This window comes from Hippopotamus amphibius, chromosome 3, assembly GCF_030028045.1.
Source record: "Hippopotamus amphibius kiboko isolate mHipAmp2 chromosome 3, mHipAmp2.hap2, whole genome shotgun sequence".
Lineage (NCBI taxonomy): Eukaryota > Metazoa > Chordata > Mammalia > Artiodactyla > Hippopotamidae > Hippopotamus > Hippopotamus amphibius.
This window is the reverse complement of record NC_080188.1, coordinates 76,661,849-76,950,206: the sequence shown is the minus strand read 5'-3', so window position 1 is coordinate 76,950,206 and position 288,358 is coordinate 76,661,849. Positions and strand designations below refer to the sequence as shown.

Genomic DNA, 288,358 nt, shown 5'->3' with positions numbered 1-288,358 from the left:
CGAGACCAGGGTATATTCTCAGCTACGTTCTCATTAACCCCTCAGGGGCATTCATTAATACTCTGAGGGGGTCACACAGAAGGGCCTTCTTTGACCACTACCCCCAGTAAGAAATCTACTACCCAATGCATGTACATCCACACATGCACACACACACACACACACCCATATGACTGAAACAAAACCCTTATAAAACAATACTTACCCTTACTATACAGATTACTTCAATTTTCTATTCTATTCTTTTTCTTAAAAAAAAAAAAAAAAAACACTGACTGAGACCTACTGGATTGATCTCAAAACCCACTAGGGACTCAAGACTGGCTATTTTAAGACACTGTTGTGAGTCCTGTGCATAGAAGTCCCACCACTTGTGTTGTGTACCCAGCCTTGTTTGTCATCATATTTTGTTCTTGCAAATCCTGAGAGTGACTTCTGCCTACTCTGGCGCTTTGCTGGAGTTTTTTTGTTGTTACTGTTGTTGTTGTTTGACATTTTGGTTAACAGATGATAATGTAGCGTGGTTTTAATATTGTCAAATATTAGTAACTTATAAAATGTGGTTCCCAGGAAAGGCAGTTTAATTACTCAAAAAGATGATTTGGGGGAAACTGGGTGTGTTGAGCCAGTCCGTGGTGTGAAGCGGGATTATTGTTCCTGTGCTTCACCCTATTAAAGCATCATCATCAAAGTACAAATACGGTCCACCAATCCCGCGCCAGGCTGGGCCCCACGGGAGAGGAGAGAGGGCTCTCCTGCCCATCCAGCCACGCTCTCCACGAGCCCCTGTCCTGCTAAGCAGTACCGCAGAGGGACAGCTCAGGCTCTGGGAGTCAGACCCAGGTTACGAACCCAAAGACACCATTTCCTAATGCTGCGAACTTGAGCACAGTGGCTCCGGTTCTCTCTCTGTGAAATGGCTATCATACCAAATCCATGGACTCTGCCAGGACTGAGTGGGATTGTATTGTACGCATATCCGTAGAACTCAGTATGAGATCACCTACCGCAGTCAACAGTGCCCCCTTCCCTCATAAATCCCTTTCAATAATTTGTTTTTTATATATGTATAAATTTATTTATTTATTTATTGACTCCGTTGGGTCTTCGTTGCTGCGCGCAGCTTTCTCTAGTTGCAGTGAGTGGGGGCCACTCTTCGTTGCAGAGTGCAGACTCTAGGCACGTGGGCTTCAGTGGTTGCAGCACACGGGCTCAGTAGTTGTGCCCCATGGGCTTAGTTGCTCAACGGCATGTGGGATCTTCCTGGACCAGGGCTCGAACCCGTGTCCCCTGCATTAGCAGGTGGGTTCTTAACCACTGCACCACCAAGGAAGTCCCTCCCTTTCAATAATTTGAAGGGGTTTGTTTGTTTGTTTGTTTGTTGTTGTTGTTTTTAAAAATAATAACTTGAAGTTTTAAACTATGGGCCAGGAATGGCCCCATGAGAGAGAACCAGTATCTATCTTTTTCCCTTTTCATTCTCGGGAACTCAGCATCAGATTGATCATAATTCTTGATTCATGACACACTCATCCTTGGAGGTCATGCATAACCTGCTTTTGCTTATCTGGTAAATTAATTATTTTTAATAATACCCTAAGCACCCAGGAGCCCACCACCTTTAACCAAAGCTAGGACCTTGATGAGAGCGTTTATCACAGTGCTTTATACAGTTCCCACACTCCCTCTTCTGCACCCACCTACCTAATCCCCTTGTTGCCCTTCACGCAAGGAAATCGTCATTTTGTCTCTTTAATTGTTTAGAATTTAGAAACCTGCCGTCTTGGATGGAGTCAAGTTCAGGGCCATGCTAAGCTGAACTTTGGGTGGACCCTGGTTCATTCACCAAACAGGCAGACCCATGGGGTGGAGGTAGTGAGTAGGAGGCAACCCAGGATTTTTGTCATTGCTATTCCTCTTGTGGGGCAGTGGAGGGTCTTCCTTTTCTTCTTCCTCCAGTTGTGCATTCATTCTGTGCCATCCTCAGGAAAACAACACTGGGGAGGAAGTAAGGGGAAAGTCGAGCACAGGATAACTTGGTCTCTGATTAGTTCTCAGAAGCACAGTGAAAGAGCTTTTCCAAGGATCACTGGCCTTGGCTGAAGTACGCTATGTATATCTAGACTGTGCTGCCACTTTCTGGATGACATAGTTTCAGCAGGGAATGAAGCCGTCACAAGCAAGCATGGAAAGACTTGACTCTTGCTTAAGGGGACAGGAGAGACCCTCAGCAGAGACGGCAGGAAAACCTAGCTCCACGAGCATAAGGAAATAGAATCCTAGCTCATGCCCTCTGCGTTTTCCCTCTTCTCCTCTCCGCCCCCCACCCCATCCCACTTCTCTCTTTCCTGGGGTTGAAGAATGGTTATATAATACCTCTTTGTGGACAGTTAGCTCTTAATTATCCTCTTTGTGGCAGTTAAAAAAAAATCCTAGGTAAAATTCCCCCTCCATCCTACACATTACCGGAGCATCATCTCCTTTTCTGACTCAGCTAGTGTACTCTCAAAAAGCAGGTGAATGCCAGCTCATTACAAAATTAGCTAAACCCAGTGTATAAACGTATGCATTTCAATGTTGTTCATAAATTTGAGATGACCAGAGCTACCGCTCTCCTCTTTCAAGATACTAATAAAATTTTTATTTGAAGCCTACTAAATCATTTCCTACCTTCCTCCTCTCTGGGATAAATCATTTCATTTTTTCCCCAACTGTTGCAAGAATAAGAACCACTCCACCTACATTCCACCCCCTAGTGCACAGATTGTAGGGTGCAGGAAACCCTGCCTAAGAAATTGAAAGAAGTAGAAGGAAAATGAATTTCAGAACTTGTGCTGAGTGTCATCAGAGATAGATGGCATTTTTGTTTGGCAAGATACCATTGATACCCAAAAATAAGTCCAGGGCACTAGGAAAGCCCTTGAGAGTTAAGTTGGTTAATATATTTATGTCATCAGGTAGCAAGCTCTGGAATGGGGGAAAGGGGAGAGAAGAAGAGGAGGTCTCCAGGGAGAGAGGAAGAAAGGAAAGACAACCACTCTGAGGCTCTCCTATGGCACAGTCACTGGAGAGCTTCAGGTGATGATGTCTGACATGGAACTGCATTTGAAGCTGGCACCTCTTCTGAGCTGTGTTAAAATCTTGATCCTTTACCCTCAAGCTCTCACTGTGAGTGGCTATACCCCACAGCCTGACAGTCATGGTGCTTTGGGGAATGAAGGAGGAGGGCGAGTGCCCATACTAGGCACTGAACAGGCTGGAAAGAACACTGCAGCCACGGGATGACTTGGCTGTTGGGGAGGCAGCCCTCAGTGTCCACCGCACAGGGGAGACTGTCTTTCCTTCATTCAACAATCATTTTCTGAGACTGGTGCATGGGGCTAGAATGATGCTAAATATTTAGGATGAATAACACACAGGCTCTTCCCTTCAGAGGTTCAAAGCCTGTGAAGGAGTGGGGAGAAAGCAGCTATTCTAGCTCCATGGGATAAGAACAATAAAATAATTTACAAAGACACACAATGCATTAATAGCATGGAGGAGCAGAAGGAAGATCCCAGAAAGAGGTGATCCTGCAGTCATGTCTAAGTTAAGAATTCCTTGGCTGCAAATAATAGAAAACACAGGCAATCGGATCCAGGGCCATGATTTGCCAGCCCATGGTTTAAACAAATAGAAATCTAATATATATATCAAGAAACTCAGAGGTGTGCAATTATTGGTTCTAGCTTGGGAAGCTCCTGGGAGCCATTGTGATCCTGGGCTCTTTCCATCTATCAGCTCTGCCTTCCTTCATGCTTACTTACTCATGACACAAAATGACTTTAATAGCTCCAGCAATGGGTCCACCCATGTAGACCGGAAGAAAGAGGAAGAAGCAACCCCAGCAGCTCTCCTCTTGTCCTTGTCCCTTTATTAGAAACCAGAAACTTTCCCAAGAGTCCCAAGTGGATGTGGATTTCCCCTTTGCTTCATTGGCCAGGACTGAGTACATGATCAACCATGGCAGCAAAGGAGGCTGCAAAAGCGACCATCTCTCTCCTTTACAGGGGAAATGAACAAGGGAGAAGGATCTGGGAAGGTGATTGGGTCTATTCCAAGCATCTGCCATAAGCTGGACCCTAGCAAATGTGAGAAACTATGAAATGGACAAGGAAGAGTATTCAAGCTAAAGAAATGACAGTTGAGAAGACATACACTGGGGAAAAGAGGAATATATTCTAATTGTTTACACAAGTTCATGTGACTGGAGCCTGGATGTGAGCAGGGAAATGGGGAAGAGTGGGAGAAGAAGGCGGGGCTGAAGCATAGTGACCTCTATGGGCCCTGCCAATGAGCTTGGGTTTCACATCTTTTTGCACCGCTAGCACATGTGTGCCTTGATAAAACCCAATGCCCAATAAGTGTGAATGGTTCTTGAGACCAAAACAGAAGACAGACAAACCTCAATGGTTGAGAAAATCCTAATTACTTAAAAGGTGAAGATTGAGTCACGTTTCTTGTTTCTGGCTCATGTTGCCCCTAGGCATCAATTTTGTTTTTATAATTAACCCCTAAATTGTACCAGGATTAAAGGTATATGCCCGAGGATTGTTCATGCTCCAAAATCTCAGCCCCAGTCCAAAAACAAGCTCAGTGCAGCCCTGGGCACTGCCCAGGCCCCCACAGACCCCTTCTTACCATGTTTCTGCACCTTTCTGGTCTTCAGTATGCTGTCTTTTCCAATAGCCGGCACCTGCCGGTCTTCTTTGGAGGACTAGTATTGCTACTGGAATCACATCACTCATAAGTACAGAGAGCTGAAAATGCCTGAAAAACCCCACCCCCTGGAGAAGCTCTTAGCCAATGACTGGCAGCAGTGGGAATATAAGACCTAGCTCCCTTGCCCTGGGGCAGGATAACTCTGAGATATCACTTACCTTATACGTACCATCACTTCCTGGGTGGGATTGGGTGGAAACTACCCTGTACCAGGCTTTACTGAGATCCCATCCTTGCTCGGCATCTTCTCCTCCCCTGTCTGCTTCTCCCATACCTTTACTAGTCTTTCCTGGAAGAACTTCCTTGGTAAATTACTTGCTCATGAATCCTTATCTTGCTAAATAATTGTTCCTGGGGAGTTGGAACCAGACACCCTATCTTGTATCACCAGGTAATATTTTATAGGTTTTGAAACTAGTAGGGTCGGTTGTTAGAAACAGAAACTACCCAGCTGTGTTAAACGGAAGGAATTTTAAATGGGAGTGAGGCCCTTACAAATCATGGCAGCAATAATGACTGAGGATTTTCTCCAAACTAATGTCAGACACCAAACCATGATCCAAGATGCTTAAAGAACACCAAGAAGACTATATGGCAAACAGAAAACAAAACCCAAATAAACATAATAAACAGAAAATAAACACACCTAGGCATACCTTATTCCAACTGCAAAAAAATCAAAGACAAAGAAAAAAATTTTGAAAGAGGCCAGAGGGGAGAAGAAGACCTTACCCATAGAGAAGCAAAGATAAAAATTACAACCAACTTCTGTTCAAAAGACATACAAACACAAAAGGAGTTGAGGGAAATAAAGTGTTGAGAGAAAAATTCCGCCAACCTAGAATTCTATACCTTGCAAAATTATCCTTGAAATGTGAGGGAGGAAGAAAGACTTTCTCAAACAAAAATTGAATTTGTTGCAAGTAGACCTGCCTTGCAAGAAATGTTAAAAGTTCTTCAGAGAGAAGGAAAATGACATAGTCAGAAACTTGGGTCTAAATAAAGAGGAACATTATAGATAAATAAGTGAAGGTAAAATAAAACTTTTGTTTTTCTTATTTTTGATTAACCTAACAGAGGAGTTTGTTCAAAATAATAATAGCAACTATATATTTTTGATTATGTTTGTTTATGTATATGTCTTACATATATATGTGCTTATATATAAGTGAATGAATGACAGAAATGATACAAGGGACAAGAGAGAGGAATCAGTTATTTTGTTACCGTAAGGTACTTACATGACACACGAAGTGCAATGTTATTTGAAAGTAGATTTGAATTAGTTGTTAATGTACAGCTGCAAACTCTAAGGCAACCACTAAAAAAGTTTTTTAAAAAGGAAATGCAATTAATATGCTAAGAAATGAGAGAAACAGAATTATATAAAATGTTCCATTAAAACCACAAAAGATAGGGACTTCCCTAGTGGTCCAATGGGTCAGACTCCGTGCTCCCAAAGCAAGAGGCCTGGGTTGGATCCCTGTTTGGGGAACTAGATCCCACATGCATGCCGCAACTAAGAGTTCACATGCTACAACTACAGATCCCAGCTGCCACAACTAAGACCCAGTGCAGCCAAATAAATAAATAACTATTAAAATTAAAAAAAAAATAGTAAAACCACAAAAGGCAGAAAAATACGGAAAACAAAAATGGAACAAAGAACGAGGGTAATAAATGGAAAACAGTAACAATATGATAAATATTAATCCAACTGTATAATCACTTTTAATGTCAGTAGTCTCAATGCACCAGCTAAAAGACAGAAACTGTCAGAGCAGATCAAAAAGCAAGACCCAACTATATGTGGTCTACAAGAAACCCACTTGAAATATCAAGGTAGACTTAGAAGCATTCCAAAGTCCTTTGATTAAGTTTTAGTCTTTAGTGAGCCTTTGCCACTGGACTGTGAACTTCACAAGTATGTCTCAGTTTTTGCTTCTCCCCTTAGGTGTGTCAGGACGGCTAGAGTATTGGGGCATCTCCCTTCCTTGGGTCAGTTAGGCTTTGATAATACCCCAGGCGATTAGGCTCTGGTTAACCAGATTCTCCTGAGGGCAGGTTTTGTTAAGAAGAACAGAGCTCTCTGGCATTATTTCAGAATGGTTCCTTTCCTCCCTCCCTCTGCAAGAAGCATGAGGGGATGTTTCTCCGATATTTATTGTGGGAATCTGGTCAAACTCCTGGAGATTTAACTCAGAATATTGTGGGGGCCTCCTCATGACTGGATGCCCTTGGAGTTTTTAACCTCTGAACTTCCAACTGTTTGTCAATTACAATTCAGGTGTTCTGACCTGTGGCACATAGCTCACCTGGGAGTCTGCTCCGGTAAGCTATGACTTCCTGTATTCGTCTCTCTGACTCTCCAATCTTGGCGGCAGCAGTGTGCCCTGTGTTCTCCCCTCTCCAGTGGATCCAAGAAGAATTGCTGATTTTGTAGTCTGTTCAGCTTTTTACTTTATTATTAGGTGGGAGTGGCAACTTCCAAGCTTCTTACAGGTGGAACTGGAAACGGGAAGTCTCCACAGCTTTATTTCCAATTGCCAAAACTTGGAAACAACCAAGAGGTCCTGGAGTAGATGAATGAATAAATAAACTGTGGTACATCCAGACAATGGGATATTTTTCAGTGCTAAAAAGAAATAAGCTATCATGTCACGAAAAGACATGGAGGAACCCTAAATGCATATTACTAAGTGAAAGAAGCCAATCTGAAAAGGCTGTACAGGTTTCCTTCATTTTTGAAAGTTCCCTTTATGCTACTTCATTTTTATGAAAGACCTGCTTTACTACCTGTTTTCACTAACAGAAAGAAATCCAAAGAAGATTTTCACTTTTATGAAAAAAGGTGAAAAGCAAAAATAGCGTTCCATGCCTGTTTCACAGCAAATAAGTTCCTTCCCAGCAACCACACTCAGCATCTCAGCATCAAGCCACCATTGCTTTGCACTGTGTCTGTGAGCATCTGTGCTTCATCTCAATTTATCTTGTGGATCCATTAGCAAGATGTGTCCTAAGGTAAATGCTTTTTTGCTTTACACAGTTTCAGCTTACAAAAGGTTTCGTGGGAAATACTTTCAGATACAGGGGAAACCTGTAACCTGTGTGATTCCAATGATATGACATTCCGGAAAAGGCAAAACTATGGAGACAGTAAAAAGGTAAGTGGTTGCCAAGGGCTGGGGCAAGGGGGTGGTGAATAGGCAGAGTACAGAGAATTTTTAGAGCAGCGAATCTATTCTGTATAATACATTATGGTGGATACATGTCATTATTCATGCATCCAAACCCATAAAAGGTACAACACCAATACTGAACCCTAATATGAACTAGGGACTTTAGGTGATAAAGATCTGTCAGTGTAGGTTCATGGATTGTAGCACATGGTCCACTGTGCTTCAGGATGTGGATCGCTGAGGAAGTTGTATGTGTGTGGGGCCAGGGGCCATATGGGAAGTCTCTATACTTTCTGTTCAACTTTGCTGTGACCCAAAAACTCCTCTAAAAGATAAAGTTTATTAATTTAAAAGAAAAGGGTAAGGTGGTTCATGTCTTTGTATCCACAACATATAATTGGATGGGTGGGGAAAGTAAGTTTCAGATAGTTGGTACAGAACAATCCTTTTGCATGTGTAAAATAGTCTAGAAGGTCATAACTCAACCATTAATAACGGTTCTCTCTAAGGAGCAGAATTCACTTGTGGGAGGTGCAGAATTGTTGGATGGTGGACTTCCACTTTCTATTTTAAATACTGCCTCATTATTTAAACTTATTTTTTTTAACGTGCATTACTTTTATAATCAAAGTTTTCATTTTAGAACAATCAAAAGAATGAAAAAGAGGGAATTGCCTGGCGGTCCAGTGATTAGGACTCTACACTCTCATTGCCGAGGGCCCAGTTTCCATCCCTGGTCAGGGAACTAAGATCTCACAAGTCGTGGGATAACAACAGTAATATAATTAAAGAATGAAAAAGAAACTGATGAACAAATAAAGGAGTCTTTCCATGCAAGTCCCTTTGGAGTCCCCATTGTTTTTCTCTATTGTCAAGAAGAAATAACATCCCACGGTTGTGAAAGTTGTCACGTGGTACATACATCGATTCCTCAGTGTCTTGTATGAGTCACTTTTCATTCCTTCTCGCCCCTTCCCAGTTGTCTCCCAGCCCCCATCTTCTCTTCCCGCCAATTTCCCCTCCCAGCTTCTAAATCCCTATATGCCCATCACCCTTTTTTCAACATCCCCTCTGCCTTCTGTTCTGCCGTCACAACCCTCAACCCACCCCAGCCCCACCGCGCAAGATGGTTACATTTCATGCAAAGAATGTATTCCTGGAGACCTCGTATAATTCAAAACTTACATAATTCAAGCCTGCTTTTCCCACAGGACTGAATATAAAGTGCACACAGGAGGGGGCTGAATCTTGAAGCGCATAAATCTGCAGACATGGTAATGTATATTTGCTTTAAGACTGCTTTTTATTTTCCCTGTATTTCCTCTAATATTTTGAAGTGCTCTCTCTTAAATTAACAGCACGGAGCATCATGGGAGTTGTCTGGCCTTCTCAATGGAGATTTAGCACATTCGAGTCCTGTTCCAAAGTCACCACTTTCCTGAGCGTTTTACAGCTCTACCACGTAATGAACTCTTGGGTGACCTTGTTACAGGATAATAGGTTGGATATAAAGAAGATTTTAAATTATAATGGTAGCAAATGTTAAAATAACAGAGGAGAAGCCATCAGGTTTCCCACAGACGTTCCCACGCAGGTAGAGAGCTGCGGTTCGGTGAGTACTTACAAAGGATGATGGTTAAGGTGCGGCTGCCCTGTGGCCACGGAGTGAACACAGCTTCCTGACTGCTCAGCCCGCCAGCTCTGATTGCGTGTGATTCTTTTTCTTTTTTTTTTTTTGGAAGGGTTTTTTTGTTTGTTTGTTTAATACATCTGAAAAGAATGCATATACAAAAAATTGAGACATGAGAAAGCATTGGTGCGACACTAACGAAATCTACAAGAATCAGGATTTGGGGAAGGTGGGGAAGAATACCTAACATTTTTAAGGCTTGAAAACTGCAACCAAAATAAGCTGATAAAATCCCTATTTACACCTGTGAAGAGTCTTCATAAGACTCTCCCCAGGATTTTTATTAAACTAGAGAGCCTCACCTGGCTGCTCTAGGGTTCCTCATATGCAAAAGAGAAGTAAGTGTGTGTGATTCTTGATGAAGGTTCTTAATGGGGAGGAGAAGGAGATTCCAACTGTCTTCCATTCTGAACATAAAGTGAGACTGCCAGTGTTTCATGTAGCACTCGTTCAATACTACCTAACTTCAACAAAATGCCCTGTATATGGAAGATATGTCTTGTTTCTTAGCTTAGCCTTCAAGGTTCTTCTAGCTTTGAACTTCATCTCCAGCTTTATCTCCTTGGCACACCCCTCCCCAGCCACGCTGACACTTGTTTTCACCTACCTTTGTACATTTTTTTTATTCGTTTTTGATAGTTCAGTTTGGCAGTGAAGATAATACAAGTAAGCAAAAATAAAATAAAATTCATCAATAGTTTCAGCACACAGAGATAATCATTATTAGTATCTGGTTGTGTTTCCTTGCAGTCTTGTGCCGGCTACATGAACACAGAAATCAGAGTATGTATGTATATTCGTATGTATAATTTTTTACCCACAAAGTGATGATTCAGTAATATTGTTCTGTAACATACTTCTTTCATCTTATAATGTGGTTAATTGTTCTTCATTATTTCATTATGAACTTGATAGGCTTCAGCTATATGTGTATCCCATAATAGACTGAAATAATCTTATATTTTTGAACATTTAGAATGTTCACAGCTGGGGGGTATTGTGAACAATGCTGAAATGAATACTTTTGGTAAATCTTTGCAAACTCTGTGACTATTTCTTTAGAATAAATTCTTGCAGGTAGAATTTCTGGGCCAATGAGAATGAAAAATTTCAAGGCTTTAAATATGCATTGCCAAATTGCCCTAGGAAATTGGAAACAATTTGCACTCTCCTTAGAAATATCTGCAACTCACTGTATACTCATTTGATGTGAGCCCTCTAATTCATCTATTTTCTTCTAATTCATCTATCTTCCAGATTATGGTGTAAGAAAACCCCCAAAAGGCAACCATATTAATTGGTTATATTTTAAAATAACTTCCTATTAGTAGAGCATACCACAGAACCCTCAGTGGGCTCTGCTTGGTTCTTTCTTAGACTATAAGTTCTGAGAATGCACACAGTGTGTATGCGTAAATCTCTCTTGGTACAGGACCACATAGAAACGGGCTCTTAAATGTCAAAAAGCATTTATTAAGTGGGCTGACAAATGTATTTCACTTGCAGGCCTGTTGTAAGTTATTTGTCTTTCCTTGGTCTCCTGTTGATGGCTTATTCATAGTAATGGATGGCATGGTTGAGTTCGTGTGTGTCTGTGTATTGTTTTGCCTTGATTGTTTAATTTTTAATTGATGGATATATGCTTCTAGCCTTTTGATGGGTGCATTTTATAAAATATTTAAAATCAATGAATTAGTCTATGGGTCCTCAGGGACTGGATATATGAGTCCCCTTGTGGGGACTGAGTCTATTCTGATAAAAAGTACAAAACGGCGCTCAATTATTTCTCATATCATCCGGTACTAAGTGACAGTGGCAAGGTCACTGGTAAATACACACACAAGGGGACCGAAGTTCATGTGGGAAATAATTGTCTCTTCTCACAAACTTGTTTCTGTATCTTCTATTTAAGGTTAGCATTTTGCAGTGAGTCTCACTGAAAGCTCTTGCTCTTTCAGGCATGTAATTCATGTGTATTTTACTCTGTAACTTCCAGGTAAGGAAGCAGAATTAGTAAAACAACAGCTCTCTCCCTCTACTGTTCTCTCCTGGGATGTCTGGCAATCTATCAAGAGATAGTCAATCCATTAAGGGATTGATCCATCTGTTCCTCCGAGTCATCCACTTAGAAAATGCCCAGTTAACAAACATCTCACACAAAAAGTCTAAGCAAAAGTCGTGTGACAGTGTCACAACAATTACCATAAAATCACATTAGCAAGGACTGGAAATGTTTGCTCCTCGCTTTGGACACTCCCAAATCTTTCCTTCAAGTGCCAAACGAAACTCCTCATTGGCATGCCATTCTCTCAATTGGGGCTATTTTCTCGAGGTGTTGGCTGACGCTGCAGGCTCTTAGTAGGAGGTGATTACTGCTTTCTCCTGGGACAGTGGGAGGGAGGGAGGGGGGGAGTGTCGGAAGAACCTCACAGCCATGATTGGATTCTGAAAGGGAAAGAATTTAAATGAATAACCCTTTTTCTCAGGCTCACTCATATGGAAGAGGTCACTACCTGGAAAGTATTACCAACCTGCCACCCACATCCTGAATAATGGAAATCTTCCCATCAAGTGCAGCTTCTAGCCAGTTTGCCTTTGAGTTGTTATAAATCTTCTGTTCCTTTCCTTGAACTTTTTGCAGGTCAGGCCTAGTAGTTGCAAAGGTTAGCGGTGAACAAAAACTCTGATATCTGCCCCGTGACAGCAATAATGAGATTGGGGTTTTGCCACTGAAAATCCCAACCCTGATCACAGCCCCGGCCTTGGTCCTATCTGCCTGTAAACATGCCAACATACCCAGTGTGATCCTAATGCCCTGCTGGTCCAACCCTCCCCAAATTCTGAATTCCTAAACCAATTATTAAGAGAATGAAGATGATGAAATACAAACTATTAAAGAAAAATCCTTCTGCATCTAAAAGTACACTAAGCAACTATTGAAGTTCCCCATACTTGCTCCCATCTAGGTACCATCTCTCTGGCCAGTTGTGGGCAGAATTCACATATGCCCATCTTAGATGAAGTGTATTGGTTTTCTCTCTTTACCTTTCTTTTTTTTCTATTTTAGTTTTTCTGCAGATATTGAGCATCTTATAAATTTGTGTTCTTTACTTGTAGACCAAATGTTTGATTTTGAATACACCTGTCCTGGTTAGAGGACTTGATAAAGTGTTGAGGGAAAATGATGCTTGCAGTGAGGTGGCAGGGAAAGCAAATAAAGCTGCCATTCTGTGTCAGCAAATGGTACAGTTGCCATCCTGACTACGAGACTTAGATCTGTGTTCCTAGATGAACTTGCCTCCCCAGAAACAGAGCAGTGTTGGACAATCCATTGCCTACAAACAATCTTCTCTCATAGAAGAGTTGCATTCCACTCTGTTTTTCAGAAATGAGGCTCACCATATCCAAGGATTTTGTTGAAGAGTCAATGGTCCAATAGAAACAAGAATGAGCATTACACTCAGGTCACAACATACAACTGGAGCCGAGTGTTAGGTGTCAAGGAAGGGACTCATCTTTGTCTTGTTGAACTGACACTGCTTCCAGACCTGTTCTGCCCAAGATGGAGCCATCTTTTGTGAAATACATCACCACCAGAGTGCTTTGTTCTGATAATGTGTTACTCTAGTACATCTGTTTCTTTAATGATATATTAATGTAATACATTATTAGAGCAAGGACAGCTGATGATATATGATGGGGAGAATGGTGCCATTCAGAAAATGAAGGATTCAAGAAAAGATTCATTAGAATTACAGGTTATTAGCCAACACACAGGGACTCTGGAAACAGTAATTTGATCTGTTTTCTGCAGTTAGATAAACACTTCTCTAGCTCCTCTGCAGGCTTCCCACTACCCTCCCCCCCCTGCCCCCCATCACCAAATTCCATAAAACATTGGTTGCTGCATATTTTATAAACTCTTTATACATACTTACAATGTCTCCCATGAACCTTGGGTCACTGCCAGCTCATTGTATTCAGTTACATTGTTTTTACTAGAAAGTCCTCCTTATTTACCCCTAACCATAGGAAACCAAGTAACATTGACCTCTGGACAGTCAGAACAGCATATCATCTCATTACCATAATCTGAACCCCAGTCATTGTTCAACATTAATTATTGCCAAGGCTATAGCGCTTTCTTGCTACTTGACAGTTGATCTTCATCCTATCATTAACCTGAGGTCAATTTAATCCCAACCTCCATTTTCAGCACCATACAAACAATTTATTTTTGCATTTTTTTCAACCACACAAAGACAAACAATGTCAGACTGCTCCCCATTGTCTTATGCATGACAACGGTTAAACATTTTTAAAGACATTCAGACATCAAAGTTTGGAAAGCATCAGTCCATGGGATGAGATGTCGTGGTGATAGGTTTTCCTGTAGGAGAATTACATAAGAAAGGATTCAGAGAGGGTATGACTTGAGGGCTTAAAATACACTTTATTTTCGGATTTTTATTGGGCTCTATATAAACCAAGAAGAATTATAGTTAGCCTCTACTATTCAAAGCTACCCACTATGGTATAGAATACCACACATTTAGGGTTCTTAAAGCCATGGGTGGAAATGATAGAAAAATTCAGAAATTTTATCTACCTATAAGATTTCCTTTTTTTCTCCTGGAAATCAGAGGTCTGAACATATAGGCAAAGGGAAGCTGGAATGCTTGCTGAGAAATTTATTTGGTGTTCTCTATTCTTCCTGACCTCATGCTTATATTGAAATGCCAGAAATAACAGTTTGACACAGCGAGGCCCATTGAAACAATAGTATTTAATGCATTTAACTGAAGAGTAAATGTAAATGTAATCACAGCCGATTGCAAGTGAAATGATGCTTTGCAGAAATTTGTTGAATTCTCCTCTGCTAAATAAAATAGAAAACTTTAAAAAAAATTGCTAAAAAATATAAAACTCGGGAAAGCACTCATTTAAGCTTTTCCAGAGAATAAACACTTTCACATACAAAAAAAAAGTGGTTCTATATCCACGTGTAAAATGTTATATACGAAAAATGGTTAAAGTCAAAGAAGGAAAAATGAATAAATATAAACCAAAACCCCCCCTCTGTAGCTATATACATTAATGTATCATTATTTGGATTATAAGTACTCATGTGACTTTTACCAAGCAGTTAAGATAAAAATCCAGTGTTCTCTGTTATGACTGTTATGACTTTGCCTGGTGACAGAGTAATGGCATTAAGTACACGTTTAACAACGGTCCAGGCTGAATATCAGCACTTCCTTTGTCTCTTGCTCTATCCACTAGAAAGGAGAAACTGAAACGCCTTGACCTTGGCAGGAAGAGTGACATGTTTACCTTTTCCAAAACTACTTGAGTAGGATTGAAAACTACGGTATCCTGAATCTGAGATTCTGACTTGTTTCCATTTGATTCAATGCAGAACGTGGAGTTGAAGATACTCTACACGTGCGGCTGGCACTGATGTCAGCCGTTGCTATTCTCCTGACCTTCAGACTAAGGGACTAGTTTCAAATCTGCCTCAGTGCCTCCGAGTGATTCCCAGGGAAAGCTCTCTGGTCACCTTCTATAGCTTCAGTGATCACAAGACTCAAGGGAAGTGGGCTCCTCTTGCTCTAATTCAACAGCTTTCTTACTTCCATGAAGGCATGTGGTCCAGGGACAGGGCAAAAGTTCCTCTTTGTTGCTGAAGTTAGGAATTGACAACAAAAACGGGGTGGGGGGGGTATTAGAAATCTTAATAGAATTCTCCCTGCCATTCTAGCAGGCTAACATTCTGCATCTGTGACCCAGTAGCCAAAACAGCCTGCCATTCTATGGGAGCTCAAGGACAAAGGGACACAAGGCCAAGGCCTCCTGGAGCCCTAAATAGTCTGGAATGGGGAGATAAGCCTGCAATTACGCTTGACCTTGGGAGAAAGGGGCTCTGTACACTAGGGCTTAGAACTAACTGGAGACCGCAAGAGTCATCTTGTCACTCTATCATCAATTCTTAGAAAATACAAATTTTAGTAGGAAAGGAGTTAGAATTACAATTTAAACACAGTATAAATTGATCTACACCAACTCACCTCTATGCTGATGTTTGGCAAAGGTCTACTTAGAACTTTTATTTCAAAACCAATGTAGATAAAATAATTGTCTTCACAAATTCTCCTCCATCCCCCAAACTCAATCTAACTTTTCTTTTTTTTTTTTTTAACATAATGACATTGGAATCTTGATGAGAAAAGAAGTACATGTATGGAATCTGTAGTGACCTTTCGTAAAGTATTCTTCGGTATAGATCATGCAAATCTGACAAAGGCAGCTGGCATTTCTCATGACAGATCTTACTAAAGATTTCATTGGAATCTCAGAAACCTAATAAAAATGCTGAATTCATTTAATACTGAATTTTTAAGTTATTTTAAGTAATTTCACAGTGAAATGCTGAGTTCTACTCAGTGATGACTTTCCACATTATGTTAAAGACATCTAAATTTAATATGTCAAATAGCAAATGTTATTACCATGCATTTGTATGTCTGCCTCCCCCAGGGATGGGGATTTCAGATTAGATTTGTCTCACTCCTGACAAACCACAGGTAAAGATGGCATCTGGCTGAACTTGGCTATAATGAAGAGGCAGAATCTTGGCATTCACCAAATCCCCACTGCTGCCTTGGAAACAATAGTCCTAAAGTAAACAAGGAATAATCTACACGTTAATGGGTGCATAAGAATTCGTGATGACAAATTCAGGGACCACCAAAATCAGGTGGACCACGCTCCAAAATCAGGGACCACCTTTGTGCAATTCTGTAAAAGAATGCCTGGAATCAGGTCATAAGACCTCCTGCCAACAGATTGGTGGTGGCCAGAAACAGGAGGCAGGGCAAAATTGGTGAAGGTCGTCGAAAGGTACAGACTTCTAGTTATAAGATAAATAAGTTCTTGGGGTGTAATGTACAGCATAGTGACTATAGTTTACAATACTGTATTGTATGTTTGAAAGTTGCTGGGAGTAAATCGCAAAAGTTCTTATCACAAGAAAACAATTTGTAACTATGTATGGTGATGGATGGTAACTAAACATTGTGGTGATCATTTTGCAATATATACATATATCAAATCATCATGCCGCACACCTAAAAGGGATACAGTGTTACATGTCAATTTTACCTCAGTAAAACTGGAAGAAAAAAAAAAAAAAAACCAAGATCTCCTACCATATTAGCCCAGAAGGACCAACACATGATCTCACTCTTGGAAGACTTTGTAAATGAAAATCCCACAGGAACAACTTGGTGTAGGTGGAATACCGTAAAATACATGGGAGCAGGAGTAGGACAGGAGAGGAGTGCTTAAGCCTATGGCATTAAAGAAATAGCCTACTCCACAACCTTCTCTCCAACTGCTGACAAAGAGCCAGTGTCGAAGGAAAGAGTCGGGCCTTTTGCACAGTGGGTGAGGTGATGAGTTCTGGCTCCCATGAACGTGGACTGAGCCAAACCAAGAAAACTCTGAGACGATGAAATTTCACTCAAGAATGGACATAATAAAACGTCAACCTCTCATCAGTGCTTTCCCCCCAAGTTTGCCTTCAATCAGCACAACCTAAAGCTCACATTGGACACCTGTATTCATGGGCCAACTTGAGCACAGAGCTCCATTTTCATGCAATCTAGGTTCAGTTGCCCACATTGCATGCACACATTTATCCTGCTCTCGCAAAAGTTGTTTTATTCATTCAAACATAAGCTCAATATGCCGTACACAGTAAGGCCAGTTAAACAGAAAAGCGTGAAAGGATAGGATGTAAAAAGCAAATAAAATGTAAACAACAGTCGTCCCTCAGCGTCTGAGGCGGATTGGTTTCAGTACCCCCTCAGATACCAAAATCCACAGATGCTCAATTCTTTTATATAAAATGGGATAGTATTTGCACATAACGTACACACATCCTCTGTATACTTTAAATCATCTCTAGGTTACGTATAATACCTAATACAATGTAAATAGTTGCCCACACAGCAAATTCAAGTTTTGCTTTTTGAAACATTCTGCATTTTTTTTTTATATTTTTGATCCCCAGTTGGTCGAATCCGTGGATACAGAGGGCCAACTGTAATTTCTCAACAAGGTTTCATTGAGCACCAGCTAGGTAACCAGCTCAAAGAAGCCTCAAATTAAATTCAAATTTAAGTTATGGACCTTTAAGGTCCTTGATACGTTCACACTTCCAAATCGCTTTCTAAAAGGATTCAGACAGTTGACACCCCCACAAGCCATGGAAGAAAAGTCCTGTTTCCCTATATGTTTCGCGTTAAAATTAAAAACAAGTAAAGAGCATATGTGCCACACAAATTGTACATTATCTAAACCCAGCGTCCTGTAGCTTTAAATCTCTGACATTTTAGATGGCAGAGGGTCTCGCTTACAACCTAGACGATGGAGTGTCACATCTGCAAAGGATAGGCACTCGTCAGGGGAGCAGTAAACAGAACTGTTTTGGTCACTTTCACATACAAGCCAAGGTGCTTATGACCACCATTCACTTAACTCCAAAATCTATGGATGTAAAACCTTGCACATGCCTGATTTTCATGCAATGATAATCATTATCTCCCCTCCCATATTCAGAGATCCTAGCTCCATCCATACCCTGATGAAGTGAATCTATGTGCCCTTATTTTCATTAGGTGACCCCTACTCCATGGCCAAACCTGATTGGACAAGGAGACAACACCTAACCTAAACTGAGCCAATCAGATTCCTCCTAGTAAATTTTGGAACACTTTAAGAATAAGGCGCTGAGCAGCAGGAATCAGTCAGGTGGAGTCCAAATTTGGCACCATGAAAAATAAAAGCTGAAATGGGCAGAAGTTTGAAGTGGTGAATGGGAAGATCGGCAGAAAGATGGACTAGAGAGACAACGCAGAGAGAAGACCACACCAGCCCTTGAGTCCTGCTACCTAGTGACTGCCTGGTTCTTGTGAAGTCTTCCTGCACTTCCTGCCACTGGGTTCTAGGAAATCTTTCTATATCCTTAAAATAGACACCATTTTGTAGTTGAACCAATTTGGTAAAAACAAACTCTCTCCCAGTGTTGATTTTTCTATCCCCATGTTAAGATGCATTTCTCCCTCCTTCTCCCTGCCACTTGAAAAAATTCCTAAAATAAGGATTTATCATAAAATCAAATGCGTATTAAATGTAATGAGGGTGTTTCCTCTTGAAAAATTATTAGACTGATAGTACATCTTGCCTGTGATGTCATCTCAGAACTGGAGGCTACCAGATTGGTTGGTCAGCTACATGCTATTTACCCCCGTGTTTACAAGTTAAAGGGGTCTTCATATATAGATCTAGGAAGAGACATATAGACATCTAGATGCGCTCTCTCTCTCTCTCTCTCTATATATATATATATATATGTCACAAATTCAAATTGCTGGGTAATTAAAAAACAAATTAGAAGATAAGGCTTATTATATTTACCTGAGCTCAATACTTTTAAACTAATAAGCCCACTTGTCACCAGAAAGTCTATACAGATTGTCCCATCTGAAACATAGTTAGGGATTACCACCACCATTCCTAATTATATGATGAACTTTTTAAAACCCTTTTTCTAGGTTTTGAGAAATTGAAACTTTCTACCAACTCTATACAATAGAAAACAGTAAAATGAAGAAACAGAGTTTGCTAACTTTGACCATCCCCAGAATTTGACTTAGCAACTTGTGGTTTTCTCTGTAGATGGACAAGGGATCTGATTTGGAAATAGAGTGTCACTCCCTGATGACTACAAAAGCCACAGCTTCTCACACCCCCTTCCTCTTTCAGCCCATCTCCTTCTCTGCCACTGCAGGAAGGAAAGGAGCCTGCTTTCATCTAAGGAATCTGGAATTGGATACACAGAGAGGACTGTCAGAAGCACGGAGAGCACCCCACGGAAGACCATTCTTAAAGGGAACCACATGTTTCTGGCATCTGTTTGCCATCCCTGTGGTGGTGACTGGCTTTTATGAGTTCTAATTTCTGATGGGAGCAAATAACTATGAATGCGTCCAGGGAATCCACCTGGTGAGTACTTTTGTTGTTTCTGCATTTCTATTCGTCTGTTTGTTGTGCTGCTTAATTTCTCAAACCCTCTAAAAGTTGAATTGTGTTGTGAGAGAACACAATTCAAATCCAAAAAAATAGCAAAAAATAAACATTCATACAGGATTGGTGGAATCGTGCAAGTCCTTTTGCTCATGTCTATGGGAGCCAAAGTTTGATGTTGACTCACATAGCCAAAAGAAGGCTTTTTAATTATTGTAATAGAAAGAAACTTTCAAAGTACTCTTCCTTCCAGAACTTTCCTCTAAAAGATGTCTGATCTGGGATCAAATGAAAGTGAGTGGTGCAGATTATACCTTTGGAGCTCAGCAATGTTCCAAGTAAGGAACAAATCACTTTTGAATCCCTAACTGGTGTTTCCCAATATCTGTCTACGCTTCCCTCTGTAGAATGTAGGTTGGTGTCACAGTTCTTGCTGAGACACCCATAGAATTGAGCAACATGCAGCAGAAACCTCAGGATGATGTGGTCAGTGCTATATTCAGGTGATGAATGGAGGCCTGAAGAGGGAAAGTCAGGAAGGGCTTCAAAAGAAATGTGTTGAAAAATCCTACTCAGATGGACATGTGACGTCCACGTGGATGGCTTTGTGATGAGCTGCAGAGAGAAGTTCCCCGCCTAATGGATGCATGTTCCCCCCTTTGGAGGGAAACAGACAAAATATTCTGGGGGCCAGATTCAGTTAGGGGGTCTTCCAATTTATGTCCTCTACTTTAAAGGTGGCAGGGGAAGCATATTAGGAAGTGGGACAACATTCTTAAAAACACAAAGTCAAGGAAGGGCAGATGTGCCTGAAGGAGATGCAGAAGTGTGGACAGCTGGTTGCAGTGTCTCAGGTGGGCAGGAGACAAGATGGCTGTGGTTGGTTGGGATTGACGAAGGCTTGGAAAACTACTGTACTGATGCTAGGTTTTATCCTGAAAGCCCCGGTGAGCTGGATGATGTCTCTAAGCAGGGGGATGACATGAAAAGATTTCCTTTTAGTAAGATAATTGCCAGTAGGGCTGTGAAGGAGAGAGGCTGGAGGCAGGAAGACTTGTGGGTGATGTCGGGGCAAAGAAAGAGGCCAAGGCAGTGGCAATGGGGGTGAAGAAGATGAGTTCGAATTGAGGGATATTTCTGAGGCAGAAGAGATAAAGCTTAGATGTGGGGGTGAGAGAAAAGGAGACGATAGGAGTGATCCCAAGGTTTCTAGCTTTAGTAAATGCTTAGGTAAAAATACCAAAAATCAAAATTGAAAATTGAGAAAGGAACACACTGGAAGAGTGGTCATCTCTGTTTGAGATAACTCAATTTTCAATACCTAGGGTTTAAGCAGGTGGCAATATTTTTTCTTCTCTCTCTTTATTTTTAAAATTTTGAAACATCCCAAGCTTAGAGAAAAGCTGTAATTACAGTACAAAGGGGGAAAAAAGCAAAAAACCTTTTGCCCCTTTAACCCTACTAATTACGTCTAAGTAAATTGCTGACCTGGTGCCCCGTCATCTTATGTAAAGCATTCACAATTCTTTAGTACGTATTTCCTACAAACAGGAGCATCCTCCCACATAAGCAGAAGAGAGCCATACAATTAGGTAATTAACTTGTGAGATTACTACCATCTAAGCCTCCACCCTCAGTCAAGTTTTGCCAAATGTCCCATCAATTGTTTTTAGCAAAAGGATCCTGTCCAAATCCTGAGCTACGTTTAGTTGTCAGGCCTCCTTCAGTCTGGAACCATGCCTTATTCTTTCCTGGCCTCTCTTATACCTGACTCCTTTGAAGATTACAGGTTAGTTATTTTGCTATAAGTCCCGCAATTTGGGCTTGTCTGTTGTTCCCTCATGATTAGGTTCAGGTTACACGTCTTGGGCAGGAAAATCACTGTGATGCTACCTTCTTCTTATTGCATCTTATCAGGTGGTACATGATTTCAGTTTATCCCATTACTGGTGATGTTTGCTTTGATCATTTGATTAAAGTGGTGTCTGCCAGTTTTCTTCACTTTAAAGTTATTCTTTTCCCCCTATGAAATTAATAAGTAAATTTGCTGTTTCTCAGTTTCTTCATTCATTAGTTTATATCAGAATGGATTCATAATTTCTTTACCCACTTGGTTAAAATCCACTACTATCATTATTTATGGATGTGCTTAAACCGTCCCAGATTTGGCCAGTGGCAGCCCCTTCAGGCTGGTTTCTGTGTCTTTTGGACAAGGACCTGTCATTCTTGAAACATTTCCTTGCTTTCTGGCATAAATAAGATATCCCAGATTCATCTTGTACTTTCTCTACCAGCCCTGAAATCAGTCATTTCTCTAAGGATCCTTGGTTTCTTTTCGTGGAGAATAATATTTAGAAGCTACATCCTGGGAGCTAGATGTGCTCCTATTATTGGAGTGTTCCAGTCCCTCTCAGTGTATAGAACTAGGGAATATATTTGTGCATACCCACCTACACACACAAACAAACATATATAGTTCTCACACACGTCTGTATCTCTATTTTTAAATTTTTATGTTAGTTTAGTTTAGTTTAATTTTTGGCTATACCACGTGACTTGTGGGATCTTAGTTCCCTGACCAGGGATCGAACCCAGGTCACAGCAGTGAAAGTGCCAAGTCCTAACCACTGGACCACTAGGGAATTCCCTGTATCTCTATTTTTTTTTTAATCCATTCACATTTATTGATACATACTGATACTGCCAATTCCAATCCAATGGCATGGGGTTTGTTCTAATTTTCTCCTTTTCCACATCTGTAAGCCCATTCTCCAACAGTAAAAAAAACCTGGCTCTCTGGTTACCTTTGGTCAGTCCACCAGGTGGACCGGCACAGGTGTCCTCCTCACCCCACTCAGCCTCTGACACTTCCTGCAGGACTGCCCCGCCATGGGTACCCTGCTCAGGCTCCTGTAGCCCATTCTGGGGCACACCCACCACCCCACCTCAGGTTCAGACGCCTACCTTGTTCTGCCCCACCTAACAGCTTTAGGACCAAATTGTTCAGGAAAACAAAGGAAGAGAAACGAAGAGCATAGAAAAGAAAGGAACAGAGGGGAAGGGAAGAGAAAGAAAAAGAGGAATGTAAAATACCGGCTTAGCTTAAAGGGGAAGGGAATTCACAGACATAAGAGATCCTCTCAAAGTTAAGGGAAGGGGATTTCCCCTGGGCCAGAAGAGATTCCCCCCAGAGCACGGGGAAAGAAAGAAGTAGAAATCATTAAATGTCATCTGGAATGCCCTCCATGAACCTCACATAACCCACCCAATAATTAGCTTTTGATGCATTTCATGGACTTGTATATTAACAGTTAAGGACAAGCTTGCTAGAAAGTATGGTGATATGATTGTTATTTCTGGTGTCATGACTGGACATGGCATCTTCTTGACATTTCAGTCAACAAATCATTTGCAGACCATTTGAGGAAGAAATACGAGCCCTTATAGTTGTCAAAAACCTTCCATTGATACTTTCTGGTAAGATCAATAACACGTCAGCATCAAAACTTGCAGAGTGGCTGTCATTGTCTTGGAAAAAAATACAGAGACAATAGTGGCACTGTCTCTCTCTCTTAAAAATTGCTACATCACCAATGCTGCAGATAGCACAGAGGACGATTTTGTGCAGCAAACCATAGGTATCAATGACTCTGCTTTGAAAAGTGATTCAGAAAATTCAGATACTTATTGTAGTCAAGTTCCCTTACTAAGAGATGCACAAGAGTGATGCGTAATAAAAATGATGCCTAAGTCTGAAAAAACTCTTTCAATAAATATTTTTTAAAAAAGTCTAAGTGATAAGGAATCACTGTGCTGTTGTTTAATTGACATCATTATTTTCCCTGGTGGTACATAAATGATGATGTATTTTACAATCAATAGCCTCTTCTTCCAACAGCATGGTAAGAAAGAGAGAAAGTGGCATTAGTGAATTAGACTGAGAAAAGAGCCTTGCAAGGTGTAGAATGAGAACTAGAGCTGAAAGAATAGGAGATGGCAGTCTAAAAAGAGAACAGTGGCAATTTCAGAGGTGGGATGATTCTTGATGCTAACAAAGTCCAGGGGATGGTCTTGGTGAAGGTTTGGGGAGATAGAGACCAAGGTCACCGGCTTACCAGAGATTAAGGAGCCGTGAGGTGGGGCGTTTAGTAGAGCCTCACCTGGACATTGACAAAACCCAGGCTGATGGCAGGAATTGGGATGGAGAGAAAACAGCAAATAGAGATTTCAATTGCTCCACAAAAGCAGGAGACTCACTTGGAGGCTGCAAAATTGCACCAAATAATAATGGGGAGAGGAGGCAAAGTTGTTATAAATGTATTTATGAATCTTCAAATTCTTAGGAGAAAGTTTTAAAACTGTCTGTATTATGGTAGACTAAATGCACTGCAACGAGAAAAGTTTAGTCTAACTTTCTGTTCATTTTGAACCAAATGAGATTGTTATGGAATACGACCTTGGTAGAGAATCATGGATTAAACTGAATAGACTTATGCAAATATCTGAGTTTGGGTATTTCAAAACTCCATATAATTAATGTCTTGAACTGATTTCCTGTGTAAATGTGGAATTCAACAAATAGCCCAGTAGCTCGATGTAATCTGTGGCCATCAGAAATGCCCATTTGATGAAGGCACATTTGCATATTGAACAATAATGCTACATAGTGGCTTATTGACATAATGGTTGAGATTTAAAGCCATAGGAAGAAAGATAAATATAGCACTTGAAAGCTTAAGACCATTCTATACTTATATGCTCTTCGCTTGCCCCTTTGCAAAATTAAACCACTGTGGGCTGGTAAGGAGATAAGTTAGCTGGACCACGTCATAAATTAACTTCAAACAGCAAAGCCAAAGAAGGAAACTCAACTTCAGAAATGATCTCTTGGCTCAGACTTCAATAAACAGAGAGACGGCAGAGGGTTAATCCTCGCCTGTTGGAGGCCAGAGAGAGCAGTGAGGTCCTGACTGTTCCAGAAAGCATACGAGGACGTGTGCTTGTATGAAGGTATTCGTAAGAGATAAACAGTGAGGGCACGGTCATGAGAATAGGGACAAATTAAATGACAGTGTGAGGACCAAAGCCATAGTTTTAGGAAATCTATTATTTATGAGACTCATCAGTACCACTCAAAGTGTACTCAGAGTTGGGGCAGAGGTGCTTCACAGCTGTTGAACCTAAACCCTCCTCTTCCTAGGACAGCACTGGCTATGGGACAGACTACAAGGCAGATGACCTTTGGGAGGATCCAACCTTGGGTGCCCTTAGCATCAAGGGGAAGATGGTCGAAAGAGAGATTTTTGTCTCTCCAGAAAGAACGCTGCACAGGTAATAAAAGTTGAAAATGACACGCCATGGGTAAATGAATATGAAAGAAGAGCTATTAATGCCACATATTTTAGCCATCATAGGAATAGTCTTAGGGTGGGGAGATTTTTTTTTTTCCCCTACAAGAGTAATAAAGGATCCACTAAAAAAATCATTACTGGCTGCATGGAAATGAAAACACTCTCACTATTAAATTCTTTTTCTGAGAGAGAAAGGAAGACAAAGCATTTGACTTCCAAGCTTTTAAAGTAATAGTGAGTTCAATAAATATGAGTCGTAAGACTAATGTCTTTAAAACTGCCTCTATTATGGTCAGTGAAGGGGAAAAGAAGGGACAAGAGAAAGATGAGGAAATGAAAGAAAGTAGAGAAAAGAAGTTGATTCTATTCAGTCAATGGCGTTTCTTCCCAGACTCTGCTCCCTCCTTCACCCCTGTGAAGGCCTGTGGGGGTCTCTCTTCTCTACTTTCCCCACAAACAGTCCCAGTCCCCTCCCCTGCCACCCACCATCACCCTTGTGCTCATGAAACAAAGTCTTTCCAGGGGATGCCCCTGGGGGTCAAGTGGTTAAGACTCTGTGCTTCCACTGCTGGGGACACGGGTTCCATCCCTGGTCGGCGAATCAGAATCCCACATGGCTTGCCTCCAGGGAACAAAAAAAAATCCCTCCAAACCCTCTTCAGGGGACTTCAGCTCCCAGCGTCACCTAAGTGTGAACAAACAACACTGTTTTTAACTTTCCTGAGAAGTTCAAAGTGCTTCGATTTAAATGGGCCCCCATGAATCCTCCCCAAGTCAGTAGGTTTTCATGCTCCTATCTCAGGAAAGATGGTGGCCTTTCCCGTGTTCCAGCTTCAGCCGTCCACCTTTGTCCTGAAGACTTCCTCTGTGGCTCTGTCCTTTCAACCAGCTCCTTTCCGTCTAGATATTCATATTATGTAATAGAAGAAACAATAAGAAATAACATCTGTATGGTATTTTTAGTATACAAAGATGCTGTTGCGTGCATAATTTCCTTTGAATCCTCACAATCTAAAAAAATAGGGATTATTGTTTTCCCACCCTTAAATCTCTGACATGTGAGGGGACTCGCCTATGCTCACAAGTGATGAGTGGCTGAGTGAGGTCTCTAATATAAGCCTTCCAAGTTCAGGCCCATCCTGCCCAGCAGCCGCCTCCTCCTTGGACTTGCCATCAGCAGGGCTACCCGCCTGCCGAGGGCACACACACTTTTCCAGCCGGGCTGGAGGAGTGCTCAGATGGAAAATCCCTGTGACCCTCCCAGGGGACCCGCAGGACTGAGGAGGTGAGAGCTCCCAGGCCATCTCCTGCCAAGGCTGGTCTCACCCATCAACTTCAGGATGCTTTAAAAAGGTAACCATTTTCCACATGCCATGACTTGACAAGGTTGGGAAGAGCTAGGGTGACCCATCACCCTGGTTTGCCCAGGCCTCTTCTGGTTTTGGCAGTGAATGTCCGACACTTGGGCCTTCAGGGAAGGTTGGTCTCCCTGAGAAAACTCTGACCAGCTCTGTGCCCCCTCTGAGGCCATTTCTCATACACTGTCTTTTATGGCTGTGTTTCACATTCACTCAATAAACATTCACTGAGCCCTTGCTGAAGTCAAGAACACCACACTAGCCCTGGTACACAAAGATGAACATTCCTTGTCTCTGCTTTGAGGGGCTTGCAGTTAAGTGGGGAAGATGGTATGTATTCAAATGAGCACACAAAGTGAAGTGTGATTGTAAAAACTAAAGCCAAAACAAAAACAACTCTGAGTATTGTAACAGCCACAGGAGAAGGGGATTTCAGGAAAGGGGAAGGTGACCAGTAGGATCAAATGCTAAAGAAACACCCAGAAGGACAAGACCTAAGAGGAGCCCACTGGATTTGGTGGCTAGAACTGATGAGAAAGTAATGCAACTAGCACAGTGAGGGCAGACATTAGCAGGCAGTGAGGACAACAGCCTTTAGCTATCCTTTGAAATTTAAGCCAGAAGACTTCCACTTTTGATCATGAAGGAGTAACTGGTACCAGACTAGCCCTCCCACCATAAACATCTGGAAAACTGGACGAAACATATGAATCAACATCAGACATTGGACACAGGGCAATCGTGATCCCTAAGAGAAGTAAGCCCAGTGGAGCCCGAGCTCTCTGCCTGGAGGCATTTACTGGACCCTGGTTCTCGAGGGAAACCCAAGCAAAACACTGAGCTGAGGAGACAGACTCAGGGCTCAGGGAGGCAGACTGCCGACCTCTCTGCCTTAACTCTGCTTTTTTTTTTTCCAAAGCACAAGTCACCGCTTGACATTATAAATTTCATTTTTTTCATTGATTTTTTTTTCATTTCTGTTATTTTCTGTCTCCTTATGACTGCCTCTTCAAGAATGTAATCTTCCTAAGGGCTGGGCAGAGGTACTATTTAGTTTATTCACTGTAACATCCCTAAACGAGTGTGTGTAGTAGGTGCTCAGTAAGTATTTTTTTAATGAGTTTGTGGGAACCATTCTTTTTTTAATCAATTGATTAATTGACTGCGTTGTGTCTTCGCTGCTGCACATGGGCTTTCTCTAGTTACAGTGAGTAGGGGCTACTCTTCTTTGTGGTGCGGGGGCTTCTCATTGCAGTGGCTTCTCTTGCTGTGGAGCACAGGCTCTAGGCACGCAGGCTTCAGCAGTTGTGGCACTAGGGCTCAGTAGTTGCAGCATACGGGCTAAGTAGCTCTGCGGTATGTGGGATCTTCCAGGACCAAGGCTTAAACCCGTGTCCACTGCATTGGCAGGCAGATTCTTAACTCCTGCACCACCAGGGAAGCCCAGTAAGTGTTTTTGAAAGATTAAAACAAAAAGGGACCAGGCAATGTGGAAATAATGTCCGGAAACAGACAACACTTTCAAGAAATGTGTAGATGAGGGAAAAGGAGAGATAAGTTGGAACCACAACCACGTCACAGAGTTTCAGGCAGGGTATTTTGTAGAGAAAGGGGATCTAAAACATGAATATGTTTGAGGGATCCTGATTGCACTTGGTAGCAGGCCGATGGGCCATAACCTCTGAAGATCCCTCTAAGGACTGGCAGTTGAGATGTTCGGTAGGGATGAACTATGACTATGAGAATATGAATATGACTGGAGAGAAATTTCACAGCTCAAGATTGTTTGGGTTGTCCGTTGCTACATAACAAATCACCCACTAAAAAGAAAACCACAGGCCCAAATGTTTGGCCATGCCACCAAACTGGGGCTTCATGCCTGACCTAACTGAAACTTCAACCTCCCCCCGACATGCAGTCTTTCCTGCTCAGTCAGGAATTTTCTGGTCAGCACCAATGAAGTAACTTGTCCCACAGGCACTCTCCAGCCCCCCAAGGAGGATGAGGTCATCTGCCACATAGACCCCTTCTGCTCCCTGTAGGTAAGTTCCCTAAGCCTGAAATTATCTTTTTTGTTTGTGACTTCCTTGTTTTGCCTTTAAAAACCTCTCCCTTTCTGTAGCCCTTTGGAGCTCTTCTCTACTTGCTAGATGGGATGCTGCCCAAGTCATGAATTGTTCAAAAAAGCCAATTTGATCTCTAAAATGTATTCTGTTGAATTTTGTTTTTTAACACATCCCCCACTTAGGGGCTTTAAACCATACAATGTATTATTTTTCACACTTCTGCAATTTGGGTTGAGGACATGTCCAAGGCGGTTTCTTCGCCAATACATCTGGAGCCTCATCTGGGATGGCTGGACCAGCTGGGCACTGGCCGGGCCGCTCCCTCTCTCCACATGGGCTCTCACATGGCTAGCTTGAGCTTCCCCACAGCACGGTTGTCTCAGAGTAACCAGATGTCTTGCCGATTCCTCTAATGGTGGAAGTAGAAGTTGCCAGTTGTCTTAAGGCCTGGGTTTAGAAGATGCAGATGTCACCTCTGCCACCCTCTATTTACCAAAGTAAGTTTCAATGCCAGCTCAGATTCCAGGGAAGGAGAAATAAATTATACTTCTTGTCATGTAAGGCAGCCTGAACCTACGGGGAGACGAAACTTACTGACAGCCAGTTTTGGAGGCTAGCTACCATGAAGGCTTAGAAAGGAAAAACCTACATGACAATGAAGTCCAAGGTTAAGATGTGGCCACATCAGTGGCCTAGCAGGGTGAAGATTATCATCCCCAGAGCCTAAGTGGTCAAGAGCCCGAAGGGTTGTGTCTTCATTAATGTGAATACCAGAATACCAATGGGTTTTAGCATTCCACGGAACACAGAGCTGAAGCCACTGGGGAAGAAGGAAGCTTTCTCTAAGATGAGAAATGATGGTGGAAGGGATGGAGAGAGGCTGGCATAAGTGAATGGTAGACTTCAGAAGACAAAGCAGTGGAACTGCTGAGTACCATTAGCAGAGTTCAGGGATGGAATGCCCTCTTCTCAGCCCAGGAGCAAGAAGAGTGGCTTCAGTTGGAGAAATTTAGTAAGAGAATTGCATCATGACAGAAATCCAGGTTTTGGTTACATTGATGAATAAGGGACCAAATTAAAAATGTAAACAAAATAGAGGGATTCCCCATGGCAAAAGGCAGAGGGTAGAAAGATGCCATTGGGTAAACAGTAGTACTGAAATCCTGCTAATGGAGGTGGGAATAGAGATTTGCTGGGAGAGTGTTGTCTAGGGCGGTATTAGAGGGATACCAGGAGGGAGGAAGTTGAACATTAGCAAGTAAGATGGAATATTGCTCTTTCCTGCGTTCACTCACTCAAGGAGGGTAGAGATGGTGGATGTTAGCTGATCCAGATGGGTGTCAAGATTTTACATCCTAGGGTACCTCCCTGGTGGTCCAGTGGTTAGGACTCCATGCTTCCACTGCAGGGGGCACTGAGGCTTCAATCCTTGATCGGGAACTAAGACCCTACATACATGGTGGGCGGCGCGGCCAAAAAAAAAAAAAGAAAGATTTTACATCCTGATGCTTCTGAGTTTGGAGCTATCACTTCATCTCCTTAGCTTCCTTTAGGTAGGTGTTGGCGGGAGCTGTGTTAAAAGTTAGGAGACAGGAGGGAAAGTGAAGGCAAGAAAGATTTGTCTCAGAGAGGACTCACAGAGCTGAATAACAGAAGCTCACATCATGCTAACAGACTACGAATCCACGGCTAAAATTCGAAAAACCATTTTCCTCCCAAGAAGGAAGAAACCAGTATTTAGTGTATAAATCTAGTCAGTTAAGTAAAGATGCATGCTCGCTCTCTCTCTCTGTCTTTTAAGTAGAGGAAGGTATAAGAGGTAAGACGTTCTGGGACATTTCTGTCTGCCAAAACAAAGCAGAACTAACATAGTGTTATTTCAAAGGTATATGGGTTGGTTGGTTTGTTTGTTTGGGTTACACACCTGAGCCAAAGGATTACTGAGTATTTTACACACACTCAGCTCTCTTACACTGTAGGACAGGTGAGCAGAAAGCACAGCTATCTAACCTGGTACCACCACCCCTCCCACCTCTCTAAAAGGAACACACTTACTGAATTTTAGTTTTTGATGCTTTTACAATATTTTAAGTTTGGAACAGAAAGTACACTTTTCTTTCTCATTAGGAAAAAAAAGGAAGGCAAGTAATAGGGTGGCTGCAATCTGAATCGAATTAAGTGTTTTCTTATTATTTTGTCTTGAGTTTTTCTTTCTCCTCTCAAGAGGCAAAATAGAACTTTTGGTTCAATAGAACTTGTTACTCAGTGGGAACAACTATTTGCAGTGTGGAAGAGAACATGGGAGCATCTGTCGGCTTGATCTGGTCTTCAGTGGCCTTCTGCCTCAGAGCAGGCGGAAAGGTGAGCGGACCTCTCGATTCTGTGTGGCCTATGACCCGATGGACTTTCCAGAAACGTGAAAATTTTTGCTTCTCTGACTGTAACACCATTAACCTGGAAGAAGTCAGGTTTGCTCATGTGAGTGAGCTGTGGCTACCAGGGGGCCCGTGTGAGCATCTGTCTCCTCTCTATAGTAAATACCATAAGATGTAATAAGATACGACATCTAAATGGATAAGGAACATGTGGTATATATATATACAATGGAATATTACTCACCCATAACAAAGAATGAAATAATGCCATTTGCAGTAACATGGATGGACCTAGAGATGATCATACTAAATGAAGTAAGTCAGACAGAGACAAATATCATATGATATCACTTATATGTGGAATCTGAAGAAATGATACAAATGAACTTATATGTAAAACAGAAATAGATCCACAGACATAGAAAACAAACTTATGGCTTCCAAAGGAGAAAGGGGGTAAGGGATAAATTAGGAGTTTAGGATTAACATATGCACACTCCTATATATGAAATAGATGAACAACAAGGTCCTACTGTATAGCACAGGGAACTGTATTCAGTATCTTATAATAACCATAAATAATGGAAAAGAATCTGAAAAAAATGTGTATATATATGTATATACACACAACTGAATCACTTTGCTATACACCTGAAACATTATAAATCAACTATATTTCAATTTCAAAAAATAAATGAAATAAAAGACAATATCTACCTAGCTGTCTTGCCTAACACTTAAGCCTAGGCAGAAAGTTATCCGACATTGACCCAGCTTCTCAGAGGCAGGGAAATGACTGACTTAAGATAATCTGGTCAGAAGCAGCTGTAGAAAAACTACCTACTCCTCCTATATAGCAGCTTTCCCTAGGGAAAGATTCCTTTCCTTCCATGAAGAAAGGTAATTCACTCCCCACCCACAACCACACCCTTGTCTCAAGGCCAAAGCTGGGTTAAAACAAAAGTAACGTCTTGTGTCTTTTTTTTTTCTCTTAATGTTTCAGTAAAATGAACCTCCCCCTCGTCATTCCTTAGCTCATGGGAATTGCTTACTTAACAGGACACAGGAGTTGTCAGGAAGAGAATCTCCTTTTCCTCCACAATTGCTAATGATTTTTTCTCATTGTCCCCGAGGATCCCAATACTTCGCATACTTCCCTGCAACCTCTTAGTTCAAGTCCTGGCCTTTGATGCCAAACCAATCCATTACACTCTCTTTCTGGAGCCAAGTGTCGTGGACATCTGTCTTTTGGCCACTCAGCATCCATACACCCTACTTCCTGTAACCGTGGTCTAGGAGCCCCAGTCCACTCATCCCTGCTCCCTGTGGCTCCGGGGACGCTCCCACTGCCCTCCCCCACACCACAGGTCACTCCTCCAGGTGACCCAGGCCTGAGAGCATCAGCACACGCCTCCCAGGCACTGTGACTGGCCAAAGGCAAGTAAATGGCCAAATCAGAGGCAAGGAAACACAATGAGACCTCATGGATAACTTCTGAGAAAAAGACCCTCTTACCTCCCATGCTGGATTTGAGAGGACAAAAAGGTTGGAGCAGTGCCTCCATTTTGCGACAATGTGGAGCCTGCCATGAAACCACTCCAGTAGGAGGAGGGGCTGGGAAAACACAGCAACATAGCCCAGTGAGTTGTTAGGGTTCGGAATCCAGGAAGCCTGAATTAAACCTATCCCTGGACTTTTCAAAGATCCATGAAGTCTGCTATTTCCTTGAGAGAATTTTGCAACCAAAAGAGTTATGCCTGCTACTCTGAGCATCACTCCAGAGACCTGTTTCTAGATGTCTGTGATATTTACAAGCTCTCTGTTTTGCACAGTGAATGATTCTCGCATCCACCAACTAATGTCACCATGTTGTTGAAGTCGTCTTCATTAATTCTGTGCAATCCCACGTCAAAGCATAAGCTCTTTATGTTTTTACAGAATCTTTTGTAGCTTGCTCTCCTTCCCATTCATTCACTTTTAACTCAACAACAATTTGTGTGTTCAGTACTTGTTCTTAGAAGTCATGAGGTGAACAGCAAAGGAAGAAAGCAACAAAGTGAAAAAACAACTGACGGAATGGGAGAAAATATTTTCCAACTGTCTGGTAAGGTATTAATGTCCAAAATATATACAGAACTCCTACAATTCAGGAGCAAAAAACCCAATAACCCAGATAAAAAATAAGCTAAAGACTTAAATAGACATTTCTCTAAAAAGACAAATGACCAACAGGTATATGTAAACATTATTGATGTCACTAATTATCAGCAAATCAAAACCACCATGAGATATCACCTCACACTTTTCAGGATGGCTATTATCAAAAAAAGCAAAAGATAAGTATCAGTGAGGATATGGAGAAATTGGAACACCTACTCTTTGGTGGTGGGATTACAAAATGGTGCTGTCGGCATGCCAAATAGTATGGCATTTCCTCACAAAATTAAAAATGGGACTACCATATGATCCAGTAGTCCCACTTCTATGTATATATCCAAAAGAGGTATTTGCAAACACTCATGTTCATTGCAGCATGATTCAGAATAGCCAAGATGTGGGAGCAAACTAAATGTCCATCAACAGATGAATGGATAAAGAAAATGTGGTATATACATATAATGGAATATTATTCTTTATAAAGAAGGTCTTTAAAAAGAAGGAAATTCTGCAATATTCGATAACACAGATGAACCTTGAGGTTATTATGCTGAGTGAAACCGGCCAGTCATAGAAGGACAAATATTGCATGATTCTATTCATATGAGATATCTAAACTAGACAAATGCATAGATGGTGGAATGGTGGTTGCTAGAATCTGGGAGTGAGGGGAGGACAGAAATGGGAAAGGACTGATCCATGGGCATAAATTTTCAGTTGAGAAAGATGAGTAAGTTCTAGAGACCAGCTGCACAACATTGCACCTATAATTAACAATACTTTATTATATACTTAAAAATTCATTAAGAGGGTAGATCTCATGTTAAGTATTCTTACCGCAGTAAAATGCAATTGAAGCAGAAGGAGGAGAAGGAGAAGGAGAAGAGGAGGGAGGTGAAGGGGAAGAGGAAGAGGAAGAAGAAGAAGAGGAGGAGGAGAAAAAGGGGGAGGGGGAGCGGAGGAGAGGTGGGGGAGGGAGAGGAGATGGCATGAGGATGAAAACCTCAGCTTCAGCAACCATGCATAATTACAGAACAAGGTGGTGTGATGGGGATAGGGAAATGTACAAGATGATGGAGAGCCCAGGGCAGAGGGCCAGGTTGGAAGAGCTGGGTGCTCCCAGCATGTCTCCAGCTTTTCCAAGATCTTCCATGAGGTTGGATATTTGATCAAGAAAGCCTTTTCCTTCTTCTTTCATGCCCACTTTTAATTTGTTTTCTGTATTGGGTGATGAAAAGTTTGGAATCAAGAAGGCACAAATTCATTCAACATGGACAAACATTTATGAGCATCAACTGTATGCCTGGCGTGGTGCTGAGCCCTGGAGACAGGGTACGTGGTGTCACACAACTTACATTGTAGCGGGAGAAACAGACCACAAACAAGTAAAACATAAATAAATATCTAATATGATGTTGGATGCTTACAAGAAAAGTAGAGCAGAGTTGAGGGATGAGGATGATTGACAGGAGATGAGGTGTGGGGTCTGTTTTAGATAAGGTAATGAGAGAAAGCCTCTCTGAAAAAATGCCATTTTTGCAGAAACATGAAGGTTTTTCGAGGTTATATGTTATGTGATTATCGGGGGAAGAACATTTCAAGCAGAGGGAATAGCAAATGCAAAGACCTTTATAGGGCTGACTTCTCCATCAGGCCCACAGGGCCACAATACTTTTAGGGGCCCATGAAAATGTTTTAATTCCTTTTAAAATCAGAAGGAAAACAAAAACTTTCAGATCAAAGGAACTTTTAAAATATAACATTATACATTTATCCTTCTACCAACGCTGTCATAAAATATAATTTGAATTTTTTTTAATGGAAGAATGTGCCCACAAAAGTTACAGTGCAGCCTTGGGCCCTGAAGCAGGAGAAAGCTGGGCTTGTTGGAAGAAAAGCAAGACTGTGGGGACTTCCCTGGTGGCGCAGTGGTTAAGAATCCCCCGGCCAATGCAGGGGACACAGGTTCGATCCCTGGTCCAGAAAGATCCCACATGCCTCAGAGCAACAAAGCCCATGAGCCACAACTACTGAGCCTGCATGCTGCAACAACTGAAGCCCAAGCACCCTAGAGTGCATACTCCACAACAAGAGAAGCCACTGCAATGAGAAGCCCAGGCACGCCACAATGAAGGGTAGCCCCTGCTCGCCGCAACTAGAGAAAGCCCACGTGCAGCAACAAAGACCCAATGCAGTCAAAAAAAGAAAAGAAAAGAAAAGCAAGACTATGTGAACAGACAAAGAAGTGAGTTCAGAAAGGTAGGTTAGGCCAAAAGTCAGGGAGAGTCTGCAGTCCTGACTTGAAGTTGGGAGCTGGTGAGCGAGTGGCTCAAAGGGAAAGAAGGGGCAAAGCAAAGACTCCAGCACTCAGAATTTTTGATGCTTGGTTGAAGTCTGCAATTGCAACATTGAACACTTCAGGCCATTTCAAGCAAGGGGCTCCTATTGACGTTTTAGCTTTTCAGCAACGGAAACCAATGACTTCTTGCCAGCTACCAACTCCACCTGAATCTTGAGATCAGCCTCTGCTACGTCTAAGCTTGGTGTTTTCCTTCTGACCTTCTACCTGCTTCATTGTGGGATAGAGTAACTTAGAACGCCGTTGAAGCACTTTGCAATATTCGAATGCCATAAAAACGTGTCTTGTTGTCATTATAGTGAATAATAAGAAGTAATAATGTCTCTGCCCAGGGATGGACTTTGGCTGACAGACAAATGACCTTTCTTGCTTGCTGTCTGCCTTGTGCTCGTACCCGGCACATTCAGGAATCCCTCAGCCACAACCAATATTTCAAGAAGGATTTGTCACACTGTTTTGTGACCCCATAAAGTTTATGACACTGCTTGTAGCTGCTCATTTACTAATACCAGTGATATTTAAAGCTCTTCAGAGTGAAGGCCTGGGCCACTTGCTGCCTCGCCCCTGTGTTGTCCTACATCCTGTTGAGACAATTGAGGTCACCTCCCTCCTCTCGTGTGTACACTCACATTGAACATGACCTAGTGGAACTGGGGCCTGAGCCGGCCAGCTGGGAACTCCCAGCATCCCCCAGACCTCTCAAGGTCCTTTGCAAAGCTGGCTGTGTGAGCGAGGAAGCCTTTTTTTCCGCCTTTTTTCTTAGAAGGAAATACGTTGGGATGCCTTAAAGTCCGTGAGGTCAAAAGGGCTCACGGATTTTGTCAGAATGTCTTTAGAAAGTCACTTTTTATTACATTCTCCTGGACGGGCAAATAGCAAATTAAAAATCATGTTTAAAATGTCGCTGTATTCTAGGGTTAGGGAGGGTTTTACACAAAGGAGGACAATTGCTTTTATTGAGACTGAAGGGGAGGAGAAGCCCTGTTGGAAATTTCAACTTTTAAACTGGCAAGACCGCTTTTACCTTTCAGTAGTGAGAGTGCCAAGAAAGGCGGTGGCAAGGTGTGGAGGGAAAAAAAGTTTTAGTTTTAGCATCTTTTAGTGTCTCTCCTCTTTGAGCCTCGCCTGATGGACACAGCTTCTAGAGAGCAAAGTCCATGGATGACCCAGAAAGCCCCCTTTGGGCGCTTTTTCAACTGCAGGTTAATTTGCAGTGGAAATTCAAATCCATCCAAGCTACAGTTCCAGAATTCAGAAAGAAATTAACGTATTGCTGATACATGGGCTTTGAAAAATGCCTGACAGGGAATAACAGTTCTGGATCCTTTTCGCTGTTTCTTCCCTTTGAGTTTAGCTAGCATTGCAAATAAATGAGCCAACCTCTGAGGCCCCCAAGAAAATGAGATAAAACTTAAAACACTTGAATCATGTAATCAGAGGCGGCCTCCCAGAGTTTGCATTTAAAGTAGGGGTGGCAATCTTCCTGCCCCACCCCACTTTTGCACACACACTAGGGTCTGGCCTGGGTGCAGGGCCCAGAGAGACTGGAAGGGCTCCAGGGGAAAGTAGCAAAGATGTAAAAAGGGAATCTGGGAAGTACCAGGGCCACTCAGTGCTAATATTTGGAGAATAGTCAGGTACAAGGGCAGACCTGTGCAGTATGGCTTCAGAGGGCAGAAGAAAGAGTACAGAGTGGAAATCCCAGGTTTCTTTTCATATTTTTTATTGTCGTAAAATATACACAACATAAAATTTACCATCTTAACCAATTTTAGGTGTGCAGATCAGTGGCATTAAGTACGTTCACATTATTGTGCAACTATCACCTTGGTCCATCTCCAAAACTTTTTCAACCTCCCAAATTGGAAGGCTGTACCCATTAAACAATAACTCCCCATTCTATCCTCCCCACAGTCCCTGGCATTCACTATTCTGTTTTCTGTATCTATGAATTTGATGGGTCTAGGAATCTCATATGAGTAGAAGCATGTGATATTTCCTCCCTGTGTCAGGCTTATTTCACTTAGCATAATGCCTTTGAGGTTCCTCCATGTTGCAGCGTGCGTCAGAGTTTCCTTCCTTTTTAAGGCTGAATAATATGCCATTGTATGTATATACTGCCATTTCATCATCAATGGAAATTTGGATTGTTTCCACTTTGGCCACTGTGAATAACGCTATTATGAATTTGTGTGTACAAATAATCTGTTTGAGTCCCTGCTTTCAATTGCTCAGCGTTTGTACCCAGGAGTGGGATTGCTGGATCCAATGCTAGTTCTATATGTAATTATTTGAGGAACTGCCATATTGTTTTCCACAGTGGCCGCACGTTCACACCAGAGTTCCAGTTTCTCCACTTCCTCACCATTACTTATTATTTTCTTTGATAATAACCATCCTTATAAGTGTGAGGAAAATGCTAGATTTTGACTGATTCTACAAAAGAACTATCTCACAATAAGTTTTATCCAATTAAATAGAGTCTGTCTCATTACTTGGGACGATCAAATCAGAAGTTAGACTAGGTAAGTGCTAACCCACTCCCCAAGTGGAGAGTCTATGAATCTGTGACACATCATGGTATCTGAGGGCCTTATTTATTTTTTGGTCTGATGTATATAAGATAAGAACAATGTATGAGTTACAATGATTTATTGGGAGTTATGTAAATATAAAGGAGAGATTGAAAACTGGTGATCCAGAGATTTGACCTACGATGTAATTTGTTTGGTTTATATATGTCACACTGCTTAGAGATTTCACAACAAAATTTACATTTCTTGCTTCTCTTAAAAGATGTGAAGACATGTGACAAAGGCTCCACGGCCCCTGGAATGGAGAAGCAGGAGGTGGCCTCACTGCCCTGTTCAACAGTGTGCAACCCACTCCCTACCCCCAGCCCCTGCTGTCCATTTATACAAGCTACTCAATTATAAAAGAACTGTGAATTTAGCTGATCTATGTAATTAAAGAACTTTCAATAAGATACAAGCTCTTTGACCAAAGCAACTGAAATAAGCGATTTAATCACATTTATCATTTTTCCCAAGGTTCATACATTCAATTATTTTGTTTTGTTAATTTTTAGACAAAAGTAACTGAATTAAAGCCGAAAGTGTTACCATTAGAGCCTTTTCGCTAAAAGGACAGTGGCTTATTTTATGTGTTTCATGACAGCAGGCACCATGGTTCCTTTATCATCCTGTACAACAAAGCATAGGTGGCCTGGGAGGATATTAGCCATTACTCTGCACTCAGTGTTATTACTATCAATTATTGCGTATGTTTTGTGGCGAGTTGAATGTGTCGTCCAACATAGTAACTAACAGAGTGACACAGGTACTTGAAATAGTGTATAATTAAAAGCATTCATTCATTCAGAGCACATGGAGACAACTGGACTTGTCTTGTGACCTTAGTCTTTTCAAGAATAAGATTCCAACCTAAGACTTGGTTAAACATTATCAAAATTTGTATATATGGGCTTTGTTTTGTTTGGGTTTGGTATGTTTTCTGGTATAACATCCCTTCTCTGAATTCAGAGAAAGTCTAGATTTATGAAATAAGTTTTGTTTTTGATATTATTATTAGATTTTGCTTGCCAACGTATTTTAGACAAAGAAGTGTTAAAAGGGAAAGAGTAGTCCTCATTCAGAGCTATATTTTTTCCATAGGACTGTAACATAGACTTGTAAGTAATCCAATGTGGGTTATGATTTATGTCAGATGAATGCCAAATAATACTGGGTCATTTATTTTGTTTCGGGAACAACAATGGGGGCAGAAGAGGGAGAAGAGGTTGATTTAAAACAAATCAAATCATGAAAACCTCAATAAATGTTTTATAAGTGAAATTTACAACTGAATGAATGCCACAATGCCTAAAATTCCTGCTATTAAAGTCGCTGCTCTGGGATAAGGCATGGGGAGTCTAGAGAGCAGAGGTAATATATTCAAACAGTTCCTCTAGTAGCCAAAGAAAATGAAAACTCATCCTCTGGGAGTCTAGGGATAGAGCATGAAGAGGTTTCTGGGAAAAATTTCTTTGAGACTTTGCATTTTGACTTTAAATGCACTTGGAGTTTGGACCTTATAGCACTCTGTGCTGTCAGGAACAGTTGCTATGCTTAGGGCTTCACACACTGGATTCGTTTAAATCCCAAGCCAATGTCCTCAGGTAAGGACAATGCTGTCACTACCCCCATTTTTCAGGAGAAAAACCAAGGTACTTGGTATATCAAATATATCTTAATAAAAGTAAGTTTTAAATTATTTGAAAGTTAAATTACATAACTCTCCACCAACAAATATTTGAGTGAAAGGAGCATTCCAGAAAGACGGCCATGTTTATTCTGTGATATCTTGTACTTCTGGGCTACTTTATGTGTGTCTCTATTGGAAAAAACACAAGTCAAAGTTATTTGTACTGCTGAAGACACTGGCATAGAGTAGCTAATATACTTAACTGTTTAGAATTTCTAAATTTTAAATTCACAAAAACCTTTATGGCAATATATTTTAATAATGCAGGCAGTAAAAAAGAAAAAAATGAACAGCTCTCATTATTTCCATTGGCTATCATTTTGAGGGGAATAAAAGCATGAAGAGACCTTGGGAGGTGGGGAAAAAAAGAAGCAGACATATTTTGAATGAAGACAGACTCTGGGCTCCACCTGTCAGGAGAAGGTGGGTTTTGGGACTTCCCTGGCAGTCCGGTGGTTAGGACCCCGAGCTTCCACTGCAAGGGGCCTGGGTTTGATCTCTCATTGGGGATCCCGCATACCACATGGTGGGACCAAAAAAAGGGGAGAGGGTAGGTTTGGTGGGCAGCACAGTGGGTATTCCTGGGTGCTAAAAGGAGCAGCACTGCTGATAGGGTAAACAGGCACCAAATATGTGGAAGTGGGGGTAGAAGAAAGGACAAAGGAGATGTAAGGAATGGGTCCTGGAGAAAAACATCACCCACTTGGTAGTTCTGTTTAGGTCACCCTAAATTTATTCAGAGCATGGAACTGAGATGGTCCCAGATTATGAGGGCCAAGACTTAGCTTTGGGAAACTGATTCTGTTTGCTTTTTTTTTTTTTTCCCATCTACTATATTAATCAGCTGAGGCTACCATAACAACATACCATATACTGGGTATGCTTCAACGACAGACTTTTATTTTCTCACAGTTCTGGAGGCTGAAGTCTGAGCTGAGGATGCTAGCATGCTCAGGTTCTGGTGAGGACTCTCTTGCTGGCTTGCAGATGGCTGTCATCTTGCTATGTCCTCACATGGCCTTTCTTGAGAAGGAGAGAGACAGAGACAGAGAGAGAAAATGAGAGCTCTTTGGTGTCTCTTCTTATAAGGGCACAAACCCCATTATGAGTACCCCACCCTCGTGACCTTATGTAAATCTAATTACCTCCTAAAGGTGCCATCTCCATATACCATCACATTGGAGGTTAGGGCTTCAATGTAGGAACTTTGGGCAGACAAAATTCAGTCCATAGCATTTACTAATTATGTGTCTAATGTTGGGTCAGGGCCTATTATTACCTCTCACCTAGCTTCATTCCCTGTTCTCAGAGTTCTTGGCTGGTCTGGAGAATTTCTATACTTTAAAGGCAAAACAAAAAAAGAAAGAAAAATCATCTTAGTTTTATGGGAAATAACAAAGAAGTGTTAACTAAAATAAGCGCTGGAGTTCTGCAAACTCTACAGGGTCAAGGATAAGATTTCTGTTTGCTCTCCATGGCATTTCCAGTGGCTTGTTCAGTGTCTGGCACAGAGTAGAGCTCATTAAATATTTGGCAAATGAATGAAAGGATCTTGGATCAGTTTAGGTTCGGGCAGTGAACGAAATTCACCTCAGATGATTCAGATGAAGAGCCTTTAACCAAGGGACTACTTATTGGTGTGAGGTTATGGGAACATGTGAGGGTTGGTGAGGCATCCGGAGACTGGCAATGATGGAAGATCATTATCAAGTTTAAGGCTGAAAAAACAAGGGAAGGAAATAGTGTATCCCAAGTCTGGTGGTATCTGAGCTGTGCTCAGAAGTTGCATTCATGGAGGGACAGAGTTACAGCCAGAGCCAAGGCATCAAAGCCGGGAGGGGGAAAGAAGAAATATCCCTACCCCTCTGCCCTTCCACTCTTTTCTCTCCCACAAGTACCTCCTGTTGGCTGACTCAGCTGTACACCAAGGCAGCCAGAGAGCTTGGGTGATGCAGTCACTAGAGGTCAGTTCCTAGGGCTCAGAATAGCGCAAAGGAGGGAGGCGAATGGAGCAGGCAAAGGTGGAAGAGCCAGCGCAATGCGACCTCAACAGGGCACAGTGATGTCCACGTCCATTTCTGCTTGTCTCTGTTCTGGTTACTTGCAGAAATGACTGCTTTCTTTAATAATGTGACAATGGAGGTCTACGTGGGAGCTCATACTTTTCTTTCAGGAAACCGGAAGCAACACTTCCTGGAGAGAGTACCAGGGCATCTGGTTTACCCCTTCCCTCCAAGACAAAAAGCCAGAGTCTCTCACATACAGAATGAATGGACAACAAGGTCCTAGTGTATAGCACAGGGAACTATATTCAATGTCCTGGGATAAACCATAATGGAAAAGAATATAATAAAAAAGAATGTATGTATGCATATAACTGAGTGACTTTGCTGTACAGCAGAAATTAATAAAACATTGTAAATCAACTATACTTCAATTAAAAAAAAAAAAAGCCAGAGTCTCTTGACCTCTAAGATATGAAACCTGGCCCATCTGTTCCTTGGGTTTATGCCTGATTGATGTAGGGAGATCACAGGGGCTTAAGGAGAACACTAGTCATTGAATTATAATGTCTATAGCCCTAAGTGAAAGTAGCCTTAAGCAGAGTCTTAACTGGGTGTGCCTCAGTTTCCCCAGCCATTAAGTGAAAAAAGAAGAAATGGTTCAAAGAGTTGATGTGAAGATGAATTACACAGCCCTTGATACAGTATGTCTCTCTCCTCGCCATGTGTCACTATGTTGATCTCAGAGAGAAATACTGCTGGACAAATATTTATATTATGCAAAAGGCACAACAAAGCTTCTCATGGACACCTACAAAGAAGCAAAGTCTCCAAGGAGTTGGAATATGTTAAAAAAAAAAAAAAAGAAAGAAAAAAAGCCATCAGCAACCTAAACTTTCTCTAAAACAACAAGCAACCTGGCACAAACAGAGCTTGCACCTCCTGGGGTGCAAATTTCTAGAGGCATGACCTTTGGAAATTCAGTCATTCCTGTGATGCCTGTAGTCTGTTTTTCAGGACATCTTCACCAGGAACTGTATGGCAGCCAGTTCCCTGGGTCCCTGGCCTTCCCACCATAAAATGTCCTGGTGCAACTCCGCCGTCAGAATGTAACTCCATATGAACTTGTTAATCCATTCACCAGAGTCTGTTTACTGAGAGGACACTGGCTGAACCAGTTGGGCTTCAGATGCCAGGACAAGTGTGTATATTGTGGTTTAGCCTTTCTGTTCCTTCCTGTTGTTTTGAGCAATTAGTAGGTATCGTTATTTTGGTCCTGAGCATTTCACGAAGTTCCACTTTCCCCATTGTCCCTGAATGCAACCTGAAGGGAGGATGAGGGTTCAGAAGCTGCTGCTGTAAGAGAACCCGTTCTTCCAATGTGAAAATGACCCTTTGACCTGCAGTCAGGGAGCTAGGTTGGTGACTCATGGTTTCTGCTTTAAGGGTAATAGATTTGCACTGGTACATTGACATCCTTCCAAAGTACCTATGACCCTCACAGAAAGACTTCTGTAAGACAATTAGTCAAGGCCAAGTGTACCACAGGCTAACATTGGAATGCGATCTGAAGTTGGGCTTCATAAGCACTCTTTTCATGAAGGTATAAACATTTTATTTTGAAATGTCTGCAATGTTTCTGCTCAGAAGTGTAACACTTCCTCTCCTCTGCTTTTATTTTGAAGATTTGCAGTTTTTTATTAACGGTATATTCTCAACATAGAGTTTATCTCTATGATTTGTGAATTTTTCTTTGTAATTTTAAAAAGTTTCTTTTAGTCCCCATACTTACCCTTTATTCATATTTAAAAGAACTTTCCAGAAGCTAGTAAAATAATATCAAACCTACACCGTGTTTTCCAGGTACAATACTTAAAGGCACTCAGTTCCCTCATTTTGTATGTTGCTATAGCACATGCTTCTAAGTTCTGGTAGGTTTACTTAAATCCAACAGGATGTGCAAATATGTCTTCACATTATCCTATGTTTGAGCTCTAATTTTCTGGAATAGTAGATAGTCGCTAGTGAGAGAACTCAGCTAGAAGCATCACCCAACACTTCAGTCCCTCTAGTTACTCATCTGTGGAATACCAGGGCTAAACCAAGTGATCTGCAAGGTATCTTCTGGCCATAAAGTTCTGTGATTCTAATTTGAAGCTCTATTTTTCCCTCTTTATTAAAAATATTAAAGTATGAGATTAAATGATGAAAGAGGGGGAGCATATAACAGCTAATTGCCATGACATTATCATTTGCTGTTTTATATGAAAAGACTTGTCATCCAATAAAAAGGCATAGGCAACTGTTCAATAACCAAGAAGACACAGTGGGAGCTCAAGGTAACTTGGTCTTTCCTCGCATGAGATATCTAACTACATAAAATCTGGCCAAAAAATGGATGGAGGCAGATTGGTGTGACTACAGACCACAGAGATAGTAATCATGGAGGAGAGAGTCTAGGGAAAACCACAGAAAGATTTTTGATTGGTTTCCGCTCCCATTTTATTTGCTGATCACCAACAATCATGAATTGGGACACGTTAGCATTCTGTTCTTTATTATTCTTGTAGCATTATGCCATACAATGCTGTAATCTAAGGAAGGAGTTGCTTGACCCATGAGTTGGGTAAACAACCCTACCAAGATGCCCTGGGTGGGTGCCCCATAGTGGGAGAAGATGGGGAGTAGGATTGACAAAGGGAAAGACAGACATTGCAGAGACACTGAATCAGAGCCAATTATAGCCAGAAAGGGACTGTGAGAGAAGCCACAAGGCATGAGGGGTCTTGCAAGGAGACAGCAGTATGATTTGAGGCAGGTCAGAGGGTGACTGGGTCAGGCAGCAAAGAAGTACATTAAGCGACCAGACAAATCAGTTGGAAAAATGCACGGAAGTGGGGAGCAGCTGCTTAGGGGAGTTTTTTATCCATGCAGATAAAAAACAAGGCCCAGGGAAGCTACATGGATAGAGATGTTAAGAATCCTAGCAAATGAGGCTTGGGAGACAGGAGCTTAAGACTCAGTTGGGGTCGAGTTAGGAATAAATAAGAAAGGACTGAATGATCCAGTCATTATAGCTGACAGGAAGGCGAGGGAAACACTGACCACAGAGATCAGAGATCGGAACTTAACAAATCTAGAAACGACTTGTACTCCAAGATGGTGTTGAGTTCAAGAACTATGGGGGAGAAATTAAAGGGAAGGATCCCAAGCCCAAGCATTTGGATGGAAGACCTCCAAAACGCCCAGAAAGGTTACCTTTGCCAGGTTCTCTGTCAGGTCACGTGCTTGTCCGTCCACAACTTTTGAAAGCATAGTTAATCCGAGTTGTGACAACACTTGCTGATCCCAGCCAGGCCCTGGCCTGCTAAGAACACATGTACAGATGACAGCAAGCACCTCCCCCCACCCCGTACGTGATGGCTGGTCATCGTCACCAGATACTGATTTACAGCATGTGAGGTCCAGGCCAGGAGAGACACCAGACCCATATCTCTGCCTTGAGACAGGGACTCATTATTTAAAATGTCAGCTGTGGAGGGCTCTGGGGGTTATGGGTGTCCCTGTTTTAACTCTCAAGGATGATAGCTCAGGCCCTGGGAAAGAGAGAGAGCTGGTTTTATGGTCCTAAGTGGTCTGAGGCTAGAAGAGGGTTGGGCCCTCTGTTCAGAGGAACGAGCCTCTCCGCATAGTTGGACAACCTGTACCAAGGGGACTTGGTGAATACCTCCTTGCCCTCGGTGACTGTTCATTGTATGTGTCAATCTGACCGGGCTAAGGGATGCCCAGAGAGCCGGTATTATTTCTGGGTGTGTCTGTAAGGGTGTTTCCAGAAGAGATGAGCGTTTGAATCCACAGACTGAGGAGAGAAGATTGTCCTCACCAGCGAAGGCCGGCAGCATCCAATCCATGGAGGGCCAGCACAGAACAAAAAGGTGGAGGAAGGGCAGATTCACTCCCTTTGCTTCAACTGAAACATCCCTCTTCTCCTGACCCGGGGCGCTGGAGCTCCTGGTTCTCGGGCTTCCGGACTCAGACCAGGACTTACACCACTGGCCCCCCAATTCTCAGGCCGTTTGACTTGGACTGAATTCCGCTATTGGCTTTCCTGGTTTTCTGCCGGATACATGGCAGGTCATAGGACTTCTTGGCCTCCATAACCTCATGAGACCATCCCTATGGTAAATAAGTAAATATGTAAGTAAGTAAATAAGTGAATGAATAAATGAATAATATTCATTTCTGTGGAGAACCCTTACTAATACATCCTCTCTGCATCTCATAAGGAATCTTATCAGAGAAGCCAGTCTTGGGACACACAAAACCAACTCTCAGTTCCTAGAAATAAGTGGGCTTCATTTCTTGAGAAGTGTGACATATTTACGATTGGATTTCGAGACTAGTAAAACATCTATAGAAGTTCTTCTTTCTCTTTAATTTTATCTCAGTTGATTTCTAGGACAGTGGTTTTCAAACTTTTTGGAATCAGGACTCCTTTATACTCTTAAAATTATTGAGGACCCCAAAGAACTTTTGTTTATGTGGGTTATGACTTGATATTTACTGCATTACACATTACAACTGTGGAATTTCTTTTTTTTTTAATTTTTAAGAACTTTTATTGAGATACAATTGACATGCAATAAACTGTTTATATTTAGAGTGTACAATTTGTTATTTTTTATTAGTAGTAATACATTCAAAAATATTTATTTGTTAATTCCTATATAAATAACAATAATAAATGCAAGTTAACACACGCTTATGAAAAATAACTATATTTTTCGAAACAAAAAATTTAGTGAAAAGAGTGGCATTGGTTTACATTTCTGCAAATCTCTACAATGTCTGGCTTATCAGAAGACAAGCTGGATTCTCATACCTGCTTCTGCTTTCAATCTGCTGTGATATGTTGCTTTGGTTAAAGACATACAAGAAAATCAAGCCTCACACAGATATGTAGTTGGAAGAAGGGAAGCATATGTTAGTAGCCTTTTCAGATAATTGTAGATATTTTTCTTTGACATACCACCAAAACTTGGTGAGTGGTAGTTTCTTAAAAGTTACTGACAGTGTGGAATTTGAAGCCACATCAATGACCTTTTCACACTCTTACATTAAAACCCATTGGTTTATATTGTACTTTCAATAGATCTTTACTACAGCATGATTTTGTAACATCGTGTATTGGTCATTTGGAAAATATTGAGCTCCATAGTTCTTCTGAAATGGCACAATATCAAAAAGTCACATTCGTGAATATCACTGTGAATCTCACCAGAAAAGTCTGTATCAGGAAGCTGTTAAAGTCACAACGATGGATGAATACAAATTACCTAAAATTCTAATTTTCACCTCTAACTACAAATATTATCATTGCCAAAAAATACCACGAATTGTTTTCTTTGAAGTTACAGGCTCACTTCATTCATTTTTGGAGAAATACCCAAGTCTGAATAATCACAGTTTGTGTGTCAGTCATTCTTTCAAGTAAAAATAATAGTCCATGGAAAAAGCAGCTATATCAAACCATCTCACAAGCGATTTTCCTTGAGATAACGATGTACTTCAGTATGCAGCAAAAGTACTTTATATGTACCTAACATTTTGTCACAAAGAATATTTAAAAGTCTTGCACTCAAGGGTCGAGATTTAATAAAATTAATACTTTTTACTGCTCCATCAAGGACATCCTTAAATGAACCTTTCTTTTTTTCTCTGAGTGAAGAAGAGAATGACGACTAATACATTTTTGGTGTCATTGCCTTGATTTGAGCTGCTAAGGTGCCAGCATTTTATTCCCATTGCTTTTAATCATCAGTGCAAATGTCAACACCGATAAAAGAGCAAATAATATTTTGAAAAGAGTTTTGACCTCAAGGACCTCTCTAGACCACACATTATTCTGGGGGTGGGCGGTGCTCCCCTGTCTACCACCCTTAGTAGTACTTGGGAAAGGATAGAATTACTCCTGTGAGAGTGAGCGTTTATGAAACATTGTCTTAGAATACACAATTTAGAGAAAATCTATCTTAATCTTACATTTGAGAAGTGGTGGAGATGGCAGTGGACAGAGTACTATAATTATTAAGATAAAATATACTTTCCAAAGTTTGGGCCAGTGACATAGAATCAAATAGAATATTCCAACATGATGACTGTGATCCACAGTAATCCAAGTTCATGGGTATGTGCATCCAAAAGGCACGCATTCCCCAAATTATTTATCCTCTTGATTCTGAACTTTGTTGTAGCACTCTCCAGCTATTTCTCTGCCTAATATTGTGGGTTAGTCTAATGTTAAAATTAGTTTGTGTTCCCTAAACATCTAGGCATTGAGGGTGAGATGCCAGTGCCCTCGAAGAGTGCTTTGTAGCAGAGGGAGGTACCAAGCCGAGATTAAAACAGAAGTTGTTCTGTGCTTATTTCCATTCCCTATTGTTGTGTACTACTTCAAACAATTTTTGGAGAGAGGTATGAACAAATTCAATTAAAAATGCTTTTGGCTGTTGATTGAACACCTATATAATAAACGTTGACAAGCATTTGCCTGCGTGCCTTTAAAAGGTTGCAGGAAATGTACTCTACTTTGAGGAAAGGCCTAAAGTGTGCTTTCAGTTATAGCGTACTAAGCATTGGAAAGAGTCAGCTATTCAGGAAGAGGTGGTGGTGTATCTGTGCAGAGTAATACTCCTCCACATCCCAGCCTAAGGCTCTGAGGGAGCAGTGGTGAAGTGTTGTAGCTGTTCTGTTGACCTTGTGTTAGGTTTAAAGATGCTACACACTCAGGGCAATGACTCTAGTTAGAATGGTAGGCTCTGATTTATCATTCATATACCAATTTCACATCCAATGCTACCGACAATAGTCAGAATCATGGCACAAGCTGAGCTTGATCTGAGTTGGAAGATAGTTCTATTTCAAATCAGAACTCGGGGAAATTTAACTACCAGTTTACTTAAGCCAGTGTTCAAGGAGAAGTTGGTTTAAGCCTTGATGCTCCATTTCAACCTTGACTGCTCTCTGTTTGGTTTCAGGTTGAATTCAAGTAGGTGTTTCAAAACCTGCCTCAGATAGCATTACTTGTCACTGGGAAGCTAGATCTTTCTGGGGAGTTGGCAGCGAGGGTTTCATCCTGAGATTTCACTATCAATGAAAAACATCTTTTGGGAGCTACAATACTCTTTAAGCTTCCCTAATGAAAGTGTGCAATATGAAAGCTTATTGTTATTTTTGAAGGGGGTGTGTAGGGATTTTTTTTTAAAGGAGAGCCATGGATTTCACTTTATTTTATTTGTTTTAAAATTATATTTATTTATTTATTGGCTGTGTTGGGGCTTCATTGCTGCACGCCGGCTTTCTCTAGTTGTGGAGAGCGGGGCTACTCTTTGTTGCAGTGCATGGGCTTCTCATTGCGGTGGCTTCTCTTGTTGCAGAGCACGGGCTCTAGGCTTGAGGGCTTCAGTAGTTGTGGCACGTGGGCTCAGTAGTTGTAGTTCGCGGGCTCTAGAGCGCAGGCTCAGTAGTTCCGCGGCATGTGGGATCTTCCCAGACCAGGGATCGAACCCATGTCCCCTGCATTGGGCAGGCAGATTCTTAACCACTGCACCACCAGGGAAGTCCCAGTAGGTAAGGATTTAACTCCTATGAGTGTCTTGAACACCACTCCAGTTGTGAGAATTCAGTCAGAACCTCCAAGAGGCAATAGCTACCCATGTAAGCATATGGAGTGTCATTTTAATGTTATGAATCTTTGCCGTGCCTCCACCTTCTTTGATGAAAAAGTCTATTTTAAAATTTGTAAGAAAATATTTAACATAATAAAATGATGAGTCAGAGGTTTTAAAAAGCTAAAAAGGGAAGATGTAGTTAAATAATGCACCTTTTTTACTTTTTAGCTGCATCTGACTCATAACATATAATGTATTCTGCTAAGTTCAAAGTTTTCTCTTACAAAGAGTTTTACGAAACAACTCTTCCTCAGACCGTTTTTTACTTCAATTATAGTAGCAGGTTTTGGAGTTTAAATCATTAACAACCTCTGAGTGAACTTTTATCCAAATGACTGCAAGTCACAAAGAGAACAGTCCTCTTTCACCAAGTACCTTTTGTGCTGGAGTGAGACCCGTCCTTTTCTATTTTTCCCCTTTACGTCTCTCTTTGAAGAAAGATGTGTGATTTGTAAAGTAATGAAAGTATGTATCAGTTAATGAAAACTGCTATATTGAGCTCATAATGCAAACTGGAATTGCTTCAGGGTAAGCTTCACATACCTGCATTATAGCAGGGAAAAAAGTAAATTTCAGAAGTCAAGATTGCTGTGTGCACTGTAGGAATATCATGTAGCAGTTAAATCAACCATCAGGGGTGACCTAATCTTATTTTTCCCCCTTTGTCAAGGAGCTGTAATTTTCATTTAGGCAGCCTTTTCCAGTTTTAACTCCACTGGACACTCCAAAACGGGGCACTTATTCCATCTACCTAGTTATTGATTTTACCATATGTTATCTTTCTATTTTTATTTTTTGTTATTTTTATGGGAATGTTTTTGGAAAGTGTGTGGAAAACTGTCACCTCCACAGACTTAAGGTGATGGGGTGAGAGTAATTCTTTGCGTGCCAAAAGCCTGAAGGATTTTATACAGAACAAAATGTAGTTTAATCAACAAAAGAAAGTTAAGAGAAAAACCTATTTCCTCTCGAAAATTCAGTAAGAATAATGAACTAATCGTTGTTTCAAGAGTGGGAAAAACTTTTTCCCCCCTAGATCTGGCGAATAGCGGGATAAATTTGAAGAAGTCCATCCCACCCCCGCACGCGCGCCCCCCATTCTTTCCAGACAGAGCGGTTGCAAATCCGAGGCTGAGTCCGCCCTGGGAGCCTTAGGGCACCTTCCTCTTTGCTCTGTGTGTGTGTGTGTGTGTGTGTGTGTGTGTGTGTGTGTGTGTGTGTGTGTGTGTGTCTAGCTCTCGCTTTTTCCTTCAGTCTGTGCCTCTGTGTGTGTGTGTGTGAGTGTGTGTGTGACAGAGAGAGAGAGAGCGCGAGAGGAGAGAGAGAGAGAGCGAGAAAGAGAGAGAGAGCGAGCTGTGAGCTGTGCTGCCGCCGCCGCTGCCCTTTGATCCCGACATTAGTGTTAGGGGCTCGGAGACACAGAGCGCGGCCATAGACACCGCCGCACCGGCACTCATTTATTTATACCTCCCATCACACACGCGAGCATAGGACACACACACACACTCACACCTATTAGATCCGTTTCCATTGAAGAATATTACGCTCGGGGACAAGCCAGGTGCACGACCAAAAAATTAAAAAAAAAAAAAAAGGAAAAAAAAAAAAAAAGAAAGAAAGGAAAGAAAAGAAGAAAACCCCTCTTCTGGCTCCAGGAAACAAGCTTCAACCCATTGCACACACCGGAGAGAAGGGGTTTCCCCCTGCCCGCCCGCCCGCCCCCCAACTACCTCCCCGCTCCTGCCAGTGTCTGCCTCTCTGCCCCCACGGGGGTTTATTTGATCTCACATTAACCAAGGAGGAGAATGTGAGAAAAGGGGGAAAATGCCCAGGAGGAAGCAGGAGCAGCCCAAGCGCCTTCCCTCACGTAAGTCATCCCTTCTCCACCTCCTCTCGTGCCATTTTCTCGCCCTCCCTTCCCTCTTTCCCCTCCGCAGCCTCCTCCGTTGTTTTCTGCATTAGTTTAGGGTTACAGAGGTGAAACTGACAAAGACACAGCCCGGGTTACTCCTCGTTTAGGTCTATGCCGAGGCAGCCATGTTGGTGATGATCAGCCCCGTGCCCTTTCTATTCTCTCTCTCTTTTTCTTTCTTTCTCTCACCCCCCCTCTTCTTTTCCTTGAGATCGGGCTTTTTTTCCCCTTTCCCTCCCCCTCCCCCTGCTCACTCCGGTTGCTGGGGGGAGGGGGCAAGAGAAGGGAGGAGGGGAGTAGTGTGGATGCCGGGGTTTTTTTAATCGCGGGTGGAGGGGTGGTGGGAGAGGTTGGAATCTTTAAAAAAAAAAAAATTCCTTGAGGATCCCGGTGCCTGAGGGTGCGGGGGTCGGGGCGCGCGTGGGGCTGGGGGCCGTGACATGGCGTTTGGGGGTGTCGGGGCGAGGGCGCGCGGCCGCCCGCCGGGTACGGGATCCAGGGAGAGGTCCGTCTCCGGCTAAAGGTTGCGCCGGGGCTGGTCGGCCCCGGAGCCGACGGCGGCAGCGGCGGCGGCAGGAGCAGGAGGAGGCGGAGGTGGAGGAGGAGGAGGCGGCGGCGGAGGAGGGGAGTCGGGGGCGGGCGAGGCGGGAGCGGCTGGGAGGGTGTGGGGGCACCGCACACAAACACACGGGTACACACGCGCCGCCGGGCGGCTGCTCCCGCGGCGCCGGGCCGAGGGGGCGCGCCGGGGCGCGGGGGGCGCGGGGCGGCCGGGCGGGGGGCGAGGCCGGGCAGCGGCGGGCGGATGTGGGGTGCGGGAGCTGCGCCGAGGCGGAGGCAGGAGGCAGGGCGGCTCGCGGCGCGCGAGGTCCCTGCAGAGCCGAGGGGAGGGAGGAGCAGGGCTCCTGGCCGCAATAAAATGCGGGGTCAGTCGGAGCAGACGGAGCCGGGCGAGACTCGGGCTCTCAGACCCCCCTCCCCGGCGAGCCTGAGCAGAGTCCAGGACTAAAGTGCATCACAGCCCTCCCCGGCTGCAGCCACACACACCAACTGGAGACACACACCCGCCGGCACGGCCCGGTCCCCTTCCCCTCCTCCACCCGCGCCCCCGGTCCCCCTCCGCCCTCCCTCCGGCTTTTCTTTGCGAGACTCTTAACTTTTCCCCCACTCCCTCTCCAGCTCCCCCCCCACCCCCCCAATCTTTCTCCGCTTTGAGTGTTCCGAGATGCTGCTAAAGCTAAAAGTGAAGGAGAAAGAAGCAACTAAAAATATCCCCCGGGGCCGCCCGGCTCCTTGAATGCAGGGAGGAGGGGGCAGGGGAGAAGGCGTGGGGCGGGGTGACGGGGAGGAGGGGACGCCGGAGGCGCCGGAGGGAGGGGTCGGGGGAGACGGAGGGTCAATTTCTCTTCTCTCCCCCCCACCCTCCCCCCCCCGCTCCGTAGGGCTCCCCTCTCCCGGCGGTTTGGGGCTGCTCGGAGCCCGATCCTGCAAAACCCGGGCTGGGGGCGGGAGCGGAGCCGGAGCGCCCGCCCGCCCGGGTGTCAGGCCGACGTGGTCGGTCACCTGAAGTTCACGGAGGGTGGGGGAAGGGTTAAGGTTATGGTGTCTCGGGCTCGGGTTGTGTGCGAGCGTGTGCGTTTCCGCCGCAGACAGGCAGCGCGATCGATCTCCCCCTCGCGAAATCTCCGCGGCGGTGCCTGCCCGGGGGACGGGCAGGGGGCGCGGGTGGCCCGGGCCGGGCGCCCCCGCGCCTCCGTGTCACCAGGGCCGCGGCCGAAGTGGCGAGCAAGGGCACTTTGCAGGCAGCCCGCTCCGCAAACATTCCTCTTTCTTTCCCCTTCCCGGTACGCAGGAGTCGACGCACAGGGCTTGGGTTGTGCTTTTTTTCCCCTTCCTTTAAAAAAAAAAAAAAATGCCCCTGTGCAGTCCTTTCTTCGCCTGCCCGCTAGAGGTTCTGAGGATAATATCACATATGTAATATATATGCACATAAAATCATTCGCAGGCGGCTGCGAGTGTAGGGAAATTTTGTGCGAGGAAAGAGCAGGCGGCGGAGTCGGGGAGGGCGAGTTGGTAGGCTCCGCGCTGCGATTCACAGAAAACTCGCAGCAGTTGGTGGAAGTGTGTGCGTGCACATGGCCGGGCGGCCGCAGTTCCCAGCTCTTTTCGGGGGCGTGTGGGGGCCGGGAGAGGAGACAGGAATCCTGGGGGGGTCGGGGGAGGCTTGCCCTGCTCGGACAAAATGGGCTGCAGTGTTCTCTGCGAACTTGCCCTTAGATGGCAACTTTGGGCGCTGATGAGCTTGTGTGCGAAAACCAGGGCGGTGAGGTTATTTGGTCATTTTCCTTTCTTCTCGTCCTAAAAAAAAAAAAAAAAATCTTGGCGGGGTGAGAGGGAGGGTAGGAGGGGAGAAGGGATTTATCTGTTCGGTTGTGACGGAGATGGAACGCCTTCCCTCCCGTTGTGGGTAGTGCAGTCGGGCAGCTGCAGCCTGCCCTGCTGGTGACCTTGACCCTGACCTCGTGCAACTACCCTCTCCGTCTGAGAGGAAATTCAGGCTCCATTTTAGCTCGTGTGTTTGATGGGCCTCTCCAGTGCGCTGGGGCCTGGTGATTAAGTTATATTTTGAGAGTGGGCTCTCCTACCCTGTTCTCTAATTGAATACTGTTATCCACTCAGTTAAAAAAAAAGAAATCAACTCCTTCTCCCAGTCACATAAAACCACTTTTACTGAAGTAAGAAGCAATAACCTTTTGGAAACACAGTAAAAGTCCCTCCAGTTTTTAAAGAGAAGCCTAATTTGCGAAGCTTTTTCCACTTACCTTTGCTTTGAGTGGATTCTGTGGATGTGTTCTGCCTGTTTTAAGCATGGTTTACACATGTTTTGTGAGCAGTTTGCGTTTGAGCTAAGAGCAATCTCTGGGCAAATGGTGTATTTTGCAATTCAGGCACAGTAACCCAAGACTTGCTAAGTGCTGAGTGAGTCTTGAAGGAACTTGCAGTGGGGTGGCCTTTGGTAAAATTAGTGTTCGTTTGTACTTAATGTAGAATATAGTTGTAGTCCTAAATTCCAGTTTTAATGCTAAGTTTTCTGTTTATTTGTTTGTTTGTGTGGGAGGCCAGGATTTCTCTTTCCCTGGAGAACCGTTTTGTATCAAAGTTAAAATATAGTGAGTTGGGGATTGATCGCCCTAATAGACGTCATCCTGAGTTTTTAAGAAGTTATATAGGGGCAGACTTAACATTTCTCTGTAAAAGAAAGGAGTGATATGAGTGGTTTTCAGGGTGGGAAAGGTCACAGGGGGAATGAGATGGGGGAGGATTGCTTTTGAAACCAAAGAGCCTTCTGAGGGAATACAAGTGCTTAAGAGCCACTACTGATATAATGTTTTTAGAATTTAGAGAACCTGTAAACACATTTAAGAAGTTCAAATCCAAATGCAAGAAAAGAAACTTGTGATAACTTCATCTCTTAGAAAATTTAGATTGCTTTCCACTTCCTCTTAGGTCCCCCTCTTGCCTCTGTACCCCCCCCTCCATAAACCATTTCTACTAATGAACTCTTTCTACGTCTTATCAAATATGATACTAGCCGGCCACAGGCCACAGTGTGGCTCTACAAAGGCCACAGCCCTCCCACTCTACAGCACAGACACCAGGGAACCTGGAAGTTCCACCCTCGAGTAGATTAGTCCTGGAAATCCAGACTAGCACTTGGTATTATCTGATACCAAGTCTGGGGTGAGCCTCAGCCCCTGGCACGGAGTCCCAGCAATTCCCCAGGCTGGGCTTTGGCCTGCTAAGGTTTCCTAGCTCCTTCTGTTCAACTAGACACCCATGGGACTGTTCAGAACCGAATTAGCATTGCGGATGGGCGAGTCTTTAACCTGACACTACTAACCTAAGCGTTAGATTTCTGATTTAAAATTCTACACAGTCCTTTCCTCCTGGGCCTCTGAAGTAAGTGTGTGTGTGTGTTTGTTTTTGTTATATGGGCCTCATACATATGCAGAAAAACAAATGGCCCATCCTATAGAATTCAGTGGTGATCCTAACTGGTGGCAAATCAAAAAGGTGAGCTGTACTAGCTTTGGGAGGTGACCCCCAACCAAGGGTGTTAAACCTAACCTGTTTTTGAGAAGTGGATTTCAAAATTATTATTCAAAATAAAGCCTTTATTTCTTGGCCTAGAACAGTAATTATCATTTTGGGATTTAAATACGACTCTGTTGCAATTGATGGCTCTTTTACAAAAGTTCTTTCCATTAACAGGGTCCAGTACCATGTTCCAAAAAATGTCCTAGAGGTCCTTGGAGCTATATGCCATGTGCTTATCTTTAGCAGAATCCCAGACTGTAGAGTTTAAAAATGTTTGTCAGCCCAAGAAAGAGGAAGAGAGGGAAACTGACACCTTGCCGGGTTGCCAGGCCTGGGGCTCAGCCCTCTGTGAACATCATCCCATTTGGAATCACAAACTGGAGAGGGAAAGGGGTGCGTGTTTGTTACATCTGTAAATCCTTTGACCATTGGTGCCATTGGCACTTTTTAAGATTTCCTCATTAGCTTCAACTTACCCCTAAACAAGTGTGAGTTTAGACTCTATTCTGTTTATCATTGGAAAGCTGCCCAGTGCCTAGTCCCAAGGGGAAGCACGAAGGAAAAGTTCCTAAAACAGTTGTTTTGTTATTCTAGTATTTTCACTGTTTACTCAGTTGTGGGTCAAGACCAGAACAGGTTATTGTGTTCATTATGAACACAGCTTTAAAAATTCTTTCCTGCTTTCTAGCAAAATTGGGGAGCAAAATGACTGAAAAGCAACAGGATCTCTTATTTTTGTATTTTTACGTGTCTTTATATGTCTATTGAAAGACAGAAGGTAGAAGACTGAACCCTTTGCCTTACTTATTAAATTTTTTCAGTGATCAGACAATACCTCCTGACAAGCACAGGGACCACGGGGACAGTTTTTGAATCTGAAATAGTGAAGTATTTCGCTGCAGATGATTCTGAGGTAGCACAAAGCAGGCTTGCTTGATGCTAGGCAAAAATGCCTATCTGTCCTCCTGAAAGAAATCCATGTATTCTTAATACAGTAAGTAGGATCCACTGAGCTTTGCTGTTAAAAGAAGGAAGATAGCTCAAAATCACATTCCTTCTGATGCTTCAAAATAGTTTCTAATAAAAAAATTGATTTTTAATTTGTCTGTGTGCTGCCTTCTCACTCTAGGGATGACGCAGCGGGTGTGAATTGACATGTCTCTTGCATCAAGTGTTAATAAATCACGTTGGGGAAGTATAAATTGGACAGCTTTTGGCCAGTGTTAGAGCTTGCTGTGAGTTTGAGTTTTTAGAGTCTTTGAATGGCCTGTTAGGAGAGTTCCTAGGGAGGTGTGGAAAATCTTGATCTCGCGAGGCTTATGAAATTAGATGGACAAAGGCGGTGGAAACAGCCAGGAGATTGTGTTGTGTTGGTGGAGTAACCAGGCAGGCTTCTCCTGGAGTCAAAAGTTGGTTTAAAATACAGGTATTAATTAATTAGTGTCAAGATGTCCTTGTAGGAAAGACCAGATTCGAAATGCGTGGGGCCTGGCTGGGTGGGTAAAGCAGTTTATTTAGTAATCCCAGTAGTTCGAGTTGAGATTGTGTCTGAGTGATTTCATTTCCCCAAAGAGAAAAAACTCATCCAGTATCACTAACCCTGGTCACTTCATGCGAAGTGGTGTCTTTGGACTCAAAAGATGATAAGGTACGAAGGAAATGCTGGTGTAGCCCAGATTGCCAGTGTAAAAAGCTCTCTTGGTTTCCGTGACTGGTCAGTAACGCCCTCTGTGAAAGCTGAGGGCAGCTTAGTCCTGGGAGGAGGTTAATATATCCTTTCGCCTTCCTCCTTTGAAGTTGCCTTGTCTCTCCTCCACTCTTCCTTTTTAAATGTCTGCTGGAGTATTAGGACAGGAGGACGGGAAAAACAAAACACAACAGGCTGGAGCTCATCTCTCTATTCTGAGTGATGTATTAGTAATTTTCTATAATTTAATCAGACTGATCGCAGAACAAGATAATGAGAGTGTGACCTACAAAATAGGACTTTTGGGGGCGTGAAAGGCTTCCTAGCAGAAGGTTTTTACAAGACCATGAGCTTTGTGGTAAAGGAGTAGATTTTGAGTTTCCTCTTATCCGAAAGATATCCAGACCAGGCCTAGTAATAGTAAGACGTGGGTTTTTGGTTTTTGGATTTTTTTCATCAGATTCGTTACTACTTTGGCCTAGTAAAGGCACTCTAGAATCACATTTTAGAGATTCAGATTGTCTGTGAAGATACTGTGTCCTGTTTCTGATGGGCGCTTTTCTATTTCCTGCTTTCTAGTGTAGCTCGGCAATGCATACCATCTAGGGCCATGTGTATGAAATACTTGATGGTTTATGGTAGCTGAAATCTTTTGTCATATTTTATAAGAAACTAATGTGCAAGGCACAGACCTTAGAAATAGCTGAGAGACCTGATGTGCTTAAGTTTCTAGCCACTTTCCCCCCTTCTGTTTAGGAGCAAGTTTTGTATTTCTATCCTCTGTCTGTAAATTACATTTTTATGATATTAGAGAATAGTATATATGACTTAGGTGCTGAAGCAGGAGCCTCTCAGATGACTTTATCATTCCCCAAGGACCCACCTTGGGATAGAATTGCTGTAGTTACAAGGTAGTTTCATAAATTAAAATCAGACTTTGGCTTGATACTAATCTTTAGCTGCATAGGTGCATATTGCTGTTTATTTTATAAAAGTCAGCCTCACTGCGTGTATACACACACACACACACACACACACACACACACACACACACACACACACACACACACACACACACACAGAGGCTGCCCTGTAGCTAATTTTATAAAATGTGCAGTGATACACGCCCACGGTCTGAAATCAGCACGAGGCCTTTAGCCATTCTGTTTTTCACAGACTGACCCAGGGTTATATTGTATGCAGCAGATTCCATGTGCCTAAAAAGGATATTGTTTCCAGCCGTCCATTCCCTTCTTATTAAAAAACAAACCTCCACCCCTGAAGCTCGCTCTCTCCAGTTCTTAAATGACTAAGGCTTAGGTACTCTTGCTTCTGTTTTTAAGAAAGTCCAAATTCAGCCAAGTTCTATCTCCCAGCAAGGAAGGAATGTGTGGACCTTCTCTGAGGCTTGGGCCTGAAAAAGCATACTCCCAAATAACCCCTCTCTCTCTCTCCCTCTTTCTTGTAATTTCTCCATGGGTCAGAAAAGTGGTCAGACCCCATTAGAAGTGAGGTGTGAGAGAGATGTGCACCTCTGGATGAATTGTTCTGAGTGCTCTGAAGAGGTTGGCTTTCAGAGGGGACTGGAGAAGGCCAGGGAAGATGATCTTGTCCATGATTGATCAGCACCAGCCTCCTTCTCTGCGCTTTTGAAACAAGCTCCTGTACTTGAGGAGGGTGATAGATTTTTCTAAAGTTACGCAGTGCCAGTGTCTTGAGTTCTCTGGTGGTGTATTTTTAAAAGCTTTTGTTTTGTTTTGTAACGAGAGGGAGAAAATATCGTGTGATTTTTCACTATGTCTACTTTATACGGTACATATTAAGTAAGAAAACAGAGACTGTGCACGCTTTTTCAGTTCAGAGTAGTGGTCCATTGTACAGGCTCTGGCGTCAAGCTGTTTAGATCCGAGCTCTGACACTAACTAGCTGTGTGATCTTGGGCAAATGACTTAACTTCCCTGTTCTCTGATTTCTTCATCTTTCAATAGTGATAACAGTTCCTATATCATAGGGAGATTGTACAGATTAATTGAATACATATGTAAATATATTATGTACACCCACAAAACCATACCTAATTAGTGGCTGCTTTGTAGAAAGAGCTCAAGAAGGATTGGCTGTTACTAAGTATATGAAATAAGTTTCCCTTTGCTTAGTTTGTGATTAGACTATAGCCATTTCTGAGTGAGAACTTTTGGGGGATGTCTGTGTTTATTATTATTTTAAAAAATTTTCCATATATCTTGTAGAGTAATAATATGATACAGTAAAATTCTTTTATAAGGCTGTATAATAGGGCTCGACAAGTACTTGTTTCATAGGGCAATGGTATTACTTTAGGCTTTTACTAGAGGAACAAGTTCCTCCGTGTGTATGATTTGACCTGAATTATGTCTAAATTGTGTAATAATCATATGAATTATGACTGGGTTTCACTGTAAAGTGAGGATAGTAAATCCACGTTCCCAGACTTACACTGAGATTCAAATGAGAAAATAGGTGTTTAATAAAAGTTTGTTTATTCATTGATTTACCAGTCAGTCCGCTGATTAAAATTACCCAGGGGAAACTTCTGTTGGGTTTTCCATGTGTTACCTAGGTAATGATGCAAATTTTGCATAGAAAGAAGGGAAGACAGGATCTGCTGTTTCTAATTGCAGAGAACCAAGCCAAGAGAACACATTAAATGAATTTTATTTATTTAAAAAAAATTTTTACTTTGTCTTGGAGTATAGTGGGTTAACCATGTTGTGTTAGTTTCTGGTGTACAGCAAAGTGATTCAGTTATACGTATACACGTATCTATTCTTTTCCAAGAATTTTAAAAGAAGGATTGGGGTATGTGTGTGTGCTGTGTGTGTGTTATAGATGGTATTAGAGGTCACAAGCTGGTGGCCTACTAATAGGTTTTGCCCCATACAGTATGTTTAAAACCTCGAGACGGCATTTGGAAATGGGCGGTTTCACATACAAATCCAGATTTCCAGCTTCTTCTGAAAACTTGGACGAGCTGGCAGCCCTGGGCCACCTCCCCACATGGCAGCAATCTGCTGCAGGAGGTGGCGGCTGTCTCCCTCCCCCGGCATGTGCTCGCCAGTCTGCCACAGTTCCTGCCCCTGGGCTGCCACGTTCCCGTCTGCATGGACACCTGCCCACCCCTCTGAAGGGTCTCCCCTCCCGGCTCCTGCAGGCGTTTGAATTAGAAACTGTTCTGTATTCCCCAATATTCTGCGATCTTTTAATTCATCACTGAGGCTAGGATACTGTAAACCACACTCTGTGGCCGTATCGGGAAGCCGTCTAGGGTAGGGATTAAGATCCTGGCACCAGATGCATGAGTTCCATCTTGGCTGTCCCACATTTTAGCCATGACCTTGGCAAGTTACTGCAATTTGCCTGCTTTCTCATCTGTAAATTGGGAAAGCGTTGCAGGTTCTCTGGGAACTAAGTCAGTTCATATATGTAGATATTTAGATTCATGTCTGGCATATACTGTGTGCACGATAAATGCTGGCCATGTTAAGACACTCGAGATGTGAATTTCTTTTATTTTTGTGCGTTTCTTTCAACTAAGGATCTCAGTAGGATGGCTTTAACTGTGCCGTGTAGTCAGTCAAAGACAACTCTTGCTGCCGATCAGTTTCTGATTGTCATCAGCCAACCCAGTGGTTCTCCACCCTGGCAGCCCATTATAATCACCTGGGAGATTTAAAAAATGCAAACACATTAATAAGAAAAAAAATATCAAATTGTACACTTTAAATATATGCAGTTTCTTGTATGTCAACTGTATCTCAATAAAAATTCTTAAAGGAAAAAAAAACTATTGCTACAATTTGTCACAAAAAAATAAAATAAAATAAAAAATGCAAACACCCCCAGAGATTTAAATTTAATTGGCTCAGAGTGGGGTCTGGGCATTGACATCCTTAAAAAGCTCCCTGGGTGATGCAAAAGGATAGCCAGGGTTGAGGACCGCTAAACCAACCAGAACTCCCTCTCTAGGCTGACACCGTTTCAGCCAAAAGTAAAGACGTGATTTTGAGTCTGGGCAGTTTATTGCCGAGAATCTGTTAGACTCTAAAACCTTTAAAAATAGCTCATGGATCTGAGTAATTGACTCCAGCTCCTCCGCATTGGAAGCCAGAGGTTCAAGGAAGGACCTGTACTAAGCGGGAGACACAGATTCCTGTCTTCACCTTCACCTTCTCCCACCACAATCACCAGTTTCTCACTAGCTTTGTGACCTTGGGTAAGTCACCTGACCTCTCTGTGCTTATGGAGCTCCATCTTGTAAAAGGGAGAATGGTGCATTAACCACACCTTCTCTTTATATGATTCTTATTGTCCACAAAACATCTGCCTGTGAGGCAGGCAGGGAAGAGCGCCTCCTCTTAGCAATTGGACAGACGTGGAAACTGAGCCGCAGAGAGGAAGAAACTAGCTTGAGAGTTCACAGGAGTGAGCACTGTGAAGGGCTGGACCATCTGTGGGTCTCCCGGGGCTCAGGGTCACTCTGAGGCCTGTGAAATCTTCATGGGGTCCCAAACCCAAAGGACTTGTCTTCACCACCTGCTCCTCCTCTCAGACCCTCCACTGTAGGGGGACCCCTTAGGTGCTGATGGAGCACTTATATTGCCCTGTGGCTCATGGAAACGTGTACCACCAATAATATTTCTTTCCTCAAAGATTTATTTTGACCTTAGGCTAAACAGAGGGTCATAGAATAGAGTCACATGCAGTGATACTTGCTGGGGTTTGAATTACATGCTCCATATGGAGAACACTGCCATCGTGTAATGGCCTAGAATTGTGAGTTGTTTTCTATTCTGTGCTTGTTTGGCCCTATTTGTTAACCCAACAGTCCTCTCTAGAGCATGAAACACAGCTGTATTTGGAAGGAAACAAAATGTGGGACACCCTATGCTTCAGGAAATATTCCGGAAATGTGCTATATGATTTCTCCCTTCTAGGGGAAAGCAGACCTCAAATAATAACTTCCTGGGTTTTAATCTGACCTTAAGAAAGAGGGAAATCACATTATAGTGAGCTGCTTTCTGACATTTGTAGGAAGAGAGGAATTTCATAATTTAGAAGTAGGGTTTGGGTTGGCTGGACGGCTAGATCATAGTTAGAAGTGCTTTGTACCAGTGGCTACTTAAATACATGTTGATAGATGAGAAAATATATACAAAAGAGAAGAAAAGCGTACGTGTATTTTATTTTATTATTTTTTTCTTTCTTCTTTTGGTTAATTTTTGTTGGAGTATAGTTGCTTTACGATCTTGTGTTTGTTCTGCTATACAGCAAAGTGAATCAGCTATACATACATATATCCCCTCTTTTTTAGATTTCCTTCCCATTTAGGTCACCACAGAGCATTGAGTCCAGTTCCCTGTGCTAAACAGTAGGTTCTCATTAGTTATCTAGTTTATACATAGTAGAGAGTACATGTATTTTAAATATGATTTGTGTACTCCATAAGGCTAGAACCATGGAGATGACAGATATTAATTGTTTATTAATTTATTTTTAAAAATTGACATTGGCTTTTAGTGACCAAAGGAGTGCATGTTTAGTATAAATAATTAAAGCAATGTGGGTGTATTTAAAGTAAAGTGTGAAAGTCCCCTTTCCCAACTTCCACTCCCGTAGATAACCGCTCTTAATCAACAAGCAATATTTAAAATTCAGCCATCATTTGAAAAATGGATGCATTTCAGCAGAGTTGGCTGAATTAATATAAGTACTGTATTCAGGATAAGGATGGTAACATTGGTGTAATGGTGAATCCCAGATTGGGTGCCCTGATTTAAAGGGGGACATTGATAAACTATTCACGAGAAGGGAGGCAACTAGAATGTTGGAGGCTCTTGAAACCATCATGTGAGGAATTAATTATTGAGGCAATTGGGAGTACTTAATGTGAAGGAAAGAGTAAGGGTGGATAAGAATTGTCCATGGCAACTAGATTCAGATATATGCAGTTCTGTTAAGTGAAAAACAGAGTAAACTTACTCTGAATTGTCATTCATCCTAAATTCTCACCTTGTGTCTGATAACTGATATTTGATTCATTCCTTCATTCGTTCATTGAGGCAGCAGTAACTGAGTGCTTCTGTGCCAGGGATTAGAGATCTGTGGAGCTGAGTAGAGAGCATGGTCTCGGCTCACAAGCATCTCAGAGCCAAGCAGCAGGCAGAGAGGAGATAGAAACAAATAATTAAGCTTTGGCTTGAAAAGTATTTTCATAGATTTCTGAAATGCTGAGCAGAAAACAGAGGCTAGGACCCATAGGGTAGAAGTTATAGGGAAGATAACTTTGATTTCTTAAGATAAGGGCCTGTTGAATAAATAAAACTGCCCCCTAATGAAACAGAAGATCTTGTGTTTATGAAGAAGCTGGTCCACCCAGCTGTCAGGAGTGATTTTTTTAAGGGCTGCAAGTAAAGAGGGGGTGAACCTGGTGTACCCCCAAAAAAAAATTAAAAAAAAATAAAAAATAAAAAAAAAAGAGGGGGTGAGATGGGGAGCAGAAGTGTTGAGAATTCTATCGAGCAAATGCTGCTTTGCTTGGTTTCTCTTATAAAACAGGAAATCTGCTCCTACAGCAGGGAGAAAACATCTTTCAATACACGGAATAGAAAGCCCTTTTGGGAATAAGAGTATATGGATGTCAACACACATTAGAACAGTGAGGATTTGATCAGCTGAGAGTTGGAGTCCCTACTTGGTGCTGGTTCATTAAGAAAAAGTTTTGAGCATTTACCTGGCTCATAAAAGTTGTATGGAATGCAGTCTCTCTGCTGACAGTTCTTTCAAACGTTGACACAAAACAATCACAGAGGATAAATAGAAATCAATATGCTAACAATATAATATGAATTAGGTGTGTCAATGTTTGAGGACACTCAAAGTAAGAGTGATGGGTAAAAGATTCTTGGAGAGGAGTGGTACCTAAAGCATCCTCAAGGATGCGATGCATTTAGATCTTGAGGAGAGAGAAGAACATTCCAAGCAGAAGAAATAGCATTAGCCAAAAGAGGTTGAAATAAACCAAAAGTAGGCAGGAGACACTGAGGAACTTTGTTGAACCAGAGGGGCATATTGGTGATGTAAGGTTAGGAGACAGGAAAAATATAGTAGGAGCTGGCCCAGGTGGTAAGAGGTTATGATGGCTAAGTTTAGTGATTTGGCTACAACACAAAATCAACTGTGAAATTTGGTAGTTTTTCATTGTGATGGAGATGGAGATGGAGGATGATAGCCTGAAGGAAGAAATGGCCTTTTTAAGTAGGGAGGGCTGTTGAAAAACCAAAGTAGATGGATGGCGGTAGCTGTGACCTCTGGAGGAGACCTGCCCCAGTGATGGGCTTCTCTGGAGCCAGTGCTGCAGACCCTCAGCCAGGGCTTAATCCCTGCCCCATCCCCAACCACCCCTTCCTTATGTCTTTGGTTTCCTTTGGCAAGGAAAGCTCTAATGCAGTGCCTCCCTTTGAAGGTCGTTAAGGATGTGCTGTTTACAAGAAAACAATGTATCTAACATTTATATGTGTATAATGAAGCATAATGGTTCAAGGAACATTTATAAACCTACTGCCCAATCTAACAAATTTCAACACTAGCAAATTTCTCCTGTACTCTTCTCCTGCTACCTGTTCCCATTATCCTAAATTTTCTGTCGATTGTTCCTCTTGCCTTTTCTCTGTAGCTTTACCATATTTAGTTTCGCTTGTCTTTGAAATTTATAAAAATCTAAATGTAAAAGTGTTAAAAAGGTAGCAAATGGAATGCATTCTGCACCTTGGATTTTCATCCAACTGTTATCTTTCTGCGATGTATTCATGTTGATGCATTCGGCTGTGGTGCGTTCCTTTTCACTGTTCCCTTGTATTGTACTGTAGAAACATACCACAGCGAGTGTGGGGTTTGTTTCTACTTTTTGCTGTTAGAACAGTGCTGCTAAGAACATGCACGTGCATAGCACTTGGACCTGAGTGAAAATTTCTCTAAGACACTGGTTCTCAAATATTTTGGTCTTGGGACCCCCTAAAAGTTATTGGGGATGTCAAAGAGCATTTGTGTATATGCACTGTATCACATCTCTGTGTATCATATTAGAGATTAAAATTGAGAAATTAATATTTTTATTGTTAAAAATAATGGCTGTTATTAGCTGTTCGTTATAAATAGAATATTTTTATGAAAAATACCTTTTTCCAAAAAAATTTAGTGAGAAGAGTGGCATTATTTCATAATTTTACAAATCTGTTTAACGTCTGACTTAATAGAAGATTCTCATATCCGCTGCTGCATTCAGTCAATCGCGGCATGTTGTTTTGGATAGAATATATGAGGAAAATCCGGCATCGTACAGATATGTAATAGCCTTTTTAGATAATTACAACTATTCTTTGGTTCTTTGCCAAGACTCAAAAAGAGGGAGCTTCTTAAAGCTACCCTTTAGCTTAGTTCTTTGTAATGTGGAATCTGAAACCATGAGCTTTTTATATTCAGTTTCATTAAAATTTACTGGTCTATATCGCACTTTGAGTGAATCATCATGTATATACCAGCACGCATGGGTTATTTGGAAAGTATTGGTTCACTGAGTTCTGTAGATCTACCAAATGTTGAAACATTTCATTATACAATATAAAAAATGTATTAATGTCAACACTGATCTTATTTGAAAAGTCTGTATTGGGAAACTGTCAAGTTCATGGCGTAGGGTATGGGTTTTCCAAAATTTTAATTCTTGCTTTAAAGCTTGAATTTTATTGTTGGCTACAAATGCTGTCAGTTTTTCTTTAAAGTATCACCCTTACTTCATTCATTCCCAAGAAACTGTCAGCCAAATGCTCAGATTCCAACGACCATAGTTTGTCAGTTACTGTTTCAATTAAAAGTGATGTTGCATGAAAAAAGTGGCTAAATCACACACGTCCTTTTCCTTGAGACAGCCATAGTGCTTCAGTCGTGGTAGAAGTGCCTTATGCACACATTTCATTACATTTAATATTTCTAACAAGTTTACTCAAGGGTCAATCTTTAATATAATTAATAATTTCTACTGCCGCTTTATCTAAGACATTCTTAAGGGAAACTGACAGGATTGTTTTGGGAGGTGTGTGTGTGTTTACCATGAGTGTGTGGTGGTGAAGAGTACAGTGATTACTGGGATGGTTTGGTGCCGCTGCCTCAGTGGGAGCTAAAGTGCCAGCATTTTACCCACCACCATTTGCATCATCAATGCAAATGTCAACAGAGTGAAAAGGGCAGATAACAGTATTATTATGAAAACAATTGATCCTGAGGTTTCCTGAAAGGGTCTCAGAGACCCCTGGGGGTCCACAGACCATACTTTGAGAACCACCTCGCTAAGGTGCCTGCACAGGAACAGAAATGCTAAGTCTTGGTTTCTGTGCTTCCTCAGCTTTGTTTGATAACGTTACAATGCAACACTTTGTAACAATTTGCACTGAAGAACCCCAAAGGCAGGGGACCCTTTCCTCACAAGGGTTCTCAGCCTCTAGGAGATTTCTTAGAAGTCTCTTTGAAGTCCTTTGTTCGATCTGCAAATTTGGATGAAAATAGGCATTTTGCTCTATAACATGTTTGCTTTAAAATAATGTTTTAAACTTAGCAGTTACATTACTTTTCTTCCCCACAAATACATGTGTCAAAACGTTGATCTATGAAGATGCCCCATCTTCATCCTGTGACTTCCTGGTGCCCCCTTAGAGACGGAGAACTCCAGTGGGTACTACGGGTTCAGCATGGTTTATTGTGGAGAGTGTGTAGTGGCATTATGGACATGCCTGAGGTTTTCAGGCCCGGGAAGCTGGCAGGATTTCTGGTCTTCTTGTGGTCCCTTTCAGGGCTGCTGTTCTCACCGTCCGTGAACCCACCCCCCCAAGATAGAAACCTGGGTGTGATCCTACATGCCACCCTCTTCCTTTCCTCCCACGTCAAATTGACCACCAAGTCTATTGATCCTACTTCAGAATATCTCCATCATTCATCATACACACTCCTTGCCACTGCTTTCAATTATGTCGTCATTTTCTCCCATAAGAATTGACATCTTTTTTTTTGCTTCTGTCTCATCTCCGCTTCCCCCCACCCCAGCCTCTATATAATCCAGTCTTCACACTGCTACCACTGTAGACGTTCTAAAACGCTCATGTAATCCAGATAAGCCTTATTTAGGATCTTTTAGGCATTCCCTAAAAGGATAAAGTTTTCTGTTCTTAGTAAAGTATAGAAGGTGCTTCATCATCTGAGCCACCTTTCTCCTGCGCTCCTATATATCCCTTACTTCAGTCATATCCAGTGATCTGTCTTGCAGACCGCCATGCTTATCTCTCCTTACCTTGACATATCCTTTCCCCTACTTCTGGGTGTCTTCAACCCATCTGATTGGCCTGATACCCTTCTTCTTATCCTTCAACACTCACTTCTCCGAGAAGCCTTTCCTGCTTCCCCTCCGTCCTACTGTGGTCCCACCTCCCAGGCAGAATTAGGCATATTAGGCATCATTAGGTTCCCATGGATCTCTCGTAATACCTCCCATGCTACAGTATAGTTGGTTATTCATCTGTGTCCTTATTGACCATGAGCTTGGGGCATAGACTATTTCTTACTCATTTTTGTACATTCTTGCACATAACAGTACTCGGTCTATAGTAAGTGGTCAGTAAATATTGTTGAATAAATGATTGAAAGCGGAAGTTAAAAACAGGTCACAGAATCAAAAATAGGAGGTGTTCTATATACATTATCGAATAGGGGAATGAATGAAAGAATGGGTCATAGAATCCAAGACACAGGAGGTGTTCCATAAACACCGTTGAATGAATGAATGGAGAAGTTAAGAATGGGTCACAGAATCAAAGGGTTTTGGTGTAGAAAGGACTTGGGGAAACATCTGCTATCTTCCTCTCTCAGAAATGAGAAAACGATGTGCCCGAACTGTTCAACTAGGCTGGGCGGAGGTGGCGAGCAGTGCCACGAACCTGCCCATGGATGTGGCCTAGCCATGACTGGAGAGTCACGTGCTTCCGGAGGAGACTTGCAGAAAAGAGCAGGGGCCATGGCCTGCGCCACTGAGTGCAAGAGAGCACTTTTGTGGTTGGAAGTTTGTGGCACATTCCAGACTGTAGAGTCTCCCCTCTGTTATTGGCTGTTGCTGTCTGTCTCTGTCCTCAAACTGTGCCAAGACTGTAAGATTTTCCTGATGACAGGGCATATTCTACATCTGGATTCCATGGTCATAACAACCAGACATTTCCTGTCCTCTTTGATTGAGGTGATTATGATATAGAGCTGGTAGCAATAGCAACAATTTTGAGGTAAGCTCTACTATTTAAAATACAATGTGCTCTCATCTGAGATTTCGAGGTGCCTGGGAGGGAAGGAAAGGGGAAACTATATTCACTACATGCTAACTCTGTGCCACGTACTTTACTTACATAATTCTGGTTTACCTTGACAATGACCCTGTGAAATTTCAGGTCTGAATATCCTGTTCTACAAATGAGACGGTGAGCCTGTAGATGTCGCGAGGGTCTAGCAGGAGGCAGGCTGGGATTCGAGTGGGATTTTTTTGGTGCCAAGGCTTGTGCCTTTTCTGTTTTGCCATGCTGCTTTGTGTTCTAGAAACATTGTGGGGTTTTTGGTTAGGCAGAACCTATTGTGACCTCATTTTATCAATTTCGTAAATTCTGGAAGTTGCATATGTGTTCTGTACTTAAAAGGAAGAGAATCGGTAGTTTTCTCGTTTCATGTTGTCTGTGCTTGGCAGTTTACACAATTCTTGCCGTCTCCGCAGGACCACGGGGCCTGGGAGAGGGAGCGGGTACCATTGTCCTGCTTTACAGATGAGGAATCTGAGTAATGGGGGGCAGACGGTTCCACATCTGTCTGGTTCACCTCTGTGGTCCTAACACCCTGTCTATGGATTGGTATTTAGTAGGCTCTCTGGTTTTTGTTAAATAAAAACGCCAGAAGTTATATACCTGATAAGGTCCAAATTCAGCCTGGAACCCAGGTCTCCAGATGTGAGCTCAGTGTTCTGTCCACTGCTAAACCGCCCTGCTTTTCCCAGAGCCCTTAAGCACAGAGATGCAAGAATGAACTCTCATTGGCATGCGTGGGGTTTGGGAACCTCCAATATGGCTATCTGGTGGATTTCTACAAATCTAAATAAGCACACCTGGCCCCTTAGAATAAGATCTCTTTCTTTTTTAATGTTTCTGTAAATTTTTATTTTATATTGGAGTATAGTTGATTAACAATGTTGTGTTAATTTCAGATTTACAACAAAGCAATTCAGTTATACATACACATGTATCTATTCTTATTTATTTATTGCTGTGTTGGGTCTTCGTCGTGCACGGGCTTTGTCTGGTTGCGGCGATCGGGGGCACCTCTTCATTGTGGTGCGAGGGCTTCTCAGTGCAGTGGCTTGTCTCGTTGCGGGGAGCACAGGCTCTAGGTGCTCAGGCTTCAGTAGTTGCAGTATGAGGGCTCAGTAGTTGTGGCTCTCAGGCTCTAGAGCACAGGCTCAGTTGTTGTGGCACACAGGCTTAGTTGCTCTGCGGCATGTGGGATCTTCCCAGACGGAGAGCTCAACCTTGTCACCCCTGCAGGTGATATTGGCAGGCAGATTCTTAAGCACTGCGCCACCAAGGAAGTCTTCTTTTCTTTTCTTTTCTTTTCTTTTCTTTTCTTTTCTTTTCTTTCTTTTCTTTTCTTTTCTTTCGCTCTTTCTTTCTTTCTTTCTTTTTCTCTTTTAAATACTTCAATATAGGATTTTAAATCATTTCCTATCTGCCTGACACTTCTCAATACAATGATTGGAAAAGGATCGATTATCCAATAATAGATTCATGGAGTATGAGCACCAGGAAGATCCCTGAGATCATCTAATACAGTGCTTTTAAAAGTAAGAAGAAAAAAAAATAGTCTTTAAAGAGAGCACCCATGTATAGACAAGATCAAAGCCAGGCTGCAGGTTAGCTGTGTGCTAAGGTGGGAGGTCAGTGGGTCCACACAACCATGCCCTTTCCTGGAACCCTAGGGTTTTTGAGGGTATGGTTTATAAATTGCTAATCTCTTCTAACTCCTCATTTTATAGATGAAGAAAGCGAGGCTCCAAGGTGCTTAGTGACTCACAGACTTGGCTGAATTAATACGAAGATGGTGATGAAACTTGTTGCCATCTGTCTGAATTTCCAATATTGTTTGAAGCACCATTCTGCTTTGATTATAAAGAAAAGTTACCTATTCTTGAGAGCAAGGGTCAACAAACCATGGCCTGTTTCTGTGCAGCTCCTTGAGCTAAGAATGGTTTTTACATTTTAAAGCGTTGTTAAAAAAAGAAAAAAGCAATGGCAACAGCAACAACAACAACAACAAAACAGAGAATATGGGACAGAGACTGTATGTGCACCACAAAGCCTAAAATATTTACCGTCTGGCCATTCACAGAAAAAGACTGCTCTACAGGATTCACTACTATTGACGTTGGTGTGGAAATACCAAAAGAATTTGGCTTTCTTCTAAGTAGCTTCAACCCATGTAGACTGAAAACAAAGCCTGAGCAGTTGAGAATATTTATATCAAAAAGCTTTTCAAATGAAAGCTTTAAATGGCCCTGTAGCTTTTCATCCTCCTTTTCAAATACCAGTTGTTGGTTGGAGGATCAGCTCGGTAACTAAGTTCTTAAAACATGTGGGAGAATACTGCAGCCAGAAGGCTGCAGAGAGTTCTAGGTTCTGTAAGATGAAAAGGAAGTGGTGTGGTTATTCAAATAGAGAATTGGGGCATTTTATAGACTCCCAAAGGTTAAGAACAAGAGGAACTGACATACGAAAAATGTAAGAGGTCACTCCTGGGAAATGGCCAGGGTTGCTTTGGGGCCACACATCTACATGTCAGAGGGGTTTTTTGTTGTTGTTGAGCATTTACCTTGGGGTTGAACCTTCCTCTGAAGCAACAGTAGACATATTCCCTGAGCTCAGCCTTACCATTTGATGCATCTCTGGAAGGACTGAGCTTTGTTGGGAAATGGAATGAATGTTTTCTTCTCTGAAGCATTGTTCCTGGTAACAGACAACTAGAAAACAGTGCCAGGTTTCTTTCAGGTGAAAGACTTAGCAAAGCTTTCTTAGTGAAACCCCAAGTGGGCATGCCTGGGGAAAGTCCAGGAAGAAAGAAAATCACCCCTGGAATTCTTCAAAGAGAATCGAGTGGACAAAACCAGTGGACTCTGAAGTGTTAAGGGGCTGTTAATCTAGCTCCAGGATATCCTGGCCCTTGGAATTGCCCTGGTTTGTTGGTTGCTTGTAGTTTTGTTATATCCACTGTCTATCATTGACTTCGTGTGTGTGCACCAGGAGGTGGGCAAGGAACAGTAAAGGAGACAGCAAGTAAGAGAACATTTGACCACTAGATAGCAGCCCTGGCACAAAGCCTGGTTGGAGTAAAGGTTAAAATTGTTGGCCTAAAGCAGTGTTTAAAGTTGACTTTGAGTTAGGGTTGTCCTTGAAGCTGTGTTCTTTGGTGTCATGGATTCTCGTGCATAACCCAAAGAAATATTCTCACACAATTCCACAGAACCATCTCCTTTTGTGAGTATGTGGGGGGTTGGAAACTGCTTTCTCTGCAGCTTGTGTTTTGTATGTATTTCATCGCTAAATAAAAAGTAATTTCACCTCCTCTCCCTTGTTAAATCCCTTATCCCCCAAGGCTCTTTTCCTTCTGGATATACATATAATTTTAGTCAATAAAGGACTTACTGTGTGAACTTTTCAGTTCGATTATTATGAACGTGATATGTTTCTTTCCAAGGTGCGTGCTGTCAACACTTGGTAAATGTGCCCACAAAGAAATGCATCACTTTGTGTATAAGCTAAGATTTTACTAAGTAGCCGTTTGTCTCTCTATAGAGGGCTGTTCTTAGACTGCAGAGTGTATTATTATGTTATTACGGCTTTTTGTTGTTGTTGTTAAGTCCTTTTTTGATCTATTAAGAATTTCCCGGTGATTTCAGTAGTTTGGTAATTTATCGTTCATCTTAAAACAGGTATTGGTAATGTCGGGATGAAAACATTTATGCAAGAGGAAATAAAAGTCAAGGAAGCAGATAATCGACTGATTTATCAGCCTTAGCAGACAATTTTGCTGATAACACCATGGTAGCCGTGGTAAATTTACTTCTGATTGCTTGAGGGGACAGATTCTGTATGCTTTTTGTGACATGGAGGTGCCTGAAAGGGTGAAGCAGCAAGGAATCAATCCGTGGACTAACCAGGACTGTTTTGGTCTCTCGATTGGCCTCTGGCCAGTGGATTCATATTGTATTTTCAACTATCCCTTCCTTATTAATTTGCCACAACATATTTGGTGACGAGTACATATATATATACACACACACATATATTTGTTTGTTTTGAGATTTCTAAATTGCTCTAGTAATAGAAGACTTCTCTTGCTTAATGTCTTTTTCAAAATCTTTCATTTGACAGAAATTTGGCTAAAGTTTAGAGAGAGGCAAAAATAACTTCTTAGTCTGTTCATAATCTCTGCAGCCTCAGGCGACTTCACCCTGAGTGGCAGGTGGTTGGTTTTGTGCAATAAGCTCAGCTTATACAAAAACTACAGTACCAACTGAGGCTTACAGCTTGGAATCCAGAGGTGACCAACCCCAGAAAAAAGTCTTAGGCCTTCATTCAAACTTAAGTGTATTCGTTTTCTAGAGCTGCTGTTACACAATACCACCAATTGGATAGCTTAAATGATGGAAAAATGTATTTTTTTAATAATTATTAATTGATAAGATCATGTAACAATTGCATGCAATAATTTAGTCCAAACAAAGCAAATAGATATTATATTCCCATGATTCAAAAGAAGGTCAAATGAAAGAAATGTGTTGTCTCACTGTTCTGGGGGCTAAAGTCCAAGATCAAGTTGTCAGCAGGGCTGTGCTCCTTCTGAAGATGCTAGGGAAGTATCTGTTGTGGGTCTCTCTCCCAGCTTCTGGTAGTTTCTTGACTTGGGGTAGCACAGCTACAGTCTTCACATGGCTTGTCTGTCTCTGTGCAAATTTCCCCCTTCTATAAGGACATCAGTCATGTTGGATTAGGTCCCACCCTAATGGCCTCATCTCAACCTGATTGCCTACAAAGATCCTGTTTCCCAAATCAATCATGTTCACAGGTTGGATGTCAACATTTTTTTTGGCGGGGGTGGGTGCGCAATTCAACCTATGACACTAAGTTTTCATCCTTAATTTGGAGAGAGTTTTAATAAGCCTGGTGATTGTTATTTCATTTATGGTAGACAAAGAGCCTCAAATTTAGAAGGAAGGGGCTCTGCATAGGGCATAATAGAGAAAAAAAAAAAAGAATTCAAATACCATTTCTTGGGGCTATTTAATATGGGGGCAAGCTGCTGAAAAGTCCCAGTAGTTTCGGAGACGCAACTCAGAACATAATAATCATATTACAAACACAGTAATTATGTTTCACGCATCATGTGTGAGTATGTATGCATTTTTAAATCCCACCAAAACAAAATAAAAATATGTTGACTACGTAGAGGTTACCTGAAATACTACATTTTCATCAAGTTACTCATATTCTGATGGTTTGAGTTTGAACCTCGCTTTGTCACTACGTGTGTATATTAAGTAAGCCTTTTGGAACTTTGGTTTCCTGGTCTGTAAAATGAAGAGAATACAGGCTACCACGTAAAATTATTTTGAGGATCAAATCTGCTGATGAACATTAAAACACCTAATACATTGCATTAGGTACAGTGTACCAGGTACATTTCCAGTGCTTTCTGCATGCTCGTTTACTCATTTAACAAATATTTATGAAACCTGCCATGTTCCAGGCCTCGTTCTAGGATTCATTCATTCACTCAGTGATGATCACAGTGATTTAGTAGTAGAAGCACTGACCTCTGCATTGGGACATCTGAGCTCAAGTCCTGTCTTTTCTGTGAATCAATATGGGACCTTGGACAAATCACCAGCCCTCTCTCGGCCTCTGCCTAGAGGCTAGACAAATGGACCTGATCTCCAAGGCTTTTCCATCTCTAAAATAATTCCTATAACAAAATTCAACTTCAGCAAACAGAGTTGTAGTTCTTGATGTCCTACAGATTCGTTGCATCATCTTGGGAAGTTACCCTCCTGGCTTTCGCTTTGTTCTCTAAAGTAGGGGGTATTATTATTCTGATAGCAATAATAGCAACAATGACAGCCACCCCTTATTGAGCCCTTGACACTGTGCTACATACTTTTCATACATCCTTGCTTTTCCAAAATAGGGTACGTATTTCTCCAAAGCAAATGGGTATCCAGAGAGAAATGGTGCACCTTCCGGGAGAATAAATGCTTCTGGATGGTTTGTAGAAACACCCCCGTGTTATTAAATAAGGACAAGCACAGCTATAGCATAGAGTGCAGAATTCATTTGGAATGTTAAGCTAAAACTCAAAGAATTTGGGGCTTCCTGGAGAAGTCAGCTTCAGTCCAATGTTTCCTAGGCTGCCCTTGTCTTTTCTTGGCCACCAGGGAGACTCTGGTGGAAACGTTTGTAAAACAGGCTCTTTTCCCTATTCCATGTTTGACTCACATGAGAAAAATAGAATTGTCATTTGAAATTTTGCAAACAGTTCTTAGTTCAGTACTGACAAGGGCTACCTTTCTGATTGTTAAACCCATTCTTCTTTCTCATTCGTACATGTGACAAATATTTGAGCACCTGCTGGGGTGGGTACCATTCTAAATGCTGAGGATACAGCAGCAAGCAAGACGAGATCTTCTCTATCATGGAGCTTCTATTCTAATAAACAGTGATGTTTGAAGGGAGACCTGAGGAAGTAAGGGAATCAACCATGTGGCCTTTTGGGGGGGTGGGGGAGAAGATTTCAGGCAAAGGGAATAGCAAGTGCAAAGGCCCTGAGGCAGGAGCCTACTTTATTAGCAAGGCAGAGTGGTAGGAGATGAGGTCAGAGGGATACAGATCATGCAGGGCCTTGAGGTCAAGGTAAGGGTTTTGGATTTTATACTGAGAAGTATAAGAAGCCACTGCAGAGGCTTTCGGGATGGAGTAGTGGAAATGGACGTAATATTTTTAAAAACATACTCTGGCTGCTTGGCTAAGAATAGTGAGGCAAGAATCAGAAGTAAGTCAACCAGTCAGAAGGCTACTTCCATAATCCAGGCAAGGTGTGCAGTGCTGTGTACGAGGGTAGGAGTGGTAGAAATGGTGAAAAGTGGCAAAATTTGGGATGTGGGTTGAAAGTAGAACCAACAGAATCTGCAAATGAATTAAAAGGGGAGGGGGGAGCAGTGAGAGAAAGTGGATAATCAAGAATGGCCGTGGCATTTTGGTCTAAGCAATTGTAGGGCTGGAGGGGTTGCCATTCATGTTGAGATGGGCAGTTTGATAGAGGAGCTTGGGTAGTTCCTCCTCACTGGAAGATCTGGCAACTTTATATAAGAATATTGAAACTGGCTTAGATACTGTTTGGAACTCACTTTGAAGATAAGGAGGGATGTGTTACTTTGTGTTACCTTTGTTTTCCTCGTGGACACTTGCAACAGTAATTTGCAAACACTGCTGTGTGCAAATGGCTCATCCTGACCCAGGAGGCCACCCTGCTATCTCAGCCTTCGGGCTCTTACTCTCTCCGGACTTCCTCTCATTTCCCCATGCCCTCACTTCCCCAGATGCACTGGTGATAAGGATCTGGTTGTCTTCTCCACCCTGGCAGTTTAAAATAATCAGCAGTTCTTACATTTTCTTCTTGGCCGTGCTGACAGTGGATTGGTTCCCCCCGGGCATCCATGTTCTATAACTGTGGTCTCTGAGGCTTGGTCTTGCGCAGTCGATTGCCTGCCCGTGCGTGTCACCCGGACTGTGGACTTGGAGCCTCGAACCCCTGAGAGGTCTCTTCATTGAGGGCAGAACCGGTGTGGGGGGTGTGCTGAGGCTTTCAGGCTACAAAGGGACGACTGAAAAATTGGCAAGTAAACCGGCCTAAATGATATATGTTTTATGCTCAGAATCATAAAATTGGTTCCGAACCACCTGATGTGCAGCATACTAAACCTTCATTAAACGTTAGACAGGTCATTGCTTTCGTCCTCCTGGTGTCTCTTAATTTTCCTTTCTTCTGTGACCCACATTGAGCCCGTCGTAAAGCCCGCCCCCTGGCTTCAGTGATAGGTCCAGGGAGTGGCACGTGACCTCCAGCAGCCAATCAGAGGGAGAAAGACCTTTCTCCCGGGGTAAATCTTAGTGAGAACCCAGAGCCTGTGAGCCAGGTGTTTAGCCTCCTGGGATAGGGAGCCTGAGAGGAGGAGGCTAACCTCCGAGAAGAGACTAGAGGCAAATGCGAGGGAGCCCTGGTGGTGCTTTCGACCCCTCCTCTGATGCTAGCAACACTGTGTCCCTCTCAGTGATGTAGAGACCAAGAACCTTACCTGCGGCTTCACGCAGTCCTGGTTGTCATTTACAACCGCAGGAGCCCTACTGTCCCTACTATGGGCAGAGCTTCGAGGGGATTAGTGACTTGATTCACGGTCCTGCCTCAGGCGTGTATAACCCAATGGTCTGATTTCAAAAATAGTGAGTAGGGTAAGGTAGTTGGTCAAATCTGCCCTTAACAAGTCAATAGATGGTGTGTTTTTAAAATGTGAAGAATGAAGAATCTAAAACCATTTTCCTTAGGTGAGTTTATCTAACATTGGTCACCATATTAGCTTACTCCACGACAGGGCTATTTCCTGTTGGAAAGTTTGCAGAGGTGCGAGCCTTCTTGTAAGTGCATTTTCAGTGTCGTCTGTTAAAATATTCATCCTGCGAGGTCCATTTCCAAAGCCACCTGTGCAACTGGAATGATTTGCTCTCTTAGGCACACCCGACTCCTGCTTGATGGCACGAGTCATCCTGTCTTCCCTGTTTGATTATAAACTATTGGCCTATTGTGGGAAGTTGCTGTATAACAAAGGGAGGTCAAGTCAATGATGGGTGATGCATTCGAGGGCCCGGACGGGGAGGGTGGGGGGGGAGTTGCGGGAGGGAGGGAATATAGGGATATGTGTATAAATACAGCTGATTGACTTTGGTGTACCGATAAAGAGCTTAAAAAAAAGAAAAGAAAGAAGAAGAAAAAAAAACTATTGGCCTAGAAATTGTTGCGTTTCTGAGGGACCCTGTTTTAGAGAACAGTTCCCTGGATATAGTACATGCTCAGTGAATGTTGAATTTAAACCAGTTATTAGCATTGGTTTTCCTAATAGCTTGTGTACACCACTCCATAAACTTTACAAACCATTTTTGTATACAATTGCAAGGAAAAGTCTGCTGCATGATTTAAGGTGGGTATTCCAGCTATAACATATTACCGATAGTGATATGTGGCCTCTTTAGCTACTGATGTGTATTAGGTGGAAAGAGAAAACATGGAAGATTTTTAGATGAAAACGAACCAGAAGTGTAGGAACCAAGTGAACACACCTGTGGTCACAAGAAGAGGGTGTTGGCTGCCAGAGGACTTACCATGAGTCACCTCTATCCAGGCGAGTCCTGAGAGCTTAATCCTCATTCTTTTTCATACCTGCTGGTGAGATTCATGTAGACCAACTGGTGGGAATGGTTTGTGGGTAGATTTAGAAGTGAGGCTTTTCAGTTTCCATCTCCACTTGCTTTAACCTCAGCCAAAAAAAGTGAAAATTAATAGATGACTCTTTATATTTTTTTCTCTCTCCCCTCCTGGTCTTTCTGAACGAGGACCTTCTGAGATGAATATCAGCCCAATTAAATGCATGTGATTAAAACTGTCAAACCAAAAAGGAAATGCATTGAAAAAACAATGCAACAAGAGTTGTGGATCTCGAGTTACCCAGTTTCTCAGCTTGAGGACTGAATTGTAAATAAATGTGTGTTAGGTAGTGAAATGTTGCTTTGTTTTCCCCAAAGGAGAAATATTTGCCACATGGAAACAAAATATATTCAAAATATTTTCATTCTGTAATTGTGCTGCTTCTATTCTTAATTCTTTTGAGTTTCTGATTTAAAGGGAAAAACACCAAAACAGACTGTTGTGTAAAACTGACAGGAGTGAGTGTGAACCTGGCTGTCGGAGACATAGGTTGTTGTAAAATTAAGGAATGGAAATAGCTTCCTATTCTGGAGGTTGAAAATAATGTATCTAGACGGCAGTTATTTCCATTGGCCGTTCAGAGGCTTCCCCGGGAGCCTTAGTTAGGAAAGCTGTGAGATCCACCGCAGATGCTGGATGCACAGGGAGCATTTCCGGGACGGTGGCCTGTGTGCTGCCCTGTGATTACCCACCACTGTTCCGTGCTGGGGACAGGCGGGGAAACAGAGCTGCCTTGCAGCCCGGAGTAGGGGTTAGGGGGTGTGGGAGATTCTCAAATTGTGAAAAAGTGTCAACAGTCAAGCCTCATTTGTTCTAAAGTTTGTAATGTCCGACAGATTTATCCCCGAGGTTGCAGGAATGCTATTTGAGCATCCCAGTGAGTCTTTTCTCATCGTGCAGTGTGAAAGGTGCTGGGGGCGGGGGGGCTCTGCTGACCCCGCTGAAGGGGAGCTCCCCAAAACTGGACCAAGGAACACCTCCTGGATGAAACTGAATGTGAAAATAAACAGCAGCCCAGCAGAAGAGAAACAAAATTAATTATTTGTGGGAGAAAAATCCTTATTGCCTCTCTCTTATGAACTGAAAGCATATTTATTGGAGCCTCTCAGGATTTTTCCCTAAACCTCTGCAGGTCCCAACTTCTCTTCATGAAGTCATTTCTCTGAGCACATCCCCCACCCTTTGCTTGACGTCTGTTGATGACAGAATAATTTCAGAGATGTTTCTCCTCGGGTTTCTGATCTGGCTCCTTCTAGGCCATGCATTACAGTTATTCGCGGGTTTGTTACTTGAATAACATCGTGATTTCAGTAGCAGCATCTTTGGAAAAGTGATTCATAGATTATGAGTTTAAAAATATTCTTTAGGTATCCGAGTTTTCTTGCAGTCAGAAGAGAGTGTGTGTATCTCAGTGAGTGTGTCCGCAAAGCACGGAGAAATGGATGGTTAAGAAATATCCGGGAATTTTAAAGGATGTACACCAGTCCGTTTAAGAAATGCTTTGTTTGCTTGTTTGCTTGCTCTGGGATTGTGTTTTGGCAAGGTTGAGGAAGTTGCTTTAAACGTAGATATCAGCTGTTCGTATCACTCTTTTTTTTTTTTTAACCTTTTAATTTTATATTGTAGTATAGCCGATTAACAGTGGTGTGATGGTTTCAGGTGCACAGCAAAGCGACTCAGCCACACATATACATGTATCCATTCTCCCCCAGACTCCCCTCCCATCCAGGCTGCCACATAGCATGGAGCGCAGTTCCCTGTGCTCTACAGTAGGTCCTTGTTGGTTGTTTGTATCACTCTTGAACGTTTGGATCTCCTCATCACTGCTTGATGGGATTAGAGCCTGAATTGACAATTTCTTTAGTTTTTGGCCCACTCACCACCTTCAGCACATTTGGAGGGGGAATATTCTTGCTCACTTGGGGTGTGGAGGGGGCAGGAAATTAGACTTCGCCTTTGGCGCTTTGCCAGCAGATGTGCTGAATGCTTTAGGCGTTTGAATCAATTTTTGAGGCCAGCAGCAGAGAAGAGGCAGGGAGGGAGTGGAGAGGTTAGAGTACAGGAATAATGAGTACTTACCTCTTAATGGTTTATCTTAAAAAGTGACTACTGTCCTCATCAATGAGAATTCTCCTGCTGATTTCTGTTTCCAGAGGGTGGAAGGATAGCTGGCTTGGGGTGGGAGGACAGCTGCTCAGAGCTTTCTAGAAGTTGCTATTCAGAGGGCATCTGGCAGGGGCTTTGAAAAGGAGCCTTGGGCCGGGTGTTGAGAGATTTGGGTTTTGGGTTCCAGTGTTAGTAGTAGGTTAGCTGTGTGCCTTTGACCCAACCAGGTAACCTTTAGATTATTTAATAGTCTCAGTAAAATGACAAGATTGGACATGGATGTGGCTGTAATTCTTCGTGGGTCTCAAAACCCTGATTTTATGTATGTTGTTAAATGCCCCATGCTGCAAGGGTCTAGACAAATTTTGACTATATCCAGCTACTCTTGACAAAAATGTAATCTACGAGTGTTTACTTTTGAAACATATGTTTTCCTATGTTAGTTCGTTCAGTGTGTGTTAATAAAGATCAAAGAAGAGATTCTTCAATGAGATCTTCAACTGTTCTTACTGGCGTGATTTTTAAGTCTTTTACTTCTCTTACTATTTATAAGGTTGTTCCCATGTGATTTTTCTGAAGGATGAGATATTTAATCTGAAATCAAGACAGGTGGTTTGCCAAAGGAACGTAAAATTAGCCCTATTGTTGAAATTGATGTTGACTGTTTGGTGTTTGGTAAAAGCATCTCTACAAGAAGCTGTCAGGGAGATGAGTAGTTCTGGGTCCCGCCGATTTCAGGAAAGATGAAAAATGTTGAAATCAAATGGGAAGAAGGAAATGTGGCAAATCACAAGGAGCCAGACTGTTTTTAACAGAGAAAACTCAATTTTGTCTGCTTTTTTCCAGCAAATTCCATTTGATATTTTATATTTTCTTGATAACTTAATAAGGAATCTCAGGAAGGAGTTGCAGAACTTTAACTTAGTGAAAGAGAATTTGTCATTTGTGACATTTCCTCTCTAAAGAGCATGGGAAGATCAATGTATTAGCTTGTGGTTCGTGCATTACTACTTCCAGCTATTTCTATTCTGAAAGGAAACAGCAAATAGCAAAACTTGGCACAATGGGGAATTTTGGCTAAATCCTTTTATTGAACTCTGCCAGGGAGCAGACATTGTATGAGGCACATGTGGGATCTGTACATAGTAAGACACAATCCCTGCCTTCAAGGAACATCACCATTTAACGTTTTAGAAGATAAGCCCATAGTAGACAGATCATTTAGAGTGATGTAATATCCATATTAAAAAAAATGGGAATGTTGGCTCTGTATTCAAAATATGCACAGAACCTGGCTGCTTCTCCCTACCTGTGGTCACCTTGAGCTGGCCTCCCTGTTCCCACCTCGTACCTGCATTCTCTTTTCCACAGACAGCCAGAACAAACCTTTGAAAACGTTAAGTCACATCATGTCACTACCCTGCCTCTCCAGTGGTTCCCAATTGTACCAGATGCAAAAGACCTTTCAGCAGTTTACAGTGTCCTACTGATAGGCACAGCCTCCCTCCTTTACAACATACACATTCTCTCTCTTTCTCCCTGCCTCTCTCCCTCCTGCGTGCTATTTCTATGACTTTCTCTGCTACTGCTCTGACACTCACTCACTCCCTCTACTCTCCCCGCACTGGTTTCCTTGCTGGTCCATGAACATGTCACGCAAGTTCCCACTTCAGGGCGCTTCTAGCCACCCCCGCTGCCTGGGTCCCTGTCCCTGAGATGCTGCAGGACCATCTGTTGGCGTCTTTCAAGTCTTTGCTCCAATGTCACCACCTTGGTGAAGCCTCAGCCCAACTACCTTAGTGAACATGACATCTCACCCCATACCCGTTACCTCCAATCCTCCTTGTCTTGCTTTGTGTCTTTTTCCATAACACTTATCACCCTCTGGCTTACTGTAGGATTTACTTATTTATTCCTTTTAACACCTGTCTTCCTCCACTGGAATGTAAGCTCCAGGAAGGGAGGATCTTTGTTTTGTTCAAGGTCGTTCAGTCTAGAACAATCTAGAACAACACCTGACATGCAGCAGGTACTCCCTCATTATTTGTTGAATAGGTGAGTGGAATGAGTGAGAGAGAGAGATTAATTCTGAAGGAGAGTTCTAGGGAGACTCATGAGGAAGAGCCCTTTGAGCTGGCAATTGAAGGATGGGCAGAATTGGACTGTCGGGTTTTCTGGGGAAAGACATTCCAGATGAAAGGAATATTTTGAGCAAAGGTAGAAGAGTGGTAGAGCCCACCTGTGCTCCTGGAACAGAAAGAGTCCCAACTGACCGCAGCTGGGGGCCAGTGAGAGCAGGAGGGGTGGCCAGATAGACTAATGGTTAGAAAATAATGAAAGGGGACTCTGGGTGGGGTGAGGGAACAAATTACTAATCACTGCCCATGTTGAGAGGGCAGGTGAGTTGGGGGTTAGAATTTCAAACAAGCGGTATGCGTTGTCCCTTTAAGAAATCAGGAATGTGAAGTGTTTGCTAATGAGACCTCATTTTTCTATAGTACTTGACTGTTTTCAAAACATGCTCACATGTTTATTATGATGGAAGCTCCAGGACAACTCTGTGAAGTTGGTATAATATCTAGTAGGCAGGTTTTTATTTACATGTTTTGATCAACTTTAAAAAGTTAATTGCATTTTATGTCAAGCCAGCTAAGTGACTCGCCTGAGGTCGCAGAGTTAGAAAGTGGGGAAGCGGCTTCCTACTGCCTTGGGTCTCATCCCCGTGTTTCCCCCTCTGCCAGGTTGCCTCTTTCATTCCCACACGATTCTAAAGCTGTGCCGGCTTTTTACCAGGGTATGAGCTTCTTCCCGTTTCCCCCATCACTGAAGGCAGCGGTTTCTGCATCCAGTTTCTTCCTTACGAGATCCATTTTCCTCTATCTTCCTTTTCCATTTCACTTTATCTGGAGTAATTACGAGAATGACGAACGCATGTAGAAGGTGGGTGTGTTTTTACCTTGGCCCGTTCAGCATCCTTTCAGGCTTAGGCCGAGACGGTCTGACCCGGCACCTGACGTGCTCTAAGGCCGTGTCTGCCTTTTACGTGGCTCTTGGGTGGAAGGTCGGAGGAAGCATGTCCGCGACTCCGTGTGAGTGTCTTCAGGCTTGCTTGCCGCTGGCTCTGGGAGTAAACCCGGTCTTCTTCATTCCCCCAGATGTTAGTAGGCAGGACGAGGCGGAGGGAGAACTCAGTGAAGGAGAACACTGGTATGGGACCTCTTCAGAGACGCCCTCAGAAGCATCCTATGGAGAAGTCCAGGAGAACTATACGCTGTCCCTGGAGGACCGGGTCCAGGAGCAGTCCACGTCCCCTGACACCTCCTTGGGAAGCGCGACCCCCAGCAGTCACACGTTGGAGCTGGTGGCACTTGACGGTGAGGTCCTGCGAGACCCGCTGCAGTGTCCAGATCACCTCTCCCCCGGCGTGTCTTCTTTGTGTGACGATGACCCCCCGGGCTCCACCAAGCCCTTGAGCAGCAACCTGAGGCGGCTGCTGGAGGCCGGGTCCCTCAAACTCGATGCCACAGCCACGGCCAATGGCAGGGTGGAGTCCCCAGTCACTGTCGGCTCAAGCCTCTCCTTTTCCCCACCGTCCCACCATGCCCAACAGCTCAGCGTGCTGGCCAGGAAGTTGGCCGAGAAGCAGGAACAGAATGACCAATACACTCCAAGTAACCGTTTCATATGGAATCAAGGTAAGTGGTTGCCAAATTCAACCACCACCTGCGGCTTGTCCCCGGATTCAGCCATCCTCAAACTGAAAGCTGCAGCCAATGCTGTTCTGCAGGACAAATCGCTGACCAGGACGGAGGAGACCATGCGATTTGAGTCCTTTTCCTCCCCTTTCAGCTCCCAGTCTGCCAGCTCCACCTTGGCAGCTTTATCCAAGAAAGTCAGCGAGAGAAGCTTGACTCCTGGCCAGGAACACCCGCCCCCAGCCAGCTCTTTCCTTTCCCTGGCTTCCATGACCTCCTCGGCAGCCCTTCTGAAAGAGGTCGCAGCAAGGGCTGCCGGGACCCTTCTGGCTGAGAAATCATCACTGGTGCCTGAGGACCCTCTACCGCCACCGCCTTCAGAGAAGAAGCAAGAGAAAGTAACGCCACCACCTCCGCCACCACCCCCACCGCCTCCGCCACCACCTCCGCAATCCTTGGAATTACTGTTACTCCCAGTTCCTAAGGGAAGAGTGTCTAAACCCTCCAACTCAGGTATGGATGCTTTCATTTCCATCATCCTGTAAGTCTTTTCTGTGCCTGTCAATTGCGATGTCTAATTCATTGCCTTCTTCGCTTGGGTTCCCCGTCTGATCTGAGGCAGGAATAAAAAAGCAGGAGCACCACAAAATACTTTAAGTGAGCAGCCTAGGGGCTTCTTTCATGTATGTGTGACACAAAAACTTCACCAATAGCTTTATTTTTGGAAGGTAATGAGTAATCTTAGAGACATACAGTACTCCTCCCTTTCATAGAAATGATATTTTTTTTTTTTTACCAAGTTCAGGCTTGGTCCACACAAGATATATTTAATGGGGGAAGATCAAAGCGTCTTTGTCATGGAGCGCATGGCATCCCTGAACAGAGGGGAGAAAAAATACTCACTGCTTTTGAAACAGTTGACAAGAGAGAGCTTACCGTCCTACTGCCTCCATGACAAATGGACTTTTGTACCATCAGCAACTATTTTCCCCTAATTTACCACACTATATACTTTCATGTTAGCATTTTTTTAAATTTTTTGGTGGAACTTAAGCCTTTACTTATCCTGTGCTTCTGTAATTTCTTGTCACACAAGAATTCGAAGGAGTATTGTCATTTAGACATAATCAAAGCATTTTTTGCAAAGGCTTTATTTTATGCCAGTCCAATCAGATTCTGAAGGAATGTCTATGTGGAAAATGTGAATCATGGGTTTTTCTTGTGGGGACGGTCTTTCCAAAGGAGAAGTGGCTGTCTTATAGAGCCTTGACATTCACAGTTATTCATCCTGAGGGAGAAACTTAGTCACTTGAGTCCTCACAGTGGAAACATCATTTCTGGTACTGGTTTGTTTTTAAATTATGCCCATGGTAAATACAGGGTCCCGGAGATGGATGTATGGCGTTTCAGTTGTCTCTTGAGGATATCCTGCCAGACTGGAACAGGAAGTGGGCCATGTGTGTTCTCATCAGTAGAAACGCTGCCATTGTGTGCGTCTAGCCAACTTTTGATTATTTGCAGCCACGTTGATGACAGGGCTTAGAATGGCAAGTAATTGACTGAACGAGCTCAGCTAACATCAATTTGACGCATTTATGACAAATTTCCATTTAAATTGCTGAGTGAGCTATATGCACTCATTATAATTACTTTAAAACTTGTGTAAACAGCAGAATAGAACTAGGAAAATGGGTATCTGGAACTTTTATGACTCTTTAAGTGATCTGAACTGCTCACTCCAGGTTTTCTGAAGTGTCAATAAAATCCTGAAATGTTGATCAATTCTGAGTTTCCCTGCTCCTCACTTCTTACCCACCGTCTGGTGAAATAAAGAGAGAAGTGGCTAAAATTAGGAAACAAGGAGACAAGCAGAGGGAGCAGGGTAATTTTGCAAGGAAATAAATCACTCCTGGCTTATAGATATTTCACCTAGGGGTAGCAGCAGAAAGCGGGGTATGGCTATCTATGTAAAATGTTACTTTATAAATATTCTCCATCTGATTATTAAATAACTATATTAATGGTGTTTCTCCTGTAAATTCACCTGGACGTTAGTCACTTGGAAAAGCTTATACAAAATTAATGATAAACTTTAGCTGGCATACGGCTTGGAAAGAGGGAACTGATAAAACTGTCTCCTGAAGGCAGACTGTAATGGCTTTGTCATCTTAAAGTGTCTTGGGTGTAACCAGCAATGGTTGTGAAGTGCGATCTTTTCCCTCGAGTGACTAGATGCATGCAAAGAAGAGAGAGGCCACGAGGTTTCAGGATGGGCTGGACTGTTTGCCTATTTTGTTGTAGGATGTACACCCCAGGGACAAGATGTGCTCCCTTTTTGGTTTAAATGCACTTGATCCATGCCCGTATCTCCACAGGCTTCTCAGCAGAATTGAATATGGAGATCTATAAGAAATCGATTTTTTCTTTTCTCTTTGCTGAATTTACTCTGTTGCGGAAACACTTAATATTTGAATCAATGCACATGTTAACATTGAAAGAGGAGGGAAAAGAACTTAGTCTTGGGCTCTACCACCCCTTTTGCTGCCCCCTGTTTTCCATGTGCCTGTGTTCACAGTCCAAGACCTGGCAAGGCGGCTCCATTGACGGAGTAATCATATTAAAAAATAATTCATTTTGTAAACCTCACACAAGAGAAATGATTGCTGCAAAGAAAAACACGAGGGCTCTTGAAACGACCCCCTGTGTGTCCGTGTGGGTGTGTCCTACATTCAAGTTCTGTTTGTTAAAAAAATTTTTTTTTATTTTACTTTTTAAACTATAGTTGATTTACAATATTGTATTATTTTCAGGTATATAGCTTCAGCTTCCTTTCCATTATAGGTTATTAAAGATGTTGAATATAGTTCCCTGTGCTATGTAGTAAATCCTTGTTGTTTATTTTATATATTGTGGTGTGTCTATAAATCCTATATTCCTAATTAATCCCTCCCCTCCTTTCCCCTTTGGTAACCATAAGTTTGTTTTCTATGTCTGTGAGTCTATTTCTGTTTTGTAAATAAGTTGATTTGTATTTTAGATTCCACATATAAGCAATATCATATGATATTTGTCTTTCTCTGTCTGACTTACTTCACCTAGTATGATAATCTCTAGGTCCATCCATGTTGCTGCAAATGGCATTATTTCATTCTTTTTAATGGCCGAGTAATATTTCATTGTGTATATATGTATACAGCACATCTTCTTCATCCATTCATCTGTTGATGGACATTTAGGTTGGTGGACAAGTTCTGTTGCTTATTGCATGGATTGGAAATAGGAGAGGGGTGCCTCTGTGTGCTTTTCACTTAAAGTGAATGTCATCACTTCCCAGCATCCTAATTGGATTGTGGGTTAAGAAGTTGATAGAATATCTGATTTTGTTATTTGTCTTTGTACCATGGAGAGATGATTTGGCTGGTGTTGCTTGGATCACTGGTTTCTGAATCTGAGGAGTGGAAGGGAAGGTGGGTCTTCTCCATCTGTCTCCTCCCCTCCCCTTCTCCATAAGATACTATTTGTTCCAGGGCCACCTGGGAGCTGAATTTGAATGTGACTCAACTTTACCTAAAAAGCATAACGGAAATGCAGTGAGAGCTGTCACCTATGCTTCTAAACAATTCTCATTATTATTTTTTTCCTTTACTTTAGAAAGCCATCTTAGTTTAATTCAAAATAGGTAGGTGGGCTGACTTCTCACAGGAGGGAAAGGGTTTTGTTACTTACTGATTTAAATAAGCAAATAATAATGAAAAAAATCCACAAAAATAAACTACACACCCTCCTAATTTCAAGCAGGGCTTACTTACATTTTAAAGCTGTTTCTCAAAGTGTTGCAAAGAGGGCATATAAAGTTGATTCTGGAGTTACAAAGCAAGATGTGCTAGAAAAGCCAGTCCTGTGTTGAGTCATTTAGACACTAGCGTTTTTTTGACCTTCTTTAGGTCAAGGGAAGTCCAGACCATGAAAAAAAAAGAAGTGTCTTTTAGGTCTGGCCTTATTTGTCTTTTTTGAACAGGATTCGGTTGTTGCCAGGTCATGGTGCATTTAGCTCCTTAAAGAGTCCATCACTCGATCGCCTTTCCCCCTGCGAAGAGAGGTGACACTGGAGGAGGAGGTTTCTTTCATGTGACCCTGTGCCCTGGCACATGCGACACTGCTTCTCTGAAAGGGGGCACGATAGAGAGAAGATTATGTCCGTTTGCTCTAAAGATAAATGTCACACATTGACTCAGTTCTCTTTGAAGCTACTGTTCTGAGCAACTCAGAACAAAATAAATGGTTTTTATTTTAAAGACAAAGTTTCTTGTAGAAGGCCAACAAGATTCCCAGGATGCCAGCTCCTGGTTAAAAGAAATCACCAGGCGAGTTTCCGAGAGAGCGTCTCCAAGGCATCTTATTTTCCTGAATAAAATTTAAATATGCTTAGAAGCAAGCTGGTCTCATACAGCTGAGAGCTTAGAATATTTCCTGGGTCAGTAGATAGGCTTTTCTGGCTGCTGTTTTCATTCCTATTTATGAGATGTTATTAACATTACTGCAAAAGCAGAGAAAGTCCAGAAAGTCAGGTCACCTCTTCTGGTACTCCCCTTAGGTCCACTGTTATTAGAACCATAATCTGGGGATGATAGCATACGAGGACTTCCTTAGAAAATTCACTTTTTAATCAAGATTCAGAACTACCTGTTGCCGATCTCAATTATATTTCTCCAGTGATTTAAACTTAGACTGCCTCTAGATATCCGACTTCTCTCTTAGTTTTACTGAATATGTACCAGTTGATAAAATATGCGTCGGTTATCTCAATGTCAGTAACAACAGAAAGACCCAGTGACATCCATTGCCGACATAGTTTTTTGTTCCCCTCAAATAGGATTTGAGAGACATGCCCAAGAAATTCCATGGAAAGATATTAAATCCAAGGATATTGTTAGGGAGGAGGATGGCTCATCCTACAGAGATATGCACTAGTAGGTTCGTGGGCCTGGAGTGGGATGCATGGTGCACAGGTTATGCACACCAGGGCCACCTGGCATCTTAAACTCCTTCCACGTGTATGGAAAGGTCTGTTTGCAGAAACAACCTACTTGGAAATTATCTAGCCGCTTAAGATATAACAAGGCAAAGTTCGATTTCAAAGCCTACACAATTATATTTGGTAAAAAAAATACCTACCTTGAGTTACACCGATTCAGTTAAAATCCTCCATGAATTTTTTTTTTTTTTTAGCCCAAGTTTTTATGTATAAACATTAGGGCAGAGCACCAACTGGAAGTGAAGAGATTGGCTGTCATCCCCACCCTGTCGCTGACAAGCTGAGGGACCGTAATAAGCAAACGTCTCGGTTCCGTTTCCTCAACTGCACAATGAACTGGTTGGAATTTATCTCCAAGGTTCTCCCTCGCTTTGAAATTACTTGCTTTTACTGTCTCTATTTGTCTGTCAACTCAAATCTTTTTTTTTCTTTCTATTTTTGAATTAAATATGTTGCTTCATAAAATTCCCTATTAAACCTCCTGCAAGATCATCTCTCTGCCTTGGACAGATCCTGTCCATTGTAAATAGATTGACATATATCATTGTACTTTATTAATGTGGTAGTCACATTGCATGCATTTTTAATGTAAGCTGCTCCAAAATTCATTTTGGAAATAAGTGAGCTATGAGTATGTGAACATCTCTCTAAGTATGTGATCATCATGGTTTACATACATGGGTTACATACATGGTTTAGTACATTCTTTCAAGATGTGTGTGGGCATCCTATATGAAAAGCAGACGCTCTTGGGTTCACCCTACTTCCGCCGAGACTTACTGGCAGCTTCCTGTGCCTTTTTCTTCCGTTTCCAGCCCTTGTTTCATTTTTTGGATACTCTCTTGACCCAGCTCTTTCCACTTAATTTCATTACAGTCTAACACACAAGCACTGAATTGTACTTTGTCCCTGGCACTGTTTTGGGTGCTGGAGACATATAGGTAAGGACTTCCAGCCGTGTCCCAGCCAATTCCCACCTCCGCCGTCTTCTTCTCTGCTTCCATCTTTTCCATCGTTCTCTTTTCCCCGCTGAGCTGAATTTGGCCATCAGAGTTCTACATAGGCTGAGCTGGACCCACCTGAACAGCACAGTGGGTTCCCACTGAATTTTATTTCCTCTTGGCTCCAGGAATAATATTTATTATGTGATGTAAGTTGTTTAAATTTATATCTGCTCTGATGGTAAGTTTTCTGCTTTGGAGGGAGAGTTTATTGTTACTGCTGTTATTACAACAGCTACTACGGATAGCCACCATTTGCTGCACAATAGGCATTTTACACACATTTATTATATTTTTTTATTCCAGTAATATTATTGCTTATAAAGAGAACAGGTTTTCTCCCAGGGAGCAAATTAGCAGCTATCCATCCCACCAGGTCTAGTAGCATGTGGTGGAAGTTAGTTTTATTTGCAGTGATACTAACGAGTGGTGCATTTGGGGGAAGTTGTTCACTGGACAGTTGTAAACTAGGTAAAATTAGGAACATTGCAATCCTGTTGCCTTGAGAATGTTTGGTTCATTCAGAGGAAGTGGTCATATTTCCTTGGGCTCTAAATCAGAGTGAAATTTACAGCTGTCAGTTCCTTGAAAGGATTTTGGCATACAAAATAGAGTTCCATCCTCACCTCCTCCTTTCTCTGAAGTAGTTACCAATATCGTATACCGTGGAGGGCATCCTACCAAGATAGGAATTTTTTTTAATAAATAAAAATGCAGATATGACCAGGGGAAATTATTGGCCAGTTTTTAAACTTGATCATTGTGTTCTGGTTACTTTTATCACTGGCTTCTGTCTTCCTTTCCTGCAGTGAGCAGTTCAAAATGTCAAATCGTTACAGTGGTGTAGCTATTGGACTACATATCTTGCAGTTAGTTTCAATTCATTTTGAGTATTCGAATTTTTTCCCGCAGTCAATCCCAGGACACCCTAATTTGTACATGATTCATGTATATTTTGATATTAATTAAAGCTCAGGAAGCATAGCTCCCACATAAAATAGATTTATATGAAATATGAACACGCAGGGTTTAATGTAGTGTCGTCTGTGAGCCATTTGCCATGTAGAGTAGGTGATTAGGGTGGGGGCTGGGAGGGTGTCAGAAAAATAGGAAGCCTATTGCTCACATTAGGCACAGCACGCTGTCCGGGGGGAGCCAGCAGCGTTCCTGTTGTCAGTAAATGCCTTTTGACGGCCTTCCTGTGACGTGCCATGAACTCTCAGGTCAGGGGAGGACAGCTCAGTTCTTCTGGCCTGTCCCAGACAGTGGTGTAAAGGGTTTAGACAGTGGGAAGTGCTTGCTGGAGAGGGGGATGAGTGGCAGCCTGTTTGTGTCTCTCTCCTTACTGCTTTGACGTTCTTACCACCCCAGACAGCCCTCATCATCAGCATTTTCCCCCTCCCTCTGGCTCATGACCCTCCTCTCACCTGGGGGCCTGAGTCCGGCTTTCCTCTCACGTCTGTTGTTGAACGGGTCATCTTTGTGATCAAGCCGTCGGCGTGGAGGGGATGACAGAGAAGGATAGAACACGCGAAGCCAGATTAGGGATAGGCCTCCAGGTTGGCAGGGTCCGTCGACAGAGGCAGCCGGGCAGCTCGAGTAGGTTAATAACACGCGTGTTCACAGGCCTCTCTGCAAAGTGTGCTTTTCCTAGAGTCAAAGGAAACCCTCAGTCCCCGCCCCATCCCCCACTCGGAAAAAGGAAGTACTTGTGATGGGATCCATCACAGGTAGAACCTCCAGACTTTTCCAGACTCGAAGGGGATATTTTCAGATAGAGGATTCTTCTTCAGGATGCTTGGTTGAGCTAACCAGTATTGCTTACACCTGTAGAAGTGGCATCTTTGGAAGGCCCCGACTTCTCATTCCACAGCTCTCCTGATTCCCTCCGCATGAAGTGGGTCTTTGCATGTGGAGGTTCAGCTGGCTCCATGAATAAATAATAAGATTATTTTAAAGTTTACGCTTGGGAATATTTCCTTTTAAAATTATAAAAGTAATGTGTATATTAAAGAATTCAAATAGTACAGAGGAATATACCATAAAAACAGAAGTTTCCCGCCATGACCCCTTCCCTTTAATCCTCCGTCCTTTAAAAGCAACTGCTTAATGGTTTCCTGGGTATGCTTCTAGACAATTCTCATGCAAATAAAATATCATGTTTTTATTTATTTATTTATTTTTTTGGCACACGGGCTTAGTTGCTCCACGGCATGTGGGATCTTCCTGGAGCAGGGATCGAACTCATGTCCTCCGCATTGGCAGGCAGACTCCCAACCACTGCGCCACCTAGGAAGCCCAAAATGTCATGTTTTTAAATAAGATATCTGTTTTTTGTTTCATTTATTCATCCCATTCTTCCTATTCTCCCCTTTTCTTCTTTTTTTTTGCTCAAGTCTTTAAAAGCAAATCCCAGACCTCATATTCATTTGCTTGTAAATATTTACGTATATATAAGGACTTTAAAAACAGCCTCAAGAACTCTTACAACATTTAACAGGATCAACGATCATTACATGCTCTTACAGGAACACCTGGGCTATAATCGGTATTTTCTTAATTATCTCAAAAGGGTCTTTTTATAATTGCTTTGTTCAAAACAGGAGCAAAATACGCTTCACACCTTGCGTTTGCTTTGAATGTCTCTTGAGTGCCTTTTCATCTATAACCTCTTCCCTTTTTTAAAATGCCAGTTACTTGTTGAAGAAACTGGGTCATCTGTCCTATAGAATGTCCCACATTCTGAATTTGTCTGATTCCATCCCTCTTGGTGTGTTTAACAGTTCTAAATGAATTTCCAGTGAATTTCCTGGTTATATGGAAGCTTGATTAAATATTGTGTAAGACTGTTTCATAGATTGATTATCAGAGGGCACGCAATGTCCGTCCCATTTTTAGTGATGTTGAAATGAATGGTTTTAGGTGTTGTCGGCTTGATTCATCCTTTATAAAGTCTCCTATCAACCTTTCACCTAATGGGCTGAGAAGCAATTGATTCCTGTTTTTCAGAAAATAAAAATAGAATCTCCCTAGACACATAGTTTCAATTCTTGCTTTATCCACTAAGGCTAGTATCTTGGACATGTTTCTATATTACCATCTATAGATCTAGTTCGTTTTAAAAAATGGTGTCTCATATTTTATTTCATGAGTGTATTACAGCTTATTTAATCAGTTTGGAAATGTGTCTGATCCCTCATGATTAAGAAAGGAGAGTCTGAGTCCTTAACTCTCCTCAGGGAGAGAGTTTTTAGTTCCTGTCTCCCCAGATTGCAGAGGCTAGTGTGGCCCTGAGCAATATGAGTTGATAGACTAGATATGTAACAACACAGTGTCACAATAGACACCCTCCCCTTTGGGGCTGGTGGGGGAGAGAGGGATCTCAGCTTTCCTTGGAGGAAGCAGTTGGTTTGTTTGCTTTCCTGAAAAATGGAAGCATCTGCAGCTGCCGGGTGGTAGCTCTTCCCAAAGTGGGTGGTGGGGCCAGGTCGCTGTGCCGAGGAGGGCAGCACATCTTAGTGGCCACCAGAGGGACAGAAATAAGAGGGTGACAGCCTCTGACCTTAAGACCTCCTGACGGCCACATTGGCAGCAGCGTCTGCTCAAGCCGTAACTAAACAAGTTAACAGTAGGAGCCTGAAATTTGTCTCCATCGGAGTTGGGCTTGTGAGGTTTAGGATGGCTGGTGTTTCAAGTGTGGCGTTATTGTCGGTCCCATTTCACTCATCTTTATTTCTTGCCGTTTTCCAAGTTCAGGAATTCATATATGAACTTGAGTCTGGTGGTTTCCTTTAGGAAACAAAGGCCTTGAAGTCAGGCTTCTCTGAGTTGCGGTAGGACAAATGCCCCCCGAAGTTGTGGGATGGCCTCTGGAAGCAGAACTTGCCCAAAGTAGGACGGTCAGATTTTGAAAAATGGAACCCAGGTGGAAGTAATGAGATGAACGTGGGTTTCTACCTGAAGAAAAGCAGTAATAAAGCTTCCTCAAGGATAAAGTCTTAAAGTGGCAAAAAACAAAACAAAGCAAAACAAACCAAAAACCCTCACAAAACCTCAAAGCCCCCAAAAACCAAAACCAAAAAAAAAAACCCCCAAAACAAACAAACAAAAAAACCCCTCAACCCCCCCAGTTCCTTGTTAGTGTTCTTTATAGAGCAATGCATGTGAATTAGCGCTGGGATGCAATGTGCCTTTTTCTTTTCCTTAATTTTCCTGTCTTTCTCCTTCTTCCAAGCCTCAGAAGAGGAAAGCGGAAAGCCTTTCCAGTGCCCCATATGTGGTTTGGTTATAAAAAGGAAGAGTTACTGGAAGCGGCACATGGTGATTCACACAGGTTTAAAAAGTCATCAGTGTCCGCTCTGTCCATTCCGGTGTGCTCGCAAGGACAATCTCAAATCCCACATGAAGGTAAGCCACCTGCGGACGGGCCTCATGGAGAGGCAGGCACAGCCAGGGCCCTTGCACAAACCCATGCTTGGAGCTCAGTGTTGAAAAGTAGATGGCAATGCAAATGAAGCATGTTGAAAAGGATCTGGTTGTATCTCCTTATAAGCATCTTCATGTCCATTCTACAACTCAGAACTTAAACTCAGAGAGCAGCTTCAGTATCCAAATAATATGTGTCGTCTAGAACCATCCTTTCCTGTTGGGAAGCAGCAGCCTAACCTGGCCTTGCATAGTGATGCCTTTTGGGGCACTCGGAGGAAAAGCTGGGGAAGAGCAAGAAGACAGGCTCAGGAAGGGCTGCTGCATCTGCCCCCGTTCCTGGAGGAAATGCCCTCTTCTGCTGTTGCTTTGCTTTCCAACTTACAAACCCACAGGCACACCCAGAGACATCTTATAGGAAGTGTGAGGACGTTGAAAGACACCTGGGCTTTAACTTTCACCCTGTGGGAGGCTTGGGGGCGATTCCTGACAAGACTGAGTCCTCTTGACGCTATCAGTGTTTGAGCTGTCATAATTCCCGGGATCACACGTAGCAAATATCTAAAGACATTGTTTTCAGTGTCCTATTAGGAGCACTTGGGGGGCTTGTGACTGTAATGAGTATATAGGGAATTGACTAGACTGTGTGTCACTCTTACGTGAGCTGGGGGAAAACTTAGTCCTCCAGCAATCTTTTCAGCAGACCCTCTTAATCCTGAGGGCTTTGAAATGCAAAGAGGAAACCCAAGAGATCAAAAGAGCATGGCCTTTGAATTTGACAGGCTTGCCTCTAAATCTTATTGTGCAACTTACTAGCTAAGTGGCTGTGAGCAAATGAGTCTTTAGACTCAGTTTTCTTATCTGTTAAATGGGAATGATTATGTTCATCTGGAAGGGATATCAATAATATTTAAGGAGATATTAGTGAAGTATCAGACACAGAAACATTCAGTGGTAGTTATTTAATTTCAGTAACTATGGTTGAACACCTTAATAATAATAATAACCATCATTTTCACTGATATTTGCAATATTGTTTCACAGTTGACATTATTTATAAAATGTTTACTTTCTTGCCACCAGAAGTATAGCTTATGTATATAATTGAGATATTTGTTTTTTTCAAAATCTTGTAGTCTCATCCTTCTGTAGTGTAGTAGTCACTGCTTAGAATTGTACATCTAAAAAAGTGTGATCAGACAGAACTTCTACTGACTTTAGGAAACAGCTTGGAAAATTAAAAGAAATTAAAGCCATGATATAATTTGTTTTCTGTCATTTGCCTTTTTCTCCGGGGAGTAACACGTCCTTCATCTTCAGAATCCATTTAACCGGGGGTTCTGGCTGGTTGAATTTCACTCAGCTGACTCAGCTTTTTACCTGCATCCTCCTCATCCTCTGTCAGCTCTTCCCAGTGTAAAATCTTGTATTTTACACCTGCAAAGTGGATTTCATTAGCAGGAGGAGACTTCCAAAGAAATGCTTTTCAAACTAAAATTTGTTTTCATTACTGTGTCCTACTCTGTGTTTAGAAATCAGGTCTGGCAAATTTAAAGCTTCAGTGAGCAGAAAACTTGCATCTGGCCTGACACCTTGTAAGCCTGGTTTCAGCTCAGGGTCACTTAAAAGAACCTATTTATAAACCCATGGAAAAAAAAAAAAAGCTGGGTTTTCAATAGCAGGAACTACTGACCCTGAAACTACAGGGAGATGAGTTGGGTGCCTTGATGATACAGATGGTCGGCCATGACAGCGTTACAGATGAGAGCGGCCAGGGTGCTGCAGGTCGCGGGGTCTTAGAATGCTTTCAGAACAAATCAATAACCAGTACAATAAAGCAGTGGTTTGAAATGACTACTTTATTCAAACTCATGGCGTCCTAACCTGTTGAGCTTTTGAGGAGGTAAGTGTGAGAAGGCCTCATGCAAGTTTAATTTCCTCAGATGGTGTACGCTTTCTTTTCTGTTCTCCACCTCACTTTATGGGCCCGTGTTTTTTGCTTGGATCAAAGAATTCATGATTTAATTTTGATGAGACATACCTACATTTTGCCAGATTTTGAAAACATAGTTTAGAGAGAAATGTAATCGTTGTAGCCTTAGGAATAGATATTCTCTGCTCTGTTCACCAGAGACTACAATATGGATAGATTTTCTAAAACGAGTCCTACCTCAGAATTGGGGGCAGTCTAGCCTATAGATTAAGATCTCAAACTGTGTGTTCAGAAAAAAAAAAAAAAGCCTTAGTTAGAATCTCGGTTCCACGACTTTCAGTAATTGTGGAGCTTTGGGTGAATCATTTAACCTCTCCAAGCCTCCGTTTCCACTCATGGAGATAATAATCATATGATCTCTCTCACAGAGCTGTTCTAAGGGTTAAATGAGATAACGGCATAAAACACTGAGACGTCTAGCATGGAGAAACTCAATAAGCGTGGCTACTGTAGTAATTGTTATGCAAAAGCCATCTGAATGTATATTAACATTTACATTTAGAAATAAACTGATAACATGGCATGAGATAATTACTGTAAATTTCATTGCTTTCCTCTCTTCATGACATAGCTTTAGTGTTGAGAATTTAGAAAAACGGATGAAAAGAATCTGAAATTGGCTTAATCCCATCACGCAGAAATAACCATTATTATCATTCTAATCTGTATCCTTCTATATTGATTACATAAAGCTGCTTAAGGAAAAATGGGATTCTACTTTATTTGTTCAACAACTACTGTCCTTACTGCATTCTAGGCACTGTACATTTTCTCAAAGCCTGCCTTCCCCCCTTAATATATCATGCACATGTTTTTATGGCTTGCTGCGGAAGGAGCTCGTAAATGCCTCCAGCTTCCTCGGGGTTATCTTAGATTTCCATTAAGTCTTTTACAACTTTCCTGGATGACCGAGCATACAGGAATTAAATGCGGAATTCATAAGCTAAAATTGAACAGAGACGGTGAGGAGGACCGAGATCGGGAACATTGGTGAAGAAACGGCAAGAAATAGGCAAGGGTCAGGGAGCTGACTTTTTCTCGTCTCAGGCCCGCCAGCTAAGGAGCTGAATCCTAGGCGAGCCCCTTCCCGGCCTGCCTGGTTCCCTAAGGTGGGATGGAGATGTTTCCCAAAGTGTCCTCATGTTTGTCCAACTGCTCCCAGGAGTTGGGCTCAGTGATGCAACCGCCCTTATACGTCCCACCTCGTGGGGCCGTGACATGCGCTCTCCATGCCGGATGACCAGCAGAAAGCACATCTCTATGTGACGTGGAAAGAATGACACGCTTTAGTCAAGCGTTTCTTGACAGTAGCTGACCGAGGGGGGGAGGTGTAAGCCACAGTCAGGCTAGAGAGTGGACAGATGATCCCAGACGAGCTTTTCTGTCGGGAGAGCAGGGGAGAGTCTTCTCTCCAAGGCCAAATGCAAGCGCTCACCCCTCCGGGAAGGTCCAGCTCAAATAAAATTCCACGTGTGACCACATCCACTGTGTTTCTTTTCAACGGGCACTCATTTTTCCCCAACTAAATATAGCCAGGCCAGGATTGGGTGGGAGAGGAGCCGCATACAGGACTTGGGCATAGACCCTTTTGAATCCAGGGCTCCCTGTTTGATTTTAGAACCTCGGCTCTGTCCTTTGCCTTTTTCCAGAAGCTGTTTCCGGAGCTTCTGTTCTTAGGTTATCTCCTGTCCTCTCCCAGGGCGGTAGATGTCAGGACACTCCTGAAATGGAATCTGCCCCACTGTCCCCTGCTCCCGGGGACCACGGAAGCCTTCAGCCTCGTGACCTGTACCACCTGGTTCCGGGGCGAGCTGTGGGTGGCACCTGTCAGGGTCCCCTGGGGCTGCGACCCGAGGCCCCCAAGGTGCCGGCTCCTGCGTGAACTGGATGGAGGAGAGGGTGCGGGATCATCCCGATCTGGGGAGTGAGAAAGCAAATGAATCGATCTGCTCCAGAGAGAAATCCCTTTGTTGTGACAGAACAGACAGTTAGCAGCCAGTGACAAAGAGTGTGTGTCCCACACCCTCGAGCCCCTCCCGACCTGGCAGAGGGGAAGCCTTTTAATGAGCAAGGCTTTTCCACCACTGAATTTAACTGTATATGGTTATTTCTGCGGAGAAATTCATGCTTTGGGGGACCCAGAGTCTCTTCTGTTGTTTTTTTCAAAAAGCCACAGTGGGGTGCTGTAGCGACAGGATCTCACCATTAACTTTTAATTTCTTTGCTTTTGTTGGTCACTTAACATTATTTAAAAGTATGTTTTGGCTGGCGAATAATGCTTTTGGATTGCACTCAGAATGCATAAACAGCTGTAGTAAAACTTGCTCTCTTGGAAAGGAAGCCTGTGCAGAGGGGCCAGGTGGCCCCGTGGATTAAGGAATCTTTAACCTTTAACCTTCCTTAGACTTGGCTTCAAATACTGCCTAGGTCACCACTCAAAGATGAGCGGTCAGTTTGACTTGGGTTTTGAATCCCAATCACTCGTTTGTCCAAAATCACACTACTCCCCAAATCTTTTGGCCCAAATCTCCACCACTGGCAGTTTCTACTCAAGGGAGGGCCAGTCCTAAAATAGCAGGGTGGAGCAGGTCAGCACTGAAGACCATTGGCAGAGATGAATGGGGACGTTACAAGCTTACAAGCACCTGCCAGCTCCAAGCCTGGCTTGGACCAATGCAATGATTTCCCACTTTTTCAAGCATTACGTTTGATTGTGACAGGAAGAAAAAAAAGTTTCCTGCCGTTTTTACAGGTATTGTGCCGGCAAGGCTGGAACTGGGTTTAAAAGTCTGCATTCTTTCACTGTAGACAGAACCACGTTTGGAAACGCTGGTTTCCTCTTGCTGAGACTGCTCGGTGGGCATCAGCCCCTGGTTTTTCTCTTCTTCTGTTTCCTTCTTTTGTCATTTTGCTCCAGCCACAAGCTCTGGGGTCTCAACGTCTCTGTCTATGAAATGGGAATACCCTGGAGGCATTATTTTCCACATTCTTAATGACCTAGAGAAGCATTTTTGAAAATGGAAATTATGTTTGCAAAACATAACTAATTCTCTGGGCGGTAATAATTGGGTCCCCGCAGTGTATTATATTACTTGACAGGTTACCTCTGTCGACCCCCAACTAGTAATTATATAAGTTTGAATTGTGCTGGGTTTATAATATTTTCTCTGAAGACATCAACCGAGATGGGATGACTGGAATATTAGGAGGATTCTACCCCAGACAGCCTCCACTGGCAGACAGCATCCTCAGCTGTGAGTATGTCTTTGCTAAGGATTCTTAACCTGCGTGGACCCGCTTTATGTTTAGGGGGATCTGAAGCACATCATGAAATGCTCCTCTGGTGATGTGATTCCCTGGGCCAGCCCTTTGTACTGTGAGGAAACTGTGGATCAGTAGAGTGCACGAACAACAGGGCGTTTTCCATCAGTGCACAGTGGCTAGCTCTCTCTTCTTGCTTCTCCGCCAGGTTCATCAGCACCAGGACCGAGGAGAGACCTTTCAGTGCCAGCTCTGCCCTTTCACTTCCTCCCGCCACTTCAGCCTGAAACTCCACATGCGTTGTCATCAGCACTTCCTGAGGACAGAAGCCAAGGTGAAGGAGGAGATCCCAGACCCCGATGTCAAGGGATCTCCCCACCTCAGTGACAGTGCCTGCCTGGGGCAGCAAAGGGAAGGAGGGACGGAGCTAGTGGGGACCATGATGACGTCCAGCACTCCAGAGAGGACTAGCCAGGGTGGGGCTGGCGTCTCGCCTTTGCTGGTGAAGGAGGAGCCCAAGGAAGATAACGGCCTGCCAACCTCCTTTACTCTGAATGCTACCGACAGGCCGGCCAACCACACAAAGCTGAGAGAGCCCTCCGAGTACACTGCCAACAGTGCGTCAGCACTGTTCAGCCAGGACATCTCTGTTAAGATGGCGTCTGATTTTCTCATGAAGTTGTCAGGTACTTGAAGAGTGTTGTCCTCTCTTTCTTTCTCTCTCTCTACCAGTGTTCTTACCTATGAAGTGAGCTGATAGGATTCAGTGATTTCAAGATCCCTTTAAATTCCAGTTGTCTGCACTCTCATACATTTTCTCCTTGAGACTCTTTTTGCAGTCCTTTGGAAGTAGGCATGACTGTGGTTTGGGTCTAAGAACAACAGGTATTGTTGATTTCCTTCTGGTTTTCCCCCTTTGTGGGTTCTTGCTGTGTGGGACAGGTCATAGCGTGAGCAGGTTGGTGACAGTTCTTTCTGTGACCTTGAGCCCTATTTAACTTGTCTCTCCATTGGGTTCTTTAAGGTGCTTGCATGGGACATCTTGCTTTGTGTTATTCAAGTTCTTTACTGCCTTGATTTAAAAGACTTTTTAAAGGACATATATACAGACTACTATTAGGAATTAGAGTTTTAAAATTTGAGCAAAGGATAAAATTATCTTTAAATTTTGCTTTTTCTAATGGAAAGTTTCCCTAAAATTATTTTTTAATTAATTAGTTTATTTATTTTGGGGGCTGCATTGGGTCTTCTTTGCTGCATACGGGGTTTCTCTAGTGGTGGTGAGTGGGGGCTACTCTTCATTGTGGTGCGCAGGCCCTAGAACACACGGGCTTCAGTAGTTGCAGCATGTGGCCTCAGTAGTTGTGGCTCGCAGGCTCTAGAGCGCAGGCTCGGTAGTTGTGGCGTACGAGCCTAGTTGCTCTGAGGCATGTGCGATCTTCCCGGACCAGGGCTGGAACCCGTGTCCCCTGCATTGGCAGGCGGATTCTTAACCACTGCACCAGCAGGGAAGTCCTGGAAAGTTTTTTTTATTGCGGTAAAATATCCCTAACATGAATTTTACCATTTTAACCATTTTTAAGTATACAGTTCTTTGGCATTAAGTACAGTACATTCACATTGTGTAATCATCACCTCCATCTGTCTCCAGAACTTTTTCATCCTCCTAAACTGAAACCTTGTACCCATTAACCAAGAACTCCCCATTCTATCCTCCCCATTGCCCCTGGTAACCACTATTCTACTTTCTGCCTCTGTGAACATAACTATTCTAGGTACCTCATGTAAAGTGAAATTTAAAAAAAAATTTTTAAACATTCTTTTGCAACTGCCCCAATGCCTTTTAGAAAGAAAATGGAGTATGTTATAAAAATGTGTTACTAATTGATATCACTTTCACTGTCAAATTATACATGATGTTTCTTTTCTTTTTTCTTTTTCTTTTTTTCCCCATTTTCCTTGATTACGTTGTGGAGTTGAATACGGGGTGTAGAGATGCTGAGGGCACGCTGTTTTTCCTGACGTTTTTGGAATGAGAAAACATGTGGGTCTGTGCTGCTACTCATTATATGTTTTGAAGTCTGATTTTAAATTTTAAAAGAGATGTGGAGGGTGGGGAAAGGTCGGCTGAGAATTGGTTCTGTCTTTCAGTGAAGATGGCAGTCCCCATGATGATTTCCAAATGCCATTTCAGCTCTTTGGAGATTGACAATACCCTTTTAAATGGAGAATAATTGGTCACCGCCTTCCTTTAAATGGATTGTGAGTCGCATTTCACTAAATGTCATCGCCAGGTGAATTAGAGGTTCCGCTTCACTCTGAAGTCCCTTTGCTCAGTGACACTTCAGTCAGGTCTTGTGGAATGTCCCCATCACCCCGGGTCTTTGCCCCTCAGGAGTGCACAGCACCAGTTGGAAGAAATGAGGAAAGGCAGGGGGTAGAAATGAGGCGTCACAGAGTGAAACGAGATGGAAATGTTACAGGGAGGCATCCCACCCTGCAAGATGAGTGGGCACGTCCTACGCCGGAAGTGATCACGTGGCAGGAATTCAAGCGCCTGGACCGTGGCAGTGAAGAACAGTCTTCCCCTGCCTTCTCCTCTTCCATCCCAACCTAGGGGAACGTGTGCTCTTTGAGACTCTGCATTTTATATTTAAACATTTTTGAAAATGTGGGGGAAATGCAGGCTTCTGATTTTCCTTTTGCCGCTGATCCTTTAGTTTTCACTTCTGGGAGATCTCTGGTTCTTCCGTGATGGGGTCTCCTGCCAAGGGGCTCCTTTTCTGGGCTCTTCTAGCACTTTCCCAAGGAACGCAATGGCATATTCACTTAGCATAGCTTAGGAACGGGGGCATTTCCTTGCCTAGCAGACAGGGGGAACTCAGTGGGGGTGAGTAACTTTTAGGAAGAGGGTGCTTCCTTTACTCCAGGACTCCGGAGGAAAGTGTTTAAATTCTAAGGCAGGTGAGGGGGGTGAAGGAAGGCTTGGTGATACAGGACTCCTGCTGGGTTCAGCTGTGAGCGCCCCACATCCGGCTGTAATTAGCCCCAGACTCAGTCTCAGGGAGCACAAGATAAGGCCTGTGGCTGCTGAGAGCCAGGCTTGCAAACAGGAAAAACACAAGAGGAGAAGCCAGTTGGTAGGTTGGGGTGAAAAACCATGCACCCAAGCCTTATACTGTGATCTGTTTTCTCAGTCTCCTATTGACGGGGACTTGTTTACAGCTATTGACGGGACTTGTTTACGGGTTTGGCAGTCGCAGTATTTACTGACTGATCAATTGGCATAAGAAAACAGATAACAAATGCACGCTGTTTATGCAAAAGGCCCGTGCAGCTATTTTATGGTGGCTTACTGGAGGTCCTGAAACCTGACTTGTGTGCACTGTTACCTAGCAACCTGTTACAAAGTCACCGGGGAGTGAGATGCATTGGTAATTTTTGTGTGTGTGTGCATATTTGGATGTAAATGTAAACTTGGTGACAGTGGTGATGCAGCCCACGGGAGGAAAAGATATATGAAAAGGAAAGGAGTACATTTTCCCGTGCGAGGGGGGGCAGTATTATTAATTTTTTTCTTCCACTGACTCTCTGGTTGGTAGGGTCCTATTATTGATAGCTGCTGTCACTGTGGTGCTCTACCTGGCTGTGTCTATGTCTGTGCTCCCAGGACTAAACGGCCAGATCCCGGAGAGCCGGGGCTGAGTTTCTAGCTCTTTCCCTTATCAGATGTCGGGTTAGCATCAGGCCTTGTCCCTCAGCATCATAACGGTGCCATTGTTCTTGCCATGAATTTTTGAGCTGGGCTCTGTGTGTCCACCTGCTGGGGCTCTAGGGTGCAGCTGTTTGTGGACCCCGGGGCTGGGCGTCTGTGTGCCAGCCACATCACTGTCTGCAGAATCGGAGCACAGTGACAAATTCAAGCGTGTCCATACCTTCTTGTTTTCAAAAGAGAGATGGAAAACACTTGATTCTTTCTTGCTTGGTGATTAAGGGGAGTCTTTCTTGTTCCTTCAACACAAACTAAACATAAAAATGACTTCAGGGAACCCAGTGGGATTAAAAATCGCTGGTGGAATGCTCTTTTAGAGGGACTCTAAATCCTTCCATCCTGACCTCTTTTTTGAGGTTTCCCAGCATCTATGATTGTGAAATCAAACCTGTCCTCTGAACCATCCACTCTTCTTCTGCCTGAGCCCACACTTAACATTCCTTGGTCCTTCAAGATTAACGTGGTTCCCTAGGACCAAGGCTTCTCAGGCTTAGCACCGTAATTGATTCAGGGAAGAGGATGGGGCAGGCCCTGCTGCTGCCTTTCTGGGCTGACGGAAAAGATAATTTTGAAAACTCTGCTCCGAGTTTCAGCCTAGGAGGCGGGCTTTTGAGAGCTGCAGCCCTGCATGTTTGCATAGATCTTTCTTGGGAGCCAGAAGACAGATGCAGACTGTCGCATGTCAGGGTAAGGGAGCAGCCGCATGACTGGGGCTGTGCAGGGGAGAGGAGATTCAATTCCTACTGTTTCTGTGCCTGCTCTCCTTAGTCCAGCAGCAGTTCTCACCTTGACTGATATTAAACTTACCTGGGGAGTTTGTTGTTGTTGTTTTTTTTAATGCCAGGGTCTAGCCCCACTGCCAGAAATTATGAAAATATGAAATATGATTTAGTTGGTCTAGGATAGGATCTAGACCTAGACACTGATGTTTTCTTTTCTTTCTTTCTTTCTTTTCTGCTGCACTGCACGGCATGTGGGATCTTAGTTCCCCAACCAGGGATGGAACCTGCGCCCGCTGCCGTGGAAGTGTGGAGTCTTATCCACTGGACCGCCAGGGAAGTCCCTAGACATTAGTGTTTTCTTTAAAATCCTCAAACGATTCTAAAATGCAGCCAGGGCTAAGGACCGCTGAAGTGGGAGATATACTTGGTACCTGGTTTTATTTTTGTTGTTGTTGCTGTTGTTTTTTCAGTACAGCTCTCTTCCCTTACTTTCTGTCCCAGACCAGGAAAAGGGCCTGGGTGGTGTGGAAGGGGTCTGAGGCATTCACAGTAGGTCAGGGTTAACATGAACCAGAAGCCTGGGTGAGTTATGGTCATTGAGCCCCGTGTTTTCCCTCGTGGGGTCACGTGACAGGAGAATTAAAAGAAGCATCCTGATGTTCTCCAGTTAGAATTAGAAAGTCTCGAGACTCATCTAGAACATCTAGGAACTGGAAGTATCATCATTAGACGCCTGATTAAAAGTTGCCTGCTACAGCCTTACATCATTTCTCTTTCTGAAAACTACGCTTTTCAAGATATCACATTTAATTCTAACTCTCCAAATTAGAACCAAGCAGTTGACAGAAACTTGGCACCTCAGTTGTTGGCTGGAAATATCTTTTTATCTTTTTGTACTGGGTTTTTTTTGAAAATAAAAGATACAAGTCATTTCAACTATTTTTAGTTTGGAAACTGGCCAAAAAATTTTATCCTGTCTCCCACATTCTATTAATTTCATAAAACTGAGGCCAAAAACATCTTAACCATGAGAGGTGGACTTCAGAAAGCAGTGACTTGCAAATGGGTCCAAGCTGAATTGTTTCGAATGTGTCAGGAGCTCAGCGGTAAAATGGTAAAGGTTTCCTTGACTAAACGAAGGGGTGTTGGTGAATGTTTGTGTTGTATCTTGCGGTTTCCCACGGGCCTTTGTTCTGCCACCTCCATCTATTTCCCACAGTTTTATGCACCTGTCGTTACAATACAGATTGTCTGTAAAGGGCAGCTCCTTATCCTGTGATACCTTTGTTTGTGCTGCTGAAGAAGGAGGGAGCTAAGAGATGCCCGTAAACTAGGCATCCTTATTACCTGGTGGCTCTGACTGGCTCTCTGTCAAACATCTTAGCATCCTTCTTCCAAGGAAGTGCCAGCCTCCTGCATTCACGCTCTCAGGCTTCAGTGCCATGAGCCAGGGCTCTCCCCACGCCTAAGTGTGCCTTCCCCAACGGGTTTATTTTTGGCAGTTTCCTTTGCGTCTTCAGTTTGGCCCTTTTCTAACCCTGCCTGGCTTTTCTCACCATGGGCACTCCCTGATCACATGACTAAAATTCCTGGTGTCGGAAGCCACGTTGAGGGGCCCTGTATGTGCAGGCATCCCAGATGTCCTATTGAAATCCTGGATTTTACCGAACCTGGTGGATGATTCATGTGAGAGGGAGAGTGTGACTCTTTCCTGTTTTTCAATGACTTGCTGCTCCACGAGACGAGGGCTGATCTGAGTCACAGAAGGGAGCAGGTGGCGTAACAAGAAGGTCGGGCCTGGAGTTACATGCTCACGTGCTCAGGCCTCCAAGGATGGAGACTTTGTGACATTGACTCATTGTTTATGATTTTTCCTTAACGATCACTTACATAGTGCCTGCTCCGGACCGTTTAACCCAGTTGAACTTCATAACAACCCTAGAGGAAGATACTGTTAGTATTCCCATTGTATGGATGAAAATTGAGAAACAGAGAGGTTAAGAAACTTGCCCACGTTTACACAGCTAATAAGTAGTGGGGCTGGGATTCTAATCCAGGCAACCAGGCTCCAGCATCCCCTCCCTCAAATCATGGAGTAAGGAGGTGGTGAAACCGGAAGTTGGCTCTGTTCTGTGCCCTTGTTCTTGTTGTAGAGTCAGAGTCCTCAGCAAGGGAGCCCTTCTCTGAAGTGGAAGTGGTACTAATACTTTTAGGCTTTTCAGGCATCATTTAGTGCAGATAGAGTAGTAACGCTAAGGCCAGTTACAGTGTACCTTGAAATACGTTGTCTTGTGCGGAGCATGTAGTTGAGGAAACCAAGACGGAAGTCAGTAGTGTAGGAGGGTCGCCACTGGAATCCAGCTGTTTCTTTCCTCACTGTGCTGGAGAGAGTTTACCTTGTTCTAGAATTGCCTGCGGAATAATTCTTTTTACCTTGATAGATAGACTCTTGGGAAGATTGATCAAAGTCTGTGTTTCTGCAAAGCTGAATCCGGGTCATTTTCTTCCTTCCCTCAGAAGTACATTTTCTTCTGCTCACACTGTTACTACTGTTGCTGCTTCTCCCATTGTTATGCTGAGCCTTATTGCTAATCAGATGGGTTTACAGCCCGGCGCTGTGCCAACGACTTGATGTAATTTCTCAGTTAACCCTCCCAACAGCCCTATTAATGTTAAACCTGTTTTATAGATGAGGAAGCTGAGGCTTAGAAGGTCTCGGCGCCGAGGGAGAGAGCAAAGATTTGGCTCTGCCTAACTGCAGAGCTTGACTCCTGACCATTTAATGAGCTATTACCTAATTTTTTTTTTTCTCAGTTGAGCGAACTGTCTTTTGACCTCCGTCTGCTTCACTGTTTATTTTCCTTGGCTTCAAACCATGGCATCGTTTTTAATGCATGCTAATTCAGTCACTAATCTGGTTAAATTTTTTGTGTCTTCCTAACACACCCACAATCCATCCCTTCGAGGGCAGCCTTTCCTGGCCATCACCTCACACATAGACAGCCTGCCCCTCCGGCTCCGTCCCTGAGGCCTCCTCCACCCCAGGACCCTCCCCCGACCCCAGGCCTCCAAGGTGTTAATGGACTCGTCTGATACCTCTGCCATTAGGCTGTGCCCCTGCCTGGCTTCGTTCTACTGAGTAACGGTATCCCCACTCCTCTCAAGAAAAATGCTGAGTCTTCACCAGCTCATAGACACACCCCCTCATTTCCATTTACCTGCCTTCTGGAGTGTTCCAGAAGCTCCGTCATTTGAACCATGGAGTTCCATGTATCTTCATTCTGTTACATAAAAAGGGGAGGGGGAGTTTTATCTGAAAAAAGTAACAATGTTATTAAAACCAAAATAACTAGGGAATTCCTTGGTGGTCCAGTGGTTAGGACTTCCACTGCAGGGGGCAAGGGTTTGATCCCTGGTGGGGGAACTGCTGTGGTGTGGCCAAAGGAAACAAAACAAAACAAAGCACCAAAATAACTAGCTTAATGTACCTCTGACCCTCAGTGGTTTTGTATCTTTGTAGAGAATTTCTGGCAACATTGAGCCTCATTGCTGTGATACCCGCCCCTACTGCTCGGGGCATTCCATTGATACTTAGGATATTAACATCCAGGCTGATACTTGTATTATTGCTTGTGTCTTGGTCTTGCCTCTTCAACCATGTTTCAAATTGCTAAGGGGGTGGCAGTTGGGACCAAGGCCACCGCAGGAGATGATGTTTCCTTTGTAATGTCTTTTTTTTTTCTATGTGGACCATTTTTTAAAGTCTTTATTGGATTTGTTACAATATTGCTTCTGTTTTATGTTTTGGTTTTTTGGCCCCGAGGCATGTGGGATCTTAGCTCTTCTACTAGGGATCGAACACGCAACCCCTGAATTGAAAGGTGAAGTCTCAACCACTGGACTGCCAGGGAAGTCTCTCCTTTATAATGTCTTTATCTTTGTATCATCCACAGTGCATTCTGTGGGCGATGGTGAGAAGGATATCCCATTAGTCATATATATTCTGGAAGTCAGATTTTCAGAGGTCGTGATATTACTTCACTTAAAAAAAAGAATAGCAGATTCACAGCCAACTCCATAATGCTGTGAAGATGATGGAAGAAAGAGATAGCCCATGGGAAGAAAGCAGGCTGTTCAAAGGGAGCCTCAAAGGGTGTGAGCACCTTGGTGTTGTCTGGGACCTCAGCTTGTGGAGCCAAATCTAAGAACCGCAGTCAGTCACACAGTGAATTAAGTAACAAACTGGTCCACAATTTAGCGGCTCAACACAATAGCCATTGACTTAGCTTATAAGTTTGGGGATTGGCAGTTTGGGCATGGCTGGTGGGGTGCTTCTTCCAGTCTCTCCTGGGCTGACTCATCCATCTGCAGGACCTTGCTAGGTTGCCAGGGCATGGCTGGTCTAGGATGGCCCCAGCTGGGATGGCTTCTCCCTGTCCCTTGGGGTCTCCCATCCTTCAGTGGGTTAGCCTGGGCTCGCCCACATGCGGCTGGGCCGGGTTCCAAGGGAGAGAGCAGAAGTGCTCAAGGTCTCTGGAGGCTGGGCTCAGAGCTGGCCCAGCATCACTTCCACCACCTTCCAGGGACCCAAGCCAGCCACTCCAGCCCAGATTCAAAGGGCAGGAAAATCTGCTCCACCTCTTGATGGGAGGAGCTGTGGAGTCACATGGCAAAAGGGACGGGATTTCAGGGAGAGGCATGAGGATGACCATTTTGCAGTCTCCCAATGCCCAGAGTTCTTCAGACCCTCTGGGTGTTGTCCAGGAAGACAGAAAGCATCGAAATACCAGGGTATGAACCAGAATGTCAGCATAGTAATTTAAGATGACAGCGTCACAATCAAGAGCAGCTGTCACCTGGGGCAGATGGTCACCGACGTCCCTGAAAAGTGTTGGAAGTATATGATCTAATCTTGTTAGGTTTTCTTTTTTTTCTAGTCTCCAGTCACCTCAAGCTGTTCCTACATGCAAATCACTCCACTGCTGTTCGTACAGTTCATTCTTCGGATGTGTTAATAGCGTGAATTTAAAATGCAGTTTTCTTTCCCATTTACTCCCGGCTTGAGGCTTGATGGGTTTTCCAGGACTGGTCCTTCCTGCTTTTGACAAGGGCGCTATCCTGTCTGTTAAGTGGATTACTGCAGAGAGCCGCTCTTGCTCGTTACGCGTGGCTTGTAGTAGTTTCGTTCGCGGAGAAAAGCCTTGTGTATTTATTTTAAAGTTCTGTGGCGTTGCTTATTGTTATTACCCTTGACCCTGCTCCAGAGGCTCTTTTGTTTTCCCCTTGTCGCCATGTCTATAATCGCAGTAGCCGTCACAAAGGGACCTGCGTGCGCGGCCCTGGTCTGGGGACACAGATCCTGAAGTGTGACCAAGGATTAGCTCAGGTGGGGATGAAAAATATAATGAAATATAGTGAGAAATATAAGACGATTCAAACTTTACTAAACACTAAATATAAAGCTACTTAAGGCCGATTAAGTAGTTTACCTTATGAGAGAGCAAGATTTGAAAATATTTAGCTAATGTTTTAAATATTCTATTTGAATATAATATGCTTCACTGTTTATTAATTATTATTTAATGAAATCTTGGCTTCCTTGTGATTTTCGAAGGCAGTTTATTTTCTCCTCACCCAAAGTGCATGGACTTGTCAGTAACTCCCTGATCTCCAGACAGATCACACATCCTTACATGCACTTACAAGGGAAGTTGGATAGTTATAGCAGCCCTGATTTGTCATCTGGAGAGTTGAGCTCTGATTCTGATTCTATCATGAATGAGCTGTGTGATGTTAAAAAGATCATATCATTCTCTGAGACTAAGTTTTCTTATTGTAAAATAAGGGAGTGGAAAATAGTAATGGTTTTCATTTTGTTTGTTTTTAAACATTAAACCCATTTTTTTTTTCAAGCAAAATCTTAAGTGCAGGCTGAATATACTAAACACAAAGAATATGTATTTCATGTATGTTTAAATTCAACTTTATTTTTTAGATTCTTATATATTACATTTATTTATTTTAAAAGTCCAGCAATCAGAAAAAACTTGCTAAGTGATAATCCCAAACATGAATTTAGTGTTATGTTAAGATGAGGCCCTACAGCAGTATAAGCGTCTAGTATATTTCTAAATTTATTTTGCTGATTGCAGCTTCAAGAAATACCATGTACACAGAGACATTGTGGCAAATGAGATAATATTTTTAACAATTCACCTTGCAATCTCAGGATCTCTTTAATTAAATTTATTCAGCTGCTTGAAAGAAGAGTACAATAATAAAAAGTTTTTGCTTCAGAGTTGACAACATTTAGCAACTGCCCTTATTCCTTACCATAATCAAGGGCAGACGAGAAGCATCCTGAACTTTCAGTATGTACTGAAACCATCTGTAATTCTGTATTAGCTCCTTGGTTATTACTCAGTTAACCGTTATTTGGAAGTTTCTTTAACCTCTCTAGTCTCAGATTCTTCATCTACAAAATGAGAATAATGGTAGTACTACTTCAAAGGGTTGTTGACAGGATCAGATAAATTAATCCAATGAAACAGCATACTCCCTGGCCCATATTACCTGCTCTATAAATGGAAGACCCAAATATCTATATCTATCTATCATCTAATCTATCTCTATCTATCTATCTATCTATCTATCTATCTATCTAATTTGCATATTTCTGTCTGTCTGTGTCTGTCTGTCTGTTAGCCACGATCAGAAGCTTCATCAAAGCAGATACACTTGAAACTACCCTGGCATCTAATTTAAGGTGGTGGTCCTCAACTAGGCTTGCTCAGGGGACAGTAGGCAATGTCTAGAAAATTTTTTATCACAACTGGAAAGTGCTATTGGCATCTAGTTGGTAGAGGCCAGGGATGCTGCTAAAGATCCTGTTGTTTTCAGGGATGGTCCCTCACAACAAATTATCCAGCCCAGAATGTCAGTGGTGCTGAGGTTGAGAAAACCTGACTTAGGTCATGCCCACAGACCCTAGTCATACTATAATTGTACAGTTCTACATGCCCAAGCCTGAAGTTTTGGAAAGATCAGTGCATAACCAACCACTTCCTTAGTAATGGCATATTACTAGAATTCTACCACTCCTATAAGAGCAGAAAGAACTGCATTACAAGTGATACACAAAACTGAATTAACTTGTTAACAGAAGTTAACCTATAAGTCGTCTCCAGTGAGTTGACATTTTATATATAAAAGAGCTGAGGGTCCACATTTTAAAATTAAATTTTAAATTGGTTTCAATAATCTTAAAAATTTAAATTTGAAACTGACGTTTGTTGGAACCCCTAGAGCTTATCCTAGTGTTCCTTGGGACACTGTTTGAAAACCACCAAATCTGTGGTCTCTTCCGGGTCCAAGAGTCTTTGCTTTAGGGTAAGCTAGTAAATAAAATTCTCAGTGGCCTAGCTGTTTCATGTAGCAGTTCAGCAGTCACAAAATTACCAGACTCTGAATTGAAAGAGAGCTCTGTCTTATTAAACTCAAGGAAAGTGTCGTTTTTCTTTGCCAGAGTGAATGAACCAGAACGGTAACAGTCCTGTTGCAGTCCCTTCCTCCTCTTCCATCCTCTTAGATCTTCACAAAACTCTTCTCTACTAGAAAACATAGCTTTCCTTCAGGTCACACCCCACCCTTCCCTCATTTCTCATTAACAATGCTTAGCTCACACTGTATCACTTCTGTCCAAAGCCCACAGTGCAGCTGCTTGGATTAGTATCCTTCTTAAAGGCTCTCGGACTGTCTTGGAGAGAAAGGCGAGAGCTTGGGTGCATTTTCAGCCAGAAGCCCTGAAGTCTGGTGTCTCTGATTTGGAGGGGTCAGTCTGTTGACCTTAGTTCCTTCACCTGTGAAATGAAGATAGTAACAATACCTGTCTCCTGTGGTTGATGGAAGGATCAATTTCTGCATAACTATTCAAATGCTAGTTGTGTGCATTATTGAAACACAAATAATAGTCTTTAAGGAAGTTATATGGCATTGTCTTGGGGGCGGGGATGAGAGGGGCTTAAACAGAATCTCAAAGTATACTGATGACATCTTGCTGGAAAGACGGGTTCCTTTTACAACTCATTAATGCTGGCCTCTTAGAATTAGACACTTGGAATCATTTTATCCCTGTGGCTTTCCCATTCCTTTCCCATATTAGCCTGTATCTTGAATCCTTTCTAAATCCTGATTTAGAAAAAGCTGATTTGTTTCCTTTCAATGGCAGCCCAACTCCATCGAGTGCGTGAACTTACAGATATATATAATTTTTAATCATAGCTTTGTCAGGTCACAAAATGTTTAACCAGTGAGAGAAGGGGCCTCTCAGTGGGGCTTCCTCACTGCATTGGAAGTGGAGTGTCTGGACGCTTTAAGATACATAAACAGAAGTCAAGGCAGTTGCTGTGAAAGTCCTTTACAAACTGAGTTCCATGTGTGCACAGATCTTCATGTTAGTGGTAAGAATGAAGTGAAGACTAGGCAGTGAGTCATAAATGATTGCTTTTCTCCTAGCAATTTCCCCAAAGAGAAAAGAAAACCTCTTTAGCTCTACCTTTCCCTGTAGAAAGATAATGGTTTTTTTTATGTAAGATAATAAAAAAAAATGATGGCAATTATTCAGTAATATTAAGTTTAAACTATAGGGCTTTATGTACTATTCTCAGTGTAAATATTTCTGGTAATTAAAAGAAAGCAGGGTAGCCTTCATATTGCTATTTTTACATCGTCTATTTAGACCCAAATGTTTGGGAAATTAAAATTTGGACAAATGAGTGTTTCCCACATATTTTTTTGACATGTCATTAGCTATATTTACATTTCCCTAGCACATTACTAGTTTTATGCCATTCTTGACATTGTCAGAATGAAAACCAGGTATGAAGTACCTTGCAAATTTATAAAACAGCAACACATAGCTTGCCTATTATTTTTTTAAGTGTCTTACTGCGGTTCTGTTAAATCTGGGTTGTATTAGCAATGCCAAATATCTTTTTTTTTTCTTAAGTCTTATGTAGCACGTACGCTGACTGATTCTCCCAGAAGCTACTAATATCCTCAGAGAGCCTTTGCTTCCTGGTTGCCCTCTCCAGCAGTTGGGATTTGCTTCTGGGGCCTCAGTGGTTTCTCATCTCTTTCTTAGCCTCACCTTAGAATTTTTTAAAGTTTCAAAAAGAAAAGTTGCAAGCCTGAAACATTTTTAAAAATATATAACTGTTCACTTTATATTATTCCTTTCCAAAGAATCGAAGTCAGAGACTTAATAGGCAGCACACCATTTAATTACTGTGTTGTGACTAACTTAGGATGCTCTTAGAAAGGGTTTCATGAAGGATTCTGGAAGAAAGGCTTAGGGTGAGAGAAGCTTTAGGCGGCGGCCGGCAGCCACCCCACCCCCCACGGGAAGTGGTTGAAAGGGGAGAGAGGCGCTAAAAAACAGAATCCTCTTAGGAGCTACCTTCTGTAGAGGTCCAAAATACATCTTGAAGATTGCTCTGGAGACGATCTCTGTTCCCTTGGGCTCAGATTCCAATGGCACTGTCCCCAAAGGACTAGATTTTCAGCACTTTGCTTGAGGTTTTTCTGGGTTCCTCCTTTAGTAATGTTAGAGGGCAACTGATCATTCCGAGACGCCCCAGTAAGCTCTGTGGTGTAGAAGCAGAGCTTTTAACTTTATCTGGAAGCTCTTATCCCCAATCTCATGATCAGATCTGGGGAAAACACTTCTGATTGCCTTTGGTGGGATATTTTGGGATTCATAGTTTTTGTTCACCAGTGGTAATAATGGAGTGCCAACAGATATCACGATTGGTGGCCGACATATTTTATTCATTCAACAAATATATGTTGAGCACCTGCTATGTGCCAGGCCCTGTTCTAGGCACTCGAAATACATCAGCATTAAAACAGAGATCACTGCCTTCATGAAGCCTACTCTTGAGCTGAAGGAATAGACCATAAATTGTTAACATAAATAAGAAAAGTATGTAGTCTGGGATTACTGTGTTGGAGCTGCCAGAGCAAAACAGCAGAGACTGGGCGGCTTAAACAACAGAAATTTATTTGTCACCGATCTGGAGGCTGGGGGTCCAAGATCAGGGTGCTGGCAGGTTTGGTTTCTCCTGAGGCCTCTCTCCTTGGCTTCAAGGTGGCCGCCTTCTTGCTGTGTCCTCACATGGTCTCTCCTCTGTGTGTGCACACCCTTTGTGTCTCTCTTATTCTCAGGACACCAGTCCTGTTGGATTAGGGGCACACCCTAACGGCCTCGTTTAACCTAATTAACTATCTCCAAATACAGTCACAGTAGGGGTTAGGGCTTTCACATACGTATTTGGGGAGGTGGGGCAGACACAATTCAATCCATAAAAAGATGTTATCTAGTGATAAATATTTTGGATAAAATGAAAAATATTAGGGATGTCCCTGGCGGTCCCGTGGTTAAGATTTTTCAATATTTAAATAACAGCAGTGACCATAATCTACTCCTCGAACTTTTGGGGTTCAGACATATGGCTTATCTTCCTGGTCTCACACCACCCTCACTCTGGCCCATCCAAGGTGCGTCTCCAGGGATTCTCCTCCTCCCTGCAGTCCTACGTGACAGCAGCCATGTCTGTCTAACAGGCCCTTGTTCCTGGATCCAGTAGAAGTTTCCACTGGTGGGCCCCCATTGGAGCGGAGGCAATCAGCTGGAATTTGGGATGGGGACTAAGAAATTTCTGTTTAGGGACTTCCCTGGTGGTCCAGTGGTTAAGACTTCGCCTTCTAATGCAGGGGGTGCAGGTTTGATCCCTGGTCAGGGAGCTAAGATCCCACATGCCTCGAGGCCGAGAACCCAAACATAAAACAGAGACAATATTGTAACAAATTCAATAAAGACTTTAAAATTTTTTTTTTATTTTTAAAAAAAAGGGAAATTAGAGTAGGGTGAGATTGGGGGAATTGTGGAATGTGGGTTGCAGTGTTGATCAGGATGGTCTTGGTCTTCATTGAGAAGGTGCTATTTTAGCAAAGACTTGATGGTCAAATTACATTCAAGTGCGGTTACAACACAGGGACCAGAGGTGGAGGCGTGGTGTGGTGGAGGTAGGCGAGGGACACAGGGTGGGCAGCCCATGCAGCTGGGTTCTAGCCTCAGCTCTTCCTTTTTCTGGTGGTAAAACTTCCAAGTGTCACTTTAGCCCTCTGGAGTCCAGTTTCCAAATATGCTGGTCTTTGTGAGCCTGTGATGCCAGAATGAATATTCTTAGACAGGCATGAGGTAGAAAGAAGGTATTCTGTGTGTGTATATTGGCTGGAGGCCGATGGTGGGCAGGGGGTGATAGGTGTTCACCTTGGGGATTTATTTTCATCCTTTTGTTGTTGCTGTTAAGCAGTAGTGGACTTAAGGCTCATTCTAATAAGCATTTCTAAGCACCCTGTATGAGGATGAGATCTCGTTTCTCAAAATACCAGCACACCTAATATAATGAATTTAAAGGTCCTACTCCGTGGCCCCTTGAAGGGGAGATGCCTGTGAAAGTGATGAGTGGTAAAAAGGCTGCTTGTCTTCCTTCTTGGTTTTTCCCAAGAAAGATCAAGACGTAGTATGTAGCTCAGTGGGTGAAGACTTGGTAAGGTGTAGCCAAGCCACAGAATCCATCCCATAATAGGCCAGTTAGCTCTGCCCTGACCACACACTCCACACCAGCCAACCATGCTAGAAATGGAAAAAGGACATTAGTGGAAAAACTGGTGAAATCTGAATAAAATCTGGATCTTAGCTCATAGTAACGTGAATTTCTCTGTTCTGACAAATGCTCTGGCTTATGTGAGATGTTAACTCACTGGGTGAGGGGTGTACAGGAACTCTTTGAATCATCTTCACGACTTCTCTGCAAACCTAAAATTATCCCAAGATAAGTTTTTTTTTTTTCTTTTAAAAATGCCCATGGTGGACTTGGAGATAACTTGGGCTACAGATATTGACCAGAAAGACAATGCCAAGTGCATGCCTCACAGTTGGTGGGACAGTAGCGTCCACTTATAATAAGGCAAAAGTGGTATATCTCTATTCTGAGCTTTTCTCTTTGGCAAATTCTCCATCCTCATCTGACCACCACATTCTAGATTGTTGCTTTGCTTATTGCCTCTGACTCATGTTTATATTCAATATTTTATGGCAGAGTAACTGTCTGAAAGCATTATTCTATAGTAGGATTAGGTAGGGAGAGTGCTAATAGGTCAGAGAGCAGCAGCATATACAGGAAAGAAGACATTGAGGGAAGCCAAAGAGAAAAAGGCCAAACACTTTGTAGAGGCAGCACTTCTGAAAATACGATAGGTTCCAAAAATTCAGAAGCCCACACTCTTCTAAGTCCTGTGTTCATGGCGTGTCTTGTATTTTTGTGCTCAGGGCTCAGCCTATGTTGATAGGGTTGTGGTCCCTCCTGTGTTAGCACGATGTGATCATGTATTCCATACTTCATTAAGTTGGGAGCAGCTAAGAGTGGACATGGCCTTTCACATATGTACATGTGTGTAATCCCTTTCTTCTTTTGACAGCTGCAAATCAGAAGGAGCCCATCAATCTTAATTTTAAAGTGAAAGAGGAGCCTAAGGAAGAGGAGGCCCTAAGTGCCACGTTGCCGCGGTCCAGCTATGTGTTCAGCCCCGAGACTAAAGTGCCAGCCCCAAGCATCTCTGAGGACACGCTTAAGCCCCAGGAAGCAAAGGGCAATGTACTAAGGCGGGATATGTCAGTCAAAGCAGCATCTGAACTTCTCATGAAACTATCAGGTACCTGATTTCTTCTAAAATATTCACATTCTGATACCATCACTTGCAAGCCAACTAGGCTGCTTCCTGCATGAGTTATAATTAGCCTGATGGTGGCAATATCACATTATTGCGGTGAATTCAGGAATGATTGGATTATTTGGCTGAAATTCCTGTGTGGTGTGTGTGAGTTTGTTTGAGGATGTTAGCTGTGTACCTATCTTATTAAATACACTCCCCCCTTCCTGATTTTGCCTGCAAATTGTTGGAAAACACTGCTGTTTTCTATGATGCTGCAGGTCATAATTTTAAATGGATTCTAATGACATTCAAAGCACTTCTGTTAATTGATCAAAATACCTATTCTTTTCTAATAGAGACCCTCGCACTGTTTGGTGTTTTTGTACTATATTCTTTTAAGAACCATTAAAAATATTTTTCTGAATTTAATAAGCCATTAAGATGGCACTTGAAGTGATTACCAATAGAGTAGCAATAAGATTTTATAAATAGAAAAATCTCATAATGGAATATTACAATAATTAATCTAAGTTCTTAAGACAAACAGATAATTTTTACTGGTATCTAAATGTCATTTCAGCCTATCAAATGTTGGCAAAATGGGTTATGATTTGAAATTTATGTATGTTGGATATTTTCCCACCCAGTCTCCTATCTGCCCCATGCCCTTCAGAACAGATAAAAATTTAGTGTGTTTTAAAATTCAAAGGTATGACTTTAAGAACATGGAAAGAAAAGTTATGTAAATAATATAATAGTATTGATACTTAGCAAGTCATATCCCATCCTTAGTTTGCTGCTGCTTAAAAATAGTTTTTAGAAACTCTACTCAGAATGCTAATATGAATCAAAAGCTGTTTTCAGTTTTGAACTTACTGTGCTTGGAGGATGAAAGCAAGATATGTACTAGGGAGACCCCTTCCCAGTGTAATTTCACCAGCAGTTCTGTGTTTCTGGTTGACCAGTAGGCTGGAAAGTAAGAAATTAATAATTATTTACTTGGAGTTGTTGTAACAGAACAGTTGAAATTCCTCTATTTGCCAGTTGGTGGGGTTAAGAATTCTTTCCTTTGCTGTTAATTTAAAACACACTGGAACTTTAAAACACACTGGAACCTCCGGGGCCGTGATTTGTTACAGATAAAGCATAATATAGTTATTACATTGTTGCCCCATTTTTCTAAACTTTGCAGTGATAGAGCAGCTTCTGTTATGTAAATGGGAGGTCTAGCAAGACTGTGCTAATTGCTGAAAGCTGCAAGTTTAGAAAAATGATGTTCAAGCCAACACACTTTCATAATTCAAACTCTCCTCCTATGTCAAAAGGTCTTGGTGACATACAGTGATCTGTCTGCTGGTTTTCCAGTCTATTCAGAGAGGTCACACAGCTCTCGAATTCTTTTCCTGTAGCATAGACTTTCCCATTAGGACTTTCCCTCACGTCCAACAGTGACTCCTATCCCCTCCTGGTGGTAAGATTCCATCGTGAATATTTCTATTTCAGAGTTTGCTGCGCAGCCAGCACTGTGAGCAGAGGAAGCCAGGGTGGCATCAAAAGATAACAGGCAAAAATGAGATTTCAGGAAAGATGTTCTTTAAGGAAGCCATTTTATCTTAGTCCTTTCGGGTGATGCGTTTTGAGACAATGAAGTATGAAATCATTTCCTAGGTAATAATGAGATTCCCAAAATAGAATATGGCTAGGCAGCCGTGCACATTTAATGACATTTGTGGTCAACCATGGCTCTTCTAAATGTTTTTGTTGGGTGTTAGTGAGTACACGTGTGGTGGGGTTTGGCAATAGTTGAATGGGTGACATGGTCATATTTCCAAAGGGCATCTGCCCTGCTTTATGCTGTGGAAATGAAAGCTTGTTTGAAGACTAAGATAACAATTGTTTTGCCCTGAAAAAATTTCTTAAGTATTCTGTATGCTTTGACTTAGGTCAAAACAATATGCACCACAAGTCCCTACCTTCTAGATGCTTGTGGTCTAGTCAGAAGTAACCCAGGGCAGTGGACTTCATTCATTCAGTGCTTTGCACTTGGAACTTCATACGTCTACAGTCTAGCAGACTGTGGTCAGTACCCTGCAAAGAAGTTTCCAAGTCAGTCCTAAAAATAGGAGTGTGACTTGAAAAAAAAAACAAATGTCTTTTCATTCCTAAGCCACAAGGTAAAGAGGACTCAGCCTTTATTATGTTTAAAGTGGGTATTAGGGTTTCAAAACACAGGTAGATCGGTGCTCTTGGGAGAAGGAAGATGTTAGGAAAAAACCTCCTATGCTGTCTTTCTGCAAGTTATAATTCTAGCAATTTCAATGTTTATGCCCTGAAAGCCATTTGAGGGAAGGACCTGTCAATGTCTTCAGACCCCCTTTTCCATGACATTTCCTGTCCCTGGAGAGACAAGAGTAATAATGCGTTTCCCAAAGCGTCTATGCAAGTAGTCAGGGCTGCTCCTCCTCTGATACCCCAAAGCCTTGATGCAGGTATTCCTGTGAGTGGGAGTTCCTGTCACTCCCTGCCTTGCTAATTTTCATTTATGTTCTTCTGTCCTGCTGGGAAAAATCCGTATAGTCAGGAAGAGGTGGGTGAGAACAGTCTTCCCAGGCATTGTCATACATTTTTTTTCCTTCCTTCAGTTTTGATCCAAGGAGTAGCTAAGGTGTGGAATAAGAGGATTTTTCTTCTCTGTTACTTATTTCCTTGAGATTTGATGCTACGATCTGTCATGGTTTAGGCCCTTTCAGTCTTTTCCTCGAATTAACAAGAGGAAGCAAGTCAACAATTTAGGCTGTCTCATTTCCGGTTTTAAATTAATTTATGTTAACTCCTTCACGATGGATGTTGGGCACGTGGCCAGGTCAAATATCATGTAAAATTTTCCTAGGTGGAGAAAGCTCTGTAGGCATATTGTTTTCCAAATTGACATTTATGTTTTATGGGAAAAACACAGATGCATTAGCGACCGGGCAAAATTTTTCATTAACTGTGTGTTTAGGAAAATCTGAGTTTTCTTCCTTCCTTGTGGCTCAAGTCCTATTTCTAGTTGTTAATTGGGCAGTCAAGTGCCTGACAGCTGGGCCAAGTAAATTGATTACCATAAAGAAAGCAACCAACTCTAAGGAAACCACTGGGTGTCTGGGACTACCTGTTGTTACGTGACACGAAGCAGCCAAGATAATCAGACTTTTCTGCTAAGTGTATAGTTGCCAAAGATAATTCCCAGACATTGTGATTTAAGGAGGCCAAAATCCTGAAGTCCAATAAAGAGGCTATATAACATCAGACAGATTAAGAGAATCAAGGCACTCTTAACTTCTGGTTTTGCAATGTCTAGTGACTTTGAAAACTTATAGAACACGTGTTATCACAGATGTGATGTAATGCTCTAAGTAACACAAAGTTTTATCTGCTCTGTCTCTGTTGTGCTTTAAAAGAAGTAGCTATATTGTAAATTAACTATGCTTCAATAAATAAAAAAAGGAAAAAAGAGAAGTAGCTAGACTCAAGGAAACAAAGAAATGCCCTCCTCTCCCTCGGTCATGTATATATAAAAGGCACCCACGTGTATGGTTGAACCAAGAACTAGTAGACATGAAGACATGACATTTAAAAATGTGAATCCCGCAAAAGTAAGTAGCTGGAAAGCTGGAGTTATTCAGAAACATTAATGAAAAATTAAACATTTATATTGATCTAGCATGGTAAATAAAACCTTACATTAGACCTTAATTCGAAACACATCTATTGGTTTTCCTTTTCCTGTGCTTGAAGAAGGAAACCTCATGGATTTATATTCATTTCTGATTTATATTCGTTTATCCCCGCGTAGTCTTGGAGAGAAATATAAATTACAATTGTCTCTTGTAGAGGAATCCAGGCAGGTCTAGATTTGAAATACATAGTGATGTAGAGTTCAGGGAATCACCTACATAGGAAAGGGCTTCAGTGCAGAGATATTTAGAAGCAGGTAGACTTGCGTAGGATGAAGTGTTAAGGTGAATTCAGTCGCCAAAATGAACTGAAGCAGAGAGGAAAGGTACCCAGAGATTGACTCTGTTAACAGTTTTAATTAGGGCCCTTTTTGGTTGTAAGTAGCAAATCCTCTTCAACCAGCTTAGGCAGGAAAGAGGAACTGAATAGAAGGTGCGGGTTTGGGGTTGGCTTCTGGAATGAACCCAAAGGCAGGGGTGCAGCAGGGTGTCAGGCTTTCACTGAAGCCAGGGACTGGAGGACAGTGTGGAGCCCAGGAGGTCCCTGCTCATCCCTGCTTCTCTGCTCCTACAGATGGACTTTTTCTGATATCCGGCCCACATGGTAGAACACGACAATTGCCAACAGCTTCTGAGTATACCTCTTGTTCAAAAGAGCAGCTAAACAGACATTTCTTTCTTTTTTTTTTTTTTAAGATTTTTTTGACGTGGACCATTTTTAAAGTCTTTATTGAATTTTTTATGATATTGCTTCTGTTTTACATTTTGGTTTTTTTGGCCGCAAGGCATGTGGGATCTTAGCTCCCTGACCAGGGATCAAACCTGCACCCCCTGCATTAGAAGGCGAAGTCTTAACCACTGGACCACCAGGGAAGTCCCTAAACAGAAATTTCTTAGTCCCCATCCCAAATTCCAGCTGATTGCCTCCGCTCCAATGGGGGCCCACCAGTGGAAACTTCTACTGGATCCAGGAACAAGGGCCTGTTAGACAGACATGGCTGCTGTCACGTAGGACTGCAGGGAGGAGGAGAATCCCTGGAGACGCACCTTGGATGGGCCAGAGTGAGGGTGGTGTGAGACCAGGAAGATAAGCCATATGTCTGAACCCCAAAAGTTCGAGGAGTAGATTATGGTCACTGCTGTTATTTAAATATTGAATGTAAATGTGTTTGGGCATTTGGGTGATGCTTACCTATGCTTTCTGGCAGAGTCTTGGAGAAGACTGCCCAGCCAGGACTTGGCCTAACCAGCAGCGACTCTGTATGTGCTGAGGCCGTGCTTCTCAAAGTGTGGTACCCAGCCCAGCAGAGTCAGCATGAGTTGGAGAAGATAGGGAAGTGATAGGAATGCAAATTTCTGAGCCCTACTGTGGACCCAGCTGAAACTCTGAGTTTTTTCTAAGCCCTACAACTGATTCTGAAAGCGAAGTTTTGAGAAGCCCTGTGCTCAGGAAATGGTTAGAGAAACACGTGTTGTCCATCTGAAAAGAGTTCCTTAGGTTGGAGCTGACAGAGAAGAAAGCTCTCTTAAATGTACATTTTGCTTTTTAAGAAGAATCATCTCTCTTCAGTGGAGATCCTTTTTTCACTTATTAGGAAATAATGGTATCTGGGAACCTTTTTTAGAAGGGCACATGTACCTAACAAATCAAGATAGGTTGTGAGCCTCAGATAATACTGCTTTTTTCCCATGTGCTTTGATGTTAAATTTCATGATTATTCCAGGGTAACATGTGCGTTCTTGTAGGAGGGAAAAGCTCCACACCCCCACCCCCAGCAAATCCAAGATCGTGTCGAAGACTCTGCTATTCTCAGGAATTCCTTGAGATAAAGTAGAGATTTTAGCTAAATAAGTTCCCAGGGCAAAATCTAGTCACTGTTCTATTTGGTATTTCTCCCTTGGAAAATTGTAGCCTATCAAACTTTATAAGCTATGACTTCAGTAATAATCTACAAGGATGGAAAATAGGTGTTTTCGGTTTATATTAATGTCATCTTATGTTTCCCTCCTTCAAACTTATGGGTTATTTAATTGAATGGTGGAAGAAACCCAGAAGGCCTAGTTTTACCTAGTTCCTGTGCTTCTGAGCTTCTTTCTGCTTACACACAGTGGAAAGTGGCGCTCACTCCTAAAGTGAACAGGTGGACATGTTAGCAAACTATAAAAGAGTTAAAGAATAATTTAGAAGCATCAGTAGAAAGTATTTTATTAATTTTATTAATGTTGTCTATTTATCACATTGTCAAATACATGGTGCTGAGGAATTTGAAAGCATGAGAATGTCAAAATGGCCTAATCAGTCTGCAATTGAAAAATGCTTTTATTTACCTCAACTTTTTTTGAGCACCTGGAGAACCCTATTGAACCCAGTACTCTACTTTCCTAATAATGTATTTATTTTAGATTGTTACGTTTCAGAGGAGACTTCTAAACTGCCTTTTTAAACACCACCCTAGTGTCTCAACATTTTTATTGAGATATAATTCACATACCATAAAATTTACCTATTTAAAGTATACAGTTTGGTTGTTTTTAGTATATTCACAGTTGTGCGACCACCACCACATCTAATTACAGAACATCTTTATCCCCCCAGGAAAGAAACTTTGTACCCATTAGCAGTTACTCCTTGCCTGTCCCCTCCCCCCTAACACTGTCCCAGCTCCTCATCTACTGCCTCTCAATAGATTTTCCTATTGTGGACATTCCACTTGAAAGTGCTTACCCAATAAGTGGCTCCTTTCACTTAGCGTAATGTTTTCAAGGCTCATCTGTGTTGTAACACGCATCAGTACTTTATTCCTTTTTATGGCCGTATAATATTCCATTGGATATTATTGGAATGGATACACCAATAATACAATACTAATTTTATACATGGTATAAAATGGATATACCACATTTTGTTTATCCATTCATCCATTGTTGAACGTTTGGGTTGTTGCCCAACTTTTGCTGATAAGAACATCTGAAGTTTTTGTGCAGACATATGTTTTACTTCTCTCGGGTATATACCTCAAAGTGGAATTCCGGGGTCAAATGGTAACTCTCTGCTTAACATTTTGAGGAGCTGCCAAGCTGTTTCCCAAAGCAGCTGCACCATTTTATACTCTCACAGCAATGGATGGGAGTTTCAGTTTTTCCACATCCTTGCCAAAAGTTGTTATTGTCTGTCTTTTTTGTTATCGTCATCGTGCTGGGTGTGAGCTAGTATCTCATTGTGGATTTGATTTGCGTTTCCCTGATGACTAATGATGTTGAGTATCTTTTTGTGTGCTTATTGGCCATTTGTGTTTCTTTATTGGAGAGATGTTTACCCACGTTCTCTTCCAACTTTTTAATTGAGTTATTTGTCTTTTTACTCTTGAGTTGTGAAAGTTCCTTATATATTCTGGATGTAAGTCTCTTATCAGATATATGATTTGCAAATGTTATACTTTCCCTAATTCTGCTGATTATTTTTTCACTTTCTTGATGGTGTTATTTGCAGTGCAAAAGGTTTTAATTATAATCCAATTTCTCTCTCTTTTGTTGCTTGTTGCTTGTGATAATTAGGGAATTATCACATTTCCATAATTCCAAAAATTGCATAAAATATGAAGACCTGTTTAATACTAACACGAAAGCCTGTCTTTACGTATATTAGCACCATATTTAGTATTCAGATATAAAGCCTATGAAACCTAATTTATTGAATAAATACCTCCATAGTGGAGTTGACCTCTCTGATTTCTTTATTTGCTATAGCATTCTGTACTTCAGCTGATGGCAAAAAATATTTATATGTAAGCTTTTTAAATGACTTTTGATGAATATGATCAACAGTGGTCTTACAACTAATAAGGAGATCACTTTGTCAATGCCATATATATCCTAAGCAACTCTCAGGATATACGTGTGTGTGTATGTATATACACACATACACAGAAAACCCATAAGTGGGGAAGTTAAATCTTAAATTAGGTATTAGATTCTTTTCTTCAGCACTTGAAAACTCAGGGAGAATTGCAGATATTTGGAGTGCAGAAACTCTCTTATGTAAACAGGGAATAGATCTCTTTAATAAGATAAAAACGTGACCTGTGTATATACCCAGAGAATTCCTTTCTTGAAGGTCTAGATCTTGTTAAGTCAGAGGATGTACCTTGGTGTTATTTACCTAGTTGTTTAGACAAGACGGAGTGGGAAGCAGCTATATGCAGCTCTGGAAGGGCTGGTCTCTTCCCAGGAAGAAGAGGGGACTTGCTTCTAACAGAAGCTCCCACCATAACTGGTGCTACCCTCACTGTTTGACTGGTAAGCACCCTTCCACTTATTTTGTGGTTCCACACACAGCTTCCAGATCCCCCAGCGCATACACCAGAGTGGCAGCTGCCGCCCCCTGCACCTCCTGGGGGAGCTCTCAGACTCACACACCCCAGGCCGGCGACCTCTGCCTCCTTTTCCCCTTAGAGCCCTCATTCTTTTGCCTTCTTGACCTGGCTGCCTCCACTCCTCCACTGAGGCCTGGGCCTCAGAAAGGCCAGACTCAAGAGGGCTCTTGTTTTATTATCTTCTTCCTGGTGCAGAGCTTGTATGTTAATATAGCTACGAAAATTTGTATTGGCCTGTGTTCCAGAAATGAGGCAAAAGCTCGGGAAGGAATTTCGTAGGCTCCACCTTCATTACAGATTCCTTTTCTGTTTGGCTGGGCAGCGGGAGGGAGGGCTGGAAGGCAGGGGGTGCAAGGTGGGTTTGGGCTTGGAGAAGGGGTTCCAGATCCTTTACAATACTGAGCAGAAGAATTAAGAATGACACCTAGGGACTTCCTAGGTGGTGCAGTGGTTAACAATCTGCCTGCCAGTGGGGGGGGGGGACCCGGGTTCGAGCCCTGCTCCAGGAAGATCCCACATGCCGCGGAGCAACTAAGCCCGTGCGCCACAACTATTGAGCCTGTGCTCTAAAGCCCATGAGCCACAACTATTGAGCCCATGTGCCGCAACTACTGAAGCCTGTGCGCCTGGAGCCTGTGCGCCGAGAGCCCGTGCTCCGCAACAAGAGAAGCCACGGCAATGGGGAGCCCGCGCACCACAACAAAGAGTAGCCCCCGCTCGTCACAACTAGAGAAAGCCCGTGTGCAGCAGCAAAGACCCAACACAGCCAATAAATAAATAAATAAACAAATTTATAAGGAAAAGAAAAAACGAATGACACCTAGGAAATGTGTTTGCAGTTGGCCCAGCGTGCCCTTCTCCTGTACTCCTGTGTTGTTTTCTATTTACTGATATAAATTTAAAAAAAAACCATTTCTACAGACATTATCTTACCCACCACACAAACAGTGGCACAGAGAGGCCATTAGTAAATACTGTTTGAAGGTGACGACTCTAAGAAGCTTTATTTTCTGCGGAGCCGATTGCAGGGTGAATGCAAATATTTGCGTAACCAGTCAAACATCCTGCTCCATTTTTCACTCAGAGGACAGATTTCCCTGCCAGGTAGAAGCTGTGTATCTCGTCACTGTGTTAGAATCTGTTAGCTTTTTGTGGCTCCTCCCCTCAGACTTTTGGGCTGTATGCTGCCACAGTGGTGGTCTTGTGAGGGATCGCACGGCCACTATTTTCCTCAATGAGAGATCTTAAACATTCTCATTCCACGGTGGTTTTCCTTCTCATCGCCATATGCACCTTTCACCTTTAACTTGTCTGTGTCAAAGAAGGAAAACATTTGCATGTGTAATTACACCCCATGGCTTCTGTGCCCATCTGGGTATAGGCTCTTCTCACAGCCCTGCCTCTGGAGAAGGGAAGCCTCTGCCTGCTGGCTGAGAGGCCACGTCCCGCCAAGCAGGGGCTCAGCGGGGTGGTGGTACCCAGGCCCATCAGCCGCACTGAGCACTGGAAGATCCCCACAGGGTGAGAGCAATGGAGCCCGTTTCCATTGGTTGGGGGAGTGTCCATCATAGCCCGAGAATGGAAAACTTTCCAGAAGAGAACTGGTGCTCCCTTTTGGCTTCTGTTATAGGAAGATGAAGGCTTGAAGAGTGGCATTTTCTTATTATCAAAGTGTGAGGACCTATGACCTTCTTGATCTTCTTCCTTGTAAGTCTCCTATGTACTCCACCCATGTTATATATTTCCTCCATGTTTAGGCCATCCTGAGTTCGTGCTGTGAGTTGATTTACTTCCTGTTTTCTAAATACGGGCCAGCAGCTGGATTTGCGCACATTTCCTCGTTTCCCATGGCTGGTCATACGCTCACATCGCTTATCTCCACAGCTGGTGAAGTGGGGGGCGATGTTAGAATATACATGTGACCCAGCACCTTTTATCTTATGTCCAAAATCAAGTAGTGAGGCTCAGTGTTTAAAGAATACATCACAAACTTGTTTCCTTCCTTCCTCCAACTGCCAACCTTAGCCCCGTAAACCCACCTAAACACACACACACACACACACACACACACACACACACACGCACACGCTTCTCTCCTGCCACTACCAAAGTTCTTCCTACTGTTTTGGAGTCAGAGCAATCGGGGGACAGTCTTTCTGGAGGCTTCCTGTGGTCCACATCCGTGTTGCCAGAGGTATACTTAATAGCCTTCTGGTCAGGAGGGAGAGAGATCCTTAGCAGAGCTGAAGGATTAATGGGACTAAAGATGAAATGGCAGTGATTTGTGGGACTTACCTTGGAAGCAGAATCATTGTGCCTCACTCTGCATTTACATATTGGCAGGTATCTTCACCTGAGATTCATCAGTGCTTACGTAGCCAGCCTATTGGGTGATGTGTAGGTAATTTCAGCACTTATATTTTTAAAGCTGTGGAATGAAGAAGAAAACTGGGAACTCAGGATAATTTAATTGACAGATGCTGTCTCCTCTCAATCACCTGTGCTAAAACCTTTACTTTTTATCTTTATTTAAAAATTTTTTTTTTTCAAAACAGAACATTTTATTGAGCTATAGTTGATTTACTGTGTTGTGTTAGTTTCAGGTGTACAGCAAAGTGATTCAGTTATACATATACATATATATATATTCGTTTTTAGATTCTTTTCCATTATAGGTTATTACAAGATATTGAGTAGAGTTCCCTGTGCTGTACAGTAGGACCTTGTTGGCTATCTATTTTATACGTTGTAGTGTGTATGTTTATTCCACCCTAATACTGTTTAAAATAGTTTCTCCTAAAACGTTGCTCATGTTAGAAAGCTCTTCCTAGGTGACTCCTTCTCAGCTTCCTTGGAGATGCCCAGGGCTGAAGTCCCCGCCCCATGTGTAACAGGGAGAGCTCAAGCAGGAGGGCCTACTTCTCAGTTAGGGGGACCCCCCTCCTTGTCCCCCTGCCCCTGGTTGACTGTCTCCCTTCACCACCTGCGCTAGAGGGGACACAGGAGCAGAGAGAGGAAGGGACATTTAGATGAGTCACTTACGCTGCTTGCAGGTAGCTTTGATTTTTAAACGATTTGGAAAAGAAGGTTGAAACGCAGCCAAAATGCATTGGGAAACTATCTGTGCACTCCATGTCTCCGAGAAGTACGGGGAATTCGAGCCCGGAGGGAATTTTTCCTACCATCACGTGGTCTGGTCCCCACTCCAAGGACTCTTGCAGACATGGTACCAAGGATGGTGCCCCATTGTAAGCAGAGGCTCATCTGTCATTGGCCGTTAGGGCTTTGATTTTTCGCAAAAGTTTGTAAAGTTTTCTTGGGGGTTAAATGAACTCTGTACTTTAGCTCTTCTCTACTTCTCATCACAGCTTTCCTCTTCTTCTTTATGGTCTTTCTTGTTGTTGTTTTTGTTCACGTACTCATTCATTCAGAACTATTTATTGGGCACCTACTATTTTCCATGCCCCATTTTGGGCACTGGGGACACCCGGGTGAACAAGACAATGTCCTCTCCTGCGTGAGCCTGCGTTCTCATCCCACCGCATCCACTGCTGCCGTGCTTACTCTGGGTCGTGCCTGGGTTCCATTCTCTGTTATTATGCAATGTTCTGCTTTCTGCACCAGCCCTTTTCCTGCCTGCTGGAGACATTGACCGATGGAAGAGAAGCAGTCAGGGCTTCTCAACAGAGATATCCTTGGGACACGATTCAGTAATATTTAGCACCACCTAAGAAAAGCATTTTAAACTTGTCTGCGTATACTAAAGCCCTTTTACCATCTGTTAGTGGAAAATATTTAAAAGTTTGGTAAAACTCTCAGTTATTGAAATAAAACTCTTCATTTGCTCCTTCCCCTCCTTGGGCATTAAGGACTCCCTCTGCCCTTCTTCTTCCTCATTGAGCGTCAAGCAGTGGCCAGCCCATCACTGGACAGAGGTGAATCTTGCTTTCTGGACATTTTTTTGTGTCAGCGGGAATTCTGCTGAATCTTTCAGGAGTTCTGTTTAGAATCTACATGCACACCCCCACCCCCCACCCTTCCTGCATTCGGGTTCACAGGAGGATATATAAAGGCCTGTTAGTCACAACAGATGAGGTGGACAGGACTTGGATTTATTAAATGGCAAAGGATAATGATGTTAAATCGCTTTAGGTTTAGATCAGATGCTTTAATTGACCCTTTTCCTTTCGTTTTTTCTTTTTCTAATGTGAGACAAGAGGAGTATATTCTCGACATCGGATGAAAAATAGGTTAATTTTTTAAAAATGAGATCATTTGGAATGTTACCAAATGGCAGACATACAGTTTAAATGCACCTCTTTAGCTAATTTCTCGTGAAATCATCAAATGAAAAGAAAACAAGATGATTGGGAGAGGTTTTAGTTTAACACCGGGACACTCAGAGTTCAACAGATAATGACTGGCCCCTCCACATCATATGCTGGTTGGAGAAGCTGATCTCCCAGAGCCCCCAGTGACTCAAGGGTTTTAATTCTTGTCCTTCGGACAAAAGTGAAATTGAATGCAGCATTTGTTATGTGTGATGGATGTATTCTGACTTGGGATCATCTTCCCTGCGGCCAGTCTGAGGGACCTTCCTTACATCAGGGAGCCGCGCGTGTAGTTTAACCCTGGGCAGTGCCTTATCCTGAATCACGTCCACAACTTGTGCTGCAGCTCTGGGTCCCGTTTTGTGGCCGGTCTGAAAACACTGGCAAATGCCCAGCTGAGTTATCTCAGGCAAGGACCTCTTCCTTTGCTTGCTGATGTCGGGAGGCAGAGACTAATTGAAAAACGCTCAGAGGAGTAAACTTCAAGGGCTTTGCTCTGATGGAAGATGATATGTTTCTTGGACCCCTGAAAGGGACCTTCCGGATCTCACTCACTCTTTATGATCTTTAATGTTTGAGTTCTGGTTTTTTTAGGGTATATGTTTCCTTGCAGATGCAGAACGACGGATAACGTGGAACACTGGGTGCTCCTTATTGTGTCTTTCTGAGCTGACCTCCTGCTTACCCCGTCCACTTAATTGTGAATTCTAGTTGTGCATAGCTCACCTCTCAGACATTTGTTCACTCTCCTTCCTAAGCTGCCAGATAGTATACTGACAGAGAGGGAAAATGCAAGTCCCTTATGGTTTTGGCGATCCACTTCAAAGGGCCAATTCTGATCAAATATCTTTGAAATTATTATAGGAATAAAAAATGTGGGTTGTGTGTGTGTGTGTGTGTGTGTGTGTGTGTGTGAGAGAGAGAGAGAGAGAGAGAAGAAGGAAGGGACATACTAAAACCTAGCCCCATCATTCCATCATTTTAAACAAGAGTCTTATCATGTTTAGAGTACTGTGCAGAATGGTTTCACCACCTGGAAAAGATGGTCTGATTTAATTAACCAATTCATTGTCTAATGAATTATTTAAGTTTGTGCAGAGCTTCACATGTCTTCCTCATAGATACTGCCTTGGGTTTGCTCCGTTACTCCTGTGCGGTTCTGGGTGAAATGTATATGTGTGTGTGTGTCTACTGGAGGTCATTTTTCTGTTGAAAAATACTGTTTTTTCCCTTTTTTTTTAATTGAGGGGGAAAAATTCAATTCCCTACCTCACTCCACTTAGCAGCCCTGCCCTCAGCTGTGCCTGTTACCCTCAGGTCCAAAGACCATGCATTTTATCTATTTCAGAGAATGTCTCCCATTCTGCTGTTCCAAGAGGAGGCCGTGGAATGCTGTTCTTGAAGATTCTTGTATATTAGGAAAACTAGAGAGAAACTGCTGCACCACCGTGTTCTTTCATGGAGAGTGTTTCTTCTCCTTTTCCCCAGGAACAGGTGACTGATGTGTCCAGTAGAGACAGCAGGAGCCTGTGTGGCCTCTCCCGGGATGTGGCAGCCGCCATGGTTAAGCCCCAGGCGTGGGTTTCCTTCCTCAGACTAGGGAGCTTTTACCTCACCAAGGACCACTGTAGAGACAAATGAAATTTATTTTTTTTTAACTGAAGTATAGCTGATTTACAGTGTTGTGTTAATTGCTGATGTACAGCAAAGTGATTCAATTATACATATGTATACACTCTTTTTTTAATATTCCTTTCCTTTATGGTTTATCACAGGATATTGACTATAGTTCCCTGTGCTCTACAGGAGGACCTTGTTGTTTATCCATTCTGTGTATAATAGTTTACATCTGCTAACCCGAGCCTCCCACTCCATCCCTCCCACAACCCTCTCCCCCTTGGCAACCAGCAGTCTGTTCTCTATGTCCATGATTCTGTATCTGTTTCACAGGTAGGTTCATTTGTGTCATAGTTCAGATTCCGTGTATAAGTGATATCATATGGTATTTGTCTTTCTCTTTCCCACTTACTTCACTTAGTATGATCATCTCTGGTTGCATCCATGTTGCTGTAAATGGCATTATTTCATTCTTTTTTATGGCTAAATAGTATTCCATTGTATATTTGTACCACATCTTCTTTATCCATTTGGAGAAATGAAGTTTAATATATAACTTCCTGTGGAGAAGCATGTACCAATCCAGTCCTTTAAAGAACTGAAGACCTGTCTTGGTGTGCCTGTCCTTCTGTTCTGTGGGATGACTCCTAGGGAAAGACGGGCAGGGGAAGAGAGAGAGAAGGAAGAATCACACCCAGCATCTATGCATCAGGTTCTTAATTTTCATAACAAGAATGGAGCTGCATTTATCTACATTGCACTGGGGACGCAGCCCCAGTCCTAGGGTGAGGGCATGGCTGCCAGGAGGCTGTTTCACTCCCACCTTGCTGCTCTCTGTGAGTGCAAAGCACAACACGTAGCATCAGACTTCTGGGAAATAACATTTCCATTTCTGCTCGAGTGAGACTGGGGCTCAATCTTTTCCCTGTGCCACCCAGGAAACCCAGCCCAGCTCTTCATTCCATCTTTTTCTTAATGGGTATTTGTTTATGTTTTAACTTAACTTTTATTTTATAGTGGGATATAGTTGATATACAATGCTGTGTTGATTTCAGGTGTACAGCAAAGTGATTCACGTCTACATGTACATACATCCATTGCTTTTTAGATTCTTTTCCCATATAAGTTATTACAGAATACTGAGTAGTTGATTTTGGCAAGGACAAAGTATGAGAAAGCAACGGAGACAGCAGCTCGCCTTCATCAGATGCCAGTGGGAGCCAGGAGCTGCCATGGCGTGATGTTACCATGCAGTCTCTTTTCTTGTTGCTGGTCACCTGTTTCCCTTTACTTGGTCTTTTGACCTGCATTGTCGTTCACAACGTGTTAAGTAGTAAAGCCAATACCTCCAGAAATCAATTTTTTTACCTGGACCGTGTTTTTGTGCCCAACCCAGAACTTTGTATCTTTAAGGATGACAAGTTAGAGGTAAAAGATATTTAACGTATTTGATTGACAGGGGTATCACTCTAGAAAGTGAATTGTTTCCAGTTGCCGTGGTTGGCATTGCTTCTAGAGGTTCTTTTAAGCTTCTTATTATTCAAAAACACTAGCTCAGGGTCATGATGGCAATCCAGAGGGAGAATGGCCAATTATTCTTGTTTATTTCAGTGCCACTGCCAGTGCCACATCCTTTCATATTTTGTTTCAAGTTCATAGCTTACGTGAGTGTCTACAGCAGACAGAGGAGTCAGGGAAGGGAGGAGAGCATTGCACACCTACTGTGTGCTCTGCCTCAGGTGATGTATGTGACAAACAGCTATTAATCATTATCAAATGTGCAACGTCTTGGGGATGAAAGATGAATCAGAACCAGGCTGTCACAGAGCATTCAGTCCACAGGGGAAATGAAATTTGTAAATAATAACTGCAGTGCAGTACAGTGTTGGCAAGGCCTGAGCAATCTAGAGGTAGGACAGCGGAGGGAAAGGGTGCCACCCGATGATGATAAGGGAAGGCTGCTCACAGAGGGGACGTCTAAGTCATTCTGAAACCTGTATACAGAATAAGATGGGGAATGGCGGGGCGTGTTCCAGCAGCTGGCATATTTCAGTACTGCAGGGACAGTGGGGCTGGGGCTTTATATGGGGCAGAAACTAAGAAGATGAATCACTGTAAGAGTGCTGGAGCCCAGGCCAGGAGTAGACAGAGACTCTGCACGCGCCCCCACTCCCCACCCCCCACCCCCCACCCCCGCGTCTCTCTAGGCTTCAATGCGCATGGCTGTGCTGGACCACTCTCCCTCCGCTGCTTCTCCTCGCTTCTTTTCTTCTTCCTCCTCTGTAGGAGTAGATGGTAACAGTTCCTCCCCATCCGTTGCTCTCAACTCACCCTCCCTTGCTGATCTCACCCAGTCCCTTGGATTCAAATGACCTCTGATCTGTCACAAGTGATCCTTTTCTTACTGCCTTTAAGCCATCACGACCTCCACTTCCTGCAGGAATCACAGATACTCAGCCAAAATAGAGCTGAAAATCTTCCTTCATATTTCTTCCCGACCCAAATTTTCTCTTTTTCTACTCTTATTAATAGCATTTTCCAAATATCAGAGGCTTAAAAGTCAGCAAATTATTTTCTTTCTTTCTTTTTAAAAAATTTATTTATTTATTTATTTATTTATTTAGTTGTGTTGAGTCTTCATTGCTGCATGCAGGCTTTCTCTAGTTGGGGTGAGCAGGGGTTACTCTTCATGGTGGTGCGCAGGCTTCTCTTTGCGGTGACTTCTCTTGTTACGGAGCACCAGCTCTAGGCACACAGGTTTCAGTAGTTGCAGCATGAGGGCTCAGTAGTTGCGGCACACGGGCTTAGTTGCTCCATGGCATGTGGGATCGTCCCAGACCAGGGATCAAACCTGTATCCCCTGCATTGGCAGGCGGATTCTTAACCACTGCGCCACCGGCGAAGTCCAGGATTATTTTCTTTTAATATTACTTCCCCCTTATCCAGACCATATGCAAGGTTTCTTCACAATTACTCTCACATTGGTCTGTCCATTCTTGATTCAGACTCTTATCCAGTCCACCACCAGTGCCTTGGCATTCAGCCTCTGGGATATGTTGTGAGTCTTGTCTACCCTCGTGACCTTCAGTTCAGGCTCTCACCGTCTCCTTGCCTGCATTACTACAGCAGGTCCCCATCAACTCCCCCGTTTCCGTTTCCTCCAGTCCCTTCTTCCGGTATCAGTACCCCTGCCAGACTGGCCTTCCCTGATGTAATCTGATCATGCTGCTCCCCAAGCAGACCCCTCCCCCCAAAGGCTGGCTCCTCCCTGGCTCCCCATTCAGAACAGGCTTCCGGACCCAGCATCTGAGATTCCATATTCTGCCCTTACCTACCTCTCCCGTGTAATTTCTCTGGAATATAAACTGATGCTGTTTGTTAAACAGCATGTTAAATGGAAGATCTGGCTTCGGCACAAGGTTACAGCATGAAGAATTTTTTTAAAAAAAGAAAAACTCCTGGCCTAGAGTCAGAAAGTAGAAAGATGGTTGCCAGAGGCTGAGGGAAGGGGGAAATGGGGAGTTAGTGTGTAATGGGTGAAGTTTCAGTTGGGGAAGATGAAAAATTCTGGAGATGGATAGGGGTGATGGCTGTACTGATACGTCTTATGTTATGCATATTTTAACATGCACACACACCCCTCTTGGACCTCTTGGCCAAATGGAGAGAGTATAAAAGGGAGAGGTTATTGAAGACTGGGGCAACGGGATTTTGGAGAGAACTGGGCTGTGATTCCTCCACTGCAGGGTAATGGGGATGGAGGAAGGAGTACAAGCCTTTCACCCCAAATCTAGAGAGCACCGCTTAAGGGACATCATCTGGGAAGTTCGTCCCGTGTGTCTCTCAGTCGGGAGCCTGGTGGCCTGATGCCTGAGATGGCAAACTGCCTTGGTGTCTAAGCGGAAGAGAGTGTCTGCTGGGCTGCGTGGGGCCTGAACGCACCCTCTTTGTCTGGTCAAATGAAGAGGCCCCGGCGTGGACCAGATTCCCACAGGAGGGTCAATAGAGGTGCTGTCCTAAACGCTGCTCCGGGGTGGGGGGCGGGGGTGGGGCGTGCTGCCTAGAGAATTGATGGTACCCCTGCCCACCGCGAAATGGAGGCCCGCAGGTAGACCCCCAGGGGCGGTGGAGTAAGTCAGTGAGCCCGGGCTGGAGGGCGTTCAGCCAGGTGAAGGAAGTGCAGGGAGGGATCCCTGCCGAGTCAAAGGTCTCCAAAGACCCCATGGGCAAATCCCATGAGAGAAATGTCTGCTGGCCTGAAGAGGGTTAAAACCATTCTAGAACAGATCGGGGGGGCGGGGGGGGGGGCGGGGAAGAGCTTCCCTCCCCCCCCCCCCTTGTTCCCTCCTCCTCCTCCTCTAGTTCTAGGATCAGGAAGGGCAGCTCGTGTGATGGGGAGAAGGCCACAGGACAGGGAGAGGGAGCCAACCCCCCCATCGCCCGCCACCCCCAGCTGCCCAGTCACACGCGCCCTGTGGACTCTTCCAGGGAGAAGCCGGGGTCCCCTGCACGGAAGGGCTGAACTGTGCATTCACACGGGGGGCTGGGCCTTCTGGATTCTGAATCAAGACCGTTTTCTTGCTGTTGAAAGGGCTATGAGGCTTTGTATTATCTAAGAATTATTGGGTTTTGGGCCTGCTTGAGTTTTCATCCAGCATCAGGAGAGGAACATTCTCCTACCAGGCACGTTTAAAGAGAGAACAGAAGACAAAGATAGAGTTGCTTTTACATTGACGTCCCGTGAGTCCTGCTTATTCAGGGAGCCAGTTCCACCTCTCAACGGTGGCACTCCAGCCAAATGGACAATGTGATACTCCCCGGGCACCCCCGGTCAAGTACAATTCCACCTTCGTGCTGTGGTTCGTGGTCTTCCTCGACTCCTCTTCCCACACTGCGTGTTAGTTTTACTTCTTGTGTGAGACAGCTGTTGATACTTTGTCTGATCATCCATCCATTTGGATTTAAACTGCTTGAGGGCAAGAACCATGTCTTCTTTACCTCTGGATCCCGTGAATCATCTATCATAGATCTGAGTACATAGTAGACGTTAAAAAAAGATGATAGAATCCCCAAGTGACTGATGAAGGAAATAATCCAGTTTGATAGCCAATATATATTGTGTTTATGAAGGCAGGAAAGAAAATAGCATCATGCATTTCCCTTCTGTTGCCAAGCAGAATTTGACTAGGGCTTGTCAGAGTCACAAACTCTTCCGATGCTACCAGGTATACACACTGTTCTGTATACTTCTAAAAAGGAAATAGCATCTTTTTATGGGTGTATGTAATTGTTTTCCATTTTTTAAAAAAATCTAGGTAAATGACAAGAGATCCGTATTCATCATAGAAAAATTACAAAATACAAATAAGCATTGCAGTAAACAGCCACTTCCAACCTACCTCCCAGGCATCACGTACTGTTAACACCCTTATCTTTTCCCATGTGCCAGGTTCTCTCTTGAAATGGCAGTAGAGGCCACTGGAGTCAAATTAATATTTGTCCCATCATTTTAGAAAAAGATTCTAGAGGGATCTACAATGCACGTGGAGGGGGAAGGTTTTGGGAGAGAGTAAAATCCTGGGTGTGTAGACACGTTCCTGGGTGTGGGGGTCAAAGCTGAGAGTGAGTGGAGTGATGTAGTCAACTGTTGTTATGTTAGGACGCCCCAGGCAAAAGGGAGCGAACTGGCCTGGGGACCAAGTAGGATCTGTAGCAGAAACTCTGTTCCCGAGTCAGCCGCCTCCTGCATCCTGGGCCAGCTGGGCTGAGATGGTGGTGAACCAAGCTGGAACCTAGGAGGAGCTTCTTTCTTCTCTGCCTTGGGTGCTGATTAAATGGGGGCGGGGGAGGAGAAGAGGTGAAAACAAGAGTGTGGCAAAAACTTTTCAGCCGTGGTTTTCCATTGGGGTAATTTTGTCCCCCAGAGAACATTGGCAATGTCTGGAGTTATCTGTAGTTGTCACAAATAGGGGGCTGGTACTCTTAGTATGTAGTGGGTAGAGACCAGAGATGTTGCTAAACATCCTACAATGCACAGCACAGCACAGCACAGCCTCCTGCAGCAAAGAAGTATCAGGCTTTGAATGTCCATAGGGCTGAGAAACCATGCTTTTAAAAAAAGGCAAGAAAACACTTGACAATGATGCTATTGCATGGAAGAGCGAGGACTATGAAAATATTTATTGAATTATGTCTCACTTGCGCATTGAGATGTCAGTTTGAAAACTGTTCTTGGTGAGTCTAGAGTCTATCGGGTAGATTACAAATGTTAAAGGTTTTTATCAGAGATCAGTGTTTTGTGCATTGTTAAAAGGTCAAGAGTTGTCATAAGAAAGAGCAGAAAGCACTTCATGGAAAATCCTACTTGAAATTATCCCAAGTAGCTTTTAAAAACTGATTGTATTAAATCCAGCGGTACAAATAGCCAGGTGAATTTTAATCCAGGGGCAACACTGGGGAAAAGAGGGCTTGGGGGAGATAAATAATGACGCTTCTTTCTAGCTTTGCTCTTTTTATGTTGTTGAGATTTTTTTTTTTTAACAAAATGAATCCCTTTCTAGTACCCCTTTGTGTTTGTCTTCAGGCCGTGGAATGACTCGCAAAGTCCAGAGACATCATTATGTACCTGTGACACTGACCCCACTGTTTATTTTCCAAATCCTAAGTCGTTTGAAGGGACACAGAGAGGGCACTGTGTGTGCTGACTGCACCTATGGGTGATCTAAGGGAAGGTCAAGATGGCTGTGAGGTCCCCAAATCCCTCAGTGGACAGGGAGTGTCATCAGTACTCAAGAAAGAATCAGATGGACTGGAAGTAAAGGCAGAGAAGCCAGGCGTGTAACTTGGAAAGCTTTATATTCTTCTTTTCTTTTCTTTTTTTTTTTTCCAGCACGATTGAATCAATGGACTTGGTTTTTATGAGCTTCACAGACATGCAGAGAAAAAAGAAAAAAACAGCTCGGCAGGAATAGGGGGAAGGGGAGGGTATCTAAATTAAATATAACAGTTGCCTGCAGTTTAGTTGGGGACAAAAAACAAGTTGTTTTCTCTGAGAAGCATGTGTAATATGTCAGGAAGAAAAAAGCACAATTAACACACTTTCTTACATGGGATCTTAGGGATAGCACCATATTAATTTTAATCATTTAATTAAAAACACTCCACTATCTTTTTTATTGCAAATCAATAAAGTATGCATGTACTTGACTTTCACCAGTCTCGTGGTTGGCAAGGAGAGCATAGCTTTCTCTGACTACCTAGCTTATAGCAGTGAGATTTCCCCTGTCATATCACCTAACTGTCCCAAGATCAGCGCCTGCATTAGATTGTTTCTGTTTATCTCTCTATCCATCCATCACAAATTACCTCAAACTTGGTAGCATAAAACAACAGAAATGGGGGCCAGAGGTCTGAAATCTAAGGGTTCTAGGGAAGAGTCTTTCTTTACTCCTTCCAGTTTCTGGTGGCGCCAGGTAGTCCTTAGCTTGTGGCTGCAAAATTCCGTCTCTGTCTGTCCTCGTCTGTTCAGGCTGCTGTCACAGAACGTCATAGACGAGGTAGCTTGTAGACAGCAAGGATCAGGGTGCCAGCACGGTCAGGTGAGAGCCCTCTTCCTGCTTCATTGTCAAGCATCTCTGCACTATGTCCTCACGTGGAGGAAGGGGCAAGGGAGCTCTCTGGGGTCTTCTTTATGAGGGCACTAACCCCATTCATGAAGGCTCCTTCCTTATGACCTGATCACCTCCCAAAGGCCCCACCTCTAAATACCATCACATTGGGGATTAGGCTTCAACATATTAGTCTGGGGGGTGGGGGGTCACTGTCTCTGTCCTCACATGGCCTTTTCCACTGTATCTGAGTCTTGTCCTCTTCTGTCTACTCTACCGACACTTGTCATTGGATTTAGGGCCGACCTAGATAATCCGGGATGATCTCATCTTGAGATCCTTATCTTAATCACATCTGCAAATACCTTTTTTCCATATAAAGTCACATTCACAAGTTCCTGGGGTTAGGACATAGTCATATCTTTGGTGGGGGTGGGGGGGGGGGTCACCATTCAACCCGCTATTCTATCATCTATCTATCATCTATCTATCTATCTATAGTCCTTTTTGGTTTTTGTGTTTTCCAGAATGCTGAGTACACAATAGTAACTAATAAATGCTTACTAATTTGAAAGTGTGGCCTTATTTTAAAGTGACCCAAATTAATGGCTGGGCTAGTTGTCCCACCTGGTTTCCAAGGCACTCTCATTAGCTCTAAGGAACATATGAACATAAAGACACTCAGCTTTGCAAATAAATGTATGTTTCAGACTAAAGATCAAAGGTTCAATAGCCACACCTGAAGCCAGAGTAGTCAGTGAGGTGAACTCTTATAACTTGTAAGATTGCTGTTTTTCTAAGTGTTAATCCTTGGGCTGCAATTAACTTCCTAGGTGGTCCTGCGGATTACTAGCTCCCAGCAAGGTGTAAATGTCTCAGTTGAATCAACCCTATTTATCCTTTATTAATTTCGGTACCCTAGAAGAGAAAGAAAAAACATTGATCAGAGCTTTCAAAACAGAGGGAGAAAATCATAGTATGAGAATGCTTGCTCTCATTTGAGTCACTGAAATTGAGTACATATTATAACACAAGGACAGATACTTGCTGTGTTCTCGGTAACTCCTGGAAGCAGCAGGGCAGAGAGGAAGGGAGGGGCGTGTGGGAGTGATCAGGAGACTCTGGTCAAGAAACCTGGTTCTAGATCTGGAGACCTGGGCCTGGTCCTGCTGCCATTGGGCAAGTTCCCTGACTTCTCTGAGCGTCAGTTTCCTGCCTTTTCTGAAAATCAGATGGGTGAAAGTAGAAGTTTTTCAAACTGTGTTCCCGTGCGCCATGGCGCTGCCTTCAACACTGCTCCCTGCGCAAGCCTCGTAGTTCTCTGTGATTAGAAACTGGGTTTGGTTCAGAATTAAGAAACTCTGGCATTTTTGTTCTTCATTCACCTGCTTGCAGCGGAAAGCTACAAGGACACTCAGATGGTGAAGATTAAAGAGGAACCCATGGAGGTGGACATCCAGGACCCGCAGGCCTCAGCATCACCCAGCCACACTGTTGGCTATAGCACTTTAATCGGGCGAGAGAAAACCGAACCCTTACAGAAGCTGCCAGAAGGCAGAGTGCCCCCTGAGAGAAACCTCTTCAGTCAGGACATCTCTGTGAAGATGGCTTCCGAGCTTCTGTTTCAACTGTCAGGTACGTTTCCTTGCAGGAAAAAAAAAAAAATGTCAATAATTGGGACTAATTGGAGGGAAAGCCACTCTAACGAAGTAAAAACACCTGCATTATAGGATTTTTTAGACAGAAATTCATTTTGTTACTTTAACATGTATACTGCCACTCCAGCGAAAAACAGTTCATCAGATGTTGCCAAGTAGAACTCCTGCCAAACTTTCTTTAATAAATAGTTAAGAATCATTTGAAATCAGAACCCTATTCAGTTCCGTGCAAATGATCCCTGTTGCCTGGACTAAATGTCTCACCTCTAATTTTGTTTACGCAGTTGATCTGATTAACAGCCTTTTTTTCTTTTTTCTAATGTGCAAAAGATAAACTTCAATTTACTCCAACAGTGACTGAATTACCGTGAATTCAAAATGAGTGTGTTCAGAATTAATGAGATTTTACTGTATCTTGCCAAAAAAAAATAAAATCAAGGAAGGGGAAAAGCAAAAGATGAAACTTTGAGGACTTCTTTCCTACTATAACCTAATAGAACATTTTCTGTAAACCAACTTTTTCTACTTCAAATACTTAGAATTCAAAGTTTAGGAATTCATTACCAGCTCAGCTGTCTTGATAGAATAGGTGAGGCTCCTAGAACCTAAGTTGTTCCCGTTTATTACCTCATTCAAGCTGCGTAGTCTTGGTCCTTATGAAATTTAATATGTTGTTATTGTTTGAATGTGATCGAGATGGACGAAAGATAAGATTCAGATTTATATAGAAATCCGATACTTTGTCCTTGATCAAGCCTTGGCCTACATACTGAAATTCAGGCATCAGTACAGTTTGTTACTAATACTTGATAAACTCTGTTTTGTTATGGCTCACGGATTTAAAACACCCATTCAGTGCCTCATTATTTAAGTATTGACTTTTCTCCCCTAAGAAAAATACCAGGAGAGAGGAAGGAAGCTGGAATCTGCAGGCCATCACGATGGCTTACCTTCTTATTGGCCTCGTGGCACCACCCCATAGCTGTGAAGGTATCAGTCCGTGCTGAAAATGGCAGCCTCCAGGTTCTCAAACAAAGACTGTGTTTGCACAGAGCTCGGAGAGCTGGAAATAGTTGTCAGCAAACTGAATAGGTCACATAGATCTTTGCAAGTTCCAAAAAAGCTCCAAACATGAAAAATGCTTTTCTTTAAAAAAAAAACAAACAGGTTGAAAACATCTCTAAAAACAATATGACTTTGAAAATGATTTAGCAGTTCAAACTTGCGAAAGCGAGGCCAGCGTGGCTCTTTTCAAAAAGTCTCTGTGTCTCTAGCAGTATTATCACAGTCTACTATCAACTAAAAACTTTGTGTGTGAGTTCTCACCCTGGCGCTGTCACTGACTGCCTGGGTGACCTCAAGCAAGTCATTTAGCTCCGATTTCCTGCTCTCTGAAAGAACACTGCCTGTGAATCCAAATTCACTCTCATTGTCACTGTTGAGCGGATAGAAAGGAATCATCCACGCAGACATGCGCACAGCAGCTTCATAGCAGTGTTAAAAAGCACAGGGCAGATAGCGTACATTTTTATTTAAATGTTCCCCCCAAATCTGTAAGATTAGGAGTTTTTCACTTGCCCTGCCCTTGAAACCTGAAACCCTTGTAGAGGCGGCCAGGTTTCCTCTGGGGACTTAAAAGAAGCCATTGAGAGCTGTGACAGTCAGGGCAGAATCCTCACATTTGAACTGGATGAGGAAGACCAGGGGTCAACTTTTGTGTTCCTGAAAGCTAATTAAATAATTTCTGACAGCTGATAGATTCAGACCTCAAGACAGAGTAAGGGAGAGTTTACCTCCTTGGTCTAATGATATTTTTTGTCCCCGTGACATTTATCAGAATAAGCTTTCGATGACTCTCGCACCCAGAGGTCTTACGGCTGTTTTTATGTCCCATCTCTCTCACAAAGGGGCCTGACAATACGGAATGCTTAAAGGTTGTCATCAAAGTCAGAAGCGGAACAGTTGCACCAAATGCAGTTTTCGTGCTGAATCAGAGAAAAGCAGACATTTTCAGCTGAGGAAAAATATAATAGAAATAACTATGTTTGTGCACATCTCTGTGTGTGTGTGTGTGTGTGTGTGTGTGTGTGTGTGTGTACATATACTTACTTGAGGCCTGATGAAAATCGGACACCTGTACTTTGTTGGTAACTCTTTCCCTTTGATTGGTTTTTAATAAACTATCTTGCTGGATGCTATCAACATGCTTTTGTTGCCTGTCTTTACCCATAAGACAGGAAGGGTTTGAATGTTTAAGAAAGAAACCAAAAGAAAACCACAAGAGAGAAAGAGGAACGTGGAGGATGTTTCTGCTTCAGCCTTAAACACACAAATTGGTCAGAACAACCTAAGAGGTGTTTGTTTCATCCTTTCTCTTTACAGAGAAGGTGAGCAAAGAGCACACTCACACGAAAGAAAACACCATCCGGACGACCACCAGGTAGGCCACTGTGGGGTCCCCTCGGAACACTCCCGCTGGGGGCCACGAGGCCCACATCACAGTCTGAACAGCATTCCTCAAACCGCTCTCTCCCACTGGGTTCAGAAGTCTCCCCCTTTATCATCATTTTGTGTTTGAACTTTGGTTGGTGGAAACAACACGAAAAGCAAAGGACATCAAGGGGGAGGCCATTCAGAGCTGTTAAACATCTAAATGCGTCACTTTGCTGGAGAGTTTTCCTTATGCTATTATCTTTTATCCCTTACAGTGATTTTGTGAAGTAGATAATGTTATCCTCTTGGCACAAGTTTCCTGACTTAAGGGTTGAAGTGGGTGGCAGGGCTGTGATTGGGAGCTGGGTCTGTATCTCAGGAAAGCTTCACTCGGTTGGTAGACCAAGGTTCAGCTGTGTTCCTGAGTAGCTTTGCAGCTGTGGGCTGATGATTTGTCACCAGGGATGTCCCAACTTTTTAACTCACCGTGTTGTTAGGAGGGCAAAAGTGTAAAAAGCAGAAGAAAGACAGTGCCTTCAAAAATTGCAGGAAAACCAACATCACTAACAACTGTAGGTAAGGAAGCTTTCCGTTTGCCAAAGGCGGTTTAAGAGGAGGTCGGCCAGGGTGGGCTGCCCGTCAGTCTGCCTTCGGAAAGGAAGAGAACCAGACTGTGCTGCTGCCCATCCAGCGCTCCTGACCACCCAGACCTGAACTGTCGCAGACAAGGGCCCACAAGCGCAGACCCCACCACTGTGGAAAAGGAGCTCCGGGGAGAGGCAGTCTCCTCCTTGGAAGGCTTTAAGTCAAGGGACTTTGCTTTTTGAGCAAACTTAGATTCTTCCGTATGGGTGCCATTGATTGCTTTTGTGGTTTTCATTCTTGCGACAGAAGATCAACAGTGTTTTTCCTGTGGATGTGATATGAGTCGACCTCAGAGCATCTCTGGACACACGAACAGTGTTCTTTCAAACCTTAACCCGAGTTGCTCTGTGAATCGGAATTTGGGACTATCAGATATTCAACAGTAATTAAAACAGAGTCAGCTTGCTTCATACCCGGTTTATATAGTGTTAGGGACAGAACCTGCTTCTAACCCAAGCGTGGTGTTAGGCTTGCCTCCGTGTGTAAGTACCCAGATGAGAAATGAGTGCTGTGATCTGGTCTGTGCATTGTGTTGGGAAATGGGTCTAGGGGATGGAGAGAAGATTTTTGTCTGTTCAGTTGGATGCCCGTATAGGAGATGTGAACTGCTATAGCTTCTAGTCTGCCTTCTCCATGTAAGCCTATTTTTTTAGTATCTATGCTTATGTTCGTGAGTTTAAACACATGAAATGGGCCAGATTGGTAGACACTGAAAGACGGCAGATTAAAAATAATAGGTGTCAATTTTAATTTGCTTTCTTAGGCTTTCTGAAGTGTCACGGCTCAGGTTCCCTAGAAGCAGAGCCCGAGACGGGGATCCTTGTGTGGGCGTGTCATCGAGAGCGGGCTCTCACAGGAACCGCAGGGACGCAATGGGGTGGGAGAGGGAAGGGGAGGGGAGCTGAGCAAGGATCCTAGTTCGTGTTCCCTCCCGCAGAGAATTCTGCAGCGTGAATTGCACCACAGAGTAAATCCTGCCTCGAGGAAAGGGGGCCAGCTTTTGGTACCCCCTTATTATCCACTAACTTCAGCAGGGGACGTGTAGCCCCCCAGATGAGCGGGCTCCAACAGTGAGGGCCGTTCTCACTGTGAGCAGCCGACACTCCCAGCAACGTGCAGTGAGCGCACCAGGGCAGTAAAGGGGATCTGGGCAGGACCCCGGCATCATCTCTTAGGGAAGTTTTCTGCCCGCTCTTTAAGGTTACTGATAATATTTACATAACAGAAAGGTATGCTCTGAGGCCGTATTATCTTATACTTTTCAGGTGTTCTCTGGGAAGAGGCAAGAGGGTGTTTGAACGAGCCCCAAACAAGTGAAATATATTACCTTACCTCAATTGCCTTGGCAGGAGCTGGAGCATAATTATAGGATAGAAGAGAATTTTTTTTCTTTTTTAGCCATTTGGCAAAAAACGAAGCAATCCTGAAATTCTCTTGTTGCTGGGAGATTATGAGTAAGAAGAAATCCAAATCAAATCTTTTGCCCAAAGCAAAGGAGGAGGTGCTCCCTAGGAGCCCCTCCCCCACATGCTGCAGTGTTCAGAAATCAGCGTTACAGGTTTCTTGGTTTATTGTTCTACAAAATCCTTGGTGTGTTTTTGTTTTTCCTTTGAGTAGGCAACTTGCCCAATTAAGCCTCTCCTCAAAGAAATCTCTTTTTTTTACCTTCTCACCTCATCACTTCAGGTGGAATAGAATCGAGCTGCCTTGTGCCAAGAAATCCTCTTTAACCTGAATTAACCAATAGCAGAAATAAGAAAAAAATGCCAACTCTCATCTTTTTTGATTCCCGTTTTAGAAGGAACTCTTACTTTTGTAAGAGGTTTGTGCAAGGTCAGCTAATGGGGGTTATGTTTTAAGGTATGATCTGTGATACTTTCCAAAAAGATTTACATCAAGCCTCCAACTTTCCACACCTCTGGATTTTTTAAGTACTTAGCGCGATGTTTGGTTAGTTACCAGACATCCCATGTTTGATTTCTTAAAAGAAGCTGACTGTCCAGAACAGTGGCTCATGATGGGAATCAAAGTTTGGAATTGTCCATGTTTGAGTCACTGGGCACATTTAAGATAAGTTGACTTTGTGAAGGGCTGCCCCGGATGCTGGCCTCAGCATAGTACTGAGATCAGGTACTTCCACATGCCCAAGGATGCCTGAGCCCCTCCACTCAGTGAGATCTTCTCCCAGAGTCTGGAGATGCAGGGGAAACCAGGGGTGAAAAGAGATGTGCACTACTGAAGAAAGAAACTAATTCTCTCTGATTCTCTCTCTGTCCTTTATCAACCCACAACTTCCCCCACTCTTGTTTATCATTATTAATCTTGACTCTCATTCCAACCAGAAGAATGAAGAAAAAGTGTAGCAACCCAGGGTGAAACACTCTGTCACTTGCAATTCCAATGTGTTCTTACCAGTGAGGCATGCAGGTGCTGGTTTCCTTGCCCAGGCACCGAGGCAACAGGAGCCTGTGGAAGTGTGCACAGGTAATTCCCCATCCAATAAGGGCAGGTGACGGCACCTCTCTCCTCGTCCAGTCCTTCCTCATCACTGCTGTCCATTGGCGATTTGTTTGTTAATAACTCAATTATAAGATGGAGAGACGTGGAATGAGAAAATGAGGTTGGACAGCGGTCTTTGTTAGCCATTTTTTAAAAGAGGTTTTAGGCAAAGCTAAGAGTTGAAGCTAATAACTAGCAAGTTTCTGGATCGTTGGCTCTCGACCTCATTTTTTAAAAACTCTTACAATGGAAAATTTCAAACATATACAATAGCAGAGAATATACCAATGACCGAGTTTAAACAATTATCAGTTCGTGACCTATGTTGTTTCATCTATTCCTTCCTTTTGTTCTTCTTCCCCCTAGATTATTTTGAGGCAAATCCTAGACATCATTTAAAGAACTGGTTTGAGAATGTCTTTTTTTTTATTATCCTAAGAACTTAGACTCAGCTGCTTAAATTAGGATCATCTTCCCAAAAATAAAGAAGAAAACAATCCACCAGGGCTCCCCATGTGGCCAGGCAGAGAAATCAGTCTACTTAGCAGCTGAGATGATTGGATCATGTGGTCCTGCTCACCAATGCCTTGACCTTGCCCTTTCTTCCACCCTTGTCTGTGCCTTCCTAGGAGCACCTCCATTGAATCAGTCCTTTGGTTGGAGCTTCACTGTAAATGCTGAAACTGCAGTTCTTCTGCCTGTTTAACCTTAGAGTCTAGAAAATTCAATCTAAGTGTAAAGAAGTCTGTGTGTCCCCTTTGAGGCAGCGTGTGGCATCCTTAATGCCATTCTACCTGTCAAATGAGATGGGGAGAAGGTCTGCCCAGGCCCATGAGCACAGGAGGACCGAATGCTTAAGAGACTAATACAGTCTTGATTTTTCGATTTCCTTTCCCAGCACAACCCTAGGTTCTGCCAGGAGCAGATAACCAGCTAATACGATCATTCGTAGATGAAAATATATGAGGCATGATATCATAACCCGATTCCAAAGTTTAATGGAATAAAAAGAAGATCTACATCTTCTGACATGGACCATCACCCAGCCAGATGCTAGATAAGATCGAAATAGGAAAATGGAACCCTAGAGTAAGAATCAGATAGCTCCTGGCAGGTGACTTGGACATGCTCGATGTTGTGTAACACCATGAACTTCAAACTATGGCTGCCAAAAACCCTCTCTTGGTTATTTGTTCTCTCTCTTCCCCATTAATAATTCAGCATCCATGGAGATATAAGATTGCAGGCCTATAAGAAAAACTTCTCACACCTGGCTCGTCCTACGCCAAGAGCAAGGAACTATTTACCTGAATTGTTTTCTTCTCCATTACTAGACAAAAAACAGAAGTGGGAAAATCAGAAAGGTAGAGTCCTATCATGCTGTGCCGACCAACATTTAATTTGCCCAATTTTCAGAATTTGAAATCCGGGCTCTTTTTCTACGATTTAGATAATGGCACTGACAGTGTTTACTAAAAGACATGTGTACTTGGAAGTGTCCAATATAGACACTTCCTTAAATATTTGGATGCCTGTCCTTAAATATTTATGAGTCAGTAATAGAAATTGCACAAATTTGTAAGAGCGTGATGTGCTGCTTCAATTTGTGCAATTTCTCCTTTTCATTTTGTAGAAGGCATAAGAGGACAATGCTCCATTACCTTAAAAAGTAAAAGATTACACATAAAGAACACTGGATTAGACAGAAGCAATTAAGAAAATAAACAGGAAACGGAGCAAATGAAATTGGTGATTTTGGGGTAGCTCTCCCTATAGTCTCTTTACCCTTTATATTTTCTAACTTTAAAATTGAAGACAGAGAATTTTGTTTCTAAAAAATAGAAATTGCTATTAATTTCATGGAATCCCTCCAGTTGGGACATTCAGTGCTTTTTTGGTGACGTCAAGGCTGTTGGTGCGGCATTGCAAATTTTTAAAAACACCCTTCCTCAAGACTCTGCCATCTACTGTAATACTGTCATAATAAATATGTAAATCTTTGTTGTCTGTGATGTTAAGCACCTGCTCCCCGCCAATAAGGTACCTTTGTGCAGTGCACAGCCTGCACCACTGTATGTAGCTTCCCTGACACAAATGTCGACTGAAGAGTTTTTCATTGGCAGTCTATACTTCTTAACTTATCTTTGAGGTTTCATTTTTTCAAAGGAGTTAAAACTCATCCTTAAACAATGGATCATTTTTTTTTTAATACATATAGCCTCAGACTACTTTGTGCATTGCTGCCATTTGAGGTTTTTTCCTTCTTATTGCAACAAACCTTCCTCAGTATTTTTCTCTATTTCTATACGCCATTGTCCTATAGGTATCACACTCCACCGTTTTTCCTCCCATCTGTGACCTCTACTTTGAACAGTTATAGTTGAGACAGTATGCTTCCAGAACTGTTTAATATTGTGTCACTATGAAGAGTTTAAATCTTCTTTTCAAGGATCTGAAGAGGGCTGTGCCTTTCTTTTCTTCATTTCCATCGGCAAGATCTCCCACCTTTATTTCTAGTGACTTGCAACAGTGTTCTATCTGCTTGTGCAGCTCAGAACAGTGAGGAATGAAGTGTAAATGTGTAAGCCTCTGTAAGTAGACATCTTTCTTTGATGTATCATGCACAGATGACATGTGACATGTGGCTCAGGTGCCGGCTTCAATCCTGTTCTTCTAATCTGGAATTGTCTCTCAAGGGTGTCTCTGTGGTTGTTACTAGAAATATCTCCAGTATTCCACAGTTGACCTCCATTTGGAGGGGTGGGGGAAGCCCTGGTGGATGACGTAGCAGGCCAGGGCCCATCCACATTTCACTGGCATTACCTTCAACTTCCATGGGACAAAGGGTCCTGCATCGCTCCAGAGAAACTGAGTTTATCTGTGTTCTGCTCACCTCGGCAGAAGCCCATTGTCTTTGTTTACGTATAAAGTCAGATTTCTGCGGGAGATCCAGGTCCCTCCATCAGCTGACATTTCACGGGTCCGGACGTGCAGGTTCACTTCCGTGGCTGGGCCTGGCTCTGGCTCCCCGGGGTCTGGCCTCCCGGCCGCAGCCGCCCTCCACAAGGCCTGGCATTGTGTTCCTTGTCCTGAGAAGTTTCCTGGCTCTGCGATGGATGAATGCCTGAGCTGCAGCAACAGAAATTGTTCCTTGAAAACTTGGTGTTAGGTTGTACGGATTGGCCCATCTCTAGGACAGTCCTAAATAGAAAGCATTTGTACTTTTCAGAGAAGAAAATTTAAAAACATTGCCAAAATATATTCTTCCTAAAATGCTCTACTTTTCTTCTACAATATTTTAAACAGCCTTTTTCTTCTGTGGCTTTCAGCTTCAGCAATTGAAGTTGACTGATGTTAATGGGATCAGAATTTAGATACAGTTGCCCGCATCTGTGTCTTTTACGACTGCCTTCAATTATATCATCCTTCAGAATACTCTTCAAAAGACTGAGTCTCTTTAAAATAAAGAATCCTGAACTGTAAATCTTAATCATGTTTTAAGTTTAAAAAACAACTTTTGTTTCCACAGAATACAGGAGAACATAAAGAGGGAAAAGTAACCACTTATAAGCAGTCCTGCTGCCCAGAGGCAGCCACTGCTGAGTTGGTGGTGTGTATCCTGGCTGAATTTTTATCTGTTTATAGATATGTATGTTCCTATCAAAACTGGATCCTACTGTATATACAGTTTTATAGTCGTCTCTCTTACCTAGTAATATATTAAGAACTTCTTTCCATATCGGTAAACATAACCCAGTATTATCCTTTTAGTATTTGCATGTGTCTTAATTTATTTAATATGTCTCCTATTACTGGCTATCAAGGGTTTGGTTTGGTTTGGTTTTCACAGGTTGTTGCTAATATAAACAATGCTGGGATAAATTGACTTGAGAAAGCATTCACAGTTTTCAGGCCTTTGCTATGAATTGTCCAATTGACTTTCAAAAAGGTTGAATTTATAATTTTACCAGAAGCTAATGAGAGAGAGAATATTTTAAAGGTCTCTGTGCTTTATCATTAAAAAAAAATTTTTTTTTACCAATTGGGAGGTTAAAAATTATATCTTATCGTTAAACCCTTTTCATTTATTGATTCCTGGTGATATCAAGCATTTTGTTCATGAAGAGACATTTTTATTTGTTCTTTTGTATTTTTTTTTTATTGTCACTTATTCTGTCTGGTGGTTTGGGTTGAACTTTTTCTTTGATTGTTGATTTTTTTCTTATGAAAAATATTAAAACAAAGTGAAAGGAATAATGCAATAAACCACCATATCTCCATCACCCAGAATGAACAAACATTTGCTACACTTACTTCACCAATCTTTTTTTCCTTATATTTTAGATCACATCCCAGACATGACATTCACTCCCACATTCTTTGACATATAGATATCTCTAAAAACTAAGGACATTTTCTGCAGATATCTTACATTGTACACCTTACAAATTAACAACACATTTGATTGGTTTTTATTTTTATTTTTTATTTATTTATTTTTTTAAAAGATTTTTATTTTATTATTTATTTATTTTATTTTTGGCTGCATTGGGTCTTCATTGCTGTGCATGGGCTTTCTCTAGTTGTAGCAGGCAGGGGCCACTCTTATTTGCAGTGCTCCAGTTTCTCGTTGTGGTGGCTTCTCTTGTTGTGGAGCACGTGCTTTTAGGTGTGTGGGCTTCGGTAGTTGCGGCACATGGGCTCAGTGGTTGTGGCTCGCAAGCTCTAGAGTGCAGGCTCTAGAGCGCAGGCTCAGTAGCTGTAGTGCAGAGGCTTAGTTGCTCCGTGACATGTGGGATCTTCCCAGGGATCGAATCTGTGTCCCCTGCATTGGCATGCGGATTCTTAACCAGTGTGCCACCAGGGAAGCCCCATTGACTGGTTTTTGCTAAACAGGTTCTATTTGAGCAGCATCCACCAAGTGTATAGCCATGTCAGTGAGGAGGAGAAGAAAGCACATCCTGGCTTTCTTTTCATCTCCAACAATTAAAGAAAATCTGATGGCGATACGGGTAGCCGAATGATGGAGTGACCTTGGTTCTGCATCTGCCCACAAGCCCCGTTTAGAAACCCACTGAATCTGCAATGCCAAGTCTCAATTTGTAGATAAATGCCCCAGCAGAAGCTTGCCAGTGCATAGCGATTCATTCAAGTTTTACTCACTACAGTCCTTCTTTCTTTGAAAATGTGTGCCCCCAACATAATGGATGAGCGAGTTTCCAGGCCTAGCCCACTGGGGTCATACGAGGCCTGCTCTGTTGTGTCCCTTTTAAGCTTGAATAGGGAACTTGCTGTTTCAGATGGTCAGGGTTGTCCCCAGGTCAGAGACTCGCAGTTGTTTTTAATCTCGAGCACTCTGCTCCACCCCCCACGTCCCCTGACCTGCCACCCAGGGTTCTTTTATTAAAATAGGCAAATAGGGACTTCCCTGGTGGCGTAGTGGTTGGGAATCTGCCTGCCAATGCAGGGGACATGGGTTCAAGCCCTGGTCTAGGAGGATCCCACATGCCTCAGAGCAACTAAGCCCATGCGCCACAACTGCTGAGCCACATGCTGAAACTACTGAAGCCTGTGGGCCTAGAGTCCGTGCTCCACAACGAGAAGTCTGCTCACTGCAATGAAGAGTAGACCCTGCTCTCCTCAAATAGAGAATGCCCACACACAGCAATGAACACCCAATACAGTCACTAAATAAATAAATAAATGTTTTTAAAAAATAAAATAAAATAGGCAAATAAGTAAAATCACTCAAGAGTAGGGGTCCTCGGGAGGGACACGAGCACTATTAAAGTGGTGTTTTCTTTCATTAGAGATTACCTTTTTAACTGACTACCAGAAAGTAAACAGGGAAACTGGCACCAACTTTTATATCTAAAATGTTGATATCTGGGACCATTTCAGAAGAAGCAGCCACCCAGTCACATCCAAAATGAAATGAGGGCCCAAGTGGGCAGTTAGGATGACCACATGCTGTCTGAAGTGACATATAGAGATTGCTATACTGGCGCAAAAGGACCTTACCAGGGTTGTAAAGAGTGCTCAAAATCCTTTTACAAAAATCGGAAAACTAAGCATTTAATATATTTCAAATACAATCATTTATAAATATGCTGCAGAATATATGAATATGTAAATATATGCAAAAGAAATATTAAGTATCCATTATTCTATTATAAATTATTAGCAAATACACAAAGGCGTTAATATTTGAGGAAAAAATTAAGCACAACCTAAAGAAAATTGCATTAATCGTGAAAATTCAGTTGCAAATGAAATAATGTTATTTGATCTTTTTTTAGAATGGAATATCTAAAAATAAAGTGTGGCAATGTTTTTGTTGTTGAGTTGTGAGCATAGTTTCATGCAAGCTAGCCCAGCTTCTCAGTTTCTTCTGACCTTCAGGTACTCGAGGAAATGTCAAGAAGATAGTTATAACTAATCCAAGTATTTCCCCTGTTCCTTATCTTCGAATAATTCCACTTTTCTTATTTGATGTGTTTGAAAAGCTTAAAAAAATCCAATAACCCTTTGTGCTCTGTGGCAAGGACTACAACCAGTTGTTAGCAAAGTCTGGATTTTGTTCAAAGAAAATGTTTCCGGTGTGTTCTCATTTCCTTTGGTTTCATGATCTATACGTGGAGATGCCACATGGAAGTGACCTGTATGCATTTCAATCTGCATCATTCGTTTTCCACGTAGTCCGAAAGTCTTGGAACTAGAGTGAGATTTATTCCTGGAAGAATTTAGTCCGTCGCCTGTCTCTGTTTGAGGCTTTTGGAGGATTTTTTTCTCAACTCGTGCCTCCTACTCATTTCAAATTGCTAATGCAGCGTGTCATTGCTGGGGCATGTCTCAAGGTCTAAGTGAATCAGAGGTCAGAGTTTTTAAAATACCAGTACAATGGTTGTAGATAAATATATGGAATTTCAGTTCTTAAAGAAAAATAACCTGATGCATCAGTACAGAAAACTAGTATTTCTGTGTCCTGACTGGAGAGCTGAGGCTAAGTAGAGACCGAGGCAGCTCTGTTACCAGGACGGACAGACGTCCAGCTGGTGCGGTGGCCCAGGGGCTGGGGTCTGCTGGAGGCAAGTCCTGGCTGTGGAGAGAAAACATTGGCTCCCGCAGAACTTTTCCACCCCAGAAGGGGGCTTCTGGCTCTCCTTTAGCAATATGTGGCTTCTCCGATATATCTAAGTCAGATCATTTGCAAAATTTCCATAAAATATAGAAAATGAAAAGTAACCGATATTCTTTTGGACGTATTTTACCCAGCTCTTGGAAAAAAATCCGGAAGCCCTGTTATGTTGTATGATACATAGCTGACTAGATAAATTAAATACTTTTACTTGAAAAAACACCATCTTTTTTATTGATTAAAGAAAATTTTGTCTACCTGCAGATTGAAGTCAGAATATCACTTCAGGATGATTTGCCTGAAACACTTACATTTAATAGAATTTCATTCTACCCTGAAACACATAGATCCTTGTAGATTCTGAGGACAAATTCATTACAGAGCAAAGTCTTTTTTTCTTGTTTAATCTTTCTTTTCTATTTGCCATCCTCAAGTTCAGTCCTAAAAGTTAATATTAGTATCTTTTAGGAGGAAAAAAAAATGATTTCTTCTCTATTGTTCCATTTAAATAATAGTGCCATTGCTAGACATAAAGGGTTTTTTTCTTAACTTTCTCTTCCATACTGTATCCACCTTCTTCTTTTCCTTTTTCGTTTTGTTCTGCCTTGCTATTGCCATCAAAATGAGAATTCCCGTACCATGTTGGTTTCAGTGGTGGCACCCGGGGTAGGTTGGTTTGTAAGTAGATGGGCCTTCTGTTTTGCACGAAGCCGAGCTTCCTGTTGACACTCAGATGTTAAAGGTGGAAATACTTGTGCCACAATCGGCACTTAGCAGAATGTATCACTATTTAGAGCCATAATCTTTTATGGACTCTTTTATTATTTATTGTAAATCTTTTCTTTTTGCAACCCCAAGCTGTTGACCCCACAGCCCATGCCATGTAATGCCTGGAATTGTCCAGTCACGGTGACCCCAGTGCCCTTTCATGTTTTAACCCTTGGATTTTCTGCAGGAGAAAAACCAAAATACTCATGCATTGACCGTTTCATTTTTATCCAGAAAAGAAACTTGAGTAGAGAAACATGTTGTCCTTTCTAAGTTACAAAAGGCAGGAAAAGTAATGGGGGAGTTGAGCAGTTCTACGTCTACACCAACAGCTTCAGGATGCTGTGTCTGACTACTTATCCAGTTTTTATGTGAGTTAGCCGAGTCTTCGGGTAGCCTGTCATTGTGCAGGGCCAAAGGGGAGGTGTTGTGGTAGGTAGTGACTTTGTTAAATGAGAATAAGTGACAATCCCTTCCCCCATTAGCTGTCAGTCATCCTGCTCCTCTTACCAACTTTTTACCAAAAATATGAACCAGAAATACATCATTTTCTGGATGGATTTCGCCTTTTCTCTTTCTGATGTAGGGGCTTTTTCACAGTAAAGTGACTAAATCAAGTCAGGGAGCAAGAACCATGTGGCATTCATAAGCTGGCTTCTTTCTTTCTTGAAGAGTGGGTAACCATCTAAGCAGTTGAAGGACAGTACATACATGCTTCAGACTTGAGTACGTCGTAAAGTCCGAAGTTCATTGACTCTTTTCCTCCCTGAAAAGTGCAGACCCGGTTCGTCCCGTATCAGGCACCTCCAGGGCCTCTCCTCTCCGCCCACCACCCTCTCCCACCACCCACAGTCCCTGTGGCCTAAACAAGGGACTGGTTTGTTCACCACAGAGCTGGGCATCCTCCGAGAGCAGATGGACTTCTGCACTTTACAGGCCCTGAGAGGCACAGGAAAAGAAAAGGGGCTTAAGGATGACCATCTCCACGTTCTGAGAATGACATGGCTCGGGGCTAAGTGACAAGCACAGCGTCTTCTGTCCTCAGAACACGGGCCGAGAGTTAAAGATGACCAACGTTTCTGGAGACCTGATCCTTCTAAGCAAGCCCGTGCTATACAGGGCACACTCCCAGTTTGGTTTTCCCTCCTTCTCCTCTGCCTGAAACACAAGATGCCAATCTAGGTGGCCGAAAGATGAATACACAGATGTCTGTGTAGCCATAGTGCCCCCGTGAGCTTCATATCTGGGCTGAGATAGAAGTTTCCGAACACCTGATGACCTTGTTACGCTTCCCTCTTCATTGGGGCTTAATGACAGCGATGAGCTTGCCCTGAGAAGCAGTGGGTCCAGGCAGTGGAGAACGTTTAGGATTGCAACCTGGCCAGGCTTGGGTTGCAGAAGTTTTAGAAAATGGGGGCATATCTTAACTTCTAGAGAGAAGCAGAGGCTAAAATCATTTTTCACATGTTCTTTTTCTCAACTGAAGAAGCCTTTCTTTGGTGACCTGGGGTCCTGCGTTCTGAAACAGTGGCTCCCACACTCCCTGCCTCTTTCCTCTGTCTCTTCCTTTTATTCTGTCCCTTCCGAGGAGGATCCGTGATTCTGTATCGTCTGTGCGTTCCCTAAATGTTAAGAGACCAAGCAAAAGGCCGGGTAGCTTAGCTTAATGGGTAAGGGTACAGAATGTGATGCCAACATGCCTGGGTTCAAATCCTGTCTCAGCCCCCAGGCATGAGCAACTACGTAACTTCTCTGTAGCTGAGTCTCTTCATCTGTAAGACATGGATTGTGATAATAATCATTGACACCCTGTAGAGGGTCCTTGTGGGCATTCAGTGAAGTTAGTGTACACGAAGTACTTCAGAGCAGTGCCAGATACTTAAACAATATATGTGTGGGTTGCCATTGTTTATTGAACATGTATTACGTGCTAAGAACTTTAATATGAAATATCTAACTCTTTACAGTTTCCCTTATAAAGATGGTATTTTAAAAGCTCTTTTCCAACGATGAAACAGGCTAGAGAGGTTGTTGACTTGACAAAGATCACCTAACCATTAAGGAGCCAGTATGGAATTCAGACTCAGATCCTTCTGATTCCACACTCAGTGTTAAACCACTGCCTTCTCACCTTCCGCATGAAGGGATGCACATGCAGAGCATTGCAGCGGGATGTCTGGTCTGAGACTGATTCTCTGCTAACCTAGTATCTTCTGTTTACAGATAAGACCTTACACCAGGTTTAAGCGTCCTTGACTTGTCAAAGTTTCTCCATCGATTCTTTGCCCCTAACATCGCTGGTCCTTTTGTGCATTTTTAGTATCCAGCCTGACTGCCTTCTAATTCTCCTCTCCCTCAGGAGACATCTTTCCTATACAGGATAAAGCTGGCTTCTGGGGTAGAAAATTATGCGGACTGTTGTTTCCCTCTGCAATTGTCTCAATTTCTTCTGAGCAGCTGGGTGGTAATAGGGCTTCACACCCCACTTGGGTGGAAATCTGTTGAAAAGAACACATGAAGATGCAGAGCTCGTAAAATCTAGGATGCTCTTCACAGCACGTAGTGTGGTGGCCTCTGCCTGGCTCACCTGGAAACCTTAGGGTTGATTGGAAATGTACCTGTGGTCTTTACCTGCCCGGTTTCTTAAACTATTTTTCAATCTGCCTGTGGCACTGCCACGTTGCCGTGTTGGCCACCAGAGTCACCATGTCCCATATGGACTGCTGCTCTGGCCACCTGCCTTGGGTTCTCCAACCTGCTGGGCAGAGCTTCCTGAAACTGAAATCTTGTTGTGTCCCCCCTTACTTAACACACTTCCGGGCTCTCCAGTACTGTTAGGACAAAGCCGTGATCGCTACACGTGGTGTGCCTGCCCTGCCCGGCTGCTCCAGCCTCATCCCCCTCGCAGACGGGCTGTGTCCTCTCGCTGCGCAGGGGACACTTCCCTCCGCCCCTGGGAGCCCTGACAACCCTGTTCTCCATTCAGGTCTCAGCTCAGCTCTGGCTTCTGCAGGAAGGCCGTTCCTGGCCAGGCCCGCACTGTGACCCCACGCCCCTCTCTTCCACCACGTTAGTCTAGTCGTGGTACCCACACAGGGCTTTGAGCCCCCTGACATTTGCAACCTTAGCCAGTTTTGCTGATATTATAGTCCCAGTGCCTGGCACTCCCGGGCACTCACTAAGTGGTTATTGCAAAACTGAGGGAAGGAGGGCAGTGCACACCTTTCTCTGTGGCAAGAAGGGTGATATTGCTAGATACACTGAGGGGGGCCCTCCAGGGGCTCTTGGTGTCCCCAGAGGAAGTCTCCACATTTCAGACCAAACAGTTCCATGAGCTTCCTTAACTCTCAGATTCCAGGGTTATTTCAGGGTAATGGAAAGCCCCTTGCCTGACCTTTGCCCTGTGCCCTTGGGTCAACCAGCAGTGGTTCCCATGTGGACTGTCCACTCAAACACGAGGATGTCATTGTCACCTTGTGTAGATGCTTCAGAGCTGAGGAGGTGGGAATTGAGAACGCATGCTCTGGGTCTGACCAACAATCCTCCAAGGCTCTACCTCCTTAGAAATTCTTTGATTCTAAACAGTTTTCTTTGTGGAAGAGTTAGAAATTAACCTAATCACCCCAGTGGCCAATGGACCCTTCAATATCAGAGCGACCTTTTCTTCATGTATTTTATACAAGGATACTGTATACTTTTTGTGGACTCACGAGAAAAGACTGATTAAATTTATGCTCCCATTTGGGCCAGAAAGAGATACAGATAAAATAACAGCTTACTTACTATTTGCCAGACACTGTGAAAAGCACATCCCATGGACTAGCTTGCTTAGTCCTCATAGGGTAGGTATAGATGCTGTAATCCCATTTTATAGACAAAAAAACGAAGGCTCAGAAAAGTTAAGTGATTTTTGCAAGATCACACAGCCGTGAGCGGTAGAGCTGGAATTTGGACCTAGAACTGCCCACTCGCCAGTGCACGCTCTTAGCCTCCACGCTGCCTTGCCTTCTCCTGTCATGGGTTTTATATCACTTGCAGGTTTTGAGATGTTTGGGGGAAAAAAAACATATCTCCCCTACTCCCCATCACTGATTAGCCTATAGCCAGTTCAATTTTTAAGCCTATTTAAATTGTTTTATGTTTAAGATATAACTATAAGGCATGCCACACAAAGTTGCATCAAATCTAGCCTAACAGTCATGTGAAACTATACAGTTAATCGGGTGTTTTACTTTTAAAAAATGGATCTGTCTTGCATTTTTATCTTAATGTTTCCTTTTTAATATTTAATAACAGTAACCCAAAAGCAGCATCCGTCATGGGAGCCCTAGGCTTGTGTGCCCCAAGATCTGTTCCTTCCCCTCATCTGTGCTTTTGCAGGAGCCCAGCCGGACCCCTGCAGGCTATAGGTCTCTGACTTCTGGGAAAGTTCAGCCAATCAGTGTTTGATGGGGTGGGGGCAGGGCTTCAGGAAGAGAGGGGGTATTTCCCTCCCCGCCTCTCTGCCTCCTGCAGCAGCTGGAGGTTCCAGCTCCATGCTGGGCAGGCTCACCTTGCCTCCAACTTCCAGGTGACCTAGCCCCCTGGGCTCCATTTACCTCTTCTTTTTGTGTCTCCAGCCTCAGCGTGCTGGCGGCTTCCTGCTCCTCCTGTCTCTGGGCTGCACTGCTGTCCCCCATGAACCTTCCACCACCTGTGCACCTAGTTCCTTCAGTGAAATGTTCTTCGTTGTAAATAAATAGGGCTTTCCTTCCTCCATGTTGGACTCTTGTGTATTCCAGTATTCTCACATGTGAGCGCAGTACTGTTTACTTTAGATGCATGGAAGATGAATGCTACGATTGGGCTAAAATCCTCTGATTAAAAGCAGCCAAATTGTTTGTGTTCACGGTGACTGTGGTATTAGGGGAAAACCCTGCCTGGGCGTCTGGTGTCTGGTTCTCGCTGAGTCACTAGGGGAACTTACAATCACTCAAGTCAGAGCCTCAGTTTCTTGAAAAATGAAAGTGCTCCCCGGGGTCCTTTCTGGCAGCCGCATTAGCTGGCTTTAACTCCTTCCAAACCAAGACAGTTGTAGGATGCAGGCTCAGTTTGTGTGGGGACCAGCGTGTTGTCTCCATCCGTGCAGTGGACCCTGACTGCAGCCATCTGCCCTTCCGAGGCGTGCCATTGGTCCCTGAAAGATCAGGTGACAGAATGTGGGCGAGCCAGGGCAAATCTGCCACCACTCTGGAAAGAACCTCAAAAACAGACTTTTCTGATCTGACTCAGGTAGTTGGTCCTCATTCGGGCGCAACGCACTCACAGAACATACAGTGCAAAAATAACATGTATTGTTCAGCTGTCGGGACTGTGAGGTTAACAGTGTTTCAAAGATGACGTTCTGTAGGTTCACCTTAAGTGTAAAACCGATAGGCGGAAGGTGCAGGTGGCACTTGTCTGATGTAATGTATTTTTTCTTTCTCCATTTTAAGCACAATCTTATATTCTCTAAACACTATTTAAAAAATACTTTATCCCTCATTTGCGTGTGTGTGTATACGTATATATTTGGGGCCAGATGCTCTGGGTATCTTAAATAACTTTGATTTACTAAACTTCCCTCCTCCTTCCCCACCCCCAGCCCTTTCTTTTCAGAAGATACGTTTAGACAATCACCATTCACCTGCAATTCAAAAGACCTGCTGCCCGGTGAATCTGTGCTTCATGGAAGAATATCAGCTCCAGGTATGGAAACATTGTCAATTTTGCTTCTACTATTGGTTGCTTAAAAATTACATTTCTGAAATGCATGGATTTTCAGATATGTTCAGGTTATAGGTAGAAGTTATTCATCTGAAGCTAGATTTTTGAAAAGAGGGAGAAACTCAATTTAAATAGCCACAAAAGTTTGTTAAAATCAAATGCAGACAGTAATAAAGCTCTTCTTTGCTGCAGGAGCTTATTGTTCTTTACTGGCTGATGTTTCATTTGTAGAGTGAATTTCTTTGAAATAGTGAAGTATAACGTGGAAATAATTTGCTTTCCATGTTGTCAGTATTTTAGGCAGGCAGCCAGGAAGATAGAGGAGGGTGGTGCAAGACCTCTAATCGCCGACAGGGAAGGTCGTGACCCTGGAGGGGGTGGGCCACCACAGAGACCACTTTGGTTTCCATGGCAGCAGCACAGAGTGTTAAGACAATCTTGCCACCCAGATTTCACCTCTGTTCTTAGAGGATCTGCATAGATCCATCTACCGCTCCCTTCTGCTGCCTCAGCATCAGTGCACAGTTTCCTATCCATGCTTCCTTTTTCACCAGCCCCTTCTTGAGCAAAAAGAAAGATGTGCTTGCTGTCCCCTTACCACCAGCATGGCCATCCCTCAGGGCTTATGTGTGCATTCTTAGAGTTGTCATGAAATGAGAACATTTGAGAACCCCTGCCCTGGAGTCTACCCTCCCTTCCCACCCTCACCCCCACCCCAACACCAGTCCAGCAGTCAGGAAACTTTCAGCTCCTGGTCAGTGGGAGAATTTCCGAAGCTCTCGGTGGCCTCCACACCCATTCACTTGTCCAGGAGAGACCAAGGCCCCGTGTGTGCAGGAGGAGCTCAGAGCAGGGTTGTTGGCCAGGCATTCCTGCAAGAATAAAGTGCAGTGTCCCCCTCACACGCGAGGAGCCTGTGTCACAGACACAGATGGCTGCTGAGCTGAGTGTTTTGGGATTCAGAAAAAGCCGAGGAGCATCTTCTGAGATACTGGCTTGTGGGTATCACAGGCCGTTGGAAGTGGTTCGTGACAAACAGTGGGGAAAAGGCCACTCTTTGTCATTCTTTAGTCTTGTGATGGCGGATCCGTTTCTTCTCATCTCCAAAGAGTCCAGGTACCTGCAGGCTTGTTAGCCTTGCAGGGCTTTTCTATTCAAACACCATAAATAACACGCTTACACAGAAACACATTACATAATACCTGGTTCTAGAGGTGGGAAGAGATTCTGCTTAGGTGATGTCTTCATTCTCAAACAGGAGCTATTTGAACTACTGTTTACTTCCCACAGTGTCATGTTGAATAGCGTCTCTCTGGTCCCCAAATTATCACCCTGCTGTTAAGTTGATAGATTGTGACTTTCTAATGTCAAAATAACTGCCTAGGAATTTCCTGTCAGAGTGCTGTGACCCATACAGCCAGCGTCCCGTGATGTATATACAAACGCTGCAATGCTGGCTTAATGTTTGGCTAGGCTATATTTTAAGAAGGCTTTATTGGTCAAGTTACAACTCGACCTCAAAGAGTAATATGTTTAACTGTGTGTGTTGTGTTGGGGGGTGGGGGGGAGCGTCCTAGGATTTGCTTGACAGACCTTTATTACAGATTAGATAAACTCACCCTTAAAAAGTTAACGCATTTTGTGGGGGAGAAGTCGGCATAACTGGGGTTTCTTAAATGTAAATCCACCATTCTTGAGGGACAACCAGTCTCTGTTCTTGAAAAAGCCTTTCTTCAGGCGAAAGATAGGCAAAATGACTATATTTAAATTTTGCCAAAATAGACAACTAAAAAGGGCCTATTTAAAATAAGCAAGGTGAAAACGCTTTAGAAATGGAGTTAAAATTAGAAGAATTAAAAGTGGTAAGGACACGTGGTGATCACAAAGTTCTCGCAATCTGAAGATATGTTTTGCAAGGAAAACCTCGATCATTTGGACTAACTGTGGAGAAAACCGAGCTGAACTAACAAAAGATTGCAGTATGGAGACTTTTCAAGAAAACATGTCTTTGATGTCTGGACAGTGATAAATGGCCATTGTATACTACCCACTCAAGCTCCCCAGTCTCTCACTCACAATTCTGAAATCCATAATCCTTTGAATAAGTTGTTTGGTGGCAAAATCTAATGGGAGGCTATTTATAGCCTTGATGTAGTATGCCAGAGGTGAAATTCACACATTTTGTTGCAGAAATATCAGTGTGCTTGATTATGAAGGCCTATTGGAGTATTACATGAAATGATGTCTTATTACCTAAATGGGAAAAGAATTGGCAAAAGAATAGATACGTGTGTGTGTATAACTGAATCACTTTGCTGTGCACCTGAAACTATCACAACACTGTTAATCAACTATAAGCCAACATAAAATAAGAAGTTTAAAAAAAAGTCTTATCATCCGAAATCAGAAAAAGTATGAATCCCAAAATACATCAGGTCCCAGGGGTCTCAGGTAGATGTTGTGGGCCTGTGTTTATTCCAGGACTCTGTTAAATGCAGTGCTGGGAACAAAGAAATTTTGAAGCTACAGTTAAAGATCTTAAGAGTCTAGGGTATAAGAGTCATGAATTCCTACAGAAAATTTCGGAAGACCAAGTGGGCAGCTGATTTCTGAATCATTGACGATGTGGCAAGAGTGAGTTGCCTGATGGAGATGCTCTAGTGCTAGGACAGCACTGTTAATGAGGACCTGGATTCGAGCAAAGGAGCAGGGGGATAGGACAGGCAGGCAACAGACTAACTGACTAGTTTGGGAGTCTGGTTAGCATTGCTATTAGCAGGGTGAATTAGAGACTGATGGTGGCTATGCAGAAATGGGGAAGCCAGGAAGGAAACAGCTGACTTTAGTGAGTAGGCATAAAATCATTTGTTGTTAGTATATAAACAAAAGCCTCAGCATCCTTAGACATCTTCTCTTGGGTAATTTAAACGTCACCATTAAAATATTATTTCCATTCTTTATTTACTTAGCAGACTTCTTCTTGCCACACATCATGCAAAGATAAATGTCAGCCTGGAGAATGATCTCAGATTCCCAATTAGTGGAGACCATAATTAATGAGGTTTAATGGGCCTAGTTCCAATCCAAGAAAGCCCTTGCAAATGCTGAAAAACCACGGCATGAATTCAACAATATGTATTAGTATATATTTATATGTATCTATCAATGGGATGAAATTCTCTCCCAGATGCCTTTGGAGGGAGACCACAGGGCAGGGGAGTGTACCATGTGAGAGTATCATTTAAGACCTGGCAGCTCCAGGCCAAGGGGATGCATGCAGTAGGTTGTGATCGTGTTTCATGCCCATAGAGAACGAAGCAAGCGGTGTGGGAGAGCGAAGCGGGGAGAGGTGGTAGCACCGTGGATCGTGGAGAAATCGAGAATAGCACAGTTAACTAGGCATTTGCCTTTGGCAGATGGTCCCTGAGACACACAGCTGCCACCATCCCAGAGAAGCAGAATAAACACAGAGCTTCGCGCTGTCCTGGTTGTTGCCACTATTTCTAGACTGACTTTTCCTGTGAACCGAAAGATGCTCACAAGCCAAGACCTAACATTTTTACTTGCTGCGAGTGTCTTAGGCAGAGGGAACACCAGGAATCCTTAATAAAACAAAGAGTTAAAAGCTGCTGTCATCTTCTGCTGGAGGGATGCGAGGACAAAATATCCTGAAGGCCATGAATAGATGACCAAGTGCACCCTGGGTAGTGCTGTGGCTGGTGGTGATTTTACAAAAGAAATAAAAGAGATTTCCTATTACAGGGGAGATAAAATTACAGACTGTGTATAATTTAATGTACTTTGTCTAATTTATAGTTGTCTCACTTTGTAAAAGATTTGCGCTAATAGAGGAAAGATTCTGAGGCCAGGTGTTTTTCAGGGTGTCAAGGGCAGTTCTGTATAAGGTGTAGACCCATTACCATTGTACCTGCAGCTATTTCTGTTTTCCGGTCATCTTTCTGAAGCAAAGACTATTAAGAGAAGGATTTACGTCTCGGCACTGCTTTGAAGCAATGTGGAGCTTCAATTCTGTTTTATTATGGTTTTGAAGTCACAGTATGTTTGCTCTGTATTAAGCCAAAAAACAAAAACACAAGCAGAGCGGGTGTGAAGGAAAATGCGGGTCTCCATGGAATTCTTTCACTGTGTTTGGAGTCACCAGTGCTTCTGTTTCTTATTTTGGATGGAGCTTAGAGTCAGACAATGTAAAACATATTAGCAATTTAGCAACTGTATTTGTAAATCCCTTTCCCACTGTTTGCTAACTTCCCTTTAAAAAAAGAGACTCTTTTTGTTGTTATTGTTTATAACACCCAAACAAGAAGGAAAAATTTAGGGCAAAATTTAGTTCTTTGCAAGATATGCCAATCAGGTTTGATGTTAAATAAAAAGGCAGGTTTGGAATGGTCTACCTTGTCCCCAGGCCAATTTTTGATCCATTTTCCTCTCTTCATTCTGCCCATCAATCTAATACAAGTTGTGCCACATCATATATACTTTTCTGAAATCTAAATTAATGGTGCTTTGCATTAGAGTGTCACCAGCAACTTACTCTTGGCCTATCGTGCTACTGGCCAGATAGGAATGACCTCTCTCGGGCAGTGGGTTTAAAAGATGTGCATGTCACCTATCTTTATGTTAACACTTCCCAACTCATCTCGAGAGAGAGAGACATACCAAGCTTTCCTGGATCACAGCAAAGTGTTTTCTTCAATCCTTTTCCAAACACAGCAGATTCTTTTAAAATTCAGACTAAGTCACGGACAAACAGTAGAACATTGGGTGCTGTTGGTAGGTATCATTTTGTGGCTTAAGCTTCTTTTTGATTAAACAAAGTCATTCTGTACAGAGGAGGAAGTTAATAGTTATCAAGGAGTTGCTAAATTGTCAGGCCCGGGATCTGTGTCGTCTCATTTAATTTTGAAAACAACCCATTGAGACATAGGAATTAAACTCGGTTTGCAGATGAGTAAATGGAAGTTCAGAGAGATTTAATACCCTTTTTCCACTTTTATTGAGATATAATTGACATATAACATTGTATTAGTTTAAGGTGTAGAACCTAGTGATTTGATATATATATTTTGCAGAGTGATCACCACCTTAGCATCCATCACCTCACACTGTTCCCAGTTCTTTTCCTTGTGACTGAGGACCTTTAAGATCTGCTCTCTTAGCAACTTTGAAACATGTGATACAGTATTTATTGTTAACTATAGTCACTGTGCTGTACATTACATCCCCTGAACTTATTTATCTTATAAGTGGAAGTTTGTAGCTTTTGCGGAGAGATTACAGGTTTTGTGGGTTCAGAGATATCGTGGATTCAGTTCCAGGCCACCACAATAAAGCAAATATCACCGTAAAGTGAGTCAAACAAATTTTTTGGTTTTTTGGTTTCCCGGTACACATAAAAGTTATGTTTTCACTATACTGTAGTCTGTTAAGTATGCAATAGCATTATGTCTAAAAAACAATATACATACCTTAATTAAAAGATACTTTATTGCTAAAAAAAAAAGCTAATCATCATCTGACAATGCACAGTTGCCACAAACCTTCAATTTGTTAAAAAAAAAAAAAATGCAATATCAGTGAAGCACGATAAAGCAAGATTTGCCTGTACTAACTTGTTCAAAATCATCCAGTTGGTGAGTGGCAACCCGGGAATTCAAACCCAGAACTCCACAGTGCATTTTCTCTCTTTCTGTCCTGTCACGCTGCCTTCTAAATCAGGTATTTGTCACCAGCAGTGAACAAAGAAGCACATCTCTCCAGTTTGCCCACATGTACTCCCAGTTGACATTGGAAGTATTACTGATGGATGGCCCTCTTTTAGTTAGGAATAAAAAGTAGTCCTTTAAATAAGACATTTCAAAGCAGTGGCAGGATAAGAATGTACTGTGTGTTAATATGATTCTAATATTGTCCTCTTCTCTTCCAATCCTTTTCTTTCTTCCTTTATTACTTTAGTATCTGGTAATCACAGTCACTTGGAATGTTTCTTTCAGTCAAGAAACTTAAAGAAACAATGTTGTAGGAGTTGTAGAAATTGTTTCATGAAACTGGTTAAAAACCTCCTGGTTAAATAAGACACGTAACGCTGAAGCGAGTGGTGATCTGGTCAGCAATGCAAAAGGAAAATTTCTTAACCGGCAATCAGGAGAACCCAGGTTTAGTCCCAGCTAAGTTTCCAGTAGAAAGAGAATAGAAGAGCTTCAAGCTTCTTCCACATCCCCTCTTTTTCAAAAACTGTGCCATCTGTAGTGATACTGAAACTTCAACTCAGGTCTCTTTATTTTCTTTGTGGAACCAAAGCCATATGCCAGTACGAGGGAAACTCAGTCTAGTCAACTAGAAATTCTACCAACCCCGCTAAGAGTTGGGGAAGGGCACAAGTCTCAGTACATAATTCTTGAAAGACCGTATTTGGAGGTGGTGGTGACTGAGAAGGAGGCATAAGAAGGGCTTCTGGGAAACTGGGCTGTTTCATTTCTCGATCTGGCTGCTGATTACATGCATAGGTAATTTTGTGAAAATTCATCAAGCTGTGTACTTATGACAGTATTTCAGCATGTGTGAGGGCTAACTGTCTTATTCACAAGTCGGTGCAGCTTGATGCCACGTGGCCATCTCCAGGCCATCAGTACAAGTGCATCTTCACTTCAGAGACTGTGAAAGTGATGACGATGCCAGCTGTCTTTCAGTCAGACAAGTTTTAGTTTACAGGAACGTTTCCATTTGTTGCACAAAATTGCCCTGAATTAAGTGATATGTTGGGTGAAATATCTGATCCCTGTTGTGTTTCAAATTGGGAAACTATTCTGCGCTGCTTATAGCATTTCTTTGATGTGCTTAGAGAAGATGAGCTGAGTAGGCTGTCCAGCTGCTTCCTAGAAGGAGAAGTTTTCATTGTTACAGAGCTTCCTGATCCAGATAATGTTATTTGAGCCTCAACATGCTGTGCTTACAGCGAGCCCCATTTGTCCCTCACCAGCCTAGTTTGGTCTCAGAGTGTAGGTGAATTCCAAAGGCGAGCAGTTGACTCTGTTAAAAATTCTTTGCAGAGAAAGGTCTTGCTTTAAGCACTGTCAGCTTTGTGTCCAAGTTAGTCCTTCTCAAAAATATAACTCATCAGGTCTCTGCAGACCAGCGGTTGTGGTGTTGACATACTGAAGGGGAGGCTCCCTTTTTTCACTTGTGGTAACATCTCCAGTTTAGATGCCTCACCTGAGCTATCTATGGAAAGCCACAAAGACAGAGAAAAAAGCCATGGTGGTTGGGCCAAGTCCTGTTATCTCCACCCAGACGGCACTGGGGTTGAGTCGCTTGGTATTGAAGATAATCCCCAACACTGTCGTGTTTGTACTTTGCGGGAAAGGGTGACATTCAAAAGCCCTTTTTAAAAACCCAGTTTTCTGTTACGTAAATAAGTTCATTTGTATCATATTTTAGATTCCATGTATAAGTGACATCATATGATATTTGTCTTTGCATGGCTTACTTCACCTAGTATGATCATCTCTAGGTCCATCCGTGTTGCTGCCAGTGGCATTATGTCATTCTTTTTTTATGGCTGAGTAAATAAACTTGTGGTTACGAAAGGGGAAAGGTGGAGGGGTGGGTAGAATTAGGAGTTAGGGATTAGCAGGTACACACTACTCTATATAAAACAGATAAACAACAAGGACTTACTTTATAGCACAGGGAACTATATTGAATATCTTGTAATAAAATATAGTGGAAAAGAAAAAAAATCCAGTTTGAGGACTTTGTTTTTCAGGTACAGGTTACCTTCTCCCCCCCCCCCCCCGCCGCCGTCACCTCCCGGGGCTGTGACCACTTCCGCCCTGGCCTGGTATCTTCCTGTGAGCAGAACATAACATTTTATGCATGCCATTTATAAGGGCTCTGCAGTGCCCGTGGTTGTGTTTTTACTTTTGCAGAGACTATTGAGATGCCTGGAGAATGAATAGTGCTATAAAAGGTCAAATTCTTGAGTATGTGTAATGGACGATGGAGAGTATTTGTTTGAAAATTGCCATGCGGTGACCCTGGCTTCAGTGTGGGGCTGGCTAATTCAATCTACAAGGCCTTTTCTGTATATACAATACATTCTTCCATTCCTTTGCTATCAAAAATACATATTCTCATTTCATGCAGTTTCTTCTTTGTGTTTATTCCTTTGCAGGGCAGCAACTGCCCTCCAGTAACCAGGGTAGAAAAAAAGAAAAGTCATTCCGCTTGCGAACTGGACCATCTATTTTTCATTCAAACGGATCCATTCCCATATGTAGGCCAAACAGGAACCTCTCTGTGGTAAGAGAGACACCCCGCCCCACGTCACACCACAGCCCTTTCTCCATGTACTTGCTGGGATGACGTTCTGGGGCTTTGTTCTGGGGCTATTCTCCTTCATGCAGTGTGTTTCCTTTAGCAAAGTATTATCACTTCTGTTCTCCATTTATCATCCAGAAAAGAAAGGTGCGAACTAGAAGTGCGCAAGTACAGGCAGTCGTTGCGTTGGCTTCGCGAGACCCTGGGTTCCCCACGTCCTCCGCTGGAGTTCTGTTGAGGCGTCCCACACAGGGGTCTCGACTCGCAAGTTCTCTAAATTCAGCAGGTCCCCAACGAGTCGTATCATTTCCCCCACCTCCCGCTGTCTCCATCCCTCCCCTCCCCGAATAATGAAAATTGATTACAACCTTCTGAGTAGCGTCATCACCTCCCGTGGCGCAAACCGTAACAGTAAACACCACTTGTTTGGGTTCCTCCAGAAGCAGATCCCGAGACAAAGATTTGTGTAGGAAGTGAGACCGGGAAACCGGTGGGAGAGGGACAGGGAAGCCGGCCAGGGAAGGGCAGGCAGCCAGCAAAGGGTTCCTTCTCGAACAGGTTACCTATGTGGACACCTGGAGATTAATGTCCCTGGGGGACCCTGGGAAGCCATGGAGGACACACACCTCAGAGGTTTCTACCCAAGGGGCTGAGAGAGGTGGGATTGAAGCTGCTCCTAGGAGAGTCAGTTCCCCAGCACCCTGGTCTTCCTACAACAGGTGGGCAAAGCAGGCTCCCGTGGCCGGAGAAAGCCTTCGGCGCGTGCACGCAGGTGCCGGCAGTGGGAAGGCAGGCGCTGAAGTGATAAAGGCAAGGTGAGGGGGTGGGGGGGAGGGGGAGCGCACAACGTTTGCTGCACCAGCTTCCATCAGTGCCGCTTCTCCACCCTCATTTCCTCCCAGGTACCCTGTGTTCCTGCAGTGATTCTTCCTCTTACATCTCTCCCTAAAGAATGTTTTCCTTTCCATCCCGATTGCCAATGACCTTATTTGAGTCTCCATCATTCGTCCTCTGGGTTACAACAGTGGCCTCGGGCTGGACTTCCTGTCTTCAGGGTCACCCCCGACGGGTCCCTTCTTCCCATCCTGCTGCCGTAATCTTTCTGGAAGGCACATCTCATCATCTCCCTCTCGCCCCTAGCGGGCTTCCCATTGCCCTGAGGATAAAGTCTAACTGACAACCTGCAGTCTCACCCTATAGGCTGTCTTTTTTTTTTTTTTTTGATAGTCTTTGCATTCTTTGGAAATCATTCCCTTCTACTCCAAAACTGGATGAGGTGCTGTTTCCTTTGATCTCCTTGGATAGTTAGAATTTCTTATTTAAGCATTAGCCTTCTCCCTTAGCTGTGAACTCCTTGCTGGGCATAAGCTGACTTGCTGACGATTACATCTCCCAGCCACCACCACCAAGTGTAGTTGCTCATCAATCTTGGATGAAAGCGTATTATTGAAAAACTATGTTGTTTGTCGAACTGGTGTTAAATGTTCTAGGAGAGATCTGATAAGTCTGATTATGACACAGATCTGTTTTCAATGGTAGGTTTAAAGGGACCCCTTTATAAATATAAGGTATGCAATAAAACTTTTTTCAAATATAGTTGGTCTCTCTAGCTAATGCAGGTGACTACCATGACATAACTTTCTTTTTAGAATTAAACAGTTAAGCTTGACAGGAGAAAGATTGCAGGGCTATTGTGTTCATTTTTTTTAAGCTTAGATATAGATCTAACTGCCACTAAAGAAACTCTAGAGCAGCATTTCTAGGGCAGAGAGTGGAAGATGGAGGTCCAAGAAGACTAGGTGGTTTGATGTGAAAAGCTAACATTGGAGTTAATGTGAAAACCTAATACCGATTTTCACGTGCAATAATAAAACTTTCCAGGCATAAAATTCCATATGTCATTAGTCTCATATTAAAAAGCTTGGAATTATTTCAGATAGAATTGTTTTCCCATCCCTGAGCCAGCTGCTTTATCCAATGAGCTTCTCTTTTAATGTAAATTATTTTACTCGGAGACAGTGTTACATTTTGATCCAAATAGTGCAAAAATTCACAAAGGAGTCTCTCATTCATACTAATGGGAAACTTTGGGTGAGACAGATTTGAATTCAGGCCTGAAGCTCTCTGGAATTTGGGCAGCCCATGAAAGGGAAATTTTTTTTCTTGTAAATTATTAAAAAATGATACATGGCTTTTTCCTCTTGCTTGAGAAATGTCCCACACACTTTCTGACACTTCTTCAATTGTTTCTTGCACCCGAAGAGAGAAAGAGTTTTCTACAGCTGTCAGGCTACACCCCTCTCTAGTCTTACACCTCTCTCCTCACCCCTGCAAGAATCAACTAAGATGGGTGGGCCCCCTGGAGTTGGAGATTCCCACACATGCACAGCCATTTCTGCCCTCAGCTACCTGTCTTCTCCTGGGCTTTCTCATCATCTTTTCCTTCTCTTTTTCTTTTGTGAGCCATTGCAGGGCTTACATGAGGCAAGACCTACGTTAAATACTCTACTAAACACGTCAATAAGAAATGAATTCTCTAACTTACAGAGAAATACAATGCTCCCTGGCATTTTGTGAACTTTAACCCTCATGTCCCACTGTAGGAATTTAATCTATCAGTAGACTTCAGCAAGTAACACTGATGTGTATGGACAAGGCTCTGCTTTCCATGTAAATATATGAAGACAAATTAAATGTTCATAGGTAGGAAACTGGTGAAATGAACCATAGGACATTCGATGGAAAATTCCAGAGCTATTAAAAAAGGATAAGGGAGATCTTTTAGAACTTATGTGAAAAGATGTCTAAGATATATTGTTAGATTTAAAAAACAAGAAGCTGGATACAGACAATATGTGTAATGTTATGCCGTTTATGTATTTTTTAAAGAGGTGGTACATTTTATGCGCATACAGTATGCTTGAATGTTCGGAGATAATTTTCCCACAGATAAACTCTGAACAGTGATTAGCCTGAGAAGTGAAAAGGACTGGGATTGGGAGAAGAGGGATAATAAATGATAGCCATTCTTTCATTTTTCAGTTTATATCCTTTGTTCCATTTTTTTTTGCCATTAATTTACACTTTTATAATTTTTTAGAGTTAGAAAAAGTAAAGTGGGATACCTATGTGTTCAAATCTTTTTTTTCTTTTTTTTTTAGAATCTATCATTTACACATATGATGACTTGAAGCCCTAATGAATAATCTCTAAATTAAGTGAACCACTAAAAATATGGATAAAGCAATGATTCTTAGCCATCTTCCCTTGGTGAACTCCCCCAGCTAGATGCCAGAGTTAAGTGAGTGTTTCATATAGTTCATGAGAACATAAATTAGGTTACAAACCTGCTTGAATGGTGTGACCCCAGGGTTTGTAAAAATGTGTGCCTACAGGGGAAAAATCAGAAAGGATAGAAATGTTAACTGTTATCTCAGGGTAATTACAATTTCAAGTGACTTTTACTTATATTTTATGAACTTCCATTTTTACAGTAAGCGTGCATTATTTTTGCCGTCAGACTCATCGTTTGAACAAAGGTGAAGCTATCTTGTTTGTTGTGGTACTGAATGCTTGACACCACATGGAAGTGTTTGTCATGAGAATGATGCTTGGAGCTTTGGACAAGGAGGTCAACTTCAACAGAACCATGTTTAAATGTAACCGCAGGAAAAATGGTAGACCTACAAAAGGGAACGGAGATGTTTTCAGCTGGAAGAGATAGAAATGTTGGAAAAAATCTTGTAAGGGATGTTTGGGACGTAGAGCCTATCTTAAGGTATCAAAGTACTTCAGACTAAGGGGATACCAACCATTTGCAGGTCTTGCACTGATTGGCACCTTCACTGCCTTCACGATGTCCTCATCCTTTGTTACATTCACCCTTGGGTACCTTCTTCCCATGCAGGGCTTTCCAGTCAAAATGACTCATCCATTGGCAGATTCTAGCTTCCCTGCCTTAAGTATCCAGGAATGAATCACTCAGATCAGTTGCTTCTCTTTTAACGTGAATGGAACTAGACTCTGGGATGTTCAGTTGACAGATTCATGAATGGGTGGGTCCCAGGAAAGGCAGTGGTGAGGTTATCAGGGAAATCAGCTCTATTATAGGAACAAGAAACAGAATAATTAGCGAGTCAGATAGCCCAGAGGTAGAATGATATACAAAAAACCAAAAAAAGATCAGGTCCAAACTCTGGCTGTCAATCTTGGCTGGAGTATGGAGGCAGGAATTAATGGGTTATGTGGACTTTAGGTAACTATTTTGTCTTAAAGGCAAGATGACTCATACAAATTACTTTTTTTGCTCACTAATTTTGTATGTACTGTGTAGGTACTTGCCAAAAGTAAAGCAGGGGAAAATTTTACTCAGGAAAAAAAAATGTGTACTCTTGCAAATGCTTTTAACATGTAGGCATGCTTTCGGTATGTGAAAGTTATTTTTGACACTATTTTTGGCCAAATTGTTTTTCATTTTTATGAAAAATGTTAATTTTTAAAGCACTCCGGTCTATCTCCCAACTGTTACTTTTATCACTCGAAAATGTGGTATTTTAAAAATATCATCACTGGTGTCATACTAAGACTTGCCTTGGATTACAAGCCTTTCATAGTAATTAATGTCTTTTTTTAAAGGCATTTGGACCTGAAAAAGGGATAAAATGAAAGTTCACCAAAATGTTCATAGCAGTTGTCTTTGGGTAATGATGGGAACTGTCGTTGTGGTTTGGGGGATTTTTTTTCTCACTTGTCTATGTTCTTCTAGTTTTCTATAATGAGCATGGAACACATAAAGAAAAAATCAGATTTATTAGAGGGAGTAAGTTGTTAAGGGAGAAAGAAGATTCATGATGCTTTGAGTTGCACCATAATAATTCTCATAGTCACCCAGAAGACAGGCCTTTGTCCAAGCCTTCCAAACATCTTGTGTTACAATGAATAAATATTGGTAGAGTTGTTTCAAAAATTTAAGTTACGCATCCTGTAAGTTATTAACGAAGAGCTGTGAAATCCTCATATAAGGTACAAATAGTACCTCCTAGTCTTTTAAGTACATATTTCAGTTTGTCTACTTAACTAAGTTCACTTGAGGAATGATTGAAGTTTGAGGACGGTTACTTATTTTTAACCTTACAAGGGAGGTGAATAAATTTATCTTAGGGCACCAGCTGTTGGAGAAGAAGTGCACACCATCTTATGTAACTGGGTTGTTGAAAGTGGTGTTTAGTGTGTTTAGTGGAAGAGCCCTTTGTGCGGTTGCATTGCACTGTTGGTTTCATAAATATCATTCACTTAGGTATAATTAATAAAATAATAGCTGCTGATGGAGAATGTTTTCAGTAGTTTCATCAAGAAGTAGAATGAGCGTTCACATTTTTGTTGCATCTATTTAGTTTCCCGATGGAAGAGATCAATTAGAAAAACGATCTCCGTGGCTACAGACAGATTCACTGCCCTTTAGATTATTTTCATTCCTCTCCACTAGTGTCAGAGGACACTGAGATGCAATGAAATGAGGATTAAATATAAAAGGATCTGAGTAGCATTAAGTATTTGATGAGCAGTCTGAGAGGCTATTATGAGGTGCGTGTACCCCTGGGGTAAAAAGAAAGTTTATGTATTCATTCAGCAAACACTTAGGAGGCAGCTGTGATGTGCTGAGTACTTAGGTCTGCGGAACAGCAGTGAACAAAGTCCCTGTCGTTATAGGGTTTACATGCTAGAGAGAGAGGCAGATGATATACAAGTAATTATATAGTGTGTACATAATATATAAACACATACGTAATAACATTATAAAAGTATATATTTTTATGGAATATATAACTTTATCTGTATATTATTTAATAACATCATGAAAAAAATAAGCTAGGTAAGCGGGGTTGGGAAGAGGCCATTGAAGGCAGGATGATCAGAGGAAGTTCTCCCTACGAAGGTGCAGTTCTGGATAAAGGGAGCAGTTATTACAAGGCCCGGAGATGAGAATGGTCTTGGTCAGGGAAATGACAGCAGGAAGAGAGGCCGGCTGGAGGGGAGGGAGGGGGAAAAGCTTATATAGCCTCAAGGAGACAGCAAGGACTTGGGCTTTCCTGCAAGTATCCCAGGAACCACTGGAATGTTTTGAGCAGAGAAATGACAGAATCTCACTTCCATTTTAAAAAGTTAATCTGACTCATTCTTGTTTAATCTTTAAAGCCTTAATAAAATCCCCTGAAAGACTTAATGGAAACAGAGAGGCCCTGAATAAAGATAAGAGAGGCAGGGAAAGTTAATTTAATTTGCTGGATATTCTTTTTATAGTGGATGGAATCTGTGCCACCCCTGTAATAATTAATTATTGGTGCTGAGTATTGCGCAATGTTTATCTCATTTAATTTTTCTTACCATTAAGTTATGAAAGAGGGATTATATATCACAGGGAACTATACTCAATATTTTGTAATAACCTATAAAGGAAAAGAATCTGAAAAAGAATATATGTATGTGTGTGTATATATATATAACTGAATTGCTGTGCTATACACCCGAAACTAACATGATATTGTAAATCAACTATCCCTCAATAGAAAAATAAGAAAAATTTTAAACTATAATATAAAATGTTTAAAAAGAGGGATTATATTTTTATTTTATTAGGTTCAGTTGAATTTTTTGGTTTTTTCTTAATCTGTTAAAAATGACTATCTAGTCAACTGAATATTTATGGAAAAAAGTCTACAAAACTCAGTAATAAAAAAGCTTGAAATTTGAAATCAGAATTTTTTTAAAAAACGGCAAGACAAATCCATTACTTAGAATTCATTGTAGAAAGGAGAATGCCTTCATAAGAAAGGGGAATTTAGCTTCACACAAGAATTGCTCCAGCATTATTTATAAAAAGCTATGTCAGGGAACTATGAATTCACCAATAAAACTGCAAATTACTCTAACAGATGCTTACAAAGCATGCCTAGGAGCTATTGTATTTGTGTGTTTTGCCAGTTCTGCCATTGGAGAGGTGATTTACAGTCATAAAACCACTAATGACGGCTCTTCACCAATGTTATACTAAATTATATTGTGTAAGACAATAACATCCGTTATTTACAACAGAATTCCTAAATATTTGTTCCCTACGTACATTACTGATGATCAGAAAAGCTCATATTTGCTAGTATATAATATGACTTTTGGTGTGTGTCAGGGGAGGGTGCCTTTCTCCATTCAAGGAAATAGCACTTAATAAGGAATTTCTCTAAATTTCTGCTGTTTCAAGCCAAAAAAAAAAAAAGTAAGGAATTTCTTAGAAACACGACCAAGTACTAAATCATCAAAAACTCAGGTTCAAGACGACCTTCCTGCTAAATATGTGCCTCTTCCCACGTATCTCCAGCAATCCTCAGATGCCAAAATCCCTTTTAAACAATATTTTATTTGTCATCTGTAACATCTGAGGAAATGGAGATTTTTTTCATAGACTTTTCAAGGCTTGCATCATGTAAATACATTGTTTGGCTAAATTTTGGTTTTAAGTGCTTTCCAGCCACCAGAATAGAGTAGGTGATTCTCTAGACTAGACCTGTTACCATATCATTTTTCAGCCAAGCCGTTCAGAGCCCGTTTGCTGAGATAGGGAATGAAGTAATAAGATTCAGCGATAAAGAAGCAGTCCACTCCTTGCTGGCCAGCTGTGAGGTTGACTACTTAATACTGAGCTGGAGAGTGAGTCTGAATTACAGTTTCCTCCAGGGTGAAGCAAGCTTCAAAATTCACTGGGGAAAGGGTTGAGGGTGGAGACGGGAGCAACCTTTATATGTGGTCCGTTTACATCCATTTTCACTCATGGATGTGTGTGTGTTCATTTTCTTTTGGCGTGTGAGAACAGACTGGGTCAAAATCTCTAAAAGGGCTTTGCTATTTTACTTTTTTTAAAAACATTCTTTTTTAAATTGAAGTACAGTTGCTGTACAATATTATATAAGTTACAGGTATATAATAGAGTGATTCACAATTTTTAAAGGTTATACTCCATTTATAGTTACTATAAAATATTGGCTATATTCCTCATGTTGTAATATATTTTTGTAGCTTATTTTATACCTAATAGTGTATACCTCTTAATCCCCTACCCCTGTTTTGCCCCTCCCCCTCTCTCTGTCTCTCCACTGGTAACCACTAGTTTGTTCTCTCTATCTGGGAGTCTGATTCTTTTTTGCTATATTCACTAGTTTGTTGTATTTTTTAGATTCTACGTATAAGTGATATCGTGCAGTATTTATCTTTGTCTGACTTCAGGGTGGCACACCGTATGTTAGAACAAGTACTAAGAAAGAGAAATGAATTTGAGGAAAACTGCATCCGTTTTGAGAAACTGGATCTTTTTTTTTTTTTTTTTGTATGCATTAGTAACAAACCAGGATGTTCCTGTGTGCTTAGCACACTGAATGCATTTAAGTCATTTTCATTTTACTGGGGAGCTGGGATAAACCTGCAGTTAGACCTCTGGGAAATCATTACTGGCTCAAGCTAAATGATATTGCTGTCTCTATCACGGTCTTGGAGTCTTGGGGAGTCATATACACTGATTCCTCAGGATTCCTTTGATCAATTGGAAAAACTTCTCTCCACTCGGAATGAGGACACAGAAGTCTCATAGGTCAGATTGTGTGGTTGACGTTCTCAAGATGATACTAACTCCTCTCAGATTAGATCCGTGACACTTTCTAAATCCTTTTGCAAACAGCTGGATTCCAACATGACTGCCTTTATTTGTGCAATTGAAGAACAGGAGTGATCCCGATACACTGCTAACAAAGAAGTGTTTTCTTACCCTCTTGAAGGTGGTAACCAGCTTGGACTCTTCTTTTTTTTTTTTTTTTTCCAAATTGCTCGGGTTGGTGGGACTAAAGAGATTTTTAAAGAAGGAATTTTAAATTCGCACTAGGAAAAAGATATGTGCAGTTGTTTTGTGTATTGGTTTTAATAGACTTGGACTCAAAATACTTGATCAAAACAAAGTAGGTGAAACCGTGTACTGAGTTAGTGGCTTTCAAACTTTTGGACAAAACCCAGAGTAAATTTCATGCGTTTATACATGTGTATGTATATGTGTGTGTTAAATGACAATGCAAAATATATAGAGATAGGTTGGTTGATTAAGATAGGTAAATCAATTTTCACCATGTACCATGTGTGATATTTTCTAGTCTATCCTATTTTATTTCACCTTTTCAAAAAAAAAAAATGTTGGGTGAGCCCAGTTCATTTCATGAACTGCCAGTGGGTCACACCCAGCAATTTGATCATCTCTGGGCTTACTGATAAGGATACCTGGAGTATTCTCCCTCCTTTGAGTTCCCTTCTGGCAAACCCAGAAACCACCACCTTGGTGCCAACTGCTTTGGTCTTGACTCAGCAGGCTGGTTTTGTGCCACTTTGCGGATCCAAACTCCCATCCTATTGAGATGACTGGGTCACTCCTGAACCAGACCTTTGAAGATGTGCCCCACTGTACCAAAAAAAAAACAAAACAAAAGAGGAACCAAACCTTTCCCAGAATGGTCTGGTACTATTGGGCTTCATATCTCAGTAGGAACGGAAAAGTAATGATGTTTTACATTTGAGTGAATCTCATTGAAGAACAAATGTCTCTAGATTGCTTTCCAAAATTTTAAAGTAATAGCAAAGTGAAATTAAGTGGGAGGAAAAAGATAGAAAAAAAAATTTGAATTCTGCATTTAGCCATTAATTGAAATGAATCCTTAGTATCTGAAACTAGTCTTTGGTTTTGCACCTTCTTGGATGTAAGTAGCTATGACAGTGTCCATTCTTGATTCTTAATCAGCGCATTAGACAGGAGCTGAATGACACCCTCTCTGCAGTATGTTACCTTTAATTCTCATTTTTTAAAATAATTTTCTATGAACAGCAGATCACCCTTCCCGCCTTCCCCCCTTCTCTGCCCCTCCCCCATGAATAGTAAAATGCTCAGGTTGAAATAATGGAGTTTTTCAGTTGCTGGAAATGATGGCTTGCCGTAATCAGCTAAGCTTTTTAAAGCATGTGTGTTGAAAGGGAGAAAAGGATATGTCTTGGACTCCACCCACTCCAGGAATCAGCAAAAAGAGAATTCTCTCAGTTAAAACAATGAAATTTCATCCCACCCTTGGGGTGTTACTTCTGCTCTGTTGATGAAAATGAACCTCAAGTTGATTGGCTTCCCACGCCCTGACAATCATTAATTCTGCCAAAGGTGCTGGGGACCTTCTCGATGTGTGCAGTGATCTGAAAGAACTGTAAGGTGACAGCCTTTTCCTCATCTCACCCCCGAAGCCCCGTCTTAGGACAGGTGACGGGCCTGACGTATCTTTTTTCAGTACACTCTTCCCCACTCTCTCTAATAGGAAAGAGATTTTAAAGATATTCTTTGCTTGGAATGAGCTGATGCCATGGAACATAGAAAAGTTTCCATTCGTCACCTACTGTATAGCACAGGAAACTATATTCAATATTTTGTAATGACCTATAAGGGAAAAGAATATGAAAAAGAATAGATGTATATATGTATAACTAAATCACTTTGCTGTATACCTGAAACTAACATAACATTGTAAATCAATTATACTTCAATAAAAATAAAATAAGATAAGAAATAGATTCATAATGTATTTGAAGTATTGTGAAGACTATCAAGGTAGAAGAACTTGACTGGTGGGGCTAAAAAGGCTTACATAGTTGAAGATACCTGCAAATAATTCTCACTTATTACACATATATAATATCCAAATGTCTGAAACTATGGTGCTAGCAACATAGAAAGGCTAAAGGAATTGGAAGTTTAACAAATAGGACAATGCTCTCCATTCTGAAAGGGTCAAATTTTCTTCTGTCATTAGAGTTTCTACAAAAGACTCCTATTCAGACATGGAGGATTTTCTTTCTTTTTTTTTTTTTTTTTTTTACTTCACATAGGCAATTATTTCCATCTGAACCTTGGATAGAGGAAGTTAGACTAATAGTTAAATGTGATTGGAATTATGCCTATGACTTTTTTACTACCTTGTGAATTTTCTTATTGAAAGCTCAGTGAACTTCTTAATTCAAAAATGAAGTGTCAGCTTATGCTCCTTGCCCTTGGTCATCACCAGGGTACCACAATCATTGCAGATGTATTAAGGACCTACCTGTCTGTGTCCCTGCTAGAATTTAAATAGTCATAGTCTGCTTTCTCAAAATCTGCAACCTTGGCTGTATGAGACATACGGTTCTCAACTGGGTTTGAATTGCACCCCCCAGGAGACATTTAGCAGTGTGCGATGATGTTTTTAATTGCCACGACTAGGGAACAGGTACTACTGATACCTATTAGGTAGAAGCCAGGGATGCTATTAAATATCCTGCAATGCACAGGACAGACCCAACAACAAAGAATTACCTAGGCCAAATGTCAATAGTGCTGAGGTTGAGAAACCCCCACCTTAGGGGTTGGCAGGGGGGGGTTTCTCAACCCTAAAGGGCATATTGAGAACTGAAAGTTGTAGACCAGATATGCAGATCAAATGGTATTTCTTCCATTGTGTATAAACACAAACGTTTGGAAATTTTTCAAGTGTCTAAGCTAGAGTTTTGTTATTTAATAGCTCTATTAACACTTGTACCTGTTTCATAATAAACAACTGGGCAACGGTGACACTCTTTCAGTACAACAGTGGCCTGAAAAAGAATCATCAAACATGAAGAGAATCTTGCTCATGAATTATTAAAATCTCAGGAAATGGAGAAGGTGCATTATTCCCTATGCAGTACCTGAGCCTACTTTAAATGATAAAAAAAATGACATGTATCAGTTAGGATAACATTTCGATGGCTGTAAAAAAGGCCAAAATAACTGGCTTAAATAAGGTAGAAGTTTATTTCTCTCTGACATAGCAGCAGAGTGTGAGCAATCTGGGGCCGATGTGGTGGCCCCAGGATGGCCAGGCTCCTTCTGTCTTGTTCTGCCCACCTTGGTGTGTAGCTTCCATGTCACCATCCAGGCTGGCTGCTCCGTCTCCCACCATCACGTCCACATCCTAAACAGCAGGAAGGCAAGAAGGAATCGAGGGCATGGCCCTCCTTTTTAGGGCGTGACCTAGAGGTTGCACACATCACTTCTGCTCATCCCACTGTCTAGAACTTGGTCACATGGCTACATCTAGGTCTTGGGGAGACCCACAGAGTTTTAGTTGGGCAGACACATGCTCAGCGAAACCTCCGGGGTTCCTTTATTAAAGGAAGAAGAAAAGCATGCATGTGGGAGGACGGCTTGCAGCCTCCGCCTCAGATAGCTTGGCTTCGGTTAATTCAAGGTCAAGGAACCCAGATGGCCTTTGGTCAGGATAGAGGGCACAGACTGTGATGATGTCTACCGTGGCTTGTTACTTCACTCCGTGACTCTAATCCTAGATCACATGCGGGGTAGTACTAGCTGGGGAGCTGAACGGCCACGGTTCAAATCTTAGCTTCGCCACTTGCTAGCAGAGTCTGTTTTAGCCAGCTTCCTTCCACTCTCTGTGCCTGGACCTCCTTCTTTATACATTGTTGATGATAATAATACCTAACTTGTAGGTTTGGGGTGAGGATTAGTGAAGTAATGTACGTAAGGCACTCAGAACAGTAGCCATCAGAGTGACCTGCTAAGAGCTCTACACACTGTTGTCATTGCAGGGGGTTTCTGTGTCTGACAGGCTGATTTCCTATCCCCTGATTTGAGCCTTAACTTATTAAACACGTACATGTCTGTCAGTTTCACTTGGTTTTAAAATCCCAAAAAGATTTGTTGCTTTGACCTAATTGTGAGCGTGGCTCCCACCCCCAATAAAGTGATCGAAACGTGGGATTTGATATGGGATGAAAACAAAGCTCACCCAGAATCAGTGTCGGCTTGAGCCAGCTCATGAACTAGTGGATTGCCAGCGCTTTATTATACATCAGGTCACATCAGTGGACAAGCTAGAAATTCAGGGTGGACAACGAATGTTCTGGCTGCTTTGTCAACTACCTGTTGACTTCTCTACAGATATCAGAGATTTCTGCTTTGATCCAACAAATTGCATTAAACTCAAGATAAGTCTTTCTTTACTCTTCAGTAAAGGAATTTAAGAGCTCATAGCGAAAACATTGCAACTCAGAAGATCTGCAAATGGCAGTAATTATCGTGCTTCCTACAATATTTCGGATTTCAGCATCTTATAGTGGCTATCCTTCCCTGAATTCTGAGCAGATAACAAAAGCTAAGGTTAGAACATTTTTAAAGCAGCAAATGTACATACATGCCTGTGTGTGTATTTAGAGAAAATCCTTTGTGGGTGATGGTATAGTTTGGCCCCTAAAACACACATCTTCTTTGTTAGGTCATTTCCTACTTTTTTTTTTTATTTATTTGGTTGTACCGGGTCTTAGTTAACGGCATGCGGGATTTTTTTTTTTTAGCTGCAGCATGCGGACTCTAGTTCCCTGACCAGGGATCGAGCCGGGGTCCTCTCCATTGGGAGCACAGAGTCTTAACCATTGGACGACCAAGGAAGTCCCTCTTATTTTTTACTGGTATAAATTTTGAAAGCAGGTTAATATTTTACCTCTATATGAGGTAATAGAAATGCAAGTCGTATATGTTGTTCATGGAACGCAAGGTGTATTTTATGTAGGCTATAACATACTCTGATGTGAATGTGAAGTTAGTGGGGTAGCCATACTCCGGTACACAAACGTTTGTCTTGATTTTCTTCTCAAAAAGTCCCTTTGGTCCTTACAACATAATATTTAATGGATGATTATACATCCATTTACTCTTAAATTCAGTGAGGGAGAATGGTGATGACTCATTATAGCAATTATTATTTTATCAACAGAAAATGGTAAAGAAGACAATTTCTCATAATCACATGGAAATGGAAGTTATTTAGACGGACCTGTATCAAAATATTTACTAGGCTGGCTAAAACTTTAAGCACTTAGAGGGCATGTGGGTTTAACAACCATACAGTGAGAATTTCCGGAATAAATCATTTCCATTTCTGCCATAGAAACTGTGGTCTCTTAAAACCCAACATTAAAAAATTAAAAAATTATTCAGGACCTAAAGAAACAAGCCCTAGAGTGCTGGTTCCTCCAGTCAGCAGAATGATTCCACTCTTTCATTTTAAAATAAATGAATACAGGAAACAGAAGGGCATAGAAGGAGCATGTGAGAATGAGGGCTAATAGTCTTACTGGTGAACAAGCTGCAGAGAAAAGGAGGGCAAAGAACTTTTCCTGTGATGCAGCATTGGCGGGGGGGGGGGGGGGGGGGGGGGGCGCTGTGAATCTCTTGAAGTTCAAGGACTTCCCAAACCTCTCCTTGGCCAACTTGAACGAAGCGTAAGACACGTGAGTGACCAGGTGAACAGTTGTAACTTGATAAGAAGATAATCCTCTGGCTATTATTATATCAGAGCAGTAGACAGAGTTCTGTAAAGGTCAAATGTGAAGCTTTCTACAGTAATTTCACCTAAAGGCAAAGAGTTTACCTTTAAGAGCAAGATCTGCACTTTGTTCCGTAGGGTCTCTGTTATCCAGTACGCAGATGGTACCCAGCACACTCTGGCTTGAGCCAGATATGGTCTGTCTGAGGGAGACTCTTCAAGACCTCTGGTTTTTGTTTGGGGATGTTATATAAGGATTCCGTTGACCAATAATTATTGCAAATGTGGTCCAGAATTGTGTGACTCAGGGCCGCTGCCCCTAAGAGACCAAAATTCTTTTTTTTTTTTCTTTTCATATCTTCATTGGAGTATAATTGCTTTACGATGTTGTTAGTTTCTGCTGTACAACAAAGTGAATCAGCTGTATTTATACATATATCCCCATATCCTCTCCCTCTTGACCTCCCTCCCACCCTCCCTATCTCACCCCTGTAGGTCGTCACAAAGGGCCAAAAGTCTTTTTTTTTTTTTCATATCTTTATTGGAGCAGAGTTGCTTTACAATGTTGTGTTAGTTTCTGCTGTACAATGAAGTGAATCAGCTGTATTATATGTATATCCCCATATCCCCTCCCTCCTGAGCCTCCCTCCCACCCTCCCTATCCCACCTCTCTAGGTTGTCACAAAGCACCCAGCTGATCTCCCTGTGCTCTGCAGCAGCCTCCCACTGGCTATCTATGTTACATTTGGTAGTGTGTATATGTCAGTGCTACTCTCTCACTTTGTCCCAGCTTCCCCTTCCCTCTCTGCTCCCCCCACGCCGTGTCCTCAAGTCCATTCTCTAAGAGACCAAAATACTCAGTAAAACATAACACGGTGCCTGGTTTGACCTTGCTTCTGACTTGGCACGTCCCTTGGGAGGACACCCTCAGTACGTGTGGTTCGGTTCAGTATCTATGAAAAGGGGACAGAACCTAGCACAGAGGCTGCTGGGAGGAGCGTAATTTAGAATACCTCAGGTACTTTACAGAGTGCCCGATGACGCGTTGGTATGTCTCAGTAATAAACTGTTTTATTGGTGCTGCCGCCGTACTTCCTGCAGAGGTGTTAAGAGGGTACATGCAGACGTGATATTAAATGTTCAGAGTTGGTAAGAAATAAGATTTGCAAGTAGTGAAGTAAGGCATTTTCCCTTCACCCTCCTCCCCACCATCAGTTCATTACTGCCTGTTCCTGCCCTTCCCCCCCACCTCCCCCCACCCCTTCTCCTTCTCTGCCACTCAACCAGTGTTACCAGTTCCATGGGCATCCCTCCAGAGATATTGTATGCACAAACAAGTGAAAACGTATCTGTATATCTGCACGTATCCATGTTTATTTGGGGGACATTTATTCTTAAGCAGCCCTCCACTTGAAACCATAAAGAACATCCTTTCAAGCTGATAATTGAAATAGGGAAATGAAGTAAGAGTCTCTTCCCTCCATGGTTGCAAATGGCAAGTTTTTCTACCCTGTGGAATCGAGTGGTTACATTCTTCTTGATTTAGCAAGATAAAGAGGACATTGGATATAGAGGATCCTTCTGATAGGGTAGACACTGAGGCCCAAAGAAGTGGTTCACGTCGGAGCTTATTACTGCATTCAGCAGGCCATTCTGTCTCCATATGGAGACATGATCATTGAACCACGTGGGCCAAATATATGGGTGCCCAGAATCAACAACCAGCTCTCTTTTACATATTTTTACATGACTTATTAGCTGACTGGCTCCAAATTAAATTGAAGGGGAATCAGAAGCCTTACTTGAGGAGTCACTAGTGTAAGACCCCCTACTCTAGCGGAGCAGGTAGAGCAAAGAATTTCAGAAAAATGGCAGTTGCTCCCACTTCCCTTCTTTCAAACCTTCCAGTCGCCCCCCACAAATGAACCTAATCAAATCAGATTTACCTCTTCCACATTCCATCACTTAGGGCAAAAATGATTGCCTTAAAAGGGCATCCTTCCGGTTATCCTGGTGCCTAAGTAATGTGGTTATATTATCTATAAATAATGCAGAGAGGGACGCAGACGCAGTCACTCCCCATAAGGGGGTTCTGATGTCATTTGACAGGCATGGGTGGTTAATAGGCTTAGTCTTAAGTATCAGAGTTGGCCATTTTGGCTAAACCTTCACTTTGGAAGAAGAAATAGACGAGCCGTTCCATTTGAAAGCCTTGACTTCGGAAACTCTCTTTTTACCCAGGGTTACCTGCCAGAGTAGTCTTTGGGATTTGGTGTTATTCAGTGCTCTGTTCTCCTGGAGGTACTATTACTGGTTTCCTTAACCGTAGAAATAGTTCTGTGAGTTGGGTCTTGACAGGAAAAGAGCTTTTCCTTTGGCCTTCATGTGTGTTGAGTATGTGCACGTTTTTTAAATGAGAAATGTAGATCTCTAGGAGTTTCACCTGACATTATCTCCTGTGAGGTTAGGATTTGACCACATTTTCAGCTCAGGCAACACCAAAAGGACCTTGAGGCAAATCATATGCTGGAAAAGCAGCCGAACACTGTCGCAGTCAGAATGCGACAGCGTTCTGACTCGAGCATTTGTGTCTCATATTAGGACTAAATGCAAAAATCTTTGTTCTTGCAACATTAAGGTTACAAATGCACACATGCCAACATTGGGAAGTAGCAGAAAATAAGATTCCATGGTGACATCTGTTCTCCACCGTAGTACATGTTCTGTAGGACGCTTTGAAGACTGATTAGGTATGCAAAGCCTTTGGTATGTAGTGTGATTACGAACCTGAACTTCAGCCTGTGGGGGAGGCAGGGGGGTGAGGTGAGGAGGGCACTGAGCCAAGACTGGTTCACTCCCAATCTGGATTTTCCTATATGGCTCTAGGCAGGCAGTTAGCAGGCCCGCACCTCAGATTCTCTATAAATTAGAAGCGGTAGTAGAAGCCTTCTCCCTAGTTCTCCCTGGTTCACAGAAGGTGAGGCCAAGATTCTGCTGAGGCAACGTCTCCAAAGAACATTGAACCTCCATCATCAGAGTCTGAGGCAGTGACTTTCTGTTATGGGGTAGGAAGCGGTGCAACATGGTGCAAGCTAGGGCTTCTCAACCTTATCTGTTTGCAAGTGATTGACATTAATTTACGTATATCATGCATCAATGCTTTTCTCTCCTTTGCGTATAATTATTGAAATTTTAATCAAATCAACCAATATTTATTGATTGTCTATTGTATTTAAGATCTATGTAAAAAGAGAAGCTAGGAAGAGATGCTTTCAAAGATGACCAAAAGTCAGGGACTTCCCCAGTGGTCCAGTGGTTATGGCTCTGTCCTTCCAGTGGTGGGGGTGGGCAGGGAGTAGGTGGTGGCGGGCGCATGTTCAATCCCTGATGGGGGAACCAAGATCCCACATGTCGCATGGTGTGGCCAAATAAAAAGAAATAAAAATAAAATTAAAAAATAAAAGATGACCAAGTCAGAATATACGAGAAAAATACATACAACCTACAGTAATACAGGATATATAATTAAAATATATTGCATTTCCACTATGGACAAAGGTCATGCCTCCATACTTCCAAATTTATTATTTGATCTTTATTTTGACTTGTAAGCAAAATATTGCATTGATATTTTTGTATTTAATTTATTTGATTTCCTTTTCAGTTTGAAAATTGAAATGGAAGGAAAACATCTTTTTTTTTTTTTTATGTTTCTAGATTTCTCCTCCTCTTGCTCAGCTACTTTGGAGTTGTATCACTGAGTATTTCCTTCTCCTTAACATATCCTTAGGCTATTGGATATTTACATTTTTGGTTTATAAGCTGACAATCCTCTTCTTGCTCTATCCTTAAATGACTAAATAGAAGTGGTTTCGAGTTTTCGTTTGGTTATATTGAGAATAAGTAATGCCCTAACTTTCATATACAAGCGCAGTTCTTCAGACTCCTTGTCCACAGGATATGTGTTTGGAGTAGGATTAAATTTACATTAAACTTTCCGTGCTGTAGCTACATTCTCTTCTTTAACAGGGACATTTGTGTTTAAGGCAACTGACCAGATTGTGCTTTCATCTGAAACCGTAAAATGCAGTGACACTTGCCACCTAGGAAAGAGAAAAATTAGACACACGACGTTGGCCTCCTTAGAACCCGGTCCAGATCAGGGTCATCAGCTATCAGCCGTTTTCTACTTTGATACAGAGATAAAAGATCCTTCACAAAAAGGGATGATGCCCCATGGACACACCGAGCGTGACATGCAGCCTAAGGAAAGCCAGGGTGCATATTCTCCTGGGTTGGGAATCCTGGGTTCAGATCTCGGCTCCATCTCTTACCAGCTGTGTGAGAACAGGCTGATGCCTAAAGCATCCTGAGCTTTGGTTTTTCTCATCAGTACAATAAGGATAACAATGAGACCAACCTTAATGTTTTGCTTTGAGGATTCAATGATATAATATAAATAAAGGACTTAGCCACAGTGCCTAGAACAACGTAAGTGCTAAGTGAATCTTAACTAGTTGTGTGTATACTTCCTCTTTCAGCTGCATCTAAATCCACAGGTTTCTTCCCCATTAAAGAAAGCCCATGGATATTCGAGTGATTGACGATATTATTGTGGAGATGGCCTGTTTTATGTATTTAAAAAATAAAATGTTTGCCAACCGTGTTGCTTACTATTATTGTTCAGTTATCGGTGTTGCCAATCATTCGGACATACTTTCACCGGAAAATACTAACAATGTATGTCCCAGTCCCATGTTGGAACCCTTCCTGGGGAAAAATAATTAAAGAAACCAACAAACAGAAATCTTCACCATATAAAAATATATAACGCTGCTTAATCGAATAGAGAGTATTTCTGGGTCCAGGAGAGGAATATTTGTGATGAGTGTCGCCTTCAAATGTTAAATCTACCATCAACTAACACAAATTTTATAATGGGCTAAAACCCAAGGTCAAGAGAAAGGCAAACTGGAAGAGTTATATTTTCTGTTAATACAGAATTCAATAGATTAGGAGCAGAGAGAGAAGACACTGAAACTGAATGTAGTCACGCAAGAATACCTCAGTGTCTGGGAGCTGATAAGGGCTTTAAGGAAATTTAGAAATCTTTAAAGGAATGGATGATATGATCAAGGCTTGTCCACAAGATAAGGGGACTAAAATAATTGAGAATGCCAGTGGATTCCAGCCTCGGTGAAGGGAACTACAGAGTCCCTAGGGGCTTACTTGAATAATATTTGGAAATGACTGTGACTTGAATTTAAAAAGAAACATTAAATATTTTTAAAATACTCTATAGGTGTGATGCATAGTACGTCACATAATATTAGAAGTAAATGAACATCAAAATTTTGGGTATTTTAGAAGTCGGTTTAGAAAGTCTGAATTTTCACATTCTGGAATATTTTAGAAAGTTGAAATTTTTTAACAGTGGTGATTTGCTTTTAGTTTATTCATTCCCTCCTTTATTCAGTAAATGAATATGGAGCACCAAGTTCAGCAGTTTACAAGGGGAAAAAGAGATAATTCTCCCATTTGCCCAAGCAGTGGTAATGTTTTCCCTCAAGGTGTTCTCATATGTGCCCATACTTTATAATAATTTGTAGGAGAAAATTCTTTTGAATTTAAAGATTCACCGTCACCTGATACAGCGGTAGGATAGCTCCACACTTGAATGCCTGTTCTTTTTCTTTGCTGGGAAAAGTTGAAAGAACAGTCTTTAGAGGGTCTTATTCTGGGGCAAGTAAAAGCTGACCTGAAAGGATTTAATTAAAATGTACATAATTGGTGCTCAGATTTTTGATATCCAACAACCCATCAGCAGTAAAGACCTCGGAGGAGACCTGAGAAAAATCAGGCAAGAGAAGGGAGACGGGCTCTCCAAATTCCACCATTGTCTCTCCATCTAGGTCCTGGGTTAAGCATTTGGGTTGCCCCCATAAAGCCCCCTTTAAATTTATTCAATCATGGATGCTTCTTCTTTATGGCTGGTGAATATAGGAAATTTTAAATTGGAACAACTCAAGAATGTAGTAGATAGATTTGTCTTTAGTGAAATCAGAACCCTTGGATTTTCTTCTTTGATCTTGTATAATAGTATCTATAATGTAATGAGTGGTTAAGAGTTTGGGCTTTGGAGTCAGACAGACTTGGGTTTGGGATAGGCTGTCACTTACCAGTTGGGTGACCTTGAATTCATTGTTCAACCTCGAGCCTGATACTCCTTTTTTTTGTAAAATGGAAATGGTAACAATAGTATCTAACCGTAGTGCTGTTATAAGTTTCATTATAATATGTAGTGCCTAATATAGTGCCTGGCACCATGGTAAATCCTCCATACAGGAGGCCTATGGCTTTAATTATGTATCATCTCCTGAATATACTTTTAAGAACCTCTGGTACTGTTTTGCATAACGGAGATAAATGCTTTGCTACCCAAATGGGGTGAATCTCATTGGCCAGAATTGTGTTTCAAGGCGAGGCCCTAACAGCAGTGGAAGCTGGGAAGGGAAGTACATGATTTTTAATGAGGCACACTGCTACCCGAAAGAAAAAGTTGTAGCCCTGTTGGATGTTCAGTAAGCAATCAGCAGTGTCTGCCGCAAAGACACAAGAATGACACAGCTCCCGGGCCTGGTGGCTTTCTAACAAAGATTCATAAATGTTCTCAACATTGGGACGTTCTGAGGGCATTTGCTAAGACTTTAAATCTTATCATCATTATTAAGAAAAGAAGTGGTTACTGGTCTATGTAACTAGCTGGATAATAACCAAAGCCCCATAGATGTCACTCACTCCTGAATCAGTATTGTCAGTTCACGTCCGTATTGCAGTGTCAAATTTGGTTGTCATTTAGTTCACCAATCATGATCTTGGCGATGTGACTGTCTCGTTTATTCAATAAGCATTTATTGAGGGTCCACTGATGTTGGAAATACAAACAGGGAAAATGTAGAAGCAACAGCCAAATTCCCAATGGATTTCTCATTAAGGTGAAGTTATATAAAGATGACAGACAGCTATTGGCTAAATTCTGCCAGTGACTCTCTCTGTTAGGATGCTTAGAGAAGTTCCCTGAGGTGCTGGAATTAGGGGTACCAAGTTCTAGCCATTTTCTATTACCAGAGGAATCCAGGTCCAGTTTTCTTCTATTGATTTTTTTAAATTTTATTTTATTATTTTTTTTTTAATTTATTTTTGGCTGTGTTTGGTCTCCACTGCTGCTTTCGGGCTTTTCTCTAGTTGTGGCGAGCAGGGGCTACTCTTTGTATGCAATGCACGGGCTTCTCGTTGTAGTGGCTTCTCTCATGGAACACGGGCCCTAGAGTGTGTGGGCTTCAGTAGTTGCAGCATGAGGGCTCAGTAGTTGTGGCACACGGGCTTAGTTGCTCCACAGAATGTGGGATCTAACCCATGTCCCCTGCATTGGCAGGTGGATTCTTAACCACTGCACCACCAGGGAAGTCCTTCTTCTATTTATTTTAAATGGTCTGCATAAAAAAGCAGATGTAGAACACATTTACAGTTCTTTACCAGATTAAAAGTCAATTAATAAGGATTTGTTGAGGCTAACTGTTCCGCAGCATTATGCAAAAAAAAAAAAAGAAAAGTCATCAAACTTTTCTAAGTTGATCCCAGGATGTTTGCAATTCCACAAACCCATGTTGGGTGTAGACATTGGCATTAAGTCTTATGGTTGAGGGGAGCTTGATGAGATGTGGGGCAATTACTTCCATTCTTTGGACCTCGGTTTCTTATATGTAAGAAGAGAACGTTGAACAAGATAATTGTTAAGATTCCTCCCTGAACTAAGGTTTGGGGCAGGATGGAGATGTAGTTACTCTGGAGACCTTGATTCTGTTACTCAACCCTGTGTAAGTTTAAATTGTGGGGTGCATTGGGGTGAGAGAGGTCTTGGAATTTTTTTTTAAGCTCTTTATTGGAATATAATTGCTTTACACTCTTGTACCAGCTTATGAGGTACACCAAAGTGAATCAGCTGCATTTATATACATATCCCCATATCCCCTCCCTCCCATGACTCCCCCCCACCCTCCCTGTCCCAGCCCTGCAAGGCATCACCCATTATTGAGTTGATCTCCCTTTGTTATACAGCAACTTCCACTAGCTATCTATTTTACAGTTGGTAGTATATATATGTCTATGCTACTCTCTCACTTCGTCCCAGCTTCCCCTTCGCCCCCCACCCCACCAACCCCACGTCCTCCAGTCCATTCTCTGCATCTGCATCCTTATTCTTGCCCTGTCACTGGGTTCATCAATACTTTTTTTTTTTTTTTTAAAGATTCCGTATATATGAGTTAGCATACAATATTTGTTTTTCTTTTTCTGGCTCACTTCACTCTGTATGACAGACTCTGGGTCTATCCACCTCATTACATATAGCTCCATCTCATCCCTTTTTATAGCTGAGTAATATTCCATTGTATATATATGCCACATCTTCTTTATCCATTCCTCTGTTGATGGACATTTAGGTTGCTTCCATGTCCTGGCTATTGTAAATAGTGCTGCATTGAACATTATGGTACATGTTTCTTTTTGGATTATGGTTTTCTCTGGGTATATGCCCAGTAGTGGGATTATTGGATCATATGGTAGTTCTATTTGTAGTTTTTTAAGGAACCTCCAAACTGTCTTCCATAGTGGCTGTATCAACTTACATTCCCACCAACAGTGCAGGAGAGTTCCCTTTTCTCCACACCCTCTCCAGCATTTATTGTTTCTAGATGTTTTGATGGTGGCCATTCTGACTGGTGTGAGGTGATACCTAATTGTGGCTTTGACTTGCATTTCTCTGATGATTAGTGATGTTGAGCATCTTTTCATGTGTTTGTCGGCCATCTGTATGTCTTCTTCGGAGAAATGTCCATTTAGGTCTTCTGCCCATTTGTGGATTGGGTTATTTGCTTTTTTGGTATTCAGCTGCATGAGCTGCTTGTATATTTTGGAGATTAATCCTTTGTCCGTTGCTTCATTGGCAAGTATTTTCTCCCATACTGAGGGCTGTCTTCTTGTCTTGTTTATGGTTTCTTTCTCTGTGCAAAAGCTTTTAAGTCTCATTAGGTCCCATTTGTTTATTCTTCATTTTATTTCCATGATTCTAGGAGGTGGGTCAAAAAGGATCTTGCTTTAATGGATGTCATAGAGTGTTCTGCCCATGTTTTCCTCCAGGAGTTCTATAGTGTCTGGCCTTACATGTAGGTCTTTAATCTATTTTGAGTTTATTTTTGTGTATGGTGTTAGGAAGTGTTCTTATTTCATTCTTTTACATGTTGCTGTCCAATTTTCCCAGCACCACTTATTGAAGAGGCTGTCTTTTTTCCATTGTCTATTCTTGCCTCCTTTGTCAAAGATAAGGTGCTCATATGTGCTTGGGTTTACCTCTGAGTTCTCTATTCTGTTGCATTGATCTTCCTTTTTATTTTTGTGCCAGTACCATACTGTCTTGATCACTGTGGCCTTGAATTTTTATGCCTCAGTTTCTTCTTCATGGAGGGGAAGCAGTTAGATTTGAAGAAAGTGGAATCCTCTCCTGGATCCAGTGTTCTGTCACGTAGAGTTTAATAGAGCTTCCTCCCAAATTCTACCAGATTCATTTATTTCATGAAATTTTTTGAAGTACTTCTTGGACTTATGCATGGACTTTAATGCTTAAGTTTGTTAAGCATTAAAGTTTGAAATAAGCCCGAGAAAGATCAAGGCTGTAAACGCTTTTCTGCCTAAAAATCTCCACCCAATATTTTTAATTGAGCACAGATTGACTCTGGCTAAATTCTGCTATCTTAGCCATTCCTTGATCTGACATCTCGACCAGTGGAAAATCCCATATTTGGGGAGACTGTTTGGAATGGTCTTTAAAGGGGAGTTTGGTTGCACCAAGACCTGCAGAGAGGGAGTTGTAGGGAACCTAATGGATGTATTAGAACCTGCCAAATTACTCTAAGTTGAAGTGACCCTTAGAATAAAAGGCATTTGTAAAGGATGTAGAACTGCAAACACTAGAGCAAAGATATTAACCTCCAAAGGGTCCTAAACCACAGCTGACTCCTTAATTCACAGTCAGCCCTTAGAAGGTGGCAGCTTGTCATAAGCCCATGAAACCAAAGGATAGAGCCAGTAGGGACAAGGACCAACCAGAAGAATCATATGCCCTGCCTGGAAATGACCAGATACGTTTTAACCTATAGAGCAGTACTGGCTCTAAATGCCAAGGGTTTCAGAAGTTCATTTGAGATATGCCTTGAAACTCTCCAGCCTTGATGATGAAAGAAAGAATCAAAATACCATCTGTCGTAATGGAAAACCCAAGTGGTCCCAGAGCCTCTTCCTCCCTGAGCAGCTGATGCGGATGTAGTCAATCTGGGCAGTTATTTATGCGTTGAGGCTACATTTTGGCCAATCTTTTGCTTATGACTTTAACCAAATAATGCCTTCTCTGTCTACATTTCTCTTGCCAAAGTCAGGTTGAGAGATGATTTTTTGAGAGGATTCTTTGGCAAGAGACACAGGGATCTTCTCACACAGCAAAACACACCGACAAAGCCAGATGATACACCAGTCAGGGAGCTAAACGATGTTGAAACTGGAAAAAAAGCAAACTGAAGTCCTTTCCTTTGCCCCTCTTGTTCTTTGAGGGGTTTTGTTTGTTTGTTTGTTTAACAAAAATCTTCCCCAAAGGGCAACGAAAGGCTCAAGGGAAATTTCTTCAGTAATAACTAGTTTACCTCAGAGGGGCTTGGCTTTTAGGATTTTCCCATTTGATCTTCCCCTTGTTCCTTTATTCTACTTCATGACATATTACAGTTTCTAACTTCTCTGTGGCTGGAAATATTCTAGGCTGACACCTCCGAGAAGAGAGACAGAAAGAAATCCTAGTGTCTGTGAATTGTTGCTAAATCTATACGTGTCCACTTGTAACCGAGAATTTAAACTCAGAGCCAAGCACAGGAGGAGAAAGAAAAACCCCCTCCTTGTTCGTTGTAGACTTTGGCAGTGATTCCACACGGCTTGGAGGAGTTTCAGTGAGCATGTGGGTCTGGTCTCTGCTCTCCCAGAGTCTCTAGCCACGTTACCTGGGCAATTACATCAGTCCTCTGGGCCTCGGTGTCCTGATAAGTAAGAAGAGAACATTGAACAAGACGATCCTTAAGATTCCTCCCTGAGCGAAGGTTTGGAGCAGGATGGACCGGGAGTGACGCTGGAAACCTCGATTCTGTTACTCAGCCCTGTACCGGTTGTGGGGTGCACTGGGATGGAAGAGGTCCTGGGATTTATGCCTTGGTTTCAAAGAAAGCTGAGTCCTCTGCTGGATCCAGTGTTCTGTCACATAGAGTTTGTTGGAGCTGCCTCCCAGATTGTACCAGATGGGTTTATTTCATGGACATTTTTGGAGAAATGTTTGAATGGGTTTCATCTTCCCAGGACCTGTGCATGAAATGAGACCTTTCCCCTTGGATCGCTAGGTCACAAGGGGCAGAGTTTGGCATCCTGTCTCTTGGCTATTGGGCCTCATTATTATGAATGAGGGGCCTCACTTCACCATCAAGGGGAGGAGCTAAGAGCCTTGTATTGGGACCACTAAGATGGGGTGACTCTCCAAATGCCCTGTTCCCATATTCCCAACTGTGCTATGGGGGATAAAAGTGCTTGTTCCTGCACACCTGTTGACTTCATTTAAAACAAAGACGTATTTAAGAAAGAGGGAAAGACCCAAATGGCATTCAAAGCAAAGACCATGAGTGTAACAGTAGAGAGAAAAACATCTGATCAGACATACTGAGTAGCCAGGAATTTATGGGAACAATTTATGGATATCTCAGAAATCAGAGTATAAGATGATAAAGGGAAAGAAAATGCTTTTGTAGGAGGCAAAATCCTGAGACTCTGTATGAAAAATATATAATCATTAAATAAGCATTTTGCTATAAAAGAAATGAAGAAAATTATTTGCATCTTTTTAAGATAATGTAACAAATACTAAGGGATATGGGACTAAAGATGAAGTGGAGCAAATTTTTTAAAATAATACCTTTATTCCAGAATTTTTCGTGACTTTGGGCTGACTGAAAAGCAGTTAGTGTTATGTGAATTTTTCTGTTCTGTTATGCTTCAATAAAAAGTTTTTAAAAAGCAAATTCCTTAATAATTTAAAAGAAACTTTTTAAAAGTTTTTTGAGCAGAACAAAAGAAGCTAATTAAGATGGAAATGTTCTCAGCTGGCTATATACTTACTGCTATTGACAGTGAATGTGGGAAGTTCTTCACAGGGTGTAGGAGTTTGGGAATAAAGCTTGTCAAAGACCAGACCTAACTTCCAAAGTCCTAAGACCAAGAGTAACCATGGAGGAGTTTCAATTAAGAACGTCATAAGTAAGAGAAAACCCTAATAACAGTGGCTGAAACAAACAGGGGTTTATTTTCCTCACATAAGAAGTAAGCCCAGAGTGGGTGGTTTCTGCCATTTTATTCAGCTGCTGGAAGATGCCATTCCAGACTTTTCCCATCTGTCCCTTCCTCCATCCTTGGCAGGTCGGTTTTCATCCTCAGGTCTCATGTGCACAAAATAGTTGCCATAATCCCAGCCATTTCCTCTGGGATCAGAGCAAGATAAAGAGAGAAGAGGGCCAATGCCAAGCCTATCTTTCTCTTTATCAGGAAAGCAAAAGCCTTCTCATCCGCCAGAATTTAAGCACATGGCCACCCCAGTTGCCTCTACAGTGGGAATAGACAGGGGAGAAGGAAAGTTGAGAATGACTGTTGAGTTAATTGAAAAACAGAGAATTTGTCTTGAAGAGAATAATCTTGTGGCTTGTTGTTGGGAATAAGTAAGGAAAGAGGACCTTTGGGGATATAGCTCAGGACTGCAAACATTTCCACTAATAAAATCATTAAATCACGCTTCTTGGGTTGAGTTAAGACACCATGCAGAAGGCAAGTAGCCTTATTTTTCACCCTGAATTGGCCATTAGCCTTAACTAATGCTATTTCCAGGGCTCAGTCTTTCCCACTGTCAAGTAAGAATCATGTTTATTCCCTGCCTCACTTGGATCCTTTCATCCAGTCATTCAGTTCTTCAACAGCTTTCTGCTACCCACCTGCTCTGTACCCATGCACAGTACCCATGCCAAGGATGCACAGAAAATCCTGCAGAACCTCCTCCCTCAATGACTCACCTTTTAAGAAGGAGGGGAGGCCAGCGAACAAAGTTCCTGAGCACTGCCGCATATTGAACTCATTGGGCACTCTGTTTTTTAAAGGATATGTATAATATAGAAGATACGTAAACAAACACTATAACAGGTAAAGTGGTGCAATAGAGTACTCATAAAGGTGCTTTGGGACAGAGAAGGGGCAATGACTCATCACCTGAGAAATTGGGGAAGTCTTTACCCCGGAGATGCAACATGAGGGCTTGAAAATGAGCTGAAGTTTGTGTGCAGAAGAGGTGCCGAGGTACGGAATAGCTTCTGGTGGAGGCATAGTTGATTCAAAAAGCACTGACAGCTCCAAAGGGACTAGCTTTTTCCCGAAAAGGCACGTCGCTTGCTCCACTGAGCCTTTGAGTGGTAGGAGGTGAAGTGGGGAGCTGAATGGGGAGATGGTTGACGCTGAAGTGTGAAGGACCTCAGGAGCAGGAGTTTGAGCTGGGGGAGCCATTGGAACACAGGACGAGACATGACCTGATTTGTGCTTCAGAAAGATCATTCTGGAACCCACAAGGAGGGGCTGTTGGAAAGGAGAGAGGGGCTATTGGAATGGTGTCCATGAGGCTGTTTAGGAGGCTTTTGCAAGAGTCCTAGTGAGCGATGATCGATGATGACTCAGTTCAGACAGTGGGATTCCAGAAAGAGCTTTGAGGTCTTTTTTTTTTTTTTTTGGTTTCTAAAGTTTATCAAAAAATCAAAGAACAGAAAAACTTTAACGTATGGCACTCTTAGCTTTCACAATGTCCACACACACACACACAATCAAATCATGTTATCTTTTTGTTAAGCCTATATAGCATGTCACTGTGGAGGTAGCAATCAGGCCAACTCATTCAGTTCCCCGAGAAGCAGATGGAGCACAGGACCTGTGACCCTGAATCCAGCTTTTAAATGCACACCCTGGAAACATTCTCTACTGTCCCCGCGGTGGTTTTCCTAATGTAGGGTTAGTCAGTATTGCTAATTCATGGAGCATTAGCATCTGTTTTTATAAACATTTATCAATAGGTTCACAATTTAAATAGTTTTCAGTATTTTTGGTAACTTTCAGTCCTTAGGAGCTGCAGACAGAGTGCACTGTTGTCTTCTAGAATGCTTCCTGGAGAGCTGATTGTCCTAGCTGGAAGCTCTTCACAGTGATGGGACCAGTCCTGCTTCTGGAGGGGAGACTGTGGTCATTCTAAAGCCTGGGTTTGCTGGGTGTCAGTCACATTCAGATATCACTCTAGAGCCAGCTTTTGGTGACTGATTGGATGTGTTGAAAGACACACAGAGATGGGAAGAATAAAAAAATTCTGGGTTTTTCTCCCATGGCATGTGGCTGACACCATCTACAGGAAATGTGGAAGAATGTGGCATCTGCTGAGCTCCACTGCAGCTCTGGGAAAAGAAGAGCGGGGCTTTTACTTTAGTACTTGTTTAGGCAAAGTAGTAATTCCCCTCCTGCCCCTGCACCTCCACCCCCAGCCTCACCCCGCTGCGATTTCAAGGTCATGTTCTGGGGTGAGGCTCCGATGGCCTGATTGCCTTGCTCTTGCGTGGGAAATTACAATGGGCTGCGGCAGCAAATGCAGACAAGCAAGGGGGGAGAGGAGCGGTCCCTCGACAGGGCTTGGGGGCCAGACCCCAGGGGGTGGTTGCCCGGGCCTGGACAAGCCCGTGGTGCCTCACCTGCCTCCCCATGGCTGCAGGCGGTCCTCCTGCTTAGCCCCAGCACAGCCTTCATGGTTCTAACCACATTCGAGGCCAGTGGAGGGAATTGGACTTTTCCTGATGCTTCAACTTCTCAAGCATGTGACTAAAACTTCAATTACTAAAAGACGTCTTTCTCTCTCATTGCATCTACTTGTTCGGTCTGTGACCCAGTTCGTTCATTCTTGTTGTGAATGTATTGGAAGCCCCGTACCCTCTTTTTTTTCTTTTTATTTAGAACTTTTATTGAGATACAGTTAACACACAATAAAGTGCATATATTTAGAGTGTGACCCTGTACCCTCTTGATCTCTCCTTATAATTATTACTGACACCCGCCTTTGAAGCACTGTTTTGTTTACACACTGCAAAGGGGCTGCTAAAATACCCTCTCGCACCGGGCGGTGGAAATGCCCCCGCTTGGACTCGAGGCTGGTCGTCTGAGAGTGGTTCTTGTCCTCACATCTCAGAGCCCTGTACCTCCTTTCTCACCTTCTTTCCCCCACAGTTCCACCTCTCCCCCTGCAGAGGTTTACAGTCACACATTCCTACTCTAATGAGAAGACTAGCTCTTCTCTCTTGAGGCCCAGAGAGCTACTACATTGAACAAACACGCATAAATCAATAAATGTGCCTTATCAGTGGTAGGATTGCCGGCAGGTGTCTCACAGCAAACATTTTTGCAATTTCACCATCAATCCCCCACCTTCCAAACACACATTCGTATTTACTTCTTGCATGAGATTACGCTCTCTGGCAAGTCTGAATTCAAATGAGAATTGATTCAGTTGACTCACCCAAATCCAGGTGGAAGCCTGTGCTTGTATCTGGGGAGCAGTTTTAACCAAATTGTGGGAAATCAGGTCCTGTGTTCTGATATTGTCTCTGCCCGGTGGTCTGTGTGTTTTCCTCTGCTTGGATCTTACGAAAAGCTCTTCCCACCATTTACTCGTCACCATGTGGTATCTGGCTCTGTAAAGCACTGTCGTGCTATAGGAACATTCACAATAATTTACTGAGGTAAAGGACAAGATATTGACTCAGTGAATTATTTGTCTTGCTCTTCAGAGCAAGGCTGAAAGCCCTAGTAGTGGCCCAGACAAGTGTCCTCGTGGAAGTGTCCCCGTGCCTCTTTTTGGTGCTCTGTCACCTGTCTCCTTATCTTACTGTAGAAGGAATGTTTGTCAAATCCATTACAGTTCAGTGAGAAGAAATATGGGCGAGAAAATTAGAGGCAACTCAATGAATGATGACGAGAATATAAAAACTTTTTAAGGTGACAGGAGAAGGTATTAATGACCACTTAGGTCGTTCGTGGCTGTGAATTAGGTACAGATGACTTGTGGCTCTCATCATTTTCCCAGATATGATGAGACCTTTGGGGAAATTCTGGTTGTATACCCTTGCGTTAGGGAGTGTTATGTGGAGGAGTGTCTGAGTCCTTTCAGGCTGCTGTAGCAAAAGACCACAGACTGGGCCCACGGTTCTGGAGGCTGGAAGCCCTAGATCAGGGCGCCGGCATGGTCGGGTGAGGGCCTGCTTCCAGGACACAGACTGCCTACGTCTTGCCGTGTCCTCACACGGCACGGGGGCTGGGCGCCCTGTGGGGCCTCTTTCTGAAGGGCACTCATCCCAGTCAGGAGGATCCACCCTTGTGGCTAATCACCTCCCCGAGACCCCACCACCGAAAACCACACCTTGAGCATTGGGGTTTCAGCATATGACTTTGAGGGGACACACACATCGAGGCCGTGGCAAGCAGTGTGCAGTTGTCACCCCTGAGGGTGTGTGACACTGAGTTCCTCATTAAGGACTTTGCACAACCCAGAACACAGAGCAAAACTTTTGTTTCAATAAAGGGCAGTGAAAGTGTATTTCCTTTCAAGAGATGAAACCGTCTGCTTTTACATCAGAATCTGAGCTTCGGCACGCTTGATTCCCTGTCTGGTGGCAAGTGTCTGCATTTGTGGAATTTTAACATGCAACTCAGCCATTCGCTCCTTCAGCACCTATTCGTGGAGTGCCGACTGTATACCGAGCACGGTGCTAAACCAGGCTGTCAACCTGCTGGAGGGTTGGGTCCACTGACTTTTAGTGAGGAAGGAGAGAAAGCACAGGAGACTTGAGTAAAATTGGAATCCATTTGCCACCACAGCTCTCAAGAACAGCCACCTGGGAGACAGGAGATGGGTGTGAAGACCGGAGACTTCTCAGTACTTGCAGTATACCCACCGAATTCTTCAGAAGGAAGCCTCGGCTTAAGTCCTGACTGTTGACTAAACTGCAATGTGTTCACGTTGCCTTGTTTATTCCTTATGCTGCTTTTTGTTCCAGAAACAGAGAAGATAGTCCTCGAGGCAGGAAATGGGTTGCCCTCCTGGAAATTTAACGACCAGCTTTTTCCCTGTGACGTGTGTGGGAAAGTGTTTGGCCGACAGCAGACGTTGTCCCGACATCTGTCCCTACACACAGGTGAGTCGGGATCTCCCTGCCGGGCCTTCCCTCTCTGGACCACCGGCTTCTCCGTGATTGAAAAGCTGTGTCTCTAAGAAGATGAAGCCAGAAAGTGGTAGGAATGTTTTTATCCTGACCTTTTCAAGCCATTTTACCTGGCCTGTTCAAATAAGGCTCTGGAAAGGGCTTTTTATTTGTATTGAAAGGATGCACTGAGTTCAGGGAGGATTGATGAGAAAAGGTCCACCTTTTTAGGTGTGTTAAGGTAAAATTCCCTGGCTCTAAGGAGTTTGTTGCTGTCACCTTGAGGGTACAGGGGATGGGGCCACCCCCCCACCCATCTTACTGGATCCATCGCATTGTGGTAGGTGAGAGCAGAGGGGAGAAGAGCCCCTTCGTGGAGAGACAGTCTCTGTCTTTATTTACATATAACATTAGAGAAATATGGTTGATTCTGAGTGTTGGGAAGTGGAAACCCGAATAAATAGCAACTTCATCAGTGCAACAGTAATAAGCAAGGACAAAAAGAAGTGAGGTAAAATCAACAGTAAAAAAATAATAAAAAAAAAATCAAATAAAAACAGTAAATTAAAAGCAAGCTGGAAATAAGCAAATGAAGTATTTCAATTTTGACAGTGAAGATCAGCCTGGTTAAAAATTCAAATGTGTCTTATTTACAGGAAACCCAAAACAAAATGGTAAAGAAAATAAAAGTTTTATATATCACACAGTATAAAAAGGGCAAGACAATATTAGTATGACAAGGTTAATTTTCTCTTTTTATATATATATTTTTAATATTTTGAATTTTAAATATTAAACCACTAAAGACAAAATTGAGTCATATACTTAGCCACAAAGAAAACTTTCACATGTTCAGAAAAGTAGAACTTCTGTAGGCCACATTCTCTGAGCATGCTTAAATGAAATTTAAAATAACCAAGTATCCGTAAAATGTCCCACCTAATGGCATCAAAGGAAAGGAAGAAAATCACCAATTCCAGACATCTAGAAGGCGTGAAAGGAGAACATTCATACCTTAACCTGGAACAAGCAGTTGCAGCTCTGGTCCAAGGAACATTTATAGACTCAAACGTTTTCATTAGAAGGGAAGAAAAACAAAACAAAAAAAGGAACTTAGCACTCATCTTAAAGAGTTAGTAAAAGAACAGAATCTAGGAAGAAGACCATAAAATGGATAAATCCCTTTAAGTCTGATTAAAAAAATAAAAGGAGGCAAAAGTATTCAAAATCACCTATGAAACAGGAAGCCTAATTCTTTTTTTAATACAATTTTTAAAGGTTACTTTCCATTTAGTTATTACAAAATATTGGCTATATTTCCTATGTTGTACAATATATCCTTGAGCCTATCTTACCCTTGATAGTTTGTACCTCCCACTTCCCTACCCCATAGCACCCCTCCCCCTCACAGTAGTAATCATTAGTTTGTTCTCTGTATCTGTGAGTCTGCTTCTTGTTATATTTACTGGCTTGTTGTATTTTTCAGATTCCACATATCATACAGTATTTGTCTTTGTCTGACTTATCTCACTAAGCATAATGCCCTCCAGGTCCATCCATGTTGCTGCAAATGGCAAAATTTCATTCTTTTTTATGGCTGAGTAGTATTCCATTGTGTATATGTACAACATCTTCTTTATCCTTTCATCTATGGATGAACACTTAGGTTGGGAAGCCTTATTCTTAATACAGATGCTATTAAAGAATGATTAGAGAACAAGGGCAACTCTATGGCGAAAGAAAGAAAGGAAGGAAGGAAGGGAGAGCGAGAGAGAGAGAGAGAGAAAGAAAGAAGAAAGAAAGAAAGAAAGAAAGAAAGAAAGAAAGAAAGAAAGAAAGAAAGAAAGAAAGAAAGAAAAAGAAAGAAAGAAAGAAAGAAAAGAAAGAAAGAAAGAAAGAAGAAAGAAAGAAGAAAGAAAGAAAGAAAGAAAGAAAGAAAGAAAGAAAGAAAGAGAAAAAAGAAAGAAAAAAGAAAAGAAAAACCCTGAAAACTTTAGACAACATAGATAATTTAAGCAAAATTTCCAAAATTGACCCAAGCTGGGCAGGAAGGTGGGGGTGGAGGGGGGGTGGTACTTAAGTAAATCAGTTTCCAGAGGGGAATTTGGAAAGATGATGGAGATACTGTTAATAAAAGCATCAGGTCTAGAAACTTTCCCAGCTGGGTTCTTTTTTAGACTTTTGGAGACTAGGAAATTCTGATATTACTAAACTTTCCCAAACAATAGAAAAAGGTAGAAAGTTCAACAGTTCACGTTATGAAGAAATCATAACCTTAATACCAAAACTTAACAACCTCACTGGTTAATACAAATGCAAAAATTCTCAAGTAAAGACTGTATTCTATCTGCACTATAAGGCTCCTCCCCAGCCCTGCTGAGCCCAGGCCACCAGCACCTCAGATGCTAGGGACCGCCTATAATAATAATAATGATGCCTTACATTTGGTTGCAGAAAAATTCTTTTTGCACTCCTTCCTGTGAAGTATTAGATAAGACAAGTGTTTTCTCTAAGGCAAGTCCAGTATTACAAAGTCAGAACTAAGGGCAGAAAAGGAAGCTGTTCTTTCCTTCCTCTGCTGCCACCTGTTACCTTCATCTGCACCTAAAAGCAAAGCCTGGTCCTCCTACTTTAATTTACTTGATTAATCAAATGAATTCAGAATGCCACTCTGGAAACAGCCCTGAAACATTGTCAGTTTTGTGAAAGGGTTTCTATTAAGAAATCAATTAAATTTTTTTATTTTATTTATGTAGCATGAAAATGTCCAATTAAATTATTTCATCTGAGTCATTTTTTTCCCCTTTAATTTCATGAGTGTTTATTTCTTGACTGACCCAGGCCTGGAGCTTAGGGGAAATGATGGGGCTTTTCTTACACACCAGTCCCGGGAAGGCTGACCCACATCCCTTTCCTCAGCTCAGCACCCACCCCAAACCGACACATGTAGGGGCTTGGAGACACACACACACACATACACACACACACACACACACACACACACACACAGACTATTCTTATGGTCTATATGGGTCTCATGTTATCAGAAAGAGGGGCCTGTTGGTATCCAGAAAAAAGGCAGATGGTCCAGTTGCCCTGGGACTTTCTTTTATCTTTGAAAGTATGAACACAGGAGCAACCTGCCATGTGAAGACTTTTTAGATACTTACAATTCCAAAGTGTCCCCTTAGTCCCCATTGGAAATGAGATTTGAACCCTCCTTTCCTCGATACTTTTCAGTGGTCTTTTGCAAGGTGCTGGGATTTCATTTCTGAGAGTGGTTTGAGTTTTTTCCTGTCCCTTCTCCCCCAGAGGAAAGAAAATACAAATGCCACTTGTGCCCCTATGCTGCTAAGTGCCGTGCAAACCTGAACCAACACCTGACCGTCCATTCGGTGAAGCTGGTGAGTACGGACACCGAGGACATCGTCAGCGCCGTCACCTCTGAAGGCAGTGACGGGAAGAAGCATCCTTATTATTACAGGTGAGCCGCCAGTGGAACCCACTGGTCCGGGCTGCCCAGACTTTTCTCGAACACTCCCTGCCCGTCTGCTAGGGCACACATGACACAGCATCTCTTCTCAGGCACAGGGCTGAGCTTCCTTTTAATACTGCCTCTGCTTGGATTGAACCCTGTGTTGCACTGACTCCTCTCCTGGCTTGGGTGGCCCTGGGAGAGTTAATTAGAAGGGAGGTGATCTTAGAGGTGGCTTTGTGGGGCAGAGTCCAGAGAGTGGAAGGCTCACGGGTTCCTAGTGGTGAGGTCTTGTGCTGCTGGGAAGATCCCACCTTTGTGCCTGAGCACCTCACTGCTTCCTGAGAATTATTCTAAGGAGAAATGGAATCCGAGAACCCTGAGGAAATAGCCCTGGAAGTATTGCATACTTTCCCTCAGCTATGTGATTCTTTAGTACCTGGAATTTCATGTTTCTCTTCCATATTCAACCGTGAATCAATATTTGGTTTGGTTGCTATAAAATCCTGAGTTTTCAGGCTTGCTATCAAATCCTGTCTGCGTTTATCAGTGCACCAGCTCTGCTAATATCTTGGCAAGGCTGCATCTCTTTGCCCAAAGGAATCAGTTAGGTGATGTACAGCATCTGGAATCTGTAATTTTTAATTAACTTTATGATTATTTAGCATAGTTATAGCATGAATGGGATTGTTACGTTATGCTGGCATCTAATCTGTCTGGCACGGTGACCACTTCAGAGGCGTCCCAGAAAGCAGAAGAATTTTCTACCGCAAAGCCATCCAGTAGGAGGAAAGCACGTGTCAAGGCCCAGGTTTCGGAGTGTACCGTGTGCACCTGGGTAGCTTCCACTTAGAAGCTCACTGTTCTCTCTTCCCGTACAGCTGTCACGTGTGTGGATTCGAGACCGAGCTCAACGTCCAGTTTGTCAGCCACATGTCACTCCACGTGGACAAGGAGCAATGGATGTTTTCCATCTGCTGCACAGCCTGCGACTTCGTCACCATGGAGGAGGCAGAGATCAAGGCGCACATCGGCACCAAGCACACAGGTGACCCTCCCTGTCGGCCCTTCTCACCCCTCTATCCTCCATCCCCTGCCGCCCCACCTGGCATGGGCACCCTCGTCGCCATGCGACACTGACAGTTCCTTCCAGAAGGAGGGACTTGCTCAGGGTAGCAGAGCCACACGCCCCCTGTAGCCACCCGGCCGTTGCCTGGCCCGGCTTCTGCGTCGCTGATTGGACAGGTTCACAGGCTCCAGTGCGGCGGAGAGGCGCCAGCTGTTTCCTTGTTCCTCACCCTGGTCGTCGTCATCATAGGTGACCATCATGGAGCGTTCACGATGCCCCAGGCTTGCATCTTTGCACCCTGGATCTCGTTTAAGTCTTATAACAACTCTCTGGGGTCCGTACTATTGTGGATGTACCACATAGGTGAGAAACTGAGGCTTAACAGAGGTCAGGTATTCTCTCCAAGGTCTACAACCAGGACGCGGCTCCAGAAACTCAGGCCAGAACAGTTTCATGCTGGAGCCCGATCTCGGTACCCGTGCTGTTCTGACAGCCCTGGGCCGCCCTGGGAGAGGGCTGCGCCTTCCTGTGTTGTGGGGCCGGGGCCCTGCACGCCTCGTTCTGCAGCCTCTGCCCCCTCTTCCCTGAAATTGCAGCCCTGACCCCCTCCAGAATGATGCGTGGCAGCTCTGTTCAGGGGCAAAGACAACCAGCTTCTCCTGAAACCACTCCGTGGCTCTCTAGGCTGCGGCCAAGACTTTGCCAGCGCTTTCCTTTCCTTTAAGGCTCTGGCCGTGCTGGTTAACTTCATCCATTTCATGATGTTTTGACTCCACTATGCAATCATCCTCTCCCAAGTGATGGTTACAAATGTCACCAGTGTGGAGGCATTGAGTGACAGCGACGAGGAGTTCCCCTGCATTTTGCTTACAAGTCACGAGCTGACGTTGCTGACTGCCAGCGCTGGGCGCTGGGTCAGCCCCTCACGTCGTCGGCACTTGAAGGATACGGGAAGGGGAATTTCTCCGACAATTGTGCTGATGATGTGCACGGCCGAGAAGTCTCTCTCTGTGCTTCACTGGCCGCTTTGGCTCCGCGGTGCCAGCAGCAATAAAAGCTTGCTTTTGTCAGTAAGTTGAGCAGCTATGATTCGGAGGTCTGCAGAGAGCCGTTCTGCTGAGTTGAGGAGGTGCCATTTTTACAGTCGGTTGTCTGACCGTAACCACATTAGCACCGTGGGCAGCAGGTGAGCTGGGAAGCCCACACGGAAGACAAATAAAATTCAGCATTTCTAGAACGGCCAGTGGAGGGAAAGGCCAGCCCCTCTTCCATTTCCACTGGCTTTCAGATTTTTTTTTCTCTTTTCTGTTACACTTTCTTTCTTCTAACCCTCTCCACTCCAAAGTGTGCTTAAACTCAGTCGAGAGCCTTCCTCCTCGCTCCCCTCTCCACAGCCCCCTCCACCCCACCTCAAGGAAACCATAGAAACCATAATGGAGGGATGTTGGACTTGGAATCACTTAATTGTCGTCACTGGAAACTTCACATTCACAAGGAACCAATGCAAAGTCACTCACCTCCTAATTGCCACAGGGAACATGGCGAACATCTTGTTCCCTCTGAGATGGCGGGGTCCCTTGTCTAGCTGGGCAGAATAGTCCTGTTAGCACAGAGACCCCAGAGTGAAATGCATTAAAGAAGATTCTTTTTTATTTATGTATTTATTTTCATTTATTTATTTATTGGCTGCATTGGGTCTTTGTTGCTGTACACGGGCTTTCTCTAGTTGCAGTGAGTGGGGGCTACTCTTCATTGTGGTGCATGGGCTCCTCATTGCCGTGGCTTCTCTTGTTGCAGAGCACAGGCACTAGGCACGCAGACTTCAGTAGTTGTGGCTCGAGGGCTCTAGAGCACAAGCTCAGTAGTTGTGGCACACAGGCTTAGTTGCTCCATGGCATGTGGGATTTTTCCAGACTAGGGATCAAACCTACGTCCCCTGCATTGGCAGACAGATTCTTTTTCTTTTTTTTAAGAACTTTTATTGAGATACAGTTAACAGACAGTAAACTGCATATATTTAGAGTGTACAATTTGGTATTTTTTTCTTATTAGTAATGTATATATGGCAATCCCAATCTCCCAATTCATTTTCCCCCCAACCCTCCCTGCTTTCCCCGCTTGGTGTCCATATGTTTGTTCTCTACATCTGTGTCTCTGTTTCTGGGCAGGCAGATTCTTAACCACTGCAAGTCTTTTTAAATTAAGATTATGTACATTGGTTTTTTTTGACATAATTCTGTTGCACACTTAGTACACTTCAATATAGTGTAAACATAACTGTTATATGCATTGGGACACCCAAAAAATTATGTGACTCATTTTATTCCAATATTTGCTTTATTGGTGTGTTCTGGAACTGAACCAGCAGTGTCTCTGAGGTCTGCCTGTAATCTGTGTGGAAGAAGTTACTTGGGATGGAGGAGAGCACACACTGAATTCTAGATTCTGGCTCCAGACCCTGTGTTACTGTAAATAGCTTTGGGAACGTAGGAATTCATTTAACTTCTCTGTGCCTTCATCCATTCTCTGAGTTTTTTATTTGTTTGTTTGTTTCTTTTATTTATTTACTGTTGACTGTGTTGGGTCTTTGTGGCTGTGCATGGGCTTTCTCTAGTTGCAGAGAGTGGGGGCTACTCTTTGTTGAGGTACACAGCTTCTCACTGCGGTGGCTTCTCATTGTGGAGCACAGGCTCTAGGCACATGGGCTTCAGTAGTTGTGGCACTCAGGCTCAGTAGTTGTGGCACTGGCTTAGTTGCTCTGCAGCATGTGGGATCCTCCTGGACCAGGGATCGAACCCATAACCCCTGCATGGGCAGGCGGACTCCCAACCACTGTGCCACCAGGAAAGTCCACCCTGAGTTTTTTAATGCGTAGGAGACGCCAGACAGGCCAGCGATCTTTTAATTCTGTGAGCTTTGTTTTCTCATTTGATTTACCTGTCATAGGGATGGGCATCTTTTATTTCAGTACCGTAGGAGATCTGAAGTGCTTTCTTGTTACCTAGTAAAGTTGTGATCTTTACTTGAATAGCAGATTTTTACTTAGTCTCCCTTAGAATCCACATCCTTCTTCATACCTCTTTACTAGCTACGCTTACCCAAGGCACACTTGTGAATGAAGTGCTGAGCGGGTACCTGAGGAACTGTCCTCTGTTTACTGTTTCATTGGTGGCTCTTCCTTACCCTCCTTCTTCTCAGCTCCTTGTCCCTGCAGAGAACATCGGCAAGGTAAAATATTCCCCCTGTTGTTTCCTTAATGCAAATTTTGCTTCAATCTTTAAATGTTGCAATAATGGCATTGAGGAATTTAAATAGCTACTTGGAAGATACAACCATCCGTACTTCACGTCACATTAACACCAAAGTAAGTGCCACATGACTTACCCAATCTCTGTTAACAAATCAGCCCTAGAAAGGCTTGAAGAAAATAGAATATTTATCAAACTTCCAGAGTGAGAGGGATTTGTAAAAGCTTAAGTGACACAAGAAATCATGAAGGAAAAGAATCAAGAGATTTGACAGAGGAAAATTTCTTCTGTTTGCAAGAGAAAAGCAAAAGAGAAGGAAAAGGAGAAGAAAAAACCACAATCAGAAGAATGTGTCTGTAAAAATAACGAAAGGTTAACCTATTTACAACATGGAAAATTCATGTAAACTGGTACGAAACACTTTAGGTCTCCAATTGAAGAATTCACAAAGGACATAAACAGTCAATTCACAATGAAAGAAATAAAAGCTAATCACTTAACATCAAGGAAAAATGTTCAGCCTCGCTAGCAGTCAAACTAAAACTCAAAAGTGGCTTATCTTTTACCTATTCAGTTAGAAGCACGTCTTATAATATTAACCACTCTTGCCAGAAGCTGCTGATCCTCCTGTGGCCATGGCCTTGCAAAGCGGTAGAACTTTTGAAAACTAATTAGTATATACCAAGAGCCCTGAAAATGTAATCCCACTTCTGGGAATTTATCTGTAGGGGAAAAAAAAAAAAAAACAGCCAGTGGAACATTAATTTTAACTTAAAATTTAATTTTAAGGAAATATTTAAGTAGAGTAGGATAAGTTTACTAGGGATATAATACTATCATTTAAAATGCTTATCTCATAATTATTTTCATAAATTTTTTGAGAGCCATCTGTGTACCAGGTATATAAAATAGCATGGGAAAATACGAAGTGTTAGTTATTATTATATTTTATAAATATTATATGTTATATTTTATAATATAATATATGCTTCAATAATGCTTACCATGAGCCGGGCATTGTTCTTAGTACTTTGCATATAAAACCCATTTGATCCTTACAACAAATATATGAGGCAGGTGGCTAATATTATTCCCGTTTTTCAGATGAGATAATTGAGGCACAAAGTACATAGCTTGTCCCGGGTCATACAGCTCTGAGCAGGACAGATGGCATTCAAACTCAGATATCCTAGATCTAAAGTCCTTATTCTTAACCACTATGCAATTAACGGCAACAATTTTAAAATAGAGATGCTTACCTTTTAAAAAATAAAGAGAAGAACACCAAAAAATGTAATGGTGTTTGTATTGAGGCAGCAAGAGGGTTGATACTTTTTTCTGGTCTCAGTCTCTCATTTGTGTCATTTTAAATTATGAAAGATTTAGGTTTTTAAAATTCTCTTCAGTTGGCCATCCTAGTGTTTCAGGTTGCATTACCTGTACACAGATGTCCTTCCCCAGAAATCTTTGCGATGCTGAAGATCAGTGACCTCTTGGATCACAGTGAACCTCGGATTAGGTTGACAAGGGCACCTTGGCTCACTCCCTACAGGTACAGCAAAGAGAGATGTGGACTAGGGGAGAGGAAGCTGTGTAGATCAGGGATTTCAAAGCGAGTGGGCTGAGCTGTTTCCCCGTGCTGTAGCCCAGAGCATTTGCCATGGCACCTATATATTTATACAATTATTAATTTAGGTAGCTCTTCCCGGTGCTGTCAGCCTGAGGGTACTTGAAGCTGTTCTTAAAGATGGTAATTAAAATTATCTGTTTTAATTCTAAAAACTAGTTTAAAATATTCACTCGCAATATTCTGTTGATAAGACTAGTCTTAGAGGATGGATTTGGTGAAGCAATGTCAGAGACTCAGGGCCCCCACTGAAAATCTATTTGTCTACAGAGTGTGACTGAACTGGTTCAATATTTAGATAAGAGACTGGCAATCGTGGTGCTGGCTTTCCTTGTACCAAGGGAGGAACGTATTTTAAAGGCATGTTCCATCTTTCCTTGTGGATCAGTAAGTGAGGTCACCTACTGTCTGTCCAGGAACCAAGTTAACTTCTGCTAAGGAACAAAATTTTAAAAATTGCCAACTTGGGACTTCCCTGGCGGTCCAGCGGTTGGGACTCTGTGCTTCCAATGCAGGAGGGGTGCGGATTGGACCCCTGGTTGGGGAGATAGTATCCAGCATGGCATGCCTCAGGGCACAGCCAAAAAATAAAATAAAAATAAAAATTGTCAACTGAAGTAAGAGTTGGGTGCTCTGGGTGTAAGTGCAGCTCTGACAGGAACAGGACTTGAAAACGTTGTAAGCCGATAAATACTTTTCCTCCCTCTTTTAACAAACTTTGTTTTAATTGGACGAGTAATTTATGGTCACTTGAGAAAATGTTGAAAACCCAAATAAAAGAAAACAGGTATAAAGCTGATCATTTCACACACTAGTTGTAGCCACCATTACAGCTTTGTTTACTTCTGGACATTTTATGCTTATATATAAAATGATTTATTTTTTTAGTCTCCTAATAAAGGAACTTTGTTTCTAGAGTTTACAATCACTAGATTACTTAATTGGTTGGCTGATCTGAAGGGAATGGAAGCATAGTCTCCCTATATTTTCCACCCTAGCCTAAAACTGGGGGGTTGCATTAAATTGGCTTGGGGAGAATTGATGTCTTAAGATTAAGTCTCTTGAACATGAGCAATGGCTAGCTCTCCAGTTATTTGGGTTTTATAATGTCCATTTTTATTCATCACAGTTTGCCTTCAAGTGATATGATACCTCTTCCTGTATAGTATAACAACCTCACAATAATTTCTCCTCTCCCAGCCTTTATGTTATTGTTACCATATCTTTACCTGTTATAAATCTTATAATACATTGTTTTTATTTTTAAACAAGATTATTTTTATTACTTTTATTTTAAAGAGATTTTAAATAGAAAGAAAAACTCATCTATCCCCATGCAGTTATCATTTCCAGGGTTCTTCATTCTTTCTGTGTAGATCCATTTTTTATACTTGGTGTCATTTTCCTTCTGCCTAAAGAATTTTTTTTTACCATTTCTTGTAATTTGGGTCTGCTGGTGATGAATTCTTTTGCGGGTTTTTTTGCCTTCATTTTTGAAATATATTTTCACTGGGTATAAAGTTTCAGGTTGGAAGTTGTTTCTTTCAGTACTTTAAAGATGTCACTCCACTGCTTCTCACTTGCATTGCTTCCAGTGAGAAATCTGCAGTCATGCTTGTTTTTGTTCCTCTGCATGTGATGTAGCTTTTTTCCTCTGGCTGCTTTTAGAATTTTTTTTAATCACTCATTTTGAGCATTTTGATTATGATGTCCCTTGGTATAGATTTCTCTATCTTTCTTATGCTTGGGGTTCATTGTGTTTCTTGGATCTGTGGGTTTGTGGGTTTCCTCAAATTTGGAAAAATTTTGGCCTTTTCAAATATTTTTTCTGCCCTCCTTACCCCATTAGGGACTTCAGTTGAACTTATATCAAGCTACCTGCAGGCATCCCACAGCTCACTGATGCCCTTTTCATTTTTGTGATTCTTTTTTCTCTGTTTCATTTCAGATCATTTCTATTGCTATATCTTCAAGTTCACTAATCTTTTCTTCTGCCATGTCTAAATTGCTGGTAATCCAGTGTATTTTTCATGTTAGACACTATAATTTTCATCTCTAGAAATTTGGGTTGGATCTTTTTTATACCTTTCATCTGTCTACTTACCTTTCTGAACATATGGAATACAGTTACAATAACTGCTCTTATGTCTTTGTCTGCAAATTCTAACAATTTTGTCAGTTCTGGGTCAGTTTTGGTTGGTTGATTATTCTTTCCATTTTGGGTTGTGTTTCCTTGTTTCTTGGCATGCCTGATAATCTTTGTTTGGATGTCAGACATTGTGATTGTTACCTTGTTGGGTGCTGTATATTTAATATTCCTATAAATATTCTTGACCTTTGTCTTAGGGTGCAGTTAATCACTTGGCAACTTTGATCCTTTGAGGGCCTTGCTTATGATTTGTTAGGCAGGTCTGGAGCAGTGCTCCATCCAGGGCTAATCATTACCCACTATTAAAAGATCTTCCTCAGTTTTCTACTCAATGCCTCAGGAATTATGAGTTTTTCTAATTTGGCCAGTGGAAACAGACACTATTCTCTAAGCCTTTCAGATGGCTTTTTTCCCTCTAACTTTGAGTAGTTTCCTCATACACATGCTCTGATCCCTACTCTGCTGAATGTCCTGGGGGGGACCCTCTGCAGATCTCTGGGGTCCTCTCCTGTGCTGCTTTTTCCTCTCTGGTGCTCTGTCCTGCAAAGTCCAGCCATGTTAATCTCCTCAGACCCTCAGCTCTAACTCCTCAACTCAGTGAGTCTTCCAGGCAGTTCCCCACCCCTGCACTGCATCCTGAAAAGTAAAGTCTGTCCAGGCAGGAAGCAAGGCAAACCTAGAGTCTGCCTGCTTTCTTTCCTCTCTCTCAGGGGTCACTCCTCTTCATTGCCTTGTGACCAATGTTGTGAAAACTATCGTTTGATAGATTTTGTCTGTTTTTTTCAGACAAAATCTGGTAGATCCTGTCTCTGACACTGCATCTTGAATGGAAGCAGAAATCTCCTGACAATAGATTTACATGGCCTCTTGACTTGTTTACTCCTGGTTTTGAGGGAGAGTCCAGTGCTCTGATGAGGAACACGGATGCTAGAGTCTGACCAAGTGAAATTCTGCTCCACCACTTCCTAGCCACGTGACCAAGGCCACAGTAACCTGGCTGTGCCTCCCTTCCCTTGTCTGTAAAATGAGGGTGATAATAGCCATGCCTCATCAGATTCTTGATAGGATAAAATGAGATAATGCATTGAAAGCATGACACTTCCTAGAACTTGGTAATACATTTATCTTAGCTATTATTGTCATTTTGTTTTAATTATTATAAGACCCCAGTTAACACTTGCCAATTGAATATCTCCTCTTGGCCCAAGAAACACAAGTGTCATCACCTAGGTGACTGGGACCTGGCACCCAGCACTGGAAGAGCTGGAGACCTCAGCTTATACTCCCTGAGTGATGATGTAGCCATGAGGCCCCAAATCCCCCATCCATAATTGCTATCATCCTAGGGTTTTCATCTCCTAAATAACAGCCCTGTGTGGTTGTTTTTTTTTTTTAATTTTTCAGGGGAAGACAGAAAGACCCCCAGTGAATCAAATAGCCCCTCTTCATCCTCCCTCTCAGCTCTGAGTGATTCAGCCAACAGCAAAGACGATTCAGACAGCTCCCAGAAAAACAAGAGCGGAAACAACCTGCTGGTCATCTCTGTCATGCCTGGGAGCCAACCCTCACTGAATAGTGAGGAAAAGCCAGAGAAAGGTAAGGGAGGAGGTGGGCTGGTCTGCTCAACCCTACCCGCTCTGGAGGGATGACCCAGTCTTGAGAATAAGGCCTTGAGAGAAGTGATGTTGAAAAACGAATATTAGGTCTGGGAACAGTATAATACGTATCATCTAAAATTTGCGTGTGTTTTCTGGCTAGATTTGCATCCGTACATGGGGTAGAAGGATGGGGAGTTTGACATTGATTCCGAAGCTGTATGTTTAACTCCTTTTAGCCCAGAGATGCAGGGAATAGTGCCTGAAAGGGTACAGCTGGAGGGGAGGGGAAGAAGGGGGTTCTTTGCCCTACTCCTGCCCTCCTGTCCCTCTGCCCCATGCACCCGTACACCCAGCCTCGGTCCTTTCAGGGTTCGAATGCGTTTTTTGCAACTTTGTCTGCAAGACGAAGAACATGTTTGAGCGCCATCTGCAGATCCACCTCATCACCCGGATGTTTGAGTGTGACGTGTGCCACAAGTTCATGAAGACCCCCGAACAGCTGCTGGAGCATAAGAAATGCCACACTGTCCCCACCGGTGGGCTCAAGTAAGGAAAGCAAGTACAGAACCTTTTACTGTGTTGTTTATTAAACACCCTTTCCCCATCCCTACCCCGTTCCCTCTCCTGAAGGTTTTGGGGTGATGGAGAGGGGGAGCTTGGTATAGGGGGCATTAATCAGGCATCTCTGCTGCCTTTAGCTGGAAAGGAATTAGACCTGCCCCCCAGGGGGTCAGCAGATGTCAGCAGGAGAATCCATTTCACAAGACGACTTGCTGAAGCAGCTCTACACAGACATTCAAGGGTAGACCCATCCTGCACTGCTTGAGTTTTGTTCAGACTTGATTTTAAGGGACTTGGGGGTTAGTGTCCCCAAGTGTAAATCATTACACTGTCACTGTACTTCACCTTCTCTATTTTTTAGATGATTTGCCGCAAGTCTTTTAAATAAGCGCTGCAGCTACCCCATACACACACCCACCCCCAAATATCAGATCCTTGCCAGTGTGAACAGGCAAGAGGCACTGTTTTTCATGCAAAGATCACATGCCTTGTGTCTTCCTACAAATATGCCTTATGCCTTCCCAGGAGCTGGAATCAGGATCTCCCTGGTGTAGCCTTCCTGAGATCTGACACTTCCGGTCACATGTTCTTCCCAGATCCCCAAAGACCTAGACAATGAGTATCATCATTAGCCAATATTTGCAACAAGCCCTCTGGTCTGAAGAGAGACCCATCCGTTATTATCAAACGTGCTGTGTGTCTGGCTTGATAATAGGTGCTAAAGGGCAAACAAGGAATAAAACATCATTTCCACCCTCGGGAAATGTACCTCCGAGCTCTACCAGAGTTTAATCTTCCCAGTGCTTCTGAAATCAGAGTCCCTGTTCACGAGGCACTCGTGGTCTGGTAAAGAGAAAGACGTATCTGTCATTGGGCACAGAAAGACACACCATTTTCAATGCTTAATTATTCATGTTTAGCTAAAATGATCATGTTATTAAAAGAATGAAAAACGACATTTTACTTAATGCGAGAACAAAAAAAACCTTTTGTTTTTAAATATTTTTATCTTTGAAACTCTTGAATGGGCGAGGGGTGAGGAGACCCAGAAGGAGCTTGGGAGTCGAGTGTGGGGGGCGCAGTGCAGGGTGGACGCCCCAGGCTCCTGCCTGGTCAGGGGGACCCTCCTCAAAATCCTGCCCAGAGGAGCAGCACCTACTGTCCGATCTCATTTTGTTTCACTCTTGGGGGCAATTAGGAGGGAGGGGGAGGGCAGGGGAAAGGGGTTGGGGGGAGGGGCAGTTAGCATTCACATCACCCCTAAATGGGAAATGCCTAGCAGGAGCTTATTTGGGAATTTGATTTCGTTTGATCCCACCGTCCCTTTCTAAATATTTGTGTACTCATTTTTTTTTTTTTTAAAAAAAGGAGCCATGTATTTCCGTGGTTGGACTAGCAGTCATCGCCCTGCCCAGAAGCCCAGTCACACCCATTACCTGTGGCCCCAGCCAGTTGTGGCTTTGCCAGTTAGGTCCCCTTTCCTCGGGGACCTAAGGAGTCCCGAGCCTCCAACCCATTGAGGAGGATGCAGAGTGAATGCTGATGCTTTTGCGGGTGTAGACACTTCCCGTGCGGTGCTAATGGTCCCCTATGTAATAGTTTATGTTCTAGGATGACCAAGTAGAAGAATACTTTGAAAAAATTGCTAATGCCTTCTGGCTATACAGTGAGTCTTTGTTTTGTTTTGTTTTGTTTTTCCCTTTGCTGTATCAGAGAATTAATTTGCCCGAGAGAGTGTCTTTACAATAAATAATGGGAGCACGGAAAACCCTTAGCACTCTGCCTGAGCAGGGAGAGAAAGATTGAGCCGTGGGTCACAGAAATGTCCTTAACGTGAAACAGACTGCCGATGTCTAAATTGCTTTTCTGTGATGGGACTGCTTGTACTCTATATCCTGTTCATAATGCAGATCAAATAAGATTATACTATTATTTTTCTTTTGCCGTAGCTCAGGACAGTGGTGAGTTTCAGACTCCTCTAGGTAAGGCCCAGCTTGGCGTAGGGGTTGTGTGTGCACCTGACCTGGGAATGGGCTTTATATTTCTCTCGTGTGCACTCTTCTGTGAGCTGAGGTTCCGAGGCTAACGGCGGGCTTGGCGCTGAGGAGCAGTGCACGGGCACTGGGTGTGTTGGGCTCTGCTGAAAACCTCTCCAAACCCTCCGAGGACAATTCACTCCCGGGCCCTGCCCTGCAGGTGCCAGGCCAGAGCCGAGGCAGCCACTTTTGCATTTGCATTCTTTTGGTATAGAGAGCACACACGCTACAGCTATCATATCAGCCACCGACTCCAGCCCGGCAGCTTCTACAGAGCGAAGCTCAGCAGAGTCTGTAAACCTGCCCCCCGCCCCTGCCCTCCTCGCCCCTCTGGACAACCAGGAGGCTTGGGGGTAGCGTAGCCTCACTGCGTAGGATGGAGAGGGCCAGGCTTTGTCCCAGGGCACAGCCACCCAGATAAGGTGATGGAGCTGGGATTGAAACCGGCCCTTCTCGAATCTGCCTAAATTACTTGTAGAGACCCGTCCGGTAATGAATCAGTGCCCACCATGTGCTGAGTGCTCTACCCAGCACTGGAGAGAATACAGAAGAAACGTGAGATACGGTCTTGCCCGCTGAGAACTTACGATCCCTTTGGATGATTATTTCCATGATGTAATAACATTAATCATTAATAATGCATTAATGATGTCTTCAAGCTCCAGACAGCAGTCGTCTCCCTCGCCCCGATCCCTCATTGGTAGATGGGCTACTGGGTGGGCCTCCTCCCCTGCCCCCAGTCCTGGTCCTCACCTCCCTTCCCTGACGGAGCCCCCTGCTGTAGGAGACAGGTTTTATGAGTACAGATCTCTGTATCTACACACACACTCGCACACAGACACACCCACAGGCCTTCTCATCCTAACCACCCTTTAATCAGCACGATTCTGACCCCTACGACTTTCTATTTGCTGGAGGTAGCTCTCCCCCTATAAGCTATTCTTCAAAACTCTTAGCCTTTCTGCGTGTGCTTGGTGTGGTGCATGAAAAGTCGATTCTCTGTGTTGCTCCCATCTCGAGGGGAGGTCGTGAGGGTTAGCCCTCGGCCGTGGCCAGTGGGGGAGCGGGGAGGGCTCCGAGGGGCCGGGCGGGGAGGATGGAGGGGAGAACAGCGTAGCTGGGTCCCGCCGCACTGGCTCTGCTCCCCTTCCTGGGGGCTGGCGTCCCGCTGGTGCAGCCAGGAGACCCCAAGCAGCCCGAGGGACGGCTCTGTCCGCAGCAGCGCCCAAAGAGGGTCCTCTTCACCCCCTCAGGAGGCGGCAGGGCCGGGCTGGGCAGGGGGGCAGGCCGGGCCTCGGAGCTGGGAGGGCGGCCGAGGGCAGTTTGGCTAGGCGGGGAGCAGCCGGGCGGCCGCGGAGCGCACGTGGCTGACCCTCCCCTATCCTTGCTTTCCCCCCCTCCCCCCCCATCCCCCGCAGGTGCCCATTCTGCATTTATTCCACCAACCGCCCCGCCGCCATGGAGTGCCACCTCAAGACCCACTACAAGATGGAGTACAAGTGCCGGATCTGCCAGACGGTGAAGGCCAACCAGCTGGAGCTGGAGACGCACACCCGCGAGCATCGCCTCGGCAACCACTACAAGTGCGACCAGTGCGGCTACCTGTCCAAGACCGCCAACAAGCTCATCGAGCACGTGCGCGTGCACACCGGGGAGCGGCCCTTCCACTGTGACCAGTGCAGCTACAGCTGCAAACGCAAGGACAATCTCAACCTGCACAAGAAGCTGAAGCACGCCCCGCGCCAGACCTTCAGCTGCGAAGAGTGCCTGTTCAAGACCACTCACCCCTTCGTCTTCAGCCGCCACGTCAAGAAGCACCAGAGCACGGACAGCCCCGAGGAGGACAAGAAGGGCCCGGCTCCGGCCCCCAAGGAAGCCGCCGGCCCCGGGGCCCCGCTCCTCGTGGTGGGGAGCGCCCGCCACCTCCTGTCTCCCCTGTCGGTCATGTCCGCCTCCCAGGCTCTGCAGACGGTGGCCCTGTCGGCCGCCCACGGCGGTGGCTGCGGCGGCGGCGGCTCCGAGCCCAACCTGGCACTCAAGGCCTTGCCCTTGAACGGCTCCCCTTTGCGCTTTGACAAGTACCGGAACTCGGATTTCGCCCATCTCATTCCCTTGACGATGTTATACCCCAAGAACCAGTTGGATCTCACATTCCACCCTCCCCGACCTCAGACTGCGCCGCCCAGCATCCCGTCCCCCAAACACTCCTTCCTCGCCTATCTCGGACTGAGAGAGAGAGCGGAGACTGTCTGAGGGCAGCCGGGCTCCGAACCAAAAACCAAGAGACAGAGACAAAAACACAAAACTCACAAAACTTAAACACAACCCCAGCAGGTGTACGTTGCTGCAAAACCTACAGACCCGCCCGGGTCTGAACCACGTGTACTGTATATCTTTAGTAAGGAATAGAGAATTGGCTCTGTGTGTATACCTATTGCATTGACCTGAAAGCTGCTTTATCCAATCTTCAGAGAGGTGACCTACTGCATCCGTCTACCTTCAGAGGCATGCCTCCCCAGCCACCCACTCCCACTCTCAGCCCTTCTCCGTACTTTGAAAGGAAATTTGTCTTGTTAAACCCTAAAGAGAGTGTGCTTACCGGCAATCAGCACTTGTAAGCTTCTGTACCAGTGCATTTTGTTTTCTGTTGGGTGAATGGGGCGTGTGGGCATTTGTGGATTGAGAAAGAGACAGCCATGTCTCGTGTGCCACAACATTTGCACATTTTTTGTACTGGCTTCTTTTGCAGCGATGAACGTTCCTTGCCCTCCTGGGTTGTTCATCCGCTACAGTGGCTCCCCAAGCTCCTTCATTACCTTCCCCTCTCTATTTTGTGGCTACAGAGTGGTAGGGCCTGGTGCTTAGTCGATGAAGGAATGGTAGACATCGCAGTGCTGCCTGAGATTTCCGACAGAATCCTGGAGACCTTGTGCTCGCATCTCTGGTTATGAAGATGAGAGCAGTCGAGAGCCCCATCTGGAAGAAATCGCTTGCAGCACTGCGGCCATCACAAAACTTCAGTGTGTTTTGTGTGTGTGTCCATACATATGCAATGTGTATGGTACACACACACACAGTGCATCATTTTTTTAAGGGCAGATTATATATATATGTGTGATGTATTGTCAGTGGTTACCATTTGTTTGCAGGAAAAGAAAAATTGTATGAGTGAAAAATTTTATGGTTGATAAATCCAGCCAAGGAGATTAAAAGGGGTTTGGATAAATTCTGGGTATAAATGCTCAGACTAAAAAAGAAACGGCAGTTTTGCACAGTGCTTTGGTCTTGCACTAGTTTTTGTTTCTCATCTGCAAAAAAAGAAAAGTAAAATAAAAGGAAGAAAATGTACCTTTTTTATGGAAAGAGTAGACTGTATGTTTGAAACTTTTGTCATAACCTCTTTGACATATAACAACCCAACAAAAAGGTGCTGTTTAGTCCTACCGTTCAGTTTATGCCCCTGAGACGTTTCCGTTGTGTTTGCCGATCGTCTGGCTGTAGCGCTATTCTCCATGTTATTAATAATTCTGTATTCCATTTTGTTAACGCCTGGTAGATATAACCTGCTAGGAGGCTAACTTTATACTTATTTAAAGCTCTTATTTTGTGGTCATTAAAATGGCAACTTGTGTGCAGCACTTTATTGCAGCAAGAAGCAGATGTGGATTGGTTGTACAGCCCTTTGCTATTCTTAAAAAGTAATGGGTGATTTTAAAAGAAGAAAAAGAAAAGAATCTTTGGCTAAACATGTTAATGGCTTGTATTTTTAAGGCAACAGAATTTCCAGTATGAAACAGGCTGAAAGAGCAGGAAGAAATGTGCTTTGTATAATAATGAGAGGTTTGGAATATAAAAGTTTATATATTATTTATCTATTGAAGAACTGGTGTACAGGAGGAATGCTTTCTTACTGCATTGCTGTTTTCCATCATGTTTTATCCTAGAGTTGGGATTTTTTTTTTTCATCTGTTCCACCGGGGGAAAATAAAAGCATCCCTAATTTTCTTCCTCTAGTCAGTTTGCTTCACTGAAAGCGCCCCTTGAAATTGGTACAGTTCTACAGGAAGCCAGAAGTCTGTACCTTCTGTCCACACCATGGTCCTCCCCTATACCCACCCTCCCTCCCCCAGACCTAGCAGGTGTGCTACACTTCCCTTGCCAGTCATCCAGCCCTGGCAAACCTGTTTACACTAAGGAGATGTCCCCAGGGGCAGGGAGGCTGAGCCAGCTAGGGCGGGAAGCTCCCACACCCTGGGTCATCCTCCAGCAGAGACATCTGTTCTTGGCCACGTCTGAAACGTCATTCAGCGCTGCCCTGTCAATGTCTCAGTAAAAGACACTATAGACAGTTATGGACAATACACTCCAAGAATACTGGGCTTATGGGTGGGTTGGTTTTTTTAAAGTCATGTCTTTATCCCCATATAATGGAGAATGTGCCACTTGGCTAATCATGTGCTTTCAAAATTACAAGTTCAGTGATGACAGGAAAGAGGGCCACAGTGATCCCAGAGAGGCAGACAGAAGGGTGAATCCCATGTGAGCACCAGCAGGTTAAAAACCTGAAGGGTGGCCCTGACAATTAAGACTGCGGATTTTACAGCATGCCACTTGTGCAATACGAGGTCCTAGGGTGAAACTTTCAAGATCAAGAGGGGTGTTGGAAGGAGACGGTTACTGCTCAGATGCTTGCCACTGAACTTGTATTTGAATGACTTAATGCTTAATGTAATTGGGCGACTTTTTTAGCACTTTGGAAAGAGTCATCAATCTTTCTGGTAAATTATAAAAAGTTTTCTGAGTGAGAAAAGGTGTGTTTGGAGTTTGTTTGACTTTTTATATTATTATTGTTATTAATAAAGAAAAAACTACAGCATTTTTCAGATTCCACTGAGGTAATATGTACCCCTGAATTTGGTTTGCAGTTTGATACTCAGGGAAGGATGTATTCCATAGATATCCTTTCCGTGTAAAACACTAACGTCTTTGAGATAGTCACCTGCCAACTAACTTCAATTCTGTTTTCACTATGCATTCTTCAATGAAAGCTAGCTTATTTTTCCATATAGTAATGCAGTTAGAGTTCTCAGCACTTTCTTCTTTCCTTTTTTTAACTCCTCATATTTTGTTCAGATGATCATACTGTCAAGGTTTATGTACATTACTGAAAATTTGTATTGTATAAAGCTTTTTGCATTACAAGGCTGTACAGGGTCATTTTGACAGTAACTGGTATATTCCTTTGCATCTTATGTTGCATTGCCAATTTCTAGTGTATCCAGTTTGGAAGTATAATATACTCTAATTAAAAAAAAAAAAGGTTGGCTATACTCTTGTTTCTTTTTCTTTCTTGGGTGCCATCCTTGGCTACTTGTTCATCTCAGGGATTTGTCTTGCTTTGTTCTGATTTTCGCATTTCAGTGTATTTTAGATACGTTTAGGAGAGGTCCACTACTAGTTATAACTGTTGTATAACTATTGCAGAATGCAAGTCTTGAACAGCCATGGGTCCAATGCAAACTGTTATTATGTAAATTGTTCATGGCCATTAGGATCCAGAGCATGTCCATCAAACAGTACAGCTGCAGGCCGGTTCTTCCCTGAAAATACTTAGTGACATTTAGAAGTGTTTACCAGCCTTACCCTCTCCTGCTTAACAGCATTTTATTGACCCCATAGCCAAAGGGGGAGAAAACAGATGAGTAATTCCATTTGTCTTAATGAAGTCTGGCAACTATGAGATTGTAATGAGGGGGCAAAGGATATGCTTTGCAAGCTAAATAATAATCTATCCAAAAGCAAGTAAGAGTTGCCCATTCAAAGGACGGAACCAGAGAAAGAAACTGAGCCCAAGAGAAAGAGAGTGAGAAAGCACACTGATAAGTTCAAACAATTATTTTTTTAAATCCATTTTAAAGTTCTGTCCATTAGAGAACTTCCCCATGAATCCTTGATGGTTGATGAAAAATATAAAGCAGCAAAAGAGAATATTATGCCTGGTTCACAATTTGTCTGCTTCTAAGTATAACGGCCTTTGCTTGTGGAAATAAATTATGGGGACTTCCCTGGTGGCTCAGTGGTTGAGAATCTGCCTGCCAATGCAGGGGACACAGGTTCAATCCCTGGTCCAGGAAGATCCCATGTGCCGCAGAGCAACTAAGCCCATGTGCCACAACTACTGAGCCTGCACTCTAGAGCACAAGAGCCACAACTACTGAGCCCACATGCCACAACCACTGAAACACACACCTAGAGCCTGTGCTCCGCAACAAAAGAACCCACCACAATGGGAAGCACATGCACCACAACATAGAGTAGCCCCCGCTCATCACAACTAGGGAAAGCCCATGCACAGCAACGAAGACCCAATGCAGCCAAAATATTAAAAATAAATAAAATTTCTTTAGAGAAATTTTAAAAAGGAAATCATCTCATTTAAAAAAAGAAAAAAGAAATTATGAACCGTTTCACTCTAATCTTTTAAAAGATCAAATTTTACTTTTTATAAAATGAGATAATGTAGAAGAAGCCACTTTGAAAATGGCCAGTGACTAATCAGACACTATTCTCCCTTTCATTTTTTCATCCAATAACTATGTTTAAGTGACAATCAAATTCTCTCACTTGATTCAATTACTCATTTTGTTTGAGGGTGACTGGTATTTATTGAAAATATTAAAGTAAGTCCAACTTCTTTGCTTTTTGCTACATTACAAGCAGGCATGGCATCTCATTTTGTATATGTATTTTTTGTTCTGTAGATTCCCCACCTACCTCATATTTTCTCTTTGGTTGAGAAAAGCCAGAAATGGAAAGAAAATAACCATCAGTTTGGTAATTGTTTCCCCTGTTAATGGGCTTCCAGTGACCTTGAGGAGTGCCTGGGATGGGAGCCCTCCACGACAGGACAGACCTCCTCCTCCTCCTCCTCCTCCTCCCCCTTCTCCTTCTCCTTCTCCTCCTCCGCTTACCCAGAGAGCGCTGCCTGTGAATCCCGGCATCTCCAAGCCAGTCCTGCAGCGCCTGTTTGAATTTAATACAAGATCATACATACCTTTCCTACTGTCGTGTTAAATAAACAGACTGTAAGCGAAGACTCAAGGCCACGTTTTCTATAATGTGTCTACGGCTGATTGGCCCTAGTAGGTGGACACCAGAAACCGTCCTTGGCCATTTCCTAGAGCTGCAGTGCCGGTCACAGGGGAACAAGGAGAAATGGCAAGGCTTGATGAGCACCAGTACCTCCATATCCACAGTCAGAAGCGTCCTATTAGAACCCTTGCCTGCCAGAGGTCACGTGGGTCTCGTGAAGGATTTGCAGGGGAAGGCATGTCTCCTTAGTGGCCGAAACACCGAAACAAGTCACCTCGGTACTTTCAGTCCTTGGGGAGGAGCTCGTACAAAAGGGAAGGGAGGGAGGGAAGCGGAGAGCAGCTGAGTGATTTCATCCTTTTGAAGTGGGACATAAGGGGTCGGGGGCTCATACAAAATAAACAAAATGTCATCCGTTTTTCACTCAGAGAATGTAAAACTGGAATCTTTCCCAATGGTGCCTCAGAACCTGTGAGCAAAATCACAGGATCAGAGACTACTCTTGGCATTCGGACTCCGTTCCAAGGAGCCGTCAACCACAGATATTCAGGAGACCCCAGCCGACACTCAGGATTCTCTCGAAACATAAGCCCACGCAAAATGAGGTTTATTTTGCGAGTAATTACGATTCCCTGAGAAAGCAAATGCCCACAATGCAGGCCGGGGGATAAATAAAGTGTGGCTCTGGGGACCGAGGGGCCCACTCCTCTTCTGTCCAAGGTCTGAATGGTCTGAGATTACCAATCAGGGCCTCTTCTTTACGAGACAGTAGTTCTCCCAGTCATAACTCTTTCTTAATAGCTGGATCTGTGAAACAGGACAATGTAAATGCTGCTTACATTGGTAAGAGCTGCAAAGGAAAAGGAAAATCAATTGCTGTATCCCCTTAGAATTCCTTTTTGATGGAGTTAAGGTAAGTATAGTTAATTCGTTCTCAGTTTTCAATAGAGCTATAGAACTAGAGCAGAGAATCTATCTCAAGTCATACTTCAAAATTACTTTCCCCTACACCAGTCACTACAGGTGGCTTTCTACCCCATTCAGTGAGAATATCTGGATTAAAGATAATGTTTTTCAACCACAAAAGACATTCCCGTGAAGTTAGATCACCAGAGTTTGAAGTCTGACTCAGAAGCACCTTATAAAAAGAAAGACTGAACTAGATGGTCTCTAAGACACCTTCCACCCTAACAGATAACATACAATATACAATGATTCCATGACTCTTTCTAAACAAGCAAAACTCAGTCTTTTGAACCAAAAGTGGTCACAAAGCAGAACGCTTGCAAGGCAGTTACAGCAAAAACGGCACTTTAACATTTTCAAGCCACAACAGACTTAAGGGAGAAAACAATGGCTAAAAATATTTTTTTGCCCACTTGGGAGGCCTAAAATGTGTCTCTTCTGAGCAAACACTAAGTCATCATGCTTGGATTGTCTGCAGTCATCTTGAGGGTGTCTTAAACATATTTTACCAAACTGTGGGTACTTAATCTGGTGCAATGAGTTGGGGATAGCCAGGTGAGGATGGAAAGGTTTTGCCCTGCCCGTCTTCATCTCTCTAACTCCACCCCCTCCTGTTCCCACCACCTGCTTCCAACCTCCTCTGGGTGCCTGGTACCATGGTGACTGCTAAGCTCTCTGCTGCCCATGTTTCAGATGTTTTTCTGGAGACCAGCAAATGGTTTCTTTTAACAGGTAATGAAAGACATTTCAGTTTTAACATAATGAAAGAATATATTGTCATTTTTAAAGAAAGACTCTCAGCCCAAGAACTCTTAGCACATTAGCAAAGCTTCCAGGCACTTCCATTGGATGGAAAGGCTCCACGTGTTTTACAGAGACACAGGGAAATAACTGATCTGTCCCCATCATCAAACAAGTAAAACTAAAAGTAAACACTGGGCTAGAACCAAGGAAATTTATCCAGGCATCCTTCAGCCTGAATTCTGGAATGATGTCTCTCCAGTCTCAAGGATTTCGAGATAAGAGATGTCATCACTTGGCTTCAGTGTTCTCTTTATTTTTACTTAACTACAATTCCTAATTAGTGGTCCACAAGCTTCTCAGTGTGTATGATAAAGGACAATCAAGTCCCCTGTCCCCTTATGTCCTACTTCAAATAGAACATCTGTTAGAACATTCTCCACGCAACGGGTTTAATCAGAATTTGTACTTCCTCCCCGCCCCCCACCCCTCTCCTGGGTTCCCCTGAAAAGCTGAACCCTGACATTTATTTTGGGAAGCAATTCCAGAAACAAAGCTGAGAAATTAGAAAGCGTGAAGCAAATAAGAAGGGAAAGCCAATCTCAGGGCTAGTTGGCGAGCTAGTCATTGTTGTGAACGACTGGGGATGCTGTCCGTCTGGGAAGCCTCACGAGGAGCTGTGTAAATGTATCTCAGTATTGACAGCCCACGGGAGAGAAGCGAGCAGGGGCCGGAGTAGCCACAGAGAGTGTTGCACTTCCGGCTTTGCCCATGATTTGGAGTGGCTGAGTTGGTCCCCACAGCAGCCACAGAGGTGGCAAAGAAGCCCGTGGTGCAGAAAGCAAGAGATGCTTGGTGAAGCTGAGGGAAGGTGCTGTCAATCACACCTGACCATAGCTGGTTGCTACAGCAGAGGCTGGAGTAAGAAGGTGAGTTTTTGAGATGCTGAACAATAGGTATCTGATAAAATGGTCATATTTGGCATAAATGTTGGCATCACTTTAACCTCTAAACCAATGTTGGCTACACATCCAACCTTGTAGGATAGCTTGAGGATCTTCTCCTTTCCCCCACTGGGAGCTGGGCAGAGCCAAGGCAGTGTTGTCATGGTGCTAAGGAAAGGAAGAGGCGGCACGTGAGAAGCAGGTAAAGGCTCGCTCCTCTGTATGGCAGAGTCTCTTTAGAGTCCTCCCTTCTTTGGGGTTTGCTTTTTGACTTCTCTAATGAGATTGAGCCCTTCTAGGACTTGATTAAGGGGAAATCACTTGACAGGGACATGGGCTGTCTCCCACTCCAGAAAGCCTCCTTGACCCAGGAAAGCCACATGAGAGCCCAAATGAGGTCAGGGGCAAGGATCCATCCCCCATGCTTTGTGGCCAGCCTCAAGCCCAAGCAAAAGGCATCCTGGTGGCTCTCAGAGGTTCTAACTTCCCATGAATGCAGGTCCAACAAAGGGGTTGGCAGCCAGAACTCATTTAGGAATAAAAAAGTTATATTTGCCTGGCATTTTCTTTGCACTTGTATCTCCCACAGAAACCTGGAGCTGAACAGGGAGGTATCTGTCCTTATGGAAAATGTTGATTGAAAATTAATATATTCAAGATATTTCACCTGTTTCTTTCCATCTCTAACCCATAACTGGCCGTCGTTTTACTAATGGAAGATTGTGCTAAGCATGGTTACAGAGATTTATAACATACACAGAGAGATTGCACGGAGTACACACGCAATAGAGATATGAACATAATAGATATGCATTTGTGTGACGCTTCCAGAAGGAAGACCATAAATTTTGTTATTCTGGGATTCACAATATTAAAAGATAATATTTTTCATTTTTCCCTTTGTGCTGCTGAAAATAAATACAGGTTGATGAAAGAGTAACATATGAAAAGAAGAAGGGTCAAAGAAATTTCATTAATCAGACTATCCCCTTGCCCATCTTTTCTACAACTAAATAAATGGGCATAGCAATGGGTCATCACCATACCATTGGTCGAGGTCCCTGTCTCTTTACGGCATCAGACAATAGACATGGCAGCAATCACTGAATATGCAAGAGGCTAATGTGTCTTTTTCATGTTTCTTTCTAATGTGTCTTTTTAAATGTGCAGGATAATAATCTCCCGTTGATGAAGGACTTTACAATTTGGCGTATCTGCCTGTGAGGAAGGCTAAATTGTGCGCGTGCGTGATGGAGTGTCACGGGATCCTGTCTTTAAATATGAGCTCCTCACATTACCCACAATCCACTGCCTCACTCGTTATTATTCTCTGCACCTGTTCTTCACAACCCAGAGTTTCCATCCCAGTTGCCATGGTCTAAAGCAAACCCAAGCCTGTCCAACCCATCACTTCTCCCCCCAAACCCCAGACTCCACTTCCAGTCTAACCTTGACCGATTTCTCTCCTTTTCATTCATTATTTAGTGAGCAACCGATATGTGGAAAGTCATGTGCTGGCAGCTGGTAAGAAACAGAGATAAATAAGATACATTCCCTAGCTTTAAGGCGTTTACCAACCCATAGAAGAAACACACGTTTGAGCAAATGCATTATAATACCAGGAAAAAATATGCATAATCGCTATAGAAATATTGAGTAAAGAGCGACTACTTCCAACCAGGGTGACAGGAGGCTGCATGGGGGGTGGAGCATGCCAACTGCAGTCTGAAGGCTGAGCGGGATTCTAGAGGTGAGAAACAGGCGGAGGGTGTACCAGACTGAGGGAACAGCTTGAGGAGAAGCAAGAAGGTGAGAAATTGCATGGTGGGTTCTGTTGTGCTGGAAGAGTATAATGAAACCAAACAAAGCCAGCTTGTGGAGGGGCTTCGAGTCCCTTGTTAAGGAGTCTGAACATCTAAATGACTCTCTAGTTAATAAGAGCTAAGAAAAAAATTTTGAGGAGGAGAATGGCAGGATCTGACCTGTGTTTTAAGAAGATAATTCTAGCAGCGCTACAAAAGAAGAATTCGAAAGACAAAAAAAAAAAAAAAAAGGGGCAGCCACATGTGCTAAGTTCTAAACTGAAGCCACCATGTCCTCCTTCAAATCTGCACCTTAACCATGTGTTCTTTAGCCCAATAAGGACACACCCACCCTCCAAGTTACGTGAGCTACAAAACTTGGGGTCGACTTTGCCCCCTTCTGTGTCTCCTCTTCCTTTCTCTTCCTCCCTTTCTTTGGACAGCTAATCCATCAATTTCCTGTTCATTTTACCTGCCAAGTGTGTTATGAATCTCTCCTGTCTTTCCCCTCTTAACATCTCAGTGCAGGTCCTCGTCATCCTTGCCAGGTGTCTCACAATAATTTCCTCTCTGAATAGGACATCCTTGGCTAGAAAAGGTTGTGGAAAATGTATTCTAGAGCTCAGAAGAAAGTTCGTGATCAGACTTGCAGACACAAAGGTGGTATTTGGAGCCAGTGGCGAGGGTGACAACACCATGACAGGAAGAGCAATAACAACAAGGCGCCTTGGGAGACTCCACCTTTACAGGAGAAGGAGGAGGAGGCAACACAGGAGACTGAGGAGCAACAATCAGAGAAGTCATGGCAGAGCACAGCACTGTTAGAAGGAGCTGCGGTGAGAGGGTCCTTTATGTGAAATTGCACAGAAGGATGAGGTGGCTGAGGTTGAATCGCACAGCCGTTACTGGTTTGCTGGTTCTTGGTGATCTTTCAGGATGCAGTGTCCAGTGACATGTTGGGGCTGGAAACAAAATTCCAACAGGTTAAAGAATGAATTGATGGTGAGCAGCTGGTGACAAGGAGAAGAGTCTACTCTTCTATTAAGTTTGGTAATGAAAGAAAAAAAATCATGTGTGCCTCACACTTGCCCAAAGATGTCCAATCTTCCCTTGCCTCTCAGGAAGATCTAACCTTTCCCACTCCCTGCTTCACAGTCCTTTAAAGAGGAGAAGAGTAGGCTGCTGACCTTACAATCCCAGCCATGCTCAAAACCAATTTTCCACATCATTTTTGGTATAATGCATCCTTTGAAGTGCATGTAGTCAGTCTTCACAGCATCCCTACTCTTGCTGTCTGCCTAGACCAGTTTCTGTCAGTCAGAGACATCCACAGGAAATGGGCTGCCTGGGTAAGATTTAGTAGTACTTCTAAATACAAGAGTCTGGAGAGTTGCCAAAAAAAAAAAAAAAAGAATGGTCAAGGGATGGAAAGTCACCCCCCACCCTACTGTGGCCAGAATGATAAAATAAGGATTCCAGTGTGAAAAGGTGAAGGCTTAGACGGGAATAATGATAGGCTTTTAAAAAAATGTAATGGAAGGACTTTCCTGGTGATCCAGTGGTTAGGATTCTGTGCTTCCACTGCAGGGGTTGCGGGCTCAATCCCTGGTCGGGGAAGTAAGATCCCACATGCCATGAGGCACAGCCAAAAACAAAAAATACATGATGCATACAGCCAGAGAGGACAGACTCAGTCACCAAATTCCAGAAGGTTAGACCTTGGGGGTAAATCTTGAAGCTTAAAAGAGATTGTTTGTGTTGGAGCCCTGGTCTCATGCTACCCTGACTGTCGCGTTCCGATAGGCTGCAAACCCCACCTTTGTGGGGAGAAGTGGGTCTCCAACGCTTCTGCGCTGCACCCCGCTCAGCTCGGGCCAAAGAGCTACAACTCAGTGATCCCGCCCGTGCCTGCTGCCACCTCGCCAACAGGAAAACAATAATGCTCATCAGACATCATGGAAAGAAAGGTACTGGGTTTTATGAGCTGGAAATGAAATAATCTGTTTCTTACTAAATATCGTGAGAAAATTATTAATTCATGCCAGAAACACAAATATAAACATTATCATATTGAAAGCGTTTATTCTGAAGGAGACCATCTGGCAGGGCCTCACAGACCACACTTTGACAAGCAGAGTGTATAAGTCATACTGGCGGGCTCTTCCATTAAAGCAGTAAATCCAGAGGAAGTGGAAACGGAAGGGTTTTTAAGGGGAGTACTTTGCAGTAATGACATCTGCTAGATACTTGTCACATGTGTCTCTAGAGGTGGGCCTGCTTGTACAAATGCTGTTATATGAAAACGTAAATTTTCAAAACAAGGGGTGGTAATTATTTCTGAATCTCTCCCTTTAAAATTGGATTCTCCAGAAGAGTATATACCTGCAAATGTATAGAGCATTAACTGTTTAACATAAATTTTGGAGGGAAGATGAATGAAAACGTAGGAAATTTCAAGAATTAGAAGACATATAATTATAGATTAACCAAAAAATTGAAAATACAGCATCCTCAAAATATAAAGTAAATGTATGGTTCTTTTTTGGTCAAATGCAGTTTTAAAAACCTCACACTGTCACTTTTTTGCAGGAAGGTAGGGGGATATCTATAATTTGGAAAACTTTGCCCTCTCTGGAGACAGAAGGAGCACTGGTTGCACACAAAGCGGAGGAAACCTTGCACTCCAGAAAAGAAGAAGTGCTGATGGAGAAGTCCCCGTTCACTTGAGGATCCACATGGACCATTTTCACCTGCCTGCCCTACATTCTCAGAAGACTCTGAGCTTAATTTTGCTCGCATCTTCTGCCTTCACTTGCTCCAAGATGCTACCGTTGGTTGAATGTCAGTGCTGTGTTGGAGCCTATCCCAAATCTCTCTCTTCTATATCACACATCAAGTCCAAGGGGTGGTCCTAGAGGATCTCTGAAGAACAATTCCTCAGTCTAGAATAGCAGAGGTCAGCAGGCCAACCCTGATGGGCTTCCAGTACTTGAGAGCTCATTCCCATCTTGGTCCTAACCCAAGATCACCAGGCATCCACCTACCAAAGGTCAATTGCTACGTATGCAGTCATTTCAAAAGGGCCACATGACACATCAAAATAATATTAATAGGATATACTGCATTCCTACTTACTTAGGCCTGTCTCAAATGCCTATGAAAACACCAGCATCTATCAACAAGGAGCTTCATATCTGTCAGGGGCGTTGGGGCTGCACGGTAGTTGGGGTTACTCAAGCCCTAATTATCATTTGGTTAGGAGCGTAATTCAGATTACATTCTCTTCTCTTCCCATCTCTTCATATCAAACACTTTAGTGTGTATGTTAGAAGTCGAAGAAACAGCCCCCAGGCAATCCAAATCTCCTAAGAGAATTTGGACCCTCAATGTTAACACCTGTATTCCTCATATTTTTAAACATTTGATAACTATCTTTAGTCCTTTTCAAAAGGTAAGATATGCACATGATAAATAAAACCCGACCCAATGATTATGTTTCAGGAAGAGTAATTTTGTTTGCATCTTCTGCTTTTCTTTCCTCAAGGATACTCTGGGTTGAGCCTTTCCTAAATCTTTCTTGTGTATGCCACATATAAACTCCAATGGGAGGATCGAGAGAATCTATGGAATGCATTCCTCAGGCGAGAATAGTAAGCTTCTGGGTGGGGGCGAGATTGGCAGAGTTTCATACACCAGACCTTAAGCCAAGGGTCCTGACCTGCTGTAAGCTTGGTCACTGTGTGACCATCTTTGTCCAACTTTATGACCTATTCAGGACAGCTCACTTGGTGACAAATTAGATTACAGACATGAGTGAATGAACTATTTGCTTATGCTTCTTATAAGCTGTTAGTCATAAAAAGGAATATCTAGGTAGGCGGATGAAGGATGAGTAAGAGAGAGAGAATGAGAGCTACAGAGAAATGGCAGGAATCTGGAGCACCTAATTTCATTTCCTCATTATATAAAAGAAGAAACTGTGGCCTGTACAAGGTGGGGGAAGGTCAGAGAGGAGAGAGAGACAGAATGAAACAAAGATATTTGCTTAAAAATTTATAAAAATAATAATTGTTTCTATAACTCACATTAACCCAAGGCAGTCTTGTGGTTCAGTTTCAGCATCAAATCCCAGAAAAATAGCCCCACAGAAAAAAATATAATTAACAGCAATTCAAGTGTTAGCCTCTCCATAAAACACCAAAGAAGGGAGTACATTCTTAATGTATATCCAAAGATCTTAAAGATCTTCTTAGGACATGTTCTTCACCTCACTGGCAATGAATTCCTCCAACCTTACTCTTCTCAGTCTCTCTAGAACCCCTTAAAGTTCTGCCCAATGTTCAGGCCACACAACCCCTTTTCTCTCCTCCTCAGAACTTTGTTATATAGATCAATTTAATCTTCCTGGTTTATTTCTCACCACCCCACATCCTGGAACTAAAGGCTTGGGCCCTCAGATTGAAAGAGCCTATCAATATCAAGGAGGATAAACTTAAAACATAAACTCAAAACACAGAGATATAATAAAGCTCCAGAACATCAAGATGAAAAAGACAATCCTAAAACAGTTTACAAAGGAGTGAGAGTCAGATCAACCACAGAAGTTTCAAGAAAATAGCTTAGAAATGCACAGGAAAAATAAATTTGGACTTAGAATTCCATAAAAAGCCAAACTAACACTGGAGAGAGATGAAAATAAATTTTCAGGAAAATTTATTATCCACAGACACTCTCTGGTGGAGAAGGGAGAGGAACAAAGGAAAAGCTACCAGAGGATGTTCTCCAGAAAGAAGAAAAATGAATCCAAATGATAATCAAGGGGCAAAGGAGAATATATTCACTTTTTATTTTTGTAATTAAAAAGTAACTTTTGAAAAGATCGGGGAGGAAGAGAAATAGGAAATACAATTTAATTCTTTACTTTTATATCCGTTCCATTTTACCTTTGTATGTCATTACAGTTCACAAAATGCTTTCAGATAAACTATGGGTAGCCATAATCACAGGGACCTAGAAAACTATGTTTTACGAGGGGCCATGTTGGAACAAATAATAATTGCAATAAAACCTGGAAGGCCTCCCTGGAGATAGCAGTGCTCTTCTTGCCATGGAAGCTGGCTGTCTTGCACCAATCATCATCATGACAATGACAGTGGCTCTGAGTAGGGGTGATGAATGTCAGGTTTAGCACACTGATTGTTTTCCTTACTCTGCCTGCCAAGTTGGACTAGATTATGAATTGGTAAGGAAGAAGCTGAACAGAAGTAAGAACTATAAAATTTCAGATCAGCTGGTGCACTGAAGAGGGACTCGTTAGACACCCAGGCTATGAGGGCTGGGGACTAGAAGCCTCTCGCTGCCAGGATGCAGCCGGAGGGACCCACTCTGTGCAAGAGGCCTGCTAATGAAAGCTCTTAGGCTCCACAAAGGCTTCTGTTGAGAGGTCTATGATACCATTGCCTATGGTGACACACACCGTGAATTTAGGGCTTGGAATCTCCCGCTTGAACTTTTTGACGCCTTCCCGGTGTGTGCCAGAAAAAGAGCAGCTGCCAAAAAGCAAACATTTCCCTGTCTCTAAAAATAAAACGCTGGCAACAGTTCAGGCCCCTGTGCCAAGCCCTGGCCCTTCCCAGGATAAACAATAGGTGGCCAAGCTGATCAGAGGCTGGCGCTGAGCCCTGAAGCAGGCCTAGGTCCAGCCTGGAATGCCTAGGTGCAGGCATGTGCAGCCGTAAAGCTAGAAGCCAGAGGGGGGGTCCTGCCTTCTCCACAGCTGATGGAGGGCAGCCCTGCCCCGCCCCCTACCTCCCCCACCCCCCCGCCAGGGACCAGGTGTGACAGACTCAGGTTACACCAGAAACCTTGACACGGCTGAGGTCATAGAGCTCCCACCAAACCCTGCCCCCAGAGCCCCAGGGTGCACGGTGACAGATCTGAGAGCTTGTGAGATCCTGTCCAGAGAAAGTTCCCTAGGAAGGAAAATTTCATAAGGATCCATCTGCATTCATCACTCAGGGCTGTGGCCATCACCTGTCAAAACCCATCATGCCCAGCTGAGTACCCTCACCTGCTAGACGGAGGCCCTACAAACCACCTTAGTGTGGAGATGCTGTAATAACTCATCCTTCCCACTCTAATTGCCTCCTGACTCGTCAAATGCTTCTACAGCACTGTTCCAGCCCCTGTGCCTTGTCATTAGGGTTCAAATATTCCCTAGACCATAAGCTTGGCTTTTTGCTAGTTTGGGGAGTTAAAAGGGCTAAGAGGGGGTTAGGGGAGGAGAGGGACTAAATATAGCAAATATTTGCAGGCATAATCACTCCATAAACATGCTTCAGTGGAACAGAGTGTAGGGCTGACCCAGATGACGGATGTCACTCACCCGAGTGTCACATCATAAATAAAACTGAATGAGCCCATTCTCTCTCGGAACCAGAGTGACGCCTGTTCACACTATAAATATTTATGTAGTCATGGTCCTTAAAAGACTTTATTTTTCCAGGTAAGTAGACTTTAATGAAAAAGTTAAGCAGAGCTTTTCCTGCCATTACGGAATAGTTGCTGTAGCTTTTTGATGAGTATTCCATGGAAAGGAAAAGAAAAAAAAAGAAATAAGTAAAGGAAAAAATAAGGCTCCTTTCTAGGAGGCTGCTGCTTGGAGATCTCATTTATGCCAGTCAACGTTCATTCTCATTCACAAAGTGACAGTCTTCAATGGGGTGGCGGAAACCAGAAGAAGCTCTATTGGTCTCCTTCGGCCCAGACTGGTGTAATGAAGGGAGCACAAGCAGATCCTTGTAACCCAAGTTCAGACCCCTCCCACCACCTCTGCCAGGTGAGACTGTCTCCTTAGCGCTCTCAGCTCTCTCTGCCTGCCTCTTAGTAACAGAATAAATGTCCACCTCACCCCATTACTCTGCTCAATGGAGAAGAATTCACAAAATGTGAAGATGTGTGCCTGGGTGTCTGGGGGTGTTTATGTAACATCCACTCTTGCTCTTTTCTGCTCCTCCTGATTGCATGAGCCAGGGCACCCCAGAAACCCCGCCAGCATCTGACCCGCTTTTGCTGCGCTCTTCACTTCACTCCGGCTTCCAAGAGCAACCCCCCCCCCCCCCCACCGCCACCCCCAGGGCTCCCAGCAGCGCTGCCACACTCCCCTCCTCTAAGGCACTATGGCAATCCTGCTGCCGGGAGGTCTCAAGCCATTGTCTCCACAACAGTTCACGGTCATTTTCATCTTACACTGCAGTTTACGCATCTCTTCACTGTACCAAAACCCTAGCCCAAGTCCACCAAGCCAGTTCTTTCCCAGGGATGGCCTTCTGCCCAGGCTCCCTTCCCCTCCAGACATCAGGGTGGCCCCTGCTATGTCAGCCTGAACGGGCCTCTTTGGGAAAAGCTGATGATCGTTTGGCTCTAGTCTCGGGAAGTCTTGTTTCACAAGGAACAAGAGTCCCTGGTTTTGTGCAGTGAGTCACAGGCCGCCCTGACCGTGCCTATCTGGGGAGGCTGGGGCTGCCATGTACGGTCCTTGCTCTGTGCCACCCACCTCTCCATGCAAGTCGGAGCTCTTTGCCAGGACAGCCTGAGTCATGAAACTCAGCACATTCCTTAGGCGTTGGATAGTCTTTCCTTGTTATTACTTTGCTTTTGTTTTATGCAGCACCTGGTTTCATTTTAAAAATCCAAATAAAATCTCATGGTTGGGGCTTGGGTGGGGGGGGGGGGGGAATAGGCAGGAAAGAAAAAAAGAAAGGAGTGAAGCCTAGGTTAGCGGAAGGAAGAAAGGGCTGTAACTCCCCAAACAGGCAAGACCCAGGGCAGGACAGAGCCAGCTGCAGAGTAAAAGGCAGGAGAGCCAGAGGGAGAGAGACAGAGATAGACACAGACACAGACAGGGGGATGGAGAGAATGTGCTACAGTTGAACTGAATTTGATCAGTCCTTTTTCTACATGTGATAGAGCACTTGATGTCTGGCTCCTCCCCAAATTAGGCCCCAGTTCTGGGTGAGTCCTTTACTCATAAGCTGTGGGATCTTCCCTAAACCCCTACACTTTCTGAGTCTCCTCAGTAAACTGACAGACTTATTTTTGACGAATTCTGAGGAATTTTCCAGTTATAACACTATGATTCTACAAACCTATCTGTTCCCTTTTTCTCAGACCACAAACCCCAACATGCCATGTGTAAGGAAATATTTTTCCAAAAGCTAACACTTGTTTTTTGTCTTTAGGAGGTAGAGGAATGGGGACAGCAGGGGAGAAGGTGTAGACCCAACCATATAAATGCTGCTGGTCAAACTGAATTTCCGTGGCCAGGTTACTGTGTAAAATCACTTGGAAAGCTGTTCACAGCAGGTTTCATAATTAAAAGAGTATTCTATTAAGCTATGCTTTGCATACAGCCAAACAACAACAAAAAACCCCCACAAATACTGAAAGAAAATAAATAATACATATGAACACAGAGAACGGTGTTTTCTTGGAGTAGTAAAACCTGTTCATTAAAGCGTAAGACCAGGGCTGTTAGGTATTTAGACCTTCAGCAGAGGCCTTTGCCTCCCCTGCCCGCGGTCCTCTCCTCGAGGCTGGCCAGGGTAAAAACCCTGGAGGTTTCTGAGCTGCTCCAAGGCAGCAGTTTCAAAGCACGGTTTGGCGACCTTAATGGAAACCGTACGAAGGGATCCCGGGAATCAGACCAGATGGTTTCCAGGGAAGGTATTTAGCCTAACCTGGGCTAAAGAACAAAAATAACCACGAGGAGGTTTGGGATGCGGGGTAGGCAGGGGTGGTGGTGCGACTTTTAATTACCTTTTCCATGTAACAGAAATCATATCGAGAAGGACGGTGTGGTAAATGGGAGTAAATGGGGCAGGGGACAGAAAGCAGGGGCGCGGGTGCGGAGGCAGAGGGGTCGGAGGCAGCTACTTCCGCAACCACACGTGGCTCGGCCTCCCCGGGTGGGACAGCAGCCGCGGCGGCCCTTTGCGCCCGGGACGGCGGCGATGCCTGGCAGCGCGCAGGGTCTCCGCGCCCTCCCTCCTGCGCGCTCGGCACGCGCGGGGGCGGCCGGAGGCGGGCAGCACGGGGGTTGGGGGGGCTGGGGGGCGGCGCTGGGAATGCAGGGGGAGGAGGGTAGTGGAGAGGGAGGAGAGGGAGGAGAGGGAGCGGGAGGAGGCGGCGGAGAGGATCGTGGAGGGAGGAGGGGGACCTGGGGAGAGGGAGGAGGAGCGCAGAGGGGAGGGGCGGGGCGAGGAAGACCGCGACGGGGAGGGGCCGGGCCGGGGGCGGGGCTTGTGGGGCGGACGGCCCCTCCGGAGGGAGCCGCGGCGAGGGAGGCCGCGACTCGCCCCGCCCCCAGGCTCCGGCTCCCAGGCTCCCGCCCCCGCCGCGCACGGCAGCCCCCACCCGCCAACTCCTTTCCCGGCGGCGCGGCGCGCGGAGGAAGACCTGGCGGTGCAAGGCAGCGGCTCTGCCGGCGATTGCTCTGAATACAGAAGAGCCTTTCTCACGCCCCTGCGCCCTTCCCCGCCCGGGACTCCCAGATGGAAGGGACTGGCCCGTCGGAGGCTGGAGCCGGCAGCTGTCGGGGTCACAACACCATTTCTGTGGTTCTTGCAGAAAAGTGTGGCCCCGAGTATTTATTTTAAAGGAAATCTTAATAATGATTATAACGATAACTTTCGTCCCCTCTCCCAATTTAAGAGAAAAAACAAACTGAGGGATGAAGGCGTTTGAATCCCTGGGAAGTGCCCAAGAAAGCCAGCCTGCCCAGGTCTGGGTCTTCCCAGGGCCTCTCATACCTCGAAGTCGTTAATCAAGCAAGCTCGGGGCCTCCAGCTTTGTGGCTTCCTTTTCCGACTCAGCTAAATGACGAGAACGGTCCTCGTCAGACTATAAACGGAGTATTGATCAGATTCTGAGTCTGCAGATGAGCTAGTCTTGCTTGTAGAATTACATGGTTTCCGAAGCTGGGGTTAAAAAAAAAAAAGAAAAATGGCCTGGTTGTCAGCACTCGCCCATCCACTAAGGTTACTTTTTGCACAGAATTGCGAATTAATTTGCCAAGACATCGATAACGAGCAGGAATTGGGATTGTTCCTGCTTTTTCTTCCATCTCCTTTTACTTTCCTATTTCATATATCGTGTCTGTGTCAGGAAGGCCAGATCAATAAGCAGGAGAGGAAAAAAAAAAGGCAAGGACTCTTGGAATCGCTAACCGAACCATTCACGGCTTCTCTATCGCTCCTTAATCATCCTTTAGCGGGAAGATTCTTTCCCATGTCTTCCCCACCATCCTTTTAGTCCAGACGTTCCTGGGTCTGGATTTCTCTGCTTTCCAGTGATACAACATGAACTTCTTGAAGATAAGACCCAGAAATATAAATATTTAGAAGATGGTTATCAAAGGCATTAGACACCAAGCAAATACTTTTTAAAGTGAGAATATTGTTAATGATGGTTGAAATTTTCATTCAATCCTTGCTTATTGCTGGAAATTTCATTCAGTCCCCACTTGTTGCTGATGCAGGAATTTGTACATTTTCCATCTCAATGCTTGTTCCCCTCCCCCCAAATACAGTGCCTATTTTTTTAAAAATTAAGATTTTGCTTTGTTCTATAAATTAAAAGTCATGATTTATTTTTCAGTCAGAACTCTAGGTCCAAGGTTTCTCAAATAAGTACCACATATTAATTGTGTGGGGTGTGCCTCTGTGTGTGTGTGTGTGTGTTGTACTTTTAGCCTGTTGTTGCACCATAAAAACAAGAGCAGGATGTAATGTCATTAATTTGTCGGGGGCTGTTGACTTAAAAGAGGCTACTGTGAGTATAGAAAATTCACTTTAGGGGAGGGGGTCGGGGAAGCACCTCGAAGAGACAGGCAACTGTTCCCGGGAACAGCTGCGGACACTGGCAATGGAATCGCTTGGCACCCATACAACTCTGTGCAGCAAGAGGGATTTATTTATTTAACAATACTTAATGATTCTCCCAGGCAACTCCCAGGAGGCCAGCTAGCAGTAAATATACTTTCAGGAAATCAGCTACTCTTCCTAGAAGCAGGCACCAACCCTACAGTGAAGGGAGGTCCCTGACTGCCCAGCTTCCAATGCCCCTGAATAACTCCCTCCACTGCCTGCCACAGCCCTGCCTTCTCATGCTAGGAAAGTTACCAGGTCCTGAAGCAGAAAAATGAACAATGCGCCATTTCTGGAAGACCGTCATTAAATAGATTAGTTACCTGGGGACCCAGGTGGGCTGTTCAACCCTGGCCCATTGGCTAAATTTATCAGGTTAGCTAGTTCATGCCCATAGACTAGCATTTTCCAAAGTGATATATATATATATATATATATATATATATACACACACACATATATATATATATATATATATATATATATATATACACACACTGGTGGTGCTTATGATAATGTTAGGTGGTACTTGAATAACATTTTTTATTTTAATGGTCAGGTTTGTTTTTTCTTTTTTCTAATACACATAACTAGCATACCAAACCCATGGTATTTTACACACAATTACTTAGGGGGAGGCCACTTTTTAAAGTCAATTTAAAGAGAAATCTTAATAGACAAAAGTAAGAGGATAACAAAAATCATCATAACTTTTATATTAAATGAGGTGAAGTCAGTAGAGTGCTTGTAGAAACCAGTTTTTATTGTTTCTCTAAGAGTCTCTGCCAGAACTCTTAAGATATAAGAAGAATCCCCTTCTTACATCCTGTTAAAAATTACTGGGCTTTGAGAAAGTCTGAGCAGGCAAGACAAAGGCCCTGCTCAGGAGGGCCGTGTCGGGGGGTCAGGGACAGGAGATGGTGGGTGGCAGAACAGGCACATGAAGAAGGCGAGCCCAGGACCCCAGGCACCCACAGTGGGTCCCCAGAAAGAGAGGACAATCTGAGAACTTACCACCTTTTTCACAAGAGGTGGAATCCGGCAAATCCCTGATGTCACTGATGAGAATTCAGACAGTATGAGAGAAATTCCAGTCCCTGCAAGCCTCGTTGAGGCTTGTTTCCAAAATAACCGGAGAGATCTACACAATGGTCATGATGCTTTTGGGAAGACTGCTTATCAGCAAGGTCTGTTTCTATGTTGTTTCTATTTGTCACGTGATTGTAAATTACGGATCACCTTCACACCAACTCTAAACATACACACGCCACCCCCCTCACGGCCACACTGCAAAATTACTGACTCTCCCAGGGATCCACTGTTGGGTGACAAGTGAAAAGATTCTTACATGCTTAAGGAGTTCTCTCCTTAGTTGACTGTACTTCGTCAGGTTCTCAGATACTGGCTTTTTAATTCTCACATCTGGTGTGAAGAGACAGACAGCCAGTGTGTAAGTGCTCGTGATAGGCATGAATAAGTGAATTTTCAGATGTTCCTAAACCATTTTTTAATCAATTGTTACATACATACTACCTATCCCCCACCACACACACACTACCCACCCACCTGACCCCCAGATTCTGCCCCCATCGCAACCTTTTCACATGTACACTCTTTTTCAGAGCTGCTGCTGGCAAGTGCCTCTGTGAAAATTCTACCTCTTTCTGTTTCTGCATCCTGCCATCCTTATAGTTAGGTTAGGAGATGTACGTACAATGACATAACAAAGTGTGTGATGGGAGGAAAGAGGCAAAAATGCAAAAGGCCCTAAATGGCTTCAGACTCTGGAATGGGTGAAACTGTCAGATAAAGATGATAATTAAAATAAAAGCAGAACATGGATGTAAAGTGATGGTTTTGGATTGGACTTACATAGTCTTTTATAACTTGGAGGTGCTGGAGAAAAATCCCCAGGCAGAATTTGGTGTGCCTGTGAAAAAGAGATAAAAATAAATAGCAACCATTTTCACAGCAATAGAAATTTAATAACATTCCTTTTCCATTGTTGTCCTTCCCATTCAAAAGGCATTTTGATATATTGCTGTCAAAAGCCACTATAGTAAAATACTAACAATAAAATGGAAAGACAAAATTGGAGAAAAAAATTTATAAAATTGGATAGCAAAAGAGTGTTATCCTTATATGCAAATAGCTTATACAAACTAATAAGAAAAAGCTAAACACCCTGATAGAAAATGGTCAAAGGAAGTGAATACAAACAATTCTCATTGTTCACGAATTCCATTTTTGAGAATTAGCCTACTTGCTAAAATTTATTTGTAACCCCAAACTGGTAGTACTTTTGAGATCATTCAAGGACACGCCCAGAGTGGCAAACAACTTGAGTTACCTGACATGCACATTCTTGGCGGAGGTCCAACAAGAGCACACTCTGCCTTCTTCTTCAGCTCTCACATTGTAAACAAGTGTCCTTTTTGCGGCCTATTTAGTGCCACATGTTCTGCATTTTCATGTTTTTTGTTAGTGTTTTCACTGTTTAAAACGGCCCCCCGTTGCAGTGCTAATGTGCTGTCTAATGTTCCTAAATGCAAGAAGGCCGTGATGTGCCTTATGGAGAAAATAAGTTAGATAAGCTTCATTTAAGCACAAGTTATAGTGCTGTCAAGCTGTAAGTTCAATGTTGATGAATCAACAATATATATTAAATAAGTTATCATTAAACAGAAACACACATAACACAAATTTATGTGTTTATCAGTTAGTGAAAATCGTATGACCAGAGGCTCACAGGAACTTGAGCCTACATTTCCCTTAGGAGCAGTGGTTCAGTATTCACAGATTCAGTGTTAGTGGATACTTTAGAAAACGTAAGTACCTTGAATAATGAGAACTGACTATAATTCACAAGAGGTATGAATAACTAGTAAACAGATGATGTTCTACCTCACTGATAATCAAAGAAATGAAAATTAAAAGGAAATTTAAATATCTTCACCTAACAAATTGGAAAATATTAAAAAAATTTTAAGCCAGTGTGAGAGAAAGTATAGAAAAACTGGCACTCTTGTGGATTGCTAGTTCATGAGGCCAATTTTCTAGAAGACAATCTGGCCATACATCAAAATTTAAAATAAGCATAACTTCTGACCTAAGAATTCTACTTATGGAAAGTACCCTGAGGTGATGACTGTACAATTATAAAAATTTTTATTCACATTTACTCATCACAGCATTATTTGTAATAGTTACAAATTCGAAAAAGCTGAATGCTCAGCAATATGATGTTTAAATTGATACATCCAGTCAATGGAATATTATGTATCCATTAAAATAATGATTATGTTAACACTGAAAGATGTCCCTGAAAGCATTAAGTGGTTAAAGCAGATTACAGAGGACAACAGATTTCATCAATATACTCTAAGTGTATGTCTGTGTGCATCTTTATGTATGCATAAGTATAGAGACACATTTCTAAGGAAGTTCACTAAAATGTTAATGGTGATTATTCCTGGGGGGAGGGGAAGGATTTCAGGTGAATTTTACTTTTGTCTCTATTTCTCTGTATTATTTGAAACTTTTCAGTCAGAGAAAAGCTGTTTTTGCTTTTGTGTCAATGTAGTATGTCTAGTTATTGTCACAAATGGAAAAGAGGAAAAGTTGGTGGCTATAAAAAAAAAAGCACAGCATCATCAGTTCACAATAATGTTTGTTATCTTTGTATCTCCATCATCTAGAAGAAAGCTACACACATAATAAGCACTCAGAAATAAATGTTTAATGAATGAATATATTAAACAATAATTCCAACACCCTCCAGTTTGTTTTTTATGAATAATATGCAGTATGCAATCATTTAAGCTCTACGTGTAAATGACCACTGAGAAATGTTGGACTTACCACTCCATGCTTGACATCAAATGAGTTTTTAAAGGAACTGGTTATATGAGGGAATAGTCCTGCATGCAAATGAAGAAGGAAAACCAGGATCAAACCCAGTATTAGAATTAAATTTCTTACATTCCCAATTAAGCTATTCCAACAAATTGTACACACATCACTTATTTTCCTTTAGAATCTGACCAAAAAAAAAAAAAAAAAAAAAAAAAGCGGGGTGGGTGGGTTGTAAAACAAAGCTGTGACTAGTAAGTTAATTCATAGTAAATATTTTGGAGCTTCTGGGGTATGTGAGTAAAAATGTTTGGTTTTTTATATGGTACACATTTCAATATTATTTTAAAAAGAAAACCATTTTGATGACAGGTAAAGAGACACTGAAATTATTTGAATCTATAATAAAAATGTTATCAGAATAATTCAGTTTTATATGTCTTTTGGCGTTCTCTGTAAGATTTTCCTGAAGTAAGTCTAAAATAGGGACTCTGTTTCTGTCTTTATTTTCTTAAATTTTAATTCACTACAAAATAATTCTTTATGTCCCCTTCCCCTTATAAAAAAGAAGACTTAGCCTTTCAAGTGCTCTTCTTTTTTCAAGATTTTGTTTTTTGGAGCAGTTTTAGGTTCACAGCAAAATTAAGAGAAAAATACACAGCGTTCTCATATACCCCCTGCATAGCCTCCCGATTATCAACATCCCCCCCCACCAGAGTGCTAACCATTGTAACAGTTGATGAACCCACATTGTAACATCATAGTCACCTAAAGTTCACAGTTTTCATTACAATTCACTCTTGGTGGCGTACATTGCATAGGTTTGGACAAATGTATAAGGGCATGTACTCATCATTACAGCACATATAGAGTATTTTCATTGCCCTAAAAATTGTTTGAGCTCTGCCCATCTATTCCTCCCTATAAAAACTTTATACAGTCACTTTGTTGATTAGTCATAAAATACCTTGCTGGAATTTTGATTGGAATTGGACTGAATCTAATTTCAAATTCCACTTGTTCATTGCTGGTATATAGGAAAGCAATCCACTTCTGTATATTAACCTTGTATCTTGCAACCTTGCTATAATCACTTATCAATTCCAGAACTTTTTTTGTTAATTCTTTTGAATCTTCTCATAGAATGAATTCCCTCACCTCTTAACCTCTGAAAGAGATTGTAGAGAATTAGTATAATGTCTTCTTTAAATGTTTGGTAAAATTAACTGGTGAACCAATTTGCACCTATTGCTTTCTGTTGGGGAGTTTATTAATTATTGATTCAATTTCTTTGATAGATATAGGCCTATTCAGATTGTCTGTTTCTTCTTGTGTGAGTTTTGGCAGCTTATTGGTCCATTTCATCTTGGTTATCAAATTTGTCAGCATAGAATTGTTCATAGGATTCCTTTAGTATCCTTTTACTATCCATGGGCTCTGTAGTAATTTCCCTTCTTTCATTTATTTCTGATAGTAATTTATGTCATTTCTATTTTTTTCTTAGTTAGCCTGGCTAAAAGCTTATTGATTTTCTTGATCTTTTCAAAGAACCAGCTTTTTGTTTCCTTTATTTTCTCTCTTGATTTCCTGTTTTCAATTTCACTGATTTCTACTCTACTAGTTATTATTTCTTTTCTATTGCTTACCATGGATTTAATCTGCTCTTCCTTTCCTAGTTTCCTAAGGTGGAAATGAAATAGATTTTAGATCTTTCTTCCCTTCTAATATATGCATTTAAGGCTATAAATTTCCATTGAAGCTCTGCTTCTACTGCATTCCACAAATTTTGATACATTGTATTTTCATTTTCATTTAGTTCAAAAAATTTTTAATTATTCTTGAGATTTCTTCTTTGACCCATGTGTCATTCAGAAGTGTATTGTTTAATCTCCATGTATTTGGGGATCTTCCAGTTATCTTTCTGTTATTGATTTCTATTGTGGTCTGAAAGCAGACATTCTATGATTGCTGTTCTTTTAAATTTGTTAAGGTATATTTTATGACCCAGAATGTGGTCTGTCTTGGTGAATGTTCCATGTGAGCATGAGAAGAATGTATTTTCTGCTGTTGTCGGATGAAGTTATTTAATAGATGTTGATTCTCTCCAATTGTTTGATATATTGTTGAGTTCAACTATGTCCTTACTCATTTTCTTCCTTTTAGATCTGTCCATTTCTGATAGGAGGTGTTGAAATCTCCAACTATGATAGTGCATTCATCTATTTCTCCCTACAGTTCTATAGGTTTTCACCTCACATAGTTTGATACTGTTGTTAGGTACATACATGTTAAGGATTATTACGTCTTCTTGAAGAATTGATCCCTTTATCATTATTATCATTTAATGCCTTTCTTTATCCCGATAATTTTCCTTGCTTTGAAGCCTGCTCTGTCTGAAATTAATATAGCTACTCCTGCTCTATGTTTCACTGATATTAGCATAGTATATTTTTCTCCATTTACATTTTTGTAGCAATTATTATGATTTGAAGTTTTTATTTTTATTTTTCATACTGCCGAGCATCTCGAAGCTTTCTCAGTTACTTAGTTTGCATTGTAAGCATTTCTTTTCTTTTTTTTGGTAAGCATTTATTTTCATTTAACTTTGTATGGCATTTCTAAAACTTACATATGATGAAAATCAAGTAATCCATCTATTTACTTTTAATTTATGTGTGTTTATATTTAAAGCGGGTTTCTTGTAGATAACATGTAATTGGGTTTTGTTTTTTGATCCACTGATAACCTCTCTCTTTTAATTAATGTGTTTAGACCACTGATGTTCAAAACGACTATTGATACAGTTGGATTAACATCTACCAATTTGTTACTGTTTTCTGTTTGTTGCCCTTATTCCTATTTTTGTCTTCCACTTTTTCTGCCTTCTGTCATTTTAATTGAGCATTTTTTATGATTCTATTTTGCTCCTTTCTTAGTGTGTATATATATATTTTTGTTGTTTGTTTTGGTTTTTGTTGCATTGGGTCTTTGTTGCTGCACGTGGGCTTTCTCTAGTTGTGGTGAGCTGGGGCTACTCTTTGTTGTGGTGTGAGGGCTTCTCAGTGCGGTGGCTTCTCTTGTTGCAGAGCACGGGGCTATAGGCGCATGGGCCTTAGGAGTTGCAGCACACGGGCTGTTTGGCACGCTGGCTCTAGGGTGCACAGCTTCAGTAGTTGTGGCTCATGGGCTCCAGAGTGCAGACTCTGTAGTTGTGGTATATGAGCTTAGTTGCTCTGTGGCATGTAGGATCTTCCTGGACCAGAGATCAAACCCATGTCCCCTGCATTGGCAGGCAGATTCTTAACAACTGTGCCAACAGGGAAGTCCTCTTAGTATAATTCTACTTTTTTTTCTTTATCTTTTTTTAGTGGTTGCCCTAGAGTCTTCAATATACATTTACAACTAATCCAAGTATACTTTCAAATAACACTACAGCACTTCACAAGTATACCTTATAATAATAAAATATTCTTATTTCCTCCCTCCCGTGTCTTGTATTATTTTTGTCATTCATCTCACTTATATATACGCATACATATATAAGTGTATACATAAGACGTATACATATACATAAGCATACATAATTGAATACATTGTTACCATTATTTTTGAACAAACTGTTACCTGTTAAATCAATTAATAAGAAAAACTAAGGTTTTTATTTTACCTTCACTTACTCCTTCTTTGATGCTCTTCCTTTTTTTATGCAAATCCAAGTTTCTGACCTATATTATTTCCTTCCCTCTAAAGAACTTTTAACATTTCTTGCAAGGCAGGTCTACTGGCAAAAAATTCCCTCAGTTTTTGTTTGTCTAAGAAAGTATTTCTTCCTCCTTTACTTTTCAAGGATAATTTCACAGGGTATAGAATTCTAGGTTAGTGGGGTTTTTCTCTCACATTTTATTTATTTTTTTAAAATTGATTAATTAATTAATTAATTTTATTGGCTGTGTTGGGTCTTTTTTGCTATGTGCAGGCTTTCTTTTTGTTGTGATGAGTAGGGGCTACTCTTCGTTGTGGTGCACAGGCTCCTCATTGCCATGGCTTCTCTTGTTGTGGAGCATGGGCTCTAGGTGCGTGGGCTTCAATAGTTGCAGCACATGGGCTCAATAGTTGTGGCTCACGAGCTCTAAAGAGCAGGCTCAATAGTTGTGGCGCACGGGCTTAGTTGCTCTGCGGCATGTGGGATCTTCCTGGAGCAGGGCTCAAACCTGTGTCCTCTACATTGGCAGGTGGATTCTTAACCACTGCACCACCTAGGAAGCCCTCTCTCAACATTTTAAATATTTCACTCTACTCTATTCTTGCTTTCATGGTTTCTGAGAAGAAGTTGGATATGATTCTTATCTTGTTTCTCTATAGATAAGGTGTTTTTTCCCTGCGGCTTCTTTCAGGATTTCTTCTTTATTTATTTTCTGTAGTTGGAAAATGATATGCCTATGTAGGGTCTTTTTGTTTGTTTTGTTTGTTTTACATTTATCCTTCTTGACGTTCTCTGAGCTTCCTGGATCTGTGGTTTGGTGTCTGACATTAATTTGTGGAAATTCTCGGTCATTATTGTTTTATATGTTTTTTCTCTTTCTTTCTTCTTCTGGTGTTCCCATTACACCTTTTATAGTTGCCCCACAGTCTGTTCTGTCTTTTCTGTTTTTGTTCTCTTTGCATTTCAATTTTGGAGGTTTCTATTGAGGTAACCTCAAGTGCAGAGTTTTTTTTTCTCAGCTGTAACCAGTCTTCTAATACACCCAACAAAAGCATTCTTTATTTCTGTCATGCTGTTTGTGATCTTAACATTTCATTTTGGATATGCTTATATTGCCATCTGTTCATGCATGTTGTCTATTTTATCCATTAGAGCCCTTAGATCATTAACCATCATTGTTTTAAATTCCTGGTCTGATAATTCCAACATCCTGCCATGTCTGGTTCTGATGCTGTCACTTCAAATTGTGTGTTTGCCTTTTAGCATGCCTTGTAATTTTTTCCTGATAGCAGAACATGATGGACTGGGTTAAAAGGAACTGCTGCAAATAGGATCTTAAATAATGTGGTGGTAAGTTGTGGGGGGAGGAGAAGCATTCTATAGTCCTATGATTAGGTCTCAGCCATTTCTTGAGCCTATGCCTCTGGACTGTGAACTTCACAAGTTTTTCCAAGTTTTTTTCTCCCCTTTAGGTGGAACAAAATGGCCAAAGTGGACTGGAGTTGGGTATTTCTTTTTTCCCACATGGAAAGCTAGGGTAAGCTGGAGTTGGGTATTTCCCATCTCCCAGGTCAGTTAGGCTATGATAATACCCTGCCAGGTTAGGCTCTGGTTAACGAGCTTCTCCTGCAGGTAGACCTTGCTAGGAAGAATGTAGTGCTCTGCAATATTTCTAAATGGTTCCTTTTCCCTCTCCCCCTGCTGGAAGCACAAGGGGATTTTTCTCTGATATTTACTGTGGGTACCTAGTCAAGTTCCTGGGGGTAAATCTCACAATATTGTAGGGGTTGCCCTATGCCTGGGTCCTTTTAGGATTTTTAACTCTCAGATTTGTCTACATTGAGCCTCCAGCAATTTGTTAATTACTGTTCAGATATTCCAGCCCTGGCACTAGTTCTTATAGTGGTTTCCACTTGCGAGTCTCTGCCCTGGTAAGCTGTGACTCTCTGTATTCACCTGTCTTTTCTCTTCAGTCTTGGGGATGGTGGTCTGCCCTGTGTCCTCACCTCTCTTAAGGATCCAAGAAGAGTTCTTGATTTTTCAGTCTGTTCAGATTTTTACCTGTTGTTAGGATGCAAGGGACTCTTTCCAGCCCCTTACATGCAGAGCTGGAAGCCAGAAGTCACGGTAAATTTATGCCTGGAAAATTCTTCTATGACACACAGCGTATACTCTTAGAATCACAGGGAACCAAGACTATGCTGAAATTCTAAAGCAATACATTTTTCTCAAGGTCTGGAGAAGCTCTAGTGTATTTTTTAACAATTTTATTGTGTTATAACATATATACCACAAAACTGACCCACTTAAGTGTACAATTCAATGATTTCAAGTAAATTTATCAAGTTATGCAACCAATACCATAATACCATGATCCAGTATTAGAGTATTTTCATTACCCAAATAAGATCCCTCATGCCCAGACTTCCTAGGTGGCACAGTGGTTAAGAATCCACCCACCAGTGCAGGGGACACGGGTTCGATCCCTGGTTGGGGAAGATCCCACATGCTGTGGAGCAACTAAGCCTATGCGCCACAACTACTGAAGCCCGCACGCCTAGAGCCCATGCTCCACAACAAGAGAAACCACCACAATGAGGAGCCTGTGCACCACAACATAGAGTAGCCCCTGCTCGCCACAACTAGAGAAAGCCCGTCTGCAGCAACGAAGATCCAACACAGCCAATAAATAAATAAATGAATGAATGAATACATACATAAATAAATAAAAGATCCCTCATGTCCATTTGTGGCTTATCTCCTTTCCTACCTCCAGTCACAGAAAACTACTAACCTACTGTATCTATAGATTTGCCTTTATTGGGTATTTCATATAAATGGTATCATACACTATGTGGTCTTTCATGTCTGCCTCCTTTTATGTAGCATGATGAATGCTTTTGAGGTTCATCCACATTCCATATTTTCTTCTTTTTATTGGTGGGTAGTATTCCATTATATGAATACATCAGATCTTGCTATCCATTCACCAACTGATGAGTGTAAGGGTTCTTTCCAGTTTTTGCTGTTATAGATAGTACTGCAGTGAACATTCACGTGCAAAGCTTTTTGTAGACATGTTTTCATTTTGCTTGAGTGGGTACCTAGGTGTGGAATTGCTGGATCCTATTGTAAATTTATGGTTAACTTTTAAAGAAACTGTCAAGGTGTTTTCCCAAGTGGCTGTGCTACTTTACATTCCCATCAGCAATGAATGTAGGTTCTGGTTGTTCCACACCCTCACCAACATTTGTTATTTTCTGTCTTTGTGATTATAGCCATTGTTATGGATATGAAGAAGTATCTCAATTGTGTTTTAATTTGCATATTCCTAGTGCCTAATCGTGTTGATTTCTCTACAGTATTTTGAAGAAAACATCAATAAGAGGAAAAAATTAAATTTGATTAAAAGTCAATAAAAATTGATTTAAAAAGAAAAAGAGGGTCTGGTCATCAGGGATGAGTCAAGGGAGAGGAACAGCATTCAGCAGATGCTCATTATTTGTGTTATTTTGTGCTGATAAACTTTAAAAGACAGGATATCTTAAGCTCAAGTCAAATAAAGAGTTCAATAATTATTTAGCTAAATTCAAGAAAAACCCACTTTCTCACAGCGACAGTTAAAGCGGGTGGATAAGAAGTTTACCCTGAACAATTAGCTCTGATTATTCCATTGGCTGTAAATCCTTAGCCTTTCAAAGCTCTATAAGATTTTTATAAATCCCATAGGCCGGCCAGAGGCTTTAGCTAGTTCCTTGTCACCTTCTTTTCATGAATTATATGAGATAATCATTAATTACTAAATGATATGATTTTATAATAGAATAGAAGGTTTTATAGAAAGTAATTTCGAGGCATTTGATGGATCATAGGGGGAAAACAGGCATTAGAATTTGTGCTAGACCACTGCATGAGGGATTTACACATTTATGCCCATGTTTTAGCCAAACTTGGTCATTTTTCTAACTGAGCTAGAAATGTCTCATTTCCTTCAGTCTGTTTATGGAGAGGAACACCAGCAAGCTCACATGTGTTGAAGTATGGTGAGCTGACAATTCTTTCTCTGCAAGTTAACAGTTGACAAAATAGAGCCCACAGTACAACTTGACCTTGGCAGTTTCAGCTGGCCTTTCAGTTAAGGACATTTAATGTTACCCTAATTCACTAGTGTGTATCCACCTCCCTGCCACTTCTTCCTCCTAGAACTGTAACCAAACTGGGCAATTTCGTTGATGAAACTAACAATGTAAGTAACTGCCAACAAATTCTACCTTACATATTAGGTCCATAAATCTTGCTCCAACCCTAATGGAATGCCACAGGTATTTGGTTTCAAAAGTGAATTATCAAGAAAGCAAGTGTGGGTTTGCAAGCACCTGCTCTCTCAGAATCAGAGAAGCTCAAGCTTAGAAATATTCTTCTGGGTTTTCTAATCATGTAATCTACCTACTGGGTGTCTGTCATAGTACAGCTCTCAGCTGTATTTGTGATTCCATTTTCTTTTCTTAGATTAGGGGATCATATGATCTCCTACCTTCCCATCCCTGAGTTCCTTGAAATGTTGAGTTCTTTGAAATGAAGTTTCATGAACACAAAACATAATGTTGGAAAGTGAAGAAAAGTAGTTTTTAATCTTTTTTTCAGTACTGTGTTCTTAAATTGTATCTACACAAAAGAAGAGAATTTAGATCAAAGATTAACAACACTTAACCAAGAGTCCATGGACACCCTGGAGGGATCCAAGATGTATGCATTCTTGGCTTGTAGAAGTGTCTTGATGGATATTTTTTCTGAAGATAGGGCCCAGAGCTTTCATCAGACTTTTCAAAGTGCCTCAAAAATATGGTGTGTTTTAAAGAGAGAATTGCTAACCATTAGGAGAGATGACAGAGTGAATCTTTTCCTGACAGATTTTGAAGAATAAGGTATTTAATGGTCTGTATGTTAGGTAAAATTTATTCTATCAGTATTAAGTTTCTTACGTGTGATAATAGTATTACAGTTATGTAAGAGAACATTTTATTTTTTTGTGAGAGAACATTCTTAATTCCTAGGAGTACATGCTGAAGTATTTAAGTATATACTGTTATTATGCCTGTAATTTACTCTCAATAGTTCAGCAAAGAAGTACTATGTACAAGTATCAACAGGGAAAGAGTGAGATAAACATGTTGACAACTGTGGGAAAATGTTAAGAACTGGTGAATCTGGGCAGAGAGTAGGCAAATATTGTGTGTACTATTCCTTCAACTTTTCTAGAAATTACAAGAAAAAAAAAATTAGGGATTTCCCTGGTGGTCCAGCAGTTAAGACTCTGTGTTCCCCATGCAGGAGGCCTGGGCTTGATCCCTAGTCGGGGAACTAGATCCCACATGTTGCAACTAAGACCCGGTGCAGCCAAATAAATAAATAAATATTAAAAAAGAAAATTCAAGTTGTGGATAAAAGAATACATTCATTTATCTGCCTTAGTTTCATAATTATAGACAAAGAAGTGCTATTATCATATTTTATAGATGGCTAACATCAGGCAGAAAACGATTAGGAAAACCAGGCAGCAGCAACCCAAATTACACTGGAGCCATAACCAAGGACAGCCCTAAAAACAATGCCTTCTTTCCATCTTGTCCCCACGTAGCTCCAGCCCATCCCGTAGGCAGACCCGTGGTTTGTTCACACAAGCCCCTGAAATCACTGTCGTGCCCACAGTCGTGCTATCTTTTAAGTTTATGGGCAAAAGCAATTGCAGCCTCTTCTTAGTTGATGTTATGCTTGAACAGCAAAGTATGCATGGTAACAGATGGCATCTTGTGACCTTCTTAATAACAGGCTCAGCTGCCAATGTTCCCTTGTGTCCAGTCTCTGCAGGGAATTTGGAAACTGTTGCCTTACACTTTGAATATTTTCTGGCAAACACATTTAACCATTTATTATCTGTTTCCTAATTTCAAATCGAGCAAAACAAAATTCCTAACACCTGAAAGGGACATTGGTATTTCCTGGGTCTGGGGGTCCATCCTGTGGTTCTTTGGGGTGTGCTGGCCATCATCCAGCATATCTGCCATTTTGAGTGTGATGAGGACCTCAGTCCCAACAAACCCACTTCCCAGGCTGCTTAGATTTATGGGTGGCCAACATAAGCTTTTTTTCTTTCTGTAGTTTAAAAGAAATGTAGGGACTTCCCTGGTGGCGCAGTGGTTAAGAATTTGCCTGCCAATGCAGGGGACATGAGTTTGATCCCTGGTCCAGGAAGATCCCACATGCCACGGAGCAACTAAGCCTGTGTGACACAACTACTGAGCCCATGTGCTGCAACTACTGAAGCCCATGCCTAGAGCCCATACTCTGCAACAAGAGAAGTCACCGCAATGAGAAGCCCACACACCTCAATGAAGAGTAGCCCCTAAGCCCGTGTGCAGCAACGAAGACACAATGCAGCCAATAAATAAATAAATTTATAAAAAGAAGAGGGATTATTAATCATATAATAACTTCTTGGAAAAAAATCACATTTCTAAGTAACTCATGGGTCAAAAAAGAAATGACAAGGCAAATTTTAAAAAAATATTTTAAAAAAATGTGTGCACTTTCCACAGCCAGGCATACAAATTAGCCAGAAAACAAACTAAATCCCGGCATTAGAAGGTCCCTCTGCTGTGACATCCCACACCGGGAGTGAACTTGGGAACCCCGTGGCAGGTGAGGCCTGTTCGAAGCCACTTTGCTCCCTTCCTTGTACACCCTGGGCAGCTGTGCTGTCAAGCTCCACAGTGGGAGTTGGGGGGTGGGGGGAGGAGGAGGGCAGGGATGAGGTGAGAGAGCAGCCTGCCTGCCGGCCGGCCCTGCTGACCCTCGACTACCCCACAGGGGCAGCTCGCCTTTGTTCACAACGGAAGGCACACAAGAGCGGCCCCAGGAAGAGCCAGGGAGGACACTCATGCCGAAGCCTGAGGAGTCCTGTTCTCCCCCAACAGAATGGACCTGGAGGGCTTGTACCAGGAGGGGAGTGGTCGCATTAGTTCCAGTCAGGCAACAAGGTGTGGGGGGGAGGGGTGGAGAAAGTGCTAGAACATTCTCAGTGCAGGTGGTAGGAGTGAAAAGTGTGGAACCTCAGGGAGAAACAACTCAGGTGACAGGCACAAGATGGCATGGAGTCACATGAAGGAGGAGATGGGGAGGAATTGGGTGTCTGTTTGGAGAGGAGGGGAGGGTTTCACTTGGGAGTTTCTCCTGGTAGCTGAGGCAGAGGAGGTGAGTGTTTCCTGTTGGTCCCACTTCTGGACTTCAGAACAGAGGATGCCTTGCAGAGGGGAGGCTCTCCTGATGCCTCTGCCTGGGAGACGCTGGCCTGGGTGCGGAGGAGCCTGGATGAGGTGCTGAGAGTCCCTCCCAGGACAGCTGGGGCAGGTTGCCATGTCTGGCTGCCATCTAGCCCTCTACTGTTCTATCCAAGGGCTGGCCTTCCACAGGTAAACTAGCACACTTGCGGGAAAAGCCCCTCTCTTCAGGCATGCCCTAACCCATCTGCTCCCACCTTCACTGGAGGTAAACCCCAGCCTCCAGGAGCAAAAAGCTTTGGAAATGATCCCAAGACAGCACAAGGGTACATATCCCTGAGACATTATGGAAACAAAGTGAACAAAGCTTGGAAGCCACGGGCCACCCACGTCACTAAGAAGCGGAAGGTACTTTCCCTGCCTCGGGCCCTATGGACAGCAGTTCTCTTGTGCTCTTTCCTCTCTCCCGCTCAGCCCAGATTATGTTCACTGTAACTGGTTTACACCACTGTGTGTGTGTTTCAGATTTGGGTTTCTCTGGCTGTGCCTTCTCTAGCCCGTTACAGAACCTGGGTGGGGGGGATGGAGGAGCATGTACAACTAAAACCATGTACAGAATGCAACAGTGTCATTTGCTATTTTTCATCCTTTTTTTTTTTTTTGGCTGAGCGGCATGGCTTATAGGATCCTAGCTCCCTGACCAGGGAATGAACCCAGGCCCTCAAAAATGAAAGCATGGAGTCCTAAACACTGGACTGCCAGGGAATTCCTTCATTCAGTTTTTAAAGTATTATAATTGTATGTGCCACTACACAGGATCTTAATGCCTGCCATTGGAAACACAAGTTTTTGAAAGGTTGCTTCTGTGAAAACTACATTCTAATTTTTTAAAAGTAAATTCCCTTTGGAAAGACAAATTCTATGTAAGAAAATGCCTCTATAAGGAAATATATTGTGGGGAAGAAAAAGTCAATCATGGAAGATCCATGAAAATCATTGTTCAACATACAATTAAAGGACATCTGCAATGAACACTGGGGTGCATGTGTCTTTTTGAATTATGATTTTCTCTGGGTATATGCACCCCAATGTTCATTGCAGCACTATTTACAATAGCCAGGTCATGAAGCAACCTAAATGTCCATCAACAGATGAATGGATAAAGAAGATGTGATACATATATACAATGGAATATTACTCAGCCGTAAAAAGGAACGAAATTGGGACATTTGTAGAGATATGGATAGACCTAGAGACTGTCATACAGAGTGAAGTAAGTCAAAGAGGAAAACAAATATCGTATAGTAACATATATGTGGAAACTAGGGAAATGGTATAGATCAACCGCTTTGCAAGGCAGAAATAGAGACACAGATGTAGAGAACAAATATACGGACCCCAAGTGGGGAAAGTGGTGGTGGAGGGGATGAATTGGGAAATGGGGATATACATTATACATTACTGATAAGAAAAAAAATCAAATTGTACACTTTAAATATATGCAGTTCATTGTATGTCAATTACATCTCAATAAAAGTTCTTTAAAAAGAAGGAAGGAAGGAAGGAAGGAAGGAAGGAAAGAAGAAAGAAAGAAAGAAAGAAAGAAGGAAAGAAAGAAGGAAAGGAAAGGAAAGAAAGAAAGAAAGAAAGAAAGAAAGAAAGAAAGAAAGAAAGAAAGAAAGAAAAAGAAAAAAGGACATCTGGTTTGTGTTGAGCCCTGTCCTTGGTGTTAGAGATACAGAGACAAAGAAAACAGACAAGTTCCTGCTCTCATGAAGCTTATGTTCTAGAAGAGGAAAGAGATAATAAACAAGTAAACAAATACAATAATACATAGCAAACTAGGCACTAAGATGGAAATTAAAAATGTAAAGAGTGTGAAGAACTGACTTTAAATGTAGTGGCCAGGGAAAACCTCTCTGAAGAGGTGACATTTAAATTTAGACCTAAAGGGAGGACGTCCCTGGTGGTCCAGTGGCTAAGACTCCACGCTCCCAATGCAGGGCACCCAGATGCTATCCTTGGTCAGGGAACTAGATCCCTCATGCTGCGACTAAAAATTCCATGTGCCACAGCTAAGACCCAGCGCAGCCAAATAAACAAATAAATAGATTTAAAAAATATTTTTAAAAATAAATAAATTCAAACCTGAGGAATATAGCTCAGCAGAGCCAAGATAATTGCATTCCAGCAGAGAGAATGTATGTGCAAAGGTGCTGAGGTGGGAAATGGCTTAGCAGTTTCAAGTTTCTGAAAGAAGCCAGTGTAACTGGAACAGAGTGATCAAAGGGGGAAAGGCATGAAATAAGAGGGGACAGACAGGCAGGGTCACATTCGTGCAAGACCTCACAGCCTTGGTAAGGAATTGGGATTGTATTGCAAGTGTGACAGGAAACAGAGAAGTGACATCATCTTGTTTAGGCTTTAAGATCTCCCTGTGTGAAGACATGACATCGGTGGTCTGGTGAGTTCTTTTTACTTTTAGAAGTCTTTTGAGGTTTGGAGAAGGCTTCGCAGGAGAATAAAATTGAGAGGGAAAGAACAGGAGTAAAAGAAGATGTTAAAAATGAACACAGACACTCTGGAAGTACCATGACAAACCATATTCATGTTGCCCTCTTAGAACATTATTTTGTTCCTGTAAATATTCTCCTGGATGCTGTCCTCCTTGTAAGAGGCCGTATACCATAAAGAGAGTTCCAGGAAGCTGCTTTAGGGACTTGGAATTTGTTATGTGCAGCCCGGGAATACCCCAAGAAGATCTTACACATGCTGTCACATCTGGGCTTTGCTGTGGTCCTTCTATAGATAACCTCTTCCCTGGTACATACTACGTCTTCTAGAAGAGCCAGAATCAAAGAGGCCAGTGTGACCGTTTGCGAGGGTAACTTGGGCTCATCCTGGAGGGACACAGGCATGGCGCTGAGAACGAGGAGGAGGGAAAAGGACAGCCCGTGGGAGCGGCCCCGGCTGCGACGCAGTCCGCTTCCCAGATTGCTCTTCATAACCCGCTTCTTCTGGCGAGAAGCTTTTTCATTAAACAGAATTTGCTAGAATCCGTCTTAGACTCTAAAGGGAGAGAAAGCTGAATTGTTGAACCGTTTCTGTTTGTGGTGTGGCAGTTTTATGATCCTTGATTTTAGTTTTTATTAGCTAATGCTTTGTTCTTTGAACATGAAGGTTGAGCTTATGAGCTGCCAAAGGAGGGAAAAGCCACAACCACATCACTTGGAAAGAAAATGAATAGTGACACAAGAGGAAAACCCAGCTTAGCTAGCTCAGAGCAAATAAGGTGGAACGCTTTGAAAGGCAGTCATGAAAAAGAATTTGAGAATGTTTTTCCCGGGATGATTGTGAATCACACATAAGAACAGCCCATCTGACTTGCATATCTATGAATGGATTCTTTTCTGCAAAGAGACAATCCATTAATAGTGAGCAAATTTTACCCCGTGGGCTTGTACCCACAAACTGATCCTTGGCGTCACGTTTTTAATTCCCTTCATTAGAAGCTTCTCGCACAAAGTTGATAATCCAAACTTTAGACATGGACATTGAAAAGAAGTATAAAGGGAAGTTATCCTTTGGTCGACGTTAATGATTCTACCCCGATGCCCTGTCACCTCTTAACGAAGAGTGTAGTGATCAGTTAAATGAAAATGACGATTTGAGGAAAGTGAGAAAGGCAACATGGGCGAGGTCCTTTGGTAAGTCATCACTATGAATACGTATACGCCTTTTTACGTCCTTTCTACATTTCCTCTACCCGTACTTTACCATAAAGACAGGAGAGGAGATAGGAAGACAAAGCAACACCGATCGTACAGTGGTAAGTTATTTAATTTCTCCTACCCTAGCTCAGACTTGTCTCTGAGCTAGGTGGTGTGTTTCAATTTTATGTTTATTACTGCAAAGGGGAAAAGAAAGTCTTCCCTGATTTTAACAATAGCCCAGATGGTTAACTGTCCTGTCCTCTTGCCTCAACAAGCCATAGAGAGACACATAAAATCCATTTCAAATGTACTATTCCCATAAAGTCCAATTTTAGTAGGAAAGCCAGCAGACTAGCGAACGTCCAAGGCAGCAGTTGGAAACCTTTACTCCTTTATTTAGGAGAACCCCGTAAGGCTGCAAGATGGCTCTTGACACCATACGCACAACACATGCGTACATATTAAACAAGAAGTACAACGAAAAGTAGTAACAATATTTTATAAAGTGCTTTAAAAATCCTAATTTGAGATGACAATCATTGGTCTTATTAAACCTTCAAAGGTTTAATAACCCTGAGAAGTGGAAATTATATGGGAAAAACCTGTTGCGTTTCTTCCCCCTAAATCTGAGTGTGTGGCGGGAGGGCCAGCTGTTCCCTTCCCCAGTGTGCAGTTGTTACTGGGAAGAGTCTGCCCAGCCCAGGAATCTGAACTCTCTGGCATGTATGTGGGTTCTTGTGACCGCTTCTCCCACTGGAATGTGAGCATATGAGATGCGAGTCATTTCCAGGCTGAAATGGTAAAAAAAAAGCGGGTGTGCTTCCCTACCCTTTATCTCCCCACATGCCAGATGGAGACAAAGGACTCTGAGGCCCCAGAGGATGGTGGAACCGCAAGATGAAGAAAGTCTGTATCCTTAGATCATTCTGTGGAAGGTGTGTCTGCAAAACACCCTCCTGGGCCTTTACATGAAGAAAACAACTCTCTTTTATCGTGTTAAGCAACTGGAATTTGGAGGTTTATCTATTATAGCAGCTAGTGTTATCCTGATTTAACTAAAATGGGGTGGAGGTGGGTATAGATTAGTAAATGGAGTTTCCTAGGTGTTGGTTTATAATGGTTTGGTTTCTCTTCCTAGTTCTTGATGTACCTAGTAAAGCTCAGATTCCATTACCTAAAGTTCCAAGCTCTGGCAGCAGGTACATTCTGGGACTAACATGTAGGAGGAAGGTGGGTTTTTTTTTGGCCCTGGAATCACTGTTATTTTTTAAGAGTGACAGATCCAGAGTGGAACACGCTCGTCTTCTTGCTAGAGATGCCTTGCTTTTAGGAGGCAAATGGAAGCCATCTGGATGACAATCAAAAACATAAAAGTTATCAAGACAGCAACCTTGGCAAAGGGGCTGTGCTCAAAACTGATCACACCGCACTTACCTTTAATGTCTGTGGTCTCTCGGAGACCAGCCCTGCTGGCAAAGCAGTTTGGCAACCACATCCTAAAGAAAGCAAGCACAGGAGCAAGTTATAAGCTTAGGGTTTATAAGTCACAGCCTATGGACTCACAGGGCTTTTCACTCGTCCTTTCATTTGATTTCTTAAACTTTGACGCTTCCTCTCTTCCCTCCTTTCCACACCCTCAGCTGTAAAATCTCATTAAATCAACCCTATTGTCTTTAGTGATTTGTTTGGTCCCTGATTTGTCATAAAAGGGTAAACTGTTCAACTTTTGTGCACAAAAAGCTCAAACATTAAGTTCATAATTGTTTTCACAGGATTTATGAGACTTTCTCTAGGGAGTTGTTTTCAAAATAAGATAAGAGCTATGAATGGAATAGGAAATATTACAGTAATTATGTTGGTTTCCCAGGAAAACGTAGAACTTAATAGTGACAGGGTGACTTGGGGACTCACAGATGCTGTGTCTATCCTTCAAAACACATGCGTATCTCAGTTTCCCTGAATCCAAATATGACACTCACTTTAGGCAAGCAGTTGGCTCAGAGCGAAGCACAGTCATCACTTTCTGGAGGGCAACACATGGTGCCCGCTGCTTTAGGGCCTCTGACTGGGGGGAGGAGGGTCTTCGAGCTCTGGGGACCTGGAACTGTGTGTGTGTGAGGTGGGGGCGGAGTGGAATTATCTCAGCCTAGAGAGTCCTAAAGTGCCCCTGGACATGTATTCAGCCCACAGACTAGCCCTAATCATCCCTGAGACGGTGGCTGGTGGCCCACCCTGCATCTTTGTCCTCCTAACCTACAGCAGCAATTGAATCACTAGAAGGTATTAATTTTTAAATGCACATTTCTAAGCCCAACCCCATTACTTATTTTTCCAATAGGTTTGGGGCAGAAGGTCTGAGACAGATGGTCGGTGGGCCAGTTTCATGACGTCTATGGGAATCGTTTCTTCACCTTATATTTTTTATCACGCAAGCAGACATACCCAGACACTAGAGTTTCGTTTGGGCTGTTTTGGTTTTTTTTTATTTTACGTAAATGGAATAATGCACTATGTATTGCATCTGGCTCAAGATGCTCAATATACTGTGTGTGGCATTACAGGGTGTAACCGTCATTTGTTCATTTACCCTGGCATTGTATAACCGCAACACTGTCTGGTCATTCTGCTGTAGATGACTAGTACGTGTTCTACGTTTGGCTTGTTTTCAGTTTTTTGGCTATTATGAAAAATGCTGCTATGAACATACTTGTACATGTCTCTTGGGCACTTGTGACAATGCATTTCAGCTGGGTATATACTTAGAATTGCTAAGTCCTAGGATATCTATAGCATCAACGTGAGAAAACAAGACCAAACTGTTTTCCTAAAGAAAACAATTCAATGCACATTCCCCCCAGATGCACATGAGCGACCTCATTGTTTTACACCTTTACCAGCACTTAGTATTGATGGTCTTTTAAATTTTAACCTTTCTGGAACATTATACGAGTAAGCTCACTGTGGTTTTAATTTGCATCCAATTGGAAAGTACTTCTGAGATACTTCGGCTTTAAGCATTGTTTTGATAATGTGGAAAGCCCTGGAAGGCAACACAACTAATATTTATTAGGATGTTATTTGAATTATGCCTTACATCTCAAGTTGGAGCCAATAATCCAATTGATTTTCAAATAGATCTCCAGAATCTGGACAGGATATCTGACAACATGCAGAGGGACATACTGCGTTTATGAGTCCTCATATTTTCCTCATCCACACCTGTGCTTTCTGTCTCAAACGCGCTGAGCCGCTCGCAGCGCTCAGATAACACCTGGGATTAAGTGCTCGCTGCCTTTGTGCACTCTCTCCTCCAGGCAGCCCTCCCATCCTCTCCCCACCTCCTAAACCAGCTCAGGGGGAAGCTGCTTCAGAGATCTTTCCAGAAACATAATACCCCACCCCACCCCCGCCACAGACACTGATAAAATCTCCTTCCCCTGTGCTGATTACTTATATCTGTGGTTTCAGTTACCATATTAAACTGAAATGAATATTTTCTCTGGGCCTATCACAGGGCTTGGTTTATAGTAAACACTCAGAATATGTCTTTCAGGCCCCCAACACTTGAATTCATCCAGAGACATTTCGAGGTGGGGAGCAGAGGAAGATTTAGTCAACTTTCCTGCACTCTGAGGGAATGTTTCAACTCCCCAAAGTGGAAAAACGAGACAAGAATCAGAGTGCAATTCTCAGGAGCACCTCTTTGCTGAGCAGAGAAGACAAAATATCCACATCTTAACCAAATACTCATATTTTAACTTTTCAAGAGTAAAGGTAGCTGCGCATAATTTTAGGAGTACTAAGTAGAGAATACAGTCATAATTTCAGCTGGTAACTGACATTTACCCAGGAAAATACACAGAACAGAAGCCAGGAAGTATCTCAGGGATGCAACAGCCTCCTCCTTCTAATAGCATTCTCGTCTAGTTACAGTGACATCACCAGGGGCGAATCACAGAGGAATCTTACTGGTTGCACTCAAGCCAGCGCTGTCCTGCTTTAAGTTGGCCGCACGTGGAATCATCCAGGTGCTTTTTCCGGTAACTGCCCGCATATGTTGTTACAGATGAATCTGACCACCTTGTTTCATTCTGCCAAGACGCTCCAGCCTTCCGTCTGATCACATCAAACTCTTGAGAAGTAAGAGGGCTAAAGGGCAGAAGAATTTGTGGCGTCAAGTAGAAGAAGTGTGACATGGCCTGCTCTGAAGGACGACTTTTCAAGCCCTCTTCGTAAGGAAGAATTAATTTCCTTTCCGTAGCAAGAAGTAATAGACCTGGATCACCAAACTTTGTGACTCCGACAGCTCACAGAACGCAGAAGCTGAATTCTCTTAAAGTTGCCAAGCAACAGGTCACACAATTCCACAGATACTACCTTCCATCTCCCCGAATTGTAACTAGCACATGTAGAAGTTATATAACTTTCTGGCTTTTGCTCTGAGCGATAGACTGCTACAAATTATGGCAAGAAAGCAGGTGACCACTGCTTTTATAAATGAAAGAGTGAGGCCTGATCATGGTGGTTTAAGAGGTGGAACAAGAGGACAGTGCCAAGAATTCACTTCCTCTTAAGACTGGCCTCCAAGGGTCTGGAAGCAGACATGCCCTGCTTGTGATGTCAACAATAGCAGGTGACTCAGATGGCTTCTCGTGCATCATAGAGCATAATGGTGCTGGAGCTGGCGGCATGCTGAAGTCGCCCCAGGAGCTGGTAAAATAACCACCCCAGCCCTGTCCCCAGAGATTCAGATTTAATAGGTCTGGAGTAGGGCCCGGGCTTTGGTAATTGTTAAAAGCTTACTCCTGGAAGGTTCTAAAGAGCAGTCAGGGTTAAGAATTAAGGTCATTGAAATGCCATTGTGAACTTTTTTTTAGGTTGAGAAGTCATAGCACTGAATCTTCCGTTCACCTGATCTCCTCTATCCTTCGCTGAAAATTACTCTAAAGCCGATTAATACGCTTGCCTCTCCTTCTCCACGCAATTGCTATTTACTGGCAAATCGAAATAGATCTTTCTAGTTTGTCCTTTCTCTGGTCAGTTCTTTTTTTTAAATGAATTTTTATTGGCGTACAGTTGCTTTACAATGTTGGGCAGACGTTCTCCACCCTCTGTGCTCATTCAAGGAGCCTGTGGGAGTCTTAATCAGAACAGATGTCCTGCCTCACCTTGATTGGCAACTCCATGAGTGAGTCCATCATCAGCACGAAAAAAAGAATCTCCAGGACTTCCCTGGTGGTCCAGTGGTTAAGACTCCGAGCTTCCGATGCAGGGGGCAAGAGTTCGATTTCTGGTTGGGGAGCTAAGATTCCGCGTGCCACGTGGTGTGGCCAAAAATTAAAAAAAGAAAATAAGATTCTCCATAGGTGACTGGATCAGCACCCATGGGGCATCTTAAACATGCAAGGCCTTGCCCTCCCTTCACAGACTGCTGGTCTGAGGAAAAGCCCCGGAATCCACAGATTTCTATGGTTAACGTGAGGCAGTAGCTCTTTGAATGCTGGAACTATGAGCTTCATTTAAACAGTCTTTTAAAGTGAGGCTGACACACTACAGGGTATGCTTCTTTGAGAGTAAAATTACTTACAAATACTCGTTAGTATTTAAAAGTAGGAGTATGTTTCCTTAAAAGTTTGAAATTTGGAACAGAAGCACATTTGCCCTAGAGCAATTAGGCAGATGTTTGCAGAGCCTGCTGCTTTTTCTTAGGGAGTTGGAAGTTCCTTGGAGAAACCGAGGTCAGAGAAGAAGATGTAGGTAAAGAGTGAAGGAGGAGAGGAGAAAAAAGATGGCGGCGAAGTAGAGAGACGTGGAGTGCATCCCTCCCCACAGATGCATTGGGAATGCATGGAAGGACGCAGTAATTCTCACAGAGAACCAGCTGAACACCAGCAGACGGCCTCGGACACCAGATAGGACTGCGGGGAGCCTGACATAGCCGGTAGGGAGGCATCTATGACGGCTCAAAGAGGGTGAAGCGGCGGAGCTGTGGCAGACGGGAGGGAGTGAGAAACATACGGAGGGTCTGCAGCGCAGCTCAGCGTTCCCGGACCGAGACATCGATCCGCGGCTGAACGGAGGGTCCAGGAGCGGGAGTGTGGGAACAGGAGAGCTGGTTCAGGGTGAGAAACATTGTTGCCGGTAGGGTGACGGACCAAGAGGACAGGAGGGAGGAGGTCCGCGGAGAGGAGTGCCCGTTCCTGAGAGCTGCCCGGCCATGATGGCGGCTGGAGGCTGCAGGCTCACGGGCGGGGGGGAGGAGCCGCGAGCATAGCCTCTCTCTCTCTTTCAGCGCCTCTGCAACAGGCAGTGGAGAGACGCCCTGCGGGCCACCTAAGGCGCTCAGGGATAACAAGCACCCTCAGGCACTCGGATGGGGCTAGATTAAAACCCCTTGCAACGCCAGCAGCAGGGAGGCTGCCGAGAAAAAAAAAGAAAAAAAGAAAAAAACCCCTGAGAGAGGCCCAACTCTAAGACTTTCTGTTTACGCCTGAGCCACCGGCGCCCTCTGCAACAGGCACCTCCAAGCCTGACTGAGACATCAGTGTGCCACTGCTCCCTCCCTCCCAGGAGAAGGAGCCACTATTGTACCCTCTCCCTCCCCACACACCAACGCTTACAGACGAACAATAAAGGAACCTCTGCTGGTCACAGAATAACGCAAAAAAACCCAAGGACAAGCAACCCCAAAAGTTTGGACAACCATGAGGAAACAAAGAAACACCATGCAGGCAAAGGAGCAGGAAAAAAACCCACAAGACCAAATAAATGAGGAGGAAATAGGAAAAATGCCTGAAAAAGAATTTAGAGTCATGATAGTAAAAATGATACAAAATCTCAATAACAAAATAGAGAAAGTACAAGAAACAGTTCATAAGAACTCAGAAAAACAAACAGCAATGGATAACAAAATAACTGAAATTAAAAATACTCTAGATGCTATAACCAGCAGAATGACTGAGGCAGAAGAACGAATAAGTGAGTTGGAAGATAGAATGGGGGAAATAACTGCCACAGAGCAGGAAAAAGAAAAAATAATAAAAAGATTAGAAGACAGTCTCAGAGACCTCAGTGATAACATTAAGCATACCAACATTCGAATTATAGGCATCCCAGAAGAAGAAGAAAACAAGAAAGGGTCTGAGAAAATATTTGAAGAGGTAATAGTGGAAAACTTCCCCAACATGGGAAAGGAAATAATGAACCAAGTCCAAGAAGCACAGAGAGTCCCATACAGAATAAACCCAAGGAGAAATACACCAAGACACATATTAATCAAACTAACGACAATTAAACACAAAGAAAAAATATTAAAAGCAGCAAGAGAAAAGCAACAAACAACATATAAGGGAAAACCCATCAGGATAACAGCTGACCTTTCCACAGAAACTCTGCAGGCCAGAAGGGAATGGCAGGATATACTGAAAGTCCTGAAAGAGAGAAACGTACAGCCAAGAATACTCTACCCAGCAAGAATCTCATTCAGATTTGAGGGAGAAATCAAAAGCTTTCCAGACAAGCAAAAGTTAAGAGAATTCAGCACCACCAAACCAGCCTTACAACAAGTGCTAAAGGAACTTCTCTAAGTAGGAAACACAAGAAAAGGAAAACACCTACAAATACAAACTCAAAACAATTAAGAAAATGGTAATTGGAACACACATGTCAGTAATCACCTTAAATGTAAATGGATTAAATGCTCCAACCAAAAGACACAGACTGGCTGAATGCATACAAAAACAAGACCCTTCTATATGCTGCCTACAAGAAACCCACTTCAGACCAAGGGATACATATAGACTGAAAGTAAAGGGATGGAAAAAGATATTCCATGCAAATGGAAGTCAAAAGAAAGCTGGAGTAGCAATACTCATATCAGACAAATTAGACTTGAAAGTAAAGACTATTACAAGAGACAAGGAAGGACACTACATAATGATCAAGGGATCCATTCAAGAAGAACATATCACAATGGTAAATATCTATGCCCCCAATATAGGAGCACCTCAATACATAAGGCAAGTGCTAACAGCTATAAAAGGGGACATCGACAGGAACACAATAATAGTGGGAGACTTGAACACCCCACTTACATCAATGGACAGATCATCCAAACAGAAAATAAATAAAGACACACAAGCTTTAAATGACACATTAGACCATCTCGACTTCATTGATATTTATAGGACATTCCATCCAAAAACGACAGACTACACTTTCTTCTCAAGTGCACACGGAACATTTTCCAGGATAGATCACATCTTGGGTCACAAATCAAACCTCAGCAAATTCAAGAAAATTGAAATCATATCAAGCATCTTCTCAGACCACAACGCCATGAGACTAGATATCAATTACAGGAAAAAAACTGCAAAAAAGACAAACATATGGAGGCTAAACAATTCACTCTTAAACAACCAAGGAATCACTAAAGAAATCAAAGAGGAAATCAAAAAATATCTAGAAACAAATGACAATGAAAACACAACAACCCAAAACCTATGGGATGCAGCAAAAGCAGTTCTAAGGGGGAAGTTTATAGCAATACAGTCCTACCTTAAGAAACAAGAAAATGATGGAATAAACAACCTAACCTTACACCTAAAACAACTAGAGAAAGAAGAACAAAGAAACCCTAACGTGAGCAGAAGGAAAGAAATCATAAAGATCAGAGCAGAAATAAATGAAAAAGAAAGGAAAGAAACCATAAGAAAAATAAATGAAACTAAAAGCTGGTTCTTTGAGAAGATTAACAAAATTGATAAACCATTAGCCAGACTCATCAAGAAAAAAAGGGAGAAGATGCAAATCAACAGAATTAGAAATGAAAAAGGAGAAGTAACAATGGACACCTCAGAAATACAAAACATCATGAGAGACTACTACAAGCAACTATATGCCAATCAATTGGATAACCTGGAAGAAATGGATACATTCTTAGAAAAATACAATCTTCCAAGACTGAACCAGGAAGAAATAGAAACCATGAACAGACCAATCACAAGTACGGAAATTGAGGCAGTGATTAAAAATCTCCCAACACACAAAAGCCCAGGACCAGATGGGTTCACGGGCGAATTCTATCAAACATTTCGAGAAGAGTTAACACCTATCCTTCTCAAACTCTTCCAAAATATTGCAGAAGGCGGAGCACTCCCAAACTCATTCTACGAGGCTACCATCACCCTGATACCAAAACCAGGCAAAGATGTCACAAAAAAAGAAAACTATAGACCAATATCACTGATGAATATAGATGCAAAAATCCTCAACAAAATACTAGCTAACAGACTGCAACAGCACATTAAAAAAATCATACACCACGATCAAGTGGGGTTTATCCCTGGGATGCAAGGATTCTTCAATATACGCAAATCAATCAACGTGATACATCATATCAACAAATTGAAGGATAAAAACCATATGATCATTTCAATAGATTCAGAAAAAGCTTTTGACAAAGTTCAACATCCATTTATGATAAAAGCTCTCCAGAAAATGGGCATAGAAGGAAATTACCTCAACATAATAAAAGCCACATATGCAAAACCAAAAGCCAACATCGTTCTCAATGGGGAAAAACTGGAAGAATTCCCCCTAAAAACAGGAACAAGACAAGGGTGTCCACTCTCACCACTATTATTCAACATAGTTTTGGAAGTTTTAGCCACAGCAATCAGAGAAGAAAAAGAAATAAAAGGAATCCAAATTGGAAAAGAAGAAGTAAAATTGTCACTCTTTGCAGATGACATGATATTATATATAGAAAACCCGAAAGACTCTACCAGAAAACTGCTAGCACTCATTGATGAGTTTAGTAAAGTAGCAGGATACAAAATTAATGCACAGAAATCTCTTGCATTCCTATACACTAACAACAGAAAAGCAGAAAGAGAAATTAAGGAAACTCTCCCATTCACCATTGCAACAAAAAGAATAAAATACCTAGGAATAAACCTGCCTAAGGAGGCAAAAGATCTGTATGCAGAAAACTTTAAGACATTGATGAAAGAAATCAAAGACGACACAAACAGATGGAGGGACATACCATGTTCCTGGATTGGAAGAATCAACATCGTGAAAATGTCTGTACTACCCAAAGCAATTTACAGATTCAATGCAATCCCGATCAAATTACCAATGACATTTTTCACAGAACTAGAGCAAGAAATCTTACGATTTGTATGGAAACACAAAAGACCCCGAATAGCCAAAGCAATCTTGAGAAGGAAAAATGGAGTTGGTGGAATCAGGCTTCCTGACTTCAAACTATACTACAAGGCCATAGTGATCAAGACAGTATGGTACTGGCACAAAAATAGAAAGGAAGATCAATGGAATAGAATAGAGAGCTCAGAAGTAAGCCCAAACACATATGGGCACCTTATCTTTGACAAAGGAAGCAAGAATATACAATGGAAAAAAGACAGCCTCTTCCATAAGTGGTGCTGGGAGAACTGGGCAGCAACATGTAAAAGAATGAAATTAGAACACTTCCTAACACCATACACAAAAGTAAACTCCAAATGGATTAAAGACCTACATGTAAGGCCAGACACTATCAAACTCCTAGAGGAAAACATAGGCAGAACACTATATGACATACATCAAAGCAACATCCTTTTTGACCCACCTCCTAGAATCATGGAAATAAAATCAAGAATAAATGAATGGGACCTCATGAAACTTAAAAGCTTTTGCACAGCAAAAGAAACCATAAACAAGACTAAAAGGCAACCCTCAGAGTGGGAAAAAATAATTGCCTATGAAACAACGGACAAAGGATTAACCTCCAAAATATACAAGCAGCTCATGAAGCTGAATACCAAAAAAGCAAGTAACCCAATCCACAAATGGGCAGAAGACCTAAATAGACATTTCTCCAAAGAAGACATACAGATGGCCAACAAACACATGAAAAGATGCTCCACATCACTAATCATCAGAGAAATGCAAGTCAAAGCCACAATGAGGTATCACCTCACACCAATCAGAATGGCCATCATCACAAAGTCTGGAAACCACAAATGTTGGAGAGGGTGTGGAGAAAAAGGAACTCTCCTGCACTGTTGGTGGGACTGTAAATTGGTACAGCCACTATGGAAAACAATTTGGAGGTTCCTTAAAAAACTACAAATAGAACTACCATATGATCCAGTAATCCCACTCCTGGGCATATACCCAAAGAAAACCATAATCCCAAAAGAAACTTGTACCATAATGTTTATTGCAGCACTATTTACAATAGCCAGGACATGGAAGCAACCTAAATGCCCATCAACAAATGAATGGATACAGAAGATGTGGCATATATATACAATGGAATATTACTCAGCTATAAAAAGGGATGAGATGGAGCTATATGGAATGAGGTGGATAGAACTACAATCTGTCATACATAGTGAAGTAAGTCAGAAAGAGAAGGACAAATATTGTATGCTAACTCACATATACGGAATCTAAAAATGGTACTGTTGAACTCAGTGACAAGAACAAGGATGCAGATACAGAGAATGGACTGGAGAACTCGAGGTATGGGAGGGGGCGGGGGGTGAAGGGGAAACTGAGACGAAGCGAGAGAGTAGCACAGACATATATATATTATCAACTGTAAAATAGTCAGTGGGAAGTTGTTGTATAACAAAGGGAGTCCAACTCGAGGATGGAAGATGCCTTTGAGGACTGGGGCGGGGAGGGTGGGGGGGACTTGGGGAGGGGGGAGTCAAGGAAGGGAAGGAAGAGGGGGATATGTGTATAAAAACGGATGATTGAACCTGGTGTACCCCCCCCAAAAATAAATAAATAAATAAATTTAAAAAAAAAAAAAAAAGAGTGAAGGAGGAGAATGGAAACTGGGCTGCCTGACTCTTTTCAATGTGCCCAGTGCCAGGCAGCAATTGCTTCAATGCTTAAACCTTTAGCCATTCTAGCAAAAATGGTGGTTTTAAAATCTCTGCTAGCAATAAATATTGTTTTAAGGTGGGAAAACAAATAGAACAGATTGTAAAAGTTGACTTGTAGAAAACATTTTAAAATTTTCTTCTTAGATTGTGTGGCCATCTATAAACAGATGTGTAATAAAATAAACTTTAGAAAACAAATTACAGTATAAATGTACCTTATCATATTCCTGTCCTTTATTTTTATTTATTTCTTTTCTTCTGCAAATCAATTATGATATTATAACCTCAAGAACCAAGAGTAGTGAAGCTTAACAACTGAGTGAAAATGTTTAATATTGGTTTAGATGGGATTATAGCTTAGTTCATCAGTCTATTAGATGTTGAACAAGTGTGTTAAAAATAAATTGGACTTCAAATTAGAAAAATAAGTAGAACAGACTAATTGAGTTTATTATCATAAGTGTTTAGTCTAAAAAATCCTAGAATTCTAAAGGACCTCATGCTCATTCTTTATTCTCATTTTATCAGATGCTTTCCTTCTCTTGGACACTGGTATTCAGTGCTGATTTGTATGGTCTGATTTCCATGTTGAAGGTATGCACGAGAAACTTCCTTTTGTAACTAAATCATGGCAAGTTATGTTGTTCAGTCCCTGGTTTGTTAAATATGAAAAAACATAGTCAAGAGCACTGTGACAATGAACTCTGGATTCTGAGTGTGATTTAGTGAAAATAGAAGCTTCTTGAGTGACTTCATACCCAATAAAACCAGCAGGTGGCGCACATGTCACCTGATGTAGGGGGCAGGTATTCACAGGCAGGTCTTGACCAGGCTTTTGTCTAAACACAGGCTGATTATTCTAATCAGGTATTAATAGGTATTAATTAAAAGAATTTCATGGTTAAGTAAGTTTAGGACAAGTTGGGATAGACATGTTTGTTTGCTGCAGGACTTTAGGGTCTTTAACATTTCAGTGTGCATCGTGACTCTTTCGAAGGGGGCAGGCTTTCCTAAACTTATTTGATCACAGAACTCCTTTCATGGGGTGGGGAGCATCTCTGGGTGTTGCTGTTCTGTGGAACTAAAAAGGCTAGAGGTCTCTATAGCTAAGACAATGGCTGGTCTGTAGTTTCTGGAGTTTACTAGATCTTAACTAGCTCTCCAGCCTAAACTACTGACAGCCTGGCAAGACTCAAGCAGTATCTTTTTTTTTTTTAATTGAGACATAACATGAAGCAGTAAAGTACATAAATATACTTGACATATGTGTACATCCATGTAACTACTACCCAGATGCATCACTCTGTCTCTTTCCAGTCAAAACAGAACGTACACACACACACACAGGTAAATACTGTGTCAATTTTTATCACCATAGACTAGATATGTCAGGCAGAAAGTGACTGATACCATTCCAGGACAAAACCCAGGGAGAAACCAAGTAATAGAAATGCCAAAAACAAGCAGAATTCTCTCGAGAGGAAAGATCCCATTGGAAGCTTAAGCTTCCATCTCGACAAGAATCTGTCTCCTGCCCGTAAGTTGCCGAATTCTGATATTTGGCTAAGTGTGGCCAGCAGCTGACTGAGCATAACGTGTTATAATTAATGACGGCTTGAGTCTGTCACTTATAATAATGTTAATTCTCAGGGCTTGATTTTGGAATAATTTCCTTATGCTTATCAATTGTAGCATTTGGAAATTTTAGTAACTGATCAAAAACTGTGGTCTACAGTCTACACGGTCTGCAAGACACAGAAAACGAGGAGTCAGTTGCTACCAGCACTGGACGGAAATAAAAGAAGGGTAAAGGAACAGGAACAGGAAATTGATAAAATTAGGGAACAGAAGCCTAAAGGGAAGGATCATTTTACTTTCCTGACATTTATTTCTGGTTATGTTTACTATTTGAAAACTGAAGCGGGTTACAAAGTACAGACACTGTGATCCAAATTTTGTTTAATAAAAATATATGTGTGTATATGTAGTTATAAGAAAAGCCTTAGTGGGCTCTATACAAAAATGTTAATACTTATTACAGCCGAGTAGGAGGATTACATGTGATTTTTATATTTTACATTCCTTTATTTTCTACACATTTACAATATATGTAATTCATAATCAGAGCCAAGACATTATTTTACAAAAATGAAAACAAATAGAATGGATCCATATACAATCAATTTCTCTAATCTTACAAAGAGTCTCTTTTGAGTTTACATTATTTTTCTCTTCTAATTTTCTCTAGAGTCTAGGCCATAAAAACAAAACAAAAAACAAAAACAAGAAACTGTATGGCAAAAAACTGGAGTCAGTTCAACCAAATATGATACTTTTCAGACTTTCTCCCCCTCTAGTTCTGGGTCCATAACCAAGGGAAAGGAGAAAATAAAGCACACAGTCTTCAGGGGTGCGTACGTGTGTGTGTGTGTGTGTGTGTGTGTGTGTGTGTGTGTGTGTTACTGGGGAATAGGGAAATAGAAATAGATCAGGTATATAGTAGACCCCAAAGTCAGGAAACTGGAGTTAGTGGATGCTGTTTTCCAAGGAAACCCTGTCTGAATTGATACCCACAAGGAAGTAATTCACAAATTGTGTCTCACACTCTCAAAGAAACAAACAAAAACACTCACAATAACTGTAACTAAAAAAAAAGGAGCCATAATAATGGTCTTGGCTTTTGGGATTTCATAGCGGGTACCTCTTGGAATAAAGAGCATATAACGAGTGATAGCTGATTTCTTCGAGTCACTCAAGGCGAGTGTGGGGGGAAGTAAACCGACAAGCTGAGCTGGCCCGTCTTTCCTCTGCTATAAAATTAAGCCATTGATGTACAATTCTGCTTGGACAACACTCAGTCTCAGAACATGTTATGAGGATAATCAGAAGTCATTTAGAATAATATCCTAAAAAGTATTTCAAAGTTCTATTCTTGCTCAAGTAACTTGAGTCTCAGAAGAGCCTGGTGTGTATAATAATAATTAATAATAATAATAATAATAATGTGACAATAGAAGCAAATATTTATATACTCTAGGTACTTTTCGAAGCCACTTATATACAAGAACTCATTTAATCCTCACAACAACCCTGTGCAGAAGGTACTGTTATTATCCCCACTTTACAGATGAGGAAAGAGATGCACCGAAAGTCTGCCCAACATCATACTGCCAGCAACAGGGAGAAACGCAGGCAGTGTTACTGCAGAGCCTGGACTTTTTAGACTATTAAACTACTGCATCTTTAACTTGTTTTACTCTCCTTGTCTGTCATCTTCCCCCATCTCTCCCCAATCCCCCTCCTCACCCTTTGTCTGGTCCTGCACCTGTTGACCACCCCCTTCCTCATTAACCCAGTCCAAAAGCAACCCCAACAACTTTCATATTGAGAGAAGCTTCTAATCAACAACCTAATAACTATGCCCTGCAGAAAAGACCAACGAACTTTGGGGTTTATTTTTTTTAATGAACAACTACTTTGTTTTCCCAAGCTGAGGTCCATAGGCTTGTTTATGAGGAAAGAGGTACACAGGTTCCCTATTACACACATCATTTAATACTTTGAAGATTCTGAGATCAAAGCTAAGAACCATATATCAAATATGGTGAAATATTAACACGCAAAACCTCTGAAATTTTCCAAGATGAGGAGAGAGATTCTAGGAAGCTATTACCCATGCATATTTCCTAACTGGGATTCTAAAAAATTCTCTGTTGAAATGTGATTAATCTCTCTTTTTTTGCATTTTATTTTATTTTTGGTGACACAGCCCAGCTTGCGTGATCTTAGTTCCCCAACCAGGGCCTACCTGGAAGTCATGGCAGGAGTAGGATGAAGGCATGAAATAAAGTTGCTAAAATGATCAGTTAATGCATGTTTGTTGATGAGCAAAGACCAGAAGAGAAATCTGTCTAGGATTTAACTGACAGACCCTCCATTCTCTCTCTGGTCTCCATGGGGGGATTATTTGCCTATGTTGTTGGCTTAGCCAGATAGGAATCTAAGTTTTACTCCCTTTTTTTCTGTTACTAAATCACACCATGTGCTGATTTGGGGTCCACAGGTTTGGAGGTGCACAGGAAGGAATGTGCAGAAGACCTGGGAGAAGCCTACCTTAGCCCTAGAACGATCAAGGTTAATATTCCACCTCACCTCCTTTGGACACTTAATCTGAACAGCAGCAGATTTATAATGTGTGCAGGTATTTATAAAGCCTGTTTCTGCATTTCCGGGGTTATGCTTTGAGCTAAGAGACACTCAACAGTATTTTGTCCTATAGAACTGTGACTATCCCAATAAATGCAATTTTATGGTGCTCCAGAGAACTGGATTAATTCACTGTATTCGTGCCTTGTGATGTGCCATTCTTTGTAAGGCCGGTTCAGTATGTAGCTATGTCTCTGTTTCTGTGGCTGTGTATGCACTTTGCTCAGAATCTGTTCACTCATCCATCCATTCAACAAATATTTATCATGCATCTACTCTGGGCCACTGAACAACACTAATTATTTTGGGCCATGTTAGCCTACTTCCTATAAATACAATGATGTATGATATACTGATGGCATTTTTCCTGCCACCCTGGTTAGGATTTGTTCACTAATCAAGAGCTATTTGATAACTGTGTAAAAAGCAGCATAGACAGCATACAAGTTTAATTGGGAAATTAAACACTTTCTAAATATTGGGAAGTAGGCAAATCACGTACAGTGAAGTAATTTTTGTTGTTGTTCTGAGATGCCAATACCTAGTACAATTTTTCACAGATTATTCTGATGAAATTATCTTGAGCCAAAGATTCATATTGTAGGGACTTCCCTTGTGGCACAGTGGTTAAGAATCTGCCTGCTAATGCAGGGGACATGGGTTCGGTCCCTGGCCTGGCAAGATCCTACATGCCTCGGAGCCACTAAGCCCGTGTGCCACAACTACTGAGCCTGCACTCTAGAGTGCAAACCACAACTACTGAGCCCATGTGCCACAAGTACTGCAGCCTGCATGCCTACAGCCCGTGCTCCACAACAAGAGAACTGCTGTAATGAGAAGCCTGAGCATTGCAATGAAGAGTAGCCCCTGCTGGCCACAACTAGAGAAACCCTGTGCACAGCAACAAAGACCCAACGTAGCCAATAAATAAAAATAAATAAATTAAAAAAAAATAGAAAACTAGGGTGACTATATTGTTAAAAAAAATTCATATTGCAAATACCATATGATAGGGAATGATGCTAGAGAAGCTTAATGCACATGATAAAAATTTGAATAGAACCACAGTGAGTTTACAAGGGCACAACACTTTTGTATACTCCAGCCTTCCTGCACTCTCTGGTGGGTTGCACACATTCTCTCCTCCAGACAGAAGAGCCTGGAGCAGCCAGACATTTCACGATGGCTTTTCTGTTGCTCATAGCTAGGTGCTTTAGGACTCCTCTGTAATGTCCCCACTTCCTCTTACAGGAAACCCACCTTCCAGACCTGTACACTGTAAGTCCTTTTGGGATACTGAGTTCAATACCAAGATATAATAGAAACTGTGGAAAGTAAACAGAAGCAAGGTACCTTGACAAGAGAAACACTAGGAATGTCTTGTGTCCCTTTCGTTTGATAGGTTTTCAAGGTACAGAGGGAAGGCAGAATTGGGAGGTCAGAGACTATATTCTTATTTGAGGCAGGGGGTGGGGTGCTATAAAATCTTTGCAGAACTTTCCCTCTTTGAGTAAGGCTCAGACAGGGGTTGATGATTATATTAGTTTGCTGAGGCTGCCTTAATAAAGTACCACAAACTCAGTGCCTTAAAAGGTGTCTCAGGTCTGGAGGCTGAGTCTGAAATCAAGATATCAGCAGGGCTCAGGCTCCTTCTGAAACGCATAGGAGGATCCTTCCCTGCTCTTCTGGCTTCTGGTGGCTTCCTGGTGATCTCTGGCATCCTTTGGCTTGTAGCTGCATCACTCCAATCTCTGCCTTCCTCGTCACTTGGCCTTCACCCTGTGTGTCTTTGCCTCCACACGACTGTCTTCTTATAAGGGCACCAGTCACACTGGATTGGGGCCCATCCAACTCCAACATGACCTCATCTTGGCTAACCACACCTGCAACAATCTTTTTTTCCAAATAAGATCACATTCTGAGATGCTGGGGGTTAGGACTTCAACGTATCTTTTTAGGAGGACACGATTCTAACCATAACAACAATGAGGGTGTATCATGGATACCACGTCGGCAATAAAATGTTCTGAGAGTTGCTGAGTAAAATGGTATCTGTGTCCTCTATTATGCCAAGGGCCCCAAGTGACTAGAGCTAGTGGGAAGAAAGTTTCTGGAACTGGCAACAGCACTGGCTTTAAAAACAGGTGGTGTGACTTCTTAGATTTTTATCTTAAATAAAGATGTAGTACTGTAGCAGATCTCTAGTGAATAATGACATTTCTAGAATTAAAAAGACTGATAACATTTTAAGGAAGAGCAGGAATAACTTAAAAGATTATGGTCAACAGGCAATACATTTTTCTTAACAGCTTGTTTCTAATCCAAGTAATAGATCACTGAGTAAAGAGTTAGGAAGAGGTAGGTTTGAGTCTTGGGTCATACTGACTGATTAAGCAAATCACTTCACTCCTCTGAAACTCCTTTATCTACCTAATAATTTGTTCTGTAGTGGAAGGATACATCATTGCCTACCCCACCTACAAGCACCAAGAAACAGTGACTTACAAACTGTCCTTGCTGAGTAAGAAGGAACAATTCCACCTTCTGAAATACAGATTGAGGTGGCCAACTGATTCTGGGCAACCCACCCAGATACTTTCCTCAGTGACTCCTACTGCATCCAAAAGATGAACAGGCCAATCATAATTCTATCAAGAATTTGAAACTGAGAATCAAGAAACTAGGAAGTGCTAAAGGAAGAACTGAGCTGTAAAATAATGAGACAAAACTGGAGCTGGAAAGGCCCTTGATAGTCTTTGTGAAAAACAACCATGAAGAGTAAAGCCTGGAACGGTACAGAGAAAAGACAAAAGCAGAAGTGCCATGACTGAAATTTCCTGGTTCATATGTGACAGTTGCCTCCATTCTTTTCATCTTTGGTTTTCTGCAGTTTGAATATATGGCAACAGGTGGGTTTTTCTTTTTGTTTTTGGTATTTCTCCTGTTTGGTGTTCTCTAAGCTTCTCGGATCTGTGGTTTGGCTTTTGTCATTAATTTTGGGTAGTCCTCAGGCATTAGTACTTGAAATAACTCTTGTCTCTCTTCTCCCAGTATTCCAGTGACTTGAATGTTTCATCTTTTGAAATTGTTCCAACAATCCTCACATGTTCTGTTCTATTTTTTCCTTTTCTCTTTTTTATCTTGAATTCCAGTTTGTGAAGTTTCTAATGGCCCTTTTCCAAACTCACTGATCTTTTTTCTTGGCTGTGTCAAGTCTACAGATGAGCCCATTGAAGGCATTCTTCATGTCTGTTACAGTGTTTTTTATTTCCAGCCTTTCCTTTTGATTCTTTCAGAGTTTCCATTTCTCCACTTACATTACCCATCTGTTCTTGCCTGTCATCTATTTTTTCCTTTAGAGCCCTTAATGTATTAATCATAGTTATTTTAAGTCCCTTGTTTGATCATTCCAACATCTGTGCATCTCTGAGTCTGGTTCTGATGATCGCTTTGTCAATTAATACTATGTTTTTTCTTGGGACTTCTCTGGCAGTCCAGTGGTTAAGACTCTGCACTTCCACTGCTGGGGGCGCAGGTTTGATCCCTGGTCGGGGAACTAAGATCCCACATGACTGCACAGCACAGCCAAAACATAAATAAATGAAAATTTAAAAAATAAGACATTAAAAAAAAAAAAAGACTATGTTTTTTCCTTGCCTTTTGGCCTCCTTGTAATTTTTTGGTTGAAATCCAGACATGATGTATTGAGTAACAGGAACCAAAGTAAGTAGGCCTTTAGCATGAGGATGTATGCTAATCTAAGGGTTGGGGTACATGTAATGGTTGCTGTAGCTGTGAGTGCCAGAGGCTTCAAATCCCTCTAGCATCCCTGCTTTTGTCCTCCCCCCCCTCCCCCGACTCTGGACGTCCCTGAGTAGTCCTCCTGAAAGAGAGTCTGTGTGTTTTGTGGCTCTTTCAACTGTAATCTCAATACCATACTGGAGCCCTGTTGGTGTGACAGTAATGTGTTGGGGAGGGAATATTTTAGAATCTTATGATTAAATGTCAGTCATTTAAGTGGTCCTGCATCCCTGGCCTTTGATCTTTACAAGTGTCTCTCCAGCAGTGTAACTTCTCCCACCCCTACTTCTTACTCCATTCACTGGCTACAAGAGTTTCCAATCTATTCAATATTTCCTTAAAACTCTGAGCCCTGTTGACTATGTTCCCCTCCCCAGTTTAGGTAAGAAAAAAAGCACTGGGGGGATGGTGTGGGAGGAATGCCCTTGCCCCAGCTGGAATAAGGCTCTGGCAAAAGTCTTTTTTTCCTGGAGAGTAGGTCTTACCAAGAAGCCTCTGGAGTATTACACATCATTACTCTTCCCCTGTTCCTGATGGAGCCATGAGGGGATTTTTCTTGCATCTTCACTGTGGCAACATGGTTCCTGGAGGTAAAAGTCCATGAAAGTGTGGAGGCTCCCGTAAGACTGCAGCCCTCAGGATTTTCTCACTCTCATATTAGTTCACACTCAGACTTCAGCAATTCTTCAAAATAAGCACTTTAGTGTTCCTACCAGTTTATGGCTCCAAAGGTCTCTGCTCCAGACAAGGAGATCTTGACTGTGACTCTCTGGATTCACGTGTCTGTTCAGATTTTGGGGTGGTGGTTTCTCTCTGGGTCCAAGAAAATTCATTGATTCTCGATTTGACCAGCTTTTTCTGAGTTGGAAGGATGGGTGTGACGATTCCCAAGTCCTTCATATGTCAGAGTTTAAAATGGAAGTCCTTGTTGCCTCCATTCTTGAAGGCTGAACTTTGATTCCTGTCTTTGGACTTTCATGAGACCTCCATATGTAAAATAAGTCTGTCTTCTCTTGAGTTGTTTTGAGTAGGTCAACCATGTAATCAAAAGATGTCTGTCTAAAATTTATTGCCTGTTACGAGTCACAGCTCCTGCTCCTCCTCTTCCCCCCTTCCTCTCCCCCCTCCTCCTTTTTCTGTATAAAGGAGGTGGTTAGGTTAAAACAACTCTAAAATATCCTATTAATCAGCTGGACATAAAAGAGAAATAATACCTACACGATACCATACTTTAACCATTCATCTTTAGGCTACTGATCTTTTCCTGTTTTCAGATGCATCTTCACTATAAGGAAGTGTAAAAATAACTTAGGAGAGGGGGGAGAAAATATATTTTACTTGGAAAATTGGGTTAAGGAAAGGTATTTTCAATAAATAAGAGTGTTAGAGTACTCACATAAATTTGAAGATAAGTGACACCTGGGTATATGAACTTCACTTGTGTGTTCTGGTGGTCTATTAACAATAATTAAATAATTAAACATTTTCATGAAGATCATATTTGATAATAATACATCAATAACACATTTCTTTATATCTCACTTTATTCCAAAACAGATTAAAGCTTGATTAGTAGACATTTGTTTTGTCTGCCTGGCATCCTACTTTATTCTGTGACTAACAACTCACTTACCTTGGAGAACTGGTCTTCCCCCAGTTCCAAATGTTTCCAGTCAATCAGAATTCCCCACACCCCTGGCCATGGAGACAGACCTATGACTTGTCAGGCAGGCCAGTTTGAGTGTTTCCCCAAGACTCTCAGAATTGGATCTCTGGAGACAGGGAAGTCCTTCCCCTGGACCAGAGTCTGCTGGCTGCCATTTCTCCAGCTAGGCTGAGTAAGGTGGGAGAATGAGGTCAACACACAAAGAGGAAGAGGTGGAGAATCCCAGCATCATTTGTGTCCCTGAAGCTTGCTGCACCCCTATGCTTCTCCCTGAATGATTAGAAGAGCCAATAGATTCCTCTTTTTGCCCAAGCTAGTAGGTTTCTGTCATTTCCGGACAAGAGTCCTGGCTAATACAGAAGATGATATTAAGTTTTGTTTTGGCTTGGCTTTTAACATCTAAAATATTATCTTCAACCACAGGCAGAAAAGTCTACTGGAAAAGAAATACCTTGAGGCACCATTCTCCAAAAGAGCAAAATCTAAGATATTAGCTTACAGAGAAGAAAGTCCTTAAAGATAACATACTGAGCAGGATCCCATCATCTGAATTATGTACAAATCCCTTACCCATTCTATACCACAGAGGTACCCATAAATAAAGATAATATCCAAACTATCTTACAGAAGGTATGAAATGAGGTTCATAAAGTATGTTGAGCGACTGGAAAATAGTATTTTTAAAACCTAATGTATATAGTGTATCACATTTAGGGACGGTGAATTCAGACAAATGTCTTAATATTCCTATTGCTCAATTTCTTTTTCTGTAAAATAGGGGTCCTAATACCTTTAAGGAGTTGTTGACAGAATTAGCAATCTGTCAACAATCTGTATGTGAAGCTGGGAGATGATATACTGTCAGACAAGGAGAGACTGCCAACCACCCAGGCATCGTTGCAGGAGTTGATAGACATTTTCAAAAAAAGGCCTGTGTGGGGGAAGTTTTCTGCAGAGACTGTGAGCTTGTGAGCTTGTGTGCTGGGGGAAGAGACAGGAGAGCTGAGCTCAATGAGAGATGCTATGGTAGCTGGTCCCGACCCCAGCCTGATGGACCAGGCCCTGTGAGAAGAAAGGCAGGGATCCTGTGTTCTGGGAACGCAGCATTATTTTGGCAACTTAAGGGTTTCATGGTTTGGGAACATTTAAACAGGGCAGCATTCTCCTACAGGAACAGCAGCAGCTAAAGTAGTGGAGGCCCAACAGAAGCCTGGGGGGAGTCAGATGCATCCAAGAGTGGAGCCTGTTTGTGAATCAATGAGGAATCCCTAGAACTTCCAAAAATACTTGAGGGGACTGTGCTCCTGCCTGATGTGATGGAATTCTGAGTCAGCAAAATTTGGGTGTAAAAGTGACTTTATTCACAAGAAGAGAGTGTTGACCCTTGAATAGTTCGGTTCTATATGTAATAAGATTTGGCACCGAAATATGGGCCCCATAAATGGCTTTAAGATATCATCCTAAGATATCCCTTTGTAGAATTCTAACCACACCTCAAATTGGCCACGCAGATGGTACAGAGCTTTGAGGACGAGGTTGCATGACTGCCTCTGTGTTAGTTAAAGGCAACATTAACTGAGATTAAGCGTTCAGACTTGCTGAGAGTAGAATAGTTTACCGACTTAGGTGTGCCCTCACCTCATTCCATTGAGAAGCTGAAGGGGGCTCAGCAAAATTAACTGCTCCCAAGTCACCTCTATGCATCAAATTTTCAGGCCAATATTAATGTACTTTGACTCACAATAGCATCATCTACATTTTACCTGGCCAAGTTGAAATTTTTTCTGGAAAAAAAAAAAACCACCCAATACTATATAACTGCTTTTGTGCCATTTTAATATTCTGTTATCAAACATACTACTAATGACAAAAAAGGTGAACTTATATAAACCTCGTGGGGCAGGAATTATCACTAAATATTCATGTTGTATGGATTTTATTTTATTTTATTTATTTATTTTTATTTTATTTTATTTTTTTATTTATTGGCACACGGGCTTAGTTGCTCCGCAGCATGTGGGATCTTCCTGGAGCAGGGATCGAACCCATGTCCTCTGCATTAGCAGGCGGATTCTTAACCACTGCGCCACCTAGGAAGCCCTGTATGGATTTTAAAAGTTCATAAATTTAGTAACCAACTAACCAAAATATTATAATGAAGGAAGGAAAACCAAATAGTCTAGAGTTTCATTCTGATGGTTCTTTTTCAAGGAAAATTTCGACTTGCTCATCATCTTCTAAGTCTTCCCTGATTAACAATGGTGACATTTAGTGAGTTTTCTAACACACTACACGAGTCACAGTGGTACCCCAAGGTGTATCCCTTAGATGAGGATAACTGGACTTTATGAGGAGTGTCAGGAAGTCCGGCTTAGGAAGTGTGTGTTTGTGAAGCCCCACGTGGCTTTCTCGGGCTCCGGGAGCAGCTGAGCTCCACCCTCTGCATGGATGTATAGATCACAGGAGTGGCTTCTCTTCTCGAAGCCCTTGCAGTTCACTAGTTCTTGGCAGCAGCGTTGTGACTTCTATGATAGCAGTCTACTGGGTGAGTGTGATGTTAGAATTGTTTTCACTGGGACTTCCTAGGTGGTGCAGTGGTTAAGAATCCGCCTGCCAATGCAGGGGACACGAGTTCGAGCCCTGGTCTGGGAAGATCCCACATACTAAGGTGCAACTAAGCCTGTGTGCCACAACTACTGAAGCCCGCATGCCTAGAGCCTGTGCTCTGCAACAAGAGAAGTCACCACAATGAGGAGCCCATGCACCACAATGAAAAGTAGCCCCCGCTCGCTGCAACTAGAGAAAGCCTGTGTGCAGCAACAAAGACCCAATGCAACCAATAAATAAATAAATTAATTAAAAAAAAAGAATTGTTTTCACTGATTCTTCCTGGTTTTTTTTCTGCATTAAAGACTGAATTACATGAACATTGAGGATCACATGTATGTTTTTCACTAGCTTTTGTCTTCAGTGTATACTGGGTAATGGCCACTAGAGCTTAGGGAAGGAGGTAAACAGCCATCCTAGTGATTATGAAGAGACAATTCCCTGCTAGGCTACACTGTGATAGCTACTGTTAACTGCGGCTGTACCTGTGCAAGAAAGTGTATTCATTTTAATGGAATCTGGTATTGTTTTAGTAAAATGTCTGCCAATTTTGGAGCTCAGTTTGGAACACAGCACATTTTTACCCACCTACGGAAATTAACAGTAATTATGCTTTTGACAAAAGTGAAGTCAGGATTTTTTTTTTATAGAAAAGAATTATCCTTTTAAGATAGAGGAAGATGAACTCATTTAATCCTTACAACAACCCTAAGAGGTAGCAACTCTCCATTGTTAAATATTTATTTAGCACTTGCTTTGTCAGGTACTCTATGTATATTACCTAACGTAGTCATTTCAAGAACTCTGGGTGAATACTATTGTCAACCGCATTTAATAATAAGGAAACTGAGGCACTGGGAGATTAAGTACTTTGGCCAAACTAAAATTAAATGACGAGAATCTGTTTTATGTAAAACAAAGAGCACCTACTGTAACATTTCTAACAACATCTACCAATTACTGAGTGCCAAGCAATTTAAATACGGTCTCTCATTTAATTATTTCAGCAACCCTGTAAAGTAGTTATTCTTACCCTGATTTTACAGATGAGGAAACTGGTGAATACAGAGGAGAAATGACCTGCCCCCAGTCATATGGCTGGTTAGTGACAGAGCTGAGATTTGACTCTACAGGTATCTAAGTCAAAACCTGTGCTTTTGACCAGGTCTGGGGTCCAGCACAGTAGAATCACAGGTGGGAAGGACCAATGGCATTTCTGAGCTTAATAAAAGGAGCATGAATTTTTTTTTTAAGGCCACAAATATTTTACTATATTACACAGCTTCCAGTACAGCTGCATAATATAGTAAAGGTGAACAATACCTTGGAAATTGGTCTCTATATCATAGCCAATGGTACAACAACATAAGGAACACAAGGGAGGTTTTCTAATGCTTTTTATGACTACATTTATAACACTTAAAAGCAATTCAAACTGAGATGAAATGCACAGAAAAATTTAGAGCTAACAAGTGCCACCCATTCTCTGCCTTGTTTGTAATACGGTGTGCGTGTGCCCCACTGCTGCTTCCATTGTACCACAAATGACAGGTTTGTTATTCCCTGTAACAGCTTACTAAGGGAAATTATGGAATTCCTCCTCTGATTCTAAAAACAGTTTTTCATCTGATAGGGTGGTTTCATGGTGGTCCTTTTTAAAATTAGGTGAATTGACTGGATGACCTTTCCAAGTTTCTCCTAATCCTTAAATATGAGGTAGGTACGTTAATAACACAAACCTTTAAAAAAACACACAGGAATGTTTGCTAAAATAATAATCAAGAAATTTGATTCTAGATAGGTGGGTAAGTCACAATGAAAGCTGACATACTGTGTCAAATATTCTCAGAATAAAATATGTTTGAAATTTCCAGAATGACATTTTGTGCAATGGAGAAATTTTATGGTTAGAAATAACTGTATTCAAATGTACATAGTTATAAGTACCATCAAATAGTCTAAAATACGTTCAAAGAATTAACTACAGTGGGTGCTTTAAAGACTAACATAAAATATCACAAGAGCATGATAGCAGTAATAAGACCATGGGAGAAGACTGAACCTTTTATAAGGTTTGTACAGCCTCATGTACTCACAACTTTCACATAATAACAATAATGGCACGCAGACTCTGAATACTTCCCAGGTATCATCAGGGCAGCAAAATGACTTTCCTGAGTTATCTCATTCATCCTCAGCAACCCCATAAAGTTAATATGTCAATTCCATTTTTCCCAGCGAGGAAACTGAAACTGAGAGAGGTAGGTTATTTGTCCAAACTCACACAGCCAATAAGTAATTGATCCAGGTTTAAAGTTTAAACCCACCAGGCCCAATGCCAGAACCCAAGCTCTTAATCACTGTGCCATGCTTCCTCCAGAGGACAAAACCTGTTCCTTACCATCAAGAATAAAGTAGATTTTTATGATGCTAATATGAAGCCAAATGGCCAAGAAGGAAGAGAAGTAAAAAACCTTTGATAATATTCAAAGTGAGTAACGCTTCAATCGTTCTGACCTCATGTGGGTCTTTTTGGGGTTTAGTCCTGCGGATGACTGGACCTTCATTCTTTGCAGCTGATTTCCCCAGTTCCCTTTGGGCTCTCCTACCTATCATGGGGGATCCACGAGTCTAGACAAGCAGACTTTAAAGTTGTGTTCACATCCCTACCCATTCCAACTGTTTTGTTACTCATGTGCATGGCCATTTCAGAAATTCCTAGAACAGTCTGGCACGCTAAATGTCAATCATGATTTTCAGCTCTTAGAAACCCACTGTGTATTATTCTAGCTTCAAGTAAGATTTCAAAAATGTGGTGACTCTTGCTTACATTTTCTCTGGAAACTCAGAGAATAGAGAATCAAAGAAAATGTTTTAAGGGGCATGATCTTTTTCTGTCCTCCTCAGCTTTCTCTTCTTGTGACTGATGAGAAGACACCATCTTACAGGCCACCATGTATAAGAACAGAAGGAAACGGAGCTGAGTAACATACGACAGTTACCTTACAAATGCTGCTGACTGCCTGACCTTTGCCATCTATATCTAACGCGCTTCGACTTTCCAAGCACAGTTCACAGATAAGGAGGCCGAGGGCATCGCAAGAGAATTACTGAAAATATAAGCACACAAGTGACTTTTAATATTAAAATACTTTATGAAAAGTATATATAAAATTATTGTATAACATGCACTTCATTAGTCTCTGCTTTTAAAAGCTTTCAACAACAGGTCTGCTGCTAGTCCTGGGGACAGGGCCCCACTGAGAACCCTTTTCTCCAGAAGAGGAATCTGTTCCCGGACTGTGGGGTGGGTCCTGAAATGTTCTACCACATTTTCCTGAATGAGGTTCCACATCCAGACTTTCTGCTGCTTCTGTCGTTTGGCAGTCAGCTCCCCACTGGCGAGCGTCACGTCCTGGAACTCTTTCATTGCATCCCACATTTCAGTGATCCCCTCTCCACTTCTGGCAGAAATACGAATTACCTGTTGAAAAGGGAAGAACCAGAACTGTTTTAGTTAAAATGATAGAAAACATTTTCATGGGGACTCTGGCATTTGCCAATTAAGTCTTACAGTCTATGGAAATAGGCAGGCAACAAAAATGAGACCTTTTATCACTGTGTCAAAGTAGACACACTGAGACATATACTAAGGTAACTTACTAGGATTACTAGGTGCAAAGCAGAAATACGACACTGATTCAAGGTCAAATTTTTTAGCTCAGAGGTTTATTTTGCTGGGGATTGCTCAGATGGTCTTCAGAAGCAACAAGGATGAAGTGGGAGATGGTCACTAGGATGAGAAAGGCAATGCTATGTAGGTTTCCCTGAGGCCTGAGAGCCAGAAAATGAAACTGAGTTGAAAAAATAGCCGTTCCCTCTGTCAGAGCTGCCTGATTCAGCAGGTGCTACGAGCTGAGCCTCGGCACCTACACGGACAAGACGGCTCCAGACGCAGCACAGAGAGCGTGACGGGAGCTGATGGCAAGATATGTCATCGTTGTTCTCGTTACAGTGATTATAGCTTATTCTTTAATAACACAGCGTCCTCCTACAGATAAGGTGTCCACATCGATATTATTGCATCACTTACTATAGGATTTTTTTTCCCTTATTGGAAACATCACCCAACAAGCATAATGGGAAGGAAAGTTATCACATCAAAGGCCTTTTTTCTCTCTTACTCAAACTCTAATCTAGATAATCAAGTCTTAATTGCACCATAATCTTACAGATGGTTCCTTTCAGAATGGATTTGCCATCACTTCCAAATGGCTCGAGCCAAGCATTAAGCAATCTAATCTATCACCTCACGTCTAGTTTTTGACATCTAGTGGTTGAAGGATTATACTTAAAATCATAGCGACACACTCTGGCTTTGTCATAATTTTTATAGTGATAATCTCACATACAAGCAAAGACTGATTACATGTCTAGCTTGGGACTTATATCCTCTCTTCTAATGTGCATAGTCCACTTGGGATGAAAAATGCAGAACGAAATACAAGCTAACCTTTGGTCTCCAGACTCCTGAACGCCTGCGGAGTAATTTCAGAGCACTCACGTACTCTGCTTGTATCCTTCGAGCTGGCACGATCAAGTCTCCATCAGATTTGGTTATAGCCACCAGATCCGCCATCTCAATTATACCTCTTTTGATACCCTCATGAGAAAAAAGAGAAGAAAGGGATTTATCCAAAACATTTAATGCCAGTTAATGCTAAGGTTTTGAAAGTCACATGCTACAACTTTTTCTCTGCACCTTCCCAAGCGCTGGGTACTAGGAATCACAATTACTTGATAGAAGTTACTCAAAAGTATCGACCCTTGGGATTATGGAAGTCATCTGAAATATCTCTTTCCAATTTGGAGACTGACACACTGAAATACACTCAGAACTAGAGTCACTAAATCACCTAGACACAACATGATTGAGTGACAGGAGACAGTTCCCACTGTCTCCTAATGGATTCTACTCAGGAGCTAACCCTGCAGGATGCAAAACCATCCATCATTCAGGTGCTTAAAAAAGAAAACACCCCCATCACTAACTTGTGCATTTCCAGAAACAAAGTCTTTGAAGTTTTCCTTAAATGTATATAGCATTTTTTTTTTCGATTAGCATTTGAGGAGAAAATAACCTGATGGCTAAAAACTCCTCCATCTCTTAATTTAAACTATGTTGCACAAAATCCTAAGGCCAAATTTTACTTGGAAAATGAAGATTTTTGCCATCTAAGATTAAAATTCCTTTTCAAATATTTTAAAACATAACTTTCAATGATTAAACTCTAATAGTTAATGTTTCTAAACTGCAGCATGCAGAGTCTAATGTCACTAGTTTTTCAGAATTTTTCAACTGATGGGGAGGTGTTATACAATAATGAATTTGTCTGGTCTTTGTCCAAGGTTCCCGGGAGGTAACCTCTAAATCCTCTGAGTTTCCCGAGTATAGGAGTGACCTTGTTATTAGCCACCTAGGACCATATCTGAATTTATGTAGAGATCAGTCAGAATGGGAGCTGACAGCACCAGAAGAACCAGCCACGTGATTAGGCGGTTGGGCCTTTGAGCCATGTGATAGCAGCCTGACCTTTCCTGGAGGGTGGGGCTGGAGACTAAGTTCAATCATGTGGACAGTGAGTCGGTTAATCACACCTACATAAGAAAACCGCAACGAAACTTGCAGACACTGAAGCTCAGGAGAACTTCCTGGCTGGTAATACACATTATGTGCCGAGAGGGAAACGTGTCCTGAGGACACAGAAGTTTCGAGTTTGGGACCTGTGCAGACCTCTCTCTCTGTGTCTCTTCATTTGGCTGGTCTTGATCTGTATCCTTCATGATAAAACGCTAACTGGCAACACAGTGCTTTCCTGAGCTCTGGGAGTCATTCTAGTGAATTATCGAACCTGAAAGGGAACCCCCACATTGGCAGCCAGTCAGAGGCATGGGTGGCCTGGGAACCCCCAGGCTTGCTGCTGGTGTCCGGAGTGAAGGCAGTGTTGTAGAGGATGGTGCCCTTGCCCTGTGAAGGCTGTGCACAGACCTGCACTGCAGGAGGAAAGGAAGATCCCTGTTCTACAATATATGAACTACGACAGTGGGATCCTAGCTAAAAACAAAGGAATATCTCATGAGGAGCTTTTCAACCAACTGCAGCACAAACACCCATGTTACGTGGTCTCGTGGCTGGAGCTATCCCTGCATTTTACTCACTCCCATGTTACAGGTGGAAAGACTAAGTTGTATGATTAGCTCAAGGTCATAAGTTCTACTACTGTAAGTTGGGGAAAAAAAATAGAATTTGCCTTTGACTCAGGAATTTTAGCCAATGTGAACGATGTTTCTTTCCCTATACTAATATCAACTTACTTCACAAAAAACCACAACACTGGGAATTCGTACTTTCAGAGATGTATACTTGTGTTTGGGGGGGGGGGGCGGTGAAAAAGTCAAAAGAATTACCTGCAATTCATCTCCTCCTGCTGGCGGCAGCAGTAAAACAAACATGTCAACCATGTCAGCAACGGCAAACTCTGATTGCCCCACACCTGAAATTTTAAATTACAACTGTATACTAAAACATTCACAGGAATTTGACCTTCTCAACTACCCCAACCATCACTTCCATTCCAGTTCATTCACTCATACTTACCATCACACACTCAACCTGCTCCCACTTGAAACAGCACCTCTGACAACGTATCAAATGCCACTGCCTCCTCATCCGAAGAGCAAAGCTGTTACCCTCCCCAACTCTCTCCCGCCCTCGCTCCCACCCGCTCAGTCTCTGACTGAATGGAGGACGTGGACGCGCTCTCTCCTCGCTGGAGCTGCTCTTCGCAGACTTCCCTCTTGTGGGGGAGCAGCTTGAGCACCTGATTCTAACCTTAGACCACGTCTGGCAGCTTTCTTGCCTTCTCATCCTTCTGTCAGCCCTGCAAAGCCCACCCATGGAAAAGTCCTACTGTCTGTGTTCTCTCCTCCATAAGCATCCTGGAGGAATCCCTCCACTGTGCGGACAGGCGCCACCAGAGGGTCACGGGCTCCAACATCGGCTACACTCTCCCCGCGGTCCAAGAAAAGCGATGCCCCTGAACGCCCTCAGGCAGCTTCCTTCCTGTTCCCCACAGTGGCTACTACAGCTGCTCACTGCTCCATTATCTCCCCATATGACAATGACCGTGGTACCTGCTTCACGGCCAAGCAGAGGCAGGGACGTCCTCAGCCTCTCCTTCCCCCCTCCACAGAGAAGCAGAAACTCCGCCCTGCTGCCTCCTCTCCAGGCCCAGCGTCAGAACCATCAGCTGAAGACTGGCCTCCCTTCCTTCCCACCTCCCCGGGCCCTGGCTCTGCTTTAGCTTTAATCTTCCCTTGTCTACAGGCTCCGGTCCCTCAGAACATCACATGAATTGGGCTCGGGTCTTTCTCATCTGGAGACCAAACACAACCAGAAAATAAGAAGACAAAAACTCACAACCTCCTCCACTCATCACTTGCCTGCTCGACAGCTACACTTCTGGAAAAAGGCAATTTATGCTCCCTGTCAAGCACTCGATTACTTCACATCAACCTCAATCCACTGAAATCTGACTTCCACTAAGAGTACCCTCAAACCCTCTCCTTCCTTGGTGTGGCAGAGACTTCAGGGTGCCCACTCAATGTTTATTCTTCCCTATTTCCTTCCCCCAGGATCATGAAGGGCATCAAGGTCCCAGGTGAAAGACCACATCCACCAGACCCCCTGTCAGCCAGAGATGATAATGCGTGAAAGCAAAAGTCATTAGATGGCGTTTCCAGGAAAGTTCTCTCAAGAGCGCTAAGCCTGCGAGGAGGTATACCTCTTCTGCCTACCCCTTCCTCACTCCCCCTTCTTCCTTCCTTCTACCTGGACCACAGAGGTGAGTTAGAGCTTCATCAGCCATGTTTTACCCATGGGCTACCTTGAGGTTGGAAACTACGTGCTAAGAATGGAGAGCCGAGAGAGGACACCCAGGGCGCTGAGGGCACTACAGAACCACCATGCCTGCTGCTGGGACTGCCGCCTCCAGGCTTCTTTCATTTACAAACAAACAAACAAACCAAAACTCCAAAAAACCTCTTTCCTGTTTGAGTTATAGGTATTTTGAGGCCCTGGAACAAGCAGTCA

At 42.5% G+C, this 288,358-nt stretch overlaps 2 protein-coding genes across 9 annotated transcripts in view; one reads left to right on the top strand and one right to left on the bottom strand.

The window, feature by feature from the left end:
* Nucleotides 1-50,695: 50,695 nt before the first annotated feature.
* On the top strand, nt 50,696-220,285 carry ZNF827 (zinc finger protein 827). 2 transcript variants are annotated; one of them, XM_057729026.1, is made up of 15 exons: nt 50,696-51,248; nt 83,031-84,083; nt 93,841-94,013; nt 99,494-99,971; nt 116,323-116,556; nt 139,596-139,835; nt 142,241-142,298; nt 158,965-159,068; nt 199,102-199,239; nt 202,558-202,729; nt 203,602-203,768; nt 212,218-212,409; nt 212,780-212,957; nt 214,922-214,954; nt 216,427-216,513. In XM_057729026.1, exons 1-14 carry the CDS (start codon nt 51,206-51,208, stop codon nt 214,935-214,937), a joined length of 3,246 nt encoding a protein of 1,081 aa, XP_057585009.1. In that variant the 5' UTR covers nt 50,696-51,205; the 3' UTR covers nt 214,938-214,954; nt 216,427-216,513. The 2 variants fall into 2 exon arrangements, with proteins under 2 accessions (XP_057585009.1, XP_057585010.1); XM_057729027.1 differs by lacking the exon at nt 214,922-214,954 and having other exon boundaries at nt 216,427-220,285.
* A 63,056-nt stretch (nt 220,286-283,341) lies between these two features.
* MMAA (metabolism of cobalamin associated A) overlaps nt 283,342-288,358 on the bottom strand; it is a 22,695-nt gene continuing 17,678 nt past the window's right edge. For all 7 annotated transcript variants that reach the window (XM_057725507.1, XM_057725510.1, XM_057725511.1 and 4 more), the window contains 3 exons: nt 286,675-286,760; nt 284,720-284,869; nt 283,342-283,690 (listed from right to left, as the gene is read on the bottom strand). In XM_057725507.1, coding sequence (XP_057581490.1) covers nt 283,403-283,690; nt 284,720-284,869; nt 286,675-286,760 — 524 coding nt within the window. In that variant the 3' untranslated portion in view covers nt 283,342-283,402. The remainder of the gene's footprint in view (nt 283,691-284,719; nt 284,870-286,674; nt 286,761-288,358) is intronic.

Bases quoted from the DNA above. Each gene is read 5' to 3' on its own strand.
- ZNF827 (XM_057729027.1), top strand. From the start codon at position 51,206: ATGCCCAGGAGGAAGCAGGAGCAGCCCAAGCGCCTTCCCTCAC. The intron at 159,069-199,101 runs GTATGGAAACAT...TTTTTGTTCCAG, and splicing joins TGGAAGAATATCAGCTCCAG to AAACAGAGAAGATAGTCCTC. The intron at 199,240-202,557 runs GTGAGTCGGGAT...CTTCTCCCCCAG, and splicing joins ACATCTGTCCCTACACACAG to AGGAAAGAAAATACAAATGC.